The sequence below is a fragment of the Artibeus jamaicensis genome, unplaced genomic scaffold (genome assembly GCF_021234435.1).
Source record: "Artibeus jamaicensis isolate MK-2021 breed Jamaican fruit bat unplaced genomic scaffold, CSHL_Jam_final scaffold_847, whole genome shotgun sequence".
In the NCBI taxonomy this organism is placed as follows: Eukaryota; Metazoa; Chordata; class Mammalia; order Chiroptera; family Phyllostomidae; genus Artibeus; species Artibeus jamaicensis.
In genome coordinates, this window is record NW_026522057.1 from 4,383,006 (window position 1) to 4,671,363 (window position 288,358).

The following is a 288,358-nucleotide window of genomic DNA, read 5'->3' on the forward strand; positions in this document are numbered from 1 at the left end:
CTGGTCAGGGCGTGTGAGGGAGGCAACCAATCAATGTTTCTCTCAGACAATGATTTTTCTCTCCCTCTCTTCCTCCCTCCCTTCCCCCATCTCTAAGAATAAATAAATAAAACCTTAAAAAAAAACAAACAGAAAATAACAAGTGTTGGTGAGGATGTGGACAATTGGAATCTTTGTGCATTGTTGGTGGGAATGTACAATGGTACAGCCACTGTGAAAAACAGAATTAGAACTAAAAATAGAATTACCATATCATTCAGCAATTCCACTCCTGGGTATAAACCCCAAAGAATTAAAAGCAGAGTCTTGAAGAGATATTTGTACACTGATATTCATTGCATTATTTACAACAGCTGAAATGTGGAAGCAACCTACATATCCATTGATGGACATATGGATAAGCAAAATGTGGTATATACATCCAATGGAATATTATTTACCCTTAAGAAGGAAAGGAATTCTGACATAAGCTACAGTATAGATGAATGTTGAGGAGATTAGGCTAAGTGAAATAAGCCAGTCACAAAGAGACAGATACTCTGAGATTCCGCTTCTGTGTGACAGCAGTTAGAGTAGTCACATCAGAGATAGAAAGTGGAAAGGCAGTTGCAGGGCCCGGGGGCAGGAGAGAACAGTGGCTGCTGTTTGATGGGGCAATTTCTGTTTTTCAAGATGAAAAGAGCTCTGGAGATGGATGATGGTGATTGTCACACAACATGGTGACGGTCGCACAGCAATGTGACTGAACTTAAAGCCTCAGAACTATACACTTAAAAACGGTTAAGACGGTAAATGTATGTTACATGTATTTTAGTAGAATAAGAAAATGGGAACAAAAATCTAAAGAAAAAAACCCCCAAACCCGACAAGGGTGTCTGTGGTTGGCAGTGGCTTAAGCACAGGGGCTCTCTCCCACACTGCTGGTGGGAGGGGGGAGAACAGCTTCAGTGTTTCCGGAGGCCAGCGGGCCATGGTACCCACAGAGGCAGCTAATACATACCTCCCTTACCACACACCCGAGGCATCCTCCTGGGTGCTTTGCGAGTAATGATTTATTTAATCCAAACAGTAATCCCCAAAGTAAATCTTATCATTACCCCCATTTTACAGATGAGGAAACTGAAGCCCAGAGAGGTTAAGTAATTTGCCCAAGGTCCCTTTGCTAGGGAATGGCAAAACTGGTATCGCATCCCAGGCATCTATTCCACAATGTTAATTGTGCAAACCTTTTGTCCCAGAAACTCCACTCCTGGGAATCCATCTGAAGGAGTTCATTAGGCAAGTGCACAGAGATGTGTATACAAGGCTGTGTCAAATACATCAGAGGAAAAAAGGGAACAATATAAATGTTCATCAGTAGGAGATCCATTGACTAAATTATGTTACTGCCATAAAACAGAAAGCTATGCAACCATTAAAAACTACGAGGTATATTTCTATTCACTGATAAGGAAAGATTGCGACAACATATTGTTGAGTGGAGAAGCAGGTTGCAAAACAGCATGCATAGTATGATCCCATTTAGGTGAAATTATATATATATCATTCAGGATCTGAGAGGATGCTCACTGAAACGCTAAAGGTTATTATCTTAAAATGGTGAGGATTTCAGATAATTTTTCTTTCCTTCCTCCCTCCCTCCCTCCCTCCTTCCCTTCCTTCCTTCCTTCCTTCCTTCCTTCCTTCCTTCCTTCCTTCCTTCCTTCCCTCCCTCCCTCCTTCCTTTTCTCTTTCTTGTGTTGTTCGAATGTTGTGCAGTGAGCATATATTATCTTTGTAAACAGAGGCAATTTTTTTAAAAAGCCTCCTGGAATTGGTGTCTTCTTATGTGTATCTCTGCACTTTGTTCAGCCAGCCTATAATGAGAACTTACTACGTGTTAGGTCCTGGATTGGAAGGCAAAAGAGTGGAAGGGATACCTAGAGGCATGGGCGGGGGGCGAGGGGGTATGGGGGGTGCAGCGAGCAGAGACAAAGCCACAGTGGGAAGCCTGGGGAGAGAGACGCCTACAGTCTGTTTGACAGACAGAATCCGGGCCAGAGCAGAACGGCACCAAGAACACGCAGCAGTGAGAAGGAAAGATGAGAAGGTACAGACACAGGTACTTGGTATGGGCACCGTGTCTCACTCCCAGGTTGGTTAATGCTGTCCTGTTAATGAAGTGAGTGATTAATAGCCAAGGGGATAGAGAGCTGGTATATGAGATTAATCCCAGTTAATGAATCCATTGTTAACGGCATTAAATAGCAACGGGGGGGGGGGGGGGGGGGATGAGGGTGAGGCAGCCTCCTCTCAGCACGTCCAGGCTGGGGCTGGCTCTACAGCCAGCAGAGGGGAGGCCTGGGCACGGGGTGAGGAGAGAGAGGAGAGAAGGAAGACAAGCGATGAACATGCATCGAATACCTGCTGCAACTAGGGCGCTTTCTCACACGCCCTTTCGTGCTAGAGCAGCGTCTTCGGGGTCCCCATCTCACTGGACCATGGAAATGACAGCCTGCCCCGTCCCTGACTGCTGTGCCTTCATCGACCTGACTCCAGGCCAGGCTCTGTCTGTCAGGCCACGCTCCCTTTAAGGGGTAGCTGAGTGACAAGGTCTGGGGAAGGGGGTGGAGGGTGAAGAGAAGCAGTCACTAGTCACTGGAGACAGGAGGACATGAAGGAACAAGAAGAGCTCTCTGAGAACCAAAACAGGAAGGGCCTTTCACAAAGGCAGAGAAAAAGTAGATGGCAGAAGTCCCTCTTTTTGGAGGACAATAGAGCCCAAAGGTGAGGTGGCCCAGCTGTGCACTGCCTCTCTTCCAAGAGACCCAGGCCTCACGACTGTCAAAGCACCAAAATGGACACCTCTGTCTCCCCAGGCCGTCTCTCCCCTGGCTCCAGCCAACCACCCGCAGCCGTCTGAGTGGGAGCCTGAGGCTCACTCCTGCCTGCCCGATACTTCTCCATGTGCACAAAGAACATTTCCTCAACCCTCAACTGGTCCCAATGCTAGAAGACGAACACACACTGATTGGCTTGACCCTCATGATACCCCCAAGTAACAGGTGTTAATATTCCCATTTTATAGATAAGATCACTGAGGCTCAGGGGCAGACACTGCCTGGCCGGAGATCCCACAGCAAGCTGGTGATACAGCCTGTATTGGAAATTACTCCTGCCTGGCTCCAAAGCTCTGTTCTTGCCGCAGCTCCTCCTTCCCCTAGACCAGAGGCCCTCAGAGGGCAGTCTGCACATCAGCAGCAGCAGCGGTAGCATCAACTTGTTAGAAAGGCAGTTCCTGGGCCTCAGCCCAGACCTACCAGCGGCGGCTCCCATGTCTGTGGTTTAACCAGCTGGGATGATTCTGAGAGCCACCGCCCTGTACACTGTTTCTCCTCGGACAGTGGAGGAGCTCCTCCAGCGTGATGCCGGGTGAGCCTCCTGAACTGTCCTGCTCCCCCTGCACTGAAGCACCCCAGGGGCCCGTCACTCTCCCAGCTACACTCTGCGTGATCTCATCCTATCCCCTGGCTTTAAACAGCATTTATATGCTGACAACTTCCCAATTTATATCCTCAGCCCTGACATCTCCCCTGAACTCTCATACATCCCGCTACCTGTCTGACATCTCCTTTTAAACGTCTCAAGGCATCTCAAAATTAAAGTGAATCATGGTTGTCCCCCAACCTGCTCCTCTCTCACCTTCCCCCGCTCAGTAAACAGCAGCAACACGGACCCAGTTGTTCAGGCCCCAAACCTTGGAATCGGCTCTTTCTCTTTATCTCATAGCTCACATCCAAGCCAGCAGAAGACCCCGACGGTTCTGTTTGCAAAATCTGTTTCCAGTCTGACTGCTGTTTGCCACCTTCACATCTGTCCCTGTGCTCCAAAGTGTCTTTCTCTTCTCACCTGAACTCATACAGTCACTTCCTAACCAACCCCTCTGCTCCCACTCACACCCTCTACAATCTTGTCCATAATCAGTGGCCAGAGTGATCCTTTTAAAACATAAATCGGAGATTATGTCACTTTCCTGCTCCAGCCCCTCTGGTGGCTTTCCAACACGTACAGAATTCAACCCACGGTCCTTGCCTGACCTCCAAGGCCCTGTGTAATCCGACCCCCACATCCTTCATTTCTCTGCAGCCTCGCCCACCTTTCCCACCTTACCTGCCCACCACACCACAACCACACCTGCCTTCTTACCCCACCTCAGGGCCTTTGCTTGCAGCAGGGAGGCCCCCACCTCAGGGCCTTTGCTCGGGCCATTTCCTCTGCTCAGAATGTTCCTGCAATTGCTTCATCCCATTCTCTGCCTACCACCCCCTGATCCTTACTTGGCTTTGTTTTATGCAGAGCACTCATGTCCCCTGACATCGTGTCATCAACTCGTTTGTTTCGCTATCTGTTTGTCCTGCCAGGCCATATACTCCATGGGGACAGGGACTTTTCATTCACTCGGTAACCAGAACCATGTCTGCCACGGGAGGTGCTCGATCTGTATTTGCCGAGTGAGGGAGTGAGTGAAGGAATTAATTAATTAATTTCTCTGAACCCCTGTTTCCCCACTTGTGAAAATAAGCCTGTTCACCTCATAAAGTACCTCTGAGGACTGAATAAACATGATAAAATACACGGCTTACGACTGGCATAATGTAGATCCTAACTAAAGATATTTTTTATCATTTTGGATCTTACCTTCCCTCCGTCACTTAAGAATCTATGCTGGCTCTGTATTTCCTACCACCTTCAGTGTGAGCTTTGACCAGCTTGTCCCCTGAAAGAAATCAGCAATAAATTCTCGTCTATACGACACTTTACACTTTTACGGTTTGCCTTACACTGACGTCAAACAGTCTTCACAATCATCCATCAAGTCTGTACCACGATGCCCACTTACAGATGAGTACAGGGACAGTGTGAGGGGTGGAGCCAGGATGGCAGCCACAGGGCATGGCTGAGATAGGGATCGTCCCTAGTCATCAGAGGCCAATCCCCCCTGCTCCGTGCTCTTTCTTCTGCTTTAGGATTACTCTCCACACCCTCGCTTCCCACCTTTCTCTTGTGCTTGGACTGCCCTTCCCTCTGCTCCAAGTCTCAGTTCTACTCTTGCTCTGAGATCCAGGTCCCCTTCCTCCTCCTCCAGGAAGCCCTCCTGACTACCCCTCTCTCCTCCAAACTTCTCTAGTACAGACTGCATTATGTACTCTCCTACCCTGTTCCCTGATTGTTTCCCATGTATATTCTCTCTTCAGCTACAATAGTGACCCATAATTTTAAAGTTACATTTGCTGTATAGGCAAATAGATTATAGAGATATAGAGAAAAAAAATCAAAGTTCCTCTTCATTGCCCCTCCCCAGTTGTACTCCTCCTCGGAGTAACCACTGCCAACGGTCTGGCCTGACGGCTGGTTCACAGACTCCTTCCAGGCATTTACCCACCCACACGTGCTCACGTGCAGACAGCAGTGTTTGATAGGTGGGATCATACTGCACCTCTTCTCCAACTTGTTATTTTTGACTTAGCAATCTGTCTCGGTGATTGTGCCCTGTCAGCATGCACAGACTCCCTTTTGAAGAGCTGTAAGACCCAGGATGCACCACGACTCACTAACCCATTTCTCTGGTGATGGATGTTGGGGTCATTTCCAATTGTTTGGTGCTAGAGAACACACTGCCCCGTCAGCCCGCGTGTACCTCTCTGAGCACACATGCATTCCTGTGGGAAGCAGAACTGGAATGGCAGGGGCAAGCCCGCCCTTCAAAGAGGCTGGGCCACTTTACACTCCACGGCGGCCCGCAGACTGACCCTGCACTCTGATGTACAAAGCACTTCCACAAGCACTATTTTATTTGCTCCTCACAAGAACTCTGAGAGATATCAACATGAGTACCATTTCACAGGCAAAGACTGGAATTCCGCCCCATCCTGTCACTCTCCAAGGCTGGTGCTCAGATCTGAGCTCATACAGACAAGACAGGTCCCCAGATTCTGCAAGTGGTGGAGGGGATCGCATATGGGCACTTCAGGAGTCCCAGCAGGGTCCTGAGCAGCGGAGGAGCAAGGAGACTCAGGTGGGGGGCAGAGAGGTGAGACACTTGGTAGGGGCTCAAAAGCCTGAGGAGGGGCTTTCTTCCCACTCTTTGCACAGCTCAGAAGAGCCTGGGCTCAGGCTGAGAAGCAGGGCTGCTATGTTGCCATGGAAACGGAGGGTTCCTCTCTCCCTCACAGCAGGAATCACGGTGATTGGGGGGTGGGGGTGGGAGGAGGATGTTTCCCTGGCAGCACCAAGGGTTGGGGCTAGGAGGTCAGTCACTCCACCCCCTCCTTCCCCCTTCTCCTCCCTATTCACTGTCAAGGCCAACAGGCAGCAGGAGGTGTGGTGTAGGTGCAGGGGGTGCTGGTATAGAGAAGAAGGGACACAGTCAGTTGGTGAGAGTGGGGTGAGGTGGGGAGGCAGGGGCTCTTGAAGGAAGCTGCAGAAGGCACCTCCCTTTAGACATCCCATGTATCGGAAGCTCCCTTACACCCCAAGCCCTGCCCAGGGACTCCTACAGGACACAGCCTCCACTCACACTCACTCACAGTCACGTGGCCAAGCCCACTCTCCAGCGCAGCAATGCCCGTGCTGACCCGAGGCACCCGTGCAATAAACTTCTTGCACACACTGCCAACCACATGCATGCAGAGTCACACACTGATATGCTCATACATTGACATGTTTCCACATTCATTCATACACAGTCACACGCAGACGTGCAAACCACATGCACCTGCTACCTGATGCACAAGTGTAGTCACATTTTCATACACGCGAGCAAACACAAATCCTCTCTCCGCCTCTGTGACTTATTGTCAGTCCTGGAAGCACCTTGCCTTCTTCGAATCTTCTCCTGCTCACCTCCTTTCCCCTTTGTCTCTCTCCTCCTCTCCCCCTCACCCTCAGCCTGTCCTTGGAGGGAGTCCTGCCCTCTAGGCACAGCCGTGGAAGGAGATGTTGTCATTTCCGAGAGGGCAGAGTCTCAGACACAGACAGCACTCAGCCTTGAAGAAGCGGGAAGGGCTGGAGGAGGCTGTGTGGAGCTTAATACCCCGCCCACCTCCCTTTCCTTGCAGATGATACTCCTGTCTCATCCCAGCTGGATTTAAGAGCTGCAAAAGCTCTTCCCCTCCCCCCAAAACAAAACAGACAAAACCATCCTATAAGCTTGACACTGTAAAAGAAATTGTGAATATCTGAATAACTATAGTTAATAATAATAGGCAGTTAAGTGGCTAATTATTGAGGGCTTGAGTACCAAGTTCATGGTCCCACTTATTCCTCACATCAACCTCCAAGGCAGGGAATAGTAGATCCTTTCCACAGAGCAGGAAACTGGAGTTTAAAGAATCCATGCATCTTCCAAGTGATGGAGTGAGATCTCAAACTGAGGCCTGCCAGATCCAGTGATCCCTAACCAACACTCCCCGAACCTTCAGCTGCCTGGGTTCTGTACACTGAGCTCCTGCACTGCGCAAGGGCACTTTGACAGGAGGTCTTGGGTGTCAGCAGGATGACCGGCACAACCAAGCAGACAGTGGCTGGATGAAGCAGAATACTAGACAGCCCTCTCCTGAGGGTGTTTGTCATTGGCCTCCCACTCAGGGAACTTCCGCAGGTAGTCTCCGAGACTCGAGACTCGAGCCGCCTGCTCTGCATTTGGACTCCTCCTTGCAGCCTCTCCTCTTCTGTCACTAGCTTGCTCATCCTTCCAAGTCCCCAACTGCAAATATTTCTTTTGTGGTGAATTATTCTAGTTTCATTTTCCCCTCCTGGCCCACTCCAGCCAGGCCCAGAGAACTATTAGAAATGACTACAATGGCTCATCAAGGTGTTATGCTAAACACAACTTAGCTCATTTCTAAGGAGAAGTCTGTTCTCAGTTACTATTTTTTTCCTCCCTGCTACACTGAGATTATTATATTCTCCTAGCTTTTTGAAGGTAAAATGTTCTTTTTGTAAAATGTCCTTACTTGAAAAAATTTGAAGATGACAAATTCTATGAATTTCATTTTTTTTTTTTAAGAAAGGGTCTGGGAACTACTGATTGCCTACTAATCTAACCCAACCCTTCATTTTCACTGACAGGAAAAATGAATCCAAGAGAAGAGGCTTGTCAAAGAATTGGCTTTATTTTTGAGTTCCACAAACCCTGGAATCGAAAGACACAATTCAAAGCCAGCCCAGTGATTGTGTGACCAACGCTGGGCAAGTCACTAGACCTACGTGAGCCTCAGTTTCCTCATCTGTACAAGGGACTGATCTGAAAATCTAATAAGACACCGCACGGTTATCACTTTGAAACTATAAAATGTTAGCAAGATTTAGGCATCACATAACACTTCAGCTGCAAAGCCGGAGCCAAATACAGGCTTCCTGACCCTGGTCCTGTCCTTTCTCCGTGCCTCGGTATGTTCAGTTGCTCCAAGGGTGGACCGTGGAGTGAGAAACTGCATCCAGCTCCAGCTCCTCCATTTACTAAACATGGCACTGTGGGCAATACAACTCACATCCCCGTTGGTCCTTCATCTGCAAACAGGGAATTAGAATCTTCCATTTGTGGTTGCTGGGATCAAACGTGTTCATGTAAGGGAAGGGACCTGCCCAGTGCCTAGCACATGGCTAGCTGACAGCAAGTGGGCGTTTTCTCCCTTTCCCCTCAGACTCTTCCCCTCCAGCTGTCATTCTCTGAATTTCTTCAGTGGTGACCAATCTCTCGCTTCCTTTGAAGGAAGATTTGATTTTGGAAAGAGCCCAAGGTCACCGAGAGGCTCATCTGGCCAGGGAGGCAGATGATTAGTAATCAAGCCCAGGAAGAAACACCCTTTGGGCGTGCAGATGGGTTTCAGCCCTGCAAGGGGGAGGAAGAGCTTCTCCTCCGGTGCCGCCAGCGCCAGCTTGGAAGGAAGCCAGTCTTGCTGGGGGTGGGAGCCCGTGGTTCTACTTTGCAGGGCCTCTTCTGGAGGCCACCACGGGAAGCAGGTCTGCAGCTCCCAGGAAGGGGCAGTCATCCCGTGCTGGCAGTTCAGAGGGGATGGTTCTGGCCTCTGCGACTGCCTCTCATCCTCGCCAAGCGGGATGTCAGAGCCAGAATAACACATCATCCGGTCCACTCCCCCATGTTTTTAAATGAGAGAACTGAAGCCCTTCCCTCCCCCACCTGTTCCCTGATGGACAGAAGTGAAGCTTCAAGTGCAACTCAGAATGTTGAAGCTAAAAACTGACCTCGGAGATATACAACCCAACTTTTTCTTTCCCAACACACTCTATAGATAAGGATGCCGAAGGCAGGGACAGAGAAGTCATGTGACCAAGGCACATGTTCCCCAGGCAGTGACAGAGCTGCTTCATACCCAAGTCTCTAGCCCCCGACCAGTGTTCCTCTACTGCCCGTAGATACGGCTCTGTACATGAGGAGCAAATAGCTGCCCTTCGGCCCCTCCTGAGACCGCGCACAGAGGCAGAGGAAGGAGGGCAGCCGGGGAAGAAACTTAGGAGCAGGGAGGTCTGCCAAGGGAGTAGCAATGTGGGCTTACATCAAGGGTCCTCCAGGAAGCATCTAATCAGCAGAGGGGCCGGCTGGCAGCAGCTCTGTCCGTGCCTCCCAGGACGGGGCAGTCCTGCCCTCTCCTGCCTTCAGGTTCCTCACCTGGAGCAAAGACTGGGTGCCTCACTGCACGCACTCCTGGGCCTTTACTCCTCCTCCGAGGGCTGCGGCCCCTAGGGTCACACAGCTTGATCCCACGGGAAGGATGGCAGGGGTGTCCTGCCCGGCTAATTCCCACAGCGGCCATTGGAGGAATAGCAGGTGTCAGCAGCGGCAGAATACTACCTCAAATTCCCACTTTTGGGGGTTCCAGTATTATCTTTGCCCCTCAGTTCCCCCCCAATATCCTCATCCCCATTGGCAGCAGCTGCTGGGAGCTCAGCCTAGGGAAGCTGCGCCACCTAGGGGCACTCAGCCTCTACTGCAGCTTGGCAGGGGGAGGAAGGCTGGATCAGGGAGTTCCCTTCTCTCTCAGCGGGCTCTCGATGCTCACCTATCCTCTCTGTCCTCACTACTACCTTGAAAAGGGCAGGTTAGGGTTTTTAAGACAAGGAAACTGAGAAGATCAAGCGACAGCAATGTGGCAGAGTCCAAATCAGAGCTCAGGCCTTCTGATTTTAGCAAGCTTTTACTCCTTTTTTTTTTTCTTTCCCTAATTTCAAGGGTATCTCTGGGTGGAGTGACAGTTAAACATGAGAGGTAAGTCCGTCTTCAACAACTGCTCTTAAGTGGGGCGGGAATCATCTTATTTGGCTGTGAAGCTTCTTCTGTTGGTTTCAATAAAGATGAAGGATGGACAGAGTCTGGCCATTGCTGCTGAGTGGCCTAGGAGAACCAGCAGGAGCTGCGACAGACTGGGGGATAAAGTCCTTGCTCTGTCAAGGACTCGGCTGGTCCATCCACACGCCCCCACCCCCTGTCTGGGAGAGAAGTCTCTGAACTCTCTAGGAAGCTGCATTCACTTTTTTACAGGGTCCTTGAGAGGATTAGCAACAAAGTATTAGAAACGCCCGACACCTGGCTGGTCTCAGCAAGTCCGTCCTCTAGGCAGTAGCCAGAGCGATCCTGTCACTCCTCCACCCAAAACCCACCACCGGCCTCCCAGCCCCACAGCAGCCTGGAGGCACTTGGGACCTGCCTCCCATCACCTCCCTGGTCACATTCCTCCTTCTTCACCCCGGGAACCTCATTTCCCCAGTACACCCTCACCCCATCCTCCTCCCCTCCCCTCCCCCCACCCCCACTCCGTGCCCAGCCTCCTCTCTGTTTCTAAACACACGGGGTGTGGCGTTTGCTCTTCCTTCTGTCTGAAATGACGTTGGCATAACCTGCTCCCTCCCTGCCTTCTGGTTTTACTCAAATGTCATCTTCCGGAAAGGGGTCTTCCCTATCTAACATTTCAACAACCCCTCCCTTCCTTGCACGATTTTGTTTTTTTCTCCTTTCATGTCTGTTACCACCTAAGATACCATCTATATCTAACTTACTTCTCTTGTTTATTGTCTATTTACCATTCGCTGTGTTCCCTGCGAGTTCTTGTCATATAATAAATATTTGTTAAATATGTGGATGACTATTCAAACAGTAATTTTTTAAAGAATGAAAAAAAAAACCCCAGAATGCTGACCTTTCCAATGCCTTCAGAAACTAAGAAAATAGTTAACATGTTTAAGACTTTTCCATCTATAAAATCTTTTTCAATAAAATGTTAAAGGTTATCCCCAGAGCACTGTGAGGAGTCAGGAAAGGGGCAGCATGCCCCCTTTATGAGTCGGGAAGTGGAGACTCTGCAGAATGAAGGGCTTGGGTCTGGGTCACGCAGCTGCTCAGGGGCCGAGCCAGGAGAACCCAGTCTGTAGGCTCAGAAAACCCAGTCTCCAGGCTCAGAGGCTGCAGAGCTTTCTCCGTCCCATATTTCAGTGCCTCCATGGAGCAGGAGACCTGGAAGTACTTATGCAGAAGCACTTGGTTGAAGGATTGTTCTGAGCATAAGCACAGTACTTAAGTGGCCACCCAGTCAGCTTTCTGAAGGCTATCCCAGGGGACGAGAAGAGCCTTTCTTAACATCTGTGAAAGCTTATTGGGCTCCAACTCTAAGGCAAGATCATAAGACCAATGCCAGGCAGAGAAAGACAGACTGCTCAAACCAGCGTGACTAGCTTCCCAGAGTAGAAGCCACTCCCATCAGGCAATCCCAGGGGCCATAGATAGTCTTGGAGAGAAGCAGTGAGATCTCCAGGAACTGAGTAGGGCACAAGGATCTTAGGGTGGAATCCCAACTCCATTGGAAACTTGCTGCATGACCTTGGCCTCGCCACCATTGGGTCCAGTTTCCCAGGAGCCCTTCCTGTCTTCTGTGCCACAAGGCACCCATGCCTACCTCTGGCAGAGCACTCACCATGTTGTTTTGATATGTTAGCCTCCCTTTCTCCCCAAGTCAGTAGTTCTCGACCAGGGGGAATTTACCCCCACTCTCCTCTGAGAGGACATTTGGCAATATTTGGAGACATTGTTGGTTGTCACAACTGGGGGGGATGTTACTGGCATCTAGTAGGTAGTGGCCAGAAATTGTGCTACACATCCTGTAATGCACCACTTCCCATAAGAATTATTCAGGCCCAAGCATCAAGTGTCGTTCTAGAGAGCTCCCGATTCTTCTCTGCACACCCAGTGCCCTGTTCTGCCACATGGCACATGGAAAGCCACCCACATGTTTGCTGATCACAGAAACTCCTGGATGCCCCTTGACCCTGGGTGTGTATGATTTAAACCCCCTGACTCTACCCTGCTGGCCCCTCTCTCCTCATTGGCCAGGCCAATGGACCTGGGGTTGGAGGTCAGAGGGCCTCCACAGGAGAAGGGGGCTCGAATTATCTTTGCCTGTGGTTGCCACATCTCCCCTAGGTTCACAGCCCCCAGCCCTGCCCCCAAGTCACATCAGTTTCAGAGACAGCACTGGCCTTAGAATCAGACCAACATGAGTTTAAGTCTAAGATTCCTACTCACTCACTCTCTGTGTACTTCTGCGAGTTACCTCTCCTCCCTCATCTGTCCCTGACTGCCTGTGCAGGGCTTTTGTGAATATGTGTAAAGTGCTGGACCAGCAAGAGGAGAATTTCCTATTAAGGCTAACAAGTTGGCTGGTTCCAGTTAGAATATCCTGTTTCAACAGCACGGCTGCAGAGGATGGCTTTCCTGGAGAATCTCTGCTCACCATGGCCCCTAAAGCTATAGCCAACTGGCATGCCCAGGAGCAGGGTCTGGCCCAATCAGCGATAAGCCATCCTCAACGGAATGATTCAAGAAGATGTGCGGAGTCCAGGAGCAGCCCTTTGAAAGCAGGGCCGTGTCTGAGATGTTTGCCCACACATCCCAGAGGATCGTGACAACATCTGTCACCTGCTGGGCTTTCAGCATATTCACTGTTGCTCTTGATGGAGCCCTTACTGTGCCTGTGCCCCACCCAAGCCTTGCACACAATCCCATTTAATCCCGTAGTAGCCCTGTAGGTATGATCTACACCCTGTATTTGCAAAGGAGCTGAGGCCCACAAAGTGAAGCTTCACGCCCAGGGTCACAGAGGTCATAGGTGGCCTCTCTGGGATTTGAGCTCAGATCAATTGCCAAAGCCCACAGTATTTTTATAACCCTCCCTGTATCCCCTCTATCCAGGCGTCAGAAACTCTCTCGAAAAATAGTTCTAGGAGGAGGCCCCTCCAGCCCAAAGAAGCTCCATGTTGCACTCAGGAGAGAAGCCAAGGGGTCAGCTAGGATTCTCACTTCTCCAGCCTCCAGCCCCTCCAGTCTCGTCTTCACCAGTGTCCGGGAGTCCCTGGAGCTAGGGGAGATTAAAGCGAGCACCTATCACCATTCCTGGCAGAGCCTCCAGAATCGAGGGTCAGAAATCTGCTCTTGCCAGCAACGTCCAAACCTTATTCCAGAACTTCTGACACGGTTCAAGTCCCTTAGCTCAACTCCTGGGGTACATGTAGCAGGTCATCATGGCTGCACCCAACGTTTCCTGTTCTGTCTTCCGCCAGTCCTTCCAAACACCTCGGGTTCTACCTCTCAGGTCAGCGTGACCTTGCTGGAATCTGCTGTCACCCTCACACCTCCGTGTTTTTGCTCATGCTGTTTTCTCCACCCAGGACTGCCTTTTCTGTCTGCTCTGCCAATCCGATTCCTTCTCAACCTGGGCCTGCTTACCCATTAGGCACAGTGGGCCCACAGCACGTTAAGGGACCCACAAAAATGTTTTCAGGTAAGTCGGAACAAAAAATCAACTTTTAGATCAAAGAAAATGTTTTAATACATAATCTTACTAATTTGTGTTCATACCAATAAGGTTGTAAAATGTACTTTTAATTATGTGTGTGCGCGTGTGTGTGTGTGTGGAGGAAGACACCACGAAGGTAAAGCATGTAACGCCCACTAAAGTCATAAAGTGAGCCTGTCCTCACTCTTCAAGACCAGCTCTTGAGTCACTTCCTCTAAGAAAGTGTGCCGTGAGCCCACCCCCAACAGAACCGTCTCTTCTCTGTGTCCCCACTATTCATTTTATGCCTCGCACATGACATTATAATCATCGCTAACCTGTTTTTCCATTGGATGGTGAGCTTGGTAAGGTAAAGGGCCATATCCTATACACCCCCGTGACCCCGGCACCTAGCTTGGGGCTAGCACATGGCAGGTAGTCAGCAAATATTACTGATTCAGTTGAAGCTCCTCATACCAATAAGGAGCAAAGGCCTCACCTCCCCAGGTCACCCAATAGTGTAGACAGCAAAGCTGTGTCTAATCATGTATTCAGTCACACATGCCCACTGCGGGCCAGACACGCTCCTGGGCAGCAGGAGTCAATTGGTGATAAGGAAAGCAAACCTAGTCCTGCCCTCAGAGAGCTTCTACCTGCCGGCTCCTCCCGCCAGGGCCTGCCCCTGACACTCTCCCATCATCTCCCCATCCTGCCCCGTGATGTATCCCCGACACAGGTGCAAGGAGAGAAAACACTGCTCCCCAGCCCTCCTTCCCCACCTGCTCCAGCCCCTCAGGCCCCACTGCCTCTCCCGCAGGGTTCACATTCCTCCTTCCCCCTCTCCTAGAAGGTGACGACTCCAGCTCCTGCGTGCTCATTAATTTCACGCTCCATCTCCTGTGTGACTGACCTACTTTCTGCTTTTCCCCCACGTGGCTGCCCAGCAGCTCTGGGTCTCTCCCACACCTGGGGCTGGATTTCTGAAACCTCTCCATCTCCCTGCAGCCGGGTGTCACTCAGATGCCTCTGCTTTCCCACCCTTACACTGCAGCAGAGGCTATACATTGAAAAATATCCCTTGTCCCAGCCCCATCCATGGACATCCTGCCCTTGCTGGAATCCACCATTTCTAAAGAAGTCTGGTACTTCCTCTGCTCACAGCAGGGCCCAGGTCCTTGCTGGCCAAGCCCCTTTATCCTCCTCCTGCTTTCCTTCAAGGCCAAGTGCAGGCGGTGCTCTCCAGTCTCCCATTCCCCCCACCATCCTCCCTCTCCTTCAGCCGGTATCTATTTACACCCTGCCCCACTCAGAAAGGGATTTGAGGCATGACTTTTAATTGGTAATCCTCATTTGGCATTCAACACAGAGACTTACATCTGGGCTTTTCTGGGACAGCCCCAATGTCAAATATCCCACTTTCCTATTCCCATAAATGCATGGTGGAATAATAAAAATAATAGCTAACATCCAGTGTGAGCTACTCCAACACAGGCTTTGCTCTCAGGGCTTTACACAAATCAATTCATTTAATCCACATAACGATTCTATGAAGTAGGTACCATTTTTTGCTTTGGGAAAACTGAGGCACAGAGAAGGGAAGACACTTGTCCAATGTGGTGGAGCTGAGAGTAGAACCGAGGCAGACTGGCTGCAGAGCCCAGCCCTGGGCCATTAGTGAGCCAGACAGACTATGGACTGTTGCTTGCAAGTGGACCTGGCTCAACAACTCTTTGCAGAAGAATGTGCCCCAGACACTATATGTAAGTTTTCATATAGCAAATAGGATGGATTAATTGTCTTCTCTCATATTCTCTCCTCTCAGGCAGGAGTTCATGGTGGAGTGGGGCTTCTAAACTCTGTGCTCTTTCTAGTACATCGGGCTAGAATGAGGGAGCTCTGGGTTCCCTGCACACACCTGGAAGGCTAGCACTGTGCCAGCTCCCGGCAGGCCCGACTGCTTGCCTGCTCCTTGTGAAGGGGTGTGTGCTGAGGGGCCGTGGGGATTGTCTAATCCTCTTCAAGGCTTTGAGGACCAAGGACACTGCATCAGGAGAGTGGGCAGTACCTGGCTTCAGAATCACAGCGCATAGGTGCAGAAACATCACCAGGCCCTCTCCACAAACTATTTGACGACATGAGGTGGGCAGGGCAGCCATGCAAGGTGGGTTGTGGCTTTCTATCCATTTGGCCCAGTAGGCAGGGCCTGAGCTCAAGGACAGAAGTCAGCCCACCCTGTGCAGGGGAGGTGCCAAGTCCCCACACCCCCAGCACGAGAGTGGGGAGCTGTAGGAATGGCTTTGTATGCAGCAGAGTTCATTTAGTTTTAATAATACATATTTGTTTCTGATTATACAGATAAAACATGCTTATTGCAAACATTAAGAAAGATTTTAAAAGTCATCTATGATCCCACAATCCAGAAATAAGGATTGTTAACACTTTGCTGCCCTTTCTCTGAGCCATTCTGCCATGCCTATATATTTTTACATCATTGGGATTCTAACAGTTATACCACGAGTATTTTCCCCATTCTGAAAAAGTCTCCAAACCGTGATTAAAAAAATTTTTTATCCTATAAGATATCTCACAACATCTTCAACGATTCTTATTGAACGTTTATTTACGTTATTTTTGACCAACCCCATTTCAAAACTGCAACGGTTATTGGAACAAGAGGCTCCATGGTCCAGTCATAGACAACTGAAAGAATAAATGAATGAATGAGTTCGGTCCAGATGTTTAAGGCTTTGAACATCCAGAGAAGGGTGTTTAGACCTGATGCTGCAGTTGCCAAGGGAGTGGAAGGTCTGGAGCTGGCCAGGAGAATGCCCTTTGAACTCTCCCAATGCTGGTCAAAGCCTTGGCCTCCTCAGGAGCTGGTAATGGGGCAGTCCCACCCCCAGGACTGGCCTAGGGAACAAAGCACTGTGGGAACCCCAGGGAACTTGCCAACCAACCTCCCCTGGTGGTGCAGGACTGAAAGAGGCACTCGCTCTAGTTTTCACAGCATTCAAAGGCAGAACTGTCAAAAGCTGGCCCCCAAATGTTCATATTATGTGGGAGAAAGTCTTGGGGAGAAAATGAGAAAGGAGGAGAATTATGCAATTGAAAACATGTACGAATCCAGACAGAATAATGAAGCACAGACACGAGATTCTGCACTCAATGGAAATTGCATTTTGCCATGTTTTGTGGTTTGAGAGAAAGAGAGAGACTGACTCAGAGAGACAGATGGAGACACATGGGGCAAAGAGAAAGAGAGGGGGGGAAAGAAAAGAGACAAAGATGCAAAGAGAGAGGAAGCAGCAGCCAGATGGAGCTTCTCAAAGGAGAGGAGAGGAAGCAGTGGGGATTGGGGCGAACGGCTTTGTCTTCCGCCCGCTCCTCTCCCCTGACTCTGCAGCTGGGCCTGCGGAGGGTCACCCCGGCCAGTCCCAGGGCCTAAGCCAGTTCTGACCTGGGCGAGAAGAAAATCAGGAGACCACCCTCCAATCTGGGATGTTGGGATTTTTTTTCTATTTTTAAAAAATATTTACTCTGGATTTTTTTCTATTTTTAAAAAGTATTTTCTCTATTTCCAGTTTTTTAAAAAAACTAACCACTCATGAAATGTTACTTAACAATAAAAAGGAACCAACAATTGCTACATGCAACAACCTGAATGAATCTCGAGGGTATTACATTGAGTGAAAAAAAGTCAATCTCAAAAGGTTATATACTGTATAGCTCCATTTTTATGACATTCCAGACGTGACAAAATTGTAGAAATGGGGAAATTAGTGACTTCCAGGGGAGCGGGATGGTGGAAGGAAGGTGGGTGGGCGGGGCTTTATGGGGTAGCACAAGGGAACCTCTGTTGTGATGGAATAGCTTTGTATCTTGCTTGCAGCTTGCATGAATCCATACATGTGGCAACAGGACACCAACCTAGACACACGCATTGTGCCCACATCAGTGTCCTGTTTTTGATATGGCACCATGGTGGAAACTGGGTGAGGGGCTGTACTTTTGCAGCTTTCTATGAATCTGTAAGTATTTAAGAATAAAAGTTAGCTACATGAAGTTACTAAAAAACAAAAAAAGATTGCACGTTATTCTTATAATAAGAGAGGCTATCCCAAAATTTTAAGCACCACACAGCTGAAAGCTAAAATTGTCATAACGATAGGTCATTACCTAAGAGTAATAACCCACACACAAAGTCTTGCTTAAGCAGAAATCCTCTCTGAGAATAGAAAGCTGAGCAGAGACCAACTGGAGGATTTGCAGAGAGCGTGGCTGACAGGGCAATGCACTCTGCCTCTTTCTGGCTGTGTGACTTACGGCAAGTCACTTCACCTCTCTGGGCAGATTTCTTATTTGTAAAATAGATTTACAGACTAAAGGGACAGCACTTACGAAGCACACAGTGCTCAGACTGTGAGTCCCTTCCTTCCTTGAGGTAGCCACCAGCCACAACAAGTGCAGTGGCCTGCAAGGACCCTGACCTCTACTGGGGCCAGGGAGGGAGATTAGCACTGAGGGGGCTCCTAGGAGAATCCATTATACGCCACCAATCGTACTATACAAGTTTTTGAGCCCCACTACATTTGGGGAAAAGATATCCATTTTCCCCTGAGAAGGTATTTCTGGAATTATATATTTTAGAGCAAATTTAAGGGCATCGCAAATTTGATAGTATTGAGAGAAAAAAATGCTTTGGCTTTAAAACACAGACAAAACAGTAATTCCATTAGCATTTTTAAATCGTAAAAGATATAGATAAATCTTACTGCCACGTTAACTGTAAAACACCCAAGATAATGCAGGTGTTGAAGTGCAATAAGTAGCACTAGCAGGTGTGATCACCTGTTCGGAACGGGTCACACAGGTGGGTGGACATATATGGGGCAGACTGAGTGGGCCGAGTTCTCCGGAGCCATGGAGAAGCCTCATGTCACCTGGATTCTGAAATCCGCTGGTGGAGACACTGAGAACCACTAGGTTTGAGTCCAACACTTTGATTCATAGGTGCGACCCCGAAAGAAGAACAATGTCCTGGGCCTCAGGGCCCACCCACCACGAGCAGGAGGGCGAGCTTTCGGAAATACGTCAGTGTGTGCAGTGAGGTCGGCCTTCAGAGCAGCAGAGCAGCCTCTGAGGACAGTAATAACACTCGGGTGACACTTTTCGATGCGCAGGATGCTTTTGTGGAGCTGTTTCCTGTGCCTCTCCCAGAACCCTCCTTCCTGCTTCAAGCCCCCTCCATCCAGGCTCCCGGCGGAAGGTCAACCATTCGCCGCTTGAGTTCCCCCAGTGACAGCAGCCCACTCCTTGTTGGACAGCTCCTGTCGTCAGAAAGCTCTCCCCGCCAGCCCGGTGAGATGTCTCTGACCCAGCCGATCGACCCCACACACAGCCTGTCATTCAGCCAGTTGAATTCTATTCCTGTACACTTTAAAGATGAAAACATCGCTATGACTCCCTTGTTGAAATTCAAGTATGGCCACGGACACCTAAAGCCCCGCGTCAGTGAAGACCTTTGAGGTGCAGTGTTGGCAGGAAGTCCCATGATGGAATGACTTGGGACAGTCAGGGTGCAATGAACCAGGAAGCTGGGAGGCCGGGAGGCCCAAATACATTTTATTCACAGGGCTCCTGGGTCCTCCAGAGCCTGCGTCTCCTTGGGGAAGAAAACAGATGCACCCAGAAGGGCAGACTCCTTCCTTTCTGGTACCTGCACACTTCACTGTGGACATAGTCCTATCACAGGTAGAGTGTCTCCATTCTGGGGAGATTCAAAGGGTCCAGAAAATTCTGGTCAAGATGGTACCGTGAATTCATGTTTTGAATCCCATTTTCATGCACTAAATAAAGTCATAGCAATCAGAGAAAAAGATAAATTCAAAACAGGAATAGCTGTGCTCAAACCTGGGTAAACATCTTTGGAGACCAGGAACACAAAGTCACACAAAGGGTGACAATAATGTGGAAGCTAGGGCTGGGTGCAGAACAGGGGGAGTAGCCAGGAATTTGACTCCCTTGGGCAATGAGCCCCAGGTGAAGCCAGGGCCAAGCCTCACGAAGGTTCAGTGACAGGATGTGAAACTCCCAATTGCCATCGCAGGATGACAGCTTTGAGTTATCGATAGGAAACCTGGTTCTGGACAGGGTCTCGGGAGTCCAGGGTGCCTTTGTAGAAGCTTTTACATTCACTGCAGCATGTCTAGGTGTGAATGTACTTTTGTTTCATCTGTTCAGCATTGAGTATGCACTTTGAATCTGAGCCTTCAAGTCTTTAACTCTGAAAAAACCCTCAGCCCTTATTTCTTTAATCTTGCTTCTTCTGCAACCCCTCTGTTCTCCTGGAACTCCTGTATAGCATCCCATCAACCTATGCTCCATGTTTCTTAATTGTCTGGGGCATAGTACGCCACTTATCCCCAGTATCTATTTTCCTTTTCCTTAGAAATAAAAATTTTGACTCTTTAATTAGGTACATGGCCACTTAGAATAAAGATTACACATCTCATTCTTCCTTTTAGCTGCATGTGGATATGTAACCAAGTTCAGGACAATGGACATAAATAAGCACAAGTCTTGCAGAACTTCCTTGAAATGTCTTTAAAGCAAGGGAGCATGCTATCTTTCTGCTAGCTGGAAAATGCGTGAGATGGCCAGAGTTGGTGGAGCCATCCCGACCATGGGCAGGAGCGCATAGCAGGAGTCTTCAAGAAGTTATCCTGAAGTTCCTTGTGCTGGACCACTACTCCATGATAGAGAAATGGACTGGTATCTTGTTTAAGTCATGGTTATTTTCCTATGTCTTAGTTTGGGTTTCCAAAAAACAGACCCCAAGACAAGACAAGAATTTGAATGCAAGTAGTTTATTTGGGAGACGATGCAAGGAAGCACAGTGAAGGAGTCAGGAAATGAGACAGGGAAGGGAAAAAAGCCAATAAAGGATTTGATCATGAGCAGGTTACTGCTGGGGGCACCTGAGGCTCTACCTGCTGGGATCAGCCAAGGAATGTGGGCCAGGCACAGAGTGTGTGTGACCTCCTGTTGCCTTAGAACTTCTCTACCTTCTACACTGCTCTTTCCCATACCTTACCTGTTTATCGCTTGTTGTATCCTGAGTGAAATCCCCAGTTCTCTCTTCCAAATAATTCATCTTTTCTTCTACCACAGCTAATCTAGGTTTATTCTTCTAAGCTTATTTCAATAACTGTATTTCTCATTTCCAAAGTTTCTAAATGGGTTTGTTTCCTTTCTGGTTGTTTTTCATTTATAATTTATTATCTTTTTATGAGTGAATGTTATTCCTGACTTTATCTGAAGGGCTTAAACATTTATTTTGAAGTTGTTTCCAAATAATTCTATCCTTTTACTTTTCTCTGTAGGGGAGTCATTCTTCCGATTATTGATTTTGTTCGCTGTTTTCATCAGCATTAGTTTTCCATGTGTATTTCAGAATTTTAGTTTATGGGTTTTCCTTAAGTGGGATTAATTTTTTTCTGCATATTCGGCCTGCCTCGTGGTTTGATGCCTTCTCTCCAGACTCCAGGGACAGACCCAGAGCTGGGTTTATGCTGATGACTCAGGCTCTCACCCTGTGATGCTGGTGAGGGGTTCACACGTCCAGTCACTAAACCTGTGTGATGTGTGGCTCTGGCTCATTAGACACAGAGGAAAGCCAATTACTCAGTGATTAGTCCAACTACTATTTATTGAGCGCCTTCTCTGAGCCAGGCCTGTTCTAGAGGTGGGAATACAATGATGACCTACACAAACAGTAAGTATAAATAAGTCTATCATTAATTACCAGTGATCGATGCCCTTAGAGAAAAATAAAGCAGAGTAAGGGAGTAAAAGTTATGGAGAGTGAGGGTTAGAGTATCTTTGGTCAGTTGTTTATGGAAGGCCTCTCTGTAACATTTGAGTAGACAACTGAATGAAGTGATACAGTAAGCGATGCACAGATCTGGGGTAGGGGGGAACGCCCCAAACAGAGAGACAAGCAAGTGTCAAGGCCCTGAGCTGAAAGTGCACTTGCTGTGTTCAAGAAACAGAGAGGAGGCCAGGGGTCCAGCAGAGCAATCAGGGAGAGGGATAAGCGGCTCCTACGTGTGGGGCCTTGGTGCAGCAGCGAGCGGAGCCAACTCAGACTAGCTCTGGAGCGCTTATTGTCCAGTGACGTCATGCCGGAAGTCTGGAACTGGCTGTGGAGGGAAAACACACGCCACAATTAGCAAGTGCTACAAATCAGGGCTCCCCACCTTTGAAAGCCTGTTGTTAAGCATTTGCCAGCATACCACTGCTCTGTAGTTGTGGTGAGAAATTTATTCTAATCGGAACAGGAGGCCATCGGAGGGGGTTTGAACTAGGAAATAACTGATGTGGTTTCATTTTTAAAAGATCGCTGTGGAGGGCAGACCCCAGGGGTGCAAGATGGGAAGCAGGGAAGCGAATCAGGAAGCAATGCAGTGGACCAGGTTAGTAGGGGTGGGGACCTGGTCTGGAGGGGTCACGGGGGAGGAAGCTGCTTTAATTCTTTGTTCTGTTCTATGATGTTTCCTCCCTTAATATCCTCTTTAGCCTCTGTCCAAAGTGATGCCACTGGCCGGGAGGACACATTTTCCTAGAAAGAGGATAACATTGGAATCAGAGAGCCCAGGTAGAGATCCTGGGTCCACTTCTTAATAGAATCACTTTGGGGAAATTATTTAACCCGAGTCACAGTGCCTGTGGGTAAAACAGATAATACTTTTAAAAGGGTGGCCATGAAGAGTAAAGAGTGTGCCGTTTCCCTTCATTCTTCTTTCCTGGGTCACAGCACCCTGACCCTCAGGCCCCCGGGGCCTCTTCCTCTACAGGTCAATGTCCTAGAAGGAATAAGAGTGAAACTGCTGGCTGCCCTGAAGATGCCACCGCCGCCTCGGACCTCCCGGTGCCCAGCTGTGGTCAACCCCACCGTGTTCCTCAGCGTCTCTGCTGCTGGTGAGACTTCGGGCCAAGTCTCCTTCCAGCTGGTTGCAGACAAAGGTCCAAAGACAGCAGAAAACTTTCAGAGGAGAAGGGATTTGGTTATAAAAGCTCTGCTTTTACAGAATTATTCTGGGATTTATGCACCAGGGTAGTGACTTCACATACCACATTGGCACAGGCGGCCAGTCCACCTTAAGGGGAGAAATTTGATGATGAGAATTTCACCCTGAACCACACAAGTTCTGGCATCTTGTCCATAGCGAATGCCGGTCCCAACACAAACGGTTCCCAGCTTTTCGTCTGCACTGCCAAGACCCTGGGGCTGGGTGGCTAGCCTGTGGCCTTTGGGCAGGTGAAAGACGGCAAAGATGTTATGACAGCTAGGGGTCCAGGAAAGGCAAGACCAGCGAGAAGATCACCATTACTGACTGCACACAACTCTGATACATTTGACTTGTGTTTTATCTGAACCACCAGACCATTCCTTCTGTAGGTCTTGGAGAGCACCCTTTCACACCCATCTGCTTGGAATGTTCTATAATCTTCATGCTCTTGATGCACTTCATTGGGTTCCATGTTTTCCTTACCGCATACAAGTCCAGCTGGTTTGCAGAGTTAAATTTATGATTATGAAATAAAAACTAAACAAACAAAGAATGAAACTGCTGGTCACCGGTTCCACTAGTCCTGCTTCCTAAATAGATCGCTAGCGCCACCTAGTGCCCAACCTGATTCTTGCCGGCCAGCCTTTCAGGGATGGTTTCTTGATTGTGAATCCGCTCAAGATTAGACTCCTTTGCCAGGTGAAGCCAACAGCATATTAACTGTCCTAACATTCATTGTCTGGCCTGCCAACAAAACCTGCTCTTTGTTGTCCTCCAACCCCTACTTACATGTCAGTATTGCCTCCACATCCAGAATGTAGAGGGCAGGACCTGTATCTTCGGAATCCACTATTTCTTGAGCAATTATGTTGCGGCAGGCACTCTGCTTTAATCCTTAAAGCAATTCATTCTTAATGTTCACCTGGAGAAATTGAAGCCCATACATATAAAGTGACTCGCTTAAGATCACTGAGTAAGCAATGGAGGTAAGACTTGACTCCAGGACTCTGCAAGTCCAAGTTTTTTTCCCACAAAAGCATCCAGCACAAGCTGGGTGACCAGAAGATGTTCAGAGTATCATTTTATTTGTTAGGCTCTTTGAAAGTAGTGAAGCAAAGAACACTGAGCAGGAGTCAGGTTTAAGGTCTGAAATAAAAAACTTGTTGAGTAACTTTGGGCAGATTAATATTCCTTTGTGGTCTTCAGCATCATCATAATTAAAGAAAAGAATGGGACTACATGGCCCCAAAGTCTACCTCCAGGACTGAAGTTTAACAGTTGCAGAGCTGGGAGGGCTCTAGATGAAACTCAGCCTCCAGGCTCTGAGGCCATTGCAGAGTGAGTCCCAGCTTTGCCATTCAATGGCAGTGAGATAGTGGGTGAAACATTTATCCTGGCCTCCATTTCATTATCTGCAAAACAAGTATAATGAACATGCTCACTAACTCTGAGTTGTCAAGGCCTTAGGTAGGGCAGACTACTCCTGCCAGGAATGGCAATCTCTTCTACCTAACAAAAGAGGCACATGCCTGGCTTTCAATAGGTACAGTGGTTTGGTGTAGTTAAGAATGCAGGCACCTGGGCTCTTTGTCCCAGGCTTGCCAGTAATTCCTATGTGACCTGCAATAAATCATTCCCCCACTTTGAGTTTTCGTTTCTTTGTCTAATGATCCAAGAGCCCCTGAGCTCAGAAAATCTATGAATACATATTTATTGAGTGAATGTGTGAAAAGAATGAACGAGTAAATAAATGAGTGAATGACAATCTAATGTTAGTGCCATGCCCCTTACCCATTCACAGAGGACCACTAGTCACACAGGCGATACTTATCATACATGAAGATGTCTGCTATAACTGGTATGCACTATTGGGGGAGCAGAGTGAATGGAGGGAACAGAAAAGGAGGAAGAGGAAGGTTTCAAGCAGGATGAGCAGGACTTGGCCTGGAAGACATTTCTGTCAGATGGACCAGCAGGTCAAAAAGCAAGGCTGTCCTAGCACGTAGTCTTCCCTCTTGTCTGCTCCCAGATGAAGTAGCAACTAGACCCTGAAGTTAACAGAGATAAAACAATCTCTTCTTCCTGTGACAGATGACTGATGTTTTTATTTCAATGCCATACTTGAGAAGGTGTCTTCTCTCTCAACCAGAAATATGAAATCATATAATTTGCATCTGAGTTAAGGCTGAGAATTGAAATGTACTGAATTCTAAAGTTCTGATTCTAACAAGAATGTTAAGTGAGTCTCACTCCCAGTGCATGTGACACACTTTAAAATATATTTTATGGAGCTTGACGCTGTTAATTGGGACATGTGTAATCTGTGAGCAATACAGTTGCTGTGGGAACCTTTGGAATCTAATACTTTTACATCCATGATCTCATGATCTTAATTACTTAGACTCCCAGAATCCTAGAATATTAGTAATAGAAGGCCCCTCAGAGACGCAACCACCACATCTTCCTGACAGAAAAACTCAGGCCAACACATGGGAAATGAGCTGTTTAAGACCATACAGCAAAATCATTAATTTCTGACACCAGAATGTAAGCCCCTAAGCTTCAGATCCCGGGCTCTTTCTCTGCACTAGGATTACCTACTCCCAAGGGACTATTATAAATTGAGAGTTGGTCTTTTCAAATTGCACACTTCAGTAACAAATGTTCATTTTGAAAATGGTTCATTTCCTTTGGGTCCAATGGACTTCTTTCAACAAGGTCAATACTATAAAGTTGTATTAGGCCCTGGCTGGGTGGCTCAGTTGGTTGGAACATTGTCCCGTGCACTAAAATGTTGCAGGTTTGATTCCTGGTCAGGGCACATAACTAGGTTGTGGGTTCATGAGGCAACTGATCAATGTTTTTCTCTTGCATTGGTTTTTCTCTCTCTCATTTTCTCCTCCTTTTTCTGTCTCTAAAATCAATAAACATACCCTCAGACGACAAGTAAAAAAATCAGACCTCAGATTTTTTTTTACCATGTCCTTAGTATTTAGGTGACAAATCATAAAATCTTATAGCAGAAGGAGACTTAACAGATTTATCTGGTTCCACCAAAGAAAGAGCTTTCTTGAACATATATAGTGATAATATTCATTTCTTCCAAGAGACTTTAATCCCATTGCTTGGACACAATTCCCAGGTTCAGTGGGCTGAATTCTGTTTCCATGCCTATTCTATTCATCAAGAAAAGGGGAGGAAGAAAATGGTACTCATTTGGGTATTAATCACATGTGAGGGGCTTGTATACAGCACCTCGTTTGATTTTTTAAATACCTCTTTAAAATAGATTGGATCATCCTAGTATAAGGCAGTGGGGTTGGGGAAGAGTTCAGAGTTTTAAAATGCCCAAGTTCACCCACAGTAAGTGAAAGTTTCAAGTCTGTGTGTAACTCTTTGGAATGCTGAGAAGCCCTGTCTCTCCTGCCTTCTGCCTTTCTTGTAAAACTCTTTCGGTATGGTTCGTTAGAGCTTTCCTTTTAAAATAAAATCCACCTACTTAAATGCTTTGATGTTTTTTACTCCAAGCAAACAGTCCAAACTCTCTAGCTATATATCCAGTGTCCTTGATCGTCTGCACCCAGCTGGACTTTGCAGGCCCATTTCCCTCACTCCTCTAGCGCACCCTAGGTTTTCCGCGAGGAGACCCCTTCCGTCTCTGCACACGCTGGACTTGCTGTATGAGTGCCCTCCTTCTCTTTCTCTGCCTAAAAAAAATCCTGCTTTTCCTTTGAGGTCCCCCCAAATGTTACCTCCCTGGTGAAGCCTTCCCCAGTGTCCGCAGAATTCATTCCTCTGCTTTCTCCTGGTATATCGTACACACCTCTGCAACTGCTCTTTTGCATTGTCATGGTCCTTTGTAGTCTGAATCCTCAAGGACAGGGATTGTATTTTACTTTTCTTTGCATTCCCAGTGCCTGGCACTTCACAGTGTTTCAGAAATATTTACGAAATAGAACTGAGGCTTTGTCCTTTTCCAGATGTTAGCCCTTCACTTATCTGAAGACCCTTCTAAGGCCTGCCCTATGCCATTCTATTATATATTAAATATAATTTATAATATATTACATATTTTACATATTTATTGTGCATAAATACATGTTCTATTCTACCCTAGTTATTTCTTCTCTAGGTGAAAGATCCCCAAATCCTTCAGCTTCTTATTGTAAAGTCAGATTTCCAGATTATCATCATCTAGATTATTTGCTTCTGAATGATAATTTGTAAACATCCTTCTTTTAAAATATCATTCCTAAGTCAAAACTTAATAGCCCAGGCGAAGTCTGGCTGCCGGAGAACTGAGAGGATTACAACTTCTGAGTTGATATAACCTTTGTTTAACCTTTACTGTGTGCCAGGAACCTCTGCCTATCTTATTTTCTTTCACTCTTACAATAATGTTGGAAGGGAGGTATCATTTCTCCCATCTTATGAGTGAGGCTACTAGCCATATGGCACTTTGAATGTAAGTTAACATAAAATCACAAGTCCAGAGTATATAGTGTGAGCTGGTGGTCAACTCATACCTTTCAGATAATTTTTACATGTACTGCTCTCAAGTTATTTCTTTCCCAGTTATGAGCTAGTGACAGGCTTAAGGGCAACTGAGGACAAAAAGAATCAGTGCCTTTAGAAGGGTGTACAGCCACAGCCTAGAGAAAAGGCGGGTTTGGATTAATGACCAACTTCCTAACAATAACAGCCTTCATCTCAAAACTCAGACAGAGCCTGGAATTTCTCAGCCACATAGCTTCCTGGAACTATTTTTATTTGGTATTTTACAAGAGGAACAGAAGTAGAAGTGTCTTAGATAAACAATGAGGTCTGAGGCTCAGCACTCCTCTGCAGAACTTTCACACCATCATAATGTGAGCAGCCAGTCCAGGCGAGGCCCTGTGAACTCAAGTAGACAATAAGGAGGCTGCCTCTTTGATCCGTGACCTGAGCTTAAGAGGGCACCACTGTGCACATTCGCTCCATAAGTATCACTGAGGACCATCATGTTCTAGGTATAGTGTGAGGTGCTGGGCATTTGATGAATGCAGAGAGACTTCCAATCTTCTGGAGCTTACCATCAGGGGGAAGACAGGCACAGAAGCAAATGATATGCTCAGTGACGACAGAATGTGCCCAGGCTACTTGGAGAGCAAAAGAAGGAGCATTTAACCCATCCCGGGGTGAGGTTGGAAGAGAAGGGACCAGAGGAGGCTTCCTGGGGAGGGTAATCTTAATTAATAAGTAAGAGTTAACCTGGTGAAGGCAGAAAGAAGAGACAAAAGAAAGAAGAAAAAGTTTCATAGCAGAGTCTCAAACACAAGACACAGCATAAGGTTTCTATACAATGTGGGAAGAATTATAAGCAGTTTGGTGTTTAATTAAGCCCCAGAGGCTGGGAGGTAGATGGGATTATTAAGTGTGTATTGTGTGTTAAGCACTGTGATAAAACCTGCACACACATTATTTCAGATTGTTAACTCACTGTGTGACCTTGAGCAAGTTACTGCAACTCTCTGGGCCTCCCTAGTAAAATGAAGACTAGATGAGTTCCAAGGTTCCATCTAATCTCAGCCTCTGGATGGGAAGGCATTCTCATCTACAGTCTGTCCACTACGTTTACAGAAATGCTAGTCAGGTAGATGGAGCATCATGACTTCCCAAAATTACAGGCAGAGTATTTAAGAGGAAGTGAATTCTATTAGACTCAAAAACACTTACTAACGTTTACCAGTGTGTACAGGATGCAGAAATGATAGAGATTAAAACAGCTGTCTGACAGGGTAGGAGTGTTAAAAGTCCCCGGAAAGGGTCAGATGGGGGCTGTAAAGAGCTCAGAGTTGGGAGCTCCTAGTTGGCTGGAGGGTTGGAGCAAGGCTTCTTGGAGGAGAGAGCATTTGGGATAAGCCCCAGGATGCAAAAAATGGTGAAGAGGATGAGCAGAGGCATTTCAGGCAAAGGGAACAGTGAGAGCCTAACAAAAACAACCTAAAACTATACTTCTGCTCCCCCCACCTCCCCTCTCCACCCCTGCAAATCCTCTGCTCACCCTACCCTACCCATTCTCAGGATTCCTAGCTGACGGTTGAGACTCTCCATAGCTAAGCCTCATTCTCTCTTCAATAAGACCCGCATATCTCCCATATGGATCCTTGGCTCCAGCTTCACAAAACGACTTGCCACTTCTTAAATGTGCCCTTCAGTTTGCTGTCCCTCTCTTACTGTGCCTTCTCCATGCAATGTCCCATACTGTCCCTCCTCCACCTCCAACTTTCCTACCATTCAAGGCCCACCGAAAACAGCATTTTCTTTATGAAGCCCTTCCTGAGTCTCTTCCAAACACCACAACATTTTGATTGCATTTCCCTTGCAATGCAACTTTCTGCCTTGCTTTCCTCCTTAGACTTTAAGCTCCTTGAGGAAAAGTGCTGTGCCATTTTTGTGTCTCTCCCAAGGGTCTTGCACTGGAAGCACTCAATAACTAACCAGACAGCTAGCTCCCCAGTAAACACATGGGCTGTGAGCCACATGGTCAGAGGGCAGTCTGAAAGAACCTGTCCTTTAGACTGTCAGTTAAGGAGAAGTAGAGTCATTCCGTCACCTTTTGGTTATCCAGCTTCATCCTGCTCAACTCAGATGTGTGTTTTGGTGGTAATGAGCCCACCTCTAGCGCTAGCAGTCAGCTGTTATCCTACCCTCCTAATTGTTTCTAAGAAGGCCAAAGTTCCTGATCAGATCAGAACATTTCCAACCATTCTTCTGTTTCCAAACAGAATATAGATGAATCTGGTCAAGCTGCACATCGAATGCTCTTTGGCAGTCTTGAAACAGAAAAGAAGCAAGGAAAAGCCAACAACAACAACAGCAACAACAAGACGTGGAAGGGAAAACATCCAAATCAAGGAGTTTAAAGGCCCTTATATGTTCCAGTGCTCCACCTCCCCCCGGCACGCCCCCCCTTTCTAAACACCAAAAGACATCTTTTTTCATTTCCTTCACCAACTCTCCCTTGGGGTCTCTGTCTGCCAACTAGCATGCTGAAAGTAAAATACTGTTCCCTTGATTGTCAGCCCCAGGATAGTAACTCCTTCTTGTTTTGCTGTCCCTTATGGAGGGTTCTGCAAGTTTTATTCCTTAATCTAATACATAAAACAGCAGGCCCAGGGTTTTTGCCCCCTTCTTTTTACATCCTCCTTTTTAAAACCTACATCCTGACTGATTTGCTCATTTTCTTCCCTCTCCGTTGCCTCTGTACTTCTTGGCTTCCCCGATCTGTGACCCTTTCCAAGGGTCTGGTCATAGCCCAAATCCACCCTCCATCTGCCTCTTGCTTTTTAAACCCCTTTCATCTCCTCTTTAAAAATTCAAACATTCACAATTAATGAAATCTATGCTGTGCTGAGCCCTGGGACACTAAGTGGAATCAAAGTGAAGACCTACCCTAAAGGAAACTACAGTCTAACTTAAGATATTACAGTGTGGTAATCTCATACGGAGGCATTTACAGCACAGAGGAAGGAGCAATTAATTCTTCCTGAGAAGTGTCAGAGAAATTTTGAGCTGGATCTAAAAAAGAAGCAGGGCTTCAAAAGAAAATGTGTATGCTTTTTAATTTTTTTCAGCAGACACATAGGAATATCTCCTTCATGCAAATCCTGAAGCATAGGAGCTACACTTGTAAACAAAGTTCTTGATCTCAAGAAGCTTCCAGCATAGGAGTTTTTAAATGTATCCAGTCCTAATAAGGGCAATATTAGGACTGCATATTGTGCCATGGAGAGTTACGTGCCATAGGAGTTCTTAGAGAAATGTAGCAAAGAACATTCTTCACTGGGTATAGCAGGCAGAATTCTAAAATGGCCCCCAAGATTCCTGGCCATTTGTGCACATGCCCTGTATAATCCCCGAGACAGCGACTGTTAGGAATTTTACTCCTATGATTAGTTTATGTTATATGGCACAGTTTCCCCTAAGTAGGGAGTTTGTCTGGGTTGACCTACTTACAAGTGTTTTAAAAGCTGAAAGGATTCTTTTTTTTCTGACTGATTGAAAGAGGGGATATTTAAGAGATTCAAAAAGTGAGTGGGATTTGATGTGAGAAAGGTTCTCTGTTGAAGAAATGGAAGGAGCCACATTTCCATGCATGTCTCTATACTTTTACTACACGTGTACCTGTCCCTAAACAAAATTGGTATTGTTTTGCTTAGTTTTGAAGGTTGTGTGTGGCACCATACTACTTATCTTTTTTGTGCAATGCATTTCTTTTTATAAGTATATTTTATTGATTATGCTATTACAGTTGTCCCATTTTTTTTCCACTTAGCCCCCCTCCACCTGGTACCCCCATTCCCTCCAGCAACCCCCCTTAGTTCATGTCCATGGGTTATATATATACAAGTTCTTTGGCTTCTCTATTTCCTATACTATTATTAACATCCCCCTTTCTATTTTGTACCTACTGATTATACTTCTTATTCCCTGTGCATTTACCCCCATTTTCCCTTTCCCCCTCCCTACTGATAACCCTCTCTGTGATCTCCATTTCTATGATTCTATTCCTGTTCTAGTTTTTTGTTTATATTTTGGGGGGTTTTCTTTAGATTCAGTTGTTGATAGTTGTGACTTTGTTGTCATTTTACTGTTCATAGTTCTAATCTTCTTTTTCTTAGATAAGTCCCTTTAACATTTCATATAATAAGGGCTTGGTGATGATGAACTCCTTTAACTTGACCTTATCTGAGAAGCAGTTTATCTGCCCTTTCATTCTAAATGATAGCTTTGCCGGATAGAATAATCTTGCCTTTCATCACTTTGGATACCTCTTGCCAGTACCTTCTTGCCTGCAAGGTTTCTTTTAAGAAATCAGCTGATAGTCTTTTGGGAACTCCTTTGTAGCTAACTCTCTCCTTTTCACTTGGTGCTTTTAAGATTCTCTTTATCTTTAACCTTTGACTTTTAATTATGATGTGTCTTGATGTGGCCCTCTTTGGGTCCAACTTGTTTGGGACTCTCTGAGCTCCTTGGACTTCTACATCTGTTTCCTTTGCCAAGTTGGGGATGTCTTCTTTCATTATTTTTTCAAATAAATTTTCAATTTCTTGCTCTTCCTCTTTTTCTCCTGGCACCCCTATGATTTGGATCTTGGTACGTTTGAAGTTGTCTCAGATTCCTAAGCCTCTCCTTGGTTTTTTTGAATTCTTGTTTCTTCTTTCTATTCTGGGGGAATGTTTATTTCTTCCTTTTGTTCCCAATCATTCATTTGAATCCCAGCTTCCTTCTCTTCACCATTGGTTCCATTTACATTTTTCTTTACTTCACTTTGTATAACCTTCACTTCTTCCTTTATTTTGTGGCCATACTCAATTATTTCTCTGAGCATCCTGATCACCAGTGTTTTGAACTCTGCATCTGATAGGTTGGCTATCTCCATGTCGCTTAGTTCTTTGTCTGGAATTTTGATCTGTTCTTTCATTTGGGCCATATTTCTTTGTCTCCTCAATTTGGCAGCCTGCAAAGTCAGAGTATGACATCAAAAATAGTCTCATTACAACAACTACATAGGTCCAAGAACTGAAAATAACACAGGAACAAAAATCTGTTCACAGTGCTGACTATTATCACCAAGGTCTTTGGAAATAACAGCAAGTTTCTCCCTCAAAGCCCATTCCAAGACACCCAAAGAAAAATCACCCTGTCACCCTCTGCCAGCTCCATTCAAGGTTGCACCAAGAATCTCTTCTCCCACCCAAAAGTATCATAAATGTAGGTGACCTAGCTGGCCTCCAGTTGCTGTCCAGCTTCAAGCATCTTTCACAGTCTGTGCACCCAGGCCTCACTCACAGGTTCCCATGCTCACAGGCAGACACAGGTCACTGCTGGTATCCAATCCTCAGGCTACCCCCTCTCCAGGGCTCAGGGCAGGGGGACAGGGAGAACCAACTGCCTTTTTGCTCTCCCAAGCTCCTTTCAAACTCATCTCCCAGAATTCATTGGGGACCAAAAGCCAGTGGGGGCGTCTAGCCTTCCAACCAATGAGGGCCACACGTGGGCCGTGTTGGCTTTTGCCCCTCTTCCAGGCAGGTTTAGCAAGCGGGTAAAGTCTCCAGTCACTCCTGCGCCCTTGCAGACTCCCTCAAGGGCTAAACTGAATGTGTCTGCCTGTGGACTCCCTCCTTCCACCCACTCTACCAGAGGCGACCAGTCCCGGCAGGAAGGGCACAGGCATGAAGTCAGTGACACTGGAGATGAGCCTCCACCTCGTCACTTACTGGCTTGGTGACCTTGGAAAAGTAGCTTCGCCTCTCTGAGCTTCAGTGTCACTGAAGGCCTCTCTGAGCCCTATTCTGCTAAAATAGGGCTAATCCGGTGTGGAAGTGGCAGTTAACCAGAGGAGTGTAGCAAAGAATGCTAATGGGCACCAAAAAGATGACCCTGGGTACTTGCTTAATGGGTGAACCAATGAAGGACTGTGCAAGCTTATACTTACTAGGTATTTATTTACTAGATCCCCGCACTGTTCTGTGGGTTTTACAAACATTAACTTATTTCCTCGCACCATCCTTCTGAAGTAAGTGCTATCGCACTTGAGATGAGGGCCCTAGGGTAGAGACGCGAGGTTTTGCACCCAAGCTCATCCATCACACAGCTGGTCACGAGCAAGGTGTAGAGCGCCTGCTCTTTGCCCGAGGCGGCGCCCTGCGTTAGCCGCCCTGCGTGGCCAAGACCTGACTGCTGTTGGGTCTGCCGACTCCCTCACTGGCCTACGCGTGGCCTTGGGGCGGGTAGCACGCCATGGTGGGATTCGAACTCAATTCCCTGAGCTCTTTTCAGGGCTGGGCCATCCTTGAGACGCCGCGCGGAGTGCCGGCCAGGGGGCGGAACCGGCCCCAGGGGCAGAAAACGGGAGGCGGCCGGGGATGTCGGGGCTCAGACTCCGGCAGCGCCCTCACCACACCGCTCCGCCCCCCACCGCCCCCGCGCGCGGGCCTAACGGCCGAGGCGCGCGCCACCGCGCGGCGTTAGGGGCGGGGCCGGGGAGCTGCGGGCCCGCCCACCAGGGGGCACCTCCCCCCCTCGCCCCTCCCTCCTCCCCACGCCTCAGCCCCGCTGCAACTGCTGGGATAGAGCCCCCCGCCGCTCGGCCCCCTGCCGCCCTCCCGAGCCGTCCCCGTCCGCCCCCTTCTGGCGTCCTCTCTTGCTCCCGACGCAGGGGAAACATGGCGGCGGGGAGGGAGTGAGCCGCCCCGCACTGCTTCGCGTCCGCAGGTAAGCGCCTCGGCAGCTGTCTCCACCGGTCCGGACCCGCGGAGAAGTCTTCTCCCCGAGGGGCCTGCGTGACCGGCCGCCGCTCTGGGAGAGGCGGCGGCGCTGGCCGGACCTGCCCGCTCGGTGCTCCTGCACCACCCCCCGCCCGGACCCGGCTGTCTATGTAGGGGTCGCTTGGCCTGTCTGTGGAGCGGGCGCGGCCCTTCCCCACCTTGTCAGCTCCGCCCGGAGCCCCGGCGGCCGGTTCTGCCTCCGCGGCCGGGCCGGCGGGGCGCAGTGTCCTGCCGGCGGCCTGACGCGGCCGGGGCACCCCAAGGGCCTCGGCACGGGGAACCCAAGGACGGGGGGACCTTTGGAGGCTCGGCGTCTCGGGGTTGGTGGGTGCAGGAGCTGCGGCGTCCAGGCCGGCGGGGCTGGGGTCGGCGGGGGGGTGGGGGGGGGAGGCTGGCTTTGAGCCGAGGGCGGAGAGCCAGAGGGCTCGTCAGTCCGAGTGCGGGTCTGTTGGCCTGCTCTCAAGAGCTGAGAGATGCCCGTGGGTCCCAGTGGGCTGTCAGCAGCGCTCCTCCGGACCGGCTCCAAGCGGCCCGAGCCGCGCCGGGACACTCACGTGTGCCGCAGGGGACCGGCGGGGAGCGCAGGTTTCAGACCTCAGACCGTGGGGCGAGGGCGGGGGCGCCGGGCACCCCGGCGCACACGCCGCCAGGAGGGCCGGACGCGGGGGCAGAGCGCCGGGCCAGCCCAGAGGAAAGAAAAAGGGTTTCCAGGAGATGGCTTGATCCCAGAACATCTCCAGGCTGGAAGGGAATTTAAAAGCCATCAGGGTCCGTTTCTCCTATCCCATTACAAAGTAGCTTTGAAAATCTCAAATTCTGCCCTGATAATTTGACCAGCCTGTTTGAACACCCCCAGTGAGGGGAAACTAACCTTTTCCCAAGGAAACCCAGACTGTTCCTGAACACCTGTGGTTTTTAGAAATATGTGTAGTACTGTTTTTGTTGTTGAAAGAAAGAGCTGCTTCCTATTCTTCCGAGTTCTTTTTCCTTCCTAGTAGACTCTGTTTTAAGAGACCTGAAAATAACAACGATATCCTTGGAGTCTTGTCTTCTCTTTACTAACTCCAGTTCTTTCACTTGATTATTGTATGTTGTGGTTTCTGATCGCTCCTCTGAATAAACTCTAGTTTGCCAATATCCCCTTTATGTGGAAACTTTGGGGTTTCCCCTCATTTTATAAATGTCTATAAACACTTTATCAAATGAGTTAATGTATATCAGAGTGTTGCAATGCACCATGCAAATAGAAGTGTTTATTATTTTTACTCTGAAAAAGGATTGAGACCCAGTTTGGTGCCAAACTGCAATTTAATATTTAGTTGGAAAGGGAAATGCTTTATTATATTGAAGTCTGTGCTCTATTTCTAACTGCCAGAAGGCCCAAAATTACTATGAAAGAGAATATTTTTGTTAGTCACCAGCATTATTTTTACCGGCTTTTTCACCAATTAGCCTTCTTATGTGGGGTTAAGTTTTTAAAAAGGGTCTTTTGCCGAGGTCCTAAATCCCTAACTAAGCAATCCTGTTGGTTAGCAATTGGGTTTTTTAAAAAAGATTTTCTTTATTTATATTTAAGGGCGGGGAGGGAGAAACATCAGTGTGTGGTTGCCTCCCCTGTACCCCCCTACTGGGGACCTGTCCTGCAACCCTGGCATGTGCCCCAACTGGGAATGGAACCAGTGACCCCCTTGGTTCACAGGCCTGAGCTCAATCCACTGAGCTACACCAGCTGGTGTGGTTAGTAATTTTTAAGGCCAGAAGAACGGGTGATGGTCTTGCAGACAAAATGCCAAGTTCTTGTATCTGGGACCCCGTTTTGGTTCTAAGCCAAGTTCTGCTGTTTTTGTAACATAGGCAAGCAATCAGAATTGGTTCTTTATCCTTTTTCTTATGTCTTAATTTTTTAAGTTGTTTAGTGGTTTTAAAGTTTGTAGTACACATATTAAGTTTTGATTTCTGGTATGTAAGTTGGATGAAAAATGTATATTAACACTATTCTGTATAGATTCAGGAAAAGCTCTGGTTCCTTCCCTTTGAAGGACTTGGAGTTAGTAGTAGGAAATCCTAAAAACTGAGAAAAAAACTGGTGTGAATATCTCACTGAGAATTTAAGTTCAACATGTTCTGACCTTTACTCTACATTGTGTATCTGTGTGTCAGGCACTGTGCCATGCACTGTGTTTAGCTGGGTATACTAAGATGAGTAAGATACATTTTCAATCTTTGTGCAGCCATGTAAACTGAATGCTAAAATAGGACATCTCAGAATAAGAGATAAGAGCTATGCATACAGTGTTCCAAGGTTAGGATGCTTAGACTAGCCTAGGACTTTAGGGAAAGCTTTGGGGAGAGATGACACCTGACCCAAATCTTAAATGGTAAGTAGGAGTAAGTCACACAAAGATGAATAAGAAGTGTGCTTCAAACACAGAAACCAGCCCTGGCTGGTGTGGCTCAGTGGATTGAGTGCCCGCCTGCAAACCAAAGGGTTGCCAGTTGGATTCCCAGTCAGGGCACATGCCCGGGTTGTGAGCCTGGTCTTCATTGGGGGACTCGGGAGACACAACCACACAAACATGGAAACTGGTGTGAGGAAAGTCATCAATGCAAGAAAAAGAATAGCTTGCATGGAGAATCATAAGCAGTTTGGGACTGCCTGAAATTAGCTTCCCCTTGCATACTCTTTCAAATCACTGAAAGATTGGAGATTGGAGGTTGAATAGCATGTTTAATTGTGGTCAAAGGGATGAGAAAGAAATGAAGGCTTTATGATTGATTGGATATGCCAATACATACCATGCTACTCCCAGACAGTGCTCTCTCCAAGAGTCCGGCAATGACGTATGCATAGCTCTTATCTCTTATTCTGATGAGGTTTTCGGTTTGGGTGACTAAGGGGATAGTGGTGACATTAACTGAGACAGGAAACACTGGATGATGAGTTCAATTTTAGAATTGAATATTGTGCGATTTTTTGAGTTAGGTCAATGAGCAAATGTGGTGGAAATAAGTTAGAAAAAAAGGAAGTTGTGGTCAGAAAGTGGAATACGGGAGTTAAATTGTCTGATGTGGAGCTGTTTGTAGGTCTGTCTGCGTGAGTAGCTGAAGTACAGCAGAGTGAAGGTTCGTGAAGCTGAATAGGACAAGGAACTGTGAGGCCGTTTTATTGAATGAATCTTCTTTGTGGATAGTGAAGTGATTTAGGATGCTAGAATGTGGGAGGGGGAGAGAATATTGTGACCCAGGTGCAGTGAATATAGTGAATTAATCGGGAGGGTGGTAGATAACAGATGAGGAGAAGGGTGGAGATATAGCCAGATGGCATAAACCTCAGAGGAGGAGGAGTTTTTAAACAAGAGAGCAAAAAGTAATGGCTTTTGACTTTTCTTCCCTGGAAGCAGGCTTCTGATCTCTTCATCTTTATTCAGGACTCATATTAGTTATTCTGTTTGTTCTGAAGAGTCTGTTCCTAGTTTTGGAAAGTAGGAGGGCAAATATCCTATATCAAATCTTTCCTGCTAATGTTTTATGACAAAGGCAGTGGAGTTTTATTTCTGATTAGTGGGTGGATAGGAAACAATCAGATCTATCTAGGCTGTGTCACTTACTGGCCTTAGAACTGTAAGCATATTGTTTAACCTCTGTGATTTTTAGTGTCCTTACCTACAAAAAATAAATTTCTACTTCATAGGGTATCACAAAGATTGTATAAAATAATGTGTGTGTGTGTGTGTGTGTGTGTGTGTGTATATATATATATATATATATATATATATATATGAAAAGCAATTGGTGCTTCATAGATGCAAAGTAAATGTTAGTTCTCTACCAACTACCTTTAAAGGACTTCACCTCTACTGGCAGAAATGAAGTTTTTTCATGCTTAACCTAAATTATAAGGCCATAAGTACTCTATGGGAGGTCAAAGCAAAGTGATATAGGAATTCAGAGGAGGGAGCTGTGATTCTCAACATTTGGAAACAAGATTAGACATCACACTCAAGATGAATTTCATTGGGGCCTTGGAGAACACAATTTTGAGTAGATTAGATAATTTAGGTCGAGATACAAAGTAGGGAAAGTGTAAAATAAGATACGTTTGTTAAAAAATGGTAGTTGCCACAGGTTTGAATACTGTATTTGTGTAAGTCATTAGTGAGAAATATGGCTAAGGAGATCATATTAAAGACCTGAAACTGGAGTTTGGACTTGATTCCAGATATACTAGGGAGGTGTATATCATCTATCCTCTCTCACAACCTCAGTTTCCTATCTGTAAAATTAATAAGCACTAATTCAGAAACTTTGGATTTGTGTTTGAAACAAACCAAGTAAGAGATTTCACATTTGGAAATAAGTTCCTATGTAAGCCAATTTTAGGTTTAAAAAATAAATGCTAAAATTTGTTTTGTAGTTGTAGTTTAGTCTTTGCATTAACCTTGCTTGGTAGACAGGCTTACTGGAGTTGAAAAACATACAGAATGCTCTGGCCAGTGTGTCTCAGTTGGTGGGAGTGTCATCCTGTCCCATGCACCAAAAGGTTGCAGGTTCAATTCCTGGTCAGGGTACATACCTAAGCTGCAGGTTCCATCCTTGGTCAGGAAACCTACAAGAGGCAACTGAATGATGTTTCTCGTATTGATGTTTCTCTCTCTCTCCCCCCACCCTCTTCCTCTCTCTCTCCCTCCTTCTTCTCTCTCTAAAAGCAATAAAAAGGTGTCTTGGTGAGGATTTAAAAAAAGAAGAAGAAACATATACGATTTCACTGGTAGAAAGTGACTAAAGATGCTCTGATTTCACATTCTTTTTTATACTATCATACTGATTTAGATTTGAAAAGAAGCCTGGACTCCTCAATGTCACTAATATTAATTAAAGAACCCAAAGCTGGTCAGTTTGCCTCCCTGATCCTTAGATGCCTCATATATAAAGTGAGGGAAGATATAGGTATAAGGTTTAGCTAAGATAGTATGTGTAAAGCACTTTATATAAGGTCAGGTACATGCTAGGTTCTCAAATGTTGACCCCACCCCCAAATCTGTAAATGAGAAAATTTAACCAAACCATTGACAAAGCTTTAGTGCTAACTCACTGATGACCAGGAAATTGCTAGAACTAATTATTTTGGTAACCTTATGGCCAAATAAACCCAGCAAATCTTATCATCTGTTATCTTTGTCCCATTCCCCCCAATCATCTCTCTTCTTCTATACTATTAGTCCTGTGCTGACTTGGCTTCCTCTCCCTGTCCCTCTCTCCCAACCCTGCCCTTTGCTCCCTCCCAAACCTTTCCAGTTCTCAGAAACTCCAGTTTTCTACATTATTAACCATTTTGCTGGATTGCATGTGTGTGTGTGTGTGTGTGCTGGCCTTAAATGGAAGCTAGGCTCTCTGCTGAGTGATGGAAAGCAATATCACTTGGGTGCAGCCCATTCTCCCACACCACTGATACACAAAAGGAGAGAGAGAGGATGACTGTAGTTTTTCATGCACCACTATTAATAGACTATTATCTCTGCATCTTTTTAAAATCCCTGTGCTCTCTGGCACAAGGGCTATACCATTTTGTCTTCTTATATATAGATCTTCTCTCATTTAGGACCTAGCACACACGTTCTTCCTTTACAACTCAATTTCTATCCCCATTCTAAGTATTTTCAATATACATATGGACCGTTGTTTCTCCAACACATTGGCCTCTTCAACTCAACTTTTTTTTTCTCGTTCTTCTTTTTTTTTTTTTTTAGCTAACCAGACCCATGGGCCTTGTTATCACCCAGAAAAGGCCAACCTCTGAAATTTTAAATGAAGACTTTCGCTTTGTTCAAAATTTCTCCTACCTGGCCTTTCTTCCTACTAGATCTGTTCTTTGACCTCATTCAGGCCTATCTTTACTTCCTTCCCTATCCAGCTTAATTTTCTTAGCCTGCCACGGATTTCATTTATTCTTTTGTCATTATCTGCCATTAGTTTGCTCCATTGTCCTTCTGTCTCTGGGTAAAATCCCAAATAACCTCTCTCTTCTTGTCTAGATTAGCTCTACTGTGCCCTGCTAGAAAAATAAAATCACAAAATTGTACAAATTAAAAAAAATTATACATTAGACCTTCAAAACTTAATCATTCTTTGTCATCTTCTCTGTGAGGTCTTATGTCAAACCTATTCCTTAAACTATGCCTATATTTTCTGGCTTCTTCCTCTTATCCAAGGTTAAATCTCTGACCCCTGTCTTTTCATTTCCTTCACCCTCTCTCTTCTGGCTCTCTTTCTCTCTCTCATTAATGTAAATCTGCTTAGAACTTCAAAATTTATCTCATCTTGAAATAAAACTTATAAATAAATCTTAAGCCCATGTTTCCCTCCAGTGCCACTTAGACCTCTGCCCTGCATATACTTTACTTAAACTTCTTGAGTTATATACATTTAATGTATGAACTTTTTCATTCTCACTTCTTGCATTCTGGTTTTAATCTTCATCACTTAATGATAAACTTCAGTTTCCTCATCTGAAGATAGATGATAATAGTATGTATTAGGTACTATAGCACCTTAAGATGTTAGTGATTTTTAAAAATATTTTTATTTATTTTTAGAGAGGGAAAAGGAGGGAAAAAAGAGAGGGAGAGAAACATCAATGTGTGGTTGCCTCTCACACACCCCCAACTGGTGACCTGGCCCGCAACCCAGGCATGTGCCCAGACTGGGAATCAAACCAGCGACCCTGTGGTTGGCAAGATGGCACTCAATCCACTGAGCCACACCAGCCAGGGCTTTTGTGATTTTTTTGTAAGTGTAATTTGCACAGTGTCCAGCACATTGTAGGAATGCATGTATATGTTACTTTTATTATTATTGCTATGTATTTAATTTGTAAAACACTCATGAGGCGATGATAGCCTTTTCCTCCCTCCCTCCCTCCCTTCCTTCCTTTCCAAATAAAGGAAACTGAGATTTACAGTTTTACAAACTTGTCCAAATCACACAGTAGTGGCAGAGTCCTTGAAACTGCTCTGATCAGAGTCACCAGTCTTATTACTAACACCAGGCAGAGGCCCTAGCAACAGCATTTCACACTCATTATTATTGCCACTTCCTCAGAACATTTTTTCCTTTGGCCTAGGTGCACCTCAGTGTATTGGTTCCTCCTTGGCCACCTCATCTCAAATGCTGTTTGGATAGGAGCTCCCTTTTGCTTTCGTCTTTGGTCCTAGGCTAACTTCTCTATATTCCTTCAGCAATCTCACCCACTTACTTGGCTTCCAGGAATATTGATGTATTCATAACTCAAATTTCTATCTACAGTTAGGGTATTATTTCAAAGTCAGTAGATCCCAAGCTGAACTCAACTTCCTTGCCACTTTTCCTGATCCTCCTCCTTTGTTTAAGAAATTTTCTCTTCCTGAAGCGTGCTTATAGTTTAGAGAAATTTATGTTTACTCAATAAATATTGTTGATCACTCAGATCAATTACACATATTCCTTTCTCTCAGGGAGCTCATCATTTATGATGCATACTTAACTAACTCTTGCATAGCCATATAAGGTTAAATGCTACATAACTATATAAATAGTCCAACAATTCAGAGGTAATAGGAGAAGTCACCAACTTCTGGAGTGGTCATATAAAGTCTCCAAGTTCATTGCTGAGGAGAAATTGAACATACACAATTCAGGAATAGGTGCTGAGATGGAAAGCATGAGCATTTGGAAACAGAATTGCTTTTGGAAAGGTAAAAGTAAAAAATTTGTCCTTTCTCTTCAATCTTTAAAATATTACAAACTTCATTAAAGCAAAAGTTTTCATAGGATAGATCAATTTTAATTGATCATCATTTCTTGGCAAAAAGTCTCATAGATGCAGTTACCAGCAGTTCTTTGGCTCATTCTGTTGAGTGTACACTATGTGTTATATATACTGTTGGTATATTGAACAAAATCATATGTTGAAATCCTAACCCCCAGTGCTTCATAATGTGACTATTTGGAGTTAAAGCCTTTAAAGAATTAAGGTAAAATGAGGTCAAATGGATGGGCCTAATCCAACATGACTGATGTCATATTACAGACTTACTCTGATTTTCAAAAGTTTGTTTTAAGCCACTTCACTTTTATGGAAGACCTACATTAGCAGTACCTAACTGAAAGAAATATGAAGAGGATTTTTGCTTTTACCAAAAAATGATTGAAAGTGAAAATGGTGTTCAGCGTTTGTTTTGCAGTGAGCAGATACAGAGGCAGCTTGGACACGGAGCATTGAGAGCGGCACAACCAAGCTCCTTCCCCAGGAACTTACTTAAACTCATCATCTCAGCATCAAGCCACTGTAGCTTTGATCTGTGTCTGTGAGAATCTGTGCATTATCTTGATTTGTTTTGTACGTCTGTTAGCAAGATGTGTCCTGAGGTGGTTACTTCTTGACTTTACACCTTTTGGCTTAGAAAGGTTTTGTAGGAATACACTACTTTCAAATTGTGGGGGAATCCTATATAAGAAGAGGTTAGGACACAGAGGAAAGACCATGTGAAGATGGAGAAGATAGCCATCTGTGTAAGCCAGGAGAGAGACTGCAGAAGCAATCAACCCTGCTGACACTTTGATCTTAGACTTCTAGCCTCTAAAACTGAAAAAAAAAAAATTTCTATCGTTAAGTAAGCCATCCACCCTATGGCATTTCTTATGGTGGCTTGAGCAGACAAATACAATATCAATTCCAGAGGAGTTTATATCCAGTTCTGCCTAAGAGTTTCAGGGGTGGTGTAAGTGGCATTGGGGAAGAAGAAAGATGAGGAAGGATAGATGGTTACAGTTGCATATCATTGAAGAATGTTACACACATTCTCTATATAATTTGAAACATGTAATAACCCTGTTAGGTAGGATGCCAGATGATAATAAACACTATTTACTGATAACAAACTGAGTTGTATGTTAATTAAATAATGCACCCAATGTCAAACAGCTAGTAGATGTCAGAACAACTCAAAACCAGCTCTTCTTACTACAGATTTTGTGCTTTGTCCAGAATGATTCATTGCCTCCTATGACCTACCTTTTAAGGCTCTGAACTTTCAGAACCTCCTGCTGGAAATACTTAAGGAAATTTAACTGTTTTCTTAAATTTTGAAGCATATAAAGGCTGCTACATTCTTTTTTCCTTCTGTATTTATTTGTAAATGTTGCAAATGTTAGCTTTTAAAATTAAAGCATGTACATACTGTATATTCATTTTAATCACTATGTTTATTGCTCATTGGTGTATTATAGGCATGTCTCTAAGTGCTTTCTTATTTATTATGATTGTTTTACTTTCATACAATTTTCTCTGGGGCATTCAAACATGAATAAAGTCCACTTTAGTCATTACGTCTTACAAAATATAATAGAAAACATGAGAGGCAGCATACTTGTTCTTGGAGATATTTGAGTAAAGAGCAGACAACCATTTGTCTTAGAGGATTTAGAACATTAGATTTCTAATCCTGAGTTTTTGGTGTTTTTTTTTTAAGGGATGGGGATGGAGGGGGAAAAGAGAGACAGAAACATCAATGTGAGAGAGGAACACTGATCAATTGCTTCTCATATGTGCCACATTTGTCTGGGGATAGTACCCACAGCCCAGACATGGGTCCTGACTGGGAATTGAACCGGTGACCTTTCATTTAGTGGGATGCTCAGTGGGCCATCCCAGTCAGGACTTCCTGCTCTGTCTTATCTCCAGTTACCTCAAGGGACTGCTAGAAGTCCCCAAACTGATTAAATTTGTTTCTTTAAAAAATAAATGAATTTGGGAGTATAAAAGTTTATAAAACCTAATGGTATAGAGGGTCACAATTCCAAAATAAAGGAATATAGGATCTTAAAGACATCTGATTTACTTGTCTTCAGTTTTAAACTCATTCATTCAAATATTTATTAATGTTTACTAACTCTGCTATGTATAGTGGCAAAGATGAGTACCATAAATTTTTAAATTCAAGGACAAGCCACAGAGTTAAAGAATGTTTTAGTGATAAATATAACAGCCAAATATTTCTATCTATAATAACAGAGGATTCCTACAAATAGATTAGAAAAAGACTAATAAATAGAAAAATGACAAGGCATAGAAGAGACAGCTTAAATGTTTAACTATTCTCTGGTAATTAGTGGTAGGCAAATTAAAGCTCAAATGAGATATCATTTCATACCTGTAAGATTGGTAAAAATTAAATCTGATAATACCAAATATTGGTGGGAGTGTGAACTTAAGAGAACTTTTGGACACTATTGGTGGTAATAGAAGTTGCAAAACTATAGTAAAGAATAATTTGGTAGTATCTATTAAAACTAAAATTCTTGTAACCTACAATCCAGTTACTTCACTCCTAGATAAATACTCTTTACAATCTCTCCAAAGTATGTATAAAGAGGCATACAAAAATATTCATACATTATTATACCATAAAATTCAAACTAGTCCAAATGTCTGTCAAAATAATGAAAATATTGTCATATATTTACCTAGTGGAATTGCATACAGTAATGAAAATAAATGAACCAGACCTATATAATAATTAGATCTCTATAGTAAATGAACTAGATCTATATTTATAACCTGTTACAAATAAAAGGTTGAGTGAATAAAGCAAATGGGAGAACACATTTATATAAAGCTTAACATTCATTATTATTTAGGAAAACATACTTAAATAATAAATGTTCAAAGAAACGCATGGTAATGACATTGGGTTCCCCGAAAAGTTCACTTGTTTTTTTCCTTAAGATGGCTCTACTAGCACTTTAGTTGTCTTCAACGTCATTCAAAATAATTTTGTTAGATTGTATTGTGACAGCTGTCATATCAGTGTGTTTTTGATTAAAAAACATCAAAATTTGTGAATTTTTGTATTGCCATCTTAACATTGAAGAATGAAGAAAATATGCAACATTCTCAGCATATTTTGCTCGATTATTTCAAGAAAGGTAAAAACGCAACTGGAACACAAAAGATTTGTGCAGTGTATGGAGAAGGTGTTGTGACTGATAGAATGTTTTAAAAGTGGTTCGTGAAGTTTCATGCTGGAGATTTCTAGCATGATGCTCCATGGTCAAGTAGACCAGTTGAAGTTGATAGCGATCATATCGACACATTAATTGAGAACAATCATATTATGTGGGAGAAGGCTGACATACTCAAAATATTCAAATCAATAAAGTTATTGGTGAAAATAAAAAATGTCTTTTGTTTTATGGAAAAACTATATGGATTTTTTGGCCAACCCAATACATTAAGGACAGTGGGTATCTCTGAAGGGTAGGGTGGGGAGAAAAGACTGGTAATACTGCTAGCAAGAGCGCACAGGAGGCTTAAACTGTATTGATAAATATTTTTCAGCTAGTTTGTGGATAAATGTGTGTCCATTCTTTATACCTTTTTATATATCTAAAATATCGTATTATGTATGTATTTTTAAAGAATAATGACATGTAGTCCTTGTAGAAAGTATAAATGCTGGGAGGGAGGGGGTAGCAAAAGTATGAAGAGACGTTATTAGACTGAATCATGTAAAATAGTTGTTTTTATGGGTCTAAAATGGTCTAACATAGGCAATTTCAAGTGGCTCAGTCTCATTCAATCTAATGTAACAAGTGCTGTCATTGAAATATATTCAAAGTACTATGGGAACACAAGGGCAGGAACAGCTGACTGCCAGGGTAGAAGGAGGAAGGTGATCTCTGGAAAGACTCCAGAGGGAGACAGAGGGAGAGAGAGACAAACAGACATTTAACTGGATCCTAAAGGTTGAGAAGGAATTCACCAGATAGAAGAAAGAAGGCCTTTCAGATAGAAGAAAAGACCCATATTGAATGGATGGAATCTCCTAGGTGGAGTATGTGGAGGTCAAAGAAATACAGTTGAGGAAGAGACTAAGAAGTAGAACAAAAATAACAGCAAATGTCTGTAAAGCATTTACTATGCATATTTATATACATAAAAATGTACATAATCCTCCCAGAGTTAAGTAATCTGTCCAGGGTGACAGGGTTAGCAAGTGGTAGAACCAGGATTTCAACTCTGGCATTCCAGATCCAAAGTTTATGCTCTTGGCCAGTAAGCTATACTCCGAATCACTGTATTATAAGCAAAAGTTAGGAAGAAGTGGTGTTTTGAATGTCAAGGGAACAACAGTTAAGTTTCAAAAAGAAAGGAACAGTCAGCAGTATGAAAGTTCATGGGCAGATAAAGTAAGAATACTACAAAGAGACCATTGGATAACAACAACAAATCATTGTGCTTTGAGGTACGGTAAGGGATACCAAGATAATAGATAAGTGGATATCTGAGAATAGTAGTAATTCAATCTACCAGTTCTGTGGGCTAGTAATTATAATTCCATTTAACTATGGAGAAATGGAGTCAGGGAAACTACAAAATAGAGCTTCTCTATTTTTAAACATTTGATATATCAACACAGTTGAAAGAATTTTAACCCTTTGATATTTATATTATCATTTCTCAAAAATGTAACTAGGGTTAATAATGACAATTGTTTATTCTATATATTCTGGTTTTAATAAAAATAGACCTTAGGCTGTTGTTACTGTATTTTCAAAATTGGTTGATATTCTAATGATCAGTATTTCAGTCTCCAATATTTCGTAGGTAAGAAGGTGAAAGAGACCTTGTAAGCAATATGATATGTGGAAAGAATTTTGGCTTAGTGGTTGAGTCCCAGTTCACATCTCTGTCTGCCACTCACTGGCTTCGATTTAGGCAAGAGGCAGTTGCAGCCAGTGATCACTTAAGATTTACAACTCTCAGGTTCTATGACTATGAGGTCAGTTATTCAGTGAAGAAACTGATGCCTAAAGAAGGGAAATTTCCAGAGTCATGAAAACTGGAATTTGATTCACTTGACTCTTGGTTCAACAAATCTGATAAAAGAATCATCAAACATTTGAGTGACTGCTGTATATTAAGCATGTATTAAGTACCTGAAAAAATGTAAAGGCACATGAAATTGTTTTAGTATTTATCCACTATAAAAGTAACAACCAGCATCTCTTTCTTTACTTATACATATCCAGTCTTATTCCAGAATGTATTTAAAGCATACCAACTCTGTGTAACATATGATAATTAAGAAAGGGAATAACCTTTTTTGGGTATCTTTCGGTCACATTGCAACATGCAAACATACAGTTTTTTTCACCCACCTGCATGCAGGTGTTATTAGCTCCATTTTATACATAAAGAAACTGAGACTCAAAGCTGTCTGCCAAAATCATACAATTTATAAGTGATAGGCCTCAGTTTCAAATCCAGATTAGCCTGACTTCAACTCTAATGCCCTTTCCATTTCACCATGTACCATATTTTGCTATGTATAATGCACACACTTTTGCCCAAATTTTTGAGGGAAAAATAAGGGTGGGCATTATGCATGGGTATAATGATTACATACCATGGATATAATAATGGGTATAATAGTCCCATGTATAACGGGACTATTTTGCCATGTATAATGCATTCCTATGTATGATGTGCACAAAAACATGGGTGCGCACTACACATAGGAGTGCATTATACATGGCAAAATATGGTACACTTCCCTCAGCCAGTGTTACAGAATTCTGAGACTTTATCAGTGAAGGAGGCAAGGTTTACTGGTAAAATCAGGGTGGCTCAGTTGGTTGGAGCATCGTCCTGTATACACCAAAAATTTTTAAAAGTTACAGATTTGATTCCCAGTCAGGGCACATACCTAGGTTGCTGGTTTGATCCCCAATCACGGCATGTAGGAGAGTCAACTGATAGATACTTCTCTCTCTTCATCTCTCCCTCTCTCCCCCTCTCCACTGCTCCCCACCTTCTACTCTCTAAAGTCAATAAACATATCCTCAAGGATTAAAAAAAGAATTGAGTTTTTTAATATATCCTATCTCACCAAAGAATGTAAGCAAACTAGAAAAATTGTAGAACACTTTAGTGAATCAGAGTCATAATTATTTTTAATTTGAGCAAATATATGAAGTTTTCTTGTTAGAGCCAACGTTTATATTTTAATAAGTTGCAAAGTTTCTGTACCTCCTCAGCCTTTGGTGAACATCTACTTCTTCCTTCTTAACCAACAAATATTTGCCAGATACCTAGTAAGTATACAAAAGTCAAAATAAGATGTGATTCCTTCCCTCAGTGAGCTTACAGTCCAGGAAATAGTTGAATTAAAAATGTTAAACTTTACCTCAGTAGTCTTCCTCCCCGAAACCTGTAACTCTAGTCTAATCATGACAAGAACACCAGACAAGTCTCAGTTGAGGAGCATTTTGCAAAGTACCTGATGAATATTCCTCAAGACTGTGAAAGTCATCAACCAAGGAAAGTAAAGAAACTGTCAGCCAAGAAGAACCTAAGGAGGCATGACAACTAAATGTAATGTGTTTTTCTAATTGAGATCCTAGAGCAGAAAAAGGACGTTAGGTAAAAACCAAGAACACCTCAATAAAATGTGGAAGTATATTAATTAACAGTATACCAATTAATTGTAATAAATGTATCATACTAACATAAGATGTTAATAATAGGGGAATCTGTGTGCAGAGTTTATGGGAACTCTGAATTACCTTTGTAGTTCTTCTGTAAATCTAAAATTGTTCTAAAATACAGGCTTATAATTTTATGTCCTATTTCTTTGGGATTCAAAAAATAATCAAATGGGACCACATCAAACTAGAGTTTTGCACAGCAAAGGAAGCCAACAAAATGAAAAGACAACCTACTGAATGGGAGAAGATATTCACAAGTGATACATCCAATAAGGGGTTAATATTTAAAATATATAAGGAACTCATCTCATATGACTTACCAAAAACACAATCCAATTAAAAAGTGGACAGAGGCTAATAAAAACCAAAAAAAAAAAAAAAAGGCAGAGGACCTGAATAGAAATTTCTCCAAAGAGGACACACAGATGGCCAATAGACCTGAAAAGATATTCAGAATTGCTAGTCATCAAGGAAATACAAATTAAAACCACAATGAGATATTGGCTCACACCTGTCAGAATGGCTATCAATAAATCAACAAACAACAAGTGTTGGCGAGGATGTGGAGAAAAGGGAACCCTTACACTATTGGAGGGACTGTATATTAGTGTAACCACTATGGAAAACAGTATGGAGATTCCTCCAAAAATTAAAAATAGAGTTGCCATATAATCCAGCAATTACACTTCTGGGTATATATCCAAAGAAATCCAAAACACTAATTCAAAAAGATATATGTACCCCTATGTTCATTGCCGCATTACGGATAATATCCAGGATATGGAAGCAACCTAAGTACCCATCAGTAGATGAATGGATAAAGCTTGAAGCACCTCTCCTGATATGAAATTCTCAAAAACCTTCAGTCTGTCCTGTAATTCATGGGGCCCAAACCATCTGATGAGAGGGTCCACTACAGATCTTTCCTTGGTAACTGTGTGTATATATAACCACATCTCTATTTCTAATTCTGCAATGGTTGATTGTACCCATGAGTCAGGCAAATGATTGTCCAGCCACACCCTTGTCCCTGTTTCCAGAGCACACTGTTTGGATAGCCAGAGAATTTTCCAAATTATCAAGTGCTGGTTCCTTTTTGCTTAACAGTTTATTCTTCAGTTCATCTCTTCTCATATTTCACTATAAGCACCAAGGGAAAAGTAGGCCACAATTTCAACACTTTACTTAGAAATCTCCTCAACTAAATATCTAAGTTCATAATTTACAAGTCACCCAATGGCTGGACACAGTTCAAACACATTTGCTGCCAATATAACAAGAAGTGTTTTTCCTCCAGTGTCAAATAACGTGTTCATCATTTCCTTCTAAGGCCTCCCTAGAAGTATCTTTAATGTTCATATTTCCACCCACCATCTCTTCAAGATAGTCTAGGTCTTCTCTGTCAATCCTCTACTTACCCAATTCCAAAGCTACTTCCTCAGTTTTAAGTTCTTGTTAGAGCAGCACTCTCATCATTACCAAAATCTTTATTGGTTTGCTGGGGCTACCAGAAGCCAGAAGAAGCAAAGAAGGAGCTTCTTCAGGCAAACTTCAGAGAGAACATGACCCTGCAACATCTTTATTTTAGATTTCTAGCCTCTAGAACTGTGCAAGGATGAATTTCTGTTGTTTATTACATCCAGTATATGGTACTTTGTTATGGCAGCCCTAAGAAGCTAAAATAGTTACTTGGAGGTACTGTAGTCATTAGTGAAAGACAGTGAATATATGTGGTATCTCTTGGCATCCACAGGATTTTCTGCCATTTCTCTTCTTTTAAACCGTATTTGTGTCTAGGTGCATTATAAAGTTTACCGCATTTCACTGTGTATAATGCACACCGATGTTTTTGTGTGCATTATACACAGGATTATTATACCCAGTATTATAACCATGGTATGTGATCATTATACCCATGTATAATGGCATCTTTATTTTTCCCTCAAAAATTTGGGCCAAAAAAAGACCATGGCAAAATATGGTACTTTTGTTGTGTTAACAGCTTATAAGGTGGTTTGATCTCAGGAGAGTACCTTTAAAGCATTAGTAGGGATGCTTTGGTAGCAAGAAACCTTTTTTTTTTTTTTTTACTTATTTTTAAATTTTTATTGTATTTTTTTCCATTACCATTTAACCCCCTTATGCTCCGCTTCCATGTAATCACCACACTGGTGTCCACGTCCATGAGTCTTTTTTCCTTTTTGCTCAATCCCTCCATCCCTTAACCTCCCCCCCCCACCGCCCTGCCACCATAGCTGTCATCCTGTTATCTATGAGTTAGTTTCCATTTTGCTTCTTAGTTCTGTTTGTTCATTAGATTCCACATATAAGTGAAATTGTGTGGTACTTGTCTTTCTCTGACTGGCTTATTTCACTTAGCATAATGTTTTCCAGGTCCATCCATGCTGTCCCAAAGGATAGAATTTTCTTTTTTACAACTGAGTAGTATTCCATTGTGTAAATGTCCTATAGTTGTTTTATCCGCTCATCTACTTGGGCTGCTTCCATATCTTAGCAATTTTAAATAATGCTGCAGTGAACATAGTGTTGCTTGTAGTCTTTCAAATTAGTGTTTTGGGTTTCTTTGAATAAATTCCCAGAAGTGGGATCATTGGGTCAAAGGGTAGATCCATTTTTAGTTTTCTGAAATATCTCCATACTGCCTTCCACGGTGGTTGCACCAGTCTGCATTCCCACTAACAGTGCAAAAGGGTTCCCCTTTCTCCACATCCTTGCCAGCACTTGTTTGTAGATTTATTGATGATAGCCATTCTGACAGGTGTGAGGTGATAATCTCATTGTGGTTTTAATTTGCATTTTTCTGATGATTAGTGACATTGAGCATCTTTTCATATGTTTATTGGCTATCTGTCTGTTCTCTTTGGAGAAGTGTCTATTCAGATCCTTAGCACATTTTCTAATTGGATTGTTTGCTTTTTGGTGTTGAGTTTTATAAGTTCTTTATAAATTTTGGATATCAACCCCTTATCAGATGTATTGGCAAATATGTTCTCCCATTCTGTGGGTTGTCTTTTTATTTTGCTGATGGTCTCCTTTGCTGTGCAAAAGCTTTTTAATTTGATGTAGTCTCATTTGTTTATTTCTTCTTTTGTTTCCCTTGCCTGGGGAGATGTATCAAATAAAATATTGCTATGAGCAATGTGTGAGATTTTACTGCCTATGTTTTCTTCTAGGACCGAGGAGCCTTTAAACTTTTGAAGGGTTAGAGCTTTAGTTTTACAGACCTTCCTTCTGCTAGAAAGCCTAGTACTGGCTCTTGGTTTCCTTCTCATCTAGGTGACATGGGAAAGCTACAGTGGCACTTCAGTTAGCTTTTGGATAGGCATTTGACCCATAAATTATGAATTACATAATGAGTCCTTTATCATTACTTCTAATGGACATCTGTGATTTTCAGTTTTGAGTTATTTTTTAACAATACATTCTTTGCCTCTACTAATAAGGACCTGTGCCTTTTTGAATTCCCCCTAATGCCAGTCACATAGTTTGCAGGTCTGTTATAAGATACTCTATAAATGCTGTTTTATCTGTGGCATTGCTAGTGAGAGACCAGCTCTAATGATAAATAAGAGATGTTAGTTGCCAGAGCTGTCATTTCAATTTATCTTGCTTGCACTGAGCTCATTAATAAATTGCCACAATGGTAATATGAAAGTAATGAACCTTCTGGAGGCCCAGCTGGGGCACAGTGTGCTAGCAGGGACCTTCAGGGCAACTGCCATTGTTATAGACAGTTCAGATAAAGGATTTCAGGCTTCTCCTGCCCCCTTTGAAATAGTTATATTTTGCAAAATCGAAATCCTTTTTCCTACTTTTGTACTTTTTAATTTAGTGGATTTGAATTTAACTCAGCATATACCTGATGCCTAGTATTGTCAGGCAGTGTATTAGACCTTAGGGATGTAAACATGAATAAAACATCCCTTAGGGCTTCACTGTCAAATAGGATGTAGAGGCATATAAACAAATAATTGTAATACCATATTTAAATGTTGCAAATAGAACCCAATATCAACATAGCACAGAAGAAGAAATGATTATCTAAGGAAAGGTGCTAAGAAGTTTGAGAAAGAGGAGATACATTGATTTCTGAGTTAAATTTTGAAGGTTGAGTTACAAACTGAGAAATTGAATGTATAACGGGAAAAGGGACTTCATTATAGATGAGTTGAGGGACAGTAGACCATTTAGAATAACTTAGGGGAGGAAGGTAAAAAGAAGGAGAAAATGGGTAGATGAGGTTGGAGAAGTAAGTGCTGGGGCCAGATCATAAAGAATTTAGGTTTTGAAGGGCTACACATGCAATGCCAAGGACTTCGGTGGATTTCATTCTATAGGCTATATGAATCCACTGAAGGATTTTAAACAGAGAGGCAATATGATTGACTTTTTGTTTTACAAGGGCTACTCTGGTTGCCATACACATGGTGGAATGGAAGTAGAGAAGAGGTCAGTCAGAAGGCTATTGGTTAGTTTTGTGGAAGCAAAACAAAATATACTGCTAAGTATACTATGCATACTATACTGCAAAGTAACAACATAGTATACTGCAAAGAGCATGATCTAGATTGTTTAACATCCCAGTTCAGACACCTAACTGTAACTCTGATGTTTCCTCATTGGTGAAATGGGAATAATAGCAATCTCTTACTAGATATTATAGAAAATCATATGAAGTAACATATATACATGGAATTACACCCATGAGCTGAGTATAAATCTTAGATGTTATATATTTTTAATAAAGATTTTATTTATCTATTTTCAGGGAGAGGGGAAGGGAAGGAGAAAGACAGAGAGGGAAACATCAATGTGTGGTTGCCTTTCACCCGCCCCCTTGCTGGAGACATGGCCTGCAACCCAGGCATGTGCCCTGACTGGGAACCCAACCAGTGACCTTTTGGTTCACCAGCCTGCATTCAATCCACTGAGATACACCAGCCAGGACAGATGTTATATTTTTAACTTCTCTTTTTGTTGACTTTTAGGTAACTTTATAACCAAGCATGGGATTTTTATTTTTCTTCTACCACTCTGTCCCAGTAAAAGAGAGAAATCAGAACATTTACCAACATTTTATATTCATATTAAGATTCATATTTTAGGGGGTTCCAAACATTTAAAAAATATAACTAAAGCTTTTTCTTTATTTAAAGATTTTATTTATTTTTTATTAGAGAGAGGGGAAGGGAGGGAGAAAGAGAGGGAGGGAAAGCTCTATGCAGGAAAGAAACATTAATGCAGGAGAGAAACGTTGATTGGTTGTCTCTCCTACATGCTCTGACCCTGGGGACTGAACCCACAACCCAGGCATGTGCCTTGATTGGAAAAGAACTGGTGACCTTTCCCTTTGCAGGACAATCCCAACCATCTGAGCCATGCCCAGTCTGGGCCTAATTAAAGCTTTTTCCTTCGGCCACCCTGCCAGACTCTCAGTTGGAGAATCAGGCTTAGTATCTTTGAGTTGGTGGTACAAAAGGCAAAGACTGGATGGAGCCTTAGCTCAGCAAATGAGCTTTTTAGCTGAGAAACAGCATCAGTTTACTCTGCCTTTGTTTCTTAAACACTCTGCAAATGTTTAATAAGGATAACGTGAGTAGGTGTACTAGCCACCTATGTATCTATTGTGAGAATCACATCCTTTCTGTAAGTAAACATTCATTAAACTAACTATGGCTCCACTACAAAGAGTGTAGAAATGAGTCAGAGCTGGATCCTAATTTCAAGGGAATTATAGTGCTAAAATAACTGTAAAAGATGTATACAAATAACTAACACAAATAAGATAATATGTTAGTCATTTAACTTTGGAAATAATAAAGGCGTGAAACTAGAATTTGTTTATATTTTGTATAGTATATTGTAAAAATATGTTTTATAAAATATATTTCATATGTTCTTATTTAAATTGCTTCTCCAAGTAAAGCTGGAATAGAATCACTTTCTTAGATACTTGTGGAAAATAAATGATAAAGATAGATTTAGATTTTAGGAAGATTTTTAAACCTGTATGCATTTTTTGATCCCAGGTTTAATATTCACTAATTAAGGTATTTTCTGAGACTTAGGGGTAAGGTGGGGTGTATGTGTGTAATGGAGATAATATGATTTGCCTTTCAGATTTGTTGTGATGAAGTGATCGTATATGTAAAAGTGCTAAAAAAACAATGTTGGTTCTTTCCTTTTAGTCTCTTTGTTCTAGCCTACCCAACTTTACACTGTTTCCCAATGTTGAGTTTTGAGACAGCAGCTTCTCTGAGATGTTTTAAAGTAGTCTTTTTTACTTGTGAAAAATTTCAAACATGCAACAAAATTAAAAGGATTTTGCAATTAAAGACATTATGTTCACCTCCTGAATTTTACCATTACTTGTAAATATTACATGTCTGTTTATATGTCCCCCTACCTATCCAGCTATATTGAAATTTTTCTGGTGATTATTTAGGACTTTTCTGAAAGAGGTTTAAATTAATTTGGGAAGCCAGGAGTGCCAATACATTTCAAATATTTATAGTTAAATTATATCTTTTCTATTTGCATTGCTTGTTCTTATAAAGAATTTTATTTACTAGGTTATTCATTATTTGGATCTCTTTGTACTATCTGTGCTCCTAGCCAGTCATTTCTAACTCATCCCATTGCATCCTGTGGGTGCCGTCGGTTAAGCTTTTTTCAGTGTCACATTTAGAGTAGGTTCTTTATGGTAGTCTTTGTTGTCTTTTTCTCCTTTTAAAGTATCTTTAAAATTAATTTGAAAAGATACTGTATGTTTTGTGCCTCATGGCAAACAATGTAGCTAGAAGCTTTTCTTGATTAAGAGTAAGATGCTAGCTAGCACAGGTCTTAAAATCTCAGGTATCTCATTACTTTCCATCAACTCCCATTTCTTGTTTCTTAGCTTGGGTTTTTTCCCAGGACAGTTGATTTATTTAGTATGCCCTGGGAGTAAATAGAATCCTTTACCTACATTTGGTTAGAGGCTATCAGCAATGGATTGATTTTCTCCATTATATAGCACTATTTAGATTGTATGTCACAGAAATTCTTCAAAGTTTCTGATTCTTTGATGGTACTCTTCCCCATTTTCCAGGGCTGATAAATAGCTGGGTACTTACTCAAATTTTTAAAATATCATATTTTTAAGAGAGAATACATGTCTTTTAAATGAGTTTTAATCACGTAGAATTTGTCTTCATGTTACATGGATGTCTTTAACAAGCTGTGAGGACTATATTGAGAAAAGTCTATGCAATCAAGACAGGACATATGATAGAGAAAATCATCATATGGTTAGTGCTAGAAGCCTCTAACCAAACATAGGTAAAAGACTGTGTTTATTCCTAGGGCATACTAAATAGCCCAGTTTTCCTGGAAAAACCTTAAACTTCAGAAACAAGAAGTGGGCCAAGATACCTTGCTTTGAATTCAAGCTCCACCATTTACTAGATTAGTAAATTTACTACTAACTGTGTAACTTTGTGCAAATTTTAAGATACCTCTCTGCAATGGTTTCCTCATCAATAAAATTAGATAATATAATAGTATCTATCTTACTGGATTGTGAGAATTGAACAATTTAGTGCAAACACTTAGAACCATGCTTGGTACATAGTAAGTGCTTAACATTTAATTTTGTTATTTATTTCCTCTAGATATGGATTGTCTAACACAATAGCCATGAATTTAGTGTGACTGAAGTACTAATTTTAAATCTTATTTATTAAATTTAAATGTAAAAACTGATTCTTGATATACTTATTGGAAAAATTTCAAGTATGTTTTGGTTCGCAGGCCCGTGCTCAATCCACTGAGCTACACCAGCCAGGGCTTTTCAAGTATGTTTTGAATAACAGTATATGAATCTTTTTCAACTATAAATTTATGTAATATTAATACAGGTCAAGTATTTCTAATAAAAATTTAGCATCTGAATTGAGATATGCTATAATACACACCAGATTTTGGAGACAATATAAAAAAGAATGTAAAGTATTTTCATTGACTTTTATAATGATTACTGGCTGAAATGATATTTCAATATATTGTGTTAATTAAAATTCATAATTAAAATAACTTATCTTTTTTAACTTTAAAAACTGTGACTACTGTAGAAAAGTTAAACCAACATACTGGGCTCGAATTATATTTCTGTTGGACAACACTGCTCTAGAGCATGGGGCTGAGGGGAAGAGGAGTGGAAGAAGCATGTGGACTGGAGAGGTACTTTTTCTAATTATACAAATACCCACAGAGGTTCTGAAAAACCTTCACCTGGTGGAGCCTCCCTTCCCATCAAATTAATCCTAATTCCTACCCTCTTGCTGAAAATCAGTGCTTTCAATGAGCCTGCCCTCACTGATTAAGTGTTTTGTATTCTTCAGATATGTGAGGGTAGGAAAAAAGTTATGAATCACTGCTCTGTGTTAAAGAGCATTGCACCAGTTAGACACCTCTCAGTGATTTTTAAGTATATTTTATTGACTATGCTATTACAGTTGTACCAATTTTTTTCTCCTGTTTATCACTCTCCTCCCTGCACTGCCTCCTACTGTCCAGCATTTCCTCCCCCACTTAGTTCATTCCGTGAGTTGTACATATAAGTTCTTTGGCTTCTCCATTTCCTATACTGTTCTTAATCTCCTTCTGTCTATTTTGTGCCTACCTATTATGCTTCTTATTCCCTGTACCTTTTCCCTGCTATTCCTTCCCCTTCCCACTGATAACCCTCCACATGATCTCCATTTCTGTGATTCTGTTTCTGTTTTAGTTGTTTGCTTAGTTTTTGTTTTTCAGGTTCAGTTGTTGATAGTTGTGAGTTTATTGTCATTTTACTGTTTGTATTTTTTATCTTCTTCTTTTCCTTAGATAAGTCCCTTTAACATTTCATATAATAAGAGTTTGGTAATGATGAACTCCTTTAACTTGACCTTATCTGGGAAGCACTCAACTGCCCTTCCATTATAAATGATAACTTTGCTGGATAGTGTAATCTAGGATATAGTCCTTGCCTTTCATGATTTTGAATACTTCTCTCTAGCCCCTTCTTGCCTGTAAGGTTTCTTTTGAGAAATCAGCTGATAGCCTTATGGGAGCCTCTTGTTGCTTTTAAGATTCCCTCCTTATCTTTAATCTTGGATAACTTGATTATGATGTGTCTTGGTGTGTTACTCCTTGGGTCCAATTTCTTTGGGACTCTCTGGGCTTCCTAGACTTCCTGGAAGTCTGTTTCCTTCACCAGATTGGGGAAATTTTCCTTCATTATTTGTTCAAGTAAGTTTTCAATATTTTGCTCTTCATCTTCTCCTTCCTGCACCCCCATGATTCAGATATTGGAACACCTAAAGTTCTCCCATAGGTTCCTAAGCCTCTCCTTATTTTTTTGAATTCTTATTTCTTCATTCTGTTCCAGTTGGATATTTATTTCTTCCTTCTGTTCCAAATCATTTATTTTTTAAAAGATTTTATTTATTTATCTTTAGAGAGGAAGGGAAGGACAGAAGGAGAGAAATATCAATGTGTGGTTGCCTCTCATTAGTCCCCTGCTGGGAACTGGCCTGCAACCCAGGCATGTGCCCTGACTGGGAATCGAACCGTGATCATGTGGTTCACAGGCCTGCACTCAATCCACTGAGCTACACCAGCTAGGGCCAAATCATTGATTTGAGTTCCAGTTTCCTTCCCTTCAATGTTGGTTCCCTGTATATTTTCCTTTATTTCACTTTGTGTAGTCTTCGTTACTTCCTTCATTTTGCGACTGAGCTCAGTCAGTTCTGTGAACATCCTGATTACCAGTGTTTTGAATTCTGCATCAGATAGGTTATCTATCTCCTCATCACTTAGTTCTTTTTCTGGAGTTTTGATCTATTCTTTCATTTGGGCCGTATTTCTTTGTCTCAGTGCTCCGAGACAAAATCAGTCTGGATGATCGTTTCTTCAACTCCTTGGTTGTTGGACTTCCATGCAAATGCTTTCCTGGCAGTTTTGGTTGTTCTTTATTTTTAAATCAGTTGTTATCCTTTATATGGTTGTGCAAGGAAGCAAAGTGTTTCTGCCTATGCCTTCATCTTAGCCAGAACTCACCTGTCAGTGATTCTGATGAAGTAAATATCTGGAGTTCTCTGAACTAGTACGACTATATAAAATTGTTCTCAGGAATAAAGTCTCCCACTAACCCTGGTCCAGTGAACCCTAGAGACTTAAAATGAGGGAGAATTAAAGTAGGTTTTAATTAAGGGATAAATTGCTGGGTCAAAAGCTGAGGAAGTAGAGAAAGGCATTTTGTGTTCTGCAAGCTAAATTTCTGGAATTAAAAAATAAAACCTCTCCTGGCTAGTACAGCTCAGTGGATTGAGCGCAGGCCTGTGAACCAGAGGTCACAGGTTTCATTCCCAGTCAGGGCATATGCCTGGGTTGCAGGCCAGGTTCCCTAGTAGGGGCCATGTGAGAGGCAACCACACATTGATGTTTCTCTCCCCATCTTTCTCCCTCCCTTCCCCTCTCTCTAAAAATAAATTTAAAAAATTTAAAAGGAAGCAAGTAATGAAGGCATAAATAAGTGGAACAACAAATTGATGTTCTTCTCTCTCCCTTCTGCTCTCTCTCCAAAATCAGTCAATAAAATTTTTTTAAATTAAAAATAAATAAATAAATAAATAAAACCTCAAGAATCCAGGCAACTGGACATACTTTTTTTCATCTCCAATGCCTCTTTGTCCCTACTTGTTCTATGGTTATTTACAGAGGTTTTCTGACTTGTTTAAAGTGTCATTATTCTCAGTAGTTAACACAAAAAAGATTCCTACTAAATACTGAGTAACTAAGCAAATGGTAACACTTGTCTGCCTTAGCTGTTTGGAATGCTTATTATATATTCTTTTTGTATCATCCCCAAATAATTTTTTACATCAATGATATGCCTTAGCTTAATACCACTCAATGATTATTCCATGCTCTCTCAGTGAAGTTAGTTTTTATAGAGAAGTGAGCCCTTTCCTTAGATTGCTATACTTTTTTGGATTTACATAAGACACTTTTATTGTTACAGTGAAGAAAGAGCTAGTCTCAAAGTTTCCTAACCAGAAATGGGTATTAGGGTAATTGCCTGAGGAGCTTGCAGGAAGACAGTTGATACTATTTGTTAAATTTTTCTTATTTCAATAGTAACAGGATTTTCTATGAAGCTATAAAATCAGACACTTGTAGAGGAGGAGGATGAGGGAACAGAAGCATGCAGCTAGTTTGTAATAAATATAGTACCTGGGAAGGCGCTATAGAGTTCTAACCTCCTGGTTTTCAGATGAAGAATTTGAAGCCTTGAAGAAGTGGCTACTCAGTGACGAAGAATGGACCAGGCCAAGTTTAGATCTAAGTTGCCTCTCAGTTTCTTGGTACATAAAAAAGAATTGTCCCAAATATCTCCATGGCCTAAGCAGGGAGGATTTAATCTAGTTTCAGGGTTGTATCTCTGAGGAGGTAGTTTTCTATACAGGACTCTATCCTAATAGACTCTAGTAGAATAAAGTTGATCTTGAGATGTCTGGTACTGTGTGGCATAGACACCTTTCAAAGGTCTGCTTGGGCAGTGTGGACAGATAAGAGTGGTAAATGGGTTAATAGTCTCTTCTGGGCCCCCAAAGCAATATGAATCTGACCTCAGATTTTAATTTTGTTACCATGAAAAGCTTTTAAGTAGCTCCTATCTGCAGATGGTGACATTCAAATCTTCACTGTAGGAAACCTTGGGGAAATAAGTCACTTTTAGAAATTTGATGTTCTGAAGCTACAAGTTTGTTTTATTCTTTGCACATTAAAACTTTGTTTAAAAAAATCATTTTAGTTGGAAATTATTCTAAAATGGATTGTATTCTTTCTTCTTTTCAGTTTAGTTTTTGGGCCTAGTTTAACCTTTTCTTAATGACTTAGACCCTTATGGGTGTGTGTGTGTGTGTGTGTGTGTGTGTGTGTGTGTGTGTAAAGGGTACAAAGTTCCATGGGCTTTTAGTAGCCTGTTTCTAACTTTACTTTTTCCACAAGCCTATTTTAATACATATTTTTTTACAGAATGTAAAGTTTTTCAGGAATGTATAATGTAAAAACACCTGTATTTAATTCTGTGGATCTCAGTCAAAAAGGTTTGAAAATCACTGCCCTAAGTAGCTCCTTCTTTATGCTAATAATAATGTCTTATAGTTGCATAGTAACTATTTGTTAAACCTCTATACACATATATGGCCTAGGATAAGTAAACTAGGGAAGGGATTGACTTCCTGTTGTTTTTAAACTGTGTGGTAGGCAAGCATAATGGAACCTAAGAGAACATGAACTTTGAAATGAGACAGTCTTTAATTTTAGCCTTTCCTTTTAGTAGCCACGGTACCTTGGGTTCCTTAATCTAATTTCAGAACCACAGGTTTTTTAAAACCTTAAATGGGAAATGCTATAACTGTTAGGTGCTTAGATCATGTGATGAAGATAAAAATGCCTGGTAGGAGCACTGTGATCAGTCTCACAAACAAAATGTTGAGTGGAAGGAAGTGGACATAAAAGAGAGTACATGTGATGTAAGTATTTCTATAATGTTCAAAGCAGGCAAAACTAATCTACAATGATAGAAGTCAAGACAGCATTTACTCTTGAGTAGAGTAATGACTGGGAGATGATGCAAAGGGAGTATTTCAGGTGCTAGTAATGATCTCTTTCTTGGTTTGGAGACATATTGTAAAAGTTCACTGAGCTTCATACTCATGATTTGTGTGCTTTTTATTAGGTATGTTATACTTAGACAAAAAAGTTATTTTTAAAATGCTTAGCATAGAACCTAGCTTATAGTTGGTTCCCTTTCTTCTGTGATGGTTCCATTAAATTAACAATATGGAAGTTTATTTAGCAAAATGATCCTAGCCTACATTTTTTGGTAACCTTTCAATTTCTTTTTTCTGTTGTGGTTCTCTTTGTCTCCTAATCCTGGTTTTATATCTAAGCATGTTTATATTGATGGTAATCCTAAAATGGTGTAGTCGCAGTAGTTCAGGTCAGTCAGACATGGTGAAATTGAATGTCTGACCAGTGTGATCTAGGAGTAAATCAGGAATATGAATCTTGATTTGATGCTATTCTCTGATCATTATGTGATTTGATGTTTTGCTTCAAAAAAACCCCAAGATTTCTTTTTTCTTTTTAGAGAGAGGGAGAGGGAGGGAGAAAAAAAGGGAGAGAGAGATCTGTGCTTGAACAACTATAAAAAAAGGTGAAAAAAGAGAGAGAGAGAAACATTGCTCGGTTGCCTCTCCCACGCCCCCAAACAGGGGACCTGGCCCACAACCCAGGCATGTGCCCTGACCAGGAATAGAACCAGCGACCTTCCTCTTTGTGGGGCACTGTCCAACCCACTGAGCCACACCAGTCAGGGCTGATGTTTTGCTTTTTACATGGAGATTAAATGTGTATTTTTCTGAACTGTATAATCTAACTTTGTCTTCTATTAGACCAACTTCATTATTAAATGTTTTCATGGTGAGATATTAGGCTTACTCTTTTATCCCTAGCACTTTTAATACCAGCCAATTATAGTGTAGCAGGCTTAGAAATCCTAAACTGTCACACCCATTAACACCTTACAGATTTTTCTTAGCTTCTTAGCACTGAAATGGAACCATATTTATCATTTTTACCTTGTTGTTTATACTCATTTTGTACTACAAACATAGAAATAGAACTTGTGTACTTGGGAATTTATGCAAGATCCTGTTGTAAAAAACTTAGAATTGTTGAAAATTCAGTTTTAAAAAATTGAGAAAGTTATTTTTTTCTAGGCAATGTTTGTGATATAAAATAAGCCTATGATAGTCTCTGTCTTTAGGGATGATGGAATCCTGATGGAAGGAGAGGTTTGTGATGTAGGCAGAAAATGAATTTGTCTGCATTTGCTTTTGGTCTTTTTGACATTGGCTTTTTTAAAAAAAATTTATTGTTGTTCAATTACAGTTGTCCCCATTTCCCCCATTACTCTCCCCTGCCCTGCCCACTAGCAAGGCCTTCTAAACCACAGAGAACTGTGGTGATGCATGGACGCCAATGGAGCCAAGATACAGAGAACTGACTTGTGAGTGATCAGTAATATGACAAAAGGTTAGGGAGGTGAGGAAGTACCTCCTCTCTATCAGGTGCTTATTTATTTTCATTCATTAAAATAGTTAATGCCACTTAACCCTCACAGACCCTTCAGAGTAGATGCTATTATTTTTTCCCACTTTAAAGATACGTAAATTGAGGTCCAGTGACATTTAGTCACATGTCCAAGTTTACATAGTTAGTGACAGAATTAATATGCAAATCTAAAACCCATCTATACTACTTGCTATATGTAGATAGCAACATTATCCAAAGAAAGGATGTGTTTATCAAAACATAGCTTCAAAACATACTAAATGGGAGGTTATAAAGAAGACTAATTGGAGGTTCCATCTATGATTACCCAGGAAGGGGAATGCTATGACTCCAGGACTGAATTTCTTAAGAGTCCTGTGAGGCTTTTTGTATTCCTGTTAGAAGTTGGTTGAACAGGACTGTCACACTCTGCAGCAGAGTCACTTATTGGCTGTTTGGGTTTTTTGTATGTGATAAAATACACATAACAAATTTTACCTTTTAACTCAAGTACATTTCAATGTTAGGTAGCATTCACTAATCCATTTTCGCAGCTTTTCCATCATCCCAAATGGAAACCATGAACCTGTTAAATCATAACTCTCCATTACCCACCCTGCCCAGCCCCTGGAATTCATTTTACTTTCCATTTCTGTAAATTTGGCTATTCCAATTAACAAATATAAGCGGAATTACACAATATTTGTCACTTCAGTTTTGGCTCATTTTACTTAGCATAATGTTTTTGAGATTCATCATGTTATAGCAAAAATCAGAATTTTATTACTTTTTATGGCTGAATAATATTCCTGTGTGTGTGTGTGTGTGTGTGTGTGTGTGAGTGTGAGCGAGCATATACACCACATCTGTTTATCTGTTCATTTATTGATGGATACTTGGATTGCTTTTTCCCTTTGGCTATTGCGAGTAATGCTACTATGAACATTAGTGCACAAGTATCTGTTTCAGTCCTTGCTCTCAATTATTTGGGTATGTATCTGGGAGTAGAGTTGCTAGATAATATGGTAATCATACGGTAATTCTATGTTTAACTTTCTGAGATTTTCCACAGCACCTGTACCATTTTTCATTCCCACTAACAATTTGCAGGTATTCTAATTCTCCACATCCTCACCAGCACTTATTTTTATTTTCATAATAGCCCTTCTAATGGATGTGAGTGAAGTGGCATCTCATTGTAATTTTGACTTGCATTTCCCTAATGTTTTCTACTATGAGATTTATAATTTTAGCTCTTATGTTTAGGGCTTTGAGGCATTTTGAGTTAATGTTTGGTATAGTGTAAGGTAAACATTCTATTTTATTGTATGTTTAGCATTTGGGTATCCAAGTTTCCCATCATTATTTGCTGAAATGGGTATCTTTTTCCCAAATGTGAATGGTCTTGGCACCTTTGTTGAAAATCATTTTACTGTATAAGTTAGGGGTTATTTTGGGGGCCCTTTCTTCTATTCAATTTGTCTATATATCTGTCCTTATACCCATGTCACACTGTTTTGATTACTGTAGCTTTGTAGTAGGTTTTAAAATCAGGAGGTATGAGTCTGCCAAATTTGTTCTTCATTTTCAAGATTGTTTAAGCTATTTGGGGTTCTTTGAAATTTCACGTGAATTTTAGATGACTTTTTATATTTCTGCAAAAAAATCATTGGGATTTTGACAGGGATTGAGTCTTTAGATCACTTTGGGTATTATTGTCATCTTAACAATATTAGTCTTCCAATTTATGAACACAGATGTCTTTCCATTTATTTATGTTTTTTTTCCATTTTAATATTATCATTGACCATTTGACACCATCTACTGAGTCTTTGGGCTTTTCAAGTTTATTTATTTATTTACATTTAAGCCTACTCTACCTTTTTTTATTGTTGTTTAAGTACAGTTGTCCCCATTTCCCTCCCCACCCCACCCATCCCCACCTCCCACCCTCCATCCTACCCCCTTTTGGCTTTTGTCTATGTGTCCTTTATACATGTTCCTTGATGACCCTTCCCCTCTTTTTCCCCATTATACCCGCCTCCTCCCTTCTGGTTACTGTCAGTTCTAAGCCAGGCAGTGAAAGACAAATACCATATGACCTCAACCAATAAGTGGAACCTAATCAACAAAATAAACAAGTGAGCAAAATATAACCAGAGACATTGAAATATTTATGTTTCCTTTAATATTTTTCAACAGTGTTTTGTAGTTTTCAGTGTACAATATTTTAGTTCATTTGGCTGTTATATTTCTCGCAGTAAGTTAATAAACATTCTAATTTACCTATCATTGTTTAATGACCCAAGATCTGTCAAGAGTCTATTCTATTTTTAACATAATTAGGATTCTGAACCTACAAAGATGAGGGAAGGATCCCAGAAATTGGAAACATAACCAAATCACAGCCCTTGGAAAGGCCTGCCTGAGTGTCCAGACTGCTGGTTTCCTCTGATAAAATCCTAATTTCACCGTACATCCTCTTTTCTCTACAATAGTTTGTTCACATTTCTAATTTTTTCTGTCTTTTGCTTCTAGATTTCTCCATCTTACTAAAGAGAAATGATTTCCTATTTGGTATAGCCGATGGTACCATGCAAAAATCAGATCCTCGAAAAGGTCAGAACCTGTATTTATACATAGTAGAAATAGAGTTATCCTCTATTAGGTTGTGTATGAATGTGTGTATCACAAAAAGTGACTACAGTGAATAAAAGAATCTCACCCTTTCTTGCCAACTTAATCCTGCAATTTTAACAAGGCCGGCACATCATTTATACAGCTCTTTACAGTTTGCAAAGTACTCTTCACACAGTTATACAGTCTCTACAGTAATCTTATGAAATGGTACTATTCCTATTCCTGTTTTATGGAAACAATATGGGGTTATGAGACTTATTCAAAATCTTAACTCTGAACAGCAAGATTTATTCCTAGATCTTTAGCCTCTAAATTTTGCCCTTCTTACTACATATGAACTTACTACATCATAAGCTCATAATCAGTATCAGAATTTAGTAAACATGTAAGTGTTGAAGCTGTATGAACATTGGAAATAATGTATGTAAAAGTCTGAAAAATGTTAAAATCCCTTTTATATATAAAATACCAATAAGAAATGAGATCTTGATATTGAATGTCTAATATAATCTTTGGGGTGACACCAAATGCTTCCATGTGTAATACACCATTGTCTTAGTAGGGCAGATGAGTCTGTTCACAAGTTTCTGCCTACCTACTTACCTGTTCTCATCTCATTCAGTTGCTGTCATTTGTCTCTGTAGCTTACCCCTTTAAATCTATAATAAATTATGGACTGTTATCCAAATATGCTATGCATTTCTAGGAATTATGATGTGGTACCACTGGTATTAGTAATCTTCCCTGTTCTAGAAGCATGAGCCAGATGCATTCTAAAAAGCATTAGCTTCTCCTGTGCTCTGGATCATACCTCTGTAAGCCTCTGGAAAGGATAAACATTATACATAGTTCAAGCCTACTAGGATGGCCTGTAAGACAAAGGTAGCCATGGCTTTTCTGCATTTTCATTAGCCACTTATTGTTTGCTGCTTGGCCTGTTAAAGAAGATAGTGATATTCTCTTGGGATTCTTCTCTCTGTGCATGTGCAGAGATGCATAATTGCTACAGAGAGTGGGGGGAGGGACGATCACCAAATAGAGAGAGATTTGCTCCATCTTCTTTGTTCACATCTGCTGCAAGACAGAATTCACTGGTCTCTTTAAGAAAGTGATTGCCTAGCTTACTTCCCCGCCTCCCCTCTTCTGGGGGATCATCCCAGAGGAATATTACCATCTTATCACACTCATCTCTGAATGGAACAAAGTAAATGAGAGCTGGAGGCAGAGGACCATTTGAAAGGCACTAGGAATACTTCCTAAGAAGAGAGTGGCTGATCAGTGGCACATCTCAGATCAGTCTCCAGCCTCCTCCGTAGCTTGTCCTCCATGACCACAGTGGGATAGTCCTGCTCCCAGTGTTTCAATTTAATTTCTGTGCATATTGGCATAGAATTATGGCTTATTAAAACCACACTGTTATATAACACTGAAAGAGTTCTGTTTTGTAATGGGTTTTCAGAAGTATGTTTAATATTTCTCCAGTTTTCATTCTTCCTTCCTTGGTCTCTTCTGCCCTTCCTTCCCCAGCATGTAAACCTGCATTACTTTTGTATTTTCCAAGCTCTGTGAATATTTAAATCATGGTAGCAATGGGCATCCTTTGTTTAAACTAATTTTACCTCATTAAATCCCAGACTGTGCCTAATCTTATTCAGTGTCCAGATCAAGTAAAATGGGTAGAACATCTACATTCACACCTGGTTGTAGTTCTTCCCAAGCAGGCTATTTTATGTTGGAAGTGATTATATGGTTTCTTTTTTATTTGTTTATTTGTTTTAAGGGGAGAGAGAGTGATATTAAAAGCATAGTTTTTGTGTTCAAATCCTGCCTTTTTTTCTAACCTTTTAGAAAGTTAATCATCTCCCTGGTATTATTTCCTTATTTGTAAAAAGGGGTAATGATACCATACTAAGTGGTATTAAACTGGAGAGGGCGGTGTTATTGAAATACTTAGCACAATATCTGGCACATAATAAACACTTAAAATACAAACTACATAATGCTAATAATTGCTATTTTAATATACAAGTGATAATTTACAACTGAATTTTTTCTTAATATCACAGTATATGAAGAATTTTTTTCTACTTTTTGTTGCTTCAAAGTATGACCTGTTGTGATTGTTTTGTCACATTTAAAAAGGATGCTTCCATAGCCTTGTAGATTTTTCTGTTGCTTATTACCTTTCAAAGGCTTCCAGAAATACTAGAATCTTTACACTGTCAAGATCTGTACTGTTCAGTAGAGTAGCCACTGGACATGCATCTAGTTAAATTCAATAAAAATTAAATACAATTAAAATGCAGCTGTTCAGTCACACTAGATGCATTTCTCCTACTGGATGTCACATGTGGCTAGTGGCTGCCCAGTTGACAATGGAGAAATAGAACATTTCCATTATCACTGAAAGTTCTATTGAATGGCACTGCTTTAGGTATTACTAGTCTATGCTCTTACACTCTTTTATCAGAAATCAGAGTGCCTATTTTCTAGGATGTTCCAGAAACTACTGGACATCAGGGCTCTGGACATTGAAGGATTGAGGTTACTCTTCTTACTCCAGCCTCTTAGTGTCATTACTGTGTTTTAAAATAAATACAGAGACTTTAATTTCCCCCAAGATCACATTACCTTAATTTTTAAATGTCCCAGTCAAGAGTAAGAGAGGAAGCCAAAGGGAAAAGAAGCAAAGTAAAAGTAATTGTAGCACATATTCCTATATTAGTTACGAAAGTTGTGAGAATTAGCATCCTTAGATGCTTGTCCTTTTGGCAAGTACACATTGTGTTATTCACAGGATGAGTTTTCTCTCTGAGAAGGGTAGTAAACACGTTTTTCCTTAATAATCTCTATTATCTATATTATGCACTTTAAAAAGCCATCTTTTTATTTTTCACAACAACCCAGTGGAGCAAATAGCATTAGCATTACCATTCCCATTTTTTTTTTACTGATAAAAAACTGAGGCAGTTACTTGCCTAAAGCATTTAAGGAAAAATAGTCTTTAAGGAAAAATAGAGTTAAGATTCAAAACAGGATAAAAGTGAACTTCCAGTTAAGTATTTTATTTTCTTTTGTTTTTTATTTTGTAAAAGAAAAAGTGAAGTTTCTTTAGAGCAACTTGGAAACCAATGACTGTTTCATGAAGTCCTCTCAGAGAATTACTATAGTCTCATTTGTCCTATGACCCATGTGTATTAGTCAGGGAGGGCTGCTGTAACAAAATACCACAGGCTGGGTGGCTGAAATAACAGAAATTTATTTTCTCCCAGTTCCTAAGGCTGGAAGTCTAAGATCATGGTGTTAGCAGGGCTGGTTTCTGATGAGGCATCTCTCCTTAGGTTATAGACAGGTGTCCTCACCCAGCCTTTCTCTGTATGTGTTTGTGGGGATAAGGGGAGGAGAGATATCTCTGGTCTCTCTTTCTTTTTTTATAAGGATACCATTCCTGTCAGAGTAGGGCCGACCCCTATGACCTCATTTAATCTTAGTTATTTCCTTAAAAGTCCTATCTCTCAACACAGTCACATTGGAGATTATAATTTAACATATGAATTTTGTGGGAACACAGATCAGTTCATAACATCATGGTAATGGTGTTTAGTATCTTTTGGTTTTTCTGGCTTAACTTGGTTAATTGGAAACTATGTTTATATTCAACATTTTCATGGAACCAGATGCAGCAAATATTTTTATCTCTGGATATTAAGGCTTAGTTAAATTAAACCCATAGTACTTACTATAAGGTACTCTCCCACCCTGAGATATTCTAATAGGCAAAAAATTATATCTTACTATCCTAATTTTCTTATAATGTAGTCTTGTTTGTTAATAGCTGAAAGTCTCAGTACTTTACAGGGTAATAAATGTTCCCCTTTCCTTTTCACCCTCATTTTACAGATGGAGAAATTCACATACAGAGAAACTGTTTTCTCAGAGGTCAGAGTAAGGAATTGGTGGATCCAGGAATAAATCCCAAACTTCTTAACACCTTGACCGGTTTTTAGTTCATTGACTATGCAGCCTAGTGGTAAGTATCTTTTTACCCTTCCATCCTGGAGGTAAGTGGGGTTAAGAGCTTTGGCAAAGACTTAATTTAAGGAATTTCTCACTACTAATTAGTTCACTTATTATCGTTTTCTGTTATGAAAATCCATCATGTAATTTTTGTTGTTAGCATGAATTTTTCTGGGTCAAGAAAGGAGTCTTGGTTTTTAAATACTTTAAAATATTTCTCTAATGGTTCAGCTCTACTAGAGATTATTATTAAGAAAGGAAAGAAAGAGAAACCTATTTCATGAATTTGTTCTGTTTTAGGCACCATGCTAGACACTCTGTATTATGTTATCTTACTTAAAATGTCCTTAAAACTTATAACCATTTCTGGAAGGTATACATTCTTATCATTGTTATAGTGATATTTTTATAATATTAGTTGAATTAAATAAACAAATATCCTGCCCTGGCTGGTGTAGCTCAGTGGATTGAGCGCGGGCCTGCGAATCAAAGGATCGTGGTTCGATTCCCAGTCAGGGCATATGCCTGGGTTGCAGGCTGGTTCCCTGCAGGCCAATTCCCAGCAGGGGACGCAAAAAGGCAACCATACATTGATATTTCTCTCCCTCTCTCCTGCCCTTCCCCTCTAAAGATAAATAAATAAAATCTTTTAAAATAAAAAAAATAAACAAATATCCTATAAAATTCAGAATTTAAATTCTAGTAAAATTTGAGGTTTGTGAAAACTAAGAATCTTATCAGAAGTCTTTAAAGCTAAAATCTCTTTGTGTTTAAGCATAGTTTCTGAGGTGGGATGATTTGTCTTACCTGATAATTAAGTGAAGCTTGCTTTTCCACTTGACACTAAAATCATATTTTCTCTAAATCTGCCTCTCTTTCTTCTGCCTCTACATCAGAAATAGTTGTGATTCTTTAAATCACCAGGGAGGCTGAACAGTCAAAGCCATGTGCAAAGCAAGGATATAAGCGGGCCTCCAGAACCAAGGTTCCATAGACCATAAGCATATTCTCTCCTGTATTCCTCACCTCTGCTTCTCTGCCCATTGCCTTCTTGCTTTTTGTAGATCTGCATTCTCCATTATAGTATAAAATAGAGCCACTGACATGAACTGTATTTTACTTCTCTTATGATATCATACCCTTCTGCTTCAGCCACACTGAACTTCAGTTGTCCAACATGACAGTACTGTCCATAATGTGTTTTTCCCTTTCATGGATCAAAGGCTGAGTGCCTTGCTATATATGTCTGTATCTAAGTATCAATCTCATGTCAAAATTGTTTCGATGAAAGCATGCATTTAAATATTAACTTTTTAATATGTATAATTTTTCTCTCATTGTATAACTATTTCTGAGTTTGGTAAAAAGACAAACTTTTTTATTTTTATTTTTTGAGTGCTTGTTGTGTGCCAAGTCCCAGCAATATTGACTGGCTTAGTAATATTTAGTTCTGATACTCTGTGATAGGCACAGAAATAGAAGGTAAAGATGGTACTGTCCTCTGCTTGGGGATGTTAACAGAAAGCTATTGCAAAGTAACAGTTGCCCTTGACTGTGCTGAATAAATAGAAATCTCCCAAATAGAGGAAGAGAGAAAATTTTAGAGAGATGAAACAGTATGACATATTTGTTATGTATGGATACAGTTTAGGGCTTGATCTTTGAAGACTTTTAAATGAGGTAGTGACAAGTTTTATCTTATCCATACTTTAGAAAATTGATATTAAACTATGGATTGGAAAGGAGTGAGATCAGACAAGAATTAAGTAACTGTTTTCATTGGTCAAGGTGAGAGATAATTAAATCTTTTTAAAAAATATTTTATTGTTGTTCAAAATCTTAGATTTGAAAGAGAGGAGATAGTCATTTTAGAGGTAGAACTGATATAATTTGATAACCTGGTCAATTTGAGGGCTTGGGAGCACAGACAGTTACAGAGGATTTCAGGTTTCTGATTGTTACTGTTAACTGGGTGTGACTACCAGAGAAGAAATATACTGTCTGGGGAAAGGGAATAAAACAAAACTAGTTATTTAAAAATAGTAGCTATATATCATAATATACTCTGAAACATGGCTATAATTCTCATCATGCTTTGAAAAATTATGTGACTTTTTTAATGTGTGGAATTCTATCAGATTCTGTATTCTTTTCACTTAAGAATTGGCATGGGGACAGTTATGTAATCCACTGAGTACTTTATGATGGTGCTTTAAAATTAAGCATTTTGTAAGGTAGTTGTTGTCTCCTTTTCTTTGTGTGCTTCTCCCAGGCTCCACTTGTTTGTGCCAGGAGTTTCAAATATTTCTTCTCAGAAGTTCCTTTTCCATTGTCTTAAATTAAACCTTATTTGGTGCCTCCCTACCCAGTTACATTTGTTAGTCCTTTTGTTCATTTTGCTTAGCCTTTGAGCCTGGCTTTCATTTTTTGTCTTTACTAGGATTTTTTTTCTAAATTGCATTAGTTGCTTTTAAATATTGTTTTATTAATGCTCATGCAGCCTGGTTTCTATTTATCATGGCTTCCTGAATCAGTTTTGCACGTACTAGTAGCTCATCTTTACTTAGGTGATATAATACTGCAAACTTGTATATATAATGTACTGTATATTGGTATTTAATTTTAAAGAACACATTCCTTCTAATTATAACAATAATTGTAAAAAAACTTTAAACATAAGTTCAGTTATGATACCCTAATATCTTTGTCAGGAATTTTTAAGCCTGATCAACTTTGTAGTTTTTAATAATTATCTAGAGGAGAACAAATATGACAGATTACTAGAAAGACAGGGGCCATCAAACCAGGAGAGAAGGCACACTCTTGAAATGGGACACTGACCATTATGACTGGAGGGTAGTAGAAAAGGAAAAAGTCATAAATAATAGATAGGGTCAGAGGAGTGACAAAAGCCAGGCCTTACATAGCTTTGTAAGGCACCCTTAACTCAGTGCGAAGCTGCTGGAGGTCCTCAAGCAGATAAGTGACATTATCTGTTTTATGTTTTAAAATGCTCACTTTGACCCCTACGTGGAGAATACTGTGAAGTAGGGCCAGAATAGAATCAGGAAAACATATTAGCAAGCTGTTGTAATGTTCCAGGTAAGAGGTAATAGTGACTTGACCTACAGTGCAAGTGGTGAGATTAAGATCAGTGGATGGATTTGTAATGTGGGCCAACAGAGTTTACTGATGGGTTGGATGTGAGTGTAAAGGAAATAGAAGCATCAAAGACAATTTCAAGGATATTTGGCTCGAGCAACTAGGTGATGGAGATGCCATTTATGGTTTGGGGAAGGCAAAAAGAGGAACGGGTTGGCAAGAGGGGGCATTTTGTTTTAGCCAGACTGTTTCAAACTGTTCAGTTTGAAATTGCTGATCAATAACCATGTGGAGATGGGCTATAGGTAATTGTCTATGTAAGTGTGGAATTAAAAAAAAAAAGAAGACAGTGCTGAAAATAGAATTTGGGAGTTATGTCAATGGGGTGGTGAGCAGAAAAACTCTATTTGAATGAGGTGATAATTTGAGGAAGTGTGGAGTCAGTGACTATAGACAACTCTTAAAATAAGTTTTCCTATGAAGGAGAGCAGAGAAGTGGAAGGATATAGCAGGAGGGACATGTGTGGGAGTAAGAGGGGATGTTTGTTGGCTTTTTGTGTTTGTTTGCTTGATAGGTGATAGAGTAATAAGAAGGCTGGCGCAGACAATCTATTAGAATGGGAACACTTGCAAAGTCCTTAAGAGGATGAGAGGAAATGGGATCTGAAGCAAAAATGGAGGGTTGGCTTCTGGTAAAAACAAGTTCACTTTATCCTCAGCAACAGGAGAACAGCCAGAAAGAATGATGACTGTGTAGCTTCGTTCACTCAGCAAATGTTAACTTAGAACCTACTACTATACTATGCAGCTGGGGATATACCACTAAACAGGATCTGTACTTTTCTGAAATGAGTGGCATGCAAAACGTTATCCCTCTTATTTCTGTTTTCTCAATGAACTCAGAATCTATGTACTCCCCTAAGAGTGAAGGTGAAGTAGTGCATATTTGGAGTATGAAGAGAGAGAAAAGGATATTAATTTGGGTTTTGTTTTGGTTTTTTTTTGTTGTTTTTTTTGAAAGTAGAAAACTTAGTAGGGATATGTGGCATGATTTCTAGATGATGTTAAGTAGCATTTGAGAATTATGGCCATCAGTTTAAAGTGAGACTACTAAGCCTGCATTTGTTTTTCTTCAGCACTGGGGAGCTGTTGGGGTAGGCATGGTATACATGGATAAGTGCCTTTAACCAAAGTTAGGATTGAGACTTGGAGGGAGTCAAGAGTGTTTGCCAGAAAGTGATTTTAATGAGAGACCATGGGATCTGAGCTAGGTAGGAAGAGAAGTGAACACATCGTGGGTAATTGGTGGTAAGAAAGTGGTGGAAGATCAAGTAGATGAATCTACATTTTCAAACAAGGAAAATGTACTCCCATCATATAATAAATGTATCCTCTTTGTAGAAAATTCTAACATACGTGAGATTAGAAAAGAGGAAAAAAACAGTACCATCACCCAGAGATAATCTGTTGTTTATATTTCCGGTTACCTTTTTTTTTAAAAATCTTTTTAAAGATTTTATTTATTTTAGAGAGGGAAAGGGAGGGAGAAAGAAAAGGAGAGAAACATTGATGTGTGGTTGCCTCTCATACATCCCCTACCGGGGACCTGGACTGCATTCCAGACATGTGCCCTAGATTGGGAATTGAACCTGTGACCCTTTGATTCACAGGCAGGCACTCAGTCCACTGAGCCACACTGCCTAGGGCTGTCTTTTTTCTAATGATAATTTTTTAGGCTTGTATTAGTTTGCCAGGGCCACCATAACAAAGGCTATGAACAGGTGATTTAAACAGACATATTTTCTCGAAGTTCTAGAAACCAGAAGTCCAAGATCAAGGTGTTGGATTTGTTGGGTGTGGGTTTTTTTTTTTTGAGTCCTCTCTCCTTGGCTTGCAGAGAGATGCCTGTCTTCTCCCTGTGTCTTCATGTCATCTCTTCTCTGTACCTGTGTCCAAATATTCTCTCCTTAGGGGGATACCAGTCATATTGGATTATGGCCCACCCTAATGACCTCATTTTAAGTTAATTACCTGCTTAAAGACCCTCTCTCCAAATAGTCACATTTTGAGATATGAGGGAATGAGAATTTCAACATGAGTTTGAGGTGGGGACACAATTTAGCACATAACAGGAGGGTTTTTTGTTTGGTTGGTTTTTACATAATTGTTATTACTCCATGAATATAATTTTTGATCCCATATTTTACCAGATACATTATAACTTAAACATTTTCCTATTTTTGTTGTTTAGTCTATAAAACAGCTACAAAATACCATCAAGTGAATGTATTGCAAGTAACTTAATCAGTCTTCTCTTTTGCACGTTTAGGTGCTTCCCCCCACCGCCCTTTTTTTAAAGATTTTATTTATTTATTTTTAGACAGAGGGGAAGGGAGGGAGAAAGAGAGGGAGAGAAACATCAATGTGTGGTTGCCTCTCACACATCCCCTACTGGGGACTTGGCCCGGAACTAAGGCAGTGCCCTGACGGGGAATCAAACTAGCAATCCTTTGGTTCACAGGACTGCCTTCAGTCCACTGAGCCACACCAGCCAGGGCCCCCACACCCTTTTTGTTACTTATAAACACTACTGAAACTTTTAAAATAAACCCCTTTTTTCCCTGTAGTTTGGATTATTTCTTTAGAATAGAGTCTCAGAAGCAGATTATCAGAAACTAGTAATACATATGGTTAAATTGGAGAAGTATTGAATCTTTTTATTTTTTCACATGACTGTTTTCTTATTCCCCACAGAAATAGACTGGAATGATGTTAGAAAACACAAATATGGTCATCTATTTGAGTCTGCATCCCAACATCAAGGTAAGAAAAAACCCACTTAGCAAAAAAGACTTTTATTTGACATCTCTTACCATAAAAACTTTGTACAAAGGAATCATTGGACTCATCAGTTAAAACAAAAGTAAATAGAGGTTATCTGTAAAAAACAATATGCTTTCTTTTGAACTGGAAGTCAGGAAATTTAGATTCTAAGTATAGATAATCCCAATTAGCTTCATAGCTTTAGGCACAATTGCATAGCTTCTCTGGACTTCTATAATTTTTAAGAGTTTAGGCTTGGGAGTTAGGCAGAATTGGGGTGTACATCCACAACTATTACTACTGAACTTAATGTCATTTAAAATGAGAGAATTGGATTAGACAAACTCTTAAGCCCTTGTTTTACTCCAGATTTCCACCTTTCTATCATTTTGGTATGTTTGTCAAAATGACTTATGCTGTGACATTTTTCTTTAATAGAAGCTACTGACATCCTGGAGCTAGGTAAGATTTTTTCTTGTATTTCTGTTAAATAAGGGGAATTACTAAACCCAGAATTTGATATAACTAGGAAAAGAATTCCATGTGTTTGTCTCATAAACTAGTGAATCCAGTTCTCTTGTCTGCCTGATGAGCCCCTGTAGTTCATCTCAGTTGCTCTGTCAGATCCTCCTTATCAGGAGGCCACAGACCAAGCTAAGAAAAAGGGAGGGGGTGGAATTTAATTACACAGAGTACAGAGAGGATGGAAACTGAACCAAACTAGAAATAACTTCTCAATTTATTAAAGCCAACCCCCACCATCCATAATTCAGAATTTGGTGGGATTCTCCCAAAATAAATGTTTTTTTATTTGAGAGATATTGAACTGAAATTAAACCTAAAGATTTTCTAAATTGTTTAACTAAATAAACACTAAAATATTAAAGTATCAAATAACAACAGTCAGACTAATTAATACTGCATTTGGTTTTCATTCCTGCATAGTACTTTAGGACTAGGATTTGAGAAATAAAACTAATATTGGTATTTCTCGATGAGCTTTCAGGGTTCCTATATAAAAAATCAGTCTTAACTTCTTAGGGTTCTTTAAAACTTTTCTACATGGTACATGAATATTGATAGTCTGATGCATTTATAAATTTTTGCTTAAGTATTTTTTTAAATTAAAAAAAATTTTTATTTAGTTATTTTTCAAGTACAGTTTTCTGTCTATTTCTCCCATCCCAGCCCACCCCGCCCTGTGCTCCCTGCCTCCCTCCCATTTCCACCGCCCCCATTAGTTATTGTCCCTATGTCCTTTATACTTGTTTCTCTAAATCCCTCCCCTTTTTTCCCCTTAAATTCCCTCCCCTCTCCCCTCTGTTCGCTGTGCCCCTATTCTCTATTTCAGTGTCTTTGTTTTTATTTTGCTTACTTGTTTGTTTTGTTGTTTAGCTTCCTGTTAAAGGTGAGATCATATGGTATTTGTCTTTCAACACCTGGCTTATTTCACTCAGCATAATGCTTTCCAGTTCCATCCACGTTGCTTAAGTATTTTTACATCTTTTGTTACTACAACTTCCAGTGTTTAGCTCTATCTGTTGTTATCATTGCCTATTTGCTTCCTCTGCCTTTTCTTTCAGCAACATTTTGCCTTCATTGCCCACTGACAAAGAAAATAATGTAAGGTAGTAGAATACTAGACTAGACTAGGAGCCAGAACTTCTAGGTTCTTTGAAAACCAACTCTACCACTTAGTAACTTGGTGGTTCTGATCCTTAGTTTTCTGATTTGTCAAATGGGGATAATAATCCATTCTGCCTACTTAACAGGGTTGTTAAGAAGATTGCATGATCTAATGGATGTGAAAACATCTTAAAAATTCAAATACTTTTCAACTTTGGAGGATTATTATTTTCATCCTGTTCAACTATCCTCAGACTTTAAGTCAAATTTTGTGACATTCTTTGAAGTGAAGTATTCTGTGAATGTGAGCTGAAGAAATGAATGAAATGAAATAATGCAGGTAAAGGGCCTGGCACTTGATAAATGATAAATGATAGTCTCTTTTTATTATTCTTTAAAACTTTCCTCAAGCATTCTAAGGTGTTAGAAAAACAGGACTAAGTATCAGACAGGCCTTAGTTCAAATTCCTATTCCCCACTTCCCAGTTTTGTTATTTCAGGAAAATTACTTAATCTGTCTGAGCCAATTTCTTATCTTTTTTTTTAAAGATTTTATTTATCTTTAGAGGGGAAGGGAAGGAGAGAGGGAGAGAAATATCAGTGTATGGTTGCCTCTCATGCGTCCCCTGCTGGGAACTGACCTGCAACCCAGGCATGTGCCCTGACTGGGAATCGAACCGCGATACTCTGGTTCACAGGCCCGTGCTCAATCCACTGAGCTACACCAGCTAGGGCGCCAATTTCTTATCTTTAAAATGGGAATAAAACCTACTTTTCGGGTTATAATGAAGGTGGGAGATACTGAACATAAAATGGCCTGCTGCAGGCACAGGGAGGCACTCAGCGATAGCTGCGGTTTGGGTTGCTTATGATGATGACAATTATGGTTCAGTGACAACATCAGGTGTATTGTAAACAACGTATTTTGTTGACAGGGAATTGTGAAAAGTAGATTCTCAATTGAACATAAAGTGTATAAAGTGATGTAAAACTTTGAATATATTTCTCCTTGTGAGACTAGGGGTAGTATGGCTAGGTATATCCTCTGATAAATTAATCCTACATCTTTCCTGTTGCCCATCAGGCATAAAAAGCAGCTTTAAATATCAAACTGAAATAAAATTCAGTAGACTTTTAGAATCTCAGAATTTGGAAGAGGCCTTAAAATAATCTAATTTGGCCCAGCATTTTAAAATCTGGTATTTTGAGTTTCTTGCAAATTGTCTTGTATTGAACTCCTCAAAGTCACTGGGAACTTCTTCCCCAGGCAACTAGTATTATATTTAGACAGATAATTACTGGGTCAATATATGTTTCTTTGTAAATTTTGTTAGTCATAACTTTTAGGGCCACATTGAGTGGTTTTACCTGGTTTTTCACCCACTGGTCTCTAATTAATTGGGAAGCAGCTCTGGGGACTGCCTTCTCACCACCTGGTTCAGACCACCATAGTCTCACACCTAGATATTAGAACAGCTTCCTAACTAGTCTTCCTGCCTCCAGCCTTACCCTCCTCCAGTCCATCTTCGTACTGCAGACAGAATAACTCTCCCCCAACCCTTCAGTGCTGCTTCTTTTTAATGTGGTGTATGAGGCCGTCTGATACCCAAATACTGCTTTTATCTATAGCCTCTTTTCTAAACTATTTCTTTAAACTCCGCCCAATAGCCATACCAAAAGATTCAGTTTTTACAACTGCTTTTTCTCACTTCTGGGCCTTTATACATGCTTTTCTTTCTTTCTGGAAAAGAAAAGAAAACAATTTTCTCTTTGACTCTTAGATATTACTTCCTGTGGGAATCCTCTCACAATCCCTCTAGGTGCTCCTATATAGCACACTTGACTCCAAGTGTAATATTTATCACAGTTTATAATAGTTGACTGTTAGGGCTCTGTCCCTCACTGGACAGAGACTTCATGAGGGCAAAAATAGTATTTTCATTATGATTGTATCTTCAGCACCCACACGGTGCTTTGGTACACACTATAAATATTTGTTAGATGGATGAAAATTTTGATTCCTTATTCATGCTAAATGTTTATTGTTCCTTCAGCTGACTCTTGGGTGACATGGTTTTGTGTTCCTTTATCCTGTAGGTCATCATTTAGGCTTTGGTTTGTTCTATTTCTCTCAAACTATAGCTCCCAGAACTAAATTTAATATTCCAGAAGTGAATTTACTAGTCCAGAAAAGAGTAGGACTATTGCTTGCTTCCCTTCATTCACTAAACTTTCATTTAGCCTGTTTTAAATTTCAGACACTGTGTTAAACAGTGATAATTTTTTTAAATTAATAAAAGATAGCCCTTATCCTTACATAAATAATTATGATGATCTAATGTGATGAGCATGAAAATAAAGGTGCTAACATGATGTTATAGGAGACAAGGAAATGGATGGATTTGTTCTTGGAAGACAGGTAAAGTCAGAAATCCTTTTTTTAAATTTGGTGTTTTATTTCTAGATGATCCATTATCAGATACCAAGCTATTTTTTGCATGTCTTTTTTAAAAAATATATTTTATTGATTACACAATTACAGTTATCCTATTCCCCCCTTCATTCCCCTCCACCCTGCACACCCCCTCCTCCACCACTCCCGCCCTTTAATTTATGTCCACGTGTTACAAGTTCTTTAGATTCTACATTTTCCATACTATTCTTGCCCTCCCCCCATCTATTTTCTACCTATTGTTTATGCTACTTATTCTCTGTACCTTCTCCCCCCTTCTCCTCCTCCCACTCCCCTGTTGCTAACCCTCCACATGATCTCCATTTCTATGGTTCTGCTCCTGAAAATACCAAGCTATTGATCTAAAAGCCCTATGGACAATGTTGGGGCACTGTGTATATTAAAAACTTAGCTTCGGACATTTTAAAATAACTGGCTTTTATTCCTGCTGGATGTGCCATAACTTATTAATCATTTGAAAGTGCCAAGAAAGCATAAGGTTGAGGGTATGACTTATTAAAAGGACTTGCTATATCAGATATTTAAATTAGTTATGAAATTATAAGAAACAAAGTATTCCTGGTGCTGGAATAGACTGACTAGTGAGAAGAACAGAATGTGGAGTCTGGAAATAGATCCAAGTGTGTATAAGAAATTAACATATGATCAAGGTGGCATTTTAAATCAGTGGGCAAGATGATTTAGTCAATAAGTGATGGTGAAGTACATTTATTAAATAAAGATGAAACAGAAAGCTCCATGTTGGCCTTATTTGTCTCACAAAATAAATTCCAAATAGATCAAACATTTAGATGTGAAAAAAATGAAACCTGAGAAATTCTAGAGGAAAACATGGATTAATATTTTATAATACTGAAGTTAGGAAAGATGATATAAAAACCAGAAACTATTTTTTAAAAAGGGCTGAAAAATTTAAGGGCAGATCCTATCAGACTGAGACAAATGTCTTCAACATATATGACACAGGACTAATATCTTTAATATACAAAGAACTCTTAGACTCTGAGTAAGCAGAAGGCTAACTCAGTGAAAAATGGAAAAAGTAAAATACAAATTGACTATAAGCCTAAAAAGATCTTCAACTTTATTAGTAATTGAAGAATTACAAGTAAAAGCATAAGAGCATTTGATTTTTTTACCAAGATTTATCAGAATTATAGGAATGGTTAAAACAGTTGTGGCAAGGAACATAGTTTTAAGTACTATTGGCAAGAATTATATTGTATCAAATATAAAATATATTATGTTTTGTCCATTGATATCACCGTGGAATTAACCCTAAGGAGTTCATCTTAAAAGTGGTAAAAGATATGTGCACCAACACTAGATACTCATCAAAAATTAGAAAACAATTAAATGGCCATCAATATTATTTAACAAATACTATTGTTATGTAAATTATGGTACATATAAACAATGGAATACTTTTCAGACAGTAATCTTGGAGTAGAATTTATGGTCTAAAGACTATGAGTGTCTATTGTTTTTAGGAATTTGGGTTGCACACTTTAGGTGGAATGAAGTTCTTGTAGAGGAATGTGGCCACAACAGTAGCCAGCATGTGTGGAGGTACCTGACATATCTGTGTGAAATTAGGAACATATGAGAAATTTAGGACATGTGTAGAAAAATTAGATGGATGTCTAGCGTCAGTGGGTAGAGGTTAGAAGAAAATAGACTTTGGCTGACTGTAAAGGTAAAGTCTGTGCATTTGTACTGCTAAACAGTAACAAATAATGAGTTTCTCATCATTGGAAGTATTGGAGCAGATGCTGGAGGAACCTTTCAGGTCTTAACTTTCATATCACCTCATCAAGAATCCTTTCTTGACCATCTTGCCTATATTAGAACACACAGTGTTGGCATTCTCTTTCCTCTTACTTTGCTTTATTATTTCTTTACTTGAAAGGGGCCAGAAATTGTATAATTATTATCCTTGGTCTTTGTTACCCTCTGGACCAAATGATATATGTTTGTTTATTTATTGCCTCTCTTCCCCCTTATAATGTAAGCTTTATGTGGGCAAAGAGTTTGGTTGTTTTATTCTTTGCTATGTATCTATCACCAGTGCCTAGAACCAGGCTTGGCATATAGTAGGTGCTCAATAAATATTTATTGAATGACTGACTATTGGAGAAAGGGATTCACGCATTCAACTAGGTTGATCTCTTGTGCTTTACGTTTTGGGGGGAATCTTATTCTCTAATAATAAATGTAATTTTGTTGTATGCATTACAGTTTATAAAACATTTTCATTAGTATTATTCAGTAATATAAATGAGATGTCTGGCTTTTTCCCATCCATAAGGTTGCAGCTCAGATATTTCCTTTGTAGGACATCTGTCCATAACTTTGCCATCTAAGATAATTCCCAGCCTCTATGCATCACATCTCATATTTTATTTCCTTCAGGCTTTTCTCACTTACTACCTTATTTATTTGTTTATGTGTTAATTGTGTCTCATCATACACCAGAATATGAATTCCATGAGGGCAGGTACCTTCTGTCTTATTCTAACACTTAGAATTCAGCACATAGAGGATACTGAAACATAAGCTGAATGAATAATTGTAGCCACTCTGTAAATTTTTAAATGTTATATTAGTTAGTGTTAATCTTCACAATAATTTTTGATCCCAAGTATGGATTAGTTTTCCCTGTTATGCATTCACATGGCGACCTGTACTATCTCATTAACATAAATTTATTGTAATTATACCACGTTATTTGTGTGTTATTCATATAGCTCTGCTTATGTCTAGACTGCAAGCTCCATGAACTTAGGAACTATGTCTATCTTGTTCCCTTAACAGTTAACACAGTGTTTTTGCACTTGGAAGTTAATATTTATTGAATGAATGAGTGTATGTACAGTCTTGTACAATACGTATTATCTCCATCTTTAGATGAGTCAACTGATATTTGGAAGGATTAAGTAATTTATCCAAGATAGTTATTTGTAGAAACAAGACTTTAACTGACATCTTCTTGCTCTCAATATCATATTCTTTCAACTATAGTAGTAATTTATAGATGCAAGTGTTAACCATAATTATCTAATGAGCCTTTTTTTAAAAGATTTTATTTATTTGTTTATTTATTTTTAGAGAAAGGTGAAGGAAGGGAGTAAGAGGGAGAGAAACATCAATATGTGAGAGATACATTGATTGGTGTGCCTCACACACCTCAGCTGGACACCTGGCCTGCAACCTAGGCATGTGCCCTGACTGGGAATTGAACTAGCAACCTTTCGGTTTGCAGACAAGCGCTCAGTCCCCTGAGCCTTTGAAGATACAGATTCTCAGACAACACTCAGAGCCTACTGAATGAGATCTTCTTAAGATAGGGCCCAGAACTCTGCTTAAAGAAATTAGAAAAAATTATTCAGGAGATTCTGATGATAGGCAACATTTGGGAATCAATGATAATAGCCAAGGCTTGGCAAGCTGGTTAAATCTAGCCTGCTGCTTGTTTTTGTAAAGTTTTAGTGGAACACAGTCATGCTTGTTAATTTACATATTGTCTGTGGCTATTTTCATGCTGCATTACAAAGTTGAGTTTGCGACAGAAACTGTATGACTCACAAAGCATAACATTTTTACCGTCTGGTCCTTTACAGAGAGTTTGCCACCCCTGATATATTTATACTTTGCTGCCTGTCCTATTTCTGTTATGGCCATTTTAGTGCTTGGAGATGTGGTAGACATGTTTGTCTCCATTGAGGACATCACAGTAGGTGCCCACATATTCTTACAAATTAACTTATTTTGCAGTTTTCTTGACAATATGGGACTAAGCCGTAGGTAGCCTTAAAGTCAGATATAAGAAAAGTACTAAACTATGTATGCTTCAAGCCAGACAGCCCTCACAGTGGGTGAACTGCTTTTAATGAAGGGATTTTTTTTCATTCAGTTGATGATAGGGTGTTCCCTAAATGGTGGGAGATGTGAGGTTTCTTGCCTGTATAACAAGGATTGATTACCATAATTGATTTGAGATTAATATCTTTATTATTTTGGTACCCCTTATGCTACCATAGTTCTTCAAACCAAAGTCTCTTGGATGCTTTAAGTCAGAACTCAAGCTAATACAAGCAATTACCCAGGACTGACCAAACCTTGAGACCTGCATTGCCTACTATAGTAGCTGTTAGACATATGTATGTATTTAAATGTAAATTACTTAAAATTAAATAAAATTTAAAATTTAGTTTTCTCATTTACACTAGTCATATTTCCAAGACTTATTATTCAACTTAATCTTCATTTATGGAATAATTTGTAATGTTTCCATTCTCTTCTTCTGTTTTTTTAAGATTTTATTTATATAATTTTTTAGAGAGGGTTAGGGAGGGAGAGAAGGAGGGAGAGAAACATCATTGTGTGGCTGCCTCTCATGCACTCCCTGCTGGGGACCTAGCCCACAACCCAGGTATGTGCCCTGGCTGGGAATTGAGCCAGTGACCATTTGGTTCACAGACCTGCACAGTCTACTGAGCTACACTGGCCAGGGCATGCTTCCTTTTTCTAACAGCCAATAGTGATGAAATGTATTCAGTCCTTGTGTTAGGGCCATCTCAGCTAAGAAGAAACTTTATTAAATTCTGATAAGCTCTTTAAATCTTGACTCCAGGAAATATCCATCTCATTTACCCTATGGACTGTCTCTTCATGATGATTAATCATTGGCCAATTCATGAAATGGCTTAGAGACTGAGATTTCTAGCCAAATCTATTTGGCTTGGTAAATGGTGGTGGGAAAGGGACCAGTTTTAAAACAAAAGTTAAAAAGTCAATAGAATATATAGTCTTGGCATCATCTTTGAAGTTATTTAGATTTCATCATTCAGTAACTCATTTTTATTCCCAGCATCTAGTGCTTTTTGCATGGCCCAAAGTGGCTCTGTGCTGCTCCACTGCAGAGGAAACTTCAAGAAATGCTGGTTTGCTACAGTGTTTTAGCTTGTGAGCATCTCTGGGATCTTCCCTGCTCCGTCATGGGGGCTCCTCTAGGTGGGTATGAGGGGGAGATTGGTAACTGGTCTAACTTTTAATAAAGAACTTGGTAATCTTTTGTGATCCAATAAAATATGTATTCAACAGCCCATCCCTTAAAATGTTTTCCCTGGTCCCAGGATAGTGTCACTTTAAAGATTGTTTCCCTGATGCAGTGTTCCTTAAACTTTAAGAGGCCCTAAGACCACTTCAACAGGCTAAAAGACTCTGTGGACACCCACCCCCCTCAATTTATTCTTAGATACATACCATCATCAGAAATGCTAGGACCTACTTTTCTGTAAATTACCAGGTCTTTGTCATTTTGCACCTGAGAGCAGTGCAGCATAGGCAGGAATGGGAAGAGGGTAGAGGTGGAGGAGAGAAAGCCAGGTTTTAGACTGAGGATTCATGTATAATTTCACTAATTCTGGCTTTTTCTGCTCTCAAATCCTCTTACCTAATGTTTCCAGATTGATTTTATATATACACACACACACACACACACACACACACACACACACACACACACACACACATATATATATATATTTGAGCTGAAAAGGGATACAACCATATTGGGTGTTAAATGCCATCACCTGTGGCAATAAGAGACCTCTCCAGGAGTCAGATTGTTCAAAAGGAATCTCCCCATCCATTTTCTACCTGTTCTGTTTTCCACAAGCTTCCTGGGTGCTTCTTTGAGACAGTGGTATATCTTCCTGTGGCATTTTGGATCATTTTAGTAACTAACATAAACAACACCTCAGGTCATCTTTAGACCATGATTTAAAAACATTGATCTAAAGTGATCCATTCAGGTCACCTTGATTCCTCACCCTAATATTCCTTTGAGCCCAAACAGGGAAAGGTAAGTTTTATTACACTCCAAACCAGTCTGAAAATAGCCTAATATTTAGTGTAGTTTACATCCTGAAGGCATTTTTTAAGAAATCGACTGTGATAAAGATTTCTGTTTCCTTTACAGGTCATTTTACCTGGGACAAATACCTAAAAGAAACATGTTCAGTCCCAGCGCCTGTCCATTGCTTCAAGCAGGTAATTGATTCTCAACATTCTTAGTAGGTTGGAGGCAAATAGGCTTTTTCTGGTCCTTAGACAAGCAAAGCAAAACATGAGGTTGGAACTGTTGGGTTTCTCACTTGAAGGCTCTGTAACAAACTTCTAAGGAAAAATGCAACTCAGGACTCACTATGAGTTTCGACAGCATACATTCTCCTCAGTTTCATTCCAAATAACACCTTTTCCTTCTTTACCTCCTTAAAGATATTCTGTATTTCTGAAAACAATAATTTTTACTATAGCTCTTAGATTAGACAGATGTGATACATTGTTATAGCCCTTAGTTCTTGAAAGTAGAGCAGTATTTGTTTCTCTGTACTCAACACCCCTGCCACAGTCATCTCTTTCCATAAAAATACTGGCACTGAGTCCTGTGGAGGCAACGGAGTATTCTAGGAGCTCATCAGAGGTCCTTCAGAGCTTTCCACTTAAGATTAAATGCCTCACAAAATGCATAGATGATGTTGACTTTATCAGTACATATTAAGGCCAATAAACAAAGATGTGTACTGCTGCTAAACAGCCGAACATTAGGAAGTTATGTACATTCCTCTTTCTTTAGTATTCAGTTATTTTCTCAAACTGTCAACATATTACTTTGAGTTTGAATTTTGTCTATGCTCTAAATGAAAGAAAAAATTCAGGACTTCTGCTCATTCTAAATAGTAGGGACTAAATTCATATTCCCACCTAAAAAAATAAAAAAGACAAACTATATTAAACAATGGTTTTTAAATTACTGAAAATCAAGTAACCACGCATAGTGCACTCTGAGAGATGGATAACGAATAAGCTGAGCCCCTTATGACTTCCCGGCTTAGTGCCTTAAGAGAGTGTTGAGACATGGCCCAGAGAAGGGAAACCAAGGTTGAGCCCATCACACTCCCTAATTTGAGGAGATGGATCCGAGACACTAAGGAAAATTCGCAGGACACAGTGACACAGAGGAGAGAGCTGCACAGAAAGAAAACAGCGGAATTCTCCCTTCCAAGTATTCAGCAAAGTACAGTGTAATTGTTCAGTATGTGCATGTGAAGAAACTACCCAAAGCCAAGGGAAAAACCATCTGAAAGGTTTAAATGGAAGAGTCTGGCACTCACAATGGGCTGGGAATTCTGCCCGATCCCACCAACTAGACTGGAAAATCTCGATTCATGTGGTATTGTGTCGAATACTCAGGAAACTCTTGCTCAGTAGTGGTAAATAATTAGCCTTAATGTGAGCACTGTTCTGGCAAATCATAAAGCAAGACTCAAAATGATCAAACCAGTTCCAAGTAAAAGATTGGAGAGTCATATACCATACTAACATTGGCTGTATTAATATGAAAGTACATTTCAGATCAAAGAATATTAACAGGAATAAAGAAGGTATTTTATGCTAAGGGATCAGATTCTTCAGATCACAGGTGGCAAACACAAGGCCCACAGGCCGAATCCAGCCCTCTACCTTGTTTTATCTGGCCCGGCCCTTTGTTTCTACCTAGCAGCAGCTAAGGAGTACATTTATACAGTCCTAAAATTACGTTCAGCTCTTTAAAGGCAACCACGAGGCTGATGTGGCCCCCGGTAAAACGAAGTTTGACACCCCTGCCTTAGATGAAGCAAAAAATGATGAGACATAAATAAACCTAAAATTTGTAGCCAGACTTTTAATACTCTATGACTAAAAAACAAATAGACATAAAATAAACAAGTATGTAGCAGACTTAACAGTATCAACCAACTCGACCTCATTGATACTCTAATTACAATAGAATGTGCATTGTTTTCAATTGTACACAGAACATTTACCAGGTTAGACCATATTCTGGACCATAAAATAAGGCTTGATAAATTTAAAAGGCTTTAAATAATACAAAGTATGTTTTCTGATACATTGGAATAAATTAAAAATCAATATCAAAAAGCTACCTGGAAGATTCCCAAACATTTGGAACCTAGTATCACATTCCTAAATATCTTCAACTAAATGAAAATGAAAGCAGAGCATTTAAGAATGTGTGGTATGCTTCCAAAGCAGTTTTTAGAGGGATATATGTAGCTCTAAACACTTACATTAGAAAAAAAGAAAAGTTTCACTTAGTGACCTCAACTTCTACTTTTTAAAAAACTAGGAAAAAAGGACAAGGTAACCCCAAAGTAAGCTTAGAAAAGGAAATGGAGCATAAATCAATCCCATAAAAAATAGAAAAGTAATAGTGAAAATCATTGAAACCAAAAGCTGATACTTTGCAGTGACATAAACCTCTGGTTAGAATGATCAAAAATAAGAAGAGAGAAAATATAAATTACTAGCATCAGAACTAAAGGAGGTAACATCACTGTTAATTCTATAGATATTAAAGAGATTTAAAGCAATATTATGAACAAATTTATACCTCTAAATTTGACCACTAAGATGAAGTAGATAATTTGACAAATGACAAAACTTACCAAAGCTCACTTAAGAAGATAAGAAATGTGAATAGCACTATTTTTGCCACAGAAATTTAATTTTAGAAATTTAATTCCAGACCTAGATGACTTCACTGGTGAATTCTTCCAAACATTTAAGGAAAAAATAATGCAAATTCTACACAAACTCTTTCAGAAAATTTAAGAGAATACCTCCCATTTCATTCTAGGAAGCAAGCATTATTCTGATAGCAAAACCAGGCAGACATATTGATAGAAAACTACAAAATGACATCCCATGTGAAAATAGATATAAAAATTCTAAACAAAATTTTAGGAAATCGAACCTAATAATATATTAAAAAAATTCATGACCAAGCAGGGTTGAATTTTAAGAATGCAAGCAAGATTGATTTAATGTTCAAAAATTAACCAGTGTAATTCATTCACCACATGAACACATTAATGAAGGAAAAATACGATAGTCTAAATAGATGCAGAAAAAACATTGGACAAAATCCAGTGTCCATTGCTAATAATAATACCTCACAGCAAACAAGAAGGTAATTTTCTAAATCCTAAACTGCAAAGAGCATCTATGAAAAAAATCTACAGATAACGTCACATTAAATGCTTTTTTCTTAAGGTCAGAAACAAGACAAGAATGTCTGCTCTTGACACTGCTGTTCAACATTGTACTACCAATGTGACCAGGCCAAATAAAAGAAAGAAAAGGGATCCAGACTGAAAGACTACAACAAAAACCAAAGAAAAATATATGGGAAGACTGTCTGCATTTAATCATGGCAAGGTTATGGAGCATAAGATTATCATGAACTACGGGTGAAAATGTAAAATAGTTCAATTACTTTGAAAAATAGTTTGACAGAAAAACTTTAACATATTATTGAGCAAAAATAAAAATCATTAAATTAATTAGTAACTAGTAATTACAGCCTAAACTTGAAAAAAGTATTTATAGCTCAGTACTAAGGCCAGTGTTTTACTCAGTGATAAAAAAATAACTCAATAAAGTTATAATAGAAGAGAAATTCCCATTTACAATAGCAGCACAAATTAATATTTATGAATGAATTAATAAATATGCAAAACTTATATAAAGAAAACTTTGAAAACAGCTTACCAAAAGCATGATCTATTAAAAATTCATAAAGTAGACTTTGTCAAAATTAGGAACTTCTGCTCTTCAAAAGACATTGATAAAATAATGACAATGTAAGCCATAGACTTGGAGAAAATGTTGGCACATCACATAGCTGACAGTAGTACTCCAAATTGAGCTATTGGTTTGATGTAATTTCTGTCAAAGTCCCAGATGCCTGTTTTGCAGAAATTGACAAATTGACTCTAAAATTCACGTGGAAATACAAGGGACCCAAAATAGCCTAAACAATCTTGAAAAAAAAAAGAGAGCAAAGGTAGAGGATTCACATTTTTTTATCTCAAAATTTAGGACAAAGCTACAATACTCAAGACACTGTGGTACTGACATAAAGATACACATGTAGACTAGTGGATTAGATTTGAGGGCCCAGAGATAAATCCATACACTTTAGCTCATTGATTCTGGACAAAGATGCCAAGCTAGTTCAGTGGGATTTTTAACAACTAATTTGGGGACATCTGGATATCCACATACAGAAGAATGAAATTGGGCCCCATCTCCACACCATATACAAAAATTTACTTCAAGTGTATGATAGACCTAAGTGTAAGAGCTAAAACATGAACCTCATAGAAGAAAACATAGGAGTACATCTCAGATTAGGCAATGGTCTCTTATTAGATATGGCACCAAAACCACAAACAGGAAAACTAGATAGACAAAATTAAAAGCTTTTGTATTTCCAAAGACACTATCAAGAAAGTGAATGGGAATGCAGACTGGTACAGCCATGGTGGAAAACTATATGGAATTTCCTCAGAAAACTAAAAATGGAACTGGCTTTTGACTCGGCATTTCCACTGCTGGGATTCTATTCTAAGAACCCTGAAACACCAATCCAAAAGAACGTATGCACCCCAGTGTTCATAGCAGCACAATTTACAATAGCCAAGTGCTGGAAGTAACCTAAGTGTCCATCAGTAAATAAATGGATCAAAAAACAATGGTACATTTACACAGTGGAATACTACCCAGCAGAAAGAAAGAAAGAGCTCCTACCCTTCACAACAGCATGGATGGAACTGGAGAGCATTATGCTGAGTGAAATAAGCTAGGTGGTAAGGAACAAATACCATATGATCTCACCTTTAACTGGAACCTAATCAACAAGAAAAAAGCAAGCAAAATATAACCAGAGACATTGAAATTAAGAACAATCTGACAGTAACCAGAGGGGAGGTGGGAGGGGATAAAGGGGGGAAGGCGTGAAGGGTTTTCAGGAACAACTATAAAGGACACATGAACAAAACCAAGAGGGGGTGGAAGCAAGTGAGGAGGTGGGGATGGCTGGGGTTGCGGGGGTAGTGGTGGGGGGTAAATACAGACAACTGTACTTGAGCAACAATAAAATAATTTTTTAAAAAATGAAAAAAAAGAAAGTAAAAAGGCAGCCCGTATTAGGAGAAAATACTTACAAATCATGTATCTAATAAAAAAAAAAAACTTGTATCCAGAAGATAGGAAGGACTCTTACCACAAATAACCTAAGATTTAAATAGGCAAAGAATTAGAGTATTACATATTTCTCCATATATATACTTGTAGCCAACAAGCACATAAAAGATGTTTAGAATCATTAGTCCTTAGGGAAATGCAAATCAAAACTGTAATGAGATACTACTTCACATCTACTAGTCTAGCTGAAATAAAAAAAGCAGACAATAACAAGTGTTGCTAAGGATGTGGAGAAATTGGAACCCTCATATATAGCTGGTGAGATTGTAAAATGCTGTAGGCACTTTAGAAAACAGTTTGAAATTTACTCAAAATAAAATTACCACATGACCTAGCAATCTCACATTTAGGTGTGCACCCAAGAGAGAGAAATGAAACAAGCACACAGAAACTTATACACAAATGTTCACACCATCATTAGACATAACCAAAAAGAGGAAACAACCCAAATGTCCATTAACTGATAAATGGATAAGCAAAATTAGTATATCCACATAATGGAATTTTACTCAGCAAAGAAAATGAATGAAGTAATGATATACACTACAGATTAATGGCTTTTAGGGATTGGGCTGAGGGGAGAATGGAGAGAGAAGGCTAAGGGATATGGGATTTTTGGGGAGGGGATACAAAGATTTATATATGTATGTTCATAAAAGATTTATTTGTAATAGTGAAAAACTGGAAACACACCAAATGTTCATCAACATGATATACTACTCAGAATCAAAAGAAGTGGATTATTGAAGCATTCAGCAATATGGATGAATGTCATAATAGGTATGCTGAATGTTAATATCTATCAAAAACCCTATACCCAACATCACACTTTGGTGAGAAGCTGGAAGCTTTCCCACTAACATCAAAAAGAAAGCAAGGATGTTTCTCTCACCACTCCTTTTCAGCATCATATTGGAAGTCCTAGCTATTGCAATAAAAAGAAAATAAAAGGTATATAGATCAGGAAGGAAGAAATACGTTTCTATTTGCTCATGACATGATCGTCTATGTAGAAAATCTAAAAGAATCTACAAAAAAATTTCTAGAACTAATAAGCAATTATAGCAAGGTTGCCAGATATAAGGTTAATATACCAGAGTCTATTGTTTTTTCTATATATTACCAATTAAAAAGTGGAATTTGAAATTAAAAACTACCTCCAAAAATGAAATACTTAGGTATAAATCTAACAAAATATGTATAAAATTTATCTGAGGAAAACTACAAAACTCTGATGAACAAAACCAAAGAGGAATGTAAAAATGGAGAGATAGTCCATAATCAAGAAAAGGAAGACTCAGTATTGATAAAAATGTCGGTTCTTCCCAACTTGGTCTATAGAGTCGTCGCAAGCTTAATCAAAATTTCAGCAAGTTATTTTGTGGCTGTTGACAAATTGATTCTAATATGGGGAGGCAAAAGATCCGGAATAACCAACACAATATTGAAGGAAAACAAAGTTTGAAGACTGATACTATCCAAATGCAAGACTTGCTGTATAGCTACAGTAATCAAGACAGTGTGGCATCAGTGAGAGAATAGATAGATGACCAGTGAAGCAGAATGGAGAGCCCCAGAATAGCCCTACATAAATATAGTCAACTGATCTTTGACAAAGGAGCAAAGGCAATACAGTGGAACAAGGTAGTCTTTTTAACAAACGGTGCTGAAACAACTGGACAGCCACAGGCAAAAAAGACTCTAGACACATATCCTATTCTCTTCACAAAAATAATTCAAAATGGGCTGCTATAAGATAAGAGAAAAACAGGATGAGCTTGGCTAAAGTAGTGACTTTAGATCCAACACAGAGGCATGATCCATGAAAGAAATAATGGATAAGCTGGACTTCATTAAAATTAAAAGCTTCTGCTCTGCAAAAGACACTGTCAAGTGAATGAGAAGACAAGCTACAGACTAGGAGAGAATATGTAGAAAAGACATCTGCTAAAGGACTTTTATACAAAATATACAAAGAACACTTAAAAGCTCAAAAATAAGAAAACCAAGAACTTAATTTAAAAATGGGCCAAAGATCTTAGATACTTTACACACACACAAAAAAAAAGATATGCAGATGACAAAAAAGCATATGAAAAAAATATTCCAAATACAAGTTAAATACCACTACACACCTATTAGAATGGTGAAAATCCAGAACATTGACTCCACCAAATGCTAGCAAGGATACGGAGAAATAGTAAATCTCACTCATTGTGGAAATGCAAAAGGGTACAGCTATTTTGTAAGATAAGTTAATGATTTTTTTTTTGGTAAGGATTTTATTTATCTATTTTTAGAGAGAGGGGAAAGGAGGGAGAAAATGAGGGAGGGAAACATCAGTATGTGGTTGCCTCTCGTGTGCCCCCTACTGGGAACCTGGCCCATATCCCAGGCATGTGCCCTGACTGGGAACCCAACCAGTGACCTTTTGGTTCACAGGCCAGCACTCAATCCACTGAGCCACAAAAGCCAGGGCCAAGTTGGTCATTTCTTACAAAACTAAATATACTCTTACCTTATGATAAAGCAATTATATGTTTTAATGTTTACCCAAAGGAACTGAAAACTTATGCCCACACAAAAACCTGAACATGGATGTTTATTGCAGCTTTGTTCATAATTGCTAAAACTTGGAAGCAACCAAGATGTCCTTAAATAAACTATGGTATAGCCAGAGAAAGGATTATTATTCAGCCCTAAAGAGAAATGAACTATCAAGCCATGAAAAGACATAGAAGAAACTTAAATGCATATTGTGAAGGGAAAGAAACCAATTTGAAAAGGCTATATACTATATGATTTCAACTATACAAAGGGGAGCCCCAGAAAAAAAACTGTAATTATTTTCTGGCAGGTGATAAGTACAGGCTTCCCCCTCTAAGTGAGTGTTCTAGGAACCCATCTGTATCAGTGTACCAGCTGGTGGTGGTGTGAGGGGCTGTGTTTGGTTTCAGTATATTTTTTTGAAGACTCAACATGTTTGCCCGTTTCATGATAGGTTATTTATGAGTGTGCCTGGCCACATTTCACTGAGTATTCAGCACAGCAAGACCAAAAATGGCATGACCACCATATTCCACCCTCCATATTCACCCCATCTCACCCCAAGTGACTTTTTTGTTTCCTCGAATGAAAAAAAGTCCTCAAATGAAACATTTTGCCAGTGTGGAAGAGGTGAGACAAAAAATAGCAGAAGCACTGAAAGGCATCAAAATTGATGAGTTCAAAAACTGTGTTGAGCAGTGGAAAAAACATCTCAACAGGTGTATCGCATCAAGTGGGGAGGACTTTGAAGGTGACTGAAGTTTAAACATGTAAGAATACACAATCCTTTATAAAGAAATTCTGGGGTGTTTTAGGGTCCCCCTTCATATGACATTCTGGAAAAGGCAAATTATGGAAACAGTAAAATGATCACTAGTGGCCAGTGGTTGACTTGGGAAGGGATGAATAGACAGATTGCAGAGTATTTTTAGGTCAGTGAAACTTTCCTATGATACTGTAATGGTTAGTATGTGTTATTACACATTTGTCCAAGTGCAATGTACAACACCAAGAAAGAACCCTAGTGTAAACTGTGGATTTTGAAGAATTTTGATATACCAATATAGGTTCATCAATATAACAAATGTAACACTGTGGCAGGGGACACTGATAATAGGAAGGATGATGCATACGTGGAGGCAAGGTGTACTTGAGAAATCTCTGTATCTTCCTCTCAGTTTTGTTGTGAACCTAAAACTGCTCTTAAAAATTCTTTACAAAAACAAAAGAAATTAATTATTGATACATTTAACAATATGGGTGAATATCAGCATAGTTACGCTGAGTGAAAGAAGCTAGACCAAAACAAACATGTATATTCTCTGTTGTTCCATTTAAGACTAGAAAATGCAAACCAATCTACAGTGATAGAAAGTAGATCAAATGATTGCTCACTAACAGGGGTCTCAGAAGGGCTAGACAGAAAGATTATAAAGAGACATGAGAGAACATGTACATGTTCATCTTCTTGATTGTGGTGATGGTTTCAAAGCTATATATGAAATGGCATTATGGATGAATACATATGCCAAGATTTACCAAAGTGCATATTACATATCAATTATAACTTAAAACTATTTTTAAAGGTATGAATTTGATGTATAAGTTAATGTCAAAACAAGAAAAAATTGACCCTCAATAGATTGTATGCTAGATATACAAAGCAATATACTAAGATGATTCATGAAGAGACACTTAGGATATGATAGGTATATAGGATGATTTCTATAAAGAAAACATTGTGAATACCTAGAGGATTAGGGAATTGGAGAAGATAGAATGAGAAGGCATTTAAGTAAGGACTTTTGAGGCACTGTTGTCCTTTTCTTACTGGTGTGAGTCAGTATTTGATGCTTCAGTGGAAAGTAATTTTTCCCCTTCATCCTACTTCCCAGTGTTTCTTCCCAGTGTTTCCACATAACTCTTCTGAAGTATTACGAAATAATTCAGTGTTTTGTCCCTGACTCAGCTGTAACCACTTTGAGTCCAAAGCAGACATTCTCAGGTTTCATCTCTTAACATCCTTACTGAATATGCCATTTACCTCAGTCTACCTAATCCCCATGGCTTGTTCTCCTCAGTCCTACACACCTCCAAGCAACGAGTTCAAGATCAGCATGAAACTGGAGGCACAGGACCCCAGGAACACCACATCCACCTGTATCGCCACAGTAGTTGGACTGACAGGTGCCCGCCTCCGCCTTCGCCTTGATGGTAGTGACAACAAGAACGATTTCTGGCGGCTGGTTGACTCAGCTGAAATCCAGCCTATTGGGAACTGTGAAAAGAATGGGGGTATGCTGCAGCCCCCTCTGGGTGAGTAACTAAGTCCAGCCCACCTTAACCAATTAACTATCTTCCCAAAATTGTACATCCCATTATAGGAAAGACTAGGGTTTTCTGCCTACCTCTTCTTTTTCATATGATACCTCTTCTTTTTCATATGATTCCTCCCCCACAAAAAAAGCCCATGCAAAATAAAATGAGCTATAAAATCAGAATATCTCCATCTCTACATTAGTTAATAATATTCAAGCATCTCTCAAATGCCCCTTTTTCTAACAAAAAGAAAAAAACACACTCTTCTTCCTTCTTTGTAAGTTCCCATTTACCCCGATAGAGTGGAAAGAGGCCATGCCATTTAATCTACCTCAAAAACCATAGAGCTTTTATGAAATCCTACAATAATAACAGGAAGTAAGGGGAAAATCCTTAGTAGAAAGGATGACTGTTTCAAGGTTCCCTTATCTCCTCTCCCCTAAATTCTCACTTGGTCCTAGGAATTTTCTCACACTCAATTAATTATTCAGTAAAATGCATTGTTTTACTTAAACTAATAACCCTACCAGATTTTCTCATCAAGATCAGATTGACCTTTTTTTTGTCTTAGTATGCCTGAGAGATATAGCCTATCTCTTCGGTTATTATGAATCATTATTGCAGTGAGTCTCCATGGAGGATAGAGAGATGGGCTATGTGGTGTGGACTGTGTTCCCACCAGGAGGCTGTGCTAGATTAATTGAGTTTCAAAGAACATGTATTGTTTGAAAGCATTCTCCAGGTTGTTTAGCATTTTCCCCCATTAAAATTATTTGTAATGTAAAATTTCAAACATATACAAAGGTATTAATAGCACTGTGAGTGTCCATGTATCCTTTGTCCTTGATAATTATCAACACAGAGTCAGTCTTGTTTTATCTGTATCTTTATAATTCCCTACCCTGTTGTGCCCAGTTGCCCAAATATAGTATCATTTTGTCATTAAATATTTAGTGTATTTCCCATAGGCAACAATTTTAAATACAACGGTAATAGCATCACACGTAAATAAACTAATGATAATTTTTAATATCAGCAAATTTTTACTCAGTGTTTAAATTTTCCCTCTTCTCTCTCTCTGTCTCTCTCTCTTTCTCTATTACAATTTCTTTGAATCAGGATCCAGATAAAATACACATATTGCAGTTGGTTGATATGTCCTTTAAGAGTCTTTTAATCTTTGGGTTCTCCTCTTTTAATTTTTTCTTGTAATTTATTTGTTGAAAACCTAAGTCATTTTGCTGATTATATCTCTATAGTATCATTTAACATATTCCTCTATACTCTTTCCTAGAAATTGTTAGCTAGATCTAGAGACTTGATCATGTTTAGGGTCAGTTTTTTCCTAAGAATATTTCATAGATGCTGGTGTTTACTTCTATAGGAAGTATATATAGTCTGATATTCTCTCGTTTTTATAATGTAGCAGTCAGGGGTTGACAGATTTTCTTAACAGGTCAGATGGTAAATATTGCAGGCTTATGGGCCATAGGTTCTCTATTGTAGCTGCTCAACTCGATCTTTGCAATGCGAAAGCAGCCCTGGGTAATACACAAACAAACAGACGAGACTGTGTTCCAGTAACACTTTGTTTTCAAAATGGGTGGTGTGGGCAGCCTGCTGGCTATAGTTTGCTGACCTCTGATTTAGATTCATCAATGTATTATGCTTGTAACATGGGGAATTTTAATCTTATCATTTCATCCATGTAAATTAAGTGGAATATGCCTATTAAAATAAACTTTCATCAACTATTTGGTTATCCTTAGGCACAATTCATGTAAGAAGGATGGATTAATGCTTGATTTTTCTCTTTATTTACCAATTTTAAAAATAATGAATTGCTTTCCTGACATCCTCCAAAAAATATTTAAGAAGGGTTTTGTTGTTGTTTAGTATCAAAACTCAAGGATTCATACATATGTGATGTTTTTCACTTCATTGCACTAATTGTTTATTGAGTTGTCCCATCCTTGGCCTCCTAAGAGCCTCATCAAGTTGTCTCCTGGCTCTTTATTATTTGGTAGCTTTCTTGGATTTTTGAAATTTCAAAATGTTTTTTGCTCATCTTGCACATTTTTTGGCCCAAATAAGGAATCAGCTATTTCTTTTAGCTGCCCTAGGCTCTTTTTAGTATTTAGATACCATAATCTGAGCACTAGAGTGCTCAGTGCTATTGAGTTGGTCATTCTTTTTTGGTCTTTTTGGTGTAGAGAGGTAGGAACATCTTTTTTTAATTAAGATTAAAAAATCATTAGTTTATAGTGATACTTTGTACTAAAATGCAGGCCAGTGGTGTTTTTACTGATTTCATCTTAGTCTTTTAAATCTGTATCTCCTTTGTACCACAACAAAACTCTAGTTTTCCATGTCACTAAAATTAATTCATTTGCTTTGTCCTACAATACACATACAACAGTCTCAGGATAACTGTCAACACTACTACCACTATGAAAACTAAACAGTGTTTGAATTATTTACAATTTTTTGCTTAACCTCAGGGGATGTCTGATAATGTTATAAGGTCATTTGAATTAGTTTCTCTCTGGGTGGCAGTGCTACTAACTTGATATAAACTTAGATTCACTTGTTTCATTTTACTTTTGATTTTTAAAGATTGCTTTTTAAAAATTTTACTTTATAGACACATAAATAATGTACATTTGTTTTTAAAGTTAAATCTATAAAACCAAGTATTTTCAGAGAAATCCCCTTCATCCTGTTCCTTTCCTTTGTCATAGGTAACCACTTTCTTTTACTTTTATATTTTATACTCCATTTTTTAAAATATAAACAAATATATCTGTGTGTGTATCAGTATGTACACATATAGATATGTATCCTCTACCTTACAGAAACTACAGCATACTATACATACTTTTCTCATTAATTATATGTCCTAAAATGACTTCTTACTAGTATGGAGATTTTCCTCAATCCTTTTTATGGCTGCATGATATGGAATTATTCTCAACCTACTTTATGAATCACTGTTTAGAAGTACCTTGAGAGGCTATTAAAAATATAAGGTCCCAGAGATAATGGTGACCACCTAAATCAAAAGTTTACTATAAATTCTTCAGAAATTTACAGATCAAAAATATACAGATACTTCAGTACCAAATTGCAAATCATCTGTCTCATGAAAGAGAAATTATGGTAGGTACAAAGGCAGGCACACTAGTAGGAGATTGAACACATCTCTCTTTAGGTAAGATAGTCTAAGAGGACAAAAAGTAAAGGTATTTGAAGACTTTAATGAATAAGGTAGATTATGTATATGTGTATATACATACCAAGTTTTATACCCTAGCAAATATGCTTCCTATTTGAAATTTAAAACTCTTTAAACAACTCTTGCTCAAAAAAGGTGAATATAAATCAAATGTAAAATTCCTAAAACATAATGATAATAAAAATCGTGTGTCCAAATTTTGAGATACAGTTGAAGCAGTGGTTGGAAGAAAATGTATAGCCTTAAATATTTGAAATCAATAAAAATGAAAGGATAAAAATTTAATGATTTTAATTCTCAAGTCAAAAAGCTAAGAAAAGAGTCACAATACAAAGAAAAGACAAAGGAAGAATAATAAAGATAAAAACAAATTAATGAAGTAGAAAATAGTCAAAACACAAATTCAGTGGGGAAAAAATCAACAAAATACATAACCACTAGTTACCCTAATAAAAAAGGAATAAGCACAGATACACAAAAGTAGAAATGACCAAGAGGAAATAGCTCTAAATAAATTTGAAAGGCTAAAAGAAATGGGAAAAATTCCATCTTTCCAAATTGGTCCAGTAGCATTACAATGTTTTAATTAATATATAGAAAACATAAGTTTTCAAAGAACTGTACCTATATAAAAGCACCATATACAGATTATTTTACAAGGAAATCCTACAAAACCTTAACAATCAGATAATTCCAATGCTATTTTAGTTGTTGTAGATCAGCGACAGCAACAGAACTTCTTGTGATGATGGACGTGTTTTGTATCTGTGCTGTCCCGTAGGGCAGTCACGAGCCACATACGGCTGTTGAGCATTTGAAATGTGGCTACTGCAACTAAGGAACTGAATTTTTAATTTTATTTAATTGTAATTTAAAGCTTAAAAGCCTCTATGGCTGGTGGCTACTATACTAGACGGTGTAGCTCTAGATTATTGGAAAAGTAGGAAAATATCCAAATACTTTTTATGAGGCAGGTAAAACTTTTATATCTAAACTTGATTTAAATGCATACACAGAGTCATATATGAACATTGTTATAAAAATCCTAATAAAATATTAGGAATTATAGTTCAACATACGAAAACAATTTATCATGGCAAAGTATGTTATTCTGGGGTTGAAAAAAAGATTAAACTTTAGAAAAGTCATAAATGGAATTTACCGTATCAAGATAAGGAAGAAAGTCATATGAACTTTGACTGACAGAAATACAGACTTACAGATCAGTGGATTCGATTTGAGAGTCCAGAATTAACCCATGCATTTATGCCTGACTGATTTTCAACAACAATGCCAAGATGAGTCAGTGGGGTTTTCAACAACTGATGGTGGGAAAACTATATATCCACATGCATAGAATGAAGTTGGATCCTACATTCACACTGTATATAAAAATTAAGTTCCAACTAGACAATAGACCTAAATTTAAGAGCTAAATCTATAAAACTCTTAGAAGAAAACATAGGAATAAATCTCAGATTAGTCAATAGTTTCTTAGATATGGCACCAAAAGCATAAAGGAAGAAAGTAAATTAGTTTCCAGGCCCTGAGAGGAAGGGAGAAGTGGAATGGCTGCTGGTAGATGTGGGGTTTCTTTTTGGAAGAGTGATGAAAATATTCTACAATTAGAATAGTCTTTGTACAACTCCAAAAATCACTGAATCATAAACTTAAAAGTGTAATTTTTATGGGATGTGAATTATATCTCACTAAAGCTGTTATTTTTTAAATAATATAGTGTTGGGAAAACTGGATATCCCATGTTGAAGAATGAAGTGGGACTTTTATCCTACACTATATACAATAATTAACTCAAAATGGGCCAAAGGCTAGAATGTAGGAGCTAAAACGTAGAAAACTCTCAGAAGGGAACAAAGGTGAAAAGCTTAATGATTTTGCCACTGGATTTGGCAGTGATTTCTTAGATATGACAGCAAAAGCACAAGAAACAAAAGAAAAATAGTTAAATTAGACTGTATCAAAATTTAAAACTTTCTTCATCAAAGGACACTATCAACAAAGTGAAAACAGAACTCACACAATGGGAGAAAATATTTGCAAATTACATATCTGTAAGGGATTAGTATCCAGAATACCTGTATTTTAAAAACTCCTTCAACACAAAATAAAATACTCATTTAAAAATGGGCCCTGGCTGGTGTAGCTCAGTGGATTGAGTGCGGGCTGCAAACCAAAGGGTCGCTGGTTTGATTCCCAGTCAGGGCACATGCCTGGGTGTGGGCCAGGTCCCCAGTGGGGGACACATGAGAGGCAACCACACATTGATGTTTCTTGACTTCTCTTTCTTCTTCCTGTCCCCTCTTTCTAAAAATAAATAAATAAAATCTTTTTAATAATGGGCAAAAGACCTGAATAGACATTTCTCTAAAGAAGATATGCGCCTAAAATGGGGTTAATACCCAAAATTTATAAAGAACTTAATCAACTAAACATCAAATCAAACAATTCAATTTAAAAATGGGCAAAGGATCTGAATAGACACTCTGGCAAAGTGGACATGCAGATGGCCAATAGACATGAAAATCTGCTCAATGTCATTAATCATCAGAGAAATGCAAATTAAAACCACAATGGGATAACACCTCACACCAGTTAGAATGGCTATCATCAGAAAATCAACAAATAAGTGCTAGTGAGGATGTGGAGAAAAGGGAACCCTTGTGCACACAGTTGGTGGGAATGTAGATTGGTGTTCCCCACCAAAATTTAAAATGTAGAAAGCAGTATGGAGTTCTCTAAAAAAATTAAAAATGGAACTGCCTTAAGACCCAGCTATTATACTTCTGGGAATATAGTCAAAGAAACCTGAAATGCTAATTTGAAAGAATATATGCACCCTTATGTTCATTGCAGCATTATTTGCAATAGCCAGGATTTGGAGGTAGCCCAAGTGCCCATGATTAGATGAGTGGATGAAAACACTGTGGCATGGTACCCTGGCTGCTGTGCCTTAGTTGGTTGGAGCATCATCCTGTAAACCGAAAGGTCACAGGTTCAATTCCTGGTCAGGGCATATGCCTAGGTTACAGGTTCAGTCCCAGGTCAGAAGTATACGAGAGACCACTGATGGATGTTTCTCTCACATCCATGTTGCTGTCTCTCCCTTCCCCTCTTTGAGATCAATGAGCATGTGTTCAGGTAAGGATTTAAAAAATAAATTAAAAAAAAACTGTGGTATAGTTACACAATAGAATACTACTCACCGTGAAAAAAAAAATCCTACCTTTTGCGGCAGTGTTGCTGGACCTGGAGAATATCATGCTAAGTGAAATAAGCCAGTCACAGAAAGACAAATGCCATATGATTTCACTTACATGTAGAATCTAATGAACAAAATAAAATAGAAAGAGACTGATAGATACAGAGAACAGACTGACAACTGTCAGAGGGACAGGGAGGGAGAGAAGGTGAAGGGATTAAGCAAAAAAACAAACAAACCTCAGAGACGCAGACAACAGTATAGTGACTACCAGAGGAAAAAGGGAGTGTGGGGAGTCAGAAGAGGGTATAAGGGGGATAAACAGTGATGGAAGGAGACTTGACTTTGGGTGTCAACACACAATACAGTATACAAATGATGTATTATAGAACTGTACACTTAAAACCTACATAATTTTATTAACCAATGCCACTTCGATAAATTTAATAAAAAATAAATAATTTTAGGAGGTGCTCAACATCGCTAATCCTTAGAAAATTCAAATCGGAACTGTGATGAAAAACCACTTCACACACATTAAGATTGATAGCCATTATCAGGAAAATAGAAAAAACAAGTGTTGATGAGGATGTGAAGAAACTGGAACTCTTATGTAACTCTTGTGTAAAGTTTCTTCCTACCAATTACCTATTAGTTACAAAGAGAAATTGCAGTGAGGGAATCTGTTCATCACCCCCTAACAAGTCATCAAATTTAGTATCATCAACAATTTGACAAATTGACACTATATGAAGTAAGGCAATAAGAAGTACTCGACATCACTTGTATTTATGCCAAAACTGTTCGGCATGAATGTAATCCTAAGAAAACATCAGAAAAGTTCCAAGTTGTGCAACATGCTGTAAAACAGCTAGTGCAGACTCTTCAAAAACATCAATTTTATGAAAAACAAACAAAAGGCAACAGGGCTATTGTAAATTAAAGGAGTCTAAAGAACATGACAACCAAATGCAATATGTGATTCTTGATTGGATCCTGTATTTTAAAACCAGTTACAAAGAACATTTGGAGAACAATTGAGAATATGTTTAATTAAAATTCTTGGGTATGGTAATATTGCAGTATTAAAGGAGAATGTCCTAATTCTGAGGACAAAGGTACTGACACATTTAAGGGTGAAGTGTCATGATGTCTGTAACTTGCACGTAGTTCAGAGGAAAAGTGTGTGTAGGTATATGGAGACAAGATGGCGAAATGTTACTAGTTATTGAATCTAGGTGAAGGGTACATAGTTGTTCATATACTGTTTTTGCTACTTTTCTCTAGGTTTAAAATTTTTCAAAATAAAAAGTTTTAAATAAGTTATGTATATAATTATACATATATATGTGTGTGTGTTCATGTTCCCCAGGCCTCCTCTGGACCTCTCCCCAGAGTTGCTGAATCAGAATCTCTAGGTAATGGGGCTTGGGATTCTGCATGGTAAATAGCTCTCCCGAGACTCTAATGCAATTGGTCTATATTTGGGAAGCATTGCTCTAGAAGAGCATTTTTCTCCATTAAAATCTTGTATGGTTTGTGTGTGTGTGCATGTGTTTGTTCTGTTCACACAGGAACATTCATTACGCCCTTGCAGAATCCTCTCGGGGGAAAAAAGGTGAAAAGGCAGAATGGTTCACCGGTGAAGCTACCTAAGGGTTGCCAACCTTTCCCTCCCATCCCCTCGTTTTACTGACCTCTTCTACTACTCAAGACTGTGATTATTTCTTCTAAGCAGGGCTGTCTGGGTCACTAGTTCTCAAACTTAGTTGCCAGTGGAATCACTTAGGGAATTCTTAAAATGTTTAGTCTTAGGTCTTAGATCAGTTAAATCAGAATTTCTGGGGTGATACTGATGTATCCTTTGATGCCCGCAGGGGATTCCAGTGGCCAGGTGTGAGAGTCACTGATCTAGATAGAGTAGAAGCTGACCTCCAGTGAGGCCACTAGCCAATTATGTCAGGATCCTAGTACAAATACCCTGCTCAGCAAACTTTGTCACGTGCTCTGGTATGTATGTGGTACATTGACTTGAAAGGAACCCTTTGTATGTTCCTATCACTGATAGCCTTCTCACTTGCTAAGTAGCCTCCAGGTCCTGTCAATTAAAAGAGGGATTTAAAAATCCACATCTCACTTTCTGGTCACAGAAATTTGAATTCTGTTAATAGACATGGGGGCGGGGGAGAAAAGTTTGGAGAGAAGTAACTTTAACCATGGTGACTTAAATGCTTATTTTATAGAGTTAATTTGTGCAATATTTACTGAGCTCCCTTTTTTTTCTGCAGCAAGGCCCCTGGCATCAGGCAATGCCAGTACCATCTCTACCTATGCCTATCTCAGGATTAGTCACAACTCCCACCCTCAATAAATTAAATTGAATTAACTTGTGTTTGAATCTATATGGGAGTGTAGCAGCAGCAAAGTGGAGATGAGTCCTATCAGAACTAAAAGGAATCCCAAGAGTCCTCCCCTGGGACAATCATTTCTTCAGGGAAGACTGCTGATATCTCCCTTCCAGTTCCACTTCTTGCTTCTCTGAGTCTGGGGTAACATTTAGATGGACCGCCAAATGTCAGTTTTGAAGCACTGCTTTAATTCATTGTCTCCATCTGACAAATACAGAAACAAGGAAAGGGAAATGAGTTGCCCCAAGTTGTACAGTGCATGACATATCTCTGTACATATATCTGTATGTGTACATGTGGATAAAGCTCCTCTTGGGGGAGAGTGAATTGGGAGTGTCATGCAATCATCTTCACAGCCGTAGAGTCCAATAATTTCACGAAGCTTGGAATTATACAGAACCATGGCAGGGTGGGAAGTAGGGCCTATACTGTGGTTCCTGGTGTGAGTGCTGTTCTGATACCTGCCACCAGAGGGCGGGGACTATGATTGGATTCTAGACCTGTTGTTCTACGTTGGAGTTCAGAGCTTCATCAGATCACTGTTAAATTTAAACAGCTGGACCCTAATCTAGTCAGTAGTCCCACCATCTGGGGAGCACCTGAAAGCTCTTTATACCTGGTTCCATATCAATATTTTTAAGGTAAGCACAGAACACTTGCAGCATGCCTAGGTTTAGAATTAAAGAGGTCTGGCTTTGTAATGTTCTCTCAGCCACTTATTAGTTTAATTGTGTCCCCACTGATAAGTTACTTTACCTGGACTTTTAACCTTGAGTCTCAATGGCATCACTTGCCAGATCATTAGTAAGCTCTGCCATGCATGTGTTTTGTGAGGATTAAATGAAATAACATGATAAAGCATCCATCAATTCCTGGCTCCCATTTAATAAGTGGAGATTTCTTATTTGTTCAGTAAAATTCTTATGAAGCTTATATTCCAGTTGGAAAATACATACACATTACAAGGAAAAAAGAAAGAAAATGGAGGCAGTGATAAAAGCTGAGGATAAATAGAAGGCAGCAGGATTTAAGGTGCTACTTTAGATAGGACAGTCTAAGAATGCCTCTCTGAGGAGTTGAGATTTCAGCAAAAAGTAATTACTGAAGATTTGAGGAAAGGGAGGGGGGCCTGTGGCAGAGGGATGCAGCTTGATGTGTTTGAGGAAGAGAAAGACCAGGGCATGGGGCACCCGGCAGTGATAGATGGGTTATGAGAAGTAAGCAAGTTCCAGACCGTGTAAGTGTTGTTAGCATGTGCAAAGTGTTCAGCTTTATTTTGTTGTGGGATATGAGCATAAGAATGAAGTCTGATTTATATCTGAAATAACATGAACATATTACTCTGGCTGCTATGTGGAGAACAGATAGTAGGAGGCAAAAGTAGAAGCTGAGAGTCTAGATTACAGGGCTGTTGCGGTAGCCTAGGTAAACTCTGACTGTGGCTTAGATTAGGGTGATTAGTAATGGGCAAGAATATGTCATAGTGAGAAATGGTTAGGGTATATAAGATGAAAGAGCCACCAAGACTTGTTGATTAATAGCAAGGGAGGAATCAAGAGTGACTTCGTGTAGGCTTTTTGGTCTGAGTACTTGGGTTTAATAAGTGGTGACATTAACTGAGATGAGATGACTGGAGGAAAAACAAGTTTGGAGGGGGGAGCAAGGTCAAGATTCTGTTTTAGACCTATTCATTTCAAGAATTTTTGGCATCCATGTAGAGTGATAGGATAAGGCGATTGGAAGTAAGAGCATGAAACTCAGGGCAGAGGTGTGGGCTGGAGATGTAAATTGGCAGTCATTATTTGACAGGAAGAGAGTGGGGACCAAGAAAGGGCCAGGCCCTGGGGTACTCCCACCTTTAGAGATTAGGATCTCTTACCTGCCTATCCTTTTCCTTGCAAATACCTCAGGCCATTGTCTAATTTAAAGAGACCTTCAAATTATTTTTTATTCTTCACTTCCTGCTTTCACAAATTTATGACTTCAACTCTTTTTTACCAAAAGAGTCAGTATGGAAGAACTGAGTGAATAAATATTTGAAGATATTTATGTGATGATTAATAATGAGGGCTGTGGAGACAAAGGAGTTGGATTTAAATCCTGCCTTGTAAATATTTTACTTAAGTAAAGTTGTAACCTTGGATATTTTACTTCTCTAACCTCAGTCTTTTCATCTATAATAAAAAATAATGGATAGCATTTATCTAGTATTTACTATATACCAGGCAAAGTTTTAAGTCCTACACATGTAACTCTGAGAACAACCCAGTGAGGTAGTTACCACTCTTCTTGTTGAGGAAACTAAAGCCCGAGAGAGGTTTCGTAATTTACACGTTGCACACCAGGTTAAGTGTCAGAGCCAGTTCAGAGTCCAGGCAGCCTCCTCGTCCAGAGCCAGTGCTCCCTTTCTTGTGTCTGGTTCACAGAGTTCTGGCAACAATTAAATGAGATGACCCACTCGAAGTGCTTGTTTAACACACAGCCTGGCACACAGTGTGTGACTCGGTGTCCCCTTTGGGAGGCAGCACGGCGTAGTGGAAGAGAGCCGGATGGAAAGGCCTAGGGCTCAGGTCCAACTCTGTGACCATGAACATGTTTCCTAGCCTCTTTGGACTTCGGTTTTGTCATCCGTAATATAAAATGAATTTGGAGCAGGGTGGGTAGTCCCACAGTACCTTGGGAGTTGAAGATAAGGATCCTTGGTACTTCCTTGGGTTGTACCCAGAGGTACCAAGTACCCAAAACATTTCTGCTTTGCCCTTCTACTATTGAAGAAGTAGGAGTTTTACTAAGAGGTAGTAAAACATGCTAGCTAAGAACCATGAGGTCTGGAGTAAAACCATCATATATTGGAATCTGCCTCTACCACTTACCACCTTAGACAAGCTACTTACTTCTCTTGAGTTTCTGTTTTATCATCTGCAAACTAGGGATAACAATAGAGTATACCTCATGGTACTATTTCAAATACCCAGTAAGAAACTGCATGCAAAATATTTACTACATTAAAAGCAGTCAATATGTATTAGCTATTACAATATTATTATAAGGGTTCCCAAAGCTGAGAGGATTTTTTTAGTTCTTCAAGTTCCAGGTGAGAAAGACATCCCTCAGTAACCTGATCCTAAAAATTGGAATTGGGTGTCATGTGGTGAGGCTCTCTAGTGTTAGGAACCTAGGGCCTGAATGTGATATTTCTAATTGCACAGGTATTTCTCTCTACTCCTCTCTTTTACCAAGAGGTAGGGCACATTTTTCTAGAACAGCTGTGCTTCGCTTTGCCTTATCCATAGATGTACTGAACCACTCGTGGCAAATCTGCTCTAAGTTTGGCTTGCTTCAGCCTTTCCCAGACTTAAGGAGAATTGTTTTCCCCACACACAGACCAGGCCTGTATCTGAACTCTTGGAGAGATTTAATTGTTTTCTTTTAACCATGGTCAAAGGAAGAGTAGTAGCCAACACTGTTTGGGCAATGAGTGCAAAAACCCAACTCACTGATTTAGAGGAAAGAAGGAGGAGGAGATGGGAATTGCTGACTCATGTTAACTGAGAAGTCTAAGGCCTGGTGTTGAGTGTGTTTCTAGACACAGGGTTTTAAACATTCTAATGTCTTAACCATGGCCAGGTAGGTTGGTTGTTTAGAAAGTAATTCCAATATGCCAAAGTTGCGGGTTCAATCCTCCATCAGGACACACACTAGAAACAACCAATGAATGCATAAATAAATAGAACAACAAATTGATGTTTCTCTCTCTCTCTTTCTTTCAAAATCAGTATAAAATAAGTAAATAAATACTCTCATAGCTCTCCATTACTTGCCCACCTTGGCTTTATTCTCAGTTTTGTTCTCCATGCAGCAGTGCCAAATCTACAAACATCTCTCTTGCCATGACCTCAGATAACGAGACTCTGTCCTCCAGTATGCATATATCATATCAGAAAACAGTTGACCCAGCTTGGGGTATACATGTACACTTTTGGTCTGTGGGAATCTAATGCTCTTAAATGGCATTATTTTCCTTTCCATGGCCAGGTAGGTGGAGCCATGTGACAGGCGTTCCCAACAAAACACATAGATTAGGGTAGGGTTTTTTCCAAAAGGCAAAAAAGCTAGACAAGCAAAAAAGTAAGTGATAGCAGTTTTAGATTAAGTGATGAGCATCCACAATGCTGTCACCATTGTTGATGTGAATGAGCTATCCCAAGAAATCAGACTTTGGGAAGCTTGGCTTAGCCTAGCCAGCTTTGAGACTAAAAGTTTAAACCATAATAGGGTGATAACTCTTCCGTTTTCTTCTCTCTTCTCACCTCTTCCTTGTTAATTATAGTTATTAATGAATACTTAAGCCCAAAAACTGATTCTCCATTTTTCATTTTATCTATATACTGATGTTTAACTTAGTGGTTAAGAGTATGGACTTAGGGGTCAGATAGCTTGGGTTTTGATACTTGGTCATTTGCTCACTTAGAAATCTTAAGCAGTTTACTTTATACCTCTTTTCTCATCTACAAAATGAAGATAATGTCTACCTCACTGGGTTGTCTTGAGGATTAGGTAGTCAGTGGAAAGTGATTGGCACAGTGTTTGGCACACAATAAAGAGTTCAATAATATCAGTTTCTATTGTAATTTCCCAGATCTGAAGCTTTGGTCCAGTCTATTGTTCTTTTGTCAGGAATGGGAAAACTGAGGTATATTGGGAGACTATCAAAAAGGAGTAGATTTTGGTGTCAGGAGAGAGAGTCGAAGCCAAATTGAAAGAAGTACTGGGAGCTTCTTTCCATTAATTGTGAGAACTAACTACAATAACAATCTTATTTTTGTAGTTTATTAATGGTACATTCTTACTGACTTTACTGAACAACAGTGGACAATTAACATCTCCAGGCTTTTTACTTTTTTTGTAATATTAAGTTTTGGATAGGGTGATCCCTTTCATCTTCATAATTTCCTGATCCTTAGTTATTTAAGTAAAAATGAATATCAAAAAGTGTTTGTACTTGGTGTGTGTGTGTGTGTGTGTGTGTGTGTGTGTGTGTGTGTGTGAAAGAGAAGTGAGAGAGAGAGAGCGCACACACTAGAGAGTGAGAAAGCAAGAGAGAGAGAGAAGTAGTGGGTTTATGTTGAGATAAACCAAAACAATTCATTTGTGTATTGGGTTAATCAGTTGACATATTCGGTGTCGTCTTAAGAGGTTATTAAGAAGAATAACTTCCATACTCCCCTGTCTAGACCGTTTCTAAGTATTTGTTAATCCTCTCACATCTATTTTGGATTTTTCAAGGAAAACTTTTTAGGCACTATGATAAATAATCTGTGATACTTATCTCAAAGTCAGGACACTTGGCTAGGGGCTTTGTTTCACTACTTACTTTGCAACATTACACTTGGGCAAGTTACATTCCCTCTATGTGCCTCATTTTCCCATCTGTCTAATGAGGCATTTCTTCTACTTAACCTTTAAGTCCTTTCCTAACAGTCTATGATTCTGTAACTTATCACAGTATAGGTTGTGGAGGAGTGGCTGGATTCCAAGGGGAAAACTTGATATTGTCTTTCCCTTTGAAACATATTTTTCATCTGTTGCCTATTATGTTTGCTGCAGGATTTCGGCTGAATGCCTCCTCTTGGCCCATGTTCCTTTTGAAGACGCTAAATGGAGCAGAAATGGCTCCCATCAGGATTTTCCATAAGGTAGGGTGTTCCACAGGTACCACCAACTCCAAACTGCTTAAAATCAAATGCTTACATCCTTTAAATTGCTGAGCCTCTGGTGTCTATATGATATTTATGGCCCGAGGATGCCGTCTCAGAAACTAGTTCCACAGAAGGAATATTTAGTACCTTATGAAGCAGCAGTTATCCCCAAAGGAATATTAGACTCAAAATTATGAATCCTGATTTTTGGGTCCCAGCTCTACAATAGGGCATTCGAGGGGCAACCACACCTTGATGTTTCTCTCTTTCTCCCTCCTTTCCCCTCTCTCTAAAAATAATTTTTTTAATGTGTTTACTAGTAAAACATATAAAATGTGATACATCTGAAGGAGTGGTTCTTGTTATAGATCTTGGAACTTCATAACATTCATATACTAAATGAGGAGAAAGAGACAATTTTTGAGTGCCTACAGTAAATTTAGAGCTTCTATACACTATCTCGCTTAATACCCACATGTGGATAAAGCTGATCAAGCATTGCCTATAACTGTATAAAAAATTGTAACCACAAAAGTGATTCTCAGTATAACAGTATGGAACTAAATTATCAAATACCTATTAACTCGGGAGTAATTAAAATATTCTAAATAAAGTCCTTGTATTGCTTGTGACTAAATAAAGATGAGTTTTAGACTTATTGATGTCAACTATACAATCTTAAGGGGATCCACTGAAAGATTATAAATAGAATGGTTAACATCTGAATCAATAGGGAGTGGAGAGATGAAAATTCAGCCAATTTTAAAGGAGAAAAAAGAACCTTAAAAATCAAGTAAAATAGAAATGTAGGTAATATAATAGATATAATAAATATATAATTTTCCCTGGCTGGTATAGCTCAGTGGTTGAGCATGGGCCTGCAAACCAAAGGGTCACCATTTCGATTTCTAGTCAGGGCATAAGCCTGGATTGCGGGCCAGGTCCCTAGTACGGGGTGTGCGAGAGGCAACCATGCATTGATGTTTCCCTCCCTCTTTCCTTCCCCACCCCTCTCTCTAAAAATAAATAAATAAAATCTTTAAAAAATAAAAAATAAATATATTATTTATCACAGTAAATGAGCTTTTGAACTCATCAGTTTAGTTAGATTAGATTGTTTTTAAGTTTAACTACAAACTATTACAAAAGACCCTGATAAAATATGCCACAAAAATCTTGAAAGTAAAAGAACATAAACTATATATACTAGGCAAACCTTTATCAAAATAATGCCGCTATTAACTATACTGAAGTCAGACAAAGGAGATTTTGAGGCTAAAATGCATTTAAAGAGCTCACTATCTAATGACTAAAAAGTACAGTTCACCAAGAAAATAAAAGTTATAAATATACATGCTCCTAAAAAAATAGCCTCCAAGTATATAAGGTAAAATTGGTCAGAATTACATGGAAAAATTAGAAAATCCACAACCACTAGGGGATATTTTAATACATATCTCTGAATAATTGATAAATCAAACAGACAAAAAATTGGTGTATCAGTCAATATATGCTAATCAGGATTAAATTAGCTAATCAATTTGTAAAAATCAGTTGCATTCTTATGTAACAAATGGCTTGAAAATAAAATTATAAAAAATATTTATGATAGCAATACAGTTAAAATGTGCCTAGACAATATTAGTAAAAAGAATGAGTTTTTTTATAGAGTGAATTTTAAAATGTATATTAAAGAACACTTAACAAATGGGAAATGCTATTATGTTTATGGGTTAGAAAGGTTCAATATTATATATAAAAGATTACTTTTCTCAAATTAATCTATAAATTCATTAGGATTCCAGTCAAAATCCAAATAGAGTTTTTCTGTGAAACTTGAAAAGCTGATTCTAAAATTCATACAAAAGAGCAAGGATAATGAATAGCCAGAATAATATTGAAGAATTAAAAAATAGGGGGACTTTTTCTTTCAGATGTCCATTTAATGAGACTGTGTTATTGGACAGGATTAGACAGTAAAACCAGAGTGTACAACACGTTTTTATATCTTTACTCTTGCAGTTACACTGCAGTGTGGGAGGGCAGGAAGAAAGAGAGAACACTGCTAGACAGAGTATATGATGTCACAATCACTTTGGAAGGCAATATAATAATATTTAGTAAAGCAGAAAATGTGTATAGCCTATAACCCAATAATTTTGCTCCTAGTTATTATATATCCTAAAGAAACCCTTCCACATGTGTAAAAGGAACAAGTGTAAGAATGGCCATTAAAATTTTGAAATAGTAAACAGTTGGAAAAAACCTTAAATGTCCATCAACAGAATGACTAAATTGTGATATATACATATAATGGAATACTGTTAGTAATTAAAATGAACAAGAACTACCTTTATCAACATGGATAAATTTCAGAAACATGATGTTGAACAAATAACTTATAGAATGATGTGTACAGTGTAATGTTACCTATATAAAATTTAAAACATGCAAATGGATATGTACATATATGGTAAAATATAAAAACATACATGGGTAACGGGATAGGGGAAGGGCACAAAAGGAGGTTCAGCTTTATCTGTTACCTTTTACTTCTTTAAAAAATACTAAAGCAAAGAGGTCACAAGGTTAGGATTAACAAAGTGATTCTCTAGTATTCTTTGACATTCATTTGGAAGAAAGAGTAAATCTCCATTATAAATTTTATTTTATTTTTATTTATTTATTTTTTAATAAACATTCTTTTTTAATTTATTTATCTTTAGAGGGGAAGGGAAGGAGAGAGGGAGAGAAATATCAATGTATGGTTGCCTCTTGTGCGTCCCCTGCTGGGAACTGGCCTACAACCCAGACGTGTGCCCTGACTGGGAATCAAACTGCGATCCTCTGGTTCGCAGACCCTCGGTCAATCCACTGAGCTACACCAGCCAGGACTCCAGTATAAATTTTAGATAGCAGTCCCTTTTTAGTCATCCAAGTGATGTAGCAGTCTTTTGGCATACATGGCCTCTCTGTTTGTGCCTAGGTCTGTATATTTCCATTTCTCATCTAGGAACCACCATCACCTTCCCACAACTTCTTCAAAATGGGAATGAAGCTAGAAGCCGTGGACAGGAAGAACCCTCATTTCATTTGCCCAGCCACTATTGGGGAAGTGAGGGGCTCAGAAGTGCTTGTCACTTTTGATGGGTGGCGAGGGGCCTTTGACTACTGGTGCCGCTTCGACTCCCGTGACATCTTCCCTGTGGGCTGGTGTTCCTTGACTGGAGACAACCTACAGCCACCTGGCACTAAAGGTAAAGATCCATCTATGAGTTACTGAAATCAGGACCCAAACTGGTTGTGGAGATTACCTAGATCTCTCATGGTTAGCATATCTCCACCAATAAACCTCACTAGTAGGCAGAGGAGAGCAAGGGCAAGCAACTGACGTAAAAACCAAAGTCTACCTGACAATAATTAGAAACAGTAAGAATAAAATGTCAAATGAAGGTAGGCATGGAGTCTGTGATAAAATAAGTAATTCCTTTCTCTAAATGTCTTGGATTATTCTCAAGCAGCTAGCTTCTCCTCTCTCTTATTTTTGTTTCTAACCTATTTCAGAGTTTGAGTGGTGTCATTCTCTAGGTACACAGCTTCCTCGGCTCTTTGGGCCTTTTATATGAGCTGGAGGAGCACTGTGTTATAAAAATACTGAGAAGCACTGGAGCAGACTGGGAAAGACGAGGGCTTTGACGTAAGCTGGACTAGGTTTGCATTCCAGCTAGGTCACCTCTCCAAACCTCACATTCCTCCTCTGTAAGAGAATACCTGCCTGCTTCATAAAGTTTTTGTGGGGGATTAATGAGATTACATGTGTAAATTGCTTACCTAAAATCTGGCAAAAAGTAAGTGCTAAATAAATGTTTTCATTGTATTATTGCTGTTAATATAGCAATTGTATATTATATTTATTATAATTGTGCTATGTTATTACTATATTATAATATGCTATGCTATCATTATTATAATACTATTATAAAAATTACTACTACTGACAGAAAAATATATAAACTGCTAGAATAGTACTGCAGAGTAATTAAATAGTAAATGGTATTTCTAATAATGATAATGTTGGAAAATATTCAGGATACAGTTTGAGATAGATACTCTTAACAAAGGGAATAATATGAATCTTACCCCCTTAAGTCTAAAAGTAGTGACGAATCCGAGAGACTAGAAAGTCGTCCTTTGTATTGTCTATGGGTCTCTTCTAAACATTTACTGGATTCATTCACTGAATTAGCCAACTGTTTATTGAGCTCCTAACTCTGAACCAGCCTGAGGACCCAGCAGTTAGAAAGATGAACAACATTCATGCACTCATGGCACGTCCATTCTGCTGGGATGAGATAGTAAGCACTTAAATCAAGTAACAAACGAGGCAATTTCAGGCATACAGTTTCTCCTAAGGAAATAAAGTATGATAAGATAGTGATTGTTAATGGAGTTTTTAAATGTTTAACAGCTTCATGAAAGTAGAAAGTAAAATAAATTGAAAATACATAAAATGTACAATTTGAAAAGTTTTGACATATGTATGCATCCATGAAACCATTACTATAATCAAGATAATGAATATATCCATCAGCCCCCAAAGTTTCCTTATTCCTCTTTGTGAAGCAGCAGCTTCTTTAGATACAATGTCTTTTAAAGAAAATTGGTCTGAAAAGGTGATGTTTGAATTGAATGCTGAGAAGGAGTCACTCAGGAAAGAGAACCCCAAGCAGGCATTTTCACTCGTGGGTACTGTATGTACCCAAGAGAACAGAAGACATCTGTCCACACAAAGATGTGTGCTGGGGCAAACGTACCAGTGGTGCTGGGACGGCTGCTCCGGCTGCACGCAGTGAGCCGTGTGGTGGGGAGAGTGGCACCGTCTGAAATAGGACCTTGGAAGCCAGAGTGGGAACTCGGAGTTTATTATAAACATAGTAGGGAATCATTAGAGGGTACTATGTAGGGGATGTGACGAAGCTGATTTGCTTTTAAAAAATCACCTGAACTTATATCCTTAATATAAAGGAACACGTAACTCAACAATAAAAAGACAACCCAGCCCTGGCTGGTGTTGCTTAGTGTTTGGAGTGTCATCCCATAACCAAAAGGTTGCAGGTTCAATTCCCAGTCAGGGCACATACTTACGTTGCTGTTCATCCTTGGTCCAGGCACCAGCATGTGTGATCCCTGGTCCCAGTGTGGACCCCCAGTCTGGATGCATGTGAAGGCAACCAGTTGATGCTTTTTGCACTGATATTACTCTCTCTCCCTTCCATTCTCTCCCTCTCTCCCTCTCTCTTTCTCTCTTAAGAAAAAAAGATAACCCAATTTTTTTAAAAATGAGCAAAGGGTTTGAATGGCCAGTAAGCACTTGAAATGATTCAACATCATTAGTCAACAGGGAAATGTAAATCAAAGCCACAATGAGACATTGAGACATCACCTCACATCCATGAGTATGGCTGTAATCAAATGTGGAGAAATTGGAACTTTTGTACATAACTAGTAAGACTGTAAAATGCTGCAGCCCCTATGGGAACAGTTTAGAAGTTACTCCAAATATTAAACATAGAGTTACCTGTGACTCAGCAGTTCCACTTGTGGATATATACCCAAGAGAATAGAAGACATATGTCCACACAAAAATGTGTCATTAATGTTCAAGGCAGCATTATTCATTATAGCAAAAAATTGAAATAACCCAAATGTTTAACCTCTGATGAATAGATAAGTAAAATGTGGTATATATGAAATAGTATTTGGCAATAAAAAGGAATGAAGTCCTGATGCATATTACAACATACATGTATCTTAAAGACATATGGTAAGTAAAAAAAAAACAGTCACAAAAGACCACAGATCGCCCTGGCTGGTGTAGCTCAGTGGATTCAGTGCAGGTCTGTGAACCAAAACATTGAGGTTCAATTCCCAGTCAGGGCACAGGCCTGGGTTGCAGGCCAGTTCCCAGCAGGGGACGCACAAGAGACAACCATACATTGATATTTCTCTCCCTTTCTCCTTCCCTTCCCCTCTAAAGATAAATAAATAAAATCTTTTTTAAAAAATTTAAAAAGACCACAGATTGTATAATTGCATTTATATGAAATGTCTAGAATAGGCAAAAACAGAAAAATTAGTGGTTGTCAGGGGGCTAAGGGGAAGGGGAATAACTAATAGGTACAGGGTTTATTTTTGAGATGATGAATATGTTCTAAAATAGGGATGATGTTTGCATAATTCTGAATTATACACTTTTAAAAGGGTGCATTTTATGGTATGTAAATTATACATCAACAAAGCTGTTATTTAAAAAAATCACTTGGGTTGCTCTGTGGGGAATGGGTTGTACTGTGGTATCTGTGGAGAAGGGAACGGCAAGAGCAGCTTGAATTAGGTTGGTGGCACTGAGATGGAGGGAACTTGAGGGAAATGAGACACACATCTTGTGTCAGGAAAGTGCTGCTACCCCTCTACATGCTTTAGGAAACAAGTGCCCTGGGGTTGGTGTGAGAAGTCCATTGCCATCCCTCTGCAGGCCCTGTGAGATATCTCTGTGAAAGCAGCAAGAAAAGTGCCTTGGAAGCCATAGGGGAGCCATTTTTGTTTACTTGAGACTAAAACAGAATAAGCTTTGTTGATCCAGGCTATATTCAGTGAGGTTTATTTTCTTACTTTCTTGCCTAGAGAACTCTTATTTTGACTGGTGAATCTCTTACAGCAGTTAGGCAGTTCTCAAGACCCAGAAGAGCTGAGGGTCTCTGCGTCCAAGAATTGTTGGACATGCATTCCTTTCTGACTGCACACCATGCTGATAAGAAATATGACTCACTGTGTGGTTGATGCTTCCAGAGGTATTTGCTGACTGTTTTCCTTTCCAGTTCTGTGTGTCTCTGGAGATCTTAGATTTTTAACAGAGATGACCAGAAGGACGAGGCTCAGTAGGTAGAAAGAGACCATCCACTTGGCATTTCCAGACCAGGTCCTTCAGTCATCATCATTCCAGCAGCCAGGTTGGTTCCTCTAGCAGCTTCCTTCTTCCCCACCCCATGCCCACAGTAGGTTCTGTAATGTAACTTTCAGTAACAGCAGAACTTCAGCCATCTCACTGTCTTGGCTAAGGAACAAGTGATACAATGTGGAAAAAATGTGATTACTCATTTCATTTCACAAAACAAGATGTTCTCTGTATATGTAATCCTGTTCTCTTTCTAATCATGAGATCTCCTTCATTTCTACCTTCTGGTCATTAGTATGCAAATGTGAAAAAATCAAAAGTAGTATGAAATTGTTTCTTGCTTGCAGTAAGCAGGAAAAAGTACCAATGTTTTTTTAATGTTCTTTTACACACGTTATTTCATTTTATCTTCCTGGTAACTCTGAACTAAACATAATTATTTTGGGATACATTTTATTTATGAGAAAAGTAAAGTTAAAGGATTAAGTGACTTGACTTTGTTGGTATCTGAGTCTAGAGGGAAGGCCGTAGAGATCTTTTAGTAGGACCAGTTGTCAGGGCCATCACTTTGAGTCATATTGCCCTCACACTTCTACCTTCCACTGTCCCCATTCTCCTCTGGGCTCTCTTTAAAACTTCATTTCAGACCCTGGATCTTGGCTTCCAGATCCTGATACAAAATAGGAAAGAAGCAATGTAGTGTAACATTAGGGCATTGAACTGGGAGTCTAATCCCAACTGGACCACAAGCTTGTTTTATGTCTTTGTATAAGTCATTACAAATGTGAGAGGTTCAACTAGATGATCCCTAAGGTCCCTTCCATCCCTGTAGTACTGTATAGTTTCCTGATCTTGGGGATGGGTAACAGGTGACTCCTGTGACTGTCTCCTACTTGATTCCAGATCCCTCAGCTCATTTCCCACCTAGCTCTGCCCTCCAGCAGTACTGGGCTCGGGCTCTGCCTTTCCAAGGTGTTGCTCCCTTGCTTTGCCAGCTGTTTCTCCTTTGCCAAGCCAGATCCTTTTTAGCTTCTAAACTCCTGGGGCCAAGCCAATTTTGATGAAGAGCCTTGCAACTAATCCAGGGTACTTAGTTATAAAAGGCAACAGCTTTTTCTTTTCTTTTCTTTCTTTATTTTTTTAGCTCATCACTTTTTGTCTGTGTAATTTTAAAGTGAAACAGAGGTATGAAATCAAATGAAAAGTTCAATCCATTTGGCATAGCCATTAATGCTAATTGGGCCTTTAGACATCTTAATAATCCATTTAACTCCCCCTTGTTCCAATTTCAGGCTGGACAAGCCAGTTTCAGATTTTAGGTTAGTTTCTTATATAATTTTATGACAGTAAGAGAACGTGAGATGTAAGCTATTTCATGTTCATATTTTTATTAAAAATTTATTGCATTCTGGGTTTTACATAAATCTTTTATGACTTCGTATAGTGTAAGCTGAGTCTGGCTGCTCTCCATATGCTGTTAGAAATGCAGGGGACCGACAGAAGTGCTGAGCACCCCCACTGGAGTAAATGGTCAGCTGAGTCTCCTTTGCCCTTTCTGTCTGTCCTTTCTACCTGTGACATTGTACACAGAGAAAACAAAGAGAAATCGGATTCATTGCTGTGCTGGGTGTGCAGGAGTATTACCATGGTCTGAGGAGTAAGAATTTGATACTTAAAAACAAAACTATCAGAATGTTTCTTTTTTTTCTGTGAAACATTTAAAAAGTATTTCCCTTAACTGCATACGAAACTACACTATAATCACGTTGTGATTCTGGGTCAGAAAGAGGGTTGCTTAAAGTGTTAACCTAAACTATACAAGGAAAAACTGGGGCAGAGGCAAGGATAACACAACCAGATAGACTGTTTAATTTTATGCAACAAACCAGCCATTCATTCAAGTTCTAACTATCAAATCACAACTAAGTGCTGGTCATTGAGTCAGTTGATAGGGATTCTGCCTTTAGAGTTCACAGTTTTGTGGGCATATAGACCAATAGACAATTACAGCTTGGTAGTAATGAAGTTCAAAGGGGTGCTTAACCTACATTGGAGAATTGGAAGTGGGAGGTCAGGGAAGGCTTCCAAATGAAGTGGCATCTAGGCTGAAACCAGAAGAATGGGGAGAGAGAGAAAGCATTCTAGCAAAGAGAACAAATGAGTGGAGGCCCAAGATTTTTAAAAAATGTAGTCAAGGAACCAAAAAATGTTTAAGTGGCATATTTGTAGGGTGTAAGGAGAAGAAGGCACAGGAAACATACAGCTTCCCTTTAGATCATTTTTAGGATCCAAGTCTTTACCCCAAGAGCAAGGAGAACCATTGAATGAGCTTTAATTAGTGGAATTACAGGTCAGATTTGTGTTTTAGAAGAACCAATCTGGTAGCAGCGAAAGGATAGGTGACTTCCACAAGCTGAAAGCAGAGATGAGAGTTAACAAGCTGTCATGAGGCAGTAATTCTTTGTGGTGGCGGAGATAAGATTGGGAGCAGAATCTTTGAACAAAGAAGTCAGAATGCGAGTTCTTAAAGTTTATTTTAACAGCCATCACAACTATTTATTTAACAAGTATCTACCAATGTAACATGTAAAGTAATGCTAGTTTTGGCAGTGTACACATTAATAAGGGAGCTAAAATTCTCCTTTCTGCCATGTCTAGAAAGTTAGGGTTTATTTCTACCTGCAGTCCTTATTAAATGGAACTAATATATTAACTTCATCTTTATATCCCCAGTGCTTGGCACATAATTATTCAATATGCTGAGTGAAATACATCATGCTATATTTTCTGATTTCATTTCTATTATCACCTAAAGCTATTATTCACTTAACTATAAAAGTGAGAGTGCTACTGCAATTTTAATAGATTAAAAGTTATATAAACTTGTTTTATTTTTCAAATTTTGGAAACCTCATAGCCAAAAATAAGAGTAGCAAGGGGCACTCATCTCTAGAGAGGCTCGTTTCTGAGCCCTTATTCACCCACTTGTCTGTCACTAAACATGTGAACAGCTCCATACCTGGACTCCCCTTCTACTTCCCTTCCACCCAACTTCTTTTACTAAGATACAAGAGACAGGAGAATGTCCTCTCCACAAGAAGCTCTGGCAACCAATATGCCCCTCTTGTCTCCTAAGAAGATGTTCCACTAACCATGTGAGAAAAAGTGCAGGCACCTTGGGTAATAGTGAAACAAATTCTACTTGGCTACTTTCCCTTTTCCTCTCTCAGATATGCTAGTTCCAGGCCTTGCCTTTATTTAACACACAGTTTCCTCCCTTCCTACACACATGCACACACGCTCACGTGCACACGAATGTCTCTGTCCTTATTTCACCTTTGGCCTTGTACTCTGATCCCATCTAGAAACTCTGAGCTTTATTCATTCATCTGTCCAACAATTAGCAGTGTTAGGCTCGGTAATAGAGAAGTGTTTCCTTTGTAGGTTGAGTGACTTAAATGAAAAATGGGTGTGTGAATGCATAGCCCCAGGTAGTCTGTAATGGATGTCCACTATCTGTTAGCTGTATCTGAATTAAGATGCCTAGACATTCCAGGAAAAGGGAACTACACACACACAGGCATTTTAAGTGCTCTATTTGGTCAGGAGGAAAATATTTATGAGATGAGGTTTGTGCAGTGATCCAGACCTCCCATAACAGGTTTTCTCTTATTGTGTGCCTGTGGTACACAAATAGAAATAGGAATATGAGAAATGAAATGAGCAGCACTAGGTTATGAAACGGGATCTGGGTTCTCTTGCTGATTCTAATTATATCTGCCCAAGAGACAAAAAAAAAAATTCCGTCTCATGCCTCTCTTCTAGCTTCCTTAAGCTGCCCCTTGGCTCTGCCCAGTTCTCTCTCCTGCCCTCACCAACCACAGATGCCTGAGAATGGTACCAGTTTTTCAGCATGTGTAATGAAACAGCTGGCCTCTTTTAAACTTCCTGGAAATAGTGTGGAGTAACGTAGGCAGTTTATAAATTTGACCAACATACCTGCTGTTTTCCTGGGAATACTTAGATCCATGAAATTTTCTTTGGCCAGCTTTTACTCTAACGCTGCCTGTATGCCAGCACCAATACATCAACTTGCAAAGGCCCCCATTTTCAATAAATGTATGTGGTTCTTAGGAAAGTCATATTGGAAACCAGTAATATAAACTCTGTGTTATTACACTTTCCCCTTAATTCCCTAGATGAATTTTGAGAAAATATTACAGTTATAAATGAGAGTTTCTGAATATCAGTAATGACTAAAACAAAATATAAACATTCGTGTACATCAAGAACACGAGGGGAACTTGGCAAACTCTTAGAGAAAAACAAGATTATGAAGGTGAAATGGTAAAAAGGCAGGAGCTGGTAAGATTCTGAGGTGCATTGTCTTATGCTAAGGAAAGCTGAATGTGTTCATTTGGCTGTGGCCGACCACCAGGCGCTTCCTCACAATGAGTTTTCACACCCACCGCCTCTCTGCATAGCTTAGACTTGACCAGACACACACAGACTGTCATCTGAGAAGACAGAGCCCTCCTCTGCTGGAATTGCCCTGGAATCCTCTTAATTATCACCCCAGGCAGCTAGGATCAGTCACTCTTCTGAGTTTCAATAATAAGAAGCTTTTGAAGTTGGCTTGTGGTCCCATCATGATGATTTTATTATCCTTCTGTTTTCCCCAGTCTCTACAGATTGATCAGCCTAAAAAGACCCCAGGAAAACATGAAATGTCTTTATAATTCAGAGGTCGTCTCTTCATTCTGTAGTAATAAGGGTCAAGAGGGAAAGAAGGAGCTAGATATGAAGAACCGAAAGTGTTAATTGAAGGCCCAGAAGGAAACCTCTGCTTTATTAAATGAACTGGAATTTAGGGGAATGGAGCTTCAGCCTTGGCATGAGCCCAGCTGGCAGCATATAGCTGAACCCAGCCAAGCTGAGCAAAGCTAATAAAGAACACATCCTGTAAATTATTGTGCTAAGGCCAATGAATGATACACTGTGAAAGAAAACAAGACCCCAGTCCAGGAAACTGATAAACCAAATGGGTTTCCTCATGTTCTTTTTTCTTTTCCATGGTTTATGTTCTATGTCATGTAGATACAGATTCATACAGGCATGTGTGTATGTGCACACACACACTAGCTGGGCTTACGTTTTATTTTTTATTTTTATTTTTGATTGTTGTTCAAGTACAGTTGTCTGCCTTTTCCCCCATATCTCCCCCCACCCCAGCCATCCCCACCTTCTTTCCCTGACTTCATGCCCTGTCCTTGGTTTTGTCTATGTGTCCTTTATAGTTGGACTCTGAAAACCCTTCACCCTTTTCCCCCCCATTATCCCCTCCTATCTCCCCTCTGGTTACTGTTCGTTTGTTCTTAATTTCAGTGTCTCTGATTATATTTTGCTTGCTTGCTTGTTTTGCTGATTAGGTTCCACTTAAAGGTAAGGTCATATGGTGTTTGTCTTTCAACCCATGGCTTATTTCACTTAGCATGATGCTCTCCAGTTCCATCCATGCTGTTGTGAAGAGTAGGAAGAGCTCCTTCTTCTTTCTGCTGGGTAGAATTCCATTGTGTAAGTGTACCATCATTTTTTCAATCCATTAATTTGCTGTTGGGCACTTAGGTTGCTTCCAACACTTGGCTATTGTAAATTGTGCTGCTGTGAACATTGGGGTGCATAGGTTCTTTTGGATTGGTATTTCAGGGTTCTTAGGATATAATCCTAGCAGTGGAATTGCCAGGTCAAAAGGTAGTTCCATTTGTAGTTTTCTGAGGAAATTCCATATTGTTTTCCATAGTGACTGCACCAGTTGAAATTCCACCAACAGTGCACTAGGGTGCCCTTTTCTCCACATCCTCTCCAACACTTGTTGTTTGTTGCTTTGTTTATGATGGCCATTCTGATGGGTGTGAAGTGGTATCTCATTGTGATTTTAATTTGCATCTCTATTTTTTTAATTGGATTGTATTTTTATTACAGATTTTAGGAGTTTTTAAAATATATTCTGGATGTTCTTTTTCTGGCGTATGTGTTTTACATATTGTTTCCCACCTCTGGATTTTTTTTACTCTCAATGTTATCATATGATGAACAGAAATTTTTTTATTTTAACAGAGTCATATATGTTCATCTTTTATAATTAATGCATTGTGTGTCCTGTTTAATCAATCTTTGCTTACCCCAAAATTTTGAAAATATTCCCCACTGTGTTCTTCCAGAAGTTTAATGTTTTAGCTTTCACGTTAATTTTTGTATCTGGTATGAAGTGTAGGTTTCAAGTCACACTTTTGGGGTTTTTTGCCAAGTGGATATCCGTTTGACTCACCACAGTTTTATTGATGAGATCTTTTATCCTCCACCCATTCCAGCCACACACACAGAATTATACAGGGACACCTTTATTGTAAATTAGATGCCTGTGTATATATGTCTATTTCTGGACTCTCTGTTTTGCTCCATGGATCCGTTTGTGTATCCTTACACCAATAAACATATCTTAATTACTGTAATTTCATAATGGGTCTTGATACCTGGTGGTATAAGTATTCCCTCTAGCTTTGCTGCTACTCATCAAGATTGACTTGGCTATTCTAGATCCTTTTCATTTCCCAATAAAACTCAGAATTAATTTGTTGATTTGAGCGCACATACCCAAATATTTTTTAAAACCTGGGATTTTAATTGGAATTGCATTGACTCTCTATATCAATTTGATGATAATTGAGAGTTTAACAATATTGAGTCTTCCAGTCCATGAATGTAATATATCCCTTTATGGCCACATGGTATCTAGAACTTCTGTAATTTCTCTGAGAATATTTTATAGTTTTTAGTATAGATGTCTTGCACATGTTCACTATATATTTGACTTGGAGTTTTTAAATTTATTTTCTAATTGGTGGTGTATATAGAAATATAACAGCCCTGGCTGGTGTGTCTCAGTGAATTGAGCACCAGCCTGTGAACCTAAGGGTTGCTGGTTTGATTCCTCGTCAGGGCACATGCCTGGGCTGCAGACCAGGTCCCCAGTACAGCGTGCACTAGAGGCAACCACACATTGGTGTTTCTCTCCCTCTCTTTCTCTTTCTCTTCCCCTCTAAAAATAAAAGCTAAGTAAAAAATTTAAAAAAATAAATACATCAGATCTTTGTATATTGAGTTGTATTTCATGACCTTTCAAAATCAATTTTTTAACTGATTTTGTAGATTGGAGGGGTGCAGTTTATGTAAAAATATTGTCATGTGCAAATAAAACTTCTTTATAGTTTACATTTATAGACTATTTCTTTATTATCTTGGCATCCAATGCAATGTTGAAAAGAAGTGGTAATAGTGGGTATTTTTGTTTTGTTCCATAATTCAGTAAGGAAATCTTCAATATTTCACCATTAAGTATACTGTTGGCCATAGATTTCTTTATAGATGCCTTTTTCTATAAAAACATTCCTTCTATTCCTAATTTGCTGATAATTTTTCTAATGAATGTTGATTTTGACAGCAATTTTTTCTGCATTTATTGGGATGATAAATATTTTCATCTTTACTTTGTTAATGTAGTGAGTTCAGCTGATTTTTTTCTATTGTTAAATACCTTTGTATTTCTGAAATAAACCCCATTTAGTCATGACATATTATCCTTTGTATATATTGCTGTATTTGATTTGCTAATATTTTGTTATGGATTTTGTCTCTCATGATCATGAGAATATTAGTCTATAATTTGTTTTTTTGTAATAGCTCTGTCATGTTTTGGTACAAGGGTTACAGTGGCCTCACAAAATGAGTTGGAGAGTGTTACTTTTTCTATTTATCTAAAGATGTTTTGTACAATTTGTTATCATTTCTTAAATATTTGCTAGACTTCACCAGTGAAGCATCTGTGCCTGGAATTTTATGTACAGAAAGGTTTTTAATTGCACTTTCAAGTTTGAAATTATGTATAGGGCTCTTCATAGTCTGTTTTTTATGTGCATTTTAACAAGTTCTGTTTTTTTTTCAAGGAAGTTGGCTATTTCACATAAAATTTCAAATTTATCTATAACATCCTGTTACTATCTTCTCAACGTCTGAAGGCTCTCTATTATTCTTGATATTTGTGGTTTGTGTCTTCTTTATATAGTTTTTAATCAGGCTTGTTAAAGGGTTATTTCAAAGAACCAACCTTTGACTTTGTTAATTTTTTCTATTATATGTTTACTTCCTTTCTTCATTGACTTATTCACTCATCTCTATTATTTTCTTACATTTAGTTTCTTTGAGTTTAGTTTGCTATTTTTTCCTAGTTTTTGAAATAGAAGATTAGATCATTGATATTTCACCTTTCTTCTCTTCTGATATGAACATTTAGAGCTATAAAATCCCCTCTGAGCATTATTTTAGCTGAATCTCACACATTTGGATATGTCATATTTCTATGAATTTAAAGTTCCAAACATTTTTTATTTCTGTTTTAATTTATTTGATATACGAGGTACTTGCAAGTATGTGTTTTTTTAATTTCTTAGTATTTGGGGGTTTTCTAATTAATTTTCTGTTATTAATTTTTATTTAATTTCCCCTGTAGTTAGGGAAAATTCTGTGTTCTTTTACTTCTTTGGACTTTATTGAAGATTGCTTTTTCACCCCACATATTCCATAGCATTTGAAAAGAATGTATATTTTACATGTATTGGGTGGAGTGTCCTATATGTGTCACATTGGTTGGTTATTTATGTTATTAGTTGGTTATTTGTATTACTCAAATCTTTTCTATCCTTATTGACTTTTCTTCCACTTCTTAACCTATCAGTTACTGAGAGGTTAAGATCTCCAATTTACAAGTGTGGAATTGTCTGTTTTTCTTTATCGTTCTTTAAAGTTTTGCTTTACATATGTTTATGTTATTAGGTACATAGGAATTTAGGTTTATTATAGCTTCCTTTTGAATTGACTACAGTCATGAGCCACATAATGATGTTTTGGGCAACAACAGATTGCATATACAAAGGTGGTCCCACAAGATTATAATGGAGCTGAAAAATTCCTGTTGTGTAGTGACATCCCAGCCCTCACAACATCATAACACAATGCATCAATCGTGTATTGCTTATTTTTAGATGGGTTTAGACATACAAATCTTATTGTGTTACAGTTGCTTACAGGCTTGTAGCTAGGAGTGGTAGGCTATACTATACAGCCAAGGGGTGTATTAGATTCTACCATCTTGGTTTGTGTAAATGCAGTCTATGATGTTTGCACAATGATAAAATCATCTACCACACATTTCTCAGAATGTATCTCCATTGTTAAGCAGCATGGGACTATATTTTATCTTGATGAAATGCCCCTTTTTAGTTGTCATACTTCTTGCCTTAAAAGACTATCTTGTCTAATTATAATATAGCAACAAGAACTGTCTTTTGGTCAGTGTTTACAGGGTATATTTTGCCATCTACTTGCTTTTTCTTCCTTTGTCATATTTCAAGGTCCTTTTATAAAACAGATATAATTGGATTCTGGAGTTTTTGGCTTAGTATATCTATTTTTTCTATTACTTAACTTGTTTTTAGTAAGAGGCAAAAGATGTGTGCATTCTGAAGAGAAACCAGAGTATTTAACTTGTTATTAATATAATTATTCATTTGGGTTTGACTATCACTTTGCATTTTGCTTTTTGTTTTGTCTTTATTCTAAGTCTTTCCTCATTTCTTTTTTCCTCTTTCTTGCCTTATTTGGAATTAATCAAGTATGTTTTATTATTTTATAATTCTCTCCTTAGCTTTTAGTGATACATTCTTATATAATGCTTTAAGTAGTTACCTTATGCAAATATACATCTTGGACTTAAATTTAAGTCTACCTTAAAAATGCTTTCTAACCACTTCCCAAATAATGCAAAAGTCTTAACAAAGTTTTGCTTTATTTACCCCCATTTTTGTCCTTTGTGGCTATTGCTTTCATATAATTTACTAAAATATATGTACCATATATACATTAGTATGTATGTATGTATTATAAGCCCTACAAGCTATTTTTTAAAAATTCTTGTTCTAAATAGTCAATATTCATTTTGGTTCTACACACATATTTACACTTTCTTATGCTCTTCATTCCTTCCTGCAGTTTTACCCTTCCATCTAGGAGTACTTTCCTTCAGCCTGAAGATCTTCCTTTTTACTTTTTGTAGTTTTAGGTCTTGTGGTAACCAATTCTCTCAGCTTTGATTTGTCTGAAAATGTTATTTAATCTTCTTTTTTGGAAGATATTTTCACTGAGTATAAAACTCTAGAATGAGTATATATATATATAATTATCTTCAAAGGGCTAAAATATATCAACAGCTAACCTGGAGTTCAATACGCCTTAAAAAGATCCATGTTTCTTGGATGTGGGCCTTCTTAGGCTCTCGATTCAGAACCTAACAGGGCTTCGTTTCCTTAGCCCTGAAAAACCATCTTATTCTTGAGAAAATTAGGGCTTAGTTCTTTGACCTCTCTTCTTAAAATTTCACAATCTTGAGGAAATCAGCTATGTGTTTGAGATAGAGCTTCTCCTTTTAGTGAGACCTTGTCTCCTAAAACCTCAGGATAATGGGAGATTTTATTCTATATTTTAGATGCTCTCAGTCTTGCTTCACAGTTCCAGTGTGCAGGCTTAGAATTCATTAAATGTTCCATGGGGAAGATTGGCCACATACATGGAGCTCCTCAAGTGCCAGTCTATCACAGAAATCTCTCTGATTTCTCTTTCCTCCAGTAGAGCTCCTCTGCACAGGCCAACCCTGATCCTAAATTTGTGCCCTTGAATTGGCAGATGCCCTCAGGAAAGAAAACAGTGTCAGCTACCACTGTTTCCAGACAGGTCTGGAAAGTTCATCTAGTGAGTTCTTCTAATCTGCGTGATTACTACAGCACTGCAGTGTTTTTCACAATAATTTATCTGACTTTTCTGATTGTTTCATCAGTAACATTGCATTGTCATAATCTCTTACATCCTACCTGGAAGCATAAGAAACATTACCTTCTACCCTTCCATCACAATGAGTTTTTAACTAGTCTCTCCAATTCTGATCTTGCCCTGCCCCCTCCCAGAGCAGCAGCCACAGTGTTTCTTTTAAAGTACATCATGTTACTCCTGTGCTCAAAACCCTCCAGTGCTGCCCTTCAAACTTAGAGTAAGTTCAGGTTCATTGTCTTTTTTTTAAAGATTTTATTTCTGTATTTATTTTTAGAAAGTGGAAAAAGGAGGGAGAAAGAAAGGGAGAGAAACATCAGTTATGTGTGAAAGAAACATCACACACATCTAGCCAGGACTTGGCTCACAACCCAGGTATTTGCCCTGACTGGGAACTGAACCAGTGACCCTTTGGTTCACAGGCTGGTGCTCAAGCCACCAAGCCACACCATCCAGGGTGAGGTTCATTATTACAATCTACAAAGTCCTACATCATCTTATTGCTACACCCTTTCTAACATATTCTCCTTCCACTCTCCCCTTTCCTCACTCAATTCTAGCTGTATACTAACCTTCTTTCAATTTCTCAAACACACTAACATGTTCCCATCTCAGAATCTTTGCAATTGTTACATACCCTCTACTTGAAAGGCTCTTTTCTCAGATCTTCATAAGGCTGTGCTTTTATTTCATTTGGGAGCTTTGTGCAAATGTCACCTCTTCAAAGAGGACTTTCCTCTATCTTTTTAAGTTTGCTTTAATTTTGATAATAGCAATTACCTAATATTATATTGTATGTGTGTTTGTTTATTTTCTGTCTCCCCTGCCCCGTAAGAGGGGAAACTATCTGTTTTGTGCACTGTTCTATCCCCAGGCCTTCTTAGAACAGTGCATAATCTGTAGTAAATGCTCCACAAATACTCATGGAATGAATTAGATATCCCTTATCTTGAAAAATCATCAATTTAAGAAGAAAATGAATGATTGGAGTAAACTTGAAAGTACTCTAACATAGATGTCTACAGAATGTTTTGGAGAAGGAGACACTGACTTAGTTGGGGTATAGTCAAACAAGGCCTCAATAAAGAGGCAAGTATTAGAAATTGAATATTGATGTATGTCTGACCAGGAAAAATAGAGACCCCAACATATACAAATGACTTGGTGTTCAGAAAACAGTGGGTCTAGAACTTGGAGGTGGGTGGCAGGAAATGACATCATATATAACTGGAGATCAAGGAAGGGGGAAAAAAGTCACAGAAGTCCTTGGATATCAGAATAAAAGAATTTGGACTTTACCCTAAAGATAATGTGGAGCAAAGATTTTTCAGGTGAGGAGAGATGAAAGCAGATGTATTTGTTTCCATGTGTTTTACTACTCCTCTCTGCAATACTCACACTAAAACTTTACGTGGATTGATGTAGAAAATTTCTGACTTGGTTGACAGGCCTAGTTTCAAAACATAAGACCTCATCTCAACTCATGGTGTAACCTGGAAAAGGCATCATTTTCTCTTCTGAAATTCCATTTTTCATTCTTAGAAGGAAAGGACTGTATCCCTGTGGTTCTGTTTATGTGCTTTAATTTGATGCCTTGGGGATAAATTTTTAATTTTTTTCTACTACACCTGCCAGAAATAATTAAAACTTCCAATTCTAGCCAACCTAACCTCAGTTCTCCTCTGAGGTTTTCTAATATTTAGGTCAGATGCCAGGAAAATAGTAGCAAGACTAGTAGCAAGTCTTTTTTTCCTCTGGCTGGGATGGGAATACAGGTGGGAGGAGAGGGTGATAGAGTAAGTCTTTTTCTTGCAGTTGTGATTCCAAAGAGTCCCTATCCTGCATCTGATGTGAACACTGAGAAGCCCAGCATCCACTGCAGCACCAGAACTGATTTGGAGCATCAACCAGGGCAGAGGGGGCGTAAACCAGGAAAGAAGCGGGGCCGGACACCCAAGCCCCTCATTCCTCATCCAATCGCCACCCCATCTAAATCAGCTGAACCTTTGAAATTCCCAAAGAAGAGGGGTCCCAAACCTGGCAGTAAGGTAGGTAAAAATGTGGGTTTCTCAGAAAGGAATAAAGGGTTATAAAGGGATAACCCATCCATATCCATCCATCTGAGAAAGGGGCATGTCCAGCCCTATTCTCCACCTTGTGCATGCTCTTAAGAGGAATCTCCTAGGCTGTCGTCCCTACTTAGCTACTTACCTGGGAGTCGGTAACATTAGACATAGTGTGATGTGGATAAGAAACAAATTTTGACTTTAAAAGTTACTCTCATTCAAAGGAATTCTGATCCAATGTCCTCCATAGATGGAAGGTCGTGCTCCTGATTGTTAACCTACCAAAAGTGAATGCCCAGGCTTGTAAACAAAAAGAGGAAATTGATTTCGTAAATGTATTTTTTTCTATTCCTGCCACTTCTTAAAAAAAACAAAACTACTATCAAATACCTACTAAGCATAAGGTTCTATATCAGACCCCATTGTATATCACATAATTTTCACAAAACCATAGAAGATGATAATGTCAATGTTATTTAAGAGTTAAGTAAATTGAGACTTACTGATATGAAATGACCTCCCTAAGGCCACATAGCTAATAAACAGCAAAGGCTACAGAGCTGGGTCCCCAGGTTGTCTAGTTTCAATGTCACTGCTGCCCTACCACACATCCACTCCCTCGAATTTTTTGAGGGAGCTAACACCTTTAGTGTAGGAAAAGACTGCTGAGTCCAGCTTCACTGAGCATTGTCCCTAAAAGTACCACCTTTAAGTCATGACTTCATGTGTATCTTCCCCGGGGAAACCATTGATGCGAAAGTTCCTCAGCGGCTTCTCTGGGGCTTCCTTTGGCATGACCTTCTGCACTCCCTCCCTGTTCTGGATTTCTCTGCAGCTCCTTCCTGAACTAGACTGCCTGACTTCCACCATGGACATGATGCCCAGTCCTCCTGAGAACTCCATTCCAGTCTCCTAAGTTCTTCCCTAGGTTTAGTTTGTTGGTTGGTCAATTTTCTTTTGTTTATTAGCTCCAGCTGACTTCAGTCCTAGACTATAAGCTCCTCAAGGTTAGGAACCTACTCTTTTTCTTCTTTCTCCTGCAGTTCCTTATATATCAGTCTCTTGAGAGATGTTCAGTATATGCAGGATGGGTGGATGGATGGTTTGAGTGATGATATTCTAATTGAGATTGTTTCTCAGTTACTGGCTTTGAACTCTCAATTTCACATCCTAATATTTGTATGTAACACATAATGTTCCTGACTTCCTACCACTAACCCCTGACCCAGGTTCTGATTTACTTTTGTCTCCATAACTCTTTCTAATTCTCATGTTGTGGAGGAGAGTCTGAAGGCCCTAAGATTGCAAGGCCAGAGAAGCTGTGCTTTTGATGATGTAAAGACATCTTGAAGACAGTCAGATTAAGGAGGGAGAAATTTTGTCTGTGAGGTTCTGAAGACAGAACCAGAACTAAACAAGCAGAAACTCAAGCAGACAGCCTTTTTCTCAGGATAAAGAAACAGTTAAATCCATTCTAAAATACAGTCTGGCAGAAGTAAGGCCTGTTAGAGGGTGGTTGATAGGGTAATAATATGAGTGTAATAATTTCTAGTTTTAATTTTAACATTTCACCTGAAATGTCATATGGTGTGCTTGAGTGTGATATTGTTATGTTACAAAATTTCATGCTGATGATTTTGTAATAAAAGATTTTATAGTAAAAAAGGGGTGTTATTTCTGCCAGACCCTGTAGCAGTAGTGATCTCCCATTATTAGAGGTATTTCATCAGGGACTGGTTGGATGGCTGTATGGGAAGGATGTTTTCAGGGACAAGGAAGCAGATATACTGGATGGATGGTTGAATTAAATAACCTTTAAGATCCTTCAAAACCTAAGAACTGTGACTCTGTGATTGCCTCTCCTCTGCTTCTTCAGCCATTCCCAAACGTAGGTCATCTTTCTTTCTAGCCTCTTAAAGACATTAATTCTAATCTTATCCTATATTTTAATGGCCTGGCATTTGACTCCCTAATTCCCCTTCCTGGTATTTTTACCTACTGCTCTAAGTGTATATCCTTTCATTTTAACCTATAACCCTAATATTCCTTTCTGAAGCAAAGTGGTCTTGTGACTAGAGGCTTTGAAACCAGACAAACTTGGTTTTATATCCCACCTCCATTTGTTACCACCTGTGTGATTTTGGGAAAGCTTCATTGAGTAAGACTCTGAGCCCCAGTTTTCTCATCAATAAAATGGAGATGAGGTAATATATGAATAGATATAGTACATGTAATTGCACCTATCTCAAATAGTAATACGTAATGTCTTCATTTTTCCTGGTTTCTTCTACAATGGTCACCTAACTCACCAGGATTGTTCCTTCAGGGACCACATGAAATCCTACCACCAACTCAGTGAAGTTGAACCTGGTATTCCTTCCTACCCTGACTCATTGTTTATTTGGATTTTTACTTTTAGCAATGTCAAAAAATATGAGCAGCTGTCCATGTCCCGTGTATGTTTTCATAGGTGTTTGTGTGACTACTTTCACAGGCAAGGCCATCTTACAGTATATGTTTGCTGTCAAGGGTGCTCTCTCTTTAGATAATAATATCCCTAGGAGACAGACAGGTTTATACAGCTCTCAACAGTGGACCCTACATGGCATTTAGTAAAAAAGGGACTTCTGGACCTTGACAATGATTATTTTACTTGCATTAGAAAGGCTTTTAGCAAACTTTATCTTGGCAAGAACCTTCTGAGATCCTTCTCTCCCAGAGGCTGCCCTGACCACCATAAGGAAAATTTTAGATATGTCTCAAATAATTTTTATTACTTCCCTCATTTGCATTCTATACTTTATGCTTCATGGAAAAACATTATTGACACATGTATGTCAAGTATCATGCTAGTGATCATATCAAAATCAGACTCTCAGGAAGCTCTAGGCTAATAGCAAATGCTTTTATAAATATATGTAATGACAATATATTGTGACAGATAGCAACAATACAAAGAACAGAGATAGCACAAAAGAGACAGTAACTAGAGAAAACCTAGAAACATTTCCTGGATAAACAAATATTTGTAAGATTTTTAAAAAGGTCATTTTAAACAGAAAGAATGGTTTATTATTATAAAAGTATAGACCAGACATGGTTTTTAGAGAAGTTATATAGTTAGAGATTACTGGAGTACAAGGTTGAAGATAATAAATGGCAGGTAATGAACCCAACAGGTAGGCAGAGGAAAGTAGTTTGTAGAATTAGAGGAAGAGACATTTCTGCTTTTCAGGAAAGAGAAAGTAAATGTGAAAGACAGTTAATTAAGCTTTGGCTGTACGGAAGCCCAGAATATTGTTCATTGGTTCAGAAAATATTTACTAGGCATCTGCTGTATGTACAGCTTTGGACAAGATGCTGTGTACAAAACAAAGATAAAATACAGTCCCATCTACAAATATATTTTTGTTTCATGGGTGAATTAAGGGTTAGGAATAGGGGAATGAGAAGACAAGTTACCTATCATGGGTAGCAAACTTTTCCCCATCCATTTTGACAGAGGAAACCTCGGACTTTGATGAACCCACCACCCACCTCACCAACAACCAGCACCCCTGAACCGGATACCAGCACTGTACCCCAAGATGCTGCCACCATCCCCAGCTCAGCCATGCAGGCCCCCACAGGTAAGAGCAGATCATGGTACGAGCTGCAACAGCCCCAGGCCCCTGTGCCTGCACTTTCTCATTTTTCCCCACTAATTAGTCCCTTATCTATTTGTAAACCTGTATAGGTTCTTTTTTTTTATTATCTTTGGCATTTGAAATAGCTTCAGAGACACCTCCATCCTATCAAAAATAGTCAAAGAAACTTGGGTAGGTAGTCTGTGAACTCAGAGTTGGGGAGCTGGGGTGGCCCAGTTTATATAATATTACAAATCCTTTCCAGTTCAGGGTGCCCCATTCTTAGCGATTCCTTCCAAAACCCTTCCAGCATTACAATAATCCTGCCACTGCTCAAGGTCACACAGAATGAGCCACGGTCCAATTGGGGAATGGTGACACCATGATCAATAAAATCCACCATAGCCTGGCCTAGAGCAGGCAGTGGATACAAAGTTAGTTCCCATTTTTCCTAGGCTATGAGATTTAGGCCAATGATCGCACTGTCAGAAGAGATGGTCAGCTTTATTTAAATGGAATAGTGAGGCATGGCATGAAGATTCCTCTGCTGTGGATCTTCTACTTACTGTTGAAAAGGCTCCTAAGCAGCATCTAGAATGATGTAGGGTAAACCAAGCAGGCATGCAGGCATCTTGGAGGCATGTCATGAGATTTGAAGTCAGTTCCCTTTCTGAGCCTTAGAGTCCCTTCAGATGCTAACATAAATTAAAAGCTATGTTCCATACTATATTCTTTTTTTTAGCAATTAACTTCAGTATTTTGCTGCTAAAATATCAACAGCTCAATTCAAAATATGAGTTGAAGTAGTTTTTTGGTGGGGTCTATAGAATATAAAGGACTCAACTATAGTCTTTATTACCTACTTTTTACTTTTTAACTGCACAGCACTTTTTAAGAATTATTATATTCTCATAGTCTAAAGGAAAATGAACTCTACAAGAATTATTACAAAAATGAAAGTGAACAGACCCCCATCCCCTATTATTTACTGCTCATCAAAAATAATCCCTTTTTAAAAATATATTTTATTGATTATGCTATTACAGTTTTCCCATTACCCCCCTTTATTCCCCTCTACTTTGCACACCCCCTCCCACCCACATTCCCCCACTTTAGTTCATGTCCATGGGTCATACATACAAGTTTTTTGGTTTCTACATTTCCTATACTATTCTTAACCTCCCCCTGTCTATTTTCTACCTACCATTTATGTTACTTATTCTTTTTACCTTTTTCCTCTCTCTCACCCTCCCACTCCCCTGCTAATAACCCTCCATGTGATCTTTATTTCTGTGATTCTGTTCCCATTCTAGTTGTTTGCTTGGGGGTTTTTTTGTGTTTGTTTTAGGTGTGGTTGTTAATAACTGTGAGTTCATTGTCATTTTACTGTTCATATTTTTTATCTTCTTTTTCTTAGATAAATCCCTTTAACATTTCATAGAATAAGGGCTTGGTGATGATGAATTCCTTTAACTTGACCTTATCTGAGAAGCACTTTATATCTGCCCTTCCAATCTAAATGAAAGCTTTGCTGGATAGAGCAATCTTGGATGTAGGTTCTGGCCTTTCATGACTTGGAATACTTCTTTCCAGCCCCTTCTTGCCTGTAAGGTCTCTTGAGAAGTAAGCTGACAGTCTGATGGGAACTCCTTTGTAGGTAACTTTCTCCTTTTCTCTTGCTGCTTTTAAGTTTCTCTCCTTATCTTTAATCTTGGGTAATGTAATTATGATGTGCCTTGGTGTGTTCTTCCTTGGGTTCAACTTCTTTGGGACTCTCTGAGCTTCCTTCACTTCCTAGAAGTCTATTTCCTTTGCCAGATTGGGGAAGTTCTCCTTTATTATTTGTTCAAATAAGTTTTCCACTTGTTGCTCTTCCCCTTCCCCTTCTGGTACCCCTATAATTTGGATGTTGGAATGTTTAAAGATGTCCTGAAGGTTCCTAAGCCTCTCCTCATTTTCTTTGAATTCTTGTTTCTTCATTCTTTTCTGTTTGGTTGTTTCTTTCTTCCTTCCTGTCCACACCGTTGATATGAGTCCCAGTTTCCTTCCCATCACTCTTGATTCCCTCTACATTTTCCTTTATTTCCCTTAGCGTAGCCTTCATTTTTTCATCTAATTTGCAACCAAATTCAACCAGTTCTGTGAGCATTCTGATTACCAGTGTTTTGAACTGTGCATCTGATAGGTTGGCTATCTCTTCATTGCTAAGTTGTATTTTTTTCTGGAGCTTTGATCTGTTATTTCATTTGGGCCTTTTTTTTTGTCTTGGTGTGCCTGTTATGTAGTAAGGGGCAGAGCCTTAGGTGTTCACCAGGGCAGGCAACTTCCTCCCTGCGTTGTGATGCTGTATGTGGGGTAGGGGTCCGAGAGGGAACAATGCTGCTTGCTTCCCTCTCTGACAGAAGTTTTCAGTCACTTCTCCTACTACCCACAATCAAATTGGGCCCTTCTGCTGCTGATTCCTGGGTGGGTGGTTTGTGTATGTTCTAGGACCCTATGGGCCTCTCCAATGAACTCTCCTGTGAGGCTGGGAGTTTCTCAACCCCCTTAACCTCCACCGGTGTTTTTAGTCAGAGGTTTGAAGCTTTATTTCCCTGCCCTGGTACCCTAGGTTGCATGGTCTGTCTCCCTCCCAAGTTATTCCTCCCAGTTTATCTGCATGCAAATGTAGGACCGCCAGCTCCACCAGCCACCACCTTGCCAGCCAGGTGCAGCCTTGCCTGTCCCACTCCACAATCCATTTCCTTGCCAATCTGCCAGGTGCTGCCTTGCCGCCGTGAGTCCTCTCCACTGGCTGCCAGTCTCCCCACCTCCTACTGGTCTGGATGAATGTTTCTTCTTTAACTCCTTGGTTGTCAGACTTCCATACAGTTAGATTTTTCTGTCAGTTCTGGTTGTTTTTTATTTTTAAATTGTTGTTGTCTTTCTTTTCATTGTACAGGGAAGCACTGTGTGTCTACCTATGCCTTCATCTTGGCCGGAAGCCCAGTTGCTTTTAGTTTAGTTGATTCTCTCATTTACCTCTGTATAAGAAAATGGAATGTTTTTTTAAATTTCTCTTAATTGTATTCCTTTTAGAAAATGGAATGTTTTTTTAATCTGTCTTAATTTTTCCTTTGTTTTTATTGTTGTGCAATTACAGTTGTCCTCATTTTCCCCCAGTTACTCTCCTGCTGCCCTACCCACCCCACTTGTCTTTGTCCATGGGTCCTTTATACATGTTCCTTGACAACCCTTCCCCTTCTTTGCCTCATTATCTTCTCCTCCTCTCTTCTGGTTACTGTCAGTTTGTTCTTTATTTCCATGTCTCTGGTTCTATTTTGCTCACTTGTTTGTTTTGTTGACTAGGTTCCACTTAAAGGTGAGATCATATGGTATTTGTCTGTCACTGTCTGGCTTATTTCACTTAGCATAATACTCTCCAGTTTTATACATGTTGTCTCGAAGAGTAGGAGTTTCTTCTTCCTGTCTGCTGCATAGTATTTCATTGTATAAATGTACTACAATTTCTTGATCCACTCATTTATTGATGGGCCCTTAGGCTGTTTCCAGCACTTGGCTATTGTAAATTGTGCTGCTATGAACATTGGGGTGCATAGGTCCTTTTGAATTGGTGTTTCAGGGTTCTTAGGGTATAATATTGCCATTCTTTAGCTTTAGGCATTTTTCAACTAACAACCCAGTTTAGAAGATGAAGATTTAATTCTTGATATCCTAGCTCCTTATCCACCCACATGTACTTCCCTATCTTAATTCTATATCAATACCCTATATTTTATTAGGTTGAAATTCAGTATTTTGTTATTGTAACTTGTTAAATGCTCTTCTCAGTAGAGACAGGTAATCTACTATGACTATTTTTCCTTTTGTTGCACAACATTTTGATTTCAGAGTAAATCTTGTTAATTTTTTATTATTTATTTCACTATGTGTTTATTCAAAATTAAACTATCTTACTACTGTATACATCTCTCTTTATGTTCAGGTACATTATATATCTTGTCCATTGAACTCTAAAAGAAATCTGTCCTGGAGGCTTTGGAATTTCTTGACATCCTTTTCACCAGTCTTCCGTATTACCCTCAGTTTGCTACTTTCCATGTCTTTGTTTTCCCATGTAAATATTTCTTATATTTTCTTCTTTAGTTTTGTATATAACCTGTTTATTCTCTTTGTTTATTCTCTTTGAAGCTTCTCTTCAAACCCACTATTCTGAAATTTCACCTAAGGTATGAGTATTTTTACCTACAGTGCTGGACACTTAGGGTTCCCATTTCATTCCTTAGTTTCTTGAAATCTTTAAAAATTCATTCATCGGTGATTTTCTACTTTTTCTCTATTCACTCTTTCTGGCATACATGTTACACAGATGTTGAACCTCTTGAACTCCTCTAATATTCTTAACTTTCTGTATTCTTATTCTTATTCTTTGTCTTTTGCTCCACTTTCTTGAAGCTTTTCTCAATTGTATCTTTCAACTTTGTATTGAGCTTATTCTTTCTGACATCTTACTTTTAAAAGTATCATTATTTATTATCGTAGTGGCATTTTCCAAAGGGTGTTTGGTGGAAAACCAGACTTGCAGAATGCTCTTCGTAAAAGGGTTTAACATACATTTAGGAAAATGGTCACATACAATTAGGAAATGCTTATATTCTGCTTCCTTGCTCTTGAATATTTGCATCAGCTATGAAGAGCTTTCTTGTTCTCTGAAAGTTTTACTAGACTTTTTTTTAGGTTACAGCAAAATTGAGCAGTGGTTATAGAGACTTTTTACCCATATTCCCCTGGCACCCCCACATGTATAGCCTTCTCCATTATCATCATCCTCCACAGAGTGGTACATTTATTTCCATTGAGGACTCTACATTGAAATGTTATTATCACCCAAAGTTCATAGTTTACATTATAGTTCTTTCTTGGGGTTGTATATTCTGTGAGTTTCAACAAGTATGTAACAACGTGTATTCACCATTATAGGGCCCACTCATATGTGGATTTTTTCAATAAATATACAGTTGGCCCTCCATAGCCGTAGGTTTTGCATTCACAGATTCAACCAACCACAGAGCAAAACAGTATTTTCCATGGGTTTTCACAGTGAAGGGGTCAGCACTCCTAACCCCCACATCTGTATTTCTTCCCTGGATTGGGACTTTCGTGTTGTATCTAAAAAGTCATTGCCATACTCAAGGACATCTTGGCTTTCTCCTATGTTATCTTCTAGAAGGCTTATAGTTTTGACTTTTGCATTTAGGTATGTGATCTGTTTTGAGTTAATTTTTGTGAAGAATGCAAGGTCTGCATCTAGATTCATTTTTTTGCATGTGCATCATTTATTGAAAAGATGATCTTTTCTCCACTGTACTGCCGTTACTCTTTTGTCAAAGATCAGTTAACTACATTTATGTGGGACAATTTCTGGACTCTCTCTTCTGTTCCATTGACCTATTTGTCATTTCTTTCACCAGTAGACACCATCTTGATAGCTGTAGCTTAATAGTAACTCTTGAAGTTGAGCAGCATCAGTCTTTCAACTGTGTTCTTCTCCTACAATATTGTATTAGCTATTCTAATCTCTTGCCGCTCCATATAAACTTTCCATAAGTTTGTCAATAGCCACCAAGTAACTTGCTAAGATTTTGACTGAGATGGCATCGTATCTGTAGATCAAGTTGGGAAGAAGTGACATCTTGACAATGAGTCTTCCTGTCCATAAACATGGAATGTCTCTCCATTTATTTAGTTTTTTATTTCATTCATCAGTTCTATAGTCTTCCTCATATAAATTTTGTTAGATTTATGCCTAAGTGTTTTGTTTCTAGAGGTGCCCATACGGTATTATGTTTTTAATTTCAAAAGTTGTTTACAGCTGTTATATAGGAAACTGACTAGCTTTAGTGTCTGGAAACCATATCTGGCTATAGTTGCTTTTTAGTTCCAGGAATTTTTTGCCTTTCACATTCTCTACATAGACAATTATGTCACCTATGAGAAAAGAGAATTTTATTTCTTCCTTCGCAATCTGTTTTCTTGTCTCATTACAATGTATTAGTTAGAACTTCCAATACAATGTTGAAAAGTTCTGGTGAAAAAGAACATCTTTACCTTGTTCCTGATCTTAGTGGGAAAGCTTCTAGTTTCTCCCCATTAAGCATGATGTTAGCTGTAGGTTTTTTGGAGATGTTTCTTATGAAGTTGAGGAAGTACCCATCTATTTGTAGGTTGCTGAGAGTTTTTACCATGAATGGGACTTGGCTTTTTGTCAAATGGTTTTTCTGCATCTTTTGATAGGTTATATATTTCTTCTTTAGCCCATTGTGATAGATTACATTAATTGATTTTTTAATATTAAGCCAGGCTTGCATACTTGGAATAGATCGCATTTCGTTGTCATATATAATTGTTTTTGTATATTGTTGGATTCAATTGGCTAATATTTTGTTGAACATTTTTACATCTATGTTCATGAAAGATATTGGTCTCTAATTTTCTTTTCTTGTAATGTCTATTAACAAACAAAATTTAACTCAATAAATTTGAAGACCTAATGGAAATGATTCATGAATCAGGCAGCATCTCATCTAGCAAAGAGAGATATACTCTGAGAGTAATACAAGATGGAAGGCTTTTATAGAAAAAAGACTGGCACAAGGAAATCGTTAGTAAGAGAAAAATGAACATTCTTCAGAGGAAAGTAAGAGTTCAGGTGACTTACAGTTTCTTCATGGCCGAGCTATAGCATTTTCATTGGCTGGACTTGTTGCTGGACAAGAGGAAAATCTTACTTCCTCATACTGGAGTACTAAAGTAGCTACATTTTCTGTTGGGAGGTGAAGGTAAGTTTCTTCCTATTGGGTCTGTAACTGACATTTCCTGTTTGGAGTAATTGATGTCTTTCTATTTGGAATCATTGACCATGTAGTGGGATGGCCAGAGCTCCTCCTATAGGCCTTCTCAAATCCAATTTTAATCAAGGTTTCCTTTATCAGTTTTCACATGTCTTTGGTTTTGGTTTTAGGGTAATGCTGGTATCATAAAATGAGTTAATAAGTGTTCTCTCTGATTCTGTTTTCTAAAATAGATTATAGAAAATTGGTAAATATATTTCCTAAATGTTCGATAGAATTCACTAGTGAATTTGAGCTTTCCACTTTATATTTCAGAAGGTTATTAATTTTTTTCTGTCTGCATTTTTTGCAACTTTATTTTTTGTCTTAACAATGCATCATGGGCATTTTCCACATCAACACATACAAATCTAGTGTAGTCTTTTTTTTTTTATAAAGTCAGAGTCTTATTTTTTAAGATTTTTATTTATTTTTAGAGAGGGGAAGAGAGGGAGAAAGAGAAAGAAGCATCAATGTGTGGTTGCCTCTCGTGTGGTCCCCAAAGGGGACCTGGCGCACAACCCGGGTATGCGCCCTGACTGGGAATTGGACTAGCAAACTTTCAGTCTGTGGGACAACACCCAACCCACTGAACCACACCTATCAAGGCAGAAGGTTATTAATTATTAATTTAAATTCACATACACATATATATATAGTCTATCCAGGTTGTCTTTTTCTTCTTGTGTGAGTTTTACCACATTTTATCTTTCACAGAATTGCTCCATTTCATCTAGATTTGAATTTGTGGGTATAGAATTACTCATAGTATTCCTTTATTATCTTTTTAGTAATCATGGGTCTGTAGTGATGTCCCCTCTTTTATTTCTGATATCAGTATCTTGTGTTATCTTTCTTTCCTTTTTATTTAGACTGTCTAAAGGCTTATGGATTTTATTGATCTTTTAAAAAAAAGGAGTTTTGGGTTTTTATTGATTTTTCTCTTCTGACTTGCTGTTTTCAGTTTCATTGATTTCTGCTCTAATTTTTATTATTTATTTTCTTCTGCTTACTTTGGATTATATTTGCACTTATTTTTTTTAGTTCCCAAAGTAGGAACTTAGACTATTGATTTTAGATTTTCTTTTCTAACATATATATTCAGTTTTATAAATTTCTCTTTATCCACTGCTTTTGCTGCATCCCACAATGTATTTTCTTTTCATTTATATCAAAATATTTTTAGATTTTTTTGACCCATGTGTTAATTTAGAAGTGTATTGTTTAATCTCCAACTATTTGGGGATTTTTTAAACCTATTTTCTGTTACTTCTTGTTTAATTTCATTGTGATCTAAGAGCAGACATCACATGATTTCTATTCTTTTTAATTTGTTAATGTGTATTTTGTGGCCCAGAATGTGGTCTGTCTTGGTGAATGTTTCATGTGAGCTTGAAAAACGTGTGTTCTGCTGTTGATGTGTGAAGTAGTCTATAAAGATATCAATTTTTTTTATTTTTTTATTGATTATGCTGTTACAGTTGTTCTATTCCCCCTTTATTCCCCTCCACCCTACCCCTCATCCCCACCATTACCCCTCCTTTAGTTTATGACCATGTGTCTCAAGTCCTTTAGATTCTATATTTCCCATGCTATTCTTACCCTCCCCCCCATCTATTTTCTATCTACTGTCTATGCTACTTATTTTCTGTACCTTCTCCCCCCCTTCTCCTCCTCTCACTCCCCCTGTTGCTAACCCTCCTTGAGATCTTCATTTCTATGTTTCCACTCCTGATCTAGCTGTCCTTTTAGTTTGCTTTAGTTTTAGGTGTGGTTGTTAATAACTGTGAGTTTGTTGTCCTTTCACTGTTCATGTTTCTTTAACTTCTTTTTCTTAGATAAGTCCCTTTAACATTTCATATAATAAGGGCTTGGTGATGATGAACTCCTTGAATTTGATCTTATCTGAGAAGCACTTTATCTGTCCTTCCATTCTAAATGAAAGTTTTGCTGGATAGAGCAATCTTGGTTGTAGGTCTTTAGATTTCATGACTTGGAATACCTCTTTCCAGCCCCTTCTTGCCTGTAAGGTCTCTTTTGAGAAATCCGCTGACAGTCTGATGGCCAGTCCTTTGTAGGTGACTGTCCCCTTAGCTCTTGCTGCTTCTAGGATTCTCTCCTTCATTTTAATCTTGGCTAATGTAATTACGATTTGCCTTGGTGTGTTTCTTCTTGGGTCCAACTTTTTTGGGACTCTCTGAGCTTCCTGGATTTCCTGGAAGTCTATTTCCTTTGCCAGATTGGGGAAATTCTCCTTTATTATTTGTTCCAATAAGTTTTCCACTGGTGGCTGTTCCTTTCCCCCTTCTGGTACCCCTATAATTCGGATGTTGGAGCATTTAAAGATGTCCTGGAGGTTCCTAAGACTCTCCTCATTTCTTTGAATTCTTGCTTCTTCACTCTTTTCTGTTTGGCCATTATTTGCTTTCTTCTGGTCCACTCCATTGATTTGAGTCCCAGTTTCCTTTTCATTGCTATTGGTGTCCTGTGCAATTCCATTCATTTCAATTAGTTTCGCCTTCATATATTTGTCTAATTTGTCGGTATAATCAACCAGTTCTGTGAGGATCCTGATCACCAGTGTTTTAAACTGTGCGTCTGAGAGTTTTGCTATTTCTTCATCGCTTAGATCTATTGGCTCTGGGGCTCTGAGATCCTCCTGCGCCATTCTTGGTCTGTTCGGGCCCTTTAAGTGTGAGAAGCGGCACCTTGGATTCCCAGGTCGCTGGGTTGTGATGCTGTATGTGGGGGCGTGGCCAGAGCAGGGAAATGGCGACCCCCTCTGCCGCTTCTCACAGCTGGGTGCGGAAGAGCAGTGCCTTAGGTGGTTCACCTGGGCCGGGCCACTCAGAGTCGCTGGGTTATGACGCTGTATGTGGAGGTGGGGTCAGAGTGGGGAAATGGCGGCGCCCTCCACTGCTGCTTGTCGTGGGGACCTGCCGGCCCGGTCCAACCGCCCACTCCCTCGCCTGTCCACCCGTGCACAAATGCGCGACCTCAGTCAACACGCAGCCCCGGGCCCGGCTGTCTCCCCCGCAGTCGCTCGCCTGGTCGCTCACTGGGTCGCTCACTAGGTCCAACCCTGCGCCTGGATTCCGCGGGCCTGAGTGTGTCTGGCCGAGTCCTCCTGTGCAACCCTGCTCCGCCAGCCGCTGGTTTCGCCCCTTACCAGTCAGGCTGAAGAATTTGTTGTTAACGGACTTCTGAAAAGTTCAATTTTCCGTGTTCTGGCTGTGTTTTCTGTTGCTAATATTTAGTTTTCTCTAATCTTGGTTGTGTGAGAAGGCACGGCACATCCACCTATGCCTCCATCTTGGCGGAAGTCCAAGATATCAATTATATCCAGTTGACAGACAATGCTGTGGAGTTTAACAATGTTCTTCCTGATTTTCTACCTGTGGATCTGTCTGTTTCTGATAGAGGGGTGTTGTGGTCTCCAACTTTAAGAGTGGATTCATCTATTTCTCCTTCCACTTTTATCAGTTTTTGCCTCCCATATTTTGAAGCTCTGTTGTTAGATGCATATATAGTAAGGATCAATATGTCTTCTTGGTTAATTGACAACTGTTTCATTGTGTAATACCCCTATTTACCTATGATAACTTTCCTTGCACCAAAATCTGTCAGAAATTAAAATAGCTACTCCCACTTTCTTTTGGTTAGTATTATATGTTTTTCTCTGTTCCTTTACTTTTAATCTATACATATCTTTATTTTTAAAGTGGGTTTAACTACAATAAAATAATTAAATAAACAAAGTGAGTTACTTGTACACAGTATACAGTTGGGTCTTTTTTTAATCCACTTTGATAATCTCTGTCTTTTAAATGGTATAGTTGGACCACTGACATGAAGTAATTATTGACACAGCTGGATAAATACCTGTCATATTTGTTATAGTTTTCTATTTGTTACCCTCATTCTTTGTTTCTGGTTTGGTCTTCCATTCTTTTTCTGCTTTTGTAGTTTTAAGTGAGCACTTTATATGATCCCATTTTTTTCTCCTTTTTTATCATGTCAGTTATATTTCTTTTTTAACATTTTTGTAGTTACCCTAGAGTTTGAAGTGTACATTTATAAGTAATCCAAGTCTACTTTCAAATAACACTATACCACTTCACAAATATAATAACAAAATAATTCTAATTTCTTCTTCCCATTTTGTATATGATGATGTCATTCATTTCACCTACACATAAGTATATGTAAACACATATATACACACACAAGCATACAGTCAAATACATTATTATGTTTTTACTGCGAACAGACTATTATCTGTTATATCAATTAAGAATAAGAAAAATAAGTTTTTGTTTTTTTGTTTTGTCTTCACTTATTTCTTCTCTTATGCTCTTTTTTCTATATGTAGATCTGAGTTTCTGATCTCTATTATTTCCTTCTCTCTAAGACAATGCTTTAACATTGTAAGGCAGGTCTACTAGCAACAAACTCCTTCCACTTTTGTCTAAGAAAGTCTTTATTTTTCCTTCACTTTTGAAGGATAATTTTACAGGGTACAGATTTTAGGTTGTGGGTTTTTTCTTTTAACATGTTGAATATTTCACTCCTTTCTCTTCTAGCTCTCATGTTTTATAGGAATATAATTTTATTGTTGTTCCTCTACAAGTAAGGTGGGTTGTTCCTTGATTTTTTTTCAAGATTTTTTCTTTATCTTTGATTTTCTGCATTTTGAATATAATATGCCCAGGTGTCGCTTTTTGGCATTTATCTCACTTTGTGTTCCCTGACCTTCCTAGATCTATGATTTAGTGTTTGACATTAATTTGGGGAAATTATTGCTTCACATATTTATTGCTGTGTTGTTATCACTTCAAATATTTCTTCCATGTGTTTTTTTTTTCTTTCTTCTCATTCTGGTATTCCCATTGTGTGTATATGCTACATTTTTTGTAGTTGTCCCACAGTTCTTGAATAGTATCTTCTGGGTTGTTGGCCAGGGGGCAGGGGAATGTGGATTAGTCCTTTTTTATTTGCTTTTCGGTTTTGGGAGTTTCTATTGAGATATCCTCAAGCTCAGCCAATAGGCTCACCTTGAGGCTCTTGCCTTGGCCATGTCCAGTCTACTAATGAGCCTGTCAAAGGTGTTCTCCATTTCTGTGACAGTGGTTTTTTTTAAAGTAAACAGTAACTTAATTAAATAATTTTAAAATCCTAATGCATGAAAGTTTCTAAAAATAAAAGGAACAAATTGAGCAGTTCAGTAGATTAATAAGCTGCTCATAAAAGATGAAATGCATAGAATACCCAAGAACAGTAAACTGAGTCTGTTTGTTGCTGGGGTTTTTTTTTTTCATTTTTTAATTGTTATTCTATTACAGTTGTCCCAGTTTTTTTCTCTTTGGCCTCCTCTGCTCATGCCACCCTCCACTCCCACAGTAAATTTCCACACCGTTGTCCATGTCCATGGGTCAGTCATTTATACATATTCTTTGACTAGTCCCTTCCCCTTCTTTCCACCATTACCACCTCCCCACTACCCTCTGGTCACTGTCAGTCTGTTCTATGTTTCTGTGCCTGTGGTTCTATTTTGTTTGTTGTTTATTTTGATCATTAGATTCCTCTTATGGGTGAGACCATATGGTATTTGTCTTTCACCATCTGGCTTATTTCACTCAGCATAATATTCTCCAGTTCCATCCATGCTGTTGCAAAAGGTAGGAGTTCCTTCTTTCTTTCTGCCACATGGTATTCTGCTGTGTAAATGAACACAGTTTTTTGATCCACTCATTTACTGATGGGCACTTAGTTTCCAGCACTTGGCTATTGTAAATAGTGCTGCTATGAACATAGGGGTGCCTAAGTTCTTTTGAATTGGTGACTTAGGATTCTTAGGATATATTTCCAGCAGTCTGTGACAGTGTTTTTGATCTCTAGAATTTTTTTTAAATTCTTTCTTAAAATCTCCATATCTCTGTATATATTGCCCATCTGTTTTGTATACTACTTTATCCTTTTGACCCCATTAGCATATTAATCATAGTTGGTTTAAATTTCCGATCTAACCCTGGGTGGTGTACCTTGAGGGCAGGCCTGCAAACCAAAGGTTCTCTCATTCAATTTCCAGTCTAGGTGGATTCACATACCTGGATTGTGGGTCAGGTTCCCAGTAGAGGGCACACAAGAGGCAACCACACACCGATGTTTCTTACCCCCCTCTTTTTCCTTCCCTTCCCCTCTCTCTAAAATATAAATAAATAAAATCTTTAAATTCCCAATCTAACAATTCCAACATGCCTGCCATGGCTGAGTCTGATTCTGATGCTTGCTCTGTCCCTTCATACTGCACTTTTTGCCTTTTAGTATATGTTGTAATTTTTTTTGATAGCCAGATGTGATATACTAAGTGAAAGGAATTTTTATAAACAGGCCTTTAGTAAATGTGACATGGAAGTGTAAAGGGAGAAGTATTCTACAGTCCTACAAGTAGGTCTCAATCTTTTGGTGAGCCTGTGCCTCTGGACTATGAAATTCACTAGTGTTTTTTAGTCCCCCCACCCTTCTTAGGTGGGATAGCATGGCTGGAGGGGGTTGGTGTTGGGTATTGCTTCTCCCAAGTAGATTAGGCTCTGATCAAACCCAGCAGGTTAAGGTCTCATAAAATAGTTTCTTCTAAAAGCAGACCTTGTTAAGAACACAATGCTGTGACTTTTACAAAATGGTTCCTTTACCCCTCTCCCTGCTGGAAGCATGGGGGGATTTTTCTCCATGTTCACTGTGAGAACCTTGTCTAACTCCTGAAAGTAAAATGCACAAAAGTGTAGGGAGCACCCTACAACATGACTGGGTCCCCCTAGAATTTTTTAAAATATATTTTATTGATTATGCCATTACAGTTGTCCCATTCCCCCCCTTCATTCCCCTCCACCCTGCATATCCCCTCCCCCACCCTTCCCCCTTTTAGTTTATGTCCATGTGTCACAAGTTCTTTAGATTCTATATTTCCCATATTATTCTTGCCCTCCCCCTGTCTATTTTCTACCTACCATCTATGCTATTTTTTTTTTATTCTCTGTACCTTCTCCCCCCTTCTCCTCCTCTCACTCCCCTGTTGCTAACCCTCCATGTGATCTCCATTTCTATGGTTCTGTTCCTGATCTAGCTGTCCTCTTAGGTTGCTTTGGTTTTAGGTGTGGTTGTTAATAACTATGAATTTGTTATCCTTTCACTGTTCATATTTTTTATCTTCTTTTTCTTAGATAAGTCCCTTTAACATTTCATATAATAAGGGCTTGGTGTTGATGAACTTCTTGAATTTGATCTTATCTGAGAAGCACTTTATCTATCTTTCCATTCTAAATGAAAGCTTTGCTGGATAGATCAATCTTGGATGTAGGTCTTTGGATTTCATGACTTGGAATACTTCCTTCCAGCCCCTTCTTGCCTGTAAGGTCTCTTTTGAGAAATCGCCTGACAGTCTGATGGGAACTCCTTTGTAGGTGACTGTCCCCTTATCTCTTGCTGCTTCTAGGATTCTCTCCTTCATTTTAATCTTGGCTAATGTAATTATGATGTGCCTTGGTGTATTCCTTCTTGGGTCCAACTTCTTTGGGACTCTCTGAGCTTCCTGGACTTCCTGGGAGTCTATTTCCTTTGCCAGATTGGGGAAGTTCTCCTTTATTATTGGTTCAAATAAGTTTTCCACTGGTGGCTGTTCCTTTTCCCCTGCTGGTACCCCTATAATTAAGATGTTGGAACGTTTAAAGATGTCCTGGAGGTTCCTAAGCCTCTCCTCATTTTTTTGAATTCTTGTTTCTTCATTCGTTCTGGTTGAATGTTTCTTTCTTCCTTCTGGTCCACTCCATTGATTTGAGTCCCAGTTTCCTTCTCATCTGTTGGTTTCCTGTGCATTTCCCTTCATTTCACTTAGCTTTCATTTGTTCATCTAATTTGTGACTAAAATCAACCAGTTCTGTGAGCATCCTGATCACCAGTGTTTTGAACTGTGCATCTGATAGGTTGGCTATCTCTTAGTCACCTAGAAGAACTGGCTCTGGGGCTTTGAGCTGTTCTTCTGCTTAAGTCATAATGTTTTGGTCTGTTCACATCAGTTAGGTATGAGGGGCAGAGCCTTAGGTGTTCACCAGGTCAGGGAGACCCAGTCACTGGTTTGTGATGCTGTATGTGGGGGCGGAGTCAGAGAGGGGCAATGGCGTTTGTTCTGCTCTCTCTCGGATTTCGGACTCCTCTGCTGCTTCCCACAAGCAAATTGGACCCTTCTGGTGTTGGTTCCCAGGTGTGTGGGCTTGTGCACCTTCCAGGACCCTGTGGGTCTCTCCAACAAACTCTCTGTGAGCCTGGCAGCCTCTCCTGGCACCTCAACCCCCAGAAAGTTTTTCCAATTGGTGCTTTTAGGCTTTAATTCTCATCACTGGGGCCCTGGTTTACATGGTCTGTCTCACTACTCGCTCCTTTGCCTGGTTTATCTGAGTGTGAATGTGTAACCGTGGTCAGCCAGCCGCCTTGTGCCCTTTCTGGGTCCGCCCGTTGCCACCCCACACCTGGGATCTGCTAGCCACTGCCTGCGTGCCTGGGTCGGTCTGGCCACTTTTTCCTGCATGACCCCACTCTGCCAGCTGCTGACTCTGCCCCTCTTACAGGTCTGGACGAATAGTTCGTTGTTGTTGGACTTTGGTACAGTTCAATTTTCTGTCTGTTTTGGTTGCATTTTTGTTATTAAAACTTTGTTGTCTTTAAACTTGGTTATGTGAGGAGGCACAATGTTTCCACCTATGCCTCCATCTTAGCCGGAAGTCCCCCCTGGAATTTTTAACTCTCAGGTTTGTCCACACTGAGCTTCCAGCAACTTGTTAACTTACAGTTTATATTTTCCTACCTTGGCTCTGGTTCTCATGGAGGTTTGTGCTCATGGATTTCTGCTCTAGTAAATTGTGATTCTCTTTATTCACCTGTCTCTCTGTCCAAATTTGGGGGGTAGCAGTTTGCCCTGTGACCTCACTTCTCTAATGGATCTACAAGGGACTGTTGATTTTTCAGGTTGTTCAGTCTTTTACTTATTGTTGGAATGAAGTGGGTACTTCCAAGTTCCTTATATGCTGGTTCATTCCCAATTTTTTTTACAACCTCATCCAAGTTCTGATATGGATGCAGTAGAAAACCAAAACATGACATTATATAAAAAGTATCTTTATGACCCTAACATTGTGAAGGATTTTTAAAAACAAGACAATAAACATAAATTATAAAAGAAAAGATATAAGGACCTTTTTTATACCTGGAAAAAGTAATATCAATATATCCAACTATTTTTTAATCAGGACAGCTCATTGCTCTTCCCCCTGGCATCAGTCAGAGTGGCTCAACTGGGGCTGAAGGGTACGCTTCCAAGATGGTGTGTTCACATGACCAGCCAAGCTGGTGCTAGTTGTTAGTTCTTCTCTACACATCCCAAAGGGTAACTTGAGCTTCGTCATACCATGGTGGCTGGGTTTCAAGAGCAAGTGTCCCATGAGACAAGAAATGGAGGCAACCATTTTTTTAAGGTTTGAGCCCAAAAATTAACACAGTGTCATTTCCACCATACTTTATCGATCAGTCAGTCAGAGCTGAGATTCATGAGAGGGGGAACAGACCCCACATCTCTATGTGAAGAGGGTCAAAGAATTATGGACCATTTTCTAAAACCACCTTAGTTCATTCTTTAGGCATAAATTATTTACATATTTTCCCACTTGGATAATTTATTCTACTCCTTGCAAGATTCACCATTAAAAGTCTCATCAAGTTTACATCCTGGCTAGGTGGTTCAGTTAGTTGTCACTTGGTTGGAGCATCATCTCACATACCAGAGGGATGCAGATTCAGTCCCCCCAGTTAGGGCACATACCTAGATTGCAGGTTTGATCTCCAGTTGGGTGCATACAGGAGGTGGCTGATTGGTGTTTCTCTCTCACATCAATGTTCCTCCCTCTCTGTCTTCCCCTCGCCTTCTCTCGCTCCCCCCCTTTCTCCTTTTTTCCTTCCTTTTCTTCTTTTTCTCTAAAATCAATGAACATATTCTTGGGGGAAGATTAAGAAAATAATAATAATAATAAAAGTCTCATCAGTTTACAACATCAGGCTCCAGGTGTAGGATCTCCTGATCTAAATCAGACCCAGGTGCAAATCAGACCTCCCAGGTGCAGTTTCTCAGGCACATCTCCTTGACTGCAGTTCTCCAGTCTGAAGACCTGTGAACTAAAGAAGCATGTTGTCTAGTGTGGTAGTTACCAGAGAGGAAGTCAGGGGAGTATGAGAGGGTACTGAGGGTCAAATATATGATGATAGAAGGAAACTTGACTTTGGGTGGTAAGCACACGATGAAATATACAGATGATGTATTATAGAATTTTAGACTTGAAATTTTTATCTTCCTAACCAGTGTTACCCCAATAAGTTTTATTAAAAATTTAAAAAAGTAAGTAAAATGCACTGTGAAATAACAGTTAGACATACTGGGGGAAAAAAGAAACATGTTGTCTGCTCCCCACATACCCAACATACAGTGGTTGGACAGGCAGAGAATAACTTACAGATACACCTGTTCAAAGGGGAGAAAAACTAGAGGCACATAGCAGTCACTGTTCTATACAAATTCTGAAATCCAGTTTGGCACATGTTGCCAATTCATTAATTTGATCCAGTACTACTTTCCAGGAGCTGTTTTTTATTACTCTTGGTTTTGTCCACTGGATCATCATTCCTTTTCCATGAGAAAACTGAGATTGCTTTTTCCGTCTTCTGCCTGCCTATAAAAGATTGGGGCTCTGAAGGATTGTTTTCATTTTGTACCAGCTTTGTCTTTTTAGTCCTAACTGGCAATGCTTCTACCAGAATGATTCTCTTAAAAACTTGAGGGATTGTCTGTGAATGCTGTTGGGATTTACTTCATTAAACTAAAGCTACAACCACAGATCCCTTAAATATAAGCCCTTCTCTGGTTTGGCTTCCTGTGCAGCTGCTGTGAGACAATGACCAACAGATTCTATTGTTTAAGGGAGAGAATCTGAGAGATTTGCCCTTAAGATTATAGGGCCTTTTGATCTGAAGGAGTCTGCAGAGCATAGTTTTACATCACTCTGACTTCTCAGCAAGAGATTTTGTTTTCCCATTCTGGATTTGACACTTTCTCAATTTAGGATATTTGCGTCATGGAGAGATTGGAAATGAGAGGCAATTTTGTTTGTGAACTCTGCAAGTCCTGAGTTTTTTTATGTTTTATGTTTTGTTTGTTTCGAATTGATTCCTCATCCTGCATTTTTATCAAAGGTAGTGAAAAGAAGTTGGTGGCACATGCATCACCTTAGCTATTTCACCGAATTCGTCAGGTACACTTATTTCCTTGTTCTTCAAGTGACAGGGCTGCCCAGCTTCCCATCACTACCTCGTGGGTCCCCTGTCCTCCATCTCCCAAAAAGATTTTTCTCACTTTCCTTTTGGCTGTCACTGACAGCCTTCTCAGCACTTTCTCGGTGGCCCTTTATGCTTCTTTCTGATGCCCAATCCCAAAGACAATGTCATGTGTATCTGGCTTCTGTTACTGCTGCACCCAGTTTCTAGCACTACAATCTGTTCCTATAATCTTTTGCTACGTAACAAACCACCACAAAACTTGATGGCTGGAAACAACAGTGTGGGCAGGGCTGAGTGGCAACAGCTTGTCTCTGTTCCATGCAGTGTCAGTTGCGGCAGCCAGACTAGGGCTGGAGGATCACTCCCATACATGCTGACAAGGTGCTGCTGGCTGTCGGTTTCTCTCCACACGGACCTCACCACAAGGCGGCTTTGCCTCCTCACATGTGGTAGTTGGGTTCCAAGAGTAAATGTCCCAAGAAACAGGAAGTAGAAACTGCTAGTGTTTTAAACCTTAGGCTTAGAAACTTACAATGTCATTTCCACCATAGTTTATTGGTCAAATATCACAGAGATCTATGTAAGGAATGTCAAAGAATTTGGAGGCCATGTTTTAAAACTGCGACACTCTGCCTTGGCTGGTGTAGCTCAGTAGGTTGAGCATTGGCCTGAGAACTGAAAGGTTTCCAGTTCGATTCCCAATCCAGGCAAATGCCTGGGTTGCAGGCCAGGTCCCCAGTTGGGAGCACATGAGAGGGAACTGATTGATGTTTCTCTCCCTGTTGTTCTCCCTCCCTTCCTTTCTGAAAAATAAAATCTTTTTTGTGTGTGTGCCTGATAGAATTTATTTTTATTTTTTAAATATATTTTATTAATTATGCCATTACAGTTGTTCTATTTCCCCCTTCATTCCCCTCCTCCTGCACACCCCCTCCCCCACCATTCCCCTTTTTAGTTTATGACCACGTGTCTCAAGTTCTTTAGATTCTATATTTCCCCTACTATTCTTGCCCTCCCACCATCTCTTTTCTACCTACCGTCTATGATACTTATTTTCTGTACCTTCTCCCCCCTTCTCCTTCTCCCACTCCCCTGTTGCTAACCCTCCATGTGATCTCCATTTCTATGGTTCTGCTCCTGATCTAGCTGTCCTCTTAGTTTGCTTTTGTTTTAGGTGTGGTTCTTAATAACTGTGAGTTTGCTGTCCTTTCACTGTTCATCTTTTTTATCTTCTTTTTCTTAGGTAAGTCCCTTTAACATTTCATATAATAAGGGCTTGGTGTTGATGAACTTCTTGAATATGATCTTATCTGAGAAGCACTTTATCTGTCCTTCCATTCTAAATGAAAGCTTTGCTGGATAGATCAATCTTGGATGTAGGTCTTTGGATTTCATGACTTGGAATACTTCCTTCCAGCCCCTTCTTGCCTGTAAGGTCTCTTTTGAGAAATCGCCTGACAGTCTGATGGGAACTCCTTTGTAGGTGACTGTCCCCTTATCTCATGCTGCTTCTAGGATTCTCTCCTTCATTTTAATCTTGGCTAATGTAATTATGATGTGCCTTGGTGTGTTTCTTCTTGGGTCCTACTTCTTTGGGACTCTCTGAGCTTCCTGGATTTCCTGGGAGTCTATTTCCTTTGCCAGATTGGGGAAGTTCTCCTTTATTATTGGTTCAAATAATTTTTCCACTGGTGGCTGTTCCTCTTCCCCTTCTGGTACCCCTATAATTCGGATGTTGGAATGTTTAAAGATGTCCTGGAGGTTCCTAAGCCTCTCCTCATTTTTTTGAATTCTTGTTTCTTCATATTTTCCTGTTTGGCCATTATTTTCTTCCTTCTGGTCCACTCCATTGATTTGAGTCCCAGTTTCCTCTTCATCACTTTTGGTTTCCTGTGCAATTCCCTTCATTTCAATTAGTTTAGCCTTCATATATTCCTCTAATTTGTGACTATAATCAACCAGTTCTATGAGCATCCTGATCACCAGTGTTTTGAACTGTGCATCTGAAAGTCTTGCTATTTCTTCATCACTTAGATTTATGGGCTCTGGGGCTTTGAGATCTTCTTGAGCCATTTTTGGTCTGTTCGCGCCCATTAATTATGAGGAGCGGAGCCTTAGGTGTTTACCAGGGTAGGGCTTCCCAGGTCGCTGGGTTGTGAGCTGTATGTGGGAGCAGGGTCAGAACAGGGAAATGGCGGCCCCCTCTGCTGCCTCTTACCACTGGAGCCTGCTCAGTCCCGTCGTCTCACCGCCCACTCTCTTGTTGGTCTGTCTGCACACGAATGTGGGACCACGGTCAACCCGCTGCCCTGCACCCTCACTGGGTACGCCAGTCGCTCACTGGGTCATTCACTGAGTCGCTCACTGGGTTCGCCCATTGCAACCCCACACCTGGGATCTGCGTGCCTGAGTCCGTCTGACCGAGTTTTCCTGTGCAATCCCGCTCCTCCAGCTGCTGGCTTCGCCCCTCTTACCCGTCAGGCTGAAGAATTTGTTGTTATCAGACTTCTGAAAAGTTCAATTTTCTGTGTTCTGGCTGTGTTTTCTGTTGCTAAAATTTTGTTGTCTCTCAACTTGGTTGTGGGAGAAAGCACGGCATCTCCACCTATGCTTCCATCTTGGCGGAAGTCTCTTGAAAAATAAAATCTTTAAAAATAAGTGAATAAATCTGCCACATTCTTATAAGGGTTTCATAGTTTTCCTTTTATATTTCACACTTTCATCCATGTAGACTTTTTAAAATCATTAATGGACTGGTTATATTTTTTTCTTTTCTTGTGTTTTAATTAGATGATGTTTCCATACAGTGAAATATACAAATCTTAAGTGTATAATTTGATGAATTTTAGTCAGTGTAAGCACCCTTGTAACTAACTACTCCCCAAACTCCCCAGAAGTTCCCTCATGCCTCCTTACAGTCTTCACTTTCACCTTTGATTTCTATCACTGTAGATTAGATTTTTCTGTTCTTGAACTTAATATAGATGGAATCATACTATATGTATACTTTTTTTTTCCCTCTGGTTTATGTCTCTCAAAATGATGTTTGTGAGAAGCGCCCTATCAATGGTTTGTTGTTTTTTACTGCCAAGTGATATTTTAATAAGTGATGATGCCATAAGTTGTATATCTATTCTCTTGTTTATGGACATTTGGATTGGTTCATGTTTTGGAGTCTTATGACTAAGCTGCCATGAACAACAGCCTTATAAAGTTTTCATTTATTTTCATTAGTCTTCTATCTTTTTGAGTTCTTGCATTTTTACTTTGTTTTCAGCAAAAAGGTCATGCTTAAAATTTTTATTGATTTTAAAGAGAGAGATAAAGGGAGAGAGAGCGAAACATCAATTTGTTGTTCCATTTGTTTATGCATTAATTGATTGCTTCTTGTGTGTGCTCTGACCCGGGGTCAAACCCTAGCATATCGGGACAATGTTCTAACCTACTGAGCTACATGACCAGGGCAAAAAAGTTATGTTTTGACATGGAAATCCTATTTCTTAACAGACTTCAACCAATCCTTCAGTTGTTAGATCTACCTCCACACCCATCTCCAGAGGCACCTGCCCATTCTTGGGTCTTTTGTGAATTATAAGGTGAAACAGCTTGGTTCTCATCATCGCCCATTTTTGGTTAAGGATTCAGCTTTCCTAGATCTGCTGAGTCAGTCATTACTTTGCCGGTCTTTTTTCCCCGCTTCCAAAATCTTATGCTATCTCCCCTTCTTATCTGGCTCATTTTAATGGGTTTTAGGAGAAAACATAGTTAAATATTTATTTCAATTTATCTTATTTACCCTTTTTTCCTTTTCACCTCTCATTTTCTACAGCCATTCTCTCCCTTTCTGTTTATCATTTTCCTCTCTCTACCTTTCTTCCCCTTAGAATCGGAATGATAAAAGTGGGGGGGTCCTCAGAGAGCATCTGGCCCAGCCCCTCGTTTTACAGGTGGTAGGCATGAGGCCGGTAGAGGGTGGCAGTTCCTCCACAGCCCACACAACCACCACTTTTATCTTTTGGGCCTCTAAAAATAAAAGAGACTTTTTGCCCTCCAACCCCTTCAGTGTGAGAAAGGAGAGGACCCCTGCTCAAGTGGAAGCTTAGAAGGCAGGTCAGCGGGGCAATGCATAGCTGTGCAGGCTGTGGCGAGTCCTCTCCAGAGACCAAGGAAGCAGCTCCATTTAGGACTGCCTCTGTCTCTGGTGGCTACCCACCCTCTGCCCCACCACAGCTCCTGCTGGAGGGTTGCCGTTAGGAGAGTGCCCAGCTGTCTTAACAGGAGACACTCCTGAAACAAACAGACATCTGAATTGGGATCCTCAAGCCTCTTCCATGATTTTCTTTATCCCTTTTTTTCCCCTCTTTTTACTGCTTTCTTTGGGCCTGAGTGTTGATATAGAAGATAAAAAGGGGACTTCAAGGTCCAGAACAGAAAGCAAGGCAAGTGACCAGTGGTGTGACCATTCTAAGTCCAAGACCACACACACACATGTACACACACACACACACACAGAACCACATACTCTTGCTAATATTGCCATGGCCCCACAACTTCTTACACATATCAGGTAAGATAGACAAAGAATATATGGGGCAACCAAGTACCAAAAATGGATGTGTGTGTGTATTTTTGTATGTGAGTATCTATGAAATTATTTAGATTTTCTCTTCAGTGCACAGAAGACAAAGTGCAAGTTCCGTGCCTTGGCTTTGGGTCAGGCTGTTCTTCCAGCAGGCTATGTTCCCAGAGCCTTTGGTCATGCAGTTTGGGCTGGAAGCAGCTGGGCACAGCCACCCTCTGCCCCCTCCCACACTGTGTCACTAGCTTAGCAGCTGGGAGTCCTGCCCAGAACCAGAGTCCAGGGTAGAGAAGATAGAAGAGAGCACTGTTATCTAACTTCTCTATCCCAAGTACTCTGTAAGGTTCTTTAATTTAATTCTCTGTCTCCTGCAGTTTGTATTTACTTGAACAAGAACGGCAGCACAGGCCCCCACTTAGATAAGAAGAAGGTCCAGCAGCTACCTGACCATTTCGGGCCAGCCCGCGCCTCTGTGGTGTTGCAGCAGGCTGTCCAGGCTTGCATCGACTGTGCTTATCACCAGAAAACTGTCTTCAGCTTCCTCAAACAGGGCCACGGTGGTGAGGTCATCTCAGGTAAGCTCCCTCGGGCTAGTATGGCCTCCTAGCTAGAGGATGAGGCCTTCTCAACTGGCTAATTTCTGACAAAGCCATCCTGGTTCCCACTGCACACCTGAAGGCTCTAAAGAAGGGTGAAGGTGTACTCTTCTACAGAGAGTCCTCGTTTTCTACACCCAGAGCCTCTCTGAGTCTCATACATACCTCTGCAAGTAGAGTACCCATGCGGACTGTTTAGAGTCCTGAGCCTCTAAACAGATTCCTCTGCTGTCTGCCTACTTGGCCTCTCCACACAGAAAATATGTGAGTGTGGCACCCAGAAGACAGAAGACTCAACAGGAGGCTGTACTGTAGCAACAGGGGAGTTTCTCCAAACTGCCACAGCCTCCCACCTGGTGTGAGGGAACCTCGAACTCTTCTTTCATTCTTTTTGATTCCTTAGCTTCCTACTTTGGAGCCAGCCCTAATATGAGGGAGTTAAATCCCAAGGCAGAATGGGAAGGGCCATTCCCTCTTTTTTTCCTGCTATGAGAATCTGAGTCAGCTGCACAGTGTGTTGTTGTTTTCACTGAGTATATTTACTTTTTCTGCTGTGCCCCTGTTCTGTTTCAGTTTTCATGAGTCCAAAACCCTATTCTTTACCCACCAAACCTACGAAGGCTTGACCTAAAGCCTCTCAATTTTAACTGTATGTTACTCCATAATCTCCCATTCCTTCCTTCTAACGCGTCACAATATTTGGCCTCAAGAAGCAGCTGACATGGAAAAACCCATAAATAATCCAACTGTATTCTTTTGAAACACATTAATTGAGCCCTTACTGTATGTCAGAGGTTATTGTCAGGACACTGGCTGGGGACGGGGAGAAAGGAGAATCACAGGCTCAGGCTCTGCCCTGGTGGAAAAGGAATATATCTCACAGCTAACTGAGAGGTGTGACAATGGAGAAATACGTACAGCGTAGTGTGGGAGGCCAGGCGAAGGAGGAATTGGCTGAGAAGAGGATGCGGCAGGCAGGGGAAGACTTGCTAGAGAAGGCAGAGAACTGCAAGGGAATCAAGCCTTCCTTTCCTTCTGAGGCAGAGGCCACTGCCGGTCTCTCCCTTCCTTCTGCGCAGCAGTCTGCAGGAACCCGGCCTTCCTTGCTGCCTCTCTTTAGCTCCTAGCACCTGTACCTCCTGTAGGGTTCTTTCTCTGCCCCAAAACTAGTTCCTGAGAATGACATGTCCCCCCCATCTCCTGTTGCTCTCAAACACAATTGCGGAGATCTTTAGCTTTTTAAGGGCTATACAGATACTTTTTGAATAGAAAAAAGAGTGAAATTAAACACAGCATGGCATAGTTCCAAATGTTGCCGAAATTCTAGTGCTCTTACATAGATCAGATTGTTCACCAAACCAGTGCTGCAAAGGCTGTGTTTTCTGCACAGCTTCTGTTCTCGGGCAGTTCTTATTAGGGAAATAGCACACAGAATGAACAGGTTTCCTGGACGAGGCCCAGCCAACTGATGAAGCAGATAGAATTATGTTCACAGTTGTTTTCACAAGTTGCATAAAGTCATTCCAGAGCCCCAGGTGCAAGGGACTGGCCTGGCCACTCCCATTATTGCAAGCCCTTTGGAGTTGGCGAAAATCATACCCTCAAGGGAGGGAGGGAGAAAACCTAGGCGCTGATTGCCTTTGTGTGAGCAGGTAAGCCTGAGGCAAGCCGTGGGCTGAACTCCTCATGCCCAGCTCTGCGCTGCGTGCCTGGCTGACATGCTCAGCCCTGTTTACTTCACTCCACAGCTGTGTTTGACCGGGAACAGCACACCCTCAACCTCCCGGCCGTCAACAGCATCACCTACGTCCTCCGCTTCCTGGAGAAACTCTGCCACAACCTTCGCAGTGACAATCTGTTTGGCAACCAGCCCTTTACACAGACTCACTTGCCACTCACCACCACAGAATACAACCACAGCCTCGACAGGTACCTACCAGGTAGGAGCTGGGATGGGGCCTGGGCTAAGAAAGGGTGCAGGGCCAGTAGCAGCACCAGCAAGGGCCCAGGGCCAGCCCTCAGACCTGCTAGCTTGGCACCTATTTTCCAGAGGTGTGGGTTTCTGTCCCCAACCTTTGTCACATCTGGGACTTTTTGGTCTCCTCTTTATTCTCTCTTCAGGATTTTGTCCCCTCTCTCTAGGATGAACCTTCTTTCCTCTGGATTGTTACTCCTAGAAAAAGTGGTTCAGGAGTCTCCCTCTGAGCTCCAAACTGCATGTGGAGCCACTGCAAAGTCACAGTACAGCTCCCAGTGTAAATCTGGCAGCAGAGGCCTACCATAGAGCTCCCTTGCCAGCAGGAAGGTTTAGTCTCAAGCTACAGATTGAGAAATTTGCTCCCTGGTGATTGGCCATCCACTCTTTCCTTTGGCACGTGGCCCTAACTCCTCCAGCACTGCCAGTCTAGCAAGTCAATTCAAGTTCCTGCTGTTTCTAACTAGGCTGGAAAATAACTTTCTTAGTTAACATACCAGACCCACAGCGGGAAAGCGGATGCCACGTGGCCGGATCAGTGACTAAGCACTTCCGAGAGAGGTTAAAGAGTGAATGGAACGCGGCATCTCTAATCTGGAGCCCAGGACACAGCCGACAGGAAGGGAAGGAAAGCTCGGCCCAAAACATAGCGAGGTAGGTCATTGTTGAGAGAGGGAAGGAAAGGCCCTTTAAAGGAGCCCTGTGGACTTTGTCCTGGCCAGAGGAATAGAGAGGTGTGGTGCTCTCAGTTTCAGGGCTGTACTAGCTGTTGATGGGGGAGCATATAAATTGAAAGGTGCCCCCTACTGACCTTCTATACAAGTCTTGTTCCCACACTGCCTTCCCCATAGTCTTTTTATCATTGTCTTAACAAACTCAATTCTGAAAAAAGTGCCACTTCTGACGGAAGTGCCCTGGGCAGGGACTACTGACCCAGCCCCAGCCAACACCAACCCTGTCTTTTTGCATCCAAATGAGTATTACTATGTAACTTGTAAAAATATCCCTGAATTTCAAATTCTGCTTGTAGGGACCAGACCCTCTGGTTCCTGCAGATATATTTGTGACCCCTTCACTGATCCTTTCTCTCACCTAAGCTGCTCTCGGTTGCTTTCTTTCAGCATCAGAATCTTTGAGAACAGAAAAGGGCATTCTTGCTCACAGTTAGGATGTTCTGCTGGGCATGGTAGCGTGGTGCAAAGGCAGGCTGTTACATATCCCCAGCTGTTGACATTCAGAAACTCTAAGCTGCACTTCAGTAATGAAAGTTAGGCCTACCTGGGATTCTGGAAGAATGGATACATTAGAGGGAATAGCATGTCCATTAGTGTAGCTGCTAAAGACAGATTTCTCAAAGAAATAGCAACTCAGAATTCCTCAGTGGAATATGGTCCTTAAGAACTAAGAGAAACATATTGGTGGCCATATACAGAGACTCTCAGGGGTGTATACCGTGGACAGGCAGTCACGAAGGTAGTTTGGGGTTGGGGACATGACCTTTTCTGGCAATTCGATACCAGTTTGCATCTCTCTGATTCAGCTCTGATTCAGATAGGAGAAGCAAGCTTTAGCCACTCTTCCTTCTTGCCTCACCAAGAAAGACACCATTGCCAGGGTTATCACATTCTGGCATTGGCTGTCCCTCTTCCTTTCTCTCATTTTCAGACAGATTTAGCCAACTCCCTGCACCCTCTTGTGCTCTCTAACCTTTGTTTCTCATAGTGGGTGCCCAGCAACTTGGCTGCTCTCACCCGAGTTTTTATTTGCTTCCCTGAAATGAGCATTTTAATTATGCCCAGACAAGTCAGAGCATTGCCTAGATTTCTGATTTCTCTGTGCTCCTCCTTCACTTATCCTCTCTGCCTGCCTACCTGCCTGCCCGCCTTACTAACCCTTTGTCCCACCTCCGATCATTTATCATTTCCTGTACTTTTCTGATTAGTTACCCAAACCTCTGCCAAAGAACTTGATCTGGACTAGGACTGTCCAAGGTGCCCTTTGGATCTGGTGATTATCACTCCCTCCCTCCTGCTTGCTTACATTCTTCTGCTAGTTCACAGCCAAAAGTGCCACCTCTGTTATCTAGGTACTTCCTGGATCCCTGTTCCCTACAGGTTCCTTTGCATGCTGTCCACCTTGTAGAGTCTTCGCCTAACTGACATACCTCATTAGGCTTCCTTACCTAAGTGAAGGCTTAACGTTTTGTCTCCAACATTTTATTTTGAAAAATTTCAAATCTATAGGAAAGTTGTACAAATAGTACAGTGAACAACCATGTACTCTTCACCTAGATTTAGCATTTAACTTTTTGTAATATTTATCTGTTTCTCCAAGTGTACGTACATATATATATATCTGTATGTTTTTTGTTTATTTACTAAACCTTTTGAGAGTTAACTGCAGATAAGACGCTTGGTCTTTAAATACTTTTATTTATATCTCCTAAGAATAAGGAACATAATACTATCATAACACTCAAGAAATTAATAAAATCCAGCATTGTTGACCCTTGAAACAACATGGGTTTGAACTGCACAGGTTCACTTACAGGTGGATTATTTTCAAAAAATACTGTAAGTGCTTTTTTTCTTCCTTATGATTTTCTTAATAACATTTTATTTTCTCTAGCTTACTTTATTGTAAGAATAAAATATATAATGTATATAACATATAAAATATGTGTTAATTGACTGTTTATGTTATCAGTAAGGCTTCTTCTGGTCAAGAGTTAAATGTGGATTTTCAGCTGTGCAGGGGCATGGGTGGGGGGGGACAGGGAACGGGTAGAGTAATGGGTGCCCCCAGTCCCTGCATTGTTCAAAGATCAGCGGTAGCTGATAAAGACCATGTTCAATTTTCCCAGTTCTCCCAATGATATCCTTTTTTTACAGTAAGACATTTAATTTTTTTTAATTGTTTGAAAAAAATTTAAATTACAGTATACATTCATAATTATTTTGCATTAGTTTCGAGTACACAGCATAGTGGTTAGACAGTCAAATACTTTACAAAATTATCTCCCTGATACTTCAAGTGCCCACCTCGCACCATAAATACGTATTACAATATTATTGCTATGTTCCCTATGCCAATCATGTTCTTTATAGTTGTTTTTTGCTTCTTACAAATTTTTTTTAACCTAATCCAAGGTCCAGTGAAGGGTCATCCATTGTATTTATCTCTTTAGTTTGTCCTATCTCTTTAGTTTCCTTTTATCTAGAGCAATTTTCTAACCTTTTTTCTACATGACATGACATTGGCATTTTGAAGAATCCAGCCCACTGTTCTGGTTGAAGTCCTCAAACATTTGTCAGATACTTACTCTTTGCCAGATCCTATATTGACCTGGGGAGACAGAGATGAGACAGACATGATCCCTGCCCTGAAAGAGCCCCAACTGAGAGAGGGAGATAAAGGTAAACATGTGCGTAGTGAGAGCATGGAGGTCCTCAGGCCCAGTCAGGAGTGGTGAGCAAGAAGGCGAAAGAAGACGTCAGGAAAGGGTTCCTGGAGGAGGTTGGGGTGGGGGCAGTGTCAGATCGGAATCCCTTCAGCGCTCTGCTTCTCTACATCAAGCAGGAGCCCTGTGAAGGTTGAGAGGGAGCTCCTTCTGGCTTTCTACAGAACTGACAGTATTAGACAGTAAATAGCATTAATTTAGCTGGTCCCAGTGAACATTCATTCATTCTAGCCCTTGAAATCCATCCAGCATTAACTCTAGGTCTGCTGTTTTGGAATTGCTGGGGCTCCGCTCTGCTAGAGGAAGCAGTTCACTTTACCCATGACAATAGGTTCCTTGTGTCTGTCTTTCAAGTTGCCATCCAGGTCTTCTGAGCTAGTTATAAAGTTGTTCTCCAAATCTCCAAATGCACAGTGATTAAAACCAAATAAAAACTGAATTCTCTTAGGACGCTCCTTCATCCCTACACTAGGTTTCCTCACAGAACTGTCAGAGTTTTAAGATGACTCAAATGTTCATAATTAACTGAAACTGTTGATTCCATCATTTAGTCAGTCAGTCAGCCCAGTATCTACTGACTACACAATGCCAGGCTCTGATTTAGAAACGGAAGACCCCACTTTAATCTAGAGGGCAAGGTCCTGACTCCCACAGAGTTTCCAGCCTAGTAAAAAATACAAACAAATAAGCAAATAGTTAATTTCATGGTAATGAGTACTTAACTAGGACAAGTTCAGAGTTCAAAGTTCAAAGCAGGTGTGTCAGGTAAGACTTTCCAGAAAAAATATAACATAATGTGAGAGATGAGGCTGCAATGGTAGGCAGAGGCCCACACAAGAAGGTCTAATTGACCATGTTACATACTTTAAACTATATCATTGGGCAGTGAGGACCCGTTGAAATGTTTCAAGCCAGGGAAGTGACATTCAAATTTGTGTTTTAGATAGCTCACTCAGGGTACTGTGTGAGAGGATGGATTGGAATGTAGCAAGACAGTAAGCAGGAAAACTAGTTGGAGATTTCTGCAGAACTCTGAGTCCTCCTAGATTTGGGGATTTTCCTTTCTCTTGATATCCATACCTAAATTAAATAAAATAAACCCCATCCCAGAATAAGGTTACATTTTCCTGGTAGTTGTTCATATTTCTTGCTGTCCATTCCTGCTTCTGACTCCATTCTTAATTCCTTTCCCTGGCAACTCCCGTAGCCCATGGTCTCTCTCTACAGTCCTTTGCCCCAAACCTTTGATCCTGTTCCTCATCCTTCATTTGATCCAGTCCCTCAAATCTCAGAAGTAGAAAGTGCTGTGGAGATGACCTCCTGTGTATCCCAACAGACGAGGGTGGTCAGCTGGCCTCTGCTTAAATACTCCTAACAGTTGGTTGCTGTCGCCTTTGGCAACCAGTTTTACTTTTAGATACTTCTGATTGCTAAAATGCCTCTCTTTTTAGCTGAAATCTGCTTCTTATAACTCTTGCTCACTGTTCTACTCTGTGCCTTCCAAAAGGCCAGATCTACCCAGTCCTCTTCCTATCCCATGACTGCCTTTAGGGGTTTTTTCTCCACTGACCTTTTTCCAGATTCTGCACTACCAGGTTTTTCTTCTTTGCCTCTCACCAGCATTCTGATTATGCTCCACTGGGAACTCTAGTTTTTAAGGTCAGCCTTGCAATGTGATACTCAGATCTGCCACTCACTGAAAATAAATTATTAAGGTCAAGGTCCTTATCTGTCTGTTTATCTCTGCATACCCCATACCTAGCATAGTCGCTCACAAACAGAGTATGCGACACATTTTTGTTGAATGAATGAATGAGCTGCCTTTCATATTGATTGTTCTCATGTCTCCAGCACATCAACAGCAAATTTAATTTACATACACCTTATGAGGTTAGGGTTTTCATCTCTATTTTATAGAATGGCAAACTGAATCCCTGGGGGGGAAAAGCAGTGATTGTTGACTCATACTTGTTCTAGAAATAGAACTTAGTCCTCCAGTCCCTATTTCTGATCCCTGGGCCAGTAGTCTCAAAGTGTGGCTTGTTTTAACAGTAGAACTCCTTTTTTGCAAAGGTAAGATTATATGAGAGTGTATAAAAGTTAAAACCAGAGCCATTTTTATAGAAACTGGAGTGAGACCCAGAGCTCTAGTTCCTTGACTCCCCCCTGGAGGCCCCCAGGGCCCTGTGAAGCACAGCTGGAACACACTGCAGTCTCTGTCCTATCATTATCCTCGTGAGGGCAGCCAGGGCCTTGTGGATCCGCCCTACGTGGACTAGGACCCCACCAGAGCCCAGGGTATGATTTTTTCACTGCATTTCATTAGGATAAGATTTAATGGCCTTGCCTAGTCTAGGTGCCACCAGTCCAGATTTTCAGTCCCATCAACTCAAAATCCGAATGTCAGTTACCATTTTTAGCATCACTGAGAGGAAAAGACACTGAATTGCATCAGCATTTGGTGAGCTTCATGTTGTCATCATTCTTTTTCACATCTGTTGGCTCTTGTGAGGCAGGCGGTATTATCCCCAGTCTTCACTTAGTAAAATGGAGACTAGAAAGGTAAGGTTCCCTGCTGATAAATGCGGAAACTCAACTTCATCTTTTTCTTGAGCTCATTCAGAGAACGTAGGTTTGCCAGTCTATGAGTGAAGAATGAAATAATAATAATAACTCTCCACCTTTGTAAAGTCCATCCCGCTTCATTTCCTCATCTGACATTCTCAGCATGATAAAGGGTGCTTTTTCCCAGTTTACAGATGAAGAAATTGGTGCTCAGACAAGAGAACCAACTTGCCCGGAGTCACACACCTAGTGCAAGGCAGGAGCTGAGGCATAGTACCCTGGCCTCATGTTTCCTGTTCTTGTCTCAAAGCAGGACAATGATATAATCATCTCTCTGGGAAAGCAGGAATCTGGAACCTCCCCTGAGAATGGGAGTGGATATGATTTAGGTATCTTGGGGCTCAGAGACTCCTCTCTGGAATCATATCTATGGGAGGGCTTCATCAGTTACATTGCTTGAGATAACAGTGAAATCTGTGTCATGCTAGGTTTGACTTTAAACCCATGGTTACTAAGAAATTTTAGGTGAATAGCAGAAAGCAGTTCTAAAGTCCTAAGCCATCTTGCCACAGAGGTCTTACTGAATGCCAGGCACTGTGCTTGAATTTAGTGTTTATCAGAGGCCCTGAATGAACCCCAAGCATTATCTAAACACCTGAACTCTAAGAAGAACCACAAAGGACATTGATAAAGTCCAGTACCCAAGACAGCACACCCCCCATAAGTAGCAAATGCTGTGACCAGGGCTAAGGAAATGTTTTGGTGTGTGTAGAGCCCAGTCATGAGACAGAGTCTGCTCATGTTTTGTAGTGCAATGATTAGGGGCTGTTGCCTGGTGTTGGGCTGTTGCCTGGTGTTGGGCCGTGGCCTGGCAGTAGAAATGTCAGGATGAGATTCCCTTTGCAAAGGCTTGCATAGCCACTTCCTTTTGATATTTACAAACCCCTTAGAAGAAAGGGACTTCCGTTGTTATAGATAAGGAAACTGAGGTTCTGAGGGAAGCTTTTTGCCTGCTGAGTGACAGAGTCGAATTCTAACCCAGATTCTGGTTCCATGCCCACATTCTCACCACTGTATAATCTGGCATCCTTGGAATGTTTCTCTAGAACAAAGCAAATATGAAAGGAGGGAAGAACATAAGAGCAGATCCTTTGCAGACAGACAGGCCTTTAGTCACACATCAAGAAGCATTTCTGAGATGCCCTGCTGTTTGAGAATCAGCTTCTAATGTGCCCTTGTATAAGCACACATACCTCCTCTCCAACACCCTATTCTCTGCTCTAGCATCTCATGCGTAAGGCAGGCAGCCTCTTCCAATTTTTTTTTAAAGTTCTCCTTATCCAGAAAGAGCATAAGATATCTAGAACAGAAGAAACCTCAAAGACCATCTAGTCTAAGAGAAAGTGTCTCTAGGGAGATCCGAGTCCAGAGAGTGGCACTAGGCTTGACTCAGGCCACCGAGTGAGAGCCAGAGCCATGACTGGCACACAGACCTCCTAAGACTCAGCCTGGGACTTAATATTTTGCTGCCTCTTGCTCCACCCGAACAGGTACCTGGGAGCCAGCACTCCCACAGTCCCTTGAGATTAGTCCCTTCTCTAACCCTGGTATTACTGTTTTTCAGGTGAAACCTTTGTCCTGGGGAATAGTCTGGCCCGGTCCTTGGAGCCACACTCAGACTCAATGGACTCCACCTTGAATCCTACCAACCTTGTCAGCACCTCCCAAAATCTTCGAACCTCTGGGTACCGGCCTTTGCTTCAGTCCTGTGGCCTCCCACTGAGCACTGCCTCAGCTGTGCGTAGGCTGTGCTCCAGGGGTAAGCTTACTGGAGTTCTGGAGCTCCCGCCCTCCCTCACTCTTCCCTTCTCCCCATCTTTCCTAAGGTCTGGGAGTCCAGAAAGGACCTAGCTCTCTTGCCCTCTGCTTGCTGATTGGACTGGGGTCTGCTAGGCACCTGAGAGGCAACTGAAACTCTCTGAGATTGGCTTGAGAATAATGGAAACTAAGACCTAGAGCCAAAGGGACAGGAAAGGATTCATTGATTGATTCATTAGCTATTTATCTGAACACCTATGTGTTTGGCATGGGGATGCAAAAATTGGTCCTTCTTGTTCTCAAGGAGCTCACAGTAGTGTGGAAGAAATGCCTAAACAGGTCATTGTAAACCAACATCTTGAGTGAAGTCACAGAGACATTCTCTGTTAGTATAAAAACTACAAGAAGGAACACCTAACACAAGCTTGGCATCCGAGGGAAGCTTCTTTGAGGAAGTGACGTCCTGAGATTTAAAGAGTGACTATATGAATGGCAATCTCAGGAGAGAATATAGGGAGGGAGAGCTTTCCAGAAAGAGAGTACAGCATGAGCGAGGGTGAAGGGAAAGAACTAGCAAAGTGTACCAGGAGCTATATTTGGTTTAGTATTGCTGAAACCAAAGATAATACTGAGGCGTCAAAGAGAAAAGTTTGGAAAGGTCAGGGTTATGCCATAGAGGACCTTAAGTGCCATGTTAAAGAGCTTAAAGTCGATCTTATGGGCAATGCAAAGTTTTTGAAGGCTTTTAATTAGAGGCAAGACCTAACATGGTTTGTGCTTTCAATAGATCATTTACTACCATGTGGAGGATGGATGTGAGGAAGGACAAGACTGGAGAGACCCGTTAGAGGTTACTAGCATGGGCCAGACCACAAGTGATAAAGGCCTGGGTGCAGGCAGTGAGGGAGCATGTAAAGGAATTGATGCAGCTGGAGAGAGAAGAGTTTAGATCAACACTGGATCTGGGGCGGGTAGGGAAGAAGCAAGGCTGAGAGAAGTCTGGAGGTTGGGGAAAATTGTAAGATTGATGTGCTCATGATCTTGTCATATAATGGTTATAATGGACATAAGTCACAAGACAGTTGGAAAGACAGGAGGTTGGGTCAGAAAATGGGATGTTTAAAATTGTGAAATGAATTTGTTCCCAATGATAGCAAGAACCAGGTGGTAAACTTGGCAGTAGGTATTTGAAGTAGAGTAGATGTGAAAGTACCAGTGGAGGCCAGGAAGTTGAATAGATTGCCTCTGAGGATTATGGCAGGAATTGGGGTGGAATAGAAGGTAGTGAGCTAAGTAATTTTAAAAAGGCTTCATTTAACAACAGGTAGAAACCCAGAGATTTATAGACAACAATGATCAGGAAGGGCAGATGGTAAAGTACATGTTTGGCCTCTGAAGAACATGAGCTTTCATAAGAAGATGGTCTAAAAGCAGCCATTGGGAGACAGGAGCATGCCACCCCCATACCCTCACTACGGCCTCTCCCAGCCCAGAAATGTGTGGGATGTGAAACAATAAGAAGGCTCTATTAGCAAGGCCTGCAGTGGAAAGAAGGACTTCAGGAGAGAGAGAGTTTTCAGGAAGGCTGACTGGGGAAGAAGTCCGGGAGGCCCCGACCTCGACCCTGACCCCAGTGAGACAGCAAAATGGAGTATGAGAAGCTCTGAAGTAGAGGTAGAACTGAGAGTTGATTCCCCTCTTGAGACTTGGGTAAGTCATCTCACCTCACACGTCTGCACGTTCCTCATATGCAAAATGGAGATGGTGATACCCCCCTGGTCTTTCCACAGGAGTGTTAAAAGGATCAGTTGGAAGCAGGGATGTGGGATCGTTTTGGAAACTAACTCATTCCCCAGGTATGAGGGTGTTACTGTTACTGTGACCTTCTCCAAGGCTGCTTAGGAATGCCTCACAGGGCACTGTTGTCCCCCAGGCATCTCCACTCTTCCTTTGGAATACATTGAGTCTGTTGGCCAGGTCATGGTCATCTCTTCTGACCCTGAAGAACCTAATAAGGCTATGAAAGGATTCTATTCGGTTGGCCCTAAAACTGTTTCTCTCGCAGCATGGAATGGATGCTGAGTCTATCCCCTCTTATTTCACTCTCCAGGATGATTGGGCATCTGTCTGTTAGTTTGGCCTCTGCAGGGGCACCTCACCTGCCTTAGTCATTCTCACACTAAGACATGATCCCTTTCTTGAAGAGTGACCACTCCTGTACCCACTGAGTGGAGGGAAAGAATCCTGATCCAGTCTGTCTGGAAAATGAGCACAGGAAAAGACAGAGACGGGGCAACGACTCATCTCCTCCCTGCCTGTGTGGTCCTGGGCCAGTCAGTTCACTTCTCTGGGCCTCAGTTCTCTCATCTTTAAAGTGAAGATGATGGTAATTCCTTCAAGAGTTATTTTAAGGGTCAAATGAGCTGATAATTGTAGGGGTTCTTTATAATGTTCATATATCAGACTGCTGTTCTCCACATTCACCACTACCCGTTGGTGCATGCCACAGTCACCTCTTTGTCTGGACCGTCTTAGGAGACTCATTTACAACTGCTCTCCCTCACTTCTGTCCTTGCCCCCTAACGTCTGTTATCAACACAGACCATGAGAGCTGTCCTTTTCATTGTAAATCGGTTCATGTCACTCCTGTGCTCAAAACTAACCTGCACACTCAGAAAAGCCAGTGGTCTCTCAGTGGCATACGAGAGAGACTCTCCCTGGCCCATCACACATGTACACACCTTCCAGATGCTATTTCCTACCACTTCTACTCATTCACTCTGCTCTGGCACGTTGGCCTCCCTGCTAAACCTTAAACATGCCCATCATTCTTCTGCCTCAGGGTCTTTGTTCAGATGTCTTCATCTCAGTGGAGTATGCTTTCTAAGGGGAATAGGCTGACAAACACATAACATATTAATAGTATTATATATGTAGATTTATATATGTGTATATTTTTATTTAACACCATTATATACATTATATATAATACTCTGTGTGTATGTGTGCCTGTGAGATTCCTAGCTCCCCTGGGTAGAGGAATTAGCTAAGATGGTCCAAGAAGGACACTCAGTTGTATATCTTCTCTCTGCCCTCCATAATCTCTGCACTTGCTTTCTGTCTTAGCATCACAGTGGACTTTGAAGAACTGCCTGGCTCACACAGAGCCCTCTCCAACTTCCTCTCTCCTACCACCTCTAAAAAGCCATTGGAATTTCTGTGGCTCTAATCACCTCTGCTTGCTCTGGCATACCTCTCCCCTGGTCTGTTCAGTGCCCAGCCACAAGCTTCATAAATAATTGCTAGAGTCTCTAATACAGGGAGCAGGGGCTAGGCCAAGCAAACTAAGCTTTAACTTTTAGACCTGGGACCCAGAATGTAGAAAAATGAGAAGATATTTTTAGCCTTTAGCCTCTTTAGCCTTTGCAAGAGGTAAATAAAGAGTAGGCTCCTTCTATTCTCACAGGTGTATTCCAGATCTGCCACTTAGTATACGACTGGGCATTCCCTGGGTGGTGAGAATACAGATATGAACAAGACAAGGTCCCTATCTGAAGACAGACACAGTCTAGCAGGAGAAACAGAAAAATACACAAGTAATTGATCATTCGTTCATTTAACAAATGTATTTGAACATCTGTGGCAGATGGGGCACTCTTTTGTGTGCTGGGGACTGAAAACTCCTCCTGTGTGTCCCCTACTTTCAGTACTCTGTTCAACACTACTGCACTTCTGAAACCTGACCTGTGGGTTCTCCACACGCCAGTGGGGTGTCCTGCAGTTTAGCTCAGTTCTGACACTACCCGGAGATAACATCCATCCTGCTACAGATTAAGGGCTCAGGCCCACCAGACTGCTGACCCACCCCCACTCCTTCAGAAGCCAGTCGAAAGACTCCATTGTTAGAAGTCTTCTGTACTTCTAACCAACTACATAAGTTGGAGATTACCACCATCCCCTCCTTAGATTTAATTAATTTGCTAGAGTGGCTCACAGAACTCTGAAAAACTGTTTACTTACTAGATTACTAGTTTTCTGTGAAAGGATCCAGCTCCAGAACAGCCAGGTGGAAGAGATGCAGAAGAAAGGTAGGAGGAAGGTGCGTGGAGCTTCCCTGCTCTCTCAGAGCTGGGTGAACCACTCTCCCAGCACCTCCATCTGTTCTTTACTGTAGTAAGAGACAAAGGACAATACATAATGATAAAGGGAACAATCCAACAAGAGGATATAACCCTAGTAAATGTTTACACACCCAACGTAGGAGCACCTAAATATGTAAAGCAAATCTGGGTGAACATAAAGGGAGAGATGGACAGAAAACAGTCGCATTTGGGGATTTTAACACTCTGTTGACTTCGATGCATAGATCTTCCAGACAAAATCAACAAGGAGACAGCGGCCTTAAATGACACACTAGATCAAATGGATTTCATTTGTATCTTCAGAGCATTTCATCCTAAAGCAACAGAATATACATACTTTTCAAGTGCACATGGAACATTTTTTAGGATAGACATTTTTGTGTCAGAACACAAAACAAGTCTCAGTAAATTTAAGAAAATTAGTATGTCAAGCATCTTCTCTGACCACCATGCTATGAAACTAGAAGTCAGTCACAAGAACACTGAAAAACATGCAAATACATGGAAGCTAAATAACATGTTATTAAACAATGAATGGGTCAACAGTTAGATCAAGAAAGAAATCAAAAGATACCTTGAAACAAATGAAAATGAGGACAACAATCCTAAATCTGTGGGACACTGGAAAAGCAATCCTAAGAGGGAAATTCATAGCATTACAGGCCTATCTCAAAAAATAAGAAAAAGCTCAAATAAACACTCAAACTTCACACTTAAAGAATTTGAAAAGGAACAATAAACAAAGACCAAAGTGAGTAGAAGGAAGGAAATAATAAAGATCAGAGCAAAAATAAATAGAGTCTGAAAAAAATGACACAAAAGATCAGTGAATCCAAGAGCTGGTTCTTTGAAAACATAAACAAGATTGACGAACCTTTAACCAGACTCATTAAGAAAAAGAAAGGACCCAAATAAATAAATCAGAAATGAAAAAAGGAGAAATTATAACTGACATCAAAGAAATAAAAAGGATTGTAAGAAAATATTATGAACAACTACATGCTAACAAACTGGACAACCTGGATGAAATGGACAAATTTGTAGAAACATGCAATCTTCTCAAACTAGCTCAGGGAGAATCAGAGAAGCTGAGTAGACAGATAACACCAAGTGAAACTGAAGCAGTAATCAAAAAATTCCCAACAAACAAAAGCTTCACAGGTGAATTTTACCTGTGAAACATTACAAGAAGAACTAACATCTCTTCTTCTCATAAAGTTCAAGAGGATGGAAAACTCCCAAACTTATTTTTTACAAGGCCAGCATTGTCCTAATTCCAAAAGCAGATAAAGACACCACAAAGAAAGAAAGTTACAGGCCAGTATCCCTGATGAACATAGATGCTAAAATCCTCAACAGAATACTAGCAAACCAATACAGCAATGAATCAAAAAAATCATACACAATGATCAAGTGGGATTTATTCTGGGAATGTAAGGTTGGTACAACATTCATGAGTCAATAAACATGATTCACCACATAAACAAAATGAAGGATAAAAACCACATGATCATATCAATAGATGTAGAAAAAGCATTTGATAAAACCCAGCACCCATTTATGATAAAAACTCTACGCAAAGTAGAATTAAAATATACCTAAAATAATAAAGGCCATGTGTAACAAACCCACTGCCAGCATCATACTCAATGGGCAAAAACTACAAGTAATCCCCTTAAGATTGGGAACAAGACAGGGATGTCCACTTTCACCTCTTATGTTACATAGTAGTAGAAGTCCTAGTCACAGCAATCAGACAAGAAGAAGAAATAAAAGGCATCCAAATTGGAAAGGAAGAAGTAAAACTGTCATTATGTGCAGATGACATGATACTGTACATAGAGAACCCCAAATATTCCACCAAGAAACTATTAGAACTTATAAATGAATTCAGCAAAGTAGCAGTATATAAAATTAATATCCAGAAATCAGTTGCATTTTTATATGTCAATAATGAAGTAACACAGAGGGAAATTAAGAAAACAATCCCATTCACAAATACTTTAAAAAGAATAAAATACCTGGGAATAAACCTAACCAAAGATATAAAACACCGGTACTTGGAAAATTACAAGACACTGAAGAAAAAACTTGAAGAAGATACAAATAAGTGGATGCATATACCATGTTCATGGATAGGAGCAATTAGCATCATTAAAATGTCCATACTACTCAAAGCAATCTACAGATTCAACACAATTCCTTTAAAGATTCTAATGACATATTTCACAGAACTAGAGCAAATATTTTTAAAATGTATATGGAACCACAAAAGTCCCCACAAAGCAACAGTGATCCTGAGAAAGAACAAGTTTGGAGGAGTCATGCTACCTGATATCAAACTCTACTAAAAAGGCCATAGTGATCAAAACAGCATGGTGCTGGCATAAAAACAGACACACAGAGCAGTGGAATAGAATAGAGTCCAGAAACAAACCCACACCTTCATAGTCAATTAATATTTGACAGAGGAAGCAAGCACATACAATGAGCTAAAGATAGTTATTTCAGTAAATGGTGTTGGGAAAATTGGACAGATCCATGCAGAAAAATGAAACTCTTATCTTCTTATACCACACACAAGAATAAGTTCAAAATGATTCAAAGACTTAAATGTTAGACCCAAAACCATAAAAAATACTAGAAGAAAACTTAGGTATGTTTTTCTCTTTTTAATTGGTTAAAGATGGTCTTTTTAAATAAATTTTTTTAGGAAAAAAACCTATTTCTGTGTTCTCCAACAGGGATGACTCTCCCAGACACAATGATGAGTTAACAGAGCCAGATACAAAAGTGTGCATACTATGAGTCAAGGGTCCTGAAGTTCAAGAACAAGCACACTGACTGACAATGGGAAAGAGTCAGAGCAGAGGCCACCATTAGGGGGAGAGGCATTGACTGGCAAGGGGCACAGCATCTGTATCTTGATCTGGATAGCGGTGAAACAGGAATACATAAATGTCAATATCCAAAAAGTTCTGCCCTCAGAAGTTGTCCCCTTTATGTGTAATATGCCACAATGAAACAAATTTAAGACACCAAATAAATATCTAAATATAGAACATACCAAAAATACTGTGCTACTCAAATGACTTTTTTTTTAAGACCAAGGAGTTGAGATTTCATATCTGGTACAGTAGGAGCCATTGCATTGAGTTTTTAGGGAGTGACACAGTCCAATTACTTGTTAAAGGGTGCTTTGACAGCTTTAAGGAGAATATATTATTAAGGTGATAGGGGAAAAGTGTGTAGAGATTTAGCTGTACCTAGAAGATACATGAAATGCTTTGTGAGACCAAGCATTTCAATATTAGAACAGAAAAGTTTCATAAAGGAGCTGGTCCTTAAAGCCATCTCTTGCTTAGCAAAGTTGGAGTTTGCTGAAGAAAAGAGAAATGGAAGGGAGACATGCCAGAGACCTGTGGCAGGTGGTGATCAGAATACAGAGATCCCACATCCATCAGGGGAAATGGGAGGAGCTGGATTCCAACCATGATTGAGATAAAAGCTCTAAGCAGAGCACTAAATTAATGTTGACCCTTCTGGTAGCCAAAGCCAAACTGTTTTTCTGCCTCTGAGCTTTAGGCTATAGTGAGGTCATCTAATCCCCAGTCTTTGGAAGAGTCAGGGTGTTATCCACTGCTTTTTTCTCCCTAGACCCCAGGGATTGGGCTCTACTCTTGCCCAGTTCCCAGGGTCTCTCTAATGGTCCCCAGAGCCAAGGCCGACACTGAACCCAAGTAACCACGTTGACCTCATTGTTACCCAGACTCAAGTCCAAAATGAATCACAGCCTCAATGTTAAATTCCTTCTGACAATTTGCAAAATAGATCTACCCTTAGAGGACAAATATTTGACCTAAGACTCAGCCCCTTAAACGCTTTGTAGAAAGCCCTCCACTGTTTCTGCCTGCTCTGGTTCCTCTGCTCTGGCAAGACTGTTAGCCTCACCCACAGAGGCTTGCGGGACGTGCCAAGGAGAGTGGCGGGGAGTTCAAATCCGTCCCCACCCGTAATGGCAGGTATCCTTCTGTTTTACAGGGTCAGACCGATACCTGGAAAGCCGGGATGCCCCTCGACTGAGTGGCAGGGACCCCTCCTCATGGACAGTCGAGGATGTGATGCAGTTTGTTCGGGAAGCTGATCCTCAGCTCGGACTCCATGCTGACCTTTTTCGTAAACACGTAAGTGCCCCTGCCTGATCTCTCATGCTTGCTGGGAGTATTGCTTCTGCAACTTGTAGACTCCTAAGGGCATGGACTGTGTTTTTGTTTCAGGTCCCTTGAAACCAAGCACAGGAGATTACACAAACTTAGAGTCTGGGGTCTCAAAGAGTCTTCACTGGGCACTGAGTTCAGCTTACTCCTCTAGTGTAGGGTCTGATTCAGCCACATTCCTACGGGGTAAACATACACCCTCTGGGCTCAGTGTCAGGCCCCCCTCTTGTCCTTGCTCCCCCATCTGCCTGCCTTGGCCCAGGAATAAGGGGCCACAGCCCAAGTTAAAGAACCCCTTGGCAAGTGGCCCCCAACTCTCCATCCTCATCAGTCCCTTCATCTTCTACTAGCCCCTCAAACACCTATTCAAGAGACCATTTGGCCCTGTGGCCAGGGTCTACTCCTGACCCCCCCCCCCTGCATTGACCATACTTCTGATTTGGGGCTCAAAGCCATTTCCCCGTCACCCGTCACTTGGTACTGTTCTGCCCCTCGGGCACTCAGAAGACATCTGCCACCTTTTGTTGGTCATTTATACCACTCACGCCAGGTGGGTGTAGAGGGTGCTCTCAGCTCAGGCCTGAAGGTCTCAGCTGCTCGGTAAGTGCCTGCCTTGTGTGTGGCTCACACAGAAGGTTCCTGCCGCGCAGGAAGGAGAAGGACTCCCAGAATAACAGGTGAGGGTCAATCTGTGCAAACACAGGCTCTGAGAAGTGACCAGAACCCCACCTGAGATAGCTTCCTGGACGAGATGGAACAGAGCTGGATCCCAGAGGTTTGGGAGGGTCTCAGTAAAGGAAGAAAATTGGCGCAGACATGTGAACAGCTTAGCTGGTTGGGCTCAGCAGTAGATTTTGCAGGGAGGGATGGTTGGAGACAGAAGGTGGAAGACCAGATAGGCTTTAGTATCACAGCAGGTTCCCTGGACTCCATGGGGCTGGTACTTCCCTGGGGTCATCAGACCAACCAGGCCTCTGATGGCACCTCCTCCCCCACCCCCGCCCGCAGGAGATTGACGGCAAGGCACTGCTCCTGCTGCGCAGTGACATGATGATGAAGTACATGGGTCTGAAGCTGGGGCCCGCGCTCAAGCTCTGCTACCACATTGACCGGCTGAAGCAGGGCAAGTTCTGAACAGGAAGCACCGCGCAGACACCTGAGTGGGGAGCAGGTGGGGCCGATGGTCTTCTCCCAGGAAGCAGGACCAGCAGCCCACTCCCGGTGCCTCACTGTGTTTCAGGGCCACCTCAGGACTGCAGGAGGCTGTGTGGAGACCCCACTGCTGCCCTCCTGCCATGACGTGCCCTTCCATGAAGGGCTGAGGTGGGGGATCGTGGGGCCCAGGGCTGGCACTGCTCTTCCCTCTGCCCTGCCTCTGTTCTGAGGTCCCTCTATTTATTTCCCAAGCGCAGCTGGCCTCTCACCAAAAGTTTAGACTGAACAGCTACCATGTTATGGCAGAAGGAGCCAACCCCTGAGCTTCAGAAGAAGGGGCCCTGAATTGACCCTTGTGCCCATTTCCCTTACCATCTGCTGAACCTGCTGTGGCACCGTTGGCCCACAGCTCCTGCCTTCTCCTACAAGACCCCCAGACTTTAAACTCATGGTGCAGACCTCTACCTTTTTTAAAAAGATCTTTTCTTATTGCTAATTTATTGCTTCTGGCACTGGGGCAAGCCCTTCAGTTCATACTCCTCTCACTGCAGACCTGAGGCTTCAGGAGGAGAGAGACTGCCCTGCCCTGGTCCAGAGAGGCATGGCCCCTTCACAAAGGACATGGCCCCGGGGCACTTTGTTTTGGGGATGGGCAGACCCGTAAAGCCTTGACCACTTTACTCAGTGCAGAGAGGAAGGGTCCTTGTTGCCTTGCCCTCTCTCCCTTTACCAGGCCCTTTGCAGCCCCAGCCTGGTCTGCGGGAGTGCGAGTGCCCTGTCCTGCACTGTCCTCAGCACAGCTTCCTGCCGTGGCCAGAACTGCTGCAGCAGAAGGTTTCACCAATGATTTTAGGACAAGAAGGCCCTAAGTGGGTGGGAGGAAAGGTTCTCCAGGCTGGAGTCTGGCTGCACCCAGGCCACCATCCACATGCTTCCTTCATAAACAGGTCAGCAGCACTGCTGCCCTGCTGCTATCTGGACTTATTTTATGTCAATTTGTTTATAAATAAAAAACAACATAGATGTCAGTGTCTTTTTAATCAGTCAACAGCCAAATCACTTTTCCAATGGGCAGGCCAGTCCCCTCCTTTTGGCCTTAGTTTCCTCAAATATAAAATGAGGAGTTTGGACAAGATGGTCCCTAAGAGTTCTTCTAGTTCCAGGTGTCCCCTGAGGCCCCAGCATTATGTGACCCCCGGGAAGACAAAGGGCTTCACTCAGGTACAGCGAGACAGCAGAGGGCACAGCAGCTATGTGTGCCCGAGCAGAAAGAACAGTGTTGGGGTGAGCAGCTCCAAGGAGCCTCAGGGACAAGGAGAGATGCAGACTAGCCCGGCCAGGGGCCAGGCACTCAAGTCCAGGGCCACACCTGCGTGTTTCTCATGGGGCATAGGGGCGGTGGCACAGTGCGGTAGAACCTGAGAGTAACTCACACTTTTCTATCACTACCCCACAAACTGTTCTACATGAATTCGAATGATCTCATTCAATCTTCACCACAACCCATTTTATAGATGAGAAGAGATAAGCTCAGATCACATAGCCAGGAAGTGCTAAAGTAGCATTTGAAGCCAAGTAGCCTGACTTCAGAGCCAAGGCTGAGGCTCCCGCCAGTCCAGCTACTTGCCGTGGCACTTTGGGCGAGTCATTCCCTTCCTTCAAGTCCGTCTGGCTCTGAGGGGTTTGGATAAGGAGACTCCCGAGGGCCCTGCCAGCTCTCACCGTTGACTGGTTCTCACATCCTGATGCCTTTTCCCCTTGGCCACTGTGAGATTCTAACTGTGAAGCTGAGGGTCAGGGCTGCCAAACCAGAACAGGCCCAGGTTTTCCACAGACTCCTGGACAGTGGGGTCTGGTCATTTGGAGTACTCCCAAAAAGGGCCTTGACCCATTTTCAGTGCTCTTCTGGACAGCAGCCTCTGTCTCTGGCACAGAGAAGGGCCTGGTGTCAGAGGGAGCCCTGGAACCAACTGCACGTTGGCCCTTCCTAAAGTATCTGGGCCCTGTCAGTGCTGAATGGAGCATGGGATTGGTTTCATCTTCAGCCCCTGTGTTCTGGGAGCTGCCCAGAGGGACCCTCAGGGCCAGCCCGGTGTGTATCTGTGTATAGCTCTTTCTATTGACAGTGGGGGTGGGAATTAGGGGGAAACATCCCCCTATGAGACTTTCCACCCTGGCCACCTGAGTGCCTAAGGCTAGCCCAGAAGGCATTGGTGACTCAGATGAGATCACAGAGGGAGTTGTAAGGCCCCGCCCACTTCCTCCAGCCCTGGTTCTCACTGACCCCCACACCAAGCCCCCAAGTGCCCTTGGGGGCTGCTGGCCAGGCATCAGGGGCTGTGGGAGCTCAGGGCTGGCCCCCAGGAACAGTCAAGACATGAAGGTCACAGGCATCCCTTTTCCTCCTACTTCCATTGGCCCTGAATGTCCCTACCCCAGCTGAGGTGGCCCCCCGGCCCTGCCTACCTGAAGGATCCAGTCTGAAAAGATGCAGGCCGGTGGGCCCTGCCACACAGCCCAGAGGCTGGGTGTGCGGGGGTAAGTGCAGGGGCTAGTGTGTGCGTAGCAAGCAAGCGAGGTCCCAGGCTTGGCAGGAGACTGGATGGGGCTAGGTAGGGGCCCAGCTTTGCCCCTCATTCTGCCCCTCCTCACTTCATCTCTCTGAACCAGAAACAGAGGACTCGGTCTAGGCTAGTTCTTAAGAAGGGCCACAAAAATTAAACATACATATGCAAAGTCCATTTTTTTCTGGGGAGAGGCCGAGGCTTTCATTGGTGTGCCCAAAGCATAAAAATCTGCTCTAAAACCCTCTGAGCCAGCTCTGACTCCATCAGAGCCTCCTCTGGGCTCATACCAGGTTCAGACCAGGCAAGAAGAAGCAGCAGAGGGGCCTCAGGCAGGCCTCGGAGCCCTGGGTAAAGAAAGCCTCCCCCAGGGCCCTTGAACAAACTTCCTTGGTGTCTGGAAGCAGCAGTAATCTCTGGTGGGCAGGAAACCCCATGGCCCGAGCCTGTGGACGAGGGAGGGAAGTCAGGACCCCTGGGCCAATGAAAGGATATGAGAAGCCTCAGAGACCTGAGTCCTGGTCCCCTCGGTCTCTATCTGGACACATGCCCCTCAGTCTTCCCTTCTGTGGAATGGAGGGGCAGGCTCACACGCTCTGTTCTCTGGCTCAGCCCTGCCTGACTGTGCTGTCCTGTCCTAGGCCTGGGGTGGGTGGCTGGCCCCTTGCTGCTAGTCCTCTGCCCTCTCTCTCTCTGGCCCTCCCCAGCCCCTGCCCATCTGTGAACCTCCCAGGAGCCTTACTTGGCACCCCTTGAGTTCCCTGGGAGGCCTGGGCCAAGCTGAGAGCCCAGGGCCTTGGGGACAGCAGCCAGCAGTAGCAACCCTGGAAGCCCTTGTGAGGGAGACCCCTCCAGAGACCGCCAGGAAGAGATCAGCACAAAACAGGTGCAGGAGCCCCTCATGGAGCCCCCAGGCAAGCAGCCCCTGCAAGAGGAGCTCCCCGCAGAGGAGTCCCTGCCTATGCACTCAGGCCTGGAGCAGGCTCCCGGCACGCATATTCTCTACGTGGGCCACTTGAACCCCCAGTTCTCGGTGCCAGTGCTCACCTGTCTGCTCCGAGACACCCTGGAGCGACTGGAGGTGCCAGTGGCGCGGGAGCACATCGAGGTGGTGAGGCGGCGGAGGAAGGCCCACGCCCTGGTGCGGGTGGCCACCCACGCCGAAACCCTGGCCTCCCTCCCCTGGCGCCTGCAAAGAGCCTTGGAGGAGCACCAGATCATCAAGGAGCTGGTGGCCCACGGGAAGGAGCTGGTGCTGGGAGTAGGCCCCCGGCCGGCAGACCACAGAGAGGTAAGTGAGGCATTCCCAGAGCCACCAGGCCTGCAAGCCCCAGAGCCTCGCCCAGGCGCACGGGTATGCATAGCCTCACTGGGGTTTAAGGGGAAAGTTTCAGGAGGATCAGGAAGAGCGGGGCTCTGGGAGCCCCTGCTGTTCAGAGACCTGAAGCTGTCTCATGGGACCTCAGGGCACTGAAGGACCTCCTGGTGATGCAGTCCTGGGCCTCAGAGGTCTATCCACACCTGAGTGGAAAGAGATTGCCCCACAGGTGGCCCAGCTTCAGCCCCGGAAAGGAGAGCTCTTCTTACCCGACATGCATTTCACAGTCCACCTGGGAAGACAGCAGCAGCCCAGCGGGAAGCAACAGTAGCCGCTTTGAGCCCTTGATCCGGCAGGCATTCGCTCATTGGCTGCACGATCTTGGGCAGAATGAGACCCCTCCGCCTGGGAGGGGCCATAGGGATTCCTGAGTGGGTTGAGCCCCAGCATGGTGGAGGTGGGTGTTCTGGGAAGCCTGTCCCTCTTGGTGCCTTGGTCCGGGCTCCCGACTCTTGCACCACCCCAGCAGGAGGAAGACAGCGGCCCGAACCCTGGCCCCCGCCCGGGCCTCAGCCCGGGCCCCAGTCGGAGCCCCGGCTCCGGCCTCCCACGGGCCAGGAGCACCAACGCCCCGCCTGCCCAGGCCCCGACGTGGCGTAGCTCCCCGTACCAACCCAGGTGCGCGCGCTCGGACAGCGCCATCATGCACCAGGAGATCCAGGGCCAGGAGTGGCTTTTCCAGGGAGCCTTCCTGGGCAGCGAGTCGCGCAACGTGGAGTTCAAGAGGGGCGGCGGCGAGTACCTGAGTCTGACCTTCAAGCACCACCTGCGGCGCTATGTGTGCGCCTTCCTCAATGGCGAGGGCGGCAGCCTACTGGTGGGCATCGATGACAGCGGGCTGGTGCAGGGCGTCCACTGCAGCCACCGCGAAGAGGACCACGTGCGTCTGCTGGTGGACTCCATCCTGCAGGGCTTCAGGCCCCAGGTCTTCCCCGACGCCTACGCGCTCAGCTTCATCCCTGTGCTCAGCGCCAACGCCAGCAGCACGCCCCTTAAGGTGCGCTGCAGGACAGGAGGGTCTCTGGGGCTGTTTTGTTATCTGTCATGTCCTCACTCTACACGTGATGGCCCAAATCTACTCTGCTGAGCAGCGCTGGGCATGGGGTGGTGGCAAAGACAAGTCGAGGAAATGGGTGACTAGAAAAGAGACTTGAAACATCCCTGCCCCGGCCCCACCAGGCAGCCCCCAGGCCCCTGAACCAGGAACGAGCAGGGCGGTGTTTGGGCAGCACACTGCCGGGGGCCGCATCCAGAGCTGCCGCTGCCCTCACCAGGTGATCCGCCTGAGTGTGCACGCCCCCAAGGCCCAGGCAGAGCCGCAGCTCTATGAGACAGACCAGGGGGAGGTGTTCCTGCGGCGGGACGGCAGCATCCAGGGCCCGCTGGCCGTCCATGACATCCAGGAGTGGTGCAGACAGGTACGTGGCTGAGGCTGGGCCCCTCCACCACTCACTGAGCAGTCCTGGGCCAGCGCTCAAGTTCCCCTTAGTGTGCCAGAGGGGCTGAATCGAAGTAACCCTGCTACCTCCTCTATTCCCCCGTTGTGTGGCTTGGGGGAGCCAGCAAGTAGGACACTGAGAAGTTTTAAGACACCCTGAGGACTCTGTATCACATTTTGGGGGAGGATCTCAAGATAGGGGGCAGTGAGTGCTAGACAGTGCCAAAGAAAAGCATCTTTGAGAGGGAAACATGAGGTGGCAGAAAAGCAGAGGAGGGCAAGGGGCTCATGGAGAGAGAAGGACATGGGCAGTGGCGGGAGACGGAAGGGCCTGCCAATCTGAGCCTGCCTCTGGAACTCAGGGAGGTTGCAGAGGATGGGTCCTCCCAGGGCCTGGGATGCTCGGCTTCCTTAAAACCCCAGGGCTGACTGGGCCAGGGGTGGCTGCATGGCCAGAGGACTTGACTTCTCCACCTCGCAGGGTCAACCCCGTGCCGAGTGGCCTTGAGCAAGCACCCCAGGCTCCCTGAGCCTTGCCTTCTCCATCAGTTCAACCCCAGGAGGAGGGTCTGAGCACCTGAGAGGAAGTCAGCTTAGGCCAGCAATTTTCAGCTGGGGTGCCCCAAGAATTTTTTAAATGTTCAACACCTGACGATTTAGTCAGGGGCACTGACCTCTTCTCCCTGAAACTGTCAGATAAAAAATGACAACAATGAACACAATAATAGCCGTCTGGTGTGAATGAATCAAAATTATACCTATTTGTCAGACTGGCAAAAACTGTATTTCATGTGCCACATAGTTTTAGTAATTAGCTTCTGCATGCCACAAAATGAAAAAGGTTGAAAATCGCTGGCTGAGACATCTGCTTCTATGATGTCCCCGCAGAAGTGGGCAGCAGAGCAGAGCAGAGCAAGCTGGAGCAGAGGGTGAAGGCATTGATGGAGGAGAAGGAGCAGCTCCAGCAGCAGCTGCAGCAGCGCAGCCCCGTCTCCTGCATCTGCTGCGTCCTGTGAAGCCCCAGGGGCCAGTGAGGGCAGGGGTGAAGCTGCCGCTCTCCCTGGGAGACGCTGCGATTTCCAATTGGAGCCAAAGTCCTCCCAATAAACCCATCTGGCTACTCAGAGGGCACTCCTTCAGGAGCACTGCACATGCACGGGCTGGTCCCCACGTGGCTTCAATCCTGAGCAGACCCCGGACTGGGTAGCTAAGAAATTGCTTTTAGCATGATCTCCAAGGAACCTTACCTTCAGAAAGAACCTGTAAAAACCTGGCCAGAGCTATACTAAGGCTGAGATAGAAGGGACCCTCCCTGCCCCTACTGTGCTCATCTTGCCCGGGCTGGGGTCTATGGACTCCTGTTGGCTAGACAAGGCCAGAAAGGCATTTGTGGTCTTGGGAAATCCCCCTTGCAGATGGCAAGGAGCATCGCTAACTGTGGCTGCAGGGCAAACAGGCTACCTTGCAGCCCCCACGCCTGGCATGCTGGAAATTGTGACTCGTGTAGCTTTTTAATAAACTACAGGAACCTGGGGCAGGAATGATTACTTCAAGGACACCTGGCCAGCCAGTTGGATGCAGCTGGGCTACAAGTCCCATACCCAGTTCTGTCCAGGAGGCCAAGCCAGCCCTGGGTTCTTACCACACAGAGGAGGGGGAAGGAGCCCAGATGGGCAGGTTCCAGCCCAGCTCTGCCTCATGACTGGGCACTTTGGGGTAAAGTGCTACCTCCTTGCAGCTAACAGTGCACTTGGTCATCCTCAGGCTTGTGCCATCTCTCCAGCACATAACAGCTCCTGCCCCAAAAGGGTCAGACTTCCATTCCAAGCACCCTCTGGCCACTGGAGCAGTCTCGCTCAGCCATTTCCCCACAACCACCTCCACCAACAGAGCCAGAGACACTAGAAAGGCAGCATCTGAATCAGGACAGGCCTGAGCTCCCCACTACCTTGAGCAAAACCCACACCATGATCTACGTGGTTGTCCTTGACCTGACCCATCCTCCCTCAACGCCTCCTCCAGCCCCTGCTCGTGCACTCCAGCAACACTGACCAACTTTTTTGTTTAAAGATTTTTTTTATTTTTAGAGAGAAGAAGGAGGAAGAGAAACACCAGTGTGGGGTTGCCTCTTGTGCGCCCCCTGTTGGGAACCTGGCCTGCACACAGGCATGTGCCCTGACTGGGAATCAAACCAGCAACCTTTTGGTTTGCAGGCTGGTACTCAGTCCACTGAGCCGCACCAGCCAGGGCCCCACTCTATTTTAAATTACACGCCCCACCCCCTCCTGCTTCCATGACAGATGCTAGCCCAGGCATCACAATCCTCAGAAATGCTCTGACTGGGAAACAGCTGGTTTCTACCAAGGCAGGTGCAGCCAAGTTGCAGCGGAGCCACTCCAGGCTGCTCAGGACCAGCCCCGAGCACCTGGGTTGGACACCAGAAGACCTTCACCCGGCTTCCTCCCACAAAGCCTCTGGGTGCTGGTCAGTGGACACTGGGCATGGAAGACCACCCTCCGATGCAGTCTCATTCCTAGTACAGTCTCCTCCACACAGCTGGTTGGCAAGGTTGGTCAGGCTTCCCAAGCCATGGAAAGGCATTGGGGTCCCTGTTCTAGAAAGTCGTGCAAGTGACTAGCACCTAACAGCTGGTCATCTGGGGCACTCTTAAAGGCAGGGTGGGGGACATCTAACCATTGTGGCTCCTGCAAACCACCTCGCACCACCCAGGGCGTTTTCCCCGGGGCCACTGCCGCTGCCACCTCTCCACCAGCTGGTCAGAGCCCTCAGTCCAGGGAGCAGCCCTTACAAACAGAACTGATGACTGTCTGCTGGGACCGCAGGCCTTCTAGGGAGAGGCGAGTTCACCGGATAAGCCCCCCTCAGAGTACTGTGCCAGACGAGTGCGGAGGCCACCGAAAGTGAAGGCATTTTATGTTGGCCATGAGACAGAGTCACAGGCAGCTGGGCTGCTCTTGGTCAGGAGGAGGAACGGCAGCTTCTGGGCCTCAGCAGTGACGGTGGCCCTGGACTAGTCAGTGAAGGATAAAAGGGACCCACTTCCTTTCTGGGTCTCTGATGGGGGAACGCAATGGTGAGAAAGAAACCTTTTCTCCTCCATCCCTGGTTTCTCAGAGGTGAATGAGTGACAGTTGTTGACCAACAAACAACCCGGCCTGAGCTCCAAGCCTCTGCAGAGGAGACTGTTCATGAGAGGGTGTGCTCAGCAGCCACAGCGCCGGCATCGCTAAGTTCAAAGGAAAAACCACCCAGGGAGGGCCACGACCTGGACTCCGAGCTCAGGGAGTAGGACCCACGAGGCAGTCCTGCGGCCCCGGGCCCGTGTGTGGGGACCCGGGTCTGGCCCGGCAGCGGGAGGGCTGTCTTCATAACACGTCCACTGCCCCTTTCTCAGGATCAGACCATGCACAGCGCCCACGCGTCTTAGAATCTCTTATCTTTGTATGCTGAGAACCTAAATGTGATGTCTTTTGGGAAATTCTAGTTCCCACTTTTAAAAAAAGTCTCCTCTCTGAATTTTTTAAATCTGAGGCTATTTTTTTAAATCGATTTTAGAGAAATACCGATGTGAGAAACACGGACTGGCTGCCTCCTGTCACACCCTGACTGGGACCAAACCCACAGCCCAGGTACGTGCCCTGACCAGGGATCGAACCGCAGCCTTTTGGTGTGCAGGACAACGCTCCCATCGACCGACCACCCAGCCGGGGCTCCTCGCAGTTTCTGAATGTTGAACCATCGGATCTTCCACTTGAGGCTGCCCACCTGGAGGAGAGCCTGGTGCTGACAGGTCAGGTGACCGACCGCACACAGACATGCCTGGCACTTAGCTCCGCCGGCCGTGACAGAAGCGGCATCACAAACACAGTGCGAAGCTCTTGTTCTGCATTATTTATTTCTTAAGTTAGAGTATACAAGTCCAGCCAGAATATAATGGGCACACAGCAGTGCCTATCATGACACCAAGTGAAGAAAATAGAGCTTCATATGGCCTTTCAACCGCAGTAACGCCGCCCTGGAAGGAAGAATCGCTTCAAGCAAAGCTGTCTATATGTGAGAGGGTTTTAGAGGCAGCTTCCCCCCAAATTCTTTGTTCCTTTTTAAGCGACCCCTTGATGCAAGGAGTGTTTCCCAGCCCCAGGAGAGAAGCACAGCCAGAGGGCAGGGATTTAAAATTGGGCTTCAGAGACACAGACTTACTGCCACTTCGTGTGACAGCAAACTGGCCGTCCCTTTGAACGAGTACCAGCCACAGTGGGCACGGAGAGTCCCCACGGCACAGGGCAGTGCCAAGGCTGTTTCTGGTGTCACTGCCCTTGGCGGCAAGGTCGCCAGCACCGAGTGCCGTGTTAGCCACAACCCCCTCCGCGTTAAACTCTTTACATCGCTCTGGGCCTCCCTGGGGAGGCAGGCTGCGCTCTCGAACCCAGACTCCTGGTAGCCAGCCCCGTCTGTCACCCACTCCTGCCCAGATGTCCTGCTTCTCGTTTGAGGCTGGGGGACTGACATGGAGAGCGCCAACACCAGGCCTCACACCGTGTAGGAGCCGATGCACATGACGGGACATGCGAGTCACATAGTCCTCCACACACCTTTCCCCCATAATAAAATATTCTTAATAAAAACATAATTTAAAGGAAGTGTCAAAAGCTGAGTGTAAAATCAAAGCTGTAAACTCCCAAAGTCTGAAGACTCTCTTGAAGAATCACCCCTGCTTAAAAGAAAAATAAAAATAAATTAGCAATTCTGTTAGATGTATGTTAAAGTAGAAAAGTCAGGATTTTTATCAGCTGCTGGGATAAACTATGTCTTTTTCTTTGAAGACCAGTAGTAGGAGCCTAAAAGGATAATTACAAGCTAAATTCATAACCCCTCTGAAGTTGTAGATTTTTGAGATCTTACGTGGGCCCCTGCATCCGCCCCAGTAGGAGCTCGTCCCACAGCACCGCCTCCTAGCTGTGCCGCGGGCAGCGCGCCCCACCCAGCGGGGCCTGCAGAGATCCCACCTCACTGACCAAACCTGTGCCCCGACCACTGAAGTTTCTTCTCTCTGCTGCAGTTTCTTAGACTATGGACCAGCCTCTCGCACACCATCATGTGGACAGCATTGGCCAGTCCCTGGGGGCTACACACTCGCCCTGGGGTGGCTAAGCAACCACCACCCCCTTCCCCATACGAGTCCACCCCTCTCGCCCACCCACCTCATTCCAGTTATCACTGGCTGTGTGCCCATTCGACCAGATCTGTGCAAAGCAGAGCCCACTGGTGGTGAACGCAAGGTACGCAGGAGCCAAGGAGGCTACCTGCCCGTGCCCTGGGCAAGAGCTCCTCTTAACTGCGAGGGGATCCTCACCCCAAATATGAGACCATGCCACATCCCTGGCTCTCCCTGCAGACCCCACAGATCCCTGACTGACACCCCCAAACCCCCGATACCCTGAGCAGGAGACTGTGCTGCAGCTGCCACAGTTCACGCAGTTGCAGTTGCCCGGGCAGGACCTCACCCCCCTCACGGCGGTGCGTGCAGCTGCCGTGCTGTGAGGACTCACGTGCCCTGTCACTGTAAAGACTAACGTGCCGAGTGTGTTCAAAGATTGTTTGGACTTTAAGCAGCAATTAACATTAAAGTGCTGCACGTGTAATTCTTAAAGCACTTCCTGATGAAAGCTGAGGCTCTGCAAAAATGACAAATACCACACTCGCCTCCCCCTCAGGATCTCTAGTTCATGGACACAGGGAGCATCGAATGGCTAAGAACCCAGTTCTCCGGGGCTCGGTCAGACTGGCACCTGAACGCAGCAACCGGCGAGGAGACAGCCGCCCAGGCCTGGAGCCCCGGGAGCAGGGTGGGCCACGGCCTGTACCGGGAGGGGCCGCACCCATTTGATGCCCACGCCAACCTCACCATTTCAGTCTCTGGCAGATGAAAATTTCAACACTAAACTCATGGCATTCTTGCAACTCTAGGGTTACCTCCATAAAAAAAAACCACTAAAGCTTAAAAATACATACGTTACCTTCAGTCGTGATTTACTGATGGAAACTTCAGTTCGGTGATTTCCGAGTCAGGGGAGCTGCTCCCGCTCCTGTCACTATACGTGTCCCTGTAGAGCCCACACAGCTTGGTCATCATCTCCCACCGATAACCCACTAAGCCTGTCTCTGCGAGCGTCCTCATTACCACAAGGACACTCGTCTGCACACAGCAGATGTCAGAAAGACCCTGCATGGCGCGACACATTCAGCATAAAGCTGTAGAACTTCTAGTTACACAAGATACACATGGGAGTCACGCTTCAGTTGTGATCCCCCAGCTACCAGCTCAGAGTAACTAACAGGCTCTGGGTTAAGGCGCACAGGCATGTGACACTGCCCGGGCCCTGGCCAGCACCCTGGGAAAAGCCACAGCTCCCCTGGGACCGTAGGGTCCTACTTACAGATGTAGCCCCAGAACCCCAATGCTGCGGATGGGGGGCCTGACCACAGTGCAAGGGGAAGGTCACGGCCCCACAGCAGCACCCTGGCTCCTGTGGCTCTGCTCCCCACTAGGGGGCGACGGCTCGCCGTCACGAACCCGAGACCACCCGAAGGACTGGAGAGGCGGACCCACCTGGGCGAGAGTCTGCAGCCTTTCTGGAGGTAATGCTGGAGCCTCCCCACGGAGGCGAGGAGGAGGCCAAAGTACGGCGGGGATGGCTTGATAGGTCTGGACAGGAACTCGGGGTGGTACTGAACCCCGACAAAAAAGGGGTGCTCTGAAATAAAGATGCAAGAGAGAGGGCTTCGCTATGTGTGTGCATGTCAATTTCGGACAAGGAGAAAAAGCTTGTTAAATGTTTCACATTCCCACAAACACTGTGATTATCTGAAAACAGTGTCTTGATCAGAGCCTGGGTAAAAGCAAGCACAAGGCATGGGAGATGTGAAGCCCCCTCCCCGCACTCTGTCACATTCCCGGTGAAGGGACCTCTTCTCCTGGTTCCTGTCCCTGGCACCCCGGACCTCCAAGGGGTTGCATCGTGCAGATCACCTTAGATTAGAAAGGGGCTCACACACCAAGTCCGCACTCTCATCCCAGAGAACAAGGGACCGAGGCCAGAGGTCAGACACAGCTGCCCACAGACGCCACGGCACGAAGCTCATCCTTGGGGACCCTGCCGTCCCAGGGTTCCAGACGCCCCTGCCCCCCAAAACAGTGCTGCTTTCCAACTATGGGAGGTCGAGGGTAACAACTAACATTTTCATATTTTCCCACATACCAAGGAAACCTCACTAAGTTTTCCGTTAAATACAACAGCCCAAGTAATGACCTTCCAACTCCACGATTTCCATCCTCTCTCCTCCAATGTCTTGGCCAACAAACTTCAAGCCTTGCTCCTCCAAACACTTTTTCAAGACTGGGTTCACCTGTTGATGAACGAAGAATAATTTCTCAGCTTACTGTTCCCAAAGTAAGAGAAAGAAGATTATTTCAAAAGTCACAAATCTCAATTCCTCACCTCAAATCTGTGGCGGTGCCTCTCTTCCAAGTAATCTGGATCCCCATAGAGCTTCCCTGGCCAAAGGAAAAAAAAAAGGCAAGTAAGCTGATGTAATGTAAAGAATTGATTTTACAAAAAATAAAAAACCTATTCACAACCACATCCTGCTTTCCACTTTCCTTTCATCATCCACACGGTCAGGCCTCTGCAGGTTACTGCTGGGACTCTCCCGCCCACCACGGCCACCAGCTGGGAGCGGCGCAACAGGGACTAAGTCTGGATTTTGACTCTTCTCGACCACAGCACGACCCACTGACAGAAACAGACTGAATCGCCACCCGCCAACCTGAGGCACAAAGCGCTTCTGCTGGAAACTGCCTTGGAGAACAAACCAGGATGCAGCAAACGTCCTAAGCCCCGAGGGAGCTGCATTAGGAGGCACACCGGTGCCCGTCAGGGCCAGCGCTGGGCAGTTCAGTCAGTCGTCCAGACCCTCAGTACCCGGGGGCTGCCGTGAACAAGTAAGTGCTGCACTGGCAAGTGGACTGTTTCACAAGATGCTGGGGGTGGCCGGGTGCGAGCCCCAACCCCGCAGAGCGTTACAGATGGAGGGACTGCAGATCACGCCCCAGACCCTACAGACACACAGCTGCCTCTGCTGCTGCAGGGGAGGGCGGACTTGGGCTACAGCTGCGAGTACCCGGGGCCGTTCACTCCGGTACCTTATTTAAGTACTGTATTGTTTTCCATATGAACAACTGTTACCCTGTTTTGCCCCACCCTGTATAGAGAGAATGTTCCCAGCAGGCAAGAAAATTATATCTTAATTTTTAAAAATATTTTCCGCCCCAAATTTTCCCTAAATCTTTAGCACCTGCAAGTATTTTTAGAATTAAATCTACCTAGGTTGAACGTTATGAAACTGCCATTTTCATTTTCTTTTTTGGGGGGGACAGAAACTGCCAACATCAGCAATTTCATATGGTTTATCTCACAGATTAGGTAAGGAAAGGAACAGATTACAATGGATTTCACCAAACTGCCTCACTCTGGTGACACACCCACGCCCACGGTCCCCCGGCCCTGCCCCCACTGCCTGCAGCTTCCTGATGCCGCCGAGGCTTCGCCTGTTCCGGTGTGGCCCAACAACGGTGCACGGCTGGGAAGGGACGAGAGCTGCTCAAGCAAGAACAGAACCAGACACCCCAGAGCCCAGCACCACCCCAAGACGTGCGTCCTGGAGGAGCCGAGCCCGAGGCTGGGCCAGTTCGGGGGCGGGGGAGGCCGCTCTTACTCATGACGGAGTTCTTGGTCTGGAACAGGGTCCTCCTCTTGCCCAGCCGCATGGTCCCGCCCATCTGCCCGGGGTTGTGCTCTGGCATGTCTATGACCTGCAGGTGTGGAACACAAACGCGCACTGGCAGGCTGCTTCCATTGTAGACGGACCGCCGGCACCAGCCCGTGAGGAAGCCCTCCTTCCCCAGTCTGTCCTTGTAGAAGAGGTTTGTCACAGGGGAAAATGCCTCCCAATGAGTATTTCTAAACCATCACTGCATAGGGGCTGTATCCTCTGGCTGGTTCTGGTGAGCGGCAGGCCGTTCCTGTGCCCAGCGCTTGGGCCCACACGTGCTGCTGGGCGGCGGCAGTTCTCACAAAGACGAACGCCACTGCACGTACATGGGACAGGACTGGGGTCACACATGTCCCCTGTGCTGTCTGACCCGTGCCCCGCGCCTCCACCGCCCCCACATTTCAACACCTTTGACTTTCTCCTGCAGTCTTGGTATTAGCAAAGTTCAATTTCAGGCCAACACACATATACTGATGATGTCGAAGCGCCTTGACACCAAGAGCTTTGCCCATCCGGTTTAATGCAGCTTTCTCAGTGTCAAGAACAAGCCTGCCGCCCCTGAGCCAGGGGGTCAAAGACAAATGAGGCACCGTCCTCGCCCGTGAGCCACGTTCCTCTGGGAGGAGCCACGTTCCTCTGGGAGGAGCCACGTTCCTCTGGGAGGAGCCACGTTCCTCTGGGAGGAGCCACGTTCCTCTGGGAGGAGCCACGTTCCTCTGGGAGGAGCCACGTTCCTCTGGGAGGAGCCACGTTCCTCTGGGAGGAGCCACGTTCCTCTGGGAGGAGCCACGCTCCTCTGGGAGGAGCCACGTTCCTCTGGGAGGAGCCACGCTCCTCTGGGAGGAGCCACGCTCCTCTGGGAGGAGCCACGCTCCTCTGGGAGGAGCCACGCTCCTCTGGGAGGAGCCACGCTCCTCTGGGAGGAGCCACGCTCCTCTGGGAGGAGCCACGCTCCTCTGGGAGGAGCCACGCTCCTCTGGGAGGAGCCACGCTCCTCTGGGAGGAGCCACGCTCCTCTGGGAGGAGCCACGCTCCTCTGGGAGGAGCCACGCTCCTCTGGGAGGAGCCACGCTCCTCTGGGAGGAGCCACGCTCCTCTGGGAGGAGCCACGCTCCTCTGGGAGGAGCCACGCTCCTCTGGGAGGAGCCACGCTCCTCTGGGAGGAGCCAGACAGAACTCAAGGCACGCTGGTCTCCAAAGGCTCTGGCGACCATGAAACAAACTGGTGCTACATTCCAGAAGTTCTTTAATGATATGCTCACCTCCCAGCGGTGTGGGGAATTCAATGAATCAATACACGGGGGTGGGCTACAGGGGGTTTACAGTTGTGAGCGCACAGAACAATTTCTGTGTTACTGTTTATTCCTGTATTACAGTTTCTCAGATGAACAACTGCTGACCCACTTTTGCCCACCCCTGTGTATAAAGCAGTAGACAGTGCCCAGCACGTGATAAGAGCCTGTACGTGTTCCGTATCAGTGTTATTATGAAGTGCTCCTGGGAGCTAAGGGGAGTTGGGATGGGGAATTATTTCAGTCAGGATCCCCTGAGCTGGCTGGGGGGGGCACCTGTCCTTAAAACCTTCTGTGGCAATCTGGGAAGAGCAGTGAGAAATTATACAAGAATAAGGAAGTCCCTCCCACGCAGCAGGCCTGAGAATCAGGAACACGGGGTTCTCGGGGACGCACCCACGTGGCCTCACTGCCTGTGTCCAACCACCAACCACCTTCATCAGCGACCAGTCCCGCCCTCCAAGCCCTGGCGAGAGGCCAGCACTGCACTCACCACAGGATGGCTGGTGTTGGGGTCAAACTCTGTGGAATTGGCATCTGAAAAATCAAAATATCTGTGCTATGAAAATATTTACAAACAAATCCGATTTCTTGTAAGTTTCATTCCTAAGCTCACAATCACAATTTCCCTCCTATTGAAAGTCATTCAGTGATTAGAATAAAAAATTGGGACAATATTTTAAAGATATAAAAATATACACACAAGCACATTTTTCCCATTAAACCCGTAACTCTCCGGGAGGAGTCGAAGCCGTACAAAGTGGCGAGGCGGAAACCGACTGTGGCCTCAAGTGCGTCCGCTTTCCGTCTCAGACCGTCTCCGTCCGGGACGGGCGAGCCCTGTTTCTTCATCCTCAGCATCTTACACGTTGCCCTGCTCAACTGCCTCACTCAACAGCTACGTCAGAAACCAGCCGATTTGAAAAACCTATAAAACCTTTCTATCTTTTGCTGAATTGAGCATAAGCAAAACCACTAAAGACTGGAAGGAAAAGAGCCAAGCTACTCATCCTCCAGGGAAGGTGAGTGGTGGCAGGAAGTGACAGCTGCAAAGGGGTGACAGTGCCCAGAGGAGCAGCTCCAGGGGGGCAGGGGGTGGTCAGGCGGCACCTGCTCAGCAGCCGGAAGCTTGGGCCCGCTGCCCATGAGAGCGGGCCACCACCCGCGGTGTTACCGAGAGGTGACCTCTCAGGAAAAACGGGAATGAGCCCAGCCGTTACCAGCAGGCTGGCCACAGAAGAATCACACGTACTTCGTAAAGCCAGACACTTATACGTTCTTCGGGTTGCTTTGGTTCTTTTTCTCAGAACTCAGGAGGTCTTTCTGAAAAGCTACTGTCAGCTGGACTACAGGGAATGAGGGGCTGTGGCAGACTCGTCCAGTGGTGGATGCAGTGAACCACACCCCCCGATTCACTTCGTGGTTGTTCCCCCATACCTGCTCTGAGCTCGGCCAGGGGACACCAGCGAGCTCATCACGTGCTTGCCCACTGGGCTTGTCATTTGGAAGTTGGTCGGTCTCCATACTGTGAGGCAGCTCAGGTTGAATTAGTAATTGATGAGCTGCCACATGGCGCAGAACACCAGTCACACCACAGAACAGAGACATAAACTACTGTGCTGGAGGCCATCAGGCCGTGGGCTGGACTGGACACAGTGACACAGGCAGCCAGGCGTGGAGCCAGCAGGACTGTTGTCTGCCGTCCCTGCGCTGGGCCTGCCCGAGTGCACTGTTTCATTTACCATTTGCAACCGTGTGAAATGGATACCAGTATCACCCCCTTTTACAGAAGGTACAGAGGCCCAGAAAGGCTAAGGAATTTGCCTCGAATCGTCCATAACAAGTGGTAAAGTCAGAATTTGAGCCCTGGTCTGACCAGCCCCACAGCCCGAGTTCATAATAACTGCACAACCTCACATAAGCGGAGTTTTATTGCTGGACACCAGCTCGGGGATGACGGTCATGGCGACCGAAGTGTGAGGATCTCCACAGCAGGAAATACGGAGTCAGAGAGTGACCTCAGCCATGCTCCCTCCTTCCCGGGGTTCTGCCTGGAGGAGCCGCGCCCTCCCTCAATAAAGGTCCCGTTAATAGGCCCCGAGAGGTACTGAGAGACTGGGCCAGTCCTTCTCCACGGCCCCCGATGACCCAAAAAGCACCGGCCTTCACGCCCTCCTGGAACATGGAAGCAGGAGTTTAACAAGCTTTTAAGTAGACACTTACCTTGCCATCCCAGCACGTTCCTTGAAAATTCCACCACTGCCAGCTGCATTCCTAAGCACACGCCTTGCAGATGGGAGAGGAAAACAAATGAAGCCCCGCTGAAAAGGCGGCACCCACACCCCACCAGCTGCTGGTCCCCAACACTCTCATCACAAGCCCTCCTAACTCCCTGCTGTAGACGGGCACCCGGCTACGTTTTGTCCATATCGGATTTCAAACACTGGATCTTTGTGTATGTGAAGACTCCAGGTTTGGGAAGTCGTTCAATTTTAGAAATAAACAATATTCTATTCAGTACATCAAAAGGTCAAGTTTCCCTGCCCCCAAGTCACCTCACCCAATCACAGCCCGCTGCTGCTTCATGTGAGGGTGGAAAACAGTCTCCAATGTGTCTTGCCCAGAAGACAAGTTCAGTAAATAACCAAGATTTCCTGACATTTCATTCTTTGAGGCTTCCACCACATCTACACGCAACTCAAAGTTTAAACTTCCCATCTTCAAGGAGGATTTGGGGATCTCTTAAATCATCTTGGGGATTTCTCCCCAAGAGAACCAAACAGGCCTGCCTTTGGCTGTGCGGATCCCTTTCACTTACAGACTCCTGCTGGCACCTTCCTCGTGTTCCTTCCTACTTCTTACCCAAAAAAGGCTTCTTCTGTTTCCGAGCCCAGGCGATAGCTTGGATTTTCCCTTCCGTCCCTCGAACGCCGAATCCCCCAGGGACCAGCACTCCACTGCACAAGAGAGCACAGCATAAGGTGACCCCCCTTCCACCAGTCTGGCTCCCGATCACCTCCCAGAAGCCAGTTCCCGGATGCAGACATGGTAAGGTTAGTCTGCACACCCCGCACTAGACAATGTCTGCGACTGCAGGACTGCCAACAAGCTGAATGCAGACACCACGAACTCCGAGCACACACAGAACCGCGGACTTTCCTTAGTGACGCTACAACGTGCTCACAACGAGGGGAAACAAGATGCTACACAACAGTGAAACACTGCACCCCACGGCCTCCGTCACAGGCATGGTCTCTTTCCTAGTTTTTCATCTGTATTCACATAAACACAGTTTTTTAACCTCTTGGCCTACGGTGCTCCCTGGGTAGGGAGGCCTTTCCTCATCGGCACAGAGCGCCACGCCCACCCCGGGCCTCAGCCACCGGGGCAGTCACAGTCAGTTCTTCTCGTGAACTAGAAACTCCTGCTCGTGTTTTAGGGTTGTTAACAGCAGCTGCTGAAAACAAACTACTCAGGATCCTCTACTAACAGACACTCGTCAGACCTTCTGGGTGGAAAGCTTTAAATGAGCCTCATCGATAGATGCACACAGCGAAGAGTATCAATGAAATGAGAACAGGTTCTCTTCAGATTCAACTGCACTGATAAGGTGTATTTGGTAAAGACGAAATCATCCAGAATGTAGGCTTTTCATAAGTAAAAGACGGTTCAACAAGCAGATTTACCACCAGCACATGAAAGCACAGCATTTTGTGCACTGAAACCACCCCAAGCCGCCTCGATCCATGTGGCTTCTGTTGGTTGGACATCGTCCCACAACGTGAAAGGTCGCAGGTTCAATTCCTGGTCAGGGCACGCGCCTGGGTTGCGGGTTCAGCCCCCACCGGAGCGCACACGAGAGGCAACTGAGCAGTGGTGTTTCTCTCCCTCTTCCTCCCTCCCCTCATCTCTAAGAATAAATAAATAAAATCCAAAACCAAACAAACAAAAACCCAATTCCCTGGAAAGCAGAGGCAGAGCTACTCACTGGGCGCTGCAGAGCTTCTGCCAGGCTTCATGGTAGCGCACGGGCTCCTCCTGCAAGGTGCTCGGCTCCAGGTCCGTGGAGTCGATGTACTGGGAGCAGCGGGCAGAGGAAAGGGGCGGCTGTGACTCCAGAGCCGCGCTCTTTCGTAACTGCTATGCAGTATTACCAATGTCCTTTCTCGCTCAATTTCCAACGTTTTAAAATGATACTCTTAACAGATTTAAACCTAGTAATCACTTAAAATAAACACTAAAATCTTTCTTCTATTTTAAAACACAAGCATTTCCTTCAAAATCCTTTCACTCCCTAACCCATCTCCGTCCGCTCAGGCACTCTGTTTAGGAGCTGCTGCAGCAGGTTCCGAGTGTCCTCTGTGGTCCACCTTCCCCCGGCCATCTTCCACCTGGATTGCTTTTCATCGTTTTCAACTTCATTAAAGTTGAATTTACATACAGTAAAACGTAAGCACAGTATCTGTCCCAGGCCTCAGGTAGACAAGGGGTGGACCACTCTGATGAATTTTATCACTCGCTCAGTGGTGTGACCCCACCCCCACCGCGATCCACTTATAAAAAGGTATTGCCATCCCCAGAAAAGCCCTTTACCCCCCTGTGAACCACCTCCTGGCCACTTCCGTTCACCACAGGTGTGGTGCATCTTGCAGGTGCATCTTGCATCTGCTAGAACGTCATGTAACTGGCACCACACAGTATGGAGCCGGTTCTGTCTGGCTTCTTTTGTTCAGCACGTTTCTGAGATTCATCTGTGTTGCTGTGTCTATCACAGTACGTTCCTCTTTATTACTGAGCAGGAACAGACCCCAACGTGTTTATCCACTGACTTGCTCTGGACCTTTGGGTTGTTTCCAGATCTTGGCTCTCATGAATAACTGGCCCATTTATATAAAAGTATTTTTGTAGACATGTTTTCAGGTCTCGAGTAAATTTCTGGGAGTGGCGCTGCTGGGTCACACAGTAAGTGTGCACTTAACCTCACAGGAAACTGCCAGGCTGTTTTCTAAGGTGGTCGCACCACGTTACACTCCCACCAGCACGGTCCGAGCTCTATGTCCTCACCTACACTCTCAGCCACTCTGGCCAGTGTGTGCTGGTCTCTCACTGTGATTGCATTTGCATTTATTTCCCTGACAAATAAAAGATGTTGAGCATCTTTTCACATATACTGTGGGCAACTTCTATGAAAGTGCCTGTTTGAATCTTTTACCCATTTTTAATTAGATTGTTCAGCTGCCTATTTCTTCCTGCCCTGACTTCCCTGAACACGGAGGCAAGAGCCAGGCGTGGCCCAGCTGAGGACACCCATGACCAGGCCTTGGCCGGCCCGCCTCCAGACTCCTCCCATTCCCCGCTCGTCCCTGCTCCAGGCCCCTGGATATGCTCTACCTTCTGTTGGAAAGGCCCTTCCCTTCTGCCCCACGCATCTTCCCAAGCTCGCCCAGGTGTCCCTCCATGAGGAAGTCCACCAACCTCACACACCTACCGAGGCTGGATCACCCATCTTCTGTGTGGCCCTGTCACACCTTAGAGACCCCACCGCCATCATAGTCACCTCTCACCTCTACCATCTAACACACAATAGGCACAGGCCACCTCCGAGTGGATAAACCAATGAATGATCCAAAGAACTAGCAAAAACAGGTCAGAGCAGTGTAATGAGGTCCCGGATTTCTTAAAAAATGCGTAACAGGTCTTCCTACAGGAATCTGTTCACCGACACAAAGCAAACTAGATTATTACGCTGGGAAACCCCTGGAGACATAGGGGGCAAACCCCAGTGTCCTTGGCAAGCGCATCTCCTCCTGAGAAGCCCCAGCCAGGAGCTATGCCGCCGGGGAAACAGTATGAAAGGGACAGGTGGAAGGTTCTCTGGAAGAGTGAACACATACAATACTTCCTCCATGCCAGGCACGGTACTTGGCACTTCATGTGAACTCATTTAACTCTTCTAATGACCCGAGGAGGAAGGTGCTATCACTACCCCTTTTTAAAGGGGAGGAAACTGAGGTACAGAGGGTTAACTAACTTGCCCAGGGTCACATATCTTGTAGGCAATGAAGCCAGAATCTGAGCTCTGGCTGTGTGGTTCTGGAACCCACGAACCACTCTCCGCGCTCAGCTGCCGCAAGGAGATGGGCCAGGGCCACGCGCTGACGTTGCACCAGCTCGGCTCTGCCCTCCGTGGCACAGAGCAGAACTCCCAACTGCTATTCCTGGGTCCCGCCCAGGTTCCCAGCACTGACCAGGCAACTGGACACGTATTTCTGAGAAACCTCCCAGCCCTACGGGGCGGGTACCAGCCTTCCCACTTCACAGACGAGGGAACTGGAACCAGCAATTTTCAAAGCGCAGCTGGCCAGCCAGGGCTCCCCATCCCCATGGGGCATTTTACTCGGTCACTTGATATTCAAGCCCAAGCATTCACTGTCCCTCAACTTCTACTCTGACCACCTTTCCCCTTCATTATCTCCTGAAAACGCTCTGCTGTTCTTAAGCCAGGAGCCCACCATAAGTCCTGTCTACTCCTACAAAGAAATTCTGAGCTCCGAAACCATAAAGCAGATATGCAGCACACAGGGGACAGCCGATGGCCTCCCTGTCCATGCCTTGGCCGTGCCTGGCCCTGCCCCCTTACCTTGATCTCCAGCTTGTGGTTGATGGCCAGTGCAGAATGCTCCAGAGCTTTGATGACAGAGGCGTACGAGTCTGAGAACTTGGTGTACTTGCCCACAAGGGCAATAGTGCATGTCTCCAGCAAGCGATCGTATCTGTCAACCAAAGGTCAAGAAACAACAAGTTATTAGAATGTACATACAAACATGAAGTCAAAAATCCTTCCAAGCCCTGGCTGGCATAGCTCAGTGGATTGAGCGTGGGCCTGCGAACCAGAGTATCGTGGTTCGATTCCCAGTCAGGGCACATGCCTGGGTTGCAGGCCAGTTCCCAGCAGGGGACTCATGAGAGGCAACCATACATTGATATTTCTCTCCCACTCTTTCTCCTTCCCTTCCCCTCTCTCAATAAATAAATAAAATATTTTTAAAAAAAAATCCTTCCAAAGAGAAGAAAAACAAGTCTGGGAAGAATTTAATGGGAGTGTCTATTATCTGAGTACCAAACAGTAAAGAGGAAAAAGATCAGTGTGGCAGGCTTTTAAACAGGAGAATTTTAGAAGCTATCACAGAGAGCTGGCGTCGAAATCTCAAGCACGGTTGGGTGGTGAACATGCAATTCGATGTGCACAGGTGATGAACTGCAGACCTGCACACCTGAAACCTTTATCAACCAATGTCACCCCAATAAATTCAAAAAAAAGGGAAAAAATCTCACATATATTGTTTCACAAAAAATTTAAATGCCAAAGGGCAAAAAAAATAACAATTCACAAGAGTTAATCTGATGAAGTGAATACTCAAATATATTATAGGATATACACACAATTGTCCATATTCATGAAAAATCTCCACTATAAACTTAATTACTAACAGAGCAAAAGTGTTTATAATATTTTATGAAAAAGATCCTAAAACTGTGTGCCACTCTTGTAGGTACGTGAAGGTATACATATAAATGGAAAGTCTGAGAGGGAAAATGTCAAAATGAAAACACCACAGCAATGAAATGAGACGTTCCTCTTCCCCAAGTGCTGACTAATATTGTCACATTAATTCTGCGCCCACGGTGAGGCACACCCAGCGCTCTGAGGCCCTGTGTGAAGACACCTGATGTGACACGTGAACATTACACAGCTTCAGGAGGAGAGGAGAATGGGGACAGCTAAAGTGGCGAGTTCTGGCAGCAGCAGTATGAAAAGACTGTCACTTTTGCTGGTTCTTTTCTGGTGCAGGGTAAGTGCTATGTTCCCAAACACAGCTCAGGCATTTGGGATGCCACCCAGAAGTGCGCCAGCCACGGCCAGCCAATGTGTGGACCTTGCGCATGTGCTCCGACCCGCTGCCCCTAGGATGCCTGTTTGCACTGATTTTCTAGTTGACGGGAGACAAGGGTTTAGGTGTGTAATCTGAACTCACCTGGGCCAACTCTACCAGGACTTCCTCACCCATGATGCAACCACACGACAGCCGAGAGACTTTCTTAGAGCCCCTTAGCATCTATAACCTTTTCTCAGCAGGAGTTGATAGCACAAGAGTTGAATTCCCTAAGCCCCTAATAATAAAGAGAACAAGACTGGAACTGCCGGCAAACCTGTCAGCCATCTCTTTCCACTTCATCAGCATCCTTCGTGACTGCTTCTCAACAGGAAGGTCAAGTCTTCTGAGAAAATAATCTACGACCCCCTGCTCCTCTAGTAGCAAAGGGACTCGGTAGATGGATGAGACGTCGTGGACGCAAATCACCTGTTCGAACAACAGAAAAGGTTATTTAATAAAAATGAGTCAAAACTCACAGGGCTGACAGCCTCCTACTAGCTGTATGACCTTGGGAAAAGAACTGTTCTAAATCTGAAAACAGAAAATAGGGCAATTTTCTAGAAAGAAATATAAATGACCAAAACCAACTAATGCAAGAAGAATTTTAAAATAGCGGTGAGGGTCGAGGGGGGCAAAGGGGGAAAACTGGGGACAACTGTAATAGCATCATCAATAAAATATAATTTAAAAGTGGAATAAAATAAAGTAAAAATAGTCACTAATTTCTAATAAACATGGGTAAAAAAATATCCAAAAGAAAAAAAAATCACACACCAAACTATGAACGTAGTCTAAAAAAAAACCCTGTCCACGGGAGCTTGTCCCCAGAACAGAGGTTCTCAACTTTGGCTCCACACTGGAGCCCCTTGGGGAAGCTTAAAAACCCGTGAGACGGCTGCCCCTGCTGGGGCTCTGGGAGTTGGAGGCAGGCATCAGTATTTTTCAAAGCAGAGTTTGAGAACCACCACATTAGGAAATTTAACAGCAGAATTCACTACATGAACAGATTAAAGGAGAGGAAAAAAACACTTCAGTGAATGCAGATTTACTAAAAATTCAAAACCTATTTATAATAAAAACTCTTGGTAAATTAGGAACTTTAGGGAAAATATTTTTAAAAGCCCCATAGCAAACATCATTTAGTTCATATCTAATATTAATGCAAAAGTCTGGAACAAAGCAAAACTGGCCACTATCACTACTTTTATTCAGTGATGTACTAGGGGCATTAGCCATTACAATTAGATAAGAAAAAATGTATATGAAGTGAAAAATAAACAATTACCACCAACTATATACAATATTATTGTTTAATCCATAAAAAAACAAGAGAATTTGCAGGTAAACAACCAGAACAGAATTTTAGTAATGTTGGCTTGGCTTGAGAACAGCAGTTTCCTATATGTGGGTTGTATCTAATCAGGAAATATAATTTTTTTAAATATGCCATTCATATAGTAAATTGTAAATACCTATAAATAAATCTAAAAAACTCTCCAAAGGTAAGTAAATCTAAAAAAGCACCTTTATAAAGAAAATTACAGATTATTAAAGGATAGTCCTGCCAACAAATGGAGCCAGCACAACTAGGCATCTACGGGCAAAAAGATGACTTCCAACTTTTACTGAAGAGTTACTATATATAAGAGTGAACTCACAAAGGATCCTAGACCTAACTGCAACACCAAAAACTGTAAAAGTTTTATAAGAAAACACAGAAGACAATCTTTATGACCTTGGTTAAATAGAGTGCTTAGAAATGACACCAAAGCATAATGTATAAAGGAAAAAAATGGATAAACTGGAGTTCATCAAAATGTGAAAGCTTCTGTGTGCCAAAAAATACCATTAAGAAAATGAAAAGATAAGCCACAGACTGGGAAAAAAATATGCAAATCATATCTGATGAAAGACTTACATTCAGAATATATAAAGAACTCTTGTAATTCAATCAGATAAGCAAAGCGACTTTAAAAATGCATAAAATTTGAAGTTCAAATTTAAATACAGAAATACTTGTCACATTTTTTAAGTGAATAATTTTAATGACAACCTGTTCTTTAACAAAATTAAACTACCTTCATTTGCTAGGATTAGAAGTATCTAAAGTAACTGAAGTGTGGAAGCATTTTTCTCAGTCTGTTGAGATCTTGCTTCCAGGTGTGTCCTCTGTTTTGGCTCAAAGAAACTGATAAAAATCTTCTGCAGGTTTGCAATCTCACATTGAGAAACAGCCACTGCAAAATGAAGTCACAGCTGCGCTCCCAAAGGAACCCCCTGCACGTCTGACTTCTGCAAACCCTCACAATGTTTCAACAGGGCAAATAACCTTTGGACTGGGCCAAACCAACAGTGCATTCCAAACAACTGTTTGCAAAGCTAACAAGAAAATACAAATTCTGACTATTGAACTGAAAAATTAAAGGCACTGTTTAGAATCAGCACCACCATGCGCAGCTAAAGAATAATTTAGCTTGTTTGCACCTATAGAAATTCCTTCTTGAACTCATTAAAGCCAACAGAAATTCCTTCCTTCTATTCATGTAACTATTCTTTTTTTTGCTTTCTCATAGAAACCTCCTGCTTTCACCCTCTAACTGAAACACCGTTTTGGGCTTCTACGATTTGGGCTTCTACCTGAATCGGTGCTTCCCAAATAGCAAAAAGCTAAATTAGTAACAATAATAATGATAATGTAAGTACATGGTAAAAAGGCTGTTCATAACAATGAAATTATCCTGCTGCTCCCCCTATTGGTTACGGCTCCCTTGACCTCACCTCAGGGGTCACACCCAGGAACCTGGTCGCAGGCCCCAGGCTACCCACACACCCCGAAGCCATCCCCCCACTGGGAGAGCACAGCTGCCTCCCTGGTGGTGAACAGCTTTCCTCCAGCCCCCCACTTCAAAGCCCGGCCACTGACTTTAACATTTCTATATTCACTTCCATATTCCTGGTAGTCTGTAAATGGATTTCCCTTACTTTAACCCTGCTGTTTCATTCTCCCCTGTCCAAGCCAGCTGGGCTCCCCTGCTCAGTCTCCTGATCCTCACATAACCTGGCAGTAAAACAAAGCATCCATAACTTAACCATAAAACCCTTCAAATCCATAAAAACTCTTCGTCAACCAAACCTGACCAAAGCTATAATCCCAACTCATCGCCCCTAGAATTCCCATTCATGCACCACACTTAGATGCATTACAGTTCCAAAATTTTGAACTTCATGTACCACAGGTACCCTCCATTAGCACAGGTAACAAAAAGACTGTAAAATGGGCTTAGAGCCTGCAACGCCTCACACACCAGGCACCAGGGACAGGAAGTTGAGTGGGTGATCCCTGCCCTCCAGGAGCTCAAAGCCTGTGAGGAGAAAGGCACACACGAAAGGGAGTATGCTGGGCTCACCGCCTGCCCCTCTGAGCCCAGACCTGAGGCTCAAGGGTGAGGAGGTGTGGCAGGTAAAGCTGCTCAGATAATACTGTGTCCTGGCTGGGCCCCAGAGGAAGAAAATGAATAGGAAGACTGTGAGGCCAAGAGAGACGGGGGACACACCCATTCAGTATGGCTACAGCAAACAGTACAGGAAGTGGGGAGAGAAGGGGCCGGGGAGGTAAGTTCATTTGGAGACCTGTGTCTACAAGGTAACGGAGTCACGGAGCCAGCAGTCCAGTCTCAAATCCCAAAATGACAACAAGCCTTATGAAACTAGTTAAGAAACTTCAGGATAATTCGAAACAAAAATGATTCATGTGAAGATGGAATTTCTACTCACTTGCTCAGGTTCAACATGGCAGAACATTGATATTTTCTCCTTCACTGCTGTGTCGAGGGGATTTGAGCACCGGCACACAACCTGGGAGTAAAGAGAGCGAGGCGTTTGGATCAAAGGGATTACAATGCTGGGCTTCTCCCCTGATTGCAATTAAAAGAGATACCACATAGTTAAGCTAACTCCCAGCACAATGCATGTACATGGTGACAATATGACCTGTTTGCAAAATCGAGATCCCTGAATCCCCAAGTGGAAAACATAACAGAGTGGCAGCCCAAACGCACAGGCTACTGAGCCACAAGAGCCAACTGTGGTTCACTCAACTGTCATCCTTGGTCAGGAGGGAAGAGAGAATAAAAGACCACTGAGGGGAGGTACAAGACACGACCATGCGCGTGCCGGGTCAGGAAATCTTTGTAAACCACAGGCCTGGTTCCAAGAACCAGACTTACTTCTCCACCATCAATTAAAAGCATGCCAAGAAAACAAAGAGCTTGTGTCCCACGGAGGAGACGTTAATTAGACAGACACCCCAGGCCAGGCCAACACCAGGCCGTCAGGAAGTCTCACCAGATCTGGGGAGAGCCCAAGGCCTCTGAGTTCCCGAACACTGTTCTGGGTAGGTTTAGTCTTCTGTTCCCCTGTTGAACTTGGCTATTTTACAAAAGGAAAAAAAAAAAGTTAATTCCTGTGCGGCAGGAATTTTCAACTATGACTTTTCCCTGAACACCTTTTGAATGGGGAAATAGATCATTTACCTAATTTATTTTTCATTTTCTGTGAAAGTTACACATGCATGTATCTTAGAGTCAGATAGCTCTACCAAGTTTGCCCAAAGACCACCGACATCAAACCTGGAAGACAGTCCCTCTTTCACTCCTTCCACCTGTCCTTCTGGTGCCTTACTTCCCAACCTCTAGTTCGAGCCACTGCTGATGACTTCTGTTAGACACAATCCCCGCGCACGTGCTGTGCCTGCGGCCGGCCCCCTCTCAGGTCACGCTCCCTCTCCAGTGTGCACGACTCTGACGGCACTGAATCACTGCCCACCATTAAACCTGGGCTGTACTTTTCCTTTCTGATCCAAACGTTTGTTTTGTCTTGTGGGTTAGTGAGTTTTCTATGTACTAAATTATCTTGATTCTCCTCTCACACTTAACAGATCCATTTGCTGGGTATAGAATTTAAGTAGAAAATCATTTTCCCAAGCATTTTTAAGGAAACGGCTTCACTACCTTTTAGCTCCCAGCATCGCTGATGAGAAGTCCAATGCCATACTGATTCTTGACGTTTCTCTTTAGTGTTAGAGTTTGGCCCCACTCCCCTGAAATTTCAGTGATGTGCCTTGGTGTGGCTTATTTTTCATTCAATGCCTTGGGCATTCATTCATTGGGCCCTTTCAATCTACTCATGTCTGGATATTTCTTTGAATTGTTTAGATAGAGTCAATTTTTCTTCTATAGAGGGCCAGATAATAAATATGTTCGGTTTTGTTGGCCATACAGTCTCTGTCACAACTACTCAACTCTCCTGATTTAGCATGGATGAGATGTAAACAGCAGGCTTTGGCTGTTATTTCCATACAACTTTTTTTCCAAAATGGGCTGGGTTATTTGGGTCTGTGGCACATAATTATGAACCCCTCGTTCAGATTTCTTTCCTCTCCACTTCTGTTATTTTTCGGGAAATCCTATTATGTGGATGTTAGAACTCCTGGACCAGTCCTCACACTTTCTTGCTTTCTCTCTATTTTTTCTCTTGGGCTTTCTGCTGTACTTCCTCGAGTACTACCTCACCTTTCTTTCTCTTAAATTTTTCAATTCTGTTATGCAGTTATTAATTCCCAGGAACTCTTTTCTGTTCTCTGTTCCCTTCTTAGGGTGTTCAGCTTTGTTTAATGGACGCAGTTTATCTCAGTTCCAAGGCTGTTAATGACAGGCTGTTTTGCTTTCGGCTTCCTACTCCCTGCAGAGCCGCAATTTCCTCTAGTTTTTCTTCCTGTCGTTTTGGTCTCTTGCATGTTAGATAATTTCTCCGAATGTCTGGTGATCACCAGCTGCCAACTCGTATTTAAAAGCTAACTAGGGGTTCTGTAAATGTGGGATTTGTCCACCAGCGTCCTTACTCTGGGAACCTGTGGTCTATTTCATGAAGCAGTGTGCGTTCTCCTGGGCTAGTTGTGCACCCCAAGAAGAACCTTGGGAATCAACCTGTCGCTCTGGGAATCAAGCGGCAGAGGAGAGTAGGGTGTCTCAAGAGCACAAAGTTACACTTAACCCCATGTTTTTAGTTCAGTATTGCCGCTCCCAACTGTCCCTAGTGTCTGCTCATCCAGAATACCTCTTCACAGCGAAAAAACCCTCCAGTCCTCTGCCAAGGCAGGGGAGGGGCTAAGGCCCCACTGTGCACACCAGGGAAGGGGATGTCAGGGTCTGACTGGTTCTGGAAGGGCAGTTAGGAGCCCGACCCATGCCCCCCACACCCAGAGGTGCCTGATGTGGCCCACTCCTGAGCCTCTGGGGGTTCCGAGGGGCAAACGGGGCTGCTCCTCTGCTTTTCCTGATGCTGAGGATCCTGCTGTCCCAGGCTTGCTCAGTCAGTATGTGTGAGTCCATCTGCTTCCTGCCTTCCTGATTTCTGTTGCTGCTGACTCCTCTCCTGGTATTTACCCGGGCGAGTTTTTGTCTATAAAACAAGTCCCTGTGCTGCAGTCATCACGGGGCTTTGCCATGCGGGTGAAGACAGATGAACGTGTTGGACCCACCAGCTTTAACTGCAACGTCCCTGATTCACTTTCCAAATGTTCCCCATGGGATCTTTCTTTTGTCTCAAGATTATTTATTTTTAGAAAGGGGAAGGAAGGGAGAGAGAGACACATCCATGTGCAAGAGAAACATCGACTGGCTGCCTCTCGCATGCTCCCAACTGGGGACTTGGCCCGCAACCCAGGCATGTGCCCTGACTGGGAATCAAACCAGCGACTTTTCATTTTGCGGGATGACACCCAACCCACTGAGCCATGCTGGTCAGGGCCCCACCGGATCTTCTTCGAAAGTATGATTATAATACTTTAAAATTTGTAAAGAAGTTTTTATTAATTTTCTGCTTCCCGCAGCTTAAATATTTAAAACAGAAAAGGAATGAAAATCATCCTTTTCTCCCTCCTCTCCATCTCCCCAAAGGAAAGTTTTGATTGACTTACCTGAGGAACCAGACTGACGTGGATATTACAAAAGTTCTCTCTTTTGACCTTGAACTGGAACTGACGGAAGGCCTCGATAAAGGGCATGCTTTCTATATCTCCCACTGTTCCGCCGAGCTGGAAGGACACCGCTACTTTAGAGGCTCCGCACCCAACCTTCCCCGGCGGTTGGGTTTAGTCATCTAACACACACTCTGTCCTCTTGATCCCACAGTAAGTCGCAGTGTACTTCGGACTCTCTGGGTCCGCACAGTGTCAGTTAACAGTAATGAGACATTTCTCTGGGCTAGAAGATTACCTTTTTGGATGCGCTTACCACTCCACAGGGTTTTATCATGGATCGTGGGTCTTTCCACATCATTTAAGAAAAAGGTCAAGTGAAAGCTGTACTAGGGATTTTATGTGTAGGAGAGCCACAAAGCAAAGAAACCTAAATCTTACCCTCTTAGCCACAAATAACTTTTGTATTAAAAATCATCTGTTACAAACAAGCTGCTGAAACTTTCAAGCCTCCTGTTTCCGTGGGAGCACCGAGACCCACCAGCGAGGATCAGCGAGGCAGGAGCACAGACACTGAAACCCACTGGGCTCAGTCTCACAGAGACCAAAATGTGTCCCGGTCTCCACTATGTGAGCACGTAAATGCTGAAACAGGAGAATCGCTTAGGCAAAGTATCACTTTGGATGGCCATCCACATGATGCTACTGTGCCCTCACCTGCGACATCATTGGTAGGAAGGGCAATGGCTTAGCTGGGAATCGTCTTCTCAGCTGCTGATGGCTGATTAAGGGGGTGAATGTGCACACCTGGTCACCTACTCGGGAATCACGGAGTTTAGGAAAGACTCATACATACCTCAATAACGCACACTTGAGGTTCTAGGCCATCTTCATCCACAGGTATTAATGCCTGTCTCATCACCCACTCCTGGATTGCGTCTGTGATGTGAGGGACCACTGAGAAGGAGAGAAGTATGTGACTCACACTTTTCCATCAGCAATGATGAGAAAGATGCATTTAAGATGACTACAAATGGGTGCACTCTTTGCCTTCACAGGCAAAGGGTCCACAAGAATATTGAGACCACTCTTAACTGGCCTTAGAAAAAAATCTCTGGGCTCACACTCCCCATAGCCTCCTTTCCAGGTGTCCACACTGTGGCTGGAAACACTACGAGAGGGCAGGGCTGAGAGTGGAGCCCTTACCCACACCAGGGCTCTTCTTGCCCCTGAGCAGGCTCACCCTGGCTGCACCGCCACGCATGGCCACACAGCCGCCCTACTGCTTACAGGCAGAGGTGGGCGTATCACAACTGGGTGCTTCTCCAGGAACAAGGGAAACCAGGCCCCTCTCCCATTATGTTTCCAGGCTGCCGAAGTGGAGACAATCCTCTGCGAGGAGCCAGCACAGTGTAGCAAGAGTGGTTAGGAGCATAACGCCTGGTCTCAGAATGTCTGGATTCACATCTCAGTTCCACCACTCATTAGGGCTGGATCTCTGGGCAAATTAACTATTCTTAGGCTCGATTTCCCTATCCATGAACTGGTGGTAACAGCCTCAACTTTATAAAGCTGTGAAAATCAGTGAGACAGCACTGGTAAAATGCTAAGCAGAGTGCCCACCAAGTCGGTGCTCAATAAATGCCAGCTCCTGCTGAACACTTTAAAAAACCACAGCTGTCAGGCTCTGGCGGCAGGTCCCCAAGGGCAGGAGCTCAGTCGAACTCCCTGTGTGTAGACAGAGCCAGCAGTGCCTCGGGCACAAGGATGTTCATCAACTCCTCCACACAGATTGGCCAAAGTGATCTTTTAAAAATGCAGATTAGAGTTCACCACCCCCTGAGTTTCCATTCTAAAATGCAAACTCCAGGCTGTGGCCCAGTGGGCGGCCCTGTGTGACTTGGCTGCACCCCTGTCACCTACCTCTCTGACCATCATCCTGGGTCACCGCTCCCGCCCCTTCCATGACCAAGCCCTCTGTGGTCTTGGGCCTCTTCACGGGCCGTGCCTGCTCTCCTCCTTCCAGTCCTCCCGCTGCCGGCCTCCCGGCTCACCCATCCTCCCCCTGGAGGCCTTCCCTGGCCCCCTGCCCAGCCAGCTCTCCCTCCACTTTCTCAGTCTCTCTTCACTCCCCCCCCCCGCCACAGCTCCCATCGGACTTCCCATCCCACGAGTCTGTGACCTCCACACCAGCAATGGCCTTTCTGATCTTGTTCCTCGAGTACTCCCAGCACCAGGGAGGTCTGACCACCTCGAGCACTCACAACATATCCGACAGATGAATAGATAAACAGATAAATACACTGGAGCCTACAGCCACAAGCTACATAGTCGAAATCATTATAATTTCAAACTGATCCCTTTGTCTGTATCAGGAACTCAAGAGAAACACTTGACTGACTTTAACGCCTTTCATCCTGCTAACACACTGGAGAGGCAGGTACTGTTATTATCTTCATTTTGTAGAAAAGGAAAACAGATTTCAGAGAGATTAAGTAATCCGTCCATGCTCATAAAGCTGGTAAGTGGCAGAGCTAAGGTGTAAACATGACCCAGTTAACCTAGAATCTGGGTCTGGGGCTGCTCACTGTCAGCGGGACCCTCGCTATCAGCCCACTGTAGCCTAAAGCCAAAAGCAGATTTATTCTCAGATCAGATAAAAGCCACTTTTCAGCAGTCCCCAAAATTTGGACTTATGCCATTATGCCAGACAAGTGGTTCTCCAACCCCACCTTTTTCAAACCAGCCCTTTCCTCAAATGAACACTGTGTAAACCCCAAGAGAGCAAACAGACACAAGTGACGGCGGGCCGGCGGTGGCTCAGGAGGACCCAGAGACCCAGTCCTCAGACTCTCCCTGAGGCCGTCGTCCTGAGTGTTAGCCTGAAACCAATGTCCATGATGGACATTCTGTTCCCTGTCACTGCCTATGCACAGACATATCACACACACGGGCACACACACACGCACACACATGGAGTCTGGCTCACTGCCTAGTCTAGTAGTCTTCATCACTTCACACTCATCACTGCATAAAGCAGGGGTATCAGACTCATTTTCACCGGGGGCCACATCAGCCTCACGGTTGCCTTCAAAGGGCCAAAATAATTTTAGGACTGTATAAATGGAACTACTCCTTAACTGCTAAGGAATTGAAATTACATTCGGCCCCTGGTAAAAATGAGTTTGACAGCCCTAGTATAAAGACAATAGTGCTCTGGCCCTGACTGGTACGGCTCAGTGGGCGGGGCGCCCACCTGCACTGAAAGGTCACCAGTTTGATTCCCCACCGGGGCACATGCCTGGGTTGTAGGCCAGGTTCCCAGTTGGGGGCGTGCAAGACACAACAGATCAATGTTTCTTTCCCTCTCTTCCCCTTTCTCTAAAAATAAATAAAATCTTTTAAAAAAAACCACGAAAAACCGTTTTCTGAACTCAAATCATGCCGCTGGACTGACAGCCTCAACACCATCCACAGAGCAGTGATGGTTTCTCCACCTTATCTTGTGAGTCGACTGAAGGCATATTTCAGCAACAATACACGAAAGAAATTCAACCGGTTAAGATTTTTAAACTTTAAAGGCAAATAAATCCAGTATTACCTTGGACAGTTTTTCCCAAGTAATCCCCTTTGCGTTCCTTGTTAATAACATACTGGTATATCTTCCCGGTGGTCAGGTTATTGTCCTTGGTGAGGCGGATGTCCAGGAAACGCTCATAGTTCCCCAGGTCGAGGTCTACTTCCCCGCCGTCGTCCAGCACAAAAACCTCACCTGGGGTGCGCAGGGAAAATGTTCAGAGCAAGGGAAAAACACATGCGCCGTGGCACAACTCGCTCCAAAACGTAAACACCTGACTAGAACAAAGTCTCAATTACCCACACACAAAGCAAAAGAAATTTATTTCTAGATCACTAAAGAAGACACAAATAGAAAAGCACTAGCCACTCTCCAGAAGGTAACTTCACACTTCCGGTCTGCCCACAAACTCAGTCGGAATCAGGCAGAGTTCTGAAACAGCGTGGAGTGGAAGGAAATCACAGCCCCAAGGGCTGGGGACAGACGGGGCCTTCCAGTTCGTATGGTGTCTGCTGTTCTCCACGAAGTCGACTACTTGAGCAAAGCAAGGTATGAAGCGTGACAAAAAGCATGATTTAGCTCAAAAGTTAACCAAGATAAACCATTAAGATCATCCTAAAAGCCATCTTTTGGGCTGCACTTTAGTCCTAAACAAAGCTGTGAAACTACTAAGTTTTTCCCATTTCTTTTTTTAACATTCAGTCCTCAAAACATCAGTCTAGAAAAGTTTGCCCAGTATGGTTCATCCCTACCATCACAATACAATATAAGCTCAAAAATAGGGAAGGGGGGAAAAAAAAAAGAACCCATCTTATTTTCCCCCTCAGAGAAAGAACTCATCCTCTGCTCAGGGGTCCTGAATGAACTATATGGCTCCAGTCCGTCCCTCTTCTCCTGCTGCATTTATTATGCCAACGTTGCCGCCCTGGTGACACTCATCCGTACAGATTCTACCTCAACGCTAGAAAGCAGGAGTACGACAACAGAATTTAAAAACTTAGAAAGTGTGCTTTAACAACACATCCACCCCCCATTTTAAGCAAATAATCTTTTAGGTAATTCAGACAATCACATAGCCACAGATGTGATTATACTCTCCTAACCTCCTGTAACAGTTCCAACTTTTCACTCACCTCAAAAGATCCTCGTTTATATTATTCAAACTGTGTCCGCAAAACAGTATCTCTGGCTTACACGTCACGCAACCCCAGCATTTATCTGTGGTTTAAATCCCTACAAAGTGGTCCTTTAGCCTTTTTGAATGAGCACACCTCCATCAAAGGGACTCACAGCTTCTGGAAGTCAGTTATCTCAGTCTTGGAAAGTGCTTGCTATGATAAAGATCTTTCTTGTATCACAGAAAAATCTATGTTTTCATCATTTCTTTCCATGCATCCTATTTCTAAAGCTTGGGACCACAAAGAATAAATATAATCCCTCTTCTCAAATATTTAAAGAAATTTATTATGTCCCCAGATTACCTTTTTTCAATAGAAGTGACAAATTTTCACTCAACCACCAAAAAGATCATTTCTGTTCTTTCTGTTACAGAAACCTCTAGACTCTAATCACTACATTGCATACTAAGATTTCTGCTTCCTCACCCTGACCGGCGTGGCTCAGTTAGTTGAGCATCATCCCTGCAAAGTTAAGGGTCACCAGTTCGATTCCCCGTCAGGGCACAGGCCTGGGTTGTGGCCCAGGTCCCAGCTGGGGTGCAAGTGAGAGGCAACCAATCGATGTTTCTTTCCCTCTCTTCGTCCCCGCTTTCCTTCTAAAAATAAATAAATAAAATCTTTAAAAAAAAAAGGAAAGAAAAAGCTTTCTGCTTCCTCTGTCCAGGTGAGGAAGGCACTGGTCTGCTACTCTAAGGACCTTTTTAGAAGGCAAGAAATGGCAGTTATGCAAAATACACACAATTTCCAAGGGCTGACTGACACGTTCTTCTACACACTACACTTAAAAATGCACTTTGCTTACCATGCTCATAAGGAGAGAATGTTCCTGCGTCAATGTTAATGTACGGGTCGATTTTAATCGAAGTGACGTGTAAACCACATGACTTCAGGATTGTGCCCACACTGCTGGCAATGATCCCTTTTCCAATTCCTGATATAACACCACCAGTAACCAGAATGTACTTCATTTTCCTTTCTGACCTGTGGGAAGGAAAAATTACAGATTAAATGTAGCTCAACAAATCAAACATATCTAGCTTCAAATACTGACTGCCACTCACTAGCTAAAACCCTCTCGGAGCCTTGGTCTCCCTGTCACATGACTTCAGAAAGTTGTTTTGTGGGTTCCTGGATCACTGAATGGCTCCAGTCAAATATGAGTTGAAAAACAACTGCTAATCAAGTAACGTACCTTTTTTTTGTTTAAGCTTTGACAACACTGAGAGTCAACCTATTTTAAAACAAACAAACAAAAACAATGCTCTAAGCTATCAGTAGAACACTGTGCTCCAAATGCTGGTTGGCATCACCACCAGACAATGGCATACCAGGCAGGTACCTCATTACTTTCCCTACATGAGGAAAACAATTTCACTCTTGGATGAGTACTCTGACTTCCCATAAAATAGTGTCTTTGGCTAAACTACAATGTAGCACCAAGAAAACACAGCTCCTCTAGGTTAGGAAAGACAGAATAAAAGAACTTCAACATTTAAAGGAAGTTGCAGTTACACCTAGAAGTCTTTTCATTAAAGGCAGCTCTCTTCTGCAGTTTAATAATAACTTACTCCTTGCCAGCATTTCCTCCCAGGTACGCCCTGAAGAGTTTTACATGTTGGAGGAAAGGGACAGCAGATAATAAACCAGTTTGAAGCACATAATGAGCAGAGGACTCAAAAAGTGGGCAGATTAGACTAAATCCAAAGAGCCAGACGGTTATGGCAGTGTCTGGAAGAAAGAGACTCGACACAAGATAAAAGCGATGGATAGATGCAAGAACAGCAGAAGCAAGGAGCAGGGAAAACAAAAGCATAGACAAGTGGAGGAGACAGTGACAGGCTCACCAGGGAGAATTTCTCTCTGGCCCACAGCTTCAGAGGCCCCCAAAACATCGTTTGGTCAACAAACCTAAATGTGATCAAAATGAAAAACACAATCACCAAGGCGAAAGAGAGAATACTTGCTTTGGCAAGGTCGAGTCCTTCTCTGGGAACACGTCACGTAAAGCCAAAAACAAGCTACAAAAAGGAAGAAGGAAATAGGAGTTCTGCTTAAAGCATCGCCCTCACCTAGCTCCTCCCCAAAGCAGGAATACACACACTTGGCAAAGAGATAAAATGTTTAAAATGTCTTCCCCCCGACAGGCAGATGCCATTGCTGCGTCCTGCCCTTTCCATCCTCTGTTGCAGCATTTCCAAAAGCATGCTTCTTGGTTTGTACAAAATGCATATGGAGTTCCCCAAAAGGATTTAGGGACAAATAAAAGAAATGCTGGAATATCAGTTAAATAGTCAATTGGTTTCTCTAATGCAAGACTTCTAACTTTTAATAAGTTAACATTCAATGTAAACCTCCAAAAGGAGTACTCGGTATGCAGTATTCCCAAACCTGTTTGACCCCAAGTCCCTAACATTTGGGAGAAACACTACTCTGACTGCTCCCTTATAGTTGAATGAGTCCTTACTGACCCATGAATATCAGACTTGGCTGTATCTTAGCCAGGCCCTAGCGGGTATACCCCAAAGATTATGCCTGGTCTTACCAAATTTTGGATGTTCCTTGAAATTCTTCAGCCACTCTGAGTGGTTTACAGAGTGAGAAGTCTCATCTCATCAATTTACATTGGAATTGCCCCCATTTTATTCTAAAAGGGTAATACCACTCTTTAGGGGTGATTCTTGCAGTCTCCAACAGTGCCTGGCAATAAATATTCAAGGTACTCAAAGGCCAGGTCGGGGCTCACAGGACTCATCCACTCACATTCATGGACGCCCATCACTGTCAGTGTGTATGTGCAGGCTACTGTGCCAGACACTCTGGGGACTACCATTAATCAGATTTGGGCCCACACCTCAAGTGGCTGGCAGTCCAGTTTGAGACAAAACACTTACAAAGAAAGGGGTGATGCAGTGATGCTGAGAGCAGAGGGACAGTATGTGAAGGGTATAAAAGGGGAAGAAGAGCAGAAAGCTTTCAGTGGCAACAGCAGAGTCAAGTCCCAGGGCCCATACTATTCCTGCTCTGTTGCCATGAGGGCCTCAAAGCGCTGACTGCCTGACTTAAAGCATGGGGAAGGGAACAGAGTGAACAGGAAGGTGAAAGCTATCTACGGAAACCAGAGGTAGGGCCGAGACAAGTGGTGGGGGGAAGAGGAGGAAGACAGTGGGAAATAAGTTGTAAATGTAGGCAAGGGGCCCAGTCATGTGAAAACTTGAATGTCCAATCTGAACTTTATTCTGAAGGAGATGGAGACATCGGAATGTTTTCAAGCACAGAAGTAACAAAAATCAAGATGTAGCAAAGGAATTCAACAGAGATGGAAAAAAGCTTCTTTTTTTGTTTGTTCATTAAATGTTGTGAGATCCAGTTCCAGCTCCATCCCTTGGGTACTGAGACCTGTCAGGTCACTTAAGCTGCCTGAGCCCTCCTTACATCTGTAAAATGGGGGTGAGAATCTCCACGTCACTTTTGTCATAGAACTGCTGAGAATTCAAAATTATAATGTGCAGATGAAAATGCGCAAAGGTACTGAACTTAACTTTAAAATGCAACATCTTCATCCCGGCGGCCCAGAAGGGAGGTGGCCGGCTGTGGGGACGAAGGGGACAACACCGGGAGATTGTCAGGCCCGGCGAGCTCCAAGGCCCCTTCCGCCACAGGAGACAAGGCGCGCTGGAGGGGGCCGAGGTCAGGCCGTGGAACCCATCCCACCTGGACAAGCCTGTCTCGGATCTTGAACCCCCTCCTGGCGAGGTGCCTTAAGGCTGGAGGGACGTAGCCCCGGGCAGTCCGAATGGAGCAGCGGCTGGGGAATCCAGCGCTCTAAAGCCCTCTCCATCCCATGAGCCAACCTCGGCGTCCCGCTGCGGAGCCCTGCAGCCCTTCTTGCTGCCCCACGCCCACTGCGGCCCTTCTCCCCAGCGGCGCCCGGCCACGCGGCCCCGCGCGCGGGAGCCGGCTCCTAGCCCGCCTGGCCGCCCGCCCCATTCCCGTTAGGCATGGAACTCATTGGGCAGGCCTGCCACCCACATCGCCCGTGATTGGTGGGAGCGGTGTCGGTCACCCGGCGGTAGGGCTGTCCCGCGCTGGGCTCAGCCCGCGCCGCCGATTCCTGCACCAGGGAACAGCTACCCCAGGATCTCTGGAGTCAGCCTACCTGAGGTCCGCTTCAAATCCTCCTGTCAGCTAAGGAGTTAGGAAGGAGATGCACACGGTGGCCCCGGCAGCCAGTGAAGCACCCCGACCGCATGCGCCCGGCAGTCTTTTACCGAGGCGGGCCCTAGGCGGTGCGCACGCAGAGGTAGGGGGCGGGGCGGGAGCGTAGTCCCTCCCGGTGGCGGAGCCTGGATGCGCGCGACTCAGGGCCAGCCCAAATGCGCAGGCGCCCGGCGGACTTCGTTTTCCCACCGGTCGAGAGGGCTAGTTGGAACTGTCCTTCAGCTCCTGATACTGCAGGATACTTGCTATTCGAGACTGGGGAAGTTGTGGCATTTCTGCCAAGAAGCCTTTGTCATAGCCAGTGGTGCAAGCTTCGTCTCTTAAGGGGGAAGAGAGCGTTTTTGTATTCACATCTGGCAAATCCTTCGCTTGGCTGCAGCCTCCTGCCACAAAAGCCTTCCAAAGAAGTCTGGATCCATCCCACCGAGCCTCGGAACCTCCTGCCTTATGAGCAGGATGGTTAAGGCTCCTGGTGTTGCAAACCCAACCCCATACCTCCCGCCGCGCCTCCTGGGCCCGGGCTTCTAAAAAGGAAGCCTAAGAGGGTGACTGGGCACAGGTTCCTTCCTTATCGAGCTCCCTTTCCTCTACATCAGCCCCAACAGTGGCTGCTTTAGCTGGACAATGATCCAGAGACGTAGTGTGTCATCCAGTTAACGTTCACTGAGCGCTCACTGAGCCAAGCGCTGTGCTGGGCTCCAAGGGGCCCTGTCCTAGGTTCAGTGATGCAGTGCACAGGCCGACTAATCAGCTAATGACAGTTCACGATTTTCCTAAGTGCTTGTGGCTGAAGTGCCAGATGGCAGGGGAGTGAGGGCGGGGGGGGGGTGCAGGGACTGACCAAGCCTCGTGGGGGTTGGGGATGCAGGCTGGTAAGTTTTCCCTGAAAAGGCTGTCTTTAAAGCTAAGACCTAAAGTATATTGGTAAAAGAAAGGGAAGGGAGAAATCAGAGTAAGGATGCGTGAGGGAGAAGTAAAGCTTGTGTAAGGGCCGTGAATCCCAGAAGAGCCTAGCAGAGCTGAACTGGAAGGCCAGTGTAACTGCGTTGGAGAGCGGGCACTGAAGGAAGAGGGAATCATGAGGCCGGAGTGGTGAGCAGAGCTATACTGTGCAGAGCATCAGAACAAGCTAAGGATTTCTTTTCTTCTAAGGGCAATGGAAAACCATAGAAAGGTTTGGGGAGGGTTTTTGTTTTTCTAATGAGTAGTGAGTACATGCACATGATTAATTATATTTTTTTCATGTAACACTCCACAAGGACAGACTTGCAAAGTGAGTCTCTCATCTCTGTACTCAGTGTCCCTGTTTCTTTCCTAGGAGCAATTTGTCACAAGTTCTTCTGTATCTTCATTAAAAGATTTTTTTTAATGTGTGATATGATCAAATTTGCATTTCAGGAGAATAACTCAAACAAATGGACTTTTAAAAAATCTTTCCAAGTCTGCATCACCACTGCCCCTACTCTGCCGAGCTGCCCAAACTGCACTCAGCTCCGGATATAAAACAGGCGTGGGGTGTGTTTGGTCTGTACGTCCACACGTACTTTCGAGAAGTATTTGGTGTTTATGGAAGTGTCTGGGACATGATAGACTTGAGGACGTACTTGCCGAAGTAATGAAGATGCTGTAGGAGACACTGTACAAAAATGAGCCATTCTCTCAGCCACGCTTCTGGATGGCCACTTTACACTCCCTTCTTCCTCAAACCTCTGCCATCCCCAGCCCCATACTCTCTCAGCTGGTGGCCTCAGTTCCTCTCGAGCTGAAAAAATAGAAGCCACCAGGAGAATTTCCTTCAGCGCTCACCACCCTATCCACCATCTTTTATCTGTGCACACACGCTCTGCCTGCTTTCCTGTACTGTGGAGAAACTGTGCTCCTAAAGGTCAACCGCTCCTCTTCGCTTCGAGTGCCATATCCTCTCAACTCAAGAATGTCACTCTAGTGCTCCCTGCCAGCATCGGCAACTCTTCCCTCTCTGCTAGATTGTTTCCACTAACACAATGCAATTTCTCCCATCTTTAAGATTTTATTTGAGAGGGGAAAGGAAGGAGAAAGAGGAGGAAAGGAGCATCAATGTGTGGTTGCCTCTCACGCAACTTCTACTGGGGACCAGGCATGTATGTGCCTTGACTGGGAATTGAACCCATGACCCTTTGATTCACAGGCTGGCACTCAATTCACTGAGCCACACCAGCCAGGGCTAATTTCTCCCACCTTAAAACCATTTCTTAAGCACATCGTTTTTCTGGCTACTCCATCTCTCTGTGCTCCTTTTTGGCACAACTCCTAGAAAGGGTTGTTTATACTTGCTGTCTCCAACTTCTTCCCTCACTCTTGAGCTCATTCGGATCACACTATTGCTTATGTAAGTTTACCAAAACTGTTCTTGTCAAAAATTAATGTCCATGTTCCCAGACCTTTTCTCTGTACAGCAGCCTAGACTGACAAGTCCCAGGTAAAGATACCAGTGTAGCTGAATGCGCATGGTGTGAGTGCCTGTATGTATCTGCACATTTGGGCTGCTCCTCTCCCTGACCTTGAGCTCACAGACTCCCTTTGGGCTTCTGGGTACAGCCATACTACCCCCAGATCCTTCCCCTGAACTAGTTCCCTAAGAGCGCTTGTAAGAACTAGTCATTCCCTCTTTACTTGGCTTCTAAGAAACTACTTTCTCCATTTTTCTCCTACTTCACAGGACTCTCCTGGGTCTCCTTTCTTACATTCTTTCCTCTCCCTGACCTGTAAACATTGGGATGCCCCAGGGCTCAGAAGATCTCCTCTCCATTCTCTAGATCAGGGGTGTCCAACCTTTTGGCATCTCTGGGCCACACTGGAAAAAGAAGAGTTGTCTTGGGGTACACATTAAATACACAAACACTAACAAAAACAGATGAGGAAGAAAAAAAGCTCCTTGCATAATGTTCATGATATCTGCCACCACAGATAAGCAAAAAAAGTCCTCACACAATAATCCTAATTATGCATCAGCCCTTTTGATAATCTTAAAATTGTTGAGCAGGTCCCAAGTTTGTGATCACTAATATAGAAAATGTATATGTCTGCATAATAAAACATCATCTATTTTTTTCAAATATTTTTTACTTGTAAAAGTAAATGAAAAGAGGACAACACAAAACTAGTGGGATGTTTGACATTGAGTTTGAGAAACTAGCACATCAGTATCTGGTTTGATAGAAGCAGTTGCTACTCAGTGAGTTCTCAAGGTATCATCAGATATTTTGGTTCTAATTTTACTCTTAATGTGCTTCATTCTTGAAAACAGCTGCTCACAAACGTAGGTTCTGCCCAGTAGGGATGACATGAGTAAGGTGTGATTGCGAAGCAGGGATATTTGTCTCTGGGAAGATAGGGTCTGTGAAAGTCCAACGAAGAGACACGATCACACTTTTTTTTAGGTTGAATGGCAGATTGCAGTTCTATGCATTCCATTTGAAAATTGGCAGGTAACATTTATGTTGACTAAAAATAGAATCACAAATATAGCAAAATATTGATTTCCCCCCTGGAAATCTTGAAATCTGTTTTCAAATTCTTGTAACAAATCAAAAAGCAAGGCTGCGTATTTTTCACTGTTCACAGGACTGTGTTTAGCCAATGTGTCGAAATGCATAAAATTGTTTGCCTTAATTTGAGCTTGCCATAATTTCAGTTTCATTTGGACCACTGTTACGGTTTGAAACATGGTATTGGTAAGTTGGTTTTCACCTCAAGGACGCATGTTTAACTCATTTTTAAACGAGTGGTTAAAGCCACTGAAATTGCTAAATCTTTAAGCCAGTTTTCATCGTCAAGTTCCAACACAAATTTGTTTTTTGATACCATAAATGACTTGATAACACGTTGCAAATCATAAACTCTTTCAACATTTGGCCTCAACTTAGCCATCTTCCGAAAAGTAAATGATGTCGCCATAGTCAGCATCAGTACTTTTAAGGAATTCCTGGAACTGATGGTGATTCAATGCCTTACGGAATTCAGTTTCATTTGGCCCTTACGGAATTCACAGTCTTGATTATCTGCGTGATGTTATCCATTTTTAAAGCTTTTGTGCATACATTTCTTTGGTGTGCTGTGCAGTGATACTTCATCAAAGGTGAGTTTCGAATGGCAATTGCATCATCTGTTAATTTTGCAAGCCCTTCACTTTCACCTGCCGATGCTGGGCCCCGTCTCTAACTTCACCAGATGTGTTCACAATGGACTGAGAAAAATGTTGTAACACATTTTTTACTGCTTCACATAAATCTCTTGATTTAGTTGCATCTTTCAATGGCACTAAAGAAGCTATGTCTATAGCGATATTATATTTGCCATCAAAACATCTGATAAAAACGGCAAGTCGAGCTGCACTGTAGCGTCAGTGCCATCATCCATCGCCAAAGCACAAAATTTAAAATTAGCAGCTTTACTCTCCAAACTTCTTTTGATAGATTTTCCAATTTCTTCAACTCGTCTGGCTATAGTCTGGTGAGACAAATGGATTTTAGAAATAACTCCCCTTTTTTCAGGCCAAATTATATCTGCCACACTTTCTATGTGTTGCTTAATAAACCCACCATCAATAAATGATTCTGAATGTTTTTTTAAGATTTTTGTTTAAATTTATTTACCTTTAGAGGGGAAGGGAAGGAGAGAGGAAGAGAAATACCAATGTGTGGTTGCCTCTCACGCGTCCCCTGCTGGGAACCGGCCTGCAATCCAGGCAGGTGCCCTGACTGGGAATCGAACCACGATCCTCTGGTTCGCAGGCCTGTACTCAATCCACTGAGCTACACCAGCCAGGGCTCAGTAAATGGTTTTGATTTTTTTGTTATTAAATGTGCTACTACATAACTAGCATTTACAATAGAATCTGTCCAAGTTGTACTTTTTGAAAAAATTTTTGAGAAGTCCTTTTTTCAGTTCTACTATTTTGTCCTTATGACAAAATCCTTCATACACGTTGAATTTGGCTGCGTGTTTTTGCATGTGATGCCTTTTCAAATTATAGTCTTTGAAAACCTGCACAGATTCTCCACACACTGAGCAGAGCGCCTTACTATTTGCCTCAACAAAAAAGTAGTCACCTGCCCACTTTTCACTGAACACTCTTCCTTCATCTGTAATTTTCCTTTTGGGGGGGTTCTTTTTTTTTTTTGAGACGTTGTAGAAGCTATCCTGAGATTTTAAAAAAATGATGGTAATTCAAGACAGTTCAGAAACGGATGGCAAAGCCATTCAGATTTAATTTTATTCTTTTTTAAACCATTTTTACTTTTTCAATTACAGTTGACATTCGATATTTTTTTGTTAGTTTCAGGTATACAACATAGTGGGTTACACATTTATATTATTTATAATGTATTCTCCCCAGTAAGTCCAGTACCCACCTGGCACAATTCATTATTATTAAAATATTACTGACGGTACTCTCTGTGCTGTGACTGTTCAGTAACTAACAACTGCACTTCTTACCCCCTAACCCGTTCTCACCTAGCCCTCCACTTCCCTCCTGTCTGGCCGCTGTCAGTGTGTCCTCCGTATCTAGGAGTGTGTCTCTGTTTGTTCATTTATAGTGTCCTTTAGGTTCCACATGTAAGTGAAATCATATGGTATTCGTTTTTCTCTGTCTGACTTATTTTACTTAGCATAATATCCCCTCGGGCCACCCATGTTGTCATAAATTGTCAGATTTCATTGTTTTCGTGGCCATTTAATATTCCATTGCGTATATGTGCCACAACTTTTTCATGCACTCGTCTGCTGATGGGCACTTAGTATATTTCCGTATCTTGACTATTGTAAATAGGGGTAAGATGAACATAGGCATGCATAAGTCTTTTTGAATTAGTATTTTGGATTTCTTCAAATAAACACCCAGAAGTAGAATCGCTGGGTCACCGGGCAGCTCCATTTTTTATTTTTTGAGGAGCCTCATACTGCTTTCCACAGTGTCTGCTCCAGGCTGCCTTCCCACCATCAGAGCAGGAGGGGGCCGTGTCCTCTGCTTCCTCACCAGCACTCGTCCTTTGTCGATTTATCAATGACGGCGATTCTGACAGGGGTGAGGTGGTATCTCATTGTGGTTTTAATTTGCACTTCTCTGATAATTAGCTGCATTCAGCACGTTTTCATATGCCTGCTAGCCATCTGTATGTCCTCTCTGGAGAAGTGTCTATTTAAGACCTCTGCCCATTTTTTTAATCAGATCATTTATGGGGGTTTTGGTGTTAAGTTGTATGAGTTTACAAAGTTTGGGTATTAACCTTGTATCAGATACACCCTTGGTGAATATCTTCTCCCAATTGGCAGATTGTCTTTTTATTTTATTGATGGTTTCCTTTGCAGTGCAGAAACTTTTTAGTTTGATGTAGTCCCATTCGTTAATTTTTTCTCTTGTCTCCCTTGCCTAAGGAGATATATCAACCAAAATATTACTGCGCCCTGGCTGGTGTGGCTCAGTGGTTGAGTGCCAGCCTGCAAATCAAAGGATCGCCAGTTCGGTTCCCAGTCAGGGCACATGCCTGGGTTGCAGGCCAGATCCCCAGTAGGGAGCACAGGAGAGGCAACCACATATTAATGTTCCTCTTCTCTCTCTCTCCCTCCCGCTCTCTAAAAATAAAATAAATAAAATCTTTTAAAAATATGTTACTGAGAGTAATGTCAGGGCGTTCATTGCCTACGATTTCTTCTAGGAGTTTTACAGTTGCGGGCCTCACATTTACATCTTTAATTCATTTTGAGTTTTCATTCAGACTTTAAATACCATCTAGATACAGGAAACCATCTGGAAGTTAGCAGAGGGGGGAAGGATGAAGGACAGGGAAAATTGGTGACGGCAAAAAAGAGGCACAAATTTCCAGTTATAAAATAAATGTCATGGGAATGCAATGTACAGCATAGGAAATATAGTCAATAATATTGCCATAAATTTCTACGGTGACAGATAGTAACTAGACTTATTGTGGTGATCATTCCATGATGTATTGCTATGTAAACACCGAACCGCTCCAGTGTACACCTTAAACGCACTGAGTGTTGCATGTCAGTTAGACTTCGGTCCAGAAATGAAGCCCCTGGAGGAGACGAGAAGCTGGCGGGGGTAGTTGTCTCTGGGGAGTAAAAAGGCATCTGAGGAATAGAGTGGGTGGAGAATTCCTTACATTGTAAAAGTCTTTTCTTCCCTTTTGAGCATTTTACCATGTATACATGTTACATATTCTAAAAAATGAAGAAAATAATGCAAATAAATATTCACGTAAATAAATAGCTACATGGCTAGATAGAAACCATTTTTATTCAGACAACCCCCAAATTTGTATTCCCAGCTTGGAACGCTGCTGGACTCGAGGTTTGGGGCCCTGTAAGCCCAGGGCCCTGCAGTCAGCCCTGCGCGAAGGTGCGCAAGGCCACACATCACGTCTTCAGGGGGATGACTCTGCACGCTGTTCAGGATCTGGAGCTCCCCAGGGGCAGAATGAGGCTCAGACTCAGCAAAACCAGGGGTCGGCAAACTTTCTGTAAAGGGCCAGATAGTTAAAACTTTAAGCGTTTAGGGTTGTACAGTCTCGGTCACAACTATTCAACTCTGTGTTTATGGAGCAGAGTGGCCATAGACAGAATATGAACAAGGTAAGTGCGTCTGTGTTCCAGAAGACTTGGGCCGAAGGCCAAAAAGTGCCACCCCTGAGCTAAGTACACCGCCTGTCTAGCTTCTCCCCTGCCCTCCCTGCGACCATTCCTTTATCTGTCACTCGCACAAGAACCCCATCTCAGACTTTGCTCCCAGGGAACCCTGCCTAAGGCAGCATCCCTCCCACCTGGCCTCCCTGCGGTGCACTTGGTGCTCACCCCACACTTAACCACAGGGTGTTGAAACTGCCTATTCACCTGTCTGTCCCCTCCACGTCAGACTGCAGTCTCTTTGACTTACTTGACCTTTCTGAGTCTCAGTTCCCTTATCAGCTACAGTCTTGCTCACCTTTTAATAACCATTATAAGGTCGTGGTACCTTATAATGCAAATGCCATCACTGTTACTGTATTATGTGTAATGAAGCCAAGACTGAGACGTATAAACACGCAAAGCACACGGGTGGGTTCACTCTGAACCCTCTGTCTTGTGTGGTTCCCCCTCCCCTCTCAGCCTCCTCATCACCACATCTCGTTCATTAGCGTTTCCTCGCCAAGGCTTCTTTGGGTTACTTCTTTCACTTTCACATCAATATGCTGTCACCTGGTCTAGCATTTTAATTTTTTAATTTTGTTTACACTCACCTGAGGACATTTTTTTCATTGCTTTTAGGAAGACAGAAAGGGAGAGAAACGAATATGAGAGAGAAGCATCCATTGGTTGCCTCCCACACGTGCCTAGACCAGGGATCGAACTTGCAACCTAGGTATACGCCCTGACTGGGAATCAAAGCTGCAGCCTTTCGGTTGTGGGAGGGTGTTCCAACCAACTGAGCCACGCCAGCCAGGGCCCAGTCTGACATTTTAGTAGGTTATCTGGGTCAGCAGTGGGGCAGAAGGGTGACTGCAACTACTGACTTAAATTTGTAATGTTTTCCCAGAGTGAGGCTATATTCTAAAATGAAATTTCATTTTTATAACTATGCAAATGGCACAAAGTTCGGAAGGTAAAGAGGAAAGCGCAGTAAGTGCCTCCTGCCGTCCCCTCCCCAGCCACCAGTTTGCTCCCAGAGGCAACCGCTGTTACCAGTGTCTGTTTATCCTTCAAGAGATGCTCCGTGCGTGTCTATGCCCTTTCTTACTGGCTGTGTACAATTGCAGTACTGATGTGTTATGTTGGGTTTTCCTCATTTGAGCTGGCTTTCTTTAATGTTATTTAGTGAATTGTTTGGTTATACCCTCACTTTGCTCATGAAAGGATGTCAAGGCTGTGTGTGTGTGTAAAATATGAAGAGAAAAATAAAGCCAAGGAAAAATAAGGGTAGGATTTCATTCTCTTCAATGACACTCTGTTGCCTTCAGGAGAAACTGAGAGCCACACATTGGCTTATGGGGGATATGCGCCAAAGCTGGACTCAGTTTACCTCTCTAGCCAGAGGGCCCACTCCATACCCTAGCCACACTGAGCTCCCTCAGCTCCCTGCACTTGCCATCTGATCTTCTCCCACCTGTGGGTCTCCGCCCAGACAGCTGCTGGAACATGTCCTCTCCTGTGTCTCACTAATGTCACGTTTCAGCTTGGCCTTCCATTCCCCAAAGTAACTTTTCCGAACCGCCTCCTTCTCTCAGGCCAGGGTGGTCTGCACCAGCAGCCCATTCTTCTATTGCTGCCTGGATGTCCCCAGGTATGGCAGGTGCATGTGGTGCCTCTCCTTGTCCAAAGCTCCCTCTTGTGAGGCCTGGGACCTACCTGGTTTTCTCACCTGTTTACTGCTGCCTGCTCAGGGCCTAGCTGGTCCGAGCACATGGTAGGCACTAGATAAATATTTGCTCCACAAATAAGCGAGTCCAGAAATTAAATTAGACCCTGAATCCTATACCCTTTCAAGAGATGAGTCACAAATTTGACTCTTAACTTCCCAGCAACCAAAATGAAGAAGGTCAATATGATTAAGAAAATTACACAATGCTCAGGAGAAATATTACATTTTTACTAACCTTTCACTGACCCCCTGAGCCCCTTACAAGCACCCCTAATTTTCCTTATTAGCATTCATCAAAATTATAATAATTGATAGAGTAACTGGTTGTTTGATCTCTATGTTCCCTACCAGTCTGCCTTTCATTTTTGAGTACATCCACAGCACGTCTCACATGGCCTGCATGTAGTAGGTGCTCAGTAAATGTTTACTGAGTGAATTAAAAAGGCCATTGTTCCTGCCACTGAGATGGGAAATTGACTTCTTCTGTGAGTCTTCATGGAGAGGACGCAGGGAATACAATGTAAAGAGGACCGGTCTCGGTAACACCCGCACAGCCAGACACCAGGCAACAGGCACAACAGGGCTGTGTTTTATGATTGTCAGTGAGGGCTGACGGCAGCCTGTGACATGCAGTTCGGTTCAGACAAAGCGATCTGCAGAGAACCAGGGGGGTGCCAGTGGGGTGCAGGGTGCAGGGGCCTGGCTCGTTTGGGACTAAATGACAAGCCCTCTTCTGTTGTTCCTCTCTGAGGACTGTCCTCTGACCTGAGCTCCGGGTAGACTTTGCAGGGAGTGAATTCAATACCACGCTCTCTGAGATATACATGGACTAAGGCTATTCTGAGCTTCCGATTCAATTCAAAGACTTTTAACAGTCATTTCAGCTTGGGGGTAAAGTTCACATTCACCCCAGGATTAATTAATGTCCTTCGCAGGGAATATGATGACAGGTCAGAATAATCTGATAGAGACACCTGTTTCATGCAGGCATGTAATAATATGCATTACTATTACATATGCCTGGTTGTTATAATCATACACTAGTGCCTCAATAATTCATGCAGGGGGAAAATGTGGTAAAAGGGAAAGAAAAAAACACTTTATAAAGACATGTTATTATGCAAGCATAATAATAAATCCTCTGTTCATAAGTATACTAGGGTATATTTATGAACTGAGCTCATCACCACATATTCCAGATTTGGGGGGCACAGTCTGATTTCTTGAAAGTTTATAATTTTTAATAACAGTTATGTGTTACATATGGAACTAAAGTCATTTTGCCATTAAACTCCTATAAGACTTTTAATGCAAATAAATGAGCAGACAGAAAAAAATGAATGCTTTTTCCGGTCCCATGTTTTGACTTTTGGGTTCAGAAATGGTACACAGGAGTCAGTTTCAGTGGTCCCCCGCCCCGTGACAGCCCCCAGCCTCGCCTGCTCATTGAGTGCCACTCCTCTGACACACAGGGCCCTGTCTTTACTGTCCCAGCATTTACCATGTCATACTGAGATTATCTGGATTTATGTCTTTCTAGATTGAGAGAAAGAGCTGCCTCTTTTCAGTTCCAGTAACTGCAAGAAAAGGTGGGGAAGCCCCCCCGAACTTCCATAGCCCCTCCAGAATTGCCTCAAACACACACTACCCCAAAACCGTGGACAGGGGGGGTGCAAACAGAGCTTCCAGACAGGTTCCCACCACTTGCCTCCTGACAAACTGTGGCCCCTGCCTGCTTCCGGGGGCAGAGCATTCTGTCCGCAGTGACCAGCACAGAGCTTGGCACAGCGCAGGCCCTGGATAAATATTTGATGAACTGAATCAAGACTATGGAACTACCTTGTGACTTTTCACTTCTTCATGATCTGGCTGTTTTCCACTTATCTGACCAAGACGAATGAGTGTTCTTGCAAGAAGGTCAATTGCTGTACTTCAGCTGGTGGGAAGACACACGAGAGAATCTTTATATCAGCTCGATAACCCAAGGGTCTTCAGTGTTTCCAGGAAGTGTTTCTCCAGGGTGATTTGTGGACAGATGGCCACTGAGGGGGTCAGTGTGTCAATATTTTCTGGGCTCCCTCTGGGCACCCAGCGTTCTCCCAGCTGCCACAGCGCTGAGTGACCTGAGTAATGCGGAACGGAGGGACAGTCAGGAGACTGAGAGATTCAGAAAGATTTGCATTTAGGAAGCAGAGCCATAATATGTATAGAACTCAATGGTTATCATTTCAAATTCTGGGGCCAGGCTCCAGACATCTGCGTCTCAGATCTCTCTGAGATCTATTTCTGTCTCCAAGAAGGACTCATACCCCTGCCATTAGTGCCACGATTTCTTGAAAGGCACTCTCTAAAACCTGGGGGATAAGGACTCAGAAGATATCCGGCAACTACCAAGTTTATATTATTAGCTCTTCCAGTTCTGTTGTACATAATGAGAGTTTTTAAAAATGATTCAATCACTTAAAATGCCTGTCTTCAACATATATCTAACTAATTTGAGGTCCAGAGGGAAACACCCATCTGTTTATAGGTTTAAATAACCAGAAAGACTGATGAGAACATTGTAATGGAGATGATGTTATCTTGGAGAAAAAGTTTAGGGCTGATTTAAAAAAAAATTATTTACTTATACACTGTAAACATTTTGAAGTGTGATATACAAACATCAAAGCATGAAAAAGATAAGTGTACAACTACTCATGCCCGGACCAGAAAGCAGCCACAAGCCCCTGCGCTCCCAGTTCCCAGCTCCCCGAGCGCATCCGCCACCCAGATTTCCAACACTATCAATCAGTCTTCTCAGGGTTCTTTTTAAAGCTAAACTGGGAATAATATGGTCATCTACTAAAATGCGTCATTTTTTCAAGACTCTTAGGATTCACCACATTCTATTTGTCTCCTTGAAAGTGTCCCTGTCTCCTCTCTCTCCCCTTCAAGCCATATCCACTTCCCTTTTAGGGAAACAAATTATTTTCCTCTGATTCTCACTGTGCAAACAAAGCAAATGAGTTGGCAAAATGGGCATGTAGTTCAATTATTTATTCACGGAGCATCTATTGGCACCTCTCGTGTGCCAGGTGCTGTCCCAGGCACCGGGGCCACAAAGGCAATGACAATATTGAGGTCACTCTGATATTGGGGAAAGCAGCGGGTTGCCTAGGAACCCCCAGGAAGGGCACCTAGTCCATCCAGGTGGCCAAGAAAAGCTTCTCAGAGCGGTGTCTCTAAGGGTGGGCAGGTGCCAACACAGGGAAACAAGGAGGCCAGGCTGGTGGGGGTGGGGGGATGGGAGGGCTGGGGGAGGGGGGATCCTGTGCTGGGCCACAGACAGAGTGGGAGGAGCTCATCCACTGAGGCAACTGCAGTTAATTCCACGTGGAGGGAGCCCACAGTGGTGAGAACATTTCTGAGTTACGGTGGTAGATTGAACAAGTACATCAAACTTTCCCTCCCCACTGAAACCTCACCAAAACTGCAGTAAAGGGTAAAGGGGGCCAAACGTTAATTTACGGTGACAGAAGATGATCTGACTTTGGGTGGTGGGCACACAATACAATATACCGCTCATTTCTATCATAGAAATGTACATCTGAAACCTGTATGATCTTATTAACCGATGTCGCCCTAATACATTTAATTTAAAAAAGAAAACAAGGACAGAGAACAGAAAGCTGTCTATTGCTAAAGAAAAAAGAAATGCATTAAAAAATACGTAAAGATGGGTGAGCAGGACAGGTGCCAGAAGTATAAATTTTGGAAGCAAGAAGTTAGACGAATGCATGCAAACCAAGCAAACAAAGAAAGCCCAAGCCCAAACCAGATCTCACCTTGATGGCGAGAGGGACTTAGCATAGGAATTTGACTGCACAACTCTAGGAGTAGCCAAGAAAGCGAAGACCCAGAGTGGGAGACAAAGGAGCTGAAGAGTCAGTACCAATCTTGAAAAATGATTATAGGTGGGCACCGTGGGGCTTGCTGGGAGGCAGAGAAGCCAGACATGCTGGCCCCTGGGCAGGGGAACTTCAAAGCCTTGGGGCAGCTACCTCGTCTAGGTGAGCCAGAGTGGCTGGCGGCATGCCTGGGGCACCAGGGCCAGCCCTGCCTGCACGGCCAAGAGGAGCTGAATGTGACAAGCTGGAACCCAACAAGGGCTTCTGCATCAGGCTATAGCCATGTCCCCCTTTCAGGGAATAGTGGCCACGGCTTCACTATCACCTCCCTGTCCTCAAGCGGTTCCTCTTCTGGCCCTTTCACACAGGAACCCTGTAGAGCAAGGGGTTCCAGGAAATATCATCTCAATTTAACCAAGCTGAAAATAAAACTTGGACCAAGGAATGCAGGGAAGCAACAAGTCAGAAGGAAGCTAGGCACCAGCACCGAGGAACCCCGTCCCAGGCCAGCTCATGCCCAGGCAACTGGCTGAGAGAGAAAAAAGTTCCGTGTTGCTTCTGCTGCTGGGATTTCCGTTCCTTTGGGTGAATGCCTGTCTCGGCTAAAACATCCTCTGCTTGTCCAATTGCACTTGTCACTTTATAAATTTCAAATCCCTCCAAGATGGGGATCTGCTAGTTGCCTTTCATTCTCCATCCGGCCTGGGCCTGCCATTCTGGTTGGCAACTCCCTCACCAGCTGCCACACCCAGGCTCAGCCTTGCCCGTGCTCACAGCTCACTGCTTGGGGGCTGCAGGGAATCCAGGCCTTTTCTCCAGGCAGAAGAGAAACTCTGCTTCCACAAAGATCCTGCTTTTTCTATTGTGAGCCCTGCCTGCCTCTCTTGCCTCCTCCTCCCTGAACTGACTTTAGCCCCTCAGCCTTCCTTCCTCTGGCGGAGCTCACTTACTCCGTGTGGGCACCTGTGTCTCCTCAGCCACCTCCTTCACAGCCAGTTGTGAGTGGTTTCCAACGCTGGGTCAGCTCCTGAGGGCCCAGGGTGTGCTCTGCTGCCTTAACCACAAGGCCAAGCTGCCCCAGGGCCTGTGGCAAGCTAAGCTTCCATGACAGAGACCCCAACTTGCAAGTGGCTTAAATAAGATAAATACCTATTTTTTACTCATGTAACAAGCCTAGGGTGAGGGATTCCGGGCTGACCGGCCAGCTATGCAGGGACCCAGGGGCCACCCATCCTGTCACTCTGCCTGCCCACAGGGTGCTGTCCTCCTCTGCGTGGGCAGGGCTGGTCTCTTGCCATGTCTGTGTTCACATCCCTGCAGGTGTGGGGAAAACAAAGGAAACAAGGAAAAACATGTTCCTTTTCAGCAAATAATGTGGAAGTTACCCAGACCCATTCTGACGCATCCCACTGGTCAGAACTGAGTCGGGGGCCACGACTTGGCTGAGACATGTCATCTCTAACAGGGTGACCCTCTGCCGGGCAAATTCTATTTACTGCCGGAGACATGGAGACTAGATTTGGGAGGATAACCAAGTCTGCCTGGCTCCCATCAAAGACCTAGAGGATAATCACTCTCTTCTGCTTGCCACTGCCCACTTCTAATAATATTCCTTCCCCATCCCAGAAAAACATGCAGGGTCTACCCAGAGAATTCTCCCTAACAGTGTAAAACTGGTGTCATGTGGTACAGCAGATGCTATCCTCACGCTGTCTGTGTTCTTAGCCCTCCAGGGCACATTGCCCTGGCTTCCAGCTGTCAGTTCCTGGAAATCTTCACCTAGGGCTCCCTGTGCTGCCAGGGCCTGCTGTGTGCACAGGGCAGGCCTTCCATGAGCCCAGGCCCATTCTGTTCATCTCAATCAGCGCTGATGCAGGCCCACTGGGCCAGGCTCCACGCTGGGTCCTCATTTCATTCTCACGGGGCCCTTGAAGGGCAGTTCTCCCCCCTCCCCATTTCACACACCAGGGAACTAAGGCTCTGGAAGCATAAGTACCTGCTCAAATCCCAGCTTGTAATCAGGGGAGGTGCGTTTCAACAGCATCATCCGGCTCCACAGTGGCTGTGTCAAATAGAAAATGCTCGCTGTCCTGAAAGCCTTCAGTCATTAGGCAGAGAGAGCAGGGAAGGGAACAGCTAACAATTGAATACACATTGAAAGCAGCCATGAAATATGTAAAGAGGATGAACGATGGTTTCGTTCGCCTTCTCCTGGTGGGGATGCCTTCAAGGGATGAGCTAAGCAACTGGCACAAAGCCCCTTATGTTTGGATTGTTACTGAGGGGGCAACACAATTCTCTATTTTCAAGCTACCATTATTTTGATTTTTTTTTACAGGAATCAAACTCTTTTAACTCAGTGCTTCCCACTGTTTTCACCTCGCGGAGCACGTAGAAAACGGCGGTATTGACAGGGCACATTTGGGTGAGGTCAAGATTTGGGACTGTCTGTAGAGCCCCTGGTGGGGCTCCTAACTGCGTTTCCTTGGGAGTACATAATTATGGGAGGGAGTCAAACACAAGTATTTAGCAAAATAGTACATACTGAATTAGAATAAAACTCCCAAATAACATCTCTACAAATATTCGTAGAGAGATGGCCTGCTTTTCATAATAGATCCTAAATCTGAAACGACTGTGAAATTCCTGGTTAGGTTTTCTGATTATGCCGTCTTCAGGTTCACCGCTGACAGGAGCGTCTCTCAAACATTTGCTGCGAATGGCAGGGATCTCTATGGTTTTTTCCTCCAACTGTCAGAAACGCATGTCTTGCTCTTAATAGAATTAGGATCCTTTGCATTATAACTCTAATGATACCATTGTCCTCTAAGTTCTGTGCTGTTTTGTGTGGTTTGGGGGGTTGTTTTTTTACAAAATGTAATGTTGAAATTTCATGTCATCATCTACAGGGCTTGAGACTCCGATAGTACTTAGTTCTGGCCAACCATTTTAAGGTTATGATGACATTTTTTCCAACACACACCAACTTTGCTCTGTTAGTCTTAATACTTTTTCTTTTGGATTCAAATAATAACTCCAACTTAGTTCACTAGTAAGCCATTTATAATTTCCTTCTCCAAAGGTAAGTTTCTTTTCGAATTCGCAAATGTGGTTAGCACATATTAATATTGTATCGGGGGCCCCCAAGACCACCCTCGTGCCCATGATTTGCTAGAAGGACTCACAGAACCCAGAAAAGCTGGTGTGCTCCTGGTCATGGTTTGTTACAGTGGAAGCTTACAGGTGAAAATCAGTAAAGGGAAAGGCTCTTGGGTAACATCCAGCAGAAAATAGGCATTCTCCCCAGTAGTGTCACACAGACACTGCCCGCAGTGATGGGTGATAATGTGGGCAAAGGGCTGCCAGCAAGGGAAGCTCACCTAGCCTTGGTGTCTGGGGTTTTCAATTAGGAGTCAGTCACACAGGGACGCAGCACCTGCATGACTGACCTTGGCTGATAAACCTCCAGGTCCGCAGCAGTCAAACTATGCAGCATGTTCCATGACATCGGGGATACAAAAACTCTTTCATCAGACAGGACATTCCAAGGGCTCAAAGGTCAAGGGCTAATCTTGAAGAACTTTGCAATGTACAGGGAGGGTTTCAGTAACCCAGGGCTTGTGAATTAAGTCATTACTGCACAAATACACTTTCAGATGACTCTTACAGTTTTTCATCAAGTTCATTCAAAGAAAAAATGTCGGACTTCCGCCAAGATGGAGGCGTAGGTGGAAGCACTGCGCCTCCTCCCACAACCAAGTTTAAAAACAACAAAGTTTTAGCAACAAAAACACAGCGAAAACCACAGAAAATTGAACTTCACAGAAGTCTGACAACAACGAACCCTTCAGCCAAACCGGTATGAGGGGCAGAGCCAGCAGCAGAGTGGGGTCGGGCAGGAAAGATCCACTGGACCTACACGGGCACACGACCCAGGCAGCCGTAGGCAGATCACAGGTGTGGAGAAGCGGGCAGACTCATTGAGGGCTGACTGTGGGCATTCTCGCGCAGATAAACCAGTGAAGGAGCGAGCGGTGAGACAGACCGCACAGGCCCCAGTGGCAGGAAGCGGCAGAGGGGACCGCCATTGTCCCTCTCTGACCCCTCCCCCACCTATAGCGTCACAAACCAGCGACCTGGGTGGCCTCTCTGACCCGCCCCCACCTACAGCATCACATACCAGCTACCCAGGTGGCCCCGCCCTGATAAACAACTAAGGCTCCCCTCCTCATACCTAAGAGGCACCAACAGATCAAAACATGGCTCAAGAAAAACTTAGAGCCCCAGAGCCGATAAATCTAAGTGATGAAGAAATAGCCAAACTTTCAGATGCACAGTTCAAAACACTGGTGATCAGGATGCTAACAGAACTGGTTGATTTTAGTCACAAATTAGAGGAACATATGAAGGTTAAACTAATTGAAATGAATGGAAATGCACAGGAAACCAATAGTAATGGAAAGGAAACTGGGACTCAAATCAATGGAGTGGACCAGAAGGAAGAAAAAAATGACCAAACAGAAAAGAATGTAGAAACAAGAATTCAAAAAAATGAGGAGAGGCTTAGGAACCTCCAGGACATCTTTAAACGTTCCAACATTCGAATTATAGGGGTACCAGAAGGGGAAGAGGAACATCCACAAGTGGAAACCTTATTTGAACAAATAATAAATGAGAATTTCCCTAATCTGGCAAAGGAAATAGACTTCCAGGAAATCCAGGAAGCTCAGAGAGTCCCAAAGAAGTTGGACCCAAGAAGGAACACACCAAGGCACATCATAATTACATTAGCCAAGATTAAAATGGAGGAGAGAATCCTAGAAGCAGCAAGAGATAAGTGGACAGTCACCTACAAAGGAGTTCCCATCAGACTGTCAGCGGATTTCTCAAAAGAGACCTTACAGGCAAGAAGGGGCTGGAAAGAAGTATTCCAAGTCATGAAAGGCAAAGACCTACATCCAAGATTGCTCTACCCAGCAAAGCTTTCATTTAGAATGGAAGGGCAGATAAAGTGTTTATCAGATAAGATCAAATTCAAGGACTACATCATCACCAAGCCCTTATTATATGAAATGTTAAAGGGACTTACCTAAGAAAAAGAAGATAAAAAAGATGAACAGTGAAAGGACAGCAAACTCACAGTTAGTAACAACCACACCTAAAACAAAAGCAAAGTAAGAGGAGAGGTAGATCAGGAGCAGAACCATAGAATTGAAGATCACATGGAGGGTTAGCAACAGGGGAGTGGGAGAAGGAGAAGGGGGGAGAAGGTACAGAAAATAAGTATCATAGATGGTAGGTAGAAAACAGATAGGGGGGAGGGCAAGAATAGTAGGGGAAATATAGAATCCAAAGAACTTGAGACACGTGGTCATAAACTAAAGGGGGGAATGGTGAGGGAGGGGGTGTGCAGGGTGGAGGGGAATGAAGGGGGGAATAGAACAGCTGTAATGGCATAATCAATAAAATATATTAAAAAATAAATAAAATGTATAATCTTAAAAAAAAAGACTCAAAATGTCAATTAAGTCAGCTCGTGAAGCCCATTACTATCCTTCAAAAAATTCACAAAGTGATACTGAGTCGTGATTTTCAATTTTTATTTTTATTATGTTTTAAGTTCATAAACTGTTGACAAAACTCTTCTTTGGAGAGTCAACCCATTTCTACATGGGACAAATAGTTTTGTTGTCCTAGTTCACAGAAGGCTGAAGACACACAGGGCTGAGAGCCTTGGGGTTCAAGTCACCATTTCCATCATATCATTCACTGTGGAATTCAGATCTTCGAGGATATCTTCACGTATGATAAGTTTCTGCAGGTGAAAGACCATGTTGCCCAAGTCTTAGAGTTTTTGGAATGAACCCGAAAATAAAAAGCCTGCACCTCTTGTTATTGTTGCAGCCACCCCATGAGACCACACTCCCCCAGAGTCACCACGTGACTTAGTCCACCAAAGGCGCTCGCTGGCCTCTGACCGGTTCCTCCTCATGGGTTCCGAGAATGCTGGTGCTCTGACTGGCCGCAGCCTCTGGTGGCCGCAGAGTCGTTAGTCTTAGTTTGTAATGAAAGTTTCTTCGAGTTTCAGGATTAGCTTTGTTTCCATGTCGTCTCAGGTTATTTTCATTAAAATTGTCTGTGAAATTGTTTGGAAGTGGCAACTTTTCTATTCTCCGGCCCCAAACCTAGTATTGATCATTTTCCTGAGGGCCAGTAAAGTGAGAGATTCTGAAAATGAGCAAGATATTTTGACTTTGGCTATTGAGTTCAGGACCTTGCAACCCGCTTCTTGAGCTCCGCCTGTGAGGATTGTAACAGAGCTCCTAAAAGAGCTTTGTTTCTTATTTTGCAAATATACACATTTACCAAAGATCAGTGTTTTCCTGCAGCAGCTGAACGGTTTGCAGTTAGGTGTAAGCAGAAACGGCCTTCTTCTTAAAAAAAAAGTATTGTTATTTTCCACTTCATCCTCTTATAAGTGAACATTCCTGTACATTACATTTTTATATGCTGTGAGGTAGGTTATAGTGTGAGTTTTGCTTTAAGAGAAAGATCATAGTATTGCATTGGCTTAGAAATTAGGTTTCGTATAATGTTGGAATTAAGCTTCCAGAAAAATACGCAGCTTGGCCAACCACACACATCAGTGACAACTTAGACTAGTCCATACTATATTTAAAGAGGCAAATTTTATGAAGGAAAGATGCATTACGAAGCAAAGGATGAATTCAGCCTGTGTCCTGCGCAAAATAATACACTATCTTTTACAGTTCTTGAAAAATATAACATGTTCAGTCCGTCATTCTGTCATTATCCTGGTAATGTTGTCTGGGCTCCTGCCCCGTGGAGGAGGAGTATGTTCCAGGAGGATCAGAGTATGGGCACAGCACTGAGCAGTATGAAGAATGCTTGGTTCAACGTGATGTCATGTTGATTTTCAGGGAAACGGGTGGGGCACGTGCTGTCATATGGGACGCAGCATGGGAGCGGGTGGTTTGGGAATCCACACAAAGTGGGTGGCAGGCTGAGGCATGCAGTTCAGGGCAGCGTCTGGGGAATGCACTTGGACCTGGATGGTCCCGCTGGGACAGGGACTCAGGGTCCTAAGGGGATGCTAACGGTCTGAATGGTTTGCAGGTAAGTGTAGGCAGAGACGGCCTGGCCACCTGGCTTTTCATGACAAGTTTTGTGGGACAGAAGATTTCTGGGCCAAAGGATAGAACTGGGAGACTCCAGACTGCACGTGTGAGATCATCCTTGGTATATTTATTGTCTCTTGAGTGACAAGCATTTTTTATACTGCTGTGTACAGTGATTCTTATGACATCCAATTTTAATTAAAAAGTTGTCTATTGTGGTGGGGAAATAACTTTCCATAAAAATCACATCTATTTAAATATAAAGTACTTAAGGTTACTGTAGACCTTTATGACTAGAGGTCTTCTGCCTTGCTAAGAATATTTTGTACACATTGCATTAAACTTAGACAAGAAAAGAATTAGGTAAGCAAAATAGGAAGGATTAAAAATTAATTTCATTTAACTTAGTAATTAAAATTCTGAAAATCAACAACATATAACTATTGCTCATATCGATGTCTGATAAAAGTATTTTGAAATCAATTTTCTGGAGCTCTGAAGTCTTACATTCTCTTGAATAATTGATTTGATCAATTGATTTTCTATTAGTTCTGGTTTTAGGAAAAAAATTGTGTTTTTATTCATAATTGCTCTTACTGGTGCATAAAATAGGCACAGTGAGGATCGTGACGTGTGTGCCAGACCCAGGACGAGACCATTCCGTCCTCCTAGAAAGCAGCCTTACCCCCGCACAGGTGACCGCCGACCCGACCGCTACCACCAGAGGTCCGATTGCCTGTCTGAGGACTTCGCACAGATGACATCATACAGCATGTGCCCTCTGATCTGGCTTTTTCACTCAGCAGCGTGTCTGAGAAACCATCTCTGTGGTTGTGCATAGCTATAGCTCATTTCTTTTCAGTGCCAAGTATCATCCCACCGTGTGTGTTTGCGACAGTGGATTCGTTCGTCTGCTGCCGAACACTTGGGCTGTTTCCAGTGCAGGGCTGTGGTGAGTAAAGCTGCTACCAACATACCTGTGCACGTCTTTTCTTTCTTTTCTTTTCTCCCCTTGTGCATCCTTTGGGGACAAGGACACTCGCCGCTGCCAGGTAAACACAAACCCGGGACTGCAACTGCCAGGTCAGAGTGGACAAATGTTTAACCTCAGGAATATTTTCTCATTTTTAAAAGCAAAAAGTAATTCATTCTAAAATTCTATCAAGAATCAATCTGTGCTAAATTGTACCATTCAAAATTAATAGTTATTCATTCAATTAAAAGTAACAACGAGCCCTGGCTGGTGTAGCTCAGTGGATTGAGTGCGGGCCTGTGAACCACAGGATCGCGGTTCAATTCCCAGTCAGGGCACGTGCCTAGGTTGCAGGCCAGTTCCCAGCAGGGGATTCATGAGAGGCAACCATACATTGATATTGCTCTCCTTCTCTCCTTCCCTTCCTCTCTAAAGATAAATAAATAAAATATTATTTAAAAAAATAACAACGAGAAAATGGATAATAATACGAGATGGATAACAAGAAAATAGTAATAATATCCATACTTCTATTTTTAAAATGTGGAAAATCGGAGGAAATTCAGTTGAAGAAACGTCAATATTTTGTATGTACTTGCAAAATAAAACATTGCAGATGTGAAACAAACCATGACAAGGGCTGTGATCAGACCACCTGAGAGGGTTTGATGGGCGCCCTCGGGAGTGTGGCAAGATGTGGCCACGACAGAGCCATTCCGGCATCGGGTGCTCTGTATAAAATCTCAGCCACGTAAACAGTTGTGGCCAAATTCAGGAAGTTCGCGGAGGGAACGGCTAAATGTCCAAATATACTTCCAGTAGCAATAAGTGGCTGGCCCAGTCAACATGACTAGAGCCCATTGCTAACATGCCAGTTGGAAAGCTCTGTCCAAACTAACAGAAACAGTGATTCCAAGACAAGATGTGTTCTGTGGCCCAATAATTTTGGAGGATTCTATGCTAAAGTTGCACTACAAGTTTAATACTGCAGGAATTCTCAGAAACTTTAAGATTCCAATGCCCACTGTGGATTCTTTTTGACTGTGAGATAAAAATGGGCAAAGCACAGACATGGGCGGCGCACTGGAGGAAAGACAGGTGTTCTTATATAAGGTAGGTTTGGGGGGAGTATCAGTTCAGGATGATGCTCAGCTGCATGGAACAAAAAGTCTGACTTTATCAGACAGGGGTTTATTGCCCTTCATAAGGGAGTCTGGTGATAGGCATCCCAGGCTGGTGCAGCTGCTCCACAATCTCACCAGGGGCTCCGGCACCTTCTGTCTTTCTGCTCCATCATCCTTAGCATGAAGCTTTTAGTCTCACATTTACCTCACTTGTAATCAGGCCTCATGATTACAAGAGGGCTGCTTTACCTCCAGCCTTGGGTTCACATTCCAGGCAAGAAGGGAACAGCAAGGAGGAGGAGATGATACCTCCGTCAGGAAATCAGTGCTTTCTCAGAAGTCCCCTGCACCCTTCTACTTACATCTCAGTGTCTAGAAATGGCTATCCCTTCTGTAAGGAAGGCTGGGAAATGGAGTTTTTTAGCTTGGAACATTGCCTCCTTGAGCAAAATCAAGTGTGGGTTTACTTATTCTGGTCTCAGCTGTCTCATATTTCATCTCATATTTTTCTCGATGCCGCTCTTCAACCTTATTGATTATAACAGGTAATGTTACTGCTCCACCCAGATGCCTCTTTTCTCATGGTGTGTGGTCCTCAGTTTCATATGCTTTCACTTCAATACCCAGTCCCCGTAACTTTTGGGGGGATGGGGCTGTCCTCAGCCTACCAGAGCCCACTTTTTTAGAGTAGAAAAGCAGCTCTTTAAAAATCCATGAGCATTTATTGAGACACCAAGGATGAGTCAGGAGCTCCCAAATCACTCATGGTCTCAAGGACCCAGACCCCTGCAAACTAGTACGTACGTGCACTGGGAAACTGCTGTAGTGGCCTGTGCACAGGGCTGTACCAGCAATCACTTCTGCCTGGGAGAGTCCAGGAAGGCTTCGTGGAAGAGGCCATATTTGACTTTAAAGAAAGAGTAATTTTTTTGTGCAGGGAGAAGCTGATCATGGTCCCATTAGAAATGTTTGTATGTAGGAAGCATAAAGTCCACAGCCTGGCTGTATAAATAAAATAAAGGTGCCTGAGCGTAGCAGCGGGCAACTGAGGGACAGGTGCACAGGGTGGGGCAAACATAGGTTTACAGTTGTGAGTGGGTAACACAGAACTTATTTTGTATTATTATTAATTATGGTGTTATTTTCCACATGAACAACTGTAAGCCTACCTTTGCCAACCCTGTGTGTGTGGTGACGGGGAGGGCAGACAGCAAAGGACCTTGAATGTTTAGCTTTGTCCAGAAGGCAGTGGAGAGCCATGGGTGGGGGATGGACAATGGCGTATATGGTCAGAGCTTGGTTTTAGCAAGTTACCTCTGGTGGCGACATGGACAAGGTCCAGAGGGGAAAGCCCATCCCTGTCACCCATCCACTCACAACTCCAGGTGCAGACCTCAGCTGTTGGCACCAGGGGGCGCTATGACCTAGGACAAGGGCCTCCCGCCTTCCCTGACCTCTTCTCAGGCACTTCAGCAGACACTTCCAGCCGGCTTGGCACCACTGTCTGGCTGTCAGCACACACGGCCTTTGGTTATCTTTTGTATTGCCTCTTGTTATTTGACTTTCTCTTCCCATGTAATAATAACTTTTGGGGGGCACCGCTGGAAGTGCAGTGGGAAATAAACAGGGCAGATCCCTGGTGTCTTAGAGCACTTGGTCTAACCACAGGTTCTCAAAACAGGATCCCTGGGGCCAGGGATCAGCAACTACTGGGAACGTGTGAGCAATGCAGACTCTCAGGATCCACCCCAGACCCACCGAATCGGACACTCTGGATCCAGGTGGGGACCGGCAACCTCTGTTTTCACAAGCCTTCAGATTGACTCTGCTGCGTGGTCAAGGTTGAGAATCACCGGTGTGGGAAAGCGCTGTACAATGCAGTGAGTGCCCTCGGAGGAATGAGTCCAGCATGCTGCAGAAGGGCCCCAGTTCAGAGGAGCAAGGGCCACAGAGAGGCTTCCTGGGGGCGGTGTCATGGAAGGAGGCAGTTCGGCAGGATGAGGGGCGGGTGGAGAAAGTCCTTCCAAGCAGAGAGAACACTTGCACCAAGGTCCTGAGGAGGGAGACCTTAGCCTCTATTAGACTCCAGCTGGAAGGGAACCCACACAAAGAGACTCAGTCTTTGTCCCCTTATGGACACTCCTGATTGCTCTCCAGGGGTTTTCATGTTTTAACAGATGTTGTATTCCAAAAAAGCTGCCCTAAATAATTAATAATCCATTCACTTCCTACTATTTATTAATCAATATATGTAGGTACAGAGATTGTGATTAGGATGAGATGTCCAGACTTCCTAGCCTAAATTAATCATGATAATAACTACCATTTGCCAAGGGCTGCCTTTGGGCCAGGCTGGGTGCCAAGCCTTCTACGTGCGTTAGCTTATTTCGCCACTACGTCAGTTTCTGAGGGGGGCGCTGTTATCGGCCCATTTCACTGAAGAGGAAACCAATGCTCAGGAGAGGCGGGTCGCTTGGCCCGAGACCCAGCTAGGTGTGACCTAACCTAGGTCAGCCCTCCTGCACATCCGGCTCGACCAAAATGCTTTCCTGTTTCTTGGGAGTCATGGACTTCAGCCCCCCGAAAAGACACCTGGCCTGTCAGCACATAGTCTCATCCTGAGTAAATGCACAGTTCCCGCTATGCATTTAAAAGTACCAGAATAGCTCATGGTACCCATTTCTATCTTGAGAGTTCCCTCGGGTTCTGGTACTCTAGGTCAGAGTCTCTGAGCTAGTCCAGCATTCTCTCTGTCTGTGCAGGAAAGAATACAGAAGCCCAAGTATGGGCAGTGAAGTGGAGGCAGGCTTCCGGGGCCCCTCTGAAAGCATCCCCTGATATCAGGAAACTAGAAAAGAAGTCTGGTCCTTGGGTCATTTTCCCCCCTCTCTTTTCCCCCTCTCTCTGCTGCCCTCCCTTGCTCCCTCCTGCTCTGTGCCAGGCCCTGGCCATTGGGGAGACAAGACAAATAGGAACTTCATGCCAGCCTGTCAGTTTCCCGTGGGCCGTAACATGTTGCTTCCACATGCTTTAATTAAGCTATCTCCACCACAAAGGCAGTTCTCCAACTGATGTCATCAGTAGCAACACCAATTATATCCTCACCCACTGGCTTTGCGGGATAGAATATAGTACAGCCTGGCCCTCCTCCCACTGCACCTCTACCTGCCTCTCTGCCCTCGGTTTCCAAGGACAAGCCCCATGTACCATTAGCCCTACCCACGGTGTTTAGGGGGTGCTGGCTGCCTCCTCCCTTTCTCACAGGCTCTGTTTGGTAAACTGACTTGCTGTATGTGCCCTTCCTCCCTCCTGCCCTCCGGCCATTGATGGCTCACCGCCAGTCTCTTTTCTTACTTCCCGACTGCCAGTTTTACAGCCAGGCTTTACCATCTGCCTGGTGGGCGAGTTTCCTTAGTCTATGTTTGTGTTAATAAATTAGGTCAAGTAACACTCTCCCTGCTGGCTCCTAGGAATATGAACAGTTAGACCTGGTGCCGGCCATGGGGAGCTCACGGTCTGCTGTGGAAGGAAGGGTGCTATTGCCACGCTGTGAAGGGGAGACCAGCAAGGTAGCTTAACTGCTAAGGGGTATACTCACACGCTTCAGTGAGTACTGCGCAAACACAAGTGGCCTGCCCGGCTCTCTCAGGACACAGGCAGTCCTTGCAAGCACTAGCTCCAAAAGGAAGCCAGGATTCCCGGTGGGACGTCTGTAATGGCCAGGAGGGGGAAACGTGGTACAGGAGATAACCCTGTGTGCGCAGGCTGAGGGGCCGTCTTCGGAGGCAGACTTTCAGTAACCAGCTCACGGACACGAACTGTCAGTGAAAATGTATTTCATGAAGGGGGTTTTTATTTTTCAATATTTTATTTACTTATTGTTAGACAGAGGGGAAGGGAGGGAGAAAGAGAGGGAGAGAAACACCAGTGTGAGAAAGGAACATCGATCGGTTGCCTCCTGCACAGGCCCTGACTGGAGGGGAAGCAAACTTGCAACCCAGCCACGCGCCCTGAGTGCGAGTCCAGCCGGCGGCCTTTCACTCTGCAGGAGGACACCCGCCCACGGAGCCGCACCAACCAGGGCTGATAAAAGTGATTTTTTTTTAAAGTAACATAGACTCACTGCAAACGTTTTAAGTGACAGAGAAATAAAATGTGCATTTCAAACTTTGCCTCAATCTACATCACTGTTAACGTTTTGGTGTATAAATTTCCAATATATATAATCACATATGTGTGTGTTATATACAAATATATATGGAGAGGGTGAAAGATAATTTTAAAATATAAATAAAAATGTAACATTTAAATATGTTATAAACTTATCTATATGATAATATTATAGGTATAGATAACACGCATGGTATTCAACTTGCTTATTTTTTCAGAATAGAGCACCGAATTGTGGGCACCTTCCCGGGCTGGCATGCGTAGAAAGAGCTCTCATTCTTCATCAGCTCTGTGCTATAAACATACCACGAATTCCTCCATCCTCTGCTGACACACATGTATTTCCAGTCTTTTGTTACTACAAACAATGCCGCAAAGAATTTCCTGTATATTTATCTTTGCTCACTCCTGCCAGTGGTTTTATAAAGTAAATTCACAAAGGCAGAATAGATTACATCAAAGGACACACACATAAAAAGCCTTAGTAGAAATTGAAAAATTTCTCTCCAAAAATAATGTGCCCGATTTGCATTTGCCCAGCAGCGACAGAAAACCTATAGATGCTCCGCCCCAACACCTTCCAATGTTTGCTAATCCGATGCATGAAGGATGTGATCACATCGTCGTTCTCATCTGGATCAGTCTCTTCCTGTGGAGTCCAGCATCTCCTCATGCGTTGGCCATCCAATGTCATCTGCTATAAAATGTATTTTCCCATGGTATTTGCCTATTTTCCTTCTTCATCTTTTTCTTACTTTTCTTCTTTTGTACTTTCATAAAAAGTTGATTTGTACAAGTTCTTCGCACACCAGGTTCTTAGCCCTCACCTGTCGTATGAAAGGGAATCTGGTATTTTCTTCAGTTGAGTGTTTGCTATTTGCTTTATGTGTATAATTTTTCTTATAAAAGTTCAGGTAGTCAGGTCTGTCCATTTCTTCCTTGACAATTTCTGGGACTTGTGTCATGTTTTAGAAAGATTTTTCTCCACTCCATGATTGTAGAAATAAACATTCTCTGATATCTTTTTCTATTATTTTTATATTTTTAAGATTTTATGTATTTATTTTTAGAGAGAGAGGACGGGAGGGAGGGAGAGAGGAAGAGAGACATTGATGTGCGAGAGATACAACCATCTGTTGTCTCACACATGCCCCCAACTGAAGACCCGGCCCAAGCATGTGCCCTGACTGGGAATCGAACTGGTGACCTTTTGGTTCCCAGGCCAGCACTCAATCCACTGAATCACACCAGCCAGGGCTATTATTATGGTTTTTAAAAAATCTGTACATATCTGATCCATCTGGAATTTACTCTAGTGCACAGCATGCAATCAGACAGGGAGACAGGGACACAGCTGGAGTTTTTCCCAGATGCCCAACTATTGTCCTAATACCTATGTCCCCACACCTATGTGAAACACCACCCTCATTATATACCAAACTTCCGTATATGTTTAGGTCTATTTGTGAATCTTCACTCCATTTATCTCTTTATCAGTTTTTGAGCAAGTTACACACATTAATTACTGTAACTTTGACTACACTGACAACTTTCTCAAACCCCTCTCTCTGGAGGACCTTACCAAATCTGCTGGTGAGCTACACACCTTTTCTCTGGCTTTAGGTGTCTTTAGAATGTGGTCAAACCATCTACAAAGTGACTCTTCCTCTTCTCTGACCATGTGCATTTCTTATTCAACATATGCTCACTGCGCCCCTACCGCACGCCAGGGGCCGCGGTGGGATCCGGAGAGATGCGGGCAATGCGGTCGCAGAGGGCGCAGACGTGGGCCCTGCCTCCCGGACGGATTCTGGCGGCGAATGCTGAAGGCCACTGCACTTCCACAGTTCCCGAGAGTGAGGGGCTCTGCGCTGTCAGCCCAGCAACTGCTCCAGAAGCCATGCCGGGACCTGCTTGCTTTCAGATGCCCCTGAGCCGTGGCCCCACCACGACCAGAGGTAACAGGGCCAAGCGAAGTTGGATTTTAAACAAACCTGGCTTCCTCTCCAGAATTGTTGAGAGACCCTTATCCAATCACTGCCTTCTCGTCAGATAGGAGAGAGAGCAGATGGGGTCTTTGGGGACAATGGTGTGTGATGAGCTTTACGAAACTGATTTTTTTTTTGTTAGATTGAGGAACAACATAGACAAAAGAAATTGATCAGACTGCTTTATCCAGAAATGAACTTCGGTTCCCAGTGGTGGAGAAGACAGTCTGGGGTCAATCCAGTTGTGTGACCTCAGGCACGTCCGTGGACTTCTCTGGACTCAGCCTCAGGAACACCCAGGGCCTGCACGCAGACACTGTGCGGAGACCTTGTCTCTCCCGCAGGGCTATCTGACCCTCGGGACACCTTCACTAGTAGCTTCATGATTAGTAGCCGGTTTACCCCCAGAAACCCAAGATTCAAAATGGAAATTGACATGCCCGAAGCCGCTCACGTAGAAGGAGCAGAGCGGGTTCCCTGCTGCGCGCCAGGTTCTTGTAGGAAGAACAGGAGGAGGGGCTTGCCTCACCAGGAATCAGGGCTTACGTGGAGTCACTCTATAAAGGCGTGTGGTACTGACATAAGGACAGACAGACTGACCCACGAGAAGGAACAGACCTCCAGGGTCCGACCCACACCTGTGTGCGACCTTTGTACATGGCAAAGGTGGTATATCATGGTGAAGAAAAAACAGATGTCCAAAAAGTGGAACTGGAAAAAATGACTTTAAAACATGTACAACTATTAGCTCTACATGGATTATGGACTTAAATTTGAAAAATAAAACATTAAAACATTTATTAGAAAATGTGGGTAAAGATCTTTTGGAGGTTGGAATGCAGAGAGATTTCTTAAGGCCCCAAAGACTACTAGATATGAAATGAAAGACAGATAAACTTGACTGTATTAAAATTTAGAACTTATGTTCAACAAAAAACACCTTAATATAAAAAAGACAAATAATTAAGTAGGAGGGGAAAAAAATCTCAAAACACACAAGCAATAAAGGATTAATATGAAGAGTATATAAAGAACACCTACAAATCAACCTTTTGAGGAAAAAAAAAAAAGAAATGGACAGAAAGTATGAGCGTGCTCTTCCAGAGAGGAAGAAAGACCTCCGCTAAGTGTGAAGGCGCACTGGACATTGGTAGTGACAGGGAAGTGCGAACCGAAGCCACCACGAAGCACCAGTTTACATGCGTTCAATTTACAACAGTCAAAGGTCCGACACCAGGTGCTGGAAGGACGTGGGCCCCCAGGACCTTCTGCACATCGTCAGCAGGAGCGGAAGCTGGTGAAACTGTTGGGGAAAGTCCAGCTCCCTCCTCTGAGGCTGAACATAGCTTCTGACGCAGCAGCTTCACTCAGAGCTGGCTTTTCACATGGCAAAGCCTGGAAACCTTCAGGGATCAAATGCATTGTTTGTTCATAACTATTTATTCCCTGTTCACCCTTGCCAGGCCTGCCTGCTAGGCAAAGGCCCTTCCCCAGCAGACCCTCAGCCTCACAGAATGAGAACTAGAAATAAACATTTGGCGCTAAGGCCATTGAAATATTGGGGTTGCTGGTTCCTGCGGGACTGGATGGAAAACGCCCACCCTCACCGCCCCTGGGTAGGGGAGTGATGAATACGCTCTGACCTGCTCTCACGTGGTGTACAACAGACAGCGATCAGAATGAATGAGCTGCAGGGACACGCCTCAAGGATGAATTAATTTTGCCGGTCCTACACTAGAGGAGACAAATAAATCTCAGCAATTATATACAATATGACATTCTTTGGTAAAGTTAAAAATGACTAACAGAAGTATTCTTGCCCTGACCGATGTGGCTCGGTGGGTTGGGCATCGTCCTGCAAAGCAAAAGGTTGTTGGTTCGACTCCTGGTCAGGGCACCTGCCTGGGTTGCGGGTTCCATCCCTGGACAGGGTGCCTATGAGAGACAACTAATGGATGCTTCTCTCTCACACCAGTGTTTCTCTTCTCCTTCTCCCTCTCTTCCCCTCTATCTAAAAATAAATAAATAAAATCTTCTTAAAAAGTATTCTTTTTAAGGACTGACTACATATAGTTGCAATAAGGGAATTTACGGTTACTTATAGGTCATCAAGTTACTAGCTTTGTCTCTGGGTAACCATTACATTATGATAAACAACAGAACCAAGTGTGACATGCATGGGCCAGTGTTAAGAGACTGTCGAAAACCCAGGTTTATGACAACGTAATTCTGTGCACCTGAGATGCCCTTGAAAGTCAAGTAGCAAAGATACTACATGTTGAACTTGTAAACACTCCCTAAAAATCTTTTCAAAATTTTGACTTAGAGATTTGAACTTGCTTCTGTGGACATGCATTTTTAGATCAGATTTTGTAACTTTGTGTTTCTATAGAAAGAAGAGAGTGGTGATTCAGCCTTCCCTCTGGCATGGTTTATTTTTCAGCATGGAAAAAAATTATTGTTAATTTAGAGAAGCTTCTTCCAGTTTCACAATTTGTTATAGGTCACGTGTGTAAATTTTTAGGATTGTCGAACTTGGGAGCAATCTCTGTCAGGTCTCTTTCAGGACAGTTTAAGTTTTCTTGTACACTTAATCCTAAATCCTCTCTTACATGATGAAACTCATTATCTAGTTTGTCATCAATGTCTTTTGTAGTGGTACATGATACATTTTATGTTCTCTTCTGTATTCAGTCATCTATGCCAAGTGTGCAAAAAAATTCAATATCTTTGCCAACGTGTCCATGTGATTAAGTCCTTTTTATTTATTGGATTACCAAAGACCCCTGGAAACTTCATACCTGCTTTTCAAATTTATCTATTCTCTCAATGAGTTGCTGTTTTTGAAATGACCTAAAATTTTCTTCTATTAGCTTCATCGTTCATTTCTATGGATTTGATTTCATACTCTAGTAAGTGTTGAATATTTATGTCAGCTATTTAATCATATGTATTCAAGGATGACCAAAATAGAAAGGTGTTCCCAGATAAGTCCAATTCAGAAATCTATAATTTCTCAATTATTTTATTGAAACTCGAGAGTCTCTCCTTCAGAGAGGCCTTGACCACTGAACTTGTAGAGGTTTCTGGTCCCTTTCTGACCCCTGCTTCTCCTTTTCCCCTTTGTAACAGTTGATCTGATGTTCAGTTATATACTGATGGGTTTCCTGTCTGTCTCCTCTAGTAGAACCTAAGGAATTTTTGGATCAGTTGTATTCTCAAACCCTACATCACTGGTGGATGAATAAATAAATGTTTGTTGAATGACTGACTGAGCGACTCTCTTCAGTGAGAACAGAGCAGGTCTGCACTTGTGGCTGTTGTCCACATCCTGCCCTCAGCCACTTCCAGGGCTGCCGAGAGCCAGGGACTGCTATGAACTCGTGGTGGTCTAAACCCCACAGGAGCTCCCCACCCTCATCTCTGCACTAAAACCATCTCTATTTTCTTTTAATTTTTATTGAATTTATTGAGGTGACATTGGTTAATAAAAGTATATAGGTTTCGGGGGTTCACTTGTATAATATACCATCTGTATATTGTGTGTTCGCCACCCCAAGTCAAGTCTCCTGCCGCCATCTATCTCCCTTTGCCCACTCCTACCTCTCAAACCATCCCCACTTTTAATCTCTTTTCTGTGAAAAAGGAACTGCCCCACCTTTTCTGATATAACACCCAAGTTATCTCTCCACCCAAAGTCTCTGTTCCACGTACAATTATTTTGCCTACTTTTATCTTTTTAATAGAGTATAATCTGGCTTAATATATTTTTAAGGTTTTTAAAAAGATTTATTTTTTAGACAGAGAGGAAGGGAGAAAGAGGGAGAACGACATCAATGTGTGGTTGCCTCTTGCACGCCCCCTACTGGAAACCTGGCCTGCAACCCAGGCATGTGCCCTGACTGGGAATCCAACCTGTGACCTTTTGGTTCTGGCACTCAATCCACTGAGCCACACCAGGCAGGGCTTGTTTTGTGTCCTTACATGTGGTCTAACTTTGAGAATGTTCCATGTACACTTGAAAAGAATGTATATTCTAGTCCTTTGGTGTGAAAAGGTCTGAAGATATCAATTAAATCCATCTTCCTGAAACCATGGTTTTCTTATTGATTTTCCATCTGGAAGATCTATCCATTGATGTCAACGGGGGGTTAAAATCCCTGAATACGACTGTATTCCTGTCCATCTCTCCCTTTATGTCCATCAAGATTTGCTTCATATACTTAAGTGCTTCAACGTTGGGTACAGAAATGTCTACAAAGGTTATACCCTCTTGTTGGACTGATTCCTTTATCATTACATAGTGCCCTTTGTCTCTTATTACAGCCTCTGTTTTAAAATCTGTTCTGTCAGATATAAGTATTGCTACCCCAGCTTTTTTTTCTTAATTTCCACTTTCATGAAATATCTTTTTCCATCAATTTACTTTTAGTCTGTGTGTATCTTTCATTCTGAGGTAAGTCTCTTGTGGATGGTATATCTACGGGTCTTACTCATTCAGCTACCCTATGTCTTTGACCGGAGCATTTAAGCCCTTTACATTTAATATGATTATTGATAGGTATGTGTTTATTGCCATTTTATTCCTTATAACCACGTTCCTCTGTTTCTTCTTATTCTTCTTAAAGAAGACCCTTTAACACTTCTTGAAACAGTGCTTTGGTGGTAATGAACTCCTTTAGCTTTTCTTTGTCTGGAAAACTATTTAAGAGAGATTTTTCTTGATTGGGACATATAGAAAATGTCCCTGGAGGAGGTGCTTTTTGATGGCCCTCCAAGAACCGAGAACAGATAGGACTTACACAGCTTGCAGGCAGGGGAAGCTGGAGTAGGGAAGCAGAAGCTGAGAAGGAGGCTCAGAGCAAGCAGCCTGGCAGGGGCGCCCAAAGTGCTGGGGCGGGGGCTTGTGCACAGAGCCCAGAGAGCCCAGCGGAGGGGCTCCCATCTAGGCCAAGGCAGGGTCTCCTGTCTGGGCCTCTGGGTAAGTAAACATGTCCTGGGGAGGAAGGGCTTTGTGGGAAATAAGACTAACCTGCAGAGCAGGCAGGCAGGAAATTGCCAAGGGTGTTCAGGAAACCAAAGCATGTTCTGTGGGATATTAATAGGGCTCCACAGTCAAACTCATTTGGAAAATGCTGGATGAACAGGGTGAAGCAGATTTCTTTCCTGCAGGGTTTGTATGTGCTGCATTTCCAAAAAGGGCTGTAGACTCGTTTATTAACTTGACAGCACATTAGTTATAAAGAGATGGCAGAGAAGCAAGCTGGTGCAATAGCTCAGGGTGCCCTAGAAGCCAGACTAAGGAATTCTGACATTCCCTTGGAGGCCACTGGAAGAGTAAAGACTGTTAAGCAGGGGGTGACCTAACCGCAGCTGAGGGGCAGGAGGCTGCCTCCGAGGTCACCAAGGGGCGTGGACACGAGGAAAGGGGGACATTCATTGCTCTAGCCACCTTGCCAGCACTTTGTGTACATATTGGCATTTCATCTTTACAACTCTGCAAAGCTCGGTGTGATTTTTTTGTGCTTTAATATTGTGGAAACTGAGGCTAAAGGGGTGCTGCACCACCTGCCAGCACCCAGTGAGGTCAGAGGCAGTTCTCGAATCCAGGTTAGCCAGGAGCAAACGGGTGGGCCTCAGCCAGGAGGAGCGTTGGGTGCTGCTGGGACCCCCAGCACTGTGGCCCTCTCTCAGGACCTAAGCCTGGAGCTATCTGCCACCAACCTGCTGGGTGATCGGGCCAGCTCGTACCCCCTCTCTGGGCCTTGCTTCCCTCATGTGTGCACAAGATGATTGCTATTATTCCTCCCAACTCTGAATTCCTATCCACGTGGGCACTGCCTGGTAGAGTCCTGGACCTGGTCCTCCAGGGTGGAAATTTGGGATTGACTGTCATATATCTGACAGACCACACTCATGTCATCCCACCCTCACAACCACCTGCAGGTATTCAGTCGGCGAGAATTTACTCCCCCGTCCCCAGAGCTGCCATCTGCTGTCCGTGAGGCAGAAATGGCTCTGGTGTCCAGTTGTCCGATATGGAGCCTCATCCCAGGTCTCACCGGGCTCAGCTTTGCATCAGGTCTAACTACACCGCCAGCCCAGCTCCTGCCCAGTCTGCTTGGCTGTCACCTGTGTAAGGGCCGGAGCCCAGACCTGCAGAGCAGGGTGAAGAGGGGAGGCGTGGGGAAGCAGGGGTAACAGTGACATTAGTCCAACCTGGTTGTGATTCTCGGTCCTGCCACCTTCTAGCTGTGTTACATGGTGCCAGTCATTCTGCTGCCCTGAACCTCAGGTCTCACATCTACAAAAAGGCTCTAATCATACTTGCCCGGTCGAGTTGTTGGGAGAATGACGGCTCCCCCAAACATTCTGTCCCTTCTCATGATCACTTCCAAATGCCTGCAAAGAGGAATCCAGAAACGAAGGAATAAGTAAAGTGATTTCCTAGATTCCTTGAACTCTAGTGTTGGAGTTCTCTTTCATGCGTCCCTGTATGGCCTGCATGACAATGACAACGACTAGCATCTATTGAGCATGGAACAGGCTTCTCTAAGAATCTCCCTGAGTGTTTTACAGACCACAGCTGTGATGGACCAGAGCCACGATCTGGTCCCAGGCCGTGTGGCTCCATGGCCCACGCCATTAACCGCTCCACTATCTGGCTCTGCAGGTTCAGTACAAACCTCTGTGTGTAAGATGGTGAGATCCCTGGGATTAATAACCATATTCTCTGCAGGATCCAGAAGCCAGCACAGACCTAGCGCTGAGTGAGTTTCAGCAAATTCATTCACTCACCTGCTCTTTCATTCATGTATTTAGTATCTATTGAGCACCTGTGATATGCCCAGCACTGTTCTAGGAGCTGGGGACACAGCAATGAAGAAGGCAGAGAAGACCCTGTTCCCATGGCAACTCCATTTAGAGGCGATGCAGGCACTAAATGCACAAGCAAGAAAACTATCAGCCAGTGATTCATGCAGAGTTAAAATAGGATTATATGGCAACCGGTGACTGGGTGGCTGCCTTCGATGGGTGATCAGGAAAGAATTTTCTAAGGAGGCCATGGTTTAGCTAGAACTTGAATAATAAGTAGGGGCCAACCACTGGCAAACAGGGGGGAACAGAGCAGCCAAACAAGGAGAACAGCGAGTGCAAAGGCCCTGAGATGGGCACGGGCTGGGCTGTCTGGGGGCAGAAGCCGTGTGCGGCTGGAGGGCCAGTGAGTGCAGGGAGAAGGGGAGGCGGGGCCACGTCCTGGAGGCATCCGACCGGCGGAAGGAGTTTTGTTACTTGTTGTCACTTTTGCAAGATGTGATGGGAAGCAGTTGGAGGGCTTTAAACAGAGAAATGACATGATCTATTTTTTTAATTAATAGGCTTTCTTTTTGGGAGTAGTTTTAAGTTTACAGAAAAATTGAGAGGAAAGTACAGAGAGTTCCCATATGCACTCTTATCCCTCCCTCCCCCCCACACACGATTTCCCTCATTAGCATCTTGCATTAATGTGATACATTGGTTATAATTAATGAGCCAACAGTGATACATTATTATTAACTGAAGTCCAGAGTTTACATTAAGGTTCACTCTCGGTATACATGGATTTGACAAATGTATAATGAGCAGCATGTATCCACCATCCGGGGCACAAAACATCCCCCATGCGCCCCCTACTCACCCCTCCCTCCCCCAAAGCCCTGGCAACACCGCTGACCTTTTCACTGTCTCCATAGTTTTGCCTGTTCCAGAATGTCATGTAGTTGGAATCACACGGTATGTAGCCTTTTCAGATCAGCTTCTTTCACTTGATCAGGCTTTTAAAAAGACCATGTTAGCTGGTTTGCAGAGGACAGATTGGAAGGGGACAATAACAACAGCGGGGAGGTCAGTCGGGTTGCGAAGCGGTGGTGCAGGGGCTCAGACAGGCAGGCGGCTGAGCCAGCGGGCGAAGTGCGAGGCCGAGGACACCTGTGGAGGCCCGAGGCAGACAGACTCGCTGCCGGGGGAGGGTTGGCAGGAAGGCGCGGATGGCTTCACCACGCGGCTCAACCAGGTCCTGCATAGAGTGGGGGCATCGAGTTTTCATAAATAATTGTTTTGTTTTTAAATTTCACTTACTTAAATACTCCTGAATTGAAGACATTGATCCAGAAGGATTTTCTGGCACCACACAGTGAAGCGATAGCCGGGTCTACTACGGGGCGGCAAGCTCCGGTCTGTTCACCCCCCTACCCGTCCCCCACCCCCACCTCCCGCCTCCCTCCAGGTCATCAACTGCCAGCTCCCCACCCCTCCGGGGCCTTTGTTAAGTATTTTCTCTCTTGTTGGTCGTTTTGTTGCATAATCAATAAACCGCTAACAAAAGTAAAAGGCTTCCAGACTTACACGCTGACTCCCTGCCTGGGCAGCCTTCCCCTAACCCTCCTTAAAACCCACCTGGCTTCTCATGGCACCTGGCGGGAACTCCATCTGGAGCTAAATCTCAGCAGAACTGCTTGTTACCTTACCCTGACCCCCTGAATTAGTTCAGTTTATGAAAGCCAAAAAAAAAAAGTGGTGGGAATTTGCTGGGTTTCTTACCAAGGGACCTCACAGACTGAAGGACGAGGATAAATGGTCAATTTGCAGGACAGGTGCAGGATCCAGAGAAGCACGCTGCCTTCCGGGGGCGGGGCTGCAGTGACTCCAGGGCTGGGTCACTCCACTCCCTCGCCCTCCCAGGAGGCCATGGGTGGTCCCAGCTTGGGTCCCGGGCGCCACTTGTCCCTGTGCTGACCAATCAGCTCTTGCCGGTGGTCGGGGGAAGCACAGCCGCTCAGGGAGCAAACAGGGTGGCTGCCAGCGAGGGCAGAATCTTCATGGGAGATGGAGCTGCTGGTGTCCCTCCAGGCACGTTGGCCATCCTGTCCCCAGGGGCCCCTAATTCAACCACAGCACTTCTCAGAATGTCCGGTAATCTCTCCTTGACATGTGCTTCTCTCTCACTGGACAGTGGGCTCCTCAGGGGTTGAGCCTCGACTTGCTTAGTTCAGCACGCTGTAGCGGAGGCCCCCAGTTGCTGTCCTCCCTTCTCCACATTAGCTAGAATTTTTAGCTAGGCTCACAGCCACCCGAAGGAATGACATGTCCCAGTCTATCTTGCAGCTAGGAGTCACCAGGGGACAAAGTTCTGACCAAGGCCTAAGAATGGAGGTGATGTGGGCAACTTCCAGTCATACCCTTCCTGCAGAAGGGCATGCCCCTCCCTTCCTGTGCTCACATTGCTGGCCGGACTGTGGGCGTGGCGGTGTGCCCTAGCAGACCCCATGGAAAAAGGGAACTTGCCTAGGAATGGCAGAGCCACCAGACAAGAGAGATCCAGCTTCCCCAGCACCCTGAAGGTGCCACATCAGCTTTGAACTGCTTACCCCCAGAATATCTGGAGAGGCAATAAAACCTCTTTGCTTTGTAACCCTCCTTCAGTCTAATATAATCCACACTAATAACCATGCTTAACACAGCAATTGACACTTAGTAAGTGCTCACCACATTATGGTTGAATTATTAAATCAATTACAAAAAAAAAGAAACCCCTAATTCTAGCATTTAACACGTCGACTGTTTGCATATTCCCTCTCAGCTCCTGTCTGTGTGCACTTGATATTTTAATAGAGGTGTAATTAGAGCAGAAATAGATTTCATATCCAGCCTTTCCCTTTAATAGTAATTGCATAATAAACATTTTCCACAAGTCATATTAGCATCGTTTTCAGTAGGTGTGTAATTTCCCACCAAAGAGAGCGACCATCATTTACTTAACTTACTGTGTGATACTTGAATACATACAATTTTTCCCCATTTTTTTGTAATTCCCGGAAATGCTGCAATGTTACAACTCTAGTTTTTTATCCCATATATTTGACGATTCCCCTGAGAATGGGATTGTTGTCTAGTTTCTAATATCTTAGATCGCCCTCTACCTTTACCAGCCACTCTTAAGCTTTATAACTTCCAGTTAAATTCTGAACCACGGTGATGATGAGAATAACAATTACAACAATTACAGCAGCAACCAGTGCATATCGCCAACCACTGACCAGGTCACTGTGCCCTGCCGTGCCCTTGCCGCACACTCACATCTGACGTGTGTGCGTGCTTTGAGCACTCGCTGCTCACCAGGCAGAGGGCGCGGCGCGAAGTGCGGGTCTGAGCTGAGACTGGATGCAGATCTCAGCCAGACTGCCTCCTAATGACGAGACCTTGGGCAATCACCTAACCTGTCTGTGCCTCCGTTTCCTCACCAATGAAATGGGGAGCATAGCCCTGGTGGGCGGGGTCAGCTGGATGGGGCACCCTCCCACAGCGGGAAGGTCGCAGGTTAGGTCCCTGGCCTGGGTGTGTGTGGGAAGCAACCAGTCGAAGCTTCTCTCACGTTGATGTTTGTCTCTCTCCCTTCCTCTCTCTCTAAAAGCAATGAAAGAATGTCCTTGGGTGAGGATTAAAAAACAATTTTTTTTTTTTTAGTTTTTAAAAATGGGGATAATAATGCTTTCCTCATGGGGTTGTGTGACATTTCAACCAGACAACAGTAACTGCTCCCAGGTGCCAGCCCTGTGCTAAAGGCTTCACGTGTGTTCCTTGCCCGAGCACAGGATGCATTTCCACCCTTATTTTGCAGATGAGACACCTGAATTGAAGCTCAGAGCTGAGCTATTGTCACTTAGGTCAGTCGCTGACTTCAAAGCCCGAAGTTCCTTCCGAAAGGATTCCTCCCTTATGGTGCTCATGGAGCCAGAGCCTCAGAAGCCAACTCCTGCAGCATAATCCCCGCTTCATCTGCTGAGCAACTTCCTGTCCTTCCTGAATTGTTATCCCTGCGTGGAGAACCCCAGAGTCTCAGTTAGGAGCAGTAACCATTTACCAAGCACTGCCTCTGGGCAGACCCTGTGTTTGGTGCTTTGGGTCATTATCTCATTTAATCCCCAGAACAGTCCTAGACTGAAAGCACCATTACCCCCACTTCACAGGTGGAGAAACCAGGCCCAGGATGGTAAAATGAGTTGCCTATGCCAACAGGGTTATTGCAGCCAAGCGCTGAGTCACCGCCAGGCTGGGAAATGCAAGCCTCCTGTTCTCACCCACAGCTGCCCCGATGATGGCTTCCAGCGGGTGGGAAAGGCGTGCTGCCATGGTCCCAGGTTGCCACTGTCTACCCCAGGGCAGTCATGCAGAGGCACCAGCACAGCGCCACCTAGGTTCCCCTGGCCTGTCAAGGCCCAAAGACAGGGCTGGGATCCAAGAGAGAGCTATGGGGGAGCTTCCTGTGCGGCCCCTGAAATAGTCCGGCTCACAGCTGCTGCTCCAGGAGGCGGCAGGCGGGTCCCGGAATAGCTCCTTCCTGCTGCACAGCGACCTAGTTTGTAGGTTCCTCTCCTCACGTGGGGCTGGCTGAGCAAGACTTCACCTGCCTCTCTCCCCAGGGAAAGCCCCACCCGGCACTTTCCTCTCTCCCCTCTGCCAGGGCCGCTCCCCCTCTTCCCGCTGCTCACTCAGCTTAGAAGTTGGGGGAGCGGGTAACAATGCACTGAGGCGAGCCTTGCTGTCCTCAAAACACGCTCACAAACACCATCACGCTTCCTTCTGACAGTGGGCGGGGGCAGGGGCACGGAGACTTAACATCATCCCCTTTCACAGTTGAAGAAATGAAGGCACAGAGAGGGTGAGAAACATGAGCAAAAACACACAGCTGGGAGGAGGCAGAGCCAGGACAGCAGGGCCCTGGGCATCTCCCAGTGCAGTGCTTCTCTCTGAGGGCCCCAATAACAATGCTTTCCTCACCTGTCCGCTGATGGGTCTCCTGAGCGCCTGGAGGTGGAATTGGGTTGCAGAGGTTGAAACCAAAGAATTTGAGGTCCATCAGACCTGGGTCGGGGCTGGGGTTTGAGTTTTGGCATTTATCAGCTCTGTGACTTCAGACAAGTTGTTTACCTGTCTGAGACTCAGTTTCCATATCCATAAAATGGGATGCCACAGATGAGCTGCTGAACTTCTCTGAGCCTCCCTTTACCCATCTATAAAAAACGGGCATAATATAACCTCTTTCACTGATGGGAGGATTGGATGAGGCACAGCATACGGTGGGTGCTGAGGAAGCATTTGGGAATCTGAACTTGAGCAGCCGAGGCAATGAGTCCCAAGACCAGAGGCGCCATCCTAGAGGCAGGCAGACAGGTAAAAGGAAAGATGCTGGTGGTGTGGAGGAAACAAGGAAGGCTTCCCAGTGTTGTTGGGACTGGCGCCGAGGCCAGTATGACTGAGAAAGGCGGAGACGCTTGGGAGGTCATCTCAGGCGGAAGACCCAGCAGGACAGAGCCCGGAGGTCAGACAGTGGAGGACATGTGGGCCAGCCGCAGCCGCCCATCACTCTTCCTCCACGACTTCAACTCCCAGAGCTTTTGTCCCTGCCCTCACTCCGCCTTGGTGGCTGCTTCCCTGTCACACGCACACACACACACATTCCCACCATCATCCTCATCCCCTTTCTCTTGTGTGACTTCCTTCCGAGCACTCACTCATCTCATGTTTTGATGTTATATTATTTGGTCATCTGAGTACGTGTGTCTACCTCACAGAGGCTGTAAGACCCTTGAGAGAGAAGCCTCTGTATGCCCCATTCGCTGGAGCACCCCAGTTTCTAGAGCGATGGCAGCACGTAGTATTCACTCAATAAATAGGGATAAAGTAGGTGATGAGTCAACAGTGGCGAGTCCATGCCAACAGAGGGGAGGTTGACGCCAAACTGGGGCAGGCCAGGAAGCCCAGACTAAGACATTTTTTAAATATATTTTATTGATTATGCCATTACAATTGTCCCATTTCCCTCCCTTCATTCCCCTCCACCCTGCACACCCCCTCCCACCCACATTCCCCCTTTTAGTTCATGTCCTTGTGTCATAAGTTCTTCAGCTTCTACATTTCCCATACTACTCTTGCCCTCCCCCTATTTTCTCCCAACCATCTATGTTACTTATTCTCTGTGCCTTCTCCCCCTCTCTCCTCCTCCCACTTCCCTGTTGCTAACCCTCCATGCGATCTCTATTTCTGTGGTTCTGTTCCTGTTCTAGCTGTCCACTTAGTTTGCTTTTGTTTTAGGTGTGGTTGTTAGTAACTGTGAGTTTGCTGTCCTCTCACTGTTCATATTTTTTATCTTCTTTTTCTTAGATAAGTCCCTTTAACATTTCATATAATAAGGGCTTGGTGATGATGAACTCCTTGAATTTGATCTTATCTGAGAAGCACTTTATCTGCCCTTCCATTCTAAATGAAAGTTTTGCTGGATAGAGCAATCTTGGATGTAGGTCTTTGGATTTCATGACTTGGAATACCTCTTTCCAGCCCCTCCTTGCCTGTAAAGTCTCTTTTGAGAAATCCGCTGACAGTCTGATGGGAACTCCTTTGTAGGTGACTGTCCCCTTAGCTCTTGCTGCTTCTAGGATTCTCTCCTTCATTTTAATCTTGGCTAATGTAATTATGATGTGCCTTGGTATGTTCTTCCTTGGGTTCAACTTCTTTGGGACTCTCTGAGCTTCCTGCACTTCCTAGAAGTCTATTTCCTTTGCCAGATTGGGGAAGTTCTCCTTTATTATTTGTTCAAATAAGTTTTCCACTTGTTGCTCTTCCCCTTCCCCTTCTGGTACCCCTATAATTTGGATGTTGGAATGTTTAAAGATGTCCTGAAGGTTCCTAAGCCTCTCCTCATTTTCTTTGAATTCTTGTTTCTTCATTCTTTTCTGTTTGGTTGTTTCTTTCTTCCTTCTTGTCTACTCTATTGATTTGAGTCCCAGTTTTCTTCCCATCACTATTGGTTCCCTGTACATTTTCCTTCATTTCACTTAGTGTAGCCTTCATTTGTTCATCCAATTTGCGACTAAAATCAACCAGATCTGCGAGCATCCTGATCACCAGTGCGTTGAACTGTACATCTGATAGGTTGGCTATCTCTTGGTCGCTTAGATGTATTGGCTCTGGGACTTTGATTTGTTCTTGCATTTTTGGCCTGGTCATGCCTGTTATGTAGTGAGGAGCAGAGCCTTAGGTGTTCACCAGGGTGGGGCAACCCAGCCTCTGGGTTGTGACGCTGTATGTGAGGGTGGGGTTGAGAGGGAACAATGGTGCTTGTTCCACTCTCCCTTGGATTTCGGTCACCTCTGCCACTTCCCACAAGCAAATTGGGCCCTTCTGGTGCTGGTTCCCAGTGGATGGGCTTGTGCACATTCTAGGACCCTGTGGGTCTCTCCAACGAACTCTCCTGTGAGTCTGGGAGTCTCTCCCAGCACCTTTTCAATCGGTACTTTCAGGCTTTATTTTCTATTGCTGGGGCCCTGGGTTGCACGGTCTGCCTCGCTGCCCGTTTTTGCCTGGTTTATCTGTGCTCGATTGTGTGACCGTGGTCCGCCCCGTGCCACCTGCACTCCTGGGTCTGGTAGCCACAGCCTTTTCCTGCCACGATTCCTCTCCACTGGCTGCTGACTCTGCCCCTTACAGGTCTTGTTGAATGGTTGTCAGACTTCCGTACAGTTCAATTTTCTGTGTGTTCTGATTGTGTTTTTGTTTCTAAATCTTTGTTGTCCTTAATTTCGCTTGTGTGAGCAGGCAATGTTTCCACCTACGGCTCCATCTTGGCCGGAAGTCCAGACTAAGGAGTTTGAGTGACTTTTCAAGAAGAAGCAACAGACTTGTGACCAACCAGGTAATGGACTGGTCAAATTTCTGGTCTGGGTGACAGGCAGAGGGGTGGGACCGTTGGCTGAAACCAAGTCTTTGTTTCTCAAGACTCTGATATGTCTCTTCTGGACCAAGTTCCAAGTTAGACAACAGGGTCCAGGTATGAACAAGCCCTGCTTCCTTCTTTCAACAAGCCCCCAACTCCCATGATGGTTTGTGGAGCAGCAGGACCTCAAAAGGCAGAGAGGAGTTTCACATGGAGACACGTGGGCCTGGACCTCCCCTGAGCAATGAGGGGGTGACAGGAAAGGACAGCAAGAGCTTGGGAAGAGACAAAGAGGAGATGGGGGAGAGCAGGACTGGGAGGCCTCCTCCCGGGACTGGGGTGCTGTTCCATCCCTTGATGGCCTCCGAGGTCCCTGGGGATACGGCTTCCTACCTGAATGCCTCTCCTGTGGGCAAGGACAGGGAGGAGGAGGGCACTGGGCTCAACAAAGGGGCATTCTTCTAGCCACCACCCACAATCAATAGAGGCTTGTTCGCCCTGCTGCCTGGGGAGCAGCCAGGCACAGTAGCTGGCCAGGGGACCTGGGCCACCAGGTGGGAACACCAAGTCCTGAGAAGCCCTCCTGGAGCACTGTTCTGCCCCAGGGAGGCCATGACCAAGGCTTCCAGCATCTTTTTTAGAGCCGGAATGGGGGAGGGAGTGGCCACTCCGGAGAGCATCCAGGCCCGTCTGCACCTGTAGGCAGGGCCCTCAGGCTCGGGGGGCTCTGGGGATGGCAGTCCCCGACCCCTTGCCTCCATAGGGATAGCCCCCCAAAAATCCCCCCTCTCCAGAGCCATCCTGTCTCCCCTTGACCAGGTCATTTCACAAGCATACAGATGAGGTGTTATTTCTTTCCTCTTTAAAAAACAAATAGCAAACCACACTTGGCCCCACTTCTCTATGAAGTCCCATTGTTTGCACTGTTCTCTTGCCCTTTAGTCCACAGAGTGACCTACACTGGCTGTCACCAGCCCCTCCCCAACCCACAGGCTCCTGCACCCAACCGTGCCTCTGACACTGGCCTTGTCCGGGTGTCCGTGGCCTCCGTGTTGCCAAGTGCACTGGTCGGTTCACTCTCCGTCCCCCTTTTTCCTGCTGCCCTCGGCTACTGTCTGGTTTTCCTCCTCTCCACAATGTGGGGAATGTGGCAACAACCATTAGGAGGCCTCCCCTCACCCTCCAGTGCACACCCACCATTGAAGAGGGTCTGCCCTCTTCTTTGTGAAGGACTCTGGGTGATGCACTCCGGGCCAGGGACCCACCTCTGCTCCAGTCATTTACACCAGGGACAGGGCCACGTGAGACTAGATGCTGTTAGCCACATTGCCCAAAAAGGGGTGAGTGTAGCCAGGAAGGTGTCCTGCATGGACCCGTAGGAGCAGAGCTGGCCTCTCAACCTGTACTTCGGTGGTGGGTGGGGATGCAGAGAGGTGGGTGGGGTCCACAGACACCGAGGAAGTAGACATTGCATTATTCGGCGACATTTAGAAGAAGGGAGTGAGGTGCAAGGAGGACCCCACCACCACCGCCTCCTCTTCCTGCCAGATGCCTGATTAGACCAGGCTGGCCGAGGCAAAGCGGGGGAACCCAGGAGGAGTTAACAGACAACTTTGGCCCCACGAGCAGCAGTGTGGTGTACAAGCATTCACACTGGCCGGGGCAGCTCCCTCAAGTCCTCATCTGCTGTAGTCACAGGCAGCAGGGGGCACCCAGACCAATCACCCAGACTCTGGAGGCCTCACCTTTGTCCCCCAGAACTAGGAACTACACTACCTGCCCTCTCAAGATTTGGGGAGGGTTGGCTGGGATAAAACAGTGGCAAGAGTCATTGCTCTTCTTGACAAAGCAATGGCTTCCTTTGATGACTGCACGAGACCTGTCCTGGGAAGACTGGGAGCCTCTGCCCTGCTCGGTGCGGGTTCAGTGGGAACCCCCCCACCCTGAAACCTCCCCCTAACTCTTCCTAAAGCCCCTACCTACCTCTGGAAATCACTGCTCTTCCATGTTCTGCAAGCACAGTACCTGAATCAGAATCACCTGGATTGCTCTGAAGAAAGGCAGGTTTCTGGGCTTTGACCCAATCCTACAGAACCAAAATCCGAGGGCATTGCCCAGGGACCTGCCACGGGCACCCACTGAACCTGAGGACCACTGGCACAGAGCCCTTCACGTCACGGTCGGTCACGTCACGGTCAGAGATCAGAGCTCACACCTGAGGCTGGCAGAGGGAACCGGGTTGAAATTTGCATTCTGGTGTAAAGGGCTGACAGCTGACCCTTTACCCAGGAAGGATTCCGATGCAGGGGGGGGGGGGCGATGGAAAGGAGGCAGAACCTGAGCAAACAAAGGGACAATGACTGGAGAAGGAAAGAAGATGAGGAGAAACGTGGTGACATCCAAAGGCTAATTTGCCTTCCCCACAACTTACCAAAGGCTCTAGTACTAGAGCTCAGCGAAGACCAATTTTATTTCTTTATCTTGGCGCCTCCTCACCCATGAACTCGTCTGACCTTCACTGCAACCTTGGGAAGTAGACAGAAAACTGATTTCTACCTCCTTCTTCCAAGCAAGGTGACTGAGGCAGAGAAGCCAGGCAGCGGGCCCAAAAGCACTTGTCCATGAAACATTTGCTGACACCTGATCGGAGGTCTGTCCCTGGTCACAGCTGAATGAGCCCAAGGCTGAACCTGGGTCACCAGACCAAGGCCCGGAACCCGCTGCGTCGCTGCGTGGTGGGCGGGGTCTCACTAGGCAAGAGATTATCAACTAATTCTTCAGTCTTGCGGGTTTCCCCATCTCCTCCTCCTATAAATTCTAGAGACTCTGAGTTCATATATGATGATTTGGGAGAGAAAAGGGATGTTTGTGTTTCATACTGTCAAAAAGGGAGGGTTAGAGAAAAACCTCCTTAAGAGGGAAAAATTATCACTTTTCATCTCCCACAGCCAAAACCGAGGAGAACCGATACTAAGGCTCCTAAGAGCTTTTCTGTTTGGAGGGTGGGGAGGTGTTTGCAAGGTCGGGTGAGCCAGGTGGTCTCTACATTGCCCTGCCCAGGAGGAAGGGAAAATGGGAAGAGACGCACAGGGAGCTGAGTGAAGCCTGGGGCAAGGGGGCAGAGAGAACAGAAGAGCCCAGTCAGCATATGTATTAGCTTTCGCTCTGCAGTGTGCAAGGCAACACCGTCTCCCATCTCTTGACGAAACCTTCGGTAAAATCGAGCTTTATTCCCCGAGGCTTCGTGACGTACTTGGACCAGCTTGTGGGCCTTAGCTCAAGTGCGAGGCAGTCCTTGATGGCGGGTGCGGGTTGCCAACAGAGGCTGTTCCGGGGGCTCTCCACACTGGTTTCCATCTCCGGGTAATTGAAAAATGGTTCGGCATAAAGCAGAAACAGAAAGGGCTTTTGTCCCGAAACACAATGCATAATGGAAGTCCTGTTGCGTCTCATTTTAGCGATCGTCAGATGTGATACTGCGCTTTCAGAAGACCGGGGCTTTTCGGTGGCAGGTTACTTTTGCTCCTAGTCCTTGTTTTCTCTGGCTCCTGCCGCATCAGCCGAGATAACTCTCTGCTAATTCCAAGGACAGCACCGACCCAGGCCCGTCTGAGCGCCCGAGCTGCTGCCCACCACACACAAAGGGGCTTTGTGGGTTCCTGGTGAATTAAATACGGATGGGTGGTGGGGACGGGAAAGAAAAACTTTGGTGATCGGAGCACTGAGCTGTGCCAAGTCCTCATTCCAGCAGTTACTGTCCCTAGGCCGGGGGGGGGGGGGGGGATGTGGCAGGAGGCTGTGGTCACACTTTTGTAACTGGGAAAGAACTCATGAGGTGCTTAAGAAATTGTTTTCATCCAAATTGAGTTTAAACTGTCGAGCAAACCCCTAGCGGGATGAGCAGAAAGTCCAGAATTATCTTTGTGGGCAACACCTCCCGTCCCCCGCTGCTCTGACCACTTTGGGTCATTCAAGAATAGCCAGAGCGGTCGGGGGGGGGAGTGGCAGGGGGGTGGAAATGGGAGGGAGATGGGGAGGGCTTGGGGGTGGGCTGGGATGGGAGTGAAAGGCAGAAAACTGTACTTGAACAATTAAAAAAAATTTTTTAATTGCCAGAGCTTCTAAAATCCAACAGGAATGGACTTGCTTGGCTTTCACTCCCAAGATGGGGACAAGAGTCCATAGGGCAGTCACTGTCACTGCAATTCGGCCCCTCTCCCCCAAGTGACCCTCATGCTGCACCCCCTCACCATAGGGCTCTCCTGCCCCTGCTCCAAGCAGTGAGTGTGGCACCCCCGCCACCCCCCACAGCCCGCAGGGCCTGGGTCAGCTCTGAGGCTATGTCTCTAAGTGTCCCATGTCACCCACAGTCTGTGCGAACCACCTTGCCATCAACCCCAGACTTCTCTAAAATTTGGGCAACTCCTTTCAAACAATAGATCTTGAATCGCCCCTCAGCAGGGCCCGAACTCAAAACTCACAACATTTCCCGGGTGGGGGTGGAGTCAAGGAGCTGCGGCAGAAATGCCTCCTCTCCTCCCTCACCCTTGAAGGGGAGACAAGAGCGAATTTTGGGCACCTTCTCTGCTAAAGCAGAAAAAAAGTTTTTGGCCCCAAAATTTTTGGCACCTTCTCTGCTAAAGCAGAAAAAAAGTTTCCACTTTCATCTTTTATTCAAGAGATTAATCCATGTGTGTTTCGCTTTGTTGTACAGGGTTTGTTACTCTCATAGTTTGGGCAAGTTTTGTGGAGTCCAGGAGAGCGGATGTCTGGGTAGTAATTCTCGAATGGGGGGCCCTGAGATTGTGTTTGGGGGAGACGCGATACCCGATGCCAGTTTTCGAACAGTTGCTGTGCCCGCCAACTACCTTAAAACATTCGGTGTTTGTTTCTGGGTAATCATGTGAATCTCTCTCTTTTTTTATCTGCCTTCCTCTTGCTATTAAGTTATAAAAATAAGTACCAAATGCTGCCGAGGTCAGCAATGTCTCATAAGGTGCCGGAGGTCCATCTGATCTGTAGCAAGAGCTCCCAACCTTTGAGCTGTAGAAATGTGGAAGGGTTTGGAGTTACTGCAGGGGGTTTGTGGGCAGCCCCGGGTCCCCGTGTTTATCACGGACACACGGATGTCGGGTGGCTGGGGTGGGACTCTCAGCTCCACCAACATTCTGTCTGTGTGAACTTAAAATGTTTCACTTGAATTCTCTGAGCCTCAATCTCATCATCTGTAAACTGGGGGCAATACTAAAAGCACCTAACTCGTAGTTATTGTGGAGATTAAAATAAATATTACATTTAATATGTTGAGCTCTGTGACTGAGGTAGTACTGATCAACAAATGTTTATTATTATTGCCATTAGAATTATTCTAATGGCAATAATGATAACAATGGTAACAGCATTACCATTATTCAGATACTTATTCTTTTCCAGACACTGTGCTAGAAACTTTCCCTCTATTATTCGAATCCTCATGACACTCCTACTTTATATAAAGCGAGGCCCAGTGACCTGCCCAAAAAGAGATTGTCTCAGCACTTTATTCAATGCTGGTTTTCAAAACCAGCTCTTTCTGGCTCCACAGCCTGCTTCCTCTGAGCTGAATCAAACTGTACCTGAGCCAAACTATAGACTGATTATTTAATGTCTTGCGTATATGCACACAACCTGGAAACTATTCAAAGGGCTTAACAATCTGCCCAGCACAGAGCTCACCATCAGACTGAAAAAGCCACCTCACCCCAAGATGGGGCCAAGGGGCCAGGGAGGCTCCAGTCCGGAGCCGAACATCCATTCTTAAGCTGCCGGGCAGAGTGAAGTGAGCAAAATTGTCCAAAACCCATTTCCCATTTCCCAAGACAATGCTTTCACCTGACTGATAAGCAGGCAGTACTCTCTTTTTCTTGCTGCTCTAACAGTAACTATTGTAGACATTCTCTTTTCCCTGAAAATATCCATTCTAGGCATGAATGTTGGACTTGGTCTGCTGGAGACTGTTTACCTTGCAGCAGGACAGTAACGAAACTCGGATGTGTGCTCATAACTGAAATGTCTGCAGAGTTTTGCTCCTTGTTGAACGGTGGAGACAGGAGAAGAGGTTTCTGAAGACTTGCTCAGGGGTGGGATTTGGAGAGGGCGGAGCAAGCACTACTGACCAATGAGGGCAGGAGCGTTTTAATGAAACATCAGAGCCAAGGGGGCTGCAGCTGGGGGGTGGGGGGTGTTCAGCTCTGAATCAGCCCCAAATATAACAAGTTTAAACTCTGTCTAGACCATGTAAATTTTACTGAGGCTTATACAATACAGAAACTGGATTCACAAGAGCGTATTGACATTACAGATTTTCTCAAACAATGAATATCATGTTTTTAAAAGTTAAAAAGTGTTCCATGAAAATGAACTAACAAGCAAAATAAAGACAGACCTGTAGACAGAGAGCAGCCTGACAGCTGGGGATGGGGGAGGGTGGGGATATTGAGAAAAAAGAAAAAAATTTGTAGATATGGACAACAGTGTGGGAATTGGGCAGGGGAGCTGGAGGAAGGTGTATGGGAGATAAATGGAGACGGGTGGAGACCTGACTTGGGGTGGTGAACACACAATACAGTGTGCAGCAGATGTGTTGTGGAATTGTGCACCTGAAACCTGTATGATTTTGTTGACCAGCATCACCCCAATAAGTTCAATAAAAAGGGGACACAATCAGTGTTCGATAGCACGTTAACAGTCACTGCAGGCAAGACCCACTGACAAATGCTCAAAGAGTGGGTGAAATTTCAAGGATCAATGGAGTATTGGCCGAGCCTCAAAGTATCTTCTTCAGAATATTCACTACTGCTGTGCTTGTAACAGATGTCCACAAATTCTTTGCTACTCCTTGCTCTGGGAGGTGGAGCTTAATTCTCTCCTGCTTGGACTGGAAGTTGTACCGAAGTCAGAGAGCAGACAGTTTCTTGTGTCAGACAAGGAACTCTTCTGGGCAGAGAAACCAAGAAAATGGAGCAAGAGCTTGGGATCCCCATCTGGGGCCTGTCCAGAGTGAACACTCAGGGGAAGCAGACAAAAGGCCCCAGAGCGAAGAGGCCTGCGCCTCGCTTCACTGGGCGCTAGAGAGGACGCCACGTGCAATGGCATGAGGGGTATTCGGGGAGAGAGACCGTAGCACTCCTCTGCCAGCGCAGCCCAGTTCCTCACCCCGCCCCCCGCTGCCAGTTAGTAAACTACTAGCTCTCAGCCCCCAACCTGGCCCTCTATATTCTGGGTGTTTGGGTTTTCTTCCATTGCCGTTTGCATTCAATATTGTTTTGTGTTAGTTTCAGGTGTACAGCATCGCGGTTAGACAATCATATACTTCACCAAAGTGTGCCCGCTGATATTTCCAGCACCCACCTGGCACCACACATAGTTATTATGTGGTTATGATGGACTCTATTTCCTATTCTTTTCTCTGATGCTGGGGCTGACACTCTGCCAGTACCGGTTTGGTTTTGTCGGCTGTTTCCAGGGCCATTTCTGTCGATAGGGGGCAGCAGAGAATCCAAGACTGGATGAAGAAGGAAGAGCTTGCAGTTCTCTGTCCATTCTCCTACTTTCCCAGACCAGCTTGTGGTGGCCCCTCAGATCTACCAGCACCAGACACAGGACCCAAAAGGGCCTGGGTCCCACTTACTAAGTTCTAGTAACCCCGACATCTTGCACTGTCCTCCCATCCCTAGGGCAGTGTCTGTCACCTGGAGTTAGTACCTCTGATATCTTACTGTCTGCTTTCCCACTTGTTGATGCTCTGTAGCCAATTCCTTATACTAAATGTTCTCTCTTAGAAACAACCAGTATGACTCTTTTGTTTTTCCTGATGGGACTGACTCATACAAGGGCCTGATTTCCCAAGGCCACTGTGGGTTGTGACAAGCATCAGGAGCTTCCCGTGGGGACTCTCTAAACCCTGATAAGACACTGTAAGAGGCTTAGAGTCAGGACGATGCGGGCGGGCACAGCCTTGAGAGCAGAGGCCATGACTAAGGAGTCATACTCTGGAGTGACGCATGCTCAGGCCCAAAGCCAGGCTGGACCAGTTACGCCAGCAGAGAAGCGTCAGGGAGGGAAGCTGACACCGAAGACCCAAGCGGGCAAGGCAGCCGGCAGGACCAGCGAGCCCAGAAGGCTTGGCCACAAGGCTGTGGGTGTCACGGACAGTTCCTCTGCTTCCAGGTGTCATCGTGAGGGATGGGGGTTGGGCACCACCAAAAGACAGAGCCATCCAAATAGAGAGTTTGCACCCTGATTTGACTATTTTTCTGGGTAAGAGTACACTTTCTTATTTAATTTTTTCTTTTGACATAATTTCAAAAAAGTTGCAAAGTTACAAAGAATGATGCAAAAAATGTCAAGATAACCTTCATCCAAATTCTCCAAATGTTAACATTTTACATATTTGCGATATTCTTCTGCATGTGTTTTTTCCCTAAGGTCATGTGCATTTTTTCCCTGAATGGTTTCCAAGTTGCAGACAGATGTCTCTTTACCCCCGAATCCTTCATGGTGGATTTCCTAAAAACAAGGACTTTCTCCTGCATAACCACAGTGGAATTATTAAAATTGGGGAATTAACAGTAGATGGTACTCTGTCTAAGCTATAGACTTACTATGGGTTTTACCTATTGTCTCCGAATGTCCTTTGTAACAAAAGAAAATGCGGGATCATGCACTGCACTCAATTGTAAAGAGAATAAACTTCCACCCAGAAATGAAGCTGGGGGAAGGGCTGAGTTGTAGAAGAAATAAAGTTTTACTTCTGCATGTCTGAGCTACACGGTATTAATGCTGCCCTTGCAAAGTCAGTGATTAATAATAGTGTTAATGGAAATAACCATCTGTGGCCCTTTCTGTTCTGGGCCTTTTTGTCTTTGAGACAGATTTGTGGTCATTTGTCATCAGCCAGCTGCTCCATAAAAAGGGTTATTATTGAGACCATGTAGAGGAATGTGAAAGGCAAGAGTTTGGAATTAGACAGACCTGGGTTAAAAATTAGCCTTGCCACTCCAGGATGGGCCAGCTGGGACCTTTCCAAATCTCAGCCTCCCTGCCTTCGACTCAGAGGAGAGGTTAGCACAGTGGAATGGGAAGCCCCGCAGCACTGGGCTCACATCTTGGCTCTTCACCAACTTGGGTTTTGGTCTGCTCATGCGTAATGTAGGGAAAATGCCACCAGTGCACCTTGCTGGGCTATTGGAAGGAGGAATGACCCTTGCACCGAAAGCCCTGGCTCACGGCAGGTTCTCAATGAAAGATTAATTCCTTGCCATCAGCCCTTTTGGGTTTGGGCATGTGAGACTTCCTCTTGGGGCCTCAATTTGTTTATCTGTGATACAGAGCCAGTGATACCCATTGAGAAGAATGAGAATTACAGATGGAAAGCTTGGATCTCTGAAAAGCCTGTTGTACTGTGGCCTTGGCAAGAGTCAGTGATTGGCTGATGTGACAAAAACAGAAAGTGCTCTGGAATCCCGTGGCCTGCCAAGAATGCAGGCCAACCTGTTCTCCCACTGCTGGCCCCTGCCAGGTTTCCTCCTCCTCCCCCTGGGTGCCTCTGATGCTGGCCTTGTCCGGCCTGCCTTCTTCTAGGAAGCCACTCAGTCCTGCCTCCAAGAAGGAAATAACGACATCATCTTGTCCTGGGCACATTGCTGGACAAGGGAGGGCAGTTCTAGTGCTGACCTCTTGCTGGGAAGAGAGGAAGGAACCTGCAGCCCCAGCAGGCCTTCCTCCCAGGAGTCCTGTCCCTGCTCCAGACCTGCCTGTCTCCTCCCTGTCTCTTGCACACACACCAAGTTCATGATCCTATCAGGAGAGCAGAGAGCCTTGGTGGAAAGGGCTCTGGCCTGGGAGGAAGAAAGCATTCTTCCCCCATAGCATTCATAGGGTCAAGAAAAGCCTGGGGCAGATGATAAACCTGTAAGCTTATTTACTCCATGTTTTCTTTATTTGGCTATTTTACTTAAATGCATTTAGACTCAGCCTCAGCAATAGTTTAGTCAATTGTATCTATCACAACAACAACATAACTGACCATGTGTCACCTAAATTCCTCTCTGGTACCTCTACTGGGTATCTTCGCACTCGCTCATCTCTTTGTGCCTCTCGGTGTTTGCCTCTGAGGAGGGACAGCATTTGAACACCATGATCTTCCAGCCCTGACACTCCAGGCATCTGTGACTCAGAGAGTCACACACACCCAGGGGAGGAAAACCTAGAGATCAGATGGAATCAGCAGGACAGGCGGCTGGTGAAACAACATGCTTATCTGTCATGTTTTGGAGGCTGAGCAGTGACTCAGGAGGCAAGACAGGAAATCCCTTGGGATTGGTCAGTCAACCACCCTTCCAGGACTAAGAGAAACAAGGAGGCAAATCCCCAGGAGCCCCAAACAGCCCCCAACTCATGAGCTACACACTCTTCACGAGACTCACCCAGAATCTTCTGGTTTCCAGAGGCACTGGCACCCCAGATGGAGGAATTTTACCCCTCAAGAAGTCTGCCACTGGGAAATGACTGGGCAGAAAGATGACCTGACTGGCCTTCTCATAGTCCCAGACCAGGCGAGAGGGATGCGGGCTCCTTCCTGGGCCCCTGCTCAGGCCATGAGTCCCTGTTTGACTCCGACCCAGAGAGACCCTGGGCCCATATTTGTTCTGGGTAGTCCAGCCCCTTCTTGTCCAGCTAATTGGCCAGAGGCGGGCACCAGCATTAGAGGGAATCACTCGTGAATATCTGAATTAGGGTGAGGAATTGGGCACACGTACAGGTCAGGTAAAGAGATCACTGAGGAGCCCCGTCCGGGGTGCCCATCTGAGAGACAGGGAGGAAACCAGTGTCCTGAGAGAGGCCCAGGGGAAGCTGGGCACTCACTGCCAGAGAGCCTTTCATCCTGCTACCTTGCCAGTCCCAACAGTGAGGCCCTTCTGTGCCCTGCCTGCCCTTGAGGTCTGTGAGATAGCCTTGAAGTACACTTTTTGCCTAAACCAGCTGGAGCGGGCTTCTGGTTCAGGTAACAAATCAATCAGTGATACAGTGAAGCGGGCCCCTTGGTCTTCTGAGTCAGACCTGCCAGACAGGGTAATGATGATAATAGCAGTGTCCGCCCCCACCCTTGAACTTGATTGACACTTTAAAATTTTGAAAATCCCTAACATAAAAGTCATCACTCCCAGCCTTAGGAAACTTGCCCCAGACCTACTCTGGTTCAAGACTCCTCTTTCAAGAGCTGGGAAATAGCAGCTTTGGAGCCAGGGAGACCTAACTTCTAATCCCCACTTACCGGTCACTTACTATCTGTATGACCTTGGACAAATTATTTAACCTCTCTGAGCCTCATTTCCTTATTTTTACAAATTAAAAAGCAGGACAGTGTGGACCTGGAGTCAACATCTCCTGGCTCTGCCACCTACTGGCTAATGACCTTGGAAAAGTGACCAAATCCCTAAAAGCCCCCGGGTCTTCAACAATAAAGTGGGGCTAATGAAACCTATTTTAACTGATTGTTGCAAGGCTTGAATAAAGGATGCAAAATGTTTAGTGCCTAGTCTGATCAAACTGCGCCCAAGGCCTTAGAAGCCCTGGACAATTGAGTTCCATAAGCCAAGCTACTCCCGTAAAAAACTTACAGCATTGGAAAAAATGTTTCCTAAATTATCCGGCACAGAGTAAAAGTGCTCAGTATAGGTGGCCATAATAGCAACTTATTATGTAAAGTACCCAGCATGGTCCTTGATGCCTAATTATCAATCCAAAATTATGTATTAAAAAGTGCACACTGGTCAGTGCAGAGGGTTTAACTCAACCTGGCTTAGCAGGATCACTTATGGGATGGACAAAGGAGTCGTCCTAGCTGGTAGCGAGCTTCAAGTAGACCCACCACAAAGCTAACATGATCTCAGGTCAAGTTAAGAAAAGTATTGTCTCAAGAAGATGGGAGGTGTTAGTCACACCTCCCTCAGCCCTGATCAGACAGCACTGAGAGACAGAGAGGGGGTAGGGCCTGGACAGTGGGCGTGAACCCTTCACTTCCCAAAGAAAATAAAAGTCATTTCTTGGACAGTGTGCTTATCTGAAAAAAAAAAAACAAAAACAAAAACATGTATCTAAACAAAGATTCAAAGATTTCTCTTTTCTTTTGATTTTTTAAAGAAGTTATGCTTTTGTTTTGGAGTAGAGTAAGCTACAGTAATCCGAAATATGGTATTGGTGTAAACACAGAGAAATGCATCAACAGAGCAGAATCAAGAGTCCAGAAATACCCATAGAAGCACAATTGATTTTTAACAAAGGTACAAAGGCACCTCTGTGGAGAAAAGTTGTCTTTTTAACAAATGGTGTTGGAACAATGACTCATCCATCTGTTAAAAAATAAGCACACATGAACCCTTCAATCTACTCATTGCATCATATAAAAAAGCAACTCAGAAAGGATTTTTAGACCCCAAGTAAAACCTATATACATAAAACTTGTAGGAGAAACATAGAAGAACATTTCTGTGGTCCTGGGATGGGCAAAGTTTTCTTAGATACAGCACCAAAAACATAATCAATAGAAGAAACAAACCAATACACTGGAATTCATAACAAATGGCACTGGCCTGCGTGGCTCAGCTGGTTGGGCAGCGTCCTGCAAACTGAAAGGTCACTGGGGTTGCTGGTTTGGTCCCCAGTCGGGATGTGTTCAAGAAGCAACCAATCAATGTTTCTCTCTCACATCAGTGTTTCTGCCCCTCTATTTCTCCCTCCCTTCCCCCTCTCTGGAATCAATATAGATAGATAGATGGATAGATAGATAGGTAGATAGATAGATAACAATTGTAAACATCTGCTCTTTGATGGCTACTGTTAAGAGGAAGAAAAGACAATCTACAGCCTGGGAGAAAATATTTGCAAATGATCTATTTGGTAAAGGATTTGTATGCAAATATATATAAAGAACAAAAAACTCAATAATTAAAAAACAAGTAACCCAATAAAAAACTGGGGAAAATATTGAGCAGACACTTCACCGAAGAAGATCTATGAATTTCAGATAAGCACATAAAAACATGTCCAACACCACTATTGGGGCGCGCAGGCTAAAGCCACAGTGAGCGGTTACCGCAGGCCTGTCGGAGGGACCAGAGCTAAAACGGCCAACCGCACCAAAACCGGGGCTCCCATACCTGGCTGGTGGGCACACAAAATGGCACAACCACTTTGGAAAACAGTTTGGCAGTTTCTTAAAAAACTTAAACCTACACCTTCTGTATGACCTGGCCATTCCAATCCTAGGGATATACACAGGAGCAACAAAAGCGTGCATCCATGCCATGACTTGTGCGTGAATGACACAGCGGCTCTCTTTGGGACAGCCCAAAGCTGGGAAGCCGTGGGCGCACCGACAGAGGAGTGCATCAACAAGCCGGTGCATCATCACAGAGCACACCCCTTGGCAATAAAAAGAGTGCGCTGTTGATAGATGCCACCAGATGGAGAAACCTCACTACAGTCATGCCAAGTGAGAAAAGGCAGACAGAAAGAGCTCTGACTGAATAAAATTATATTTACATAAATGTCTCATATATTTACATAAAAATGGAGAGCAGATCGGTGGTTGCCTGGGGACAGGGAAACATAGCTGGAAGGCACGAGGACTCTCTCAGGGGTGATGAATATGTTCATTATCTTCATTACAGTGATGGCTGCACAGGGGTGTATCACAACATAGAATTCTATACGTTAAATACGTGCAATTTATCGCACGTGGATAAGTACCCCCGTAAAGCTGTTTACAAAAACAACACGACCACCAAGGGCCTCCCCCGTGAGTCACCTGCCTGGGGCTTGCCCCAGACGCCTCACAACACCCTGGCACTGCCCTCTGCCCGAGCGCCCTGGCTCCCACTGGAGCCATGGATGGGAAGCCCTCTTCCCACGGGGTCGGAAGGCCCACCCCACTGCACTGCCTGAATTGCAGCCCATACCACCTGGAATCTTCTTTCCCTGAGCCCCACTCCAAGGAGAAGCCCTGTGGGTAGCTTGGTAAGTGGAAAGGAGTAACAGAACCAAATACGGAACGCCACCCCTCAAATCCTACCAAATCCATGCTTCTTTAGTGCAGGAGGTTGTAGTGTAGCCACCTGCCTTTCACTCTGGAGGAGAGAACGACATGCCCTGGACCTCCAGACCTCCAGAAACATCCCTGGGGTAACAGCCCGTGAAATTCTGTGGCATTGATGTCCCACCTCCAGCAAGCATGTATCTTACCAGGGGAATGAGGGTGTCTGCTACGTCCGGCTCACTGAGTCTTACCTGCATGATGTCATCGAGGCAGCAGGCCAGCATGGCCCACCTGCGGACTAAGGTACGTCTCCCTGAGCCACCAAGCTGGAGAAGATGATGGGGACAAGGGAAAGAATGAGCTGAGATGGGGGTTGGGAGAGGAGAATGGATGGTGTTGAGGGAAAAGGGAGGAAGGCTCAAGGCTCAATACTGGAGCCTCCTCTTTGGTTCTGATGGAGGAAGCCCCAGGCTCCATGTCTCCAGCCTGGGGTGAGGGAAGGGGTGTGCGCTCTTCGATGAGCGCTCCGTGGCCATTTTCATCCCTCACAGCTCCCTGGTTAAGAGCAGGCACTGCTCCCCCATCCTACGACTAAGGAAGCTGAGGCTCAGTGGGAAGGAGACCCGCTGGGTCCCCTAGTCAGCGAGAGTGGAGGTCTCCAAAATTAGAGACCTGAGCACTTCCAGCCGCTCCCCGCTTACACATTCCTACCTCACTCCCTCCAGATCCTGGGACTCAGGGTCCAGGCTTCCGGAGGAAGGCTGCAGTACCCAGAGGTAAGCTCTCCTTTGGGCTGCAGGAGGAACGCCAGGGCCGGGCGCCATGGAAACCTAACAGGAGCTCCCCATCCTGTGAGGGAATTTCCCCCATGTCATAGGTCCCCCATCTAAGATTTGCCAAGTTACTGAACGTTTGAGAAGCTTTTGCAATTAGCTCAGTGAGCTGAATGTGGGTTCCACATCCAGCAGGAACCAGCGATCCAAGAGACCAGTGCAGAAGCCGCAGGGTGGCTGCTAACCGTCGCTCTGGGTCACGAAGCAGGGCCTGGTGCTAAGGCGCAGTTCCTTCCTCTGAACCGACATTTGTGAGCACCCACCCACCGAGCACCGGGCACTCTCTTGGGGCTCTCCAAGCCTGATCTCCTCAACTCTTCTCCACAGTCCCGGGAGGCCCAGAAGGCAGTGAAATCCACAGGACTCTGCCGTAATTGTAGCCAAGGGAAGGGTCGTCGACAAGGAAACACCCCAACTCTTCCCTGTGAGGCGGGTCCTTCTGACCCAAAGTCCTTCTGACCCAAGCAGCCCCTCCTCTGCTCTGAGCCACTTCCATCCTCCCTGCTTCCATGGGTCCCCCAAAGCTTCTCAGTTGAGGTTTCACCCTGTTATATTAAGTATTAGTAAGCATAGAAAATACTTCTGTAAGATGCATGCACATTATAAAGGTGAGAGGCGTTGAGGCGACTCCCGCTCTGCTGCCCCAGCCCAGCCACCTTCATGCCGCAGCCAGGTCCTTGCTGCCCCGGGCCTTCCCTTCTCAGGATACAAAAACCACTGGCCTGAGCTGTCTATCACCCCCTTACTCAAAAAGTTATTCTAAACACACACCATGTACCGCTTCATATTTGTGAAGTGTCTGTAGGGGTCACACGGAAGGTATTGGCTGTGACTTGGTCTGTGGGTTCAGTTGTGTCATCCTGGGGCACCTGGACGCCGAGAGCTGTGCGTAGGTCACGCGTGCTCACCGCCGTGAGAATGCACTCTGCTGCACTGGAGTACACCATAGTCATTTACACACTCCTCTGGGGATGAATATTTGGGGTGTTTCCGGGTTTTTGCCTATTACCAACAGGCGGCTCTGAACATTTTTGTACCCATGCACTAGTGTGAGAGTTTCTCTAAAATCTCTAAATTTCAAGGAGGGGAATTACTGAGTGATGAGGCAGGTGGTCTTCAGCTTTGCTAATAACACCAAACTATTTTCCAAAGCGGATACGCTAGACAGAGCCCAAATTGGACCCTGCCCTCAAGGGGGTGGGGAAGACAGGTGACCATCAGGTCATCACCACCCAGAATGTCAAATGACAGCCCTGTTCTGGGTGCAGGAAAGAGAGAAGACAACCCTGATCCACTTTCCAGGCCTGGGCACGGAATTCATGAGCAAACAACTACATGCCGGGAACGTGACCTCGTCTGCCTCCTCTCCTTCTACAGCAAACCCGTATTTCAATTAGACACCTTTCGTCTTAATTTACAGTTAAGGACACCTGAAACACAGAGCGGTTAAGCAACTAGCCCAGGGTCAGAGAGTTGGTTAAACCTGAGTCTGGGTTCCAACTTAGTCTCTCTGATTCCAAAATCCACCATTCCCTTCTGCCTTCCCTTATAAACTGCTGCACATAGAATTGTATTTCTGAACCTTGACTAAGGAATTTCATAATGTTTACTCTTTCCTTCCCAAGTATTATTATGTTTTTAAAAGCCCTCACCTGACTTGTCAGCAGTGTAAACCCCCCGCCCATCCTCCAGGAGCACATCCCCGGTGGACCCCGGCAGGGGACCTGCCCAGGGCTGTGGCTGCCTGTCGACCTGTCCGATTCCTTGTTGTAAAGCAAGATCTACACCCAGGGCAGAGTTGGTGCCAGTAAGCGTGTAAGGAAGGAGGAAGAGAGAAGGCAAAATTGGAGGGAAAGAATTTTTAAAACTCATAATAGGAAAAATACTATTTGTTGAGTGCTTGTACTGTGCCAAGCCCTGGCTCTGCATTCTGAGGCACATGTGGTCTCCCCTGAAGCCTCTCCATCTCATGAGGTAAATATTTTCATCTTAAGTTTATGTTAGAGGAGAAAGAAGAGGGTCTCTCCTGCCTGGGGTGCCACAGCAAGTAAATGACTCTACAACCAGTGTTCCCAGCTCCCCCTTGATAACCAGGAAGCCACTTCCCCGTGCTCTCCAGGCGACAGATGGATTAATCAATGCAGTTTTGGTCAAAAAAAAAAAAAAATTCTAAATTGTGCCCCTCCTGGTCCACTTGGATTCTTCCCTCCCTCCTTCCCTTCTCTTGGGTAACACCTAAGGGGGGAGGGGGGAGGGACGGCCTTGGATAGCCCCGGGGTCTTGGTCCCAGAGTTGCCTCCAGCTTCAACTCCTCTTGGGCGTCCACTCTCTGCGGCTGCTCTGATGCACACGTTCATCTGGCCTCTGGGCCGGTCCCCTGGCAGCCGCTGCCCATGACCACTCTGGGCCACAGCTTTCACACCCTCTCCACTAACCCCAGCTCCCTCTGGTCCGCAGTCTTCCTAAGCATTTCTACACCCCCATCTCCTGGGGTACTAGGAGCCCTATGTTGCCTTCTCCTCTCCATCCCCTATGTCAGGACTATTCAAAGTCAACATCACCCAGGGGCTGGTCAGAAATGCAAATTCTCAGGCCCGACCCTGAGCTAGTGAATCAGCAACTCTGAGGTTGGGGCCAGCTAGCCGTCCCTGTGAGAACGATCCCTCCAGGGGACTCGGAAGCACACTCAAGTTTGAGGACCACTGCCTCAGAGCTTCCCTCCCACCAGGGCTCAGAGTGAAAAGTCCCTGCTCCAGCTTGGCCAGGTCTCCACGTGTAAAAGGAAGTTTGAGGGTTCAGAAAAACTCTTTATCCTTCCTGAGCATGTAGGTCTTTAAATTGAAATTCTAGATTCTAAAGCTGTTATAACTGCGCAACTCTTTCAAAACATCCACTCAGAAAGTCAAAGCTGAGGATTAGCTTCCTGTCGGCTGCAGATTCTGTGTCCCCCACGGGCGAGCGATGCCTCCGTGTCCAAGGTGCGGAAGGACAGGAAAATGGCTGGGAATTAAAAATTCACAGGATGGCTTTCAAACACCTTTTTTCACTACATCTACCATGTGTTTTCAGTTCCAGACTGATACAACCCTCGCGTCAGCCCGGAGAGGTCCTGCGATATATTGAGCAGCAGTCCGCCCAGAAACCCTGGACCCGGTCCCCTGGGCCCACCCGTGGGGTCACTCTCATCCATCCCTCCGCCCCACCCTCACTGATGTCAGTGCCCACTCCCTGGTCTCACTGTCCCAGCCCGACCACTCACCACTGTGCCGTCTTGGGCAAGTCACTTAAACTCTTTGCCTTAGTTTCCTCATTCAGTTTTGCAAACAGGTGATGGGGCACCTGCAACACGCCAGGCACTGGGCTTGCAGCAGTGAAACAAGCGAACTCTCTGTCTTGGAGCCGACGTTCTGCTGTGGCCGGAAAAGAGAACAGCTGGGTGGGGGAGAAAGGAGAGTTGTTACTTTAAATAGGGTGGCTAAGGAAGATTCTACTAACAAGGTGACCCTTGAGCAGAAAATTGAAGGAACAAACTACATGGATATCTGGGGAGATGGCATTCCAGGTGGAGGGAATGGCCAAGTGCAAGTATTCTGAACCTAATGGTGACTTGGAACCTTGAAGGGCTGCCAGGGTGGTCAGTGCCCCTGCAGCAGGGATGGGAGTCTGATAAGGAGCCAGGGAGAGAGGAGCTAGACAGTTCATGTAGGGATCTAGCTGCTATTGTCAGGACCTTGACTTTGACTCCAGGGAGATGGGGGCAGATCCGAGCAGAGGGGGGACCCATCTGACTTTGTATGTTAAGGTCACACTGGCTGCTGTGTGTGGAAAAATAAGTGAAGGGGCTGGAGGAAGGGTAGAGAGAAGCAGGGACAGCAGTCAGAAATGGGGCCACTGCAGTAATCCAGGCAAGAAGCAGCGGGGGCTGGACTAGCCGGCCACGTGAGGAGGTGAGAAGGGGTCAGATGGAGGATACAGCGGAAGTCAGACTCAATAAAGAGTCACTGACAGATCAGATGTGGGGAGTGAGAAAGGGTGCCCAGGGCATGGGGAGATGGTGAGGGGACAGGGTGCACAAGGGTGATGGCCAAGTTTTGAGACCGAGTGAGCGCAAAGATGAAGTTGCTCTTTGCTGAGGTGGGGAAGGCTGAGAGAAGAGCATGTTTGGGAAAATCACTTTTGGAACCATGAAGGCTAAGATTCCTGTTAGACACCCAATGGACAAGTGGCCTGTTGGACACAGAGACCTAACAAAGGGGGAGTGTACAGGTTGGATGCGGAACTGGAAGACCTTAGGGGATAGAGGGTGTTTCTAAAGGATCATGAGAGCACCCACTTTGTGTGGATGCTGTGGGGATCAAATGAGTCAGAGCACGTAAGCACGAAGAGTGCCGGGCCAGTAGCAGGCACTCCGTAAAGGTGAGCTAGTCACCAACATCATCTGAAGTCACTTAGACTCACCTGCTAGCTTCCCAACTGGCCGCCCTGCTTCTGGCCCCGGGCCGCCTCCGTGCCGCCTCCGTGCCATCCTCCACACTGCTGGTCAGTGGTCATTCCAAAGCCCATATCTGACCATCCCTCCTGCTGAAGCCTGCAATGGCTCCCTATTGCCTACAAGGTAAAGTACAACAGCCAAAAGCTTCTCAAGACCTTTTCTGATTCAGTCACTGCCACCTCTCCAGCCAAATTTCTGCCACAACCACCCACTTCCCACTTTGTCCTTCAGTAGTAATGGGAACCCTTTGTTGACAGCTTGGTGTCTTTGAACACGCAGCTGCCTCTGCCGTGACTTGCCCAGCAGCAAACTCTGACCGACTCTCACATCCTCCATGAGGCCTCCTTCCCCGCTCAGGGGGCCATTCTTCATGGGGCCTCCCTGCCATCCAGGGGGCTGTCCCCTTTCTTGTGCCTCTGCCTCCTTTCCCTGGTGTTCCTTGCCCTCAAGAAAGATTAAGCTCCTTCTAGGCCCCATTCCTGCAGCAGTGAGCACTGAGCCTGCCACAGAGAAGGGGCTGGGGAAGGGGTGATTATCCATGATGGATTTTATTACTGCTACTGTATTTTAAATCAGCAAGCAGAGGCCCAGGGAGGTGAAGTCACTTGCCCAGGTCACTCGGCTGGTAAACACTGAGGCCAGGAGTAGACTTCAGGCTCGTCTGATTCAAAGACCTGTGCTCAAATGTGTGTGCACACATGTGCACACACACAATTAACAATCTCAGACGCCACAGGTAGGAAACTCCCTACTTGGGAAGGCATCCAGGGCTACAGGGAGGGCTAAACATTTAGGCCCAGAAATAGGTCTTCACTTGTTGATTCAATGATTCATTCACTCATTCATTCGCTTCCTCATTCTCTGACTCACTCATTCATTCAATCGTTCATTCACAGTCAACTGTTTCTGCTTCCAGTTTTTACTCCTAGTAGACTCAGACCCTCCCTCCTGGGAACTCGGAGTCTGTGGAGAGAGAGCCTGGCCAGGAGACAGACTGGCACAAGACAGGGAGTGCAGCCCGCGGGGCTGGCCGTGGACCCTGGGGAAAGGAGTCCCCGCCTGAACCTACGAGATGTAAAAAGGTCCAGAGGCTCAAACAGCTACTGGAGACCTTAAGCAAACCTTCCAGGAGGAGAGTAGCTGACAGGGCTGAGAGAAATGGCAGGGGGAAGGCTGGAGACATGGGCAGGGAAGTCGAGGTCAAAATTAATTTGGCAGTTAGGTGTGGAGCAGGGTTAAAGTTTGCACTGGGTTTAGGATGAAAGATTAGAGCTGGAAATCCGCTTACCATACTTTTCAGACTGTAAGATGCACTCCCCTCCCCAAATTGGGGAGGAAAGGGGGTTGCGTCTTATAGTCCCAATGTAGCTTTACATTTACATTGGTGAAATATTATGTCATTTACGTTATTAAATATTTTACCACATCTTGTGCTTCAAAATTTTTTCCCTATTTTCCTCTTCTACAATCTAGGTGCGTCTTATGGTCAAAAAATACGGTATTTCTTTATCTCCTGCCTTTTCCAGAAGGTCTAGTGCCCTGTACCAGCGGTCAGGGTCTGGGGTCATGATCAGGGCTGCCGAGGACCTGAGCATCAGGGATGGGCTTTAGCGTTGGGACTCCAGATGCAGTAAAATCCAGGTCCTGGAGGAAGCAAAACCAGTATTTGCTGCGTGGGGTCTGCCTCTCCCTCCTCTCTGAACCATGGATGCACTGGCTGTGTCATCTTGGGCACACTCACCCCCACGGGCCTCCCAGCGCCCACCTGTTGAACTGTCGGGCGGATTAGGATGCGGTTCTGTACCATCAGTATCTTCCGTGGGCCAGGCACCCTGGGCCGTCCAGATGTTCTCCTGTGCCCCCGACAGCACCCTGGTGCTGACCAGGAGCCGAACAGCCTGGCCGACACCTGCAGACAGTAGGTGCCCAGCTCCATCGAGGTTAGTTCTCTCCCCTTACTTCATTCCCCACAAAGCACTTCACTCCCCTTCTCGGCCTGGGCGGCCCGGGAGTGCTGACTCACTCGTCTGGAGGAGCGGGGTCCAGCGGCTGGGGCGCGCCCCCCAACCCCGGCCCCTCCCAGGCCAGCGCGGCGCAGCTGGGGTCCTGAGCCGCCGCGGGCGGGCGGGGAGCCGCGCAATTACGCTAATTACAGCCCGGTCTCCGCGGCGGTGGCGAGCGCGGCCACGCTGTGCGGAGAACGCCCCCGGCCCCGCGGAGCGTGGGAACCGCCGTGCCCTCCGCCCCGGGCGGTGGCGGCGGCGGCGGCGGTGTTGGGACCCAGCCCCGGAGGCCTCGATGGCCGATAAGCCCGCCCCGCCGCTCGCCAGACTAATTACCGGGCGGCGCTCAGCGCGATCGCAACGCCTTTCATCTACCTGCTCCAGTGCCCCGCGCCCAGGAGTCCACATCCCACACCTGGGTGGGAGCAGCGGCCTGCCCGCGGCCGCAGCTGCGCGGGGGAAGCCGAGTGGCCAAGCTGGCAAGGAGGTTCCCCCACACCATTCATTCGTTCGCTTCTTCACTGGAGACAGTTTAGAGGAGGCTGGTGCTGCCGGAGCGGCGGGAGGCAGATGCAAGCCCTGGAAGTGCCTCAGTTCCTCATCTCGGAGATGGGGGCAGCAGTCCCCGTTCTGCCCCCCTCCCAGCGCTGTTGCAGTTTTATTGTTCTTGCCTTCATCGATTGCATTCATTCCCTTAGAACATTTCAGAACTATGAACTTGGTGCCAGGGTTAGGGTGACAAACTGTCCCAGGTTGTCCAGGACTGAGGGGTACCCAGGAGGCAGGACTTGGGGGTGCTAAAATTAAGGCAGTGCCCTGGCTGGTGTGGCTCAGTGGATTGGGTGCCAGCCTGTGGACCGAAAGTTCTCCAGTTTGATTCCCAGTCAGGGCACATGCCTGGGTTGTGGGCCAGGTTCCCAGCTGGGGGTGTGCCAGAGGCAACCCATTCATGTGTCTCTCCCTCCTTTCCCTTCTCTCTGAAAATAAATAAATAAAAATCTTTAAAAATTAAAAACAACAACAACAAACAAACAAACCCTGAGATAGCAAACCAGGATGGTTGGTCACCCCGGTTGTGCCGGCTGCTGGGCCTAGGAGCCACACCACAGCATGGCCTGGTCCCTCTGAGAACAGGAAAGACTCCTGCCCGCAGGGAGGGACGACCCTTGTGAACAGCTGGGACTGGAACAGGGCGAGGGTGAGGCTACGCTCAGCTTTTTCCCAGTGCCCTGGCTCAAGGCCCAGACAGATGTGTCGAAGCAAGCCTACCCATTGCCTCGCTGGGAACGCCAAGGCGGAGAGGCTGGCAGAGGCTTTCCCACAGCGCTGCCATGAGTCAGTGCCCAGGGGCAGGCGTGGTCAATCCCACCCCCCTGTGCTTTGACCTTGAGCAAGCCACCTTACCTCTCAGTGCCGCCTCTAATCTTTACCTGGAGGAGTCAGGGGTGGGGGTATGGTGGTGGCTGCGTGATCTCCAGAGCTGGGGGCGCGGGTACCTGCCACTGCAGGAGGTTTTTCCAGGAGCCCTCACTTCTCCAGGAACTCCCACTGAAGCAGGCCTCCCCAGAGCAGGGGCGCCTGCCAAGAACTTGGTCACTGCGGGCTTCTTGGCAGTTGCCAGGTGAGGGCATGCCAGGAAGAACCTAGAAAGATCAGCCTTTGGAATCAGACAGAATGGACATTAACTCCAGTGACTGGACCTGTCTTGGCCTCATTTTCCTCCTTTGTATATTGGGAGCAATACCGTCTCCCGCCTTTGGGGCAGCGAATGAGATTCTGAAGATGAGGGAACACGCAGGCGCTCAGGACATACCAGTTCCCTTCCTGCCCCTTTACTGGTCCCTGTGTTTCCCTGCCCGGCTGGCATGGCCTCGCCCTCTGCTTCCCTCTTTTCCCTCCATGCACTGGGTACCCACCACCTGCTGGGTTTCTTAGGATGTCAGGTGAGGCAGATGTAAAACAATTCGGAATTTTCCTTCTGTTATGGGAAGCCTCGGTGACTCCGAGGCCCATGGGTGGCAGTAGGAGGCCAGCTCCCTCACTCCTCACCTCTCTCCAACCATGTCACCCTCTGCCCAGATGTCCTTCCCCATTGCCCCCCACCCTCACCATCACACTGTCACCACCAGTTCCATTGCTCCTGCCTCTATCCAGCAGCGAATCCTGCCCTGGTTGCTCCAGGCAGATTGAACTACTCCTTGGACATTTGGCTTGTGTTTATCTGAAACCAAACACAGGGTCTAGCTCACTGTAACTGGCAACAAATGTGGGAAGAGGAGAGGGAATCAGAAGGGAAGGGGTGGACCTGAGTCTACCCAAGCCTGGGAACTTACTGAAGGGAGTCCTGCCCACACTGTGCCCAGGACGTGGCACTCCCTCCAGAAAGGGAGAAGGTGACAGATGACAGGATGTCCACTGGGGCGGGGTACATACTAGCTCCTTCCAGTGTCTTCCTGCCTCATCTCTTGCCCCTTGATGGTGGCCATCAGCAACCCATGTCCACGGGTAGGGGACTGCTGGGACATAGACACCCAGGTGGGGGGACATCAGCTTTGCTGGGAGCAGTGGGACTTCTTAAAGAAAGCCACTTCCTTGTGTGTAAGGGGCTTGACCAAAGGACCTTGAAGTCCTTCCCAAGTCCTTGCAGAAATTTTGAGACTCTTGGTTCTTCGCACCCAGCGTCCCTGGTGTAAAGCTTCTCTGTCTCCTGCAGTAGCCACTAGGCCCCGGGCGCTACTGAAATCATGATATGTGGCCGCTGCAAAGTGGGCTGGAGGCACAAAACACAGCCCAGATTTCAACAGCGTGATCCGAAACATGTGGAATACCTCATTAATTTTATATTGCTTATGTGTTCAAATGATATAATTTTGTATATATTAAATAAATTTGTTATTAAATTAATTTCACTTGCTTCTTTTGACTTAAAAATAACATGGTTACTAGAACACATGGGACGCACATTCTGTTTCCATTCTACAGCACTAGTTGAAGAGTGGGGGTCCCCCAGCTAAGCCAAAACTTTTTCCTGGGGCACCAATTAGGTCTGGGGATGTTGGGGTCTTGTTCTCTTCCTTCTCTTCCTTGGAGGGAAGACCCAGACCCTGATACCTTATGAGAAAGTGCTGTCTCCTTGAGTACCCCCCAAATGAAGGTACCCAAGTCTCCTCTTGCCCCTTGAGTGGATGAGTTCTTGGGCGTGAAGGGCAGAGCCCATCCTCCAATGCCATGCTCCACAAGGAAGGCGCAAGGAAGACGTGACTGGGAAATTCCTTTCCAGGCTGGCTGCGAGCCCAGCAAGGGACCGGCTGGCCCACCTCTTCCTGCCTGGCCCACCCCTGCCCCCTAAGTCAGGCTCAGGGGCACCCCATCCCCCACTCCCCAGCCAGGACAGCACCAGGCTGGGCATTCAAGGGGGCACATGACTCTCCCCCTTGAATTTACACACCAAGGAAGCAGGTCACACCCACAGAGTAACTGGAGATGATCACACAGCAGCCTGCATCTGCTGGGAAACAGCAGATCCCTGATGAGATAGGGGCGCCCTGCTGCTCCCTGCCCCACCCCCACCAATGTCCCTCTCCACATTTTGGGAAGGAAATAAGGAACAGGACGCAGTGGTTAATAGTGAAACCTTAGCAGTCCTTCAGGCATAAGTTTAAACCCCAGTTTGGCCAGCTGCTTCCTGTGTGACCTTGAGTGCAAACCTCCCTGGGCCTCAGTCTCCTCAAATGTGTGTGTAAAATGGTAACAGTCAGAGGACACTGTTTGCAGGGCCATTGTAAGAATTCAGTGACCTTGCGCAAGCACACTGCCCGTCAGAGCAGACGCTCACCAAACATCAGCTACTGTGACTGTCACTGATAATAACAGAATCTGTCCTCACTCACCCACTTCTTTTCGTGACTAACGTCAGCCAAAACAAGACTGCCACAGGGAGCTTCTCCGGAACTCCCAGCACCAGTCACGGGAACACGGTCTGACTGGGAGGGGTTGGCAGGGTGCCTTGTCTGATGATTTGCAAAGACCAGCCCCTCATCTCTGAGACAGTTTGAACTGGTCCCCTCGGTGATCGTTGGCTGGCCAGATCTTCAGCAGCACAGGCTGGGTGAACGGCAGGGAGGAAAGAGGACCCTGCCCCTGGGGCAGCCCAGTTCTGTGCCCCCCCCGCCCCCAGACACCAGACACCTGGGCCAGGAGGGGTGGGGTGAAGTTGAAGGGAAAAGTGCCTGGAGAGTTCCAGAAGTTGTTGGTTTTTTTTAGTTTCCCACAGTTCAACTGCAAAGTGAAATAGCAGAAAGAGTATTACCTCCATCTCCCTCAATATTCCCACCAAACACTGGATTTTCAACAATAAGTGGGATTTTTTTTAAGTCCCGGAATGAGCCTTTTGTCTCAGCAATTCCAGATCCTCAAAAGGACATACTCTATCAAGAAAATAGTCATGAACTTCAGCGCCAAGCTGGGAACCAGGGAGACGGCCAAGGCTGACCCCAGACTGGTGCAGGGCCTCACCTCGGTGGTGCAGACACTCCTGAAACAGAGGCAGCACAGGGTTCGGGCCATGTCCGACCAGATCTCTGGAAGAGCCGAGGAAATGAGCAGTCACCTCCATGACCTGGAGTCGCCTCCAAGACCTGGAGAAAGACATTAGACCTCAGGACACAGGCTGGGGCAGAACTGGAAGGGGAACAAATTAGCTGCTGCCCTAAGTAGTGGAAGCTGGCTAAGTCACACGGAATCTGCAACATGGTTTTACGGGCTGAGAGAAAAACCTAATGGCTTTTGCAACTACTATGTGTAGACAGGTTTTATAAGTTTGTATTCTTCTTATCACACACTTCATAGTTAGTTTATACCGTGCTTCCCTCCCACCCCCAGTTTCTTGAACATGGGAACTTCACATCTGGGACCTTGGTCGGTTGTGCTATCAAATATTAACACTAAGAAAGAAATTCCTGGCTGGTGTGGCTCAGTGGATCAAGTGCCAGCTTGCAAAATGAAAGGTCACAGGTTCGATTCCCTGTCAGGACATATTCCTGGGTTGTGGGCCAGGTCCCCAGCTGGGGGTGAGCAAGAAGCAACCAATTAATGTTTCTCTCACGTATCAGTGTTTCTCTCCTTCTTTCTCCCTCCGTGCCCCTCTCTCTAGAAATAAATACTTAAGATCTTTAAAAGCACACACACAAAGAAAAAAATAAACTAGTCATATTAGCACATAATCATGTAAGACAAAGTGTTATGCCCTAATTTTCTGCCTTCAAAATGGTCAATGTAGTGTTTTTTGTTATGTTGATGTACCTTTGTCAACTGCTCTTTCTCGAGAGAAAACAATAGTTCAATTCGAGATATTGTTCAGTTGGATTTTTTGGTGTTAAAAAAGTGGTCTTTCCTTCTATGGAGTGGTGAAGTGGCTGGTCATTTGCTTCAGGATGGCTGGTTAGGTTGTTGTCTGTGTCTTGACTTAATGAAATAAAAACCTGGCCACCTTAACACCTGTTCCTAAAATCTGAAAGGGGATGGTTTACTGATCCAAAGAGCTAGGACCACTGCCCCCTGACTCCCCATTCAGCCTCCTACCCACTGCGCCCCTTCCGCTCGTCCTGCCCGGGTGGCACCCACCCACAGAGAAGAGATGGCAGGAGTCCTGGCAACTATCACCCCCACCCCTGGCAAGAGGGGTCCCCAACTCCCGGCAGCAAGGCACTCACATTTCCAGAGGCTCCCATGCCACCCTCACACCCCTCTGACTCTGAACAACCTTCGTCCACAGAACGGAAACCCGCTCCTGGGGACGTCTGCCCGCTGCCCACGGGTCCCAGATTTGTTCTCAGAGGTCACCCAGAACTTGCACTCTTGCTGCCAAGGACAGCCAGTTAGAGATCTGAAGGCAGCATGATTTAAGGGCCCCGAGAGGCTTCCCTTCTCCGGGCCAAACAATCCAGTTCCTTCCTGAGAGGGCCTCCACCCTGCCTGCCCTGCAGCCCCTGAGCTCCCCTCCCGGAGCTCAGTACCCGGGGCAGGCAGCGTGGCTGGTGAGGGTGCGAGCTCTAGAGTCAGGCAGGCCCGGCGCAGCTCCTGACCACGTGACCTTGAACAAGTTACTTCAGCTCTATGTGCCCCAGTTTCCAGTCTCCTCACCTCAGAGGAGAGATAATAACAGCTCTGATGGGACTGTTGTGTTTTGAGGGTGATGTCAATTAACACACGTTAAGCCTTAAAACGGTGCTTAGCGCTGGCTGTGCTCAGCATGTGTCCTCTAGGATGCATTTCGTGAGCCTGCCCTCCCCACCCATCACCAGTGGACTGGGAGAATGGTGGGGGGACCAACCCCAAGCTGGGCCAAGGAGCCTTTTCCCAGGGGGTTTAGACCCGGGAGGTAGAGAAGGAAGTCATTTTTCTCCAGTAGCTGAAGGTGCAAGGTACTCAGCCATGGTTCCTACGTGATGAAGAAAATCAGTATGCTGTGACAGAGAAAAAAATATTGCTCAGAAATAAGCAAGAATGAGGGAGAAAGAGTTTCAGTTCCAGTTGCTCCAAAAGGCCAGCTCTATCCCAGTCCTTCCTATAACTTCATTGTTTGTCTCAGTAAGCTTTTGCTGTGTAACAACTACCTCCAAACTTAGGGCTTTAAAGCATGGACCATTTACTAGCTCCTGATCCTATATGCTACAATTGGGCTGGGCTCTGCTGGTCTCCCCTGGGCCCATTCATGCAGTTGTAGTCCTCGGGCAGCCTGACCTGGGCTGCTTGGTCGGAGATGGCTAGACGGTAACCTGGCATTTACTGAATGTCTGCCATATGCCTGGCACTGTGGGAAATACCCAAGTGGAGAAAATTAATATTTACTAACGTCCTACTTTGTGTTAGTCTGTGATGGAAATTTTAGGTGTGTTGTCACACTTAATCCTCCTGATTATGTGGACAGATAGTTGTTATTAAGATTATCTCCATTTTATAAATGAAGAAACTGAAGCTCAGAGAGGAGGAATAACCTGCCTAAGATTTCAAGACCCAAAGGGGCAGAGCTGGAACCAAGCCAGGGACTCCTGAGTGTCTGAAGAACCCACACTGCTCCCTCCTGGCCCTTCCCACATGGCAAAGCCCTACGCTCATGCTGCTTTAAGAGTTGTCAAGGGGACTGAGTGGACACAACATGCAACAATGTAAGATTTAATGCCATTCATTTAGCAAACGTGCCCCCATACCTACTTTGTGCTAGGCACCATGTTAGCTGCTAGGGATGGGGAAATGACTCAGACGCAGGATGCAGCAGCAGCAGCAGTGGCAACGTGGAGGAGGAAATGATTAATCCTGCCTGGTTTGGGCTCAGCGTTAACTCATTTATCAGCCTGAATCTTAAGGGATGCATGATGCTGGTGAGGAAATGCTGTTCAAGCTAAACTCCCCTTCCCACAAATGTACAGGGTCTCAGAATCCCAGTGACACAGCAATCAAAGGGCAAGATCATCCTCAGGGGGAAGGTCAAGCACTCTCAGGCCATTCTTTGAGCCTGTCTGCAAAGCTGAGCATAGGCCACTGGTAGATGTTAGGTTAAAGTGGCAGCTTCCAGGGTTAGGTGACACCCTTGCTGTCTTCTAAGGTAGCTCGGGGATTTCTGAGTCCAAGGAAGGAATT

The 288,358-nt window shown here is 43.7% G+C and overlaps 3 protein-coding genes across 16 annotated transcripts; 2 read left to right on the plus strand and 1 right to left on the minus strand.

Moving 5' to 3' along the window:
- The first annotated feature begins 33,960 nt into the window (after nucleotides 1-33,960).
- SCMH1 (Scm polycomb group protein homolog 1) lies at nucleotides 33,961-177,497 on the plus strand. Of its 12 annotated transcripts, XM_037149406.2 has the most exons (17): nucleotides 33,961-34,153; nucleotides 65,437-65,517; nucleotides 69,439-69,568; nucleotides 75,412-75,480; nucleotides 75,919-75,942; nucleotides 85,563-85,633; nucleotides 95,323-95,557; nucleotides 110,031-110,119; nucleotides 113,136-113,379; nucleotides 129,828-130,060; nucleotides 133,581-133,707; nucleotides 156,921-157,121; nucleotides 158,891-159,082; nucleotides 166,767-166,961; nucleotides 168,751-168,816; nucleotides 175,144-175,286; nucleotides 176,328-177,497. In XM_037149406.2, exons 3-17 carry the CDS (start codon nucleotides 69,556-69,558, stop codon nucleotides 176,451-176,453), a joined length of 2,028 nt encoding a protein of 675 aa, XP_037005301.2. In that variant the 5' UTR covers nucleotides 33,961-34,153; nucleotides 65,437-65,517; nucleotides 69,439-69,555; the 3' UTR covers nucleotides 176,454-177,497. The 12 variants fall into 12 exon arrangements, with proteins under 12 accessions (XP_037005301.2, XP_037005303.2, XP_037005302.2 ...); XM_037149408.2 differs by lacking the exon at nucleotides 75,919-75,942; XM_037149407.2 differs by lacking the exon at nucleotides 65,437-65,517.
- Nucleotides 177,498-179,939: 2,442 nt separating this feature from the next.
- On the plus strand, nucleotides 179,940-182,870 carry SLFNL1 (schlafen like 1). The gene is made up of 5 exons (XM_053660698.1): nucleotides 179,940-180,329; nucleotides 180,886-181,413; nucleotides 181,691-181,834; nucleotides 181,877-181,886; nucleotides 182,758-182,870. Exons 1-5 carry the CDS (start codon nucleotides 179,940-179,942, stop codon nucleotides 182,868-182,870), a joined length of 1,185 nt encoding a protein of 394 aa, XP_053516673.1.
- Nucleotides 182,871-185,751: 2,881 nt separating this feature from the next.
- Nucleotides 185,752-215,951, minus strand: CTPS1 (CTP synthase 1). 3 transcript variants are annotated; one of them, XM_037149634.2, is made up of 20 exons: nucleotides 215,824-215,951; nucleotides 213,512-213,575; nucleotides 212,470-212,648; nucleotides 210,514-210,684; nucleotides 207,769-207,869; nucleotides 206,913-207,029; nucleotides 204,281-204,364; nucleotides 203,711-203,791; nucleotides 200,211-200,362; nucleotides 198,640-198,772; nucleotides 195,988-196,076; nucleotides 194,862-194,956; nucleotides 194,223-194,285; nucleotides 192,493-192,536; nucleotides 190,651-190,747; nucleotides 189,375-189,430; nucleotides 189,186-189,282; nucleotides 188,486-188,630; nucleotides 187,893-187,979; nucleotides 185,752-186,586 (listed from the first exon to the last, which is right to left on the minus strand). In XM_037149634.2, the coding sequence occupies exons 3-19, from the start codon at nucleotides 212,633-212,635 to the stop codon at nucleotides 187,895-187,897; spliced, it is 1,776 nt and encodes a 591-aa protein (XP_037005529.1). In that variant the 5' UTR covers nucleotides 212,636-212,648; nucleotides 213,512-213,575; nucleotides 215,824-215,951; the 3' UTR covers nucleotides 185,752-186,586; nucleotides 187,893-187,894. The 3 variants fall into 3 exon arrangements, with proteins under 3 accessions (XP_037005529.1, XP_037005527.1, XP_037005530.1); XM_037149632.2 differs by lacking the exon at nucleotides 213,512-213,575; XM_037149635.2 differs by lacking the exon at nucleotides 213,512-213,575 and having other exon boundaries at nucleotides 185,752-186,589.
- Nucleotides 215,952-288,358: the final 72,407 nt, after the last annotated feature.

Bases quoted from the DNA above. Each gene is read 5' to 3' on its own strand.
- SLFNL1 (XM_053660698.1), top strand. From the start codon at position 179,940: ATGGAGCCCCCAGGCAAGCAGCCCCTGCAAGAGGAGCTCCCCGCAGAG. The intron at 180,330-180,885 runs GTAAGTGAGGCA...CCACCCCAGCAG, and splicing joins GGCCGGCAGACCACAGAGAG to GAGGAAGACAGCGGCCCGAA. The intron at 181,414-181,690 runs GTGCGCTGCAGG...TGCCCTCACCAG, and splicing joins CCAGCAGCACGCCCCTTAAG to GTGATCCGCCTGAGTGTGCA.
- CTPS1 (XM_037149632.2), bottom strand. From the start codon at position 212,635: ATGAAGTACATTCTGGTTACTGGTGGTGTTATATCAGGAATTGGAAAA. The intron at 204,365-206,912 runs GTAAGTCAATCA...TTTGTAAAATAG, and splicing joins ACGTCAGTCTGGTTCCTCAG to CCAAGTTCAACAGGGGAACA. The intron at 196,077-198,639 runs GTAAGGGGGCAG...CGCTGCTCCCAG, and splicing joins ACCACAAGCTGGAGATCAAG to TACATCGACTCCACGGACCT.
- SCMH1 (XM_037149406.2), top strand. The intron at 85,634-95,322 runs GTAATTGATTCT...TGTTCTCCTCAG, and splicing joins CTGTCCATTGCTTCAAGCAG to TCCTACACACCTCCAAGCAA. The intron at 133,708-156,920 runs GTAAGAGCAGAT...TGTCTCCTGCAG, and splicing joins AGCCATGCAGGCCCCCACAG to TTTGTATTTACTTGAACAAG.